Raw genomic sequence first — 257,257 nt, forward strand, 5'->3', positions numbered from 1 at the left:
ATATAATATGCCATTGCAAACTCTAACATCTTTACAAACAATCTGCATACATAATCATAGCTGTTAATTACAAAATTAAGCAATTATGTACATCATATCTTAGCAAAACTTAGTATATACTGAGTAACATGCAAGTGATTACAAGAAGTATATATATCAAAGTTTGGCAAGGTGTTCCATTAAAAAAATTCTCTTATTTCCATCTACAACATCATCAAATAAATAAGAGTATGCACCTTTCCCTGTATCATTAACATGTCCCGTTTCAGAAATTCTAAATAGGATATTTCATGCTATATATTACAAATGTACAATGTATAATTGCAAGGCATTTGATACAAAGTGATTAGGTATTTTATACATGTAGGACAAGGCCTCTTTGCAAACTTTATGACAACATAATATTTATTCTTTTGTTCATACAGTGTCTGAATGTGCTTCCAAAGAACTTTGGAAATGATTGCCCCACCCTTAGTTGCAGCGACTAGGGCACAGTACATTTTAATGAATGAATCCTACAACTGGTTGAAAGAGTGGAAAATGTGGATTTGAACCCAAAACCTTGGCATCCCTAATGAAGTGTTTGAAAAAAAAAAAAACTTCACGATAGATCCTAGCTTTACCTAAATGCAACTCATTTTGTGATGCATGGATAATAGAAAAATATTTTGTGATCTGCTTTTCCATACTTGTTTACAGTTTTTTGAAGAAACTCCATATTCTTGACATGGTTGGTTGTATCTCATCAGGAGTAAGGCACTCACTTACAAAAGGAAAAAGGTAAAGCATGGAGACATCAGTAAAATATACAACTGGTATTCCTATAATGACTGTTCAGTCTTTGCATGCAATCTCAATCAAAAATTATAAATGCCAAAAGGTCTATTTTTTATAGATGAGCCCCTGAATTTATCATCTGACATTGTAGCAGCATTACTATATTTCAAGCTGAATACACTCTACAATAGAAATATCAAACAAGAATCTAATTTATCAGTGTTAGTTAGATTCTAAGAAAAGAAATGACTGATCATGACTGAGGCATGTAAGGCGCTGAGTGAAAGACGAGACATAATTAAAGGTTTACAACAATATGATGTATACAAATAGAATTGAAGAAGAGCAGTGAATAAAAACGTAATAAAGCTTTCATCTGGCACAAGTCAGAATAAACTGCAAGAATGAACAAAAAGTTAAAATTGGACAATACCAACAGAAAGTAAGTATTCTTTATCCACCGTTATTCTTCAATTTTGTGGTACAAATTATCTCTTCAGTATACAAATATATGGTATATATAAATATATATATAAGTTTATACTTTTAAATCTATTTTTCCAGAATATACAATAGAATCAACTGCAGAAAAATGACAGGTTTAACAAAAATACACTTTGCACGACAATCAAGTTCACAACATGAATTGCATATACTGCACAGAAACATACAAAATATTCAATTTTTTAATATTTTAATTTCAAAATACTTAATAAGAAAATAGTGTATGTGCTATTTACAACAGAAATAAGAGTTAGAAATAAGAAATTAGAAAGGACTTCCATTTTGGGTGGATGAATCTTGTGTGCTATATTTTGGTTCTAAACATTATGAAACCCTCATAACATGTATTCTTTCAACTTAAGTTACATGAATATCTATCTACCTGTAAATATCGTTTTCTAGTGTTGGTTTGGAAATTTAAGTCCAGAGGCAAAACAGATATATGAAAAATAACAATTTTAAAAATTTGGCATATAAATAGGCTCTTTAAAGTGGAAAATGTTCAGCTATGTTCTATAAAAAAAACTCCTCTTGACATATCAATTTAAGATGTAACTTAGGGTAAATTTGTAAAGAAATCCTTGCACAAAACTGAATATGAAATTTCAATAGCGTCTTTCCACAAATAGGCTGCCCTTAATACCTACACATTTAATATGCAAACTTGAGTTTTTGCCTAGATTATTCAAGACATTATATCTCAAATTTCATAATTGAATAAAGACATATTACAATGTCATTGAACAATAACAATCAAGTCTTTGTCTTTATTGGGGTTTTTTTTAGGCTAGATACAAAATAACTACATTTCCTTGCAATAATAGATACTATGATAAAGCTCCTGACTAAACTCTTTTATTTACAATCATATGCACATAGATTCTTGCACAAAATTGAATTCAGTTAATAATTATAAATTTGAAGTATAAAAAAAATAGACTACTGCCTGTGACACTCGGGGCATTTCTGTAGGCCATTCTCATCGCAGTACGAGCATTTGAGCGCTATAAAGGAGTCTGTCCAGTTGTTACGTAATAACGACTTCTTGCTACCGTTGCAAAATGTACAGGGTATGTAGCGATGACCGCCGCACCCATTGCAGCTGATCATAGGATTGTGCTTCTGTAAAACATAAAAACAAGAAAAAAAATAAAGAAAAGGGTGATTAGGGATAACTATAACATAGACAATAACATTTTTAAATGAGAGACTATAACTACTTTTGAAAGGATGAACAGTGCACAAATCCCTTGTAAAAATTTTGGAACACAGATTGATTAATTTCAAGCAAGAATATTTTATTATTTGCTTAGAACTCTTGGAGCTTGGATTCACTTCAGTTGTTAAATTAGACCCCTTTAACTAATGTCAATAATATGCAAATAATTTTGTCATCCGCTTAAAATGGAAACAATCTACATGTATGTAAAAGCTCTATGAGATAAGTGTATTTTGGCACCAGAAATCTTTTGAAAGTATTAAACTGTCAGAATTAATCTAAAGGTATTAATTGCATATAAATATATAGGGATGGACATTGTTTCATATCTTATACTGATGTTTGGTCCAAATCACATTCATATTTTTCCAAGATAACAATCACATGTACATGAAGACAGTTCGTAAATTTTCTTTAAATCAAGGTATTCAAGTTTATTTCCACATTTGGTACAAAAAATATTAAAAGAATCATGTTCTATTCATAATGTGGTGGGAGTAACAAAGGCTAATAGGCTAACAAAGGTAATTCCCAGACAAACTAATAAAGTGCAGGTATTTCTGAATGATACAAGAATAGGATATATTGTTGTCTTTAATAGGATAATATCTGGAAAGTATGAATGCAAAGACTTCAAAGGAATCAACCTAGATTTTTTTTTAATTTAGCCTTGTCGATCCATCACCTTTTGAAACATGTGAACAGAACATGATGTAATCAGCTCATGATCTCTATGGGATATGGTATTAAAAGTGCCCTTGAGACTTGAGTTATTTCTTGAATGTCTTTCTGATTGTGTTTCTAATACAATGGGTGTCTTGGCACATCAGAGGATATCTATGTTTAGATCTCAGTGGTGTCACACACATACTCATTGTGAAAGCAGAAATGTCATGAATTGTAAACGACAACCATTCCCATGGCAAGAAACTCTTATAAATCACAACTTAAATTCAGTGTTGAGTCAATATTATTGCAGTTGAATCCCTAAGTAGCAGAAAAAATGAACCACTTCTGAAATTCACGAACTTTTCATGCATGCGACCATGAACGTCTGGATTACAGTACTCAATTGACTGGATGTGCACATTCATGTGCACCTACTTCCTTATCTATTCTATGCGATACAAATGAATGAATTCTAACTCAGCCTTGAAGTGCACAAAGCTTATCCTAGCTAAGTCATTGATAAAGAACACACGTCATGCAAGAAACTTGATAACAAAAGACATGTTAAGAAAGATATGCGGGCACATCCCGGTTCATTAGGTTGTGGAGAATAGATATGAATTCAATTAGGAAACAAAATCTGTACAAAGAATTAAACAAATTTTATTTGAATTTGCAAGGTTAACAAAGCAGTTACCCCCTTGTTTGTTTGCATGGTGTCTTTATAAGATAATGTAATATTTGTTCATGTCCCAGATTATTATGAAACTAAGAGATATAATGAAAAATAAAATAGACAAAAGAAAAACAGATTGGAGGTTGGAAGATAGAAGGAGAGAGAGGGAATAGAGAGGGGATAGAGAGAGGGGGAAAGAGAGAGGGGGAAGGAGAGAGGGGAGAAACAAAAGGGCCAGAAAGACATACAGAGGGGTTGCAAGTGACACACCTGGCACTAATCGATATACTGAAACATATGGAGAGAAAGAGAGAGAGAGAGAGAGAGCAATTAAGAGGGTAGAAGCAGAAACAACCAAGGACAGAGAGATATAGTAAATGAGGGCTTAAGAAAGATACAGAGATAGACACATAGAAAAATAATGACATCAACATTTTCCTGCAGAAAATAATAAAGAAAGAAACAAAATTGAGTTACAAAAATTTGGAGGGTGGTTTGATATATAGTTTTCACAAAAAGAGTTAATCTATAATCATTGTGTGGTGTGTGGGTCAACTTGTATTCCTCTGCGTTTACTGTTTATCATACCATGGACCTGCATGTGTATGTTTGTTGGTATAAGCAAGTGTAAGACACTTGACATAGTAGAGCTAAAATGTAAGACATTGATTCTTCTAACAAAACAAAAAGTTGTTAAACCCCAAAGCCGATGTAACAAGTAGTTCCTGCATCATAACATTGACAAAAATCCACTTGTACATTGTGTATCCGTCTTCAGCCACAAACATGCAGTGACACATTCCGTCCAAACTTTGAGGGGGTCATTTGCATTGTAAATTAGCAGTGATGCTTTGACCGAGTTAGGTATTGATCGATGGTCCAGGAACGGAACAAAGACTTCATGGAACACAATAACAACCACCTATAAGAGAGGGGGGTCTGTGTTGTATAGGCCCATAAAGAAAGTACATCTATGTACAGAGTATGCATGAGTGGTTAAGTACTGAGCTAGATGACTTGCATCGACTATTATCAATTGTCTCTCTTACAACTAGGTCTTTTGGCAATTCCTTTGAAGGGAGCAGGTACAGTATACCAAAACATGGGAAGATGATGCAAAACAGGTCATTATTATCTTGAAGTTACTTTACTATATCACCATCATAAAAAAAAACCTGAACTTATACAGTAGGCAACATAATGATTGGATTTGTGGGAATGATGAGGTGATATAGATGCTTGGAATTTCGCCCCAAACCTCAAATCAATATCGGTTGTTATTGACCATGCTTTCAAATTAGCTGGCATTATAACAGTATAGCAAAAAGCCTTATCGACTATAGGATACTTTGTAAAAAATAATGGGCAAACAAATAGGACTCTCTTCTTTAGCACATATCCTCAGTTATGTTCTTTCATTTTAAACTTACTTTTCTGTTTCTGACTTGACCAAATCACCTTTCCCTTTTCTGTGCTAGCTTGATCTTTATCTCATTTATCCTTCTTACAGCATAAGTTGTTCACAGCCACATCACTAATGATGAGCTTTCGTACTATTTATTTCATCATCGATCTGCTTCTCATTTTTGCTTTATTCTTCTACAAGTTTATCCTTTAATACATATCTCACATCTTTCTCCCACTTCCTTTTCTTTTCAAGAATTTCTATAAATGGAATTTAATAAAATTGACATAATTTGACAATCGAGTCATTCCTGTTTCTTTCATCAAAACCAGTGAACAAAATCATTTCTTACAAATTGTGACTAAAATTTGCCCTTGCATTTTTCTTTTTGTTTTATATACAAAGACAGACCTGCTATTCCCAGTGTTATTTTTATTGTATACTACTGTCAACACTTATCCAAACAGGCAATTTCACAGGTGAATTCCTTCTTTCATCCAAAACAGAAAATGAAGATAAATGACTATAAAAGTTGGAATGCCAAAGTTGCATTTTTAATTGTAATTTTACTACCTGCCATCAAGCTTGAATACCTTTCTTGAAAAGAAAAAACAAATTATCCACAGTGAAGGATGGTATAACTAATTTGTAGTCCTGTCATTTTATGCCATGTTTTGGAAAAATATGTCATTTTACTTTGATGGGTTTAAACTTTAACATACAAAAAATAGTTTGGAATTTCTCTCTCTTTTTGTATTTTTTTCAGAGTTTTATGATTTTCTTCCCATGTCATAGTCTTCATATCGCTTGCCGGAATCCAGAAGGGTGTTAACCCTGTGTTAAAGTACATGTAGATGGCTAAACACCCTCCTGGCTCCAAACAGACGATATAATCCTACCAGTCCACAAGTGCTGAGAGCCAGAAAGGCGATAACTCTATGAAAGGTGCTATGTATTAATTAGCATCCCTCTGGCTCTCAGCAGACTTTTCCATTCGTCCATTTCAACGATAAAACAGGTGCCAAATTCTAGGGAAATAAATGTACTGGGATTTCTTTAATTTCCTGAAAAAAAAAGGTTTTGTTTCTATCGTTTTCGTCTGCTGGATGTGATGTTTGGTTGGAGAGCATTCTTACCTCAAATCTTTTTAGAATTCTTCTCAATTCTCCGCTTTCGTTGAGTTCTTCCAGTTTCCTCAGATCCTAGAAATGGAAAGAATACAAAATATAAAAGAGTTTAGTTTAGCGGGCAATGTAAATAAAATAATCACATGTAAATGTCAAGATGTCTTGGAAGAGAGAGAGGATGGAGGGAGAGAGAGGATGGAGGGAGAGAGAGGAGGGAGGGAGGGAGGGAGGGAGAGAGAGAGATAGAGAGAGAGAGAGAGAGAGAGAGAGAGAGAGCTAGAAAGAGAGAGAGAGGTAGAAAGAGAGAGAGAGAGAGAGAGAGAGAGAGAGATAGAGGGAGGTAGAAAGAGAGAGAGGTAGAAAAAGAGAAATGATCTTACGAAATATAAAAATGCAAATTTAGATCTCATTGTTGTACTTTCTCAAAGGTTACTGCATGTAATAAAAAGAAATTATTATTTTGTCTAATAGCATAATAATAACATAGCTAAGGACAATCTACAGGTGTATTGTACCAAATATTATACTGTTGATGGATGTCTAAAAAGCACACTGAACTGTTATAGAAGACATACAATAAGCACTGATGACAGATATAATCAAATATTTAAAGACTTAATTATTACCCCAAAATCAGATGTAACTCGGCATAATAAATGAAATGGTTAAAAAAGCAATCATTTTACTCAACAGATCCTGCTACCAGTCTAATTAAAGATTTGAAGGTTACATAAATGGAGATACAAAAATTCTGCCCCTGCATCGGCATCACGTATTGAATAACCTTGAACTACCATTTCAATAGACAGAACACACGCTGTGCTGTATTGGAGTGTCAAAGTCATTTTACACATTCCATTTAACACTTGTATGGAATATTGCATATGCAGGCCTACTAAAATGTGTAAATAAATTGTTTTTCCTGTAGGCCTAACTGAGGTAAAGGAGTAGTAAACGTAAAGAGAGACATTAAATGAGTATCTGGGATATGATTGTGTACTTGTAATTCTTTAAAGAGTTTCTAAAGCAGAAAAGGAATTGTGTATGATATACATGTACCGGGTATGTAATTTCAATTTAACTTCACTACATTGTATATACTGTACATGTACATGTGACTTTAAAAGTATGTTTTGAATGGGAAATACTGCATTATAGGTATAAATTTACATCAAAATTACGATGAATTTTATATAACTTTGGCTATTTGAAGACATAAAACAATATTTCAAACCCTATATTGATTAAACATTGTGCAAATCTATTAAAATACTAGCTTCCTACAGTGACAAAAAACCTAAATTGTCATAAAACATGCATGATAAATTCAAAATAAAATACAGGTACATGACTACATGTACATATATTTGTAACCAATTTACCAATATTGTTTGTATAATTATCTAGCTCTGTTTATGACCGCATCTCATCAGAGATCACATAATTTGTCAATAAATATTCATTATCACGCCTTGCAGGCAGTTAAGTGTTGTTGCCATGACAACAATACAGCTTCAGCAAAGCTTCCAACGTGCGAATTATCCAGTGTAAAAATCAATTAAGCTCTGCTTTGCAAGATATGAATGTGTTGTGTGTTGGACTGGCAGTCTAATGAATTTTATTATACTGGACATGTACATGTAGCTCTCGTCGACCAGGGTAAAATTCTGTTTTTTAAATTCCATTAAATTTATTATAAGTTATCATCCTTTAGCATTGTAAATGAATAATATAATAATTGAAATTGTGAGAACTAAGGATTTTCCATTGTTATTTTTATTGTAAATATTAAATGATAACTTTTTTTATTTTTTATAAATTACATCGTAAACTCACTCTTCCCTTTTCTCTAATCTACTTTCATCATGACAGCAATGCAAGTGCATGTTATCTCAGCTCAAGTTTGAAATACTTCTTTCCTTCAAAATATAAACAATAGGTATATCATGTAATTCATACAATGGTTCTTGGAACAAAACATGATACATTTCTTGAGATTCCATAATACATATTTACATAATGATATGGAAAGATATTCAAACCAACATATATTTGACGTTCATGTTTCATGCAAAAGAATTTTATTGACAAATAAATCCTTTTCTAATTCATATATCCTCAGCACAAATAAAGAAGTATTTTGTTACAAATCTTCTTATCTGCCTCTACCATAGATTTACTAACACATGTTGTGCCATTTTGCATGAAAAATTATTTGAAAAGGCTAGTATCCAAATATGAGTACGAATGTTGATAATAAATACATGCTGTTAATAATCAAATATTCTCTGCTAAAATGAATATAATTCATCCCAAATGGATTTAGAAAACTATTTGTCACGACTCACGAACACATACCGCCATTCTCTTGATTTACAGGTTCATTTACTTTGCTATTTGTCAATAGACCATACCCTTTTCTTCCAATTCAAAAGAATATTTCAAATTTTGCCACGTTCTCAGTCAAACAGTCATTACTGTGGCCTTGCTTAGCCTACTTCGTAAACGAGAGATAGTTTGTTCTAAGGGAGACAAGAATAGACTAAACTCCGCACCTTCTCTTTTCACCAGTGCAAACCATGTGCAAACAGACGGAACAAAAGACGACTGTGTGGCTGCATCAGAAAGCAAACAAAGGTCTGAAAACAGTGACAGGACTATGCATAATACATTAAGGAAGTAATATACATGTACATGTACATGTATTAGGTAACAGAAATATTGTCGCTCACAATAAAGACAAACCTACTTTGTTGAAACTTATTTCAGACTTGTTTCTGATACTAGTAGAATTACACTTACAATAAATGCAGTTTATAATCTGTGTTGGCTCTCTTTTCCTCATTTCTTGCTCAAAATAACATGATACCATCTGCTGAAAGGCAAAGGAGCTTTGAACAATAGCTTCATGCATGTATGGACATTGAATTAATTAGCTTCTCATAAAAAGATGTATTTATGTCTGCGATGTAGGTATTAAAGGATGATCATTCATGGATACCTTTCGGTTTGTGTACACAGTGCCCTTCTTTTAACAAACATCTTTTGAGGACATTTGTCAAAGGAATGGATTTAATCTTTTATCAAGGCTAATATCTAAAGATTACACGATAACTTTGGTGTGGGATTACACCATCTTAAAGCACACCAACAAAGGTACATGCATCTTGGGTTCATTTGTCACAAAAAACCTACTTAATAGTCAATCACATATTTACCGTAGTCGACTGGTCCAGTAAACTGATCCATAAGATAAAAATTCAATCTATCTATAGTATAAGAACAAGATGGCCCATTTATAAAAACCCAATTTTGTTCCTCCTTTAATCATGTGTGTTTAAAGATTTACATGTGTATGATTTATAAAAAGATATATGATTATGTATTTAAACCCCTATCTGTTGAGAGCCATAAGGGCATTAGTAATTTAGCATAATGATGAATGATATGTGAGAATGCCTTTCTGGCTCTTAGCAGAAATATTGAAAGAAAAAAGAAAGAAAAAGAAAGTAAACAAAGAAAGAAGAAACAAACAAAAACACAATTGTCAATCCCCAAGCATAAAGATCTCAACACTCACCCCAACTAACTCTCCATCTATAAAACAGATAGGCAGGTTGATATCTGCCGTGGTGCCTAGTCTCTCCTCCAGCTCATGTTGATGTTTTGCGTTCATGAAGAGATCCCGCTCCTCGAACCGCACCCTGTGGTTCTGGAAGACTTTGCGGACGTACTGGCAGTCTTCGAAAGTCTGTCGGATGATCCTTACACTGGTCGTGTAGATGATTATCCTACCGACCTCATCTGCAGAGTTAACTACTGCCGTTTTCTGAAAAAAAGAAATTAAATTTAAATGAATTAAGTAAAATTATTGTGACTGATGAAAATGAATTATAGGAGACTGCAGAAATGGTACATCAATCATTAATTGATTCAATGAACATGAATAATTAATATCAAAGTAATATTCACTTTATAATAGTAAAGTAACATTAAAATGAATAAATTGATTTTTTTTTTCATGTATAGATGCATTCAGTTGTGGCTAAATACAGGTAGAAATGTAGAAGCCATGAGAAATATTGACAAAGTATTATAATTATTATAGTTTTTAATGACAGCTGTATATATTACAGATCAGAGAAACTAAAAATTATGTAAAACACTGGTCTATGAGTGACAGCCTTGATCATTATGCCCGCATTATAAAAATATTCAAATCATAGCTTAAAACTACAAAAATTGCACATGTATGTAACATCAATTTAGGAATAAAGGTGTGTGTTATCATCTGTTGTTTGAACCTGTACAAAATGGACTGGAAAAGAATTGGTGACATCACAATAACTTCAAATGCTATCCCCTTGAATCACAACCTTCAATGCTTTTCATCAATATCTTTTCATGAATATGATTTAGATTTGAGCTGGAACGTAAAGATTTCAACACAAAGGTTGACATTGACAGAAAGATGAAAGCAGATAATTCCTTTTACGCTCACGTCAAGGCTTGTTTGAATAGGTTTTCAAAATCCATTATTCTGCGCAAACAGATCCTGAGTTATGCGGGCTTGAAATGCAAATACACTTTGCACGCTTATACCCTTTTTATAAAATGAGACATGTCTCCCCACAAAAAAAAAATCTATTTGATGCCTGTACCTTGAAAGTATTTCAAACATTTTCATTTCATTACGCTGTATATCCAATATTGAAACATTCATATCTGAACTAAAAACTCATCTTTTCAAATTAGCACATCAATAGTATTTAAGGATAAGTAATGTTATAATTTTTCTTTTTGTAAGCACTTTGTTGTTTTCTATATATGGTTTTGTTTCATCTTCCTTTTATGATCGTGTTGTACTTTAAATAATTATGTATATATATTGTAAAATTGTAAAGCGCATTGAAATGTCAACAGACATGAAATGCGCTATAAAAGAACAAATTATTATTATTATTATTATTAGCAATACTTTGCATAAATCCAACTCTATTATAATGTTTTATTACATTAACAGACATCATGCATAATCTAATAAACATGACCCCCCAAAAAAAATTTAAAAAAATAAAAATAAAAAAAATAATAATAATAATTAAGAATAAAAGATAATAAGTTAGAACAATAAATAAATAAATGAAAATTAAAAGAGAAAAAAAGTTTAAAAATAATAATTACGTCACTGTGGAGACCCACTATATCACTTCCAAAAATGAGTAACATAAATATACTAGCACTGCAAATAATATAACTATAGCATATAGCTGTATAGGCCTACATGTACATGCAACCGAAACTCTTCCGTCCAGGTATAACTCCCATGAATAAGTAATAGGGAAGGGGGCATACATTACAATTACTGATCCATTCCAATTCATAGATCAATCAAAGAGTTATCGATCAGAGAATGGAGGATAAAGAAGGTACAGCCCTGACGTTCTCGCCAATTAATGGTGACTTATATTGGATGCCGCTGCCTTTTTATTCACATATATAGATAGGCTACACTCAGTACACGGAAAACATGGCACCCCTATGTATGCTGGATTGCTGCCATATAATGCCAATGTTAACATTTTCTGTAACTTAATTAGTTGCATACTTTTGCACACCTGGTGTGTACGGCTAAATTCTATCATCTGAATGAAGTCTTTATGAATATATTTTTTAATCATCTTGCATTTTGTACAAAAATTCAAAAATTTGATCTGTAACTAGAAAGTACACACATATACCCATGTTCCCTGGAGGCCCTACACAATTCTAATTAACTGATGATGAATGTTTAGTGTATACCGGTATTCTATTTTTTGGAGTACTAAACACAAAAATAATTTTTAAATATTAATTTAATTTACCAAACACTTTTGTTGTTTTTTAATTTGAAGTGTTTGGCATATTGTGATTGGAAATAATAGAGTCATAAATTGCTCAACTTGCAGAATGTGGAGCAAAGGGAAATGAAATGCTGAAACGGATGGCTAAAGACCGAAGTACTTGGAGAGACACTTCAAGTAGAACTCTGATTGGGTCACTGAACCTGTCATAAACTGACAGATCACTATTGATGATGAAATTGCTCAACACTTTTGTTAGGTTTATAAATTTTTGCTTTACCAAAGTATCTTCTTCTTTGGTGTTGGGTAAATTATGCATGTCTTAGTGGCAAACTCTCTATAAACACCAATCATGTTGGCTCCCTCTAGAAGGGAATGTGTGTTCTACGGCCTGTCTAAAAAGGCTACCTGTCTTCAGTGGCCAGTTTTTGTGTTACCCCTGATAGCCTTTATATACAGGTTTGATGGTATACTGTATATAGTGTTGCATGATATTTATTTCAAAACAAATACATGTACACTATATAGGCAACATGATATTTATTGCTTATCATAAAATTATACATGTACATGTATACAAAATGTAAGGAATATGATATTTATTGCATACACTGTACATGTTTATGTAACATGATATTTATTGCATATATAATATCATTACGTGATCCTATTCACCGTTTTTATGCATTTCTTACATGCCCAAGAAGGGACCGTTAAAGAAATAAAAATCATTGTCATTGTCATTGTCATTCAGAATTTAAGGTGGGGGATTGATCTTTCATCCCTAACCTAGACCTGCCTAGCTATTAAAATATTTGAGGATTCCCTGCATTACAATGTCAATATTATGGCCAAGTAAAGTAACACAGTCATGTTTTATGGGGCTAATGATAATGAACCTTTATCATAGGCTGATAAGACAATCCAGACTATTTGGAATAAGTAGGTCCATGGTCTAAACCATCAAAGAATTAGAATGGTCCCATTACACTGTCTGCACTCAGGATTGAAATCTTACAAAGAAGGAAACTTAAGTAATCTAGGAGTTACATAAACAAAGATTGATCCAACTTTAGAACCATCAAAATATTTGTAAGGTTGTCATTAAAGTGTATGAACTTAAATAAGGACAAAGCTCAAATATCTAAATATATAATAAAGGAGTGGTTACATCTACTAAATTCACATTCCCATTAAACATCTAACCTCAATTCAGGATAAAGCCAAAAAGCTTACATTTCTGAAACCCTTCTTGCATATATTAGATTATAAGTGTGGATAATGGGTTCTCTAAAAGTCTTAATAAAATATTACTATAATATTTTACAGCCAATATTAAATGCTAAGAGAAAGAAAGGCATCAAAGGATTAGTTTACTTCTTTTAGGAAGCTATGAGGAAGCTAAATATTGGTTGCTGTGTATTAAGTTCATACATGTAATGGTGTCTTTAACTCTTTCACTTGAATAATTATGTAAAATTGGGATTTAAAACGCCCATGCCTATTTCCATTCTTTTCTTTTTTAAATGATAGAACCCCAATGGTAATAAGCTGATAATCACCTTTCATATCTTACCTTGTCAAGGTATATATATTTTTTCTCTTTCTTTTTTAAATTCATAATGTAAGTGTAATTAGCAAATAAACTTAATCAATCAACAACAAAAACACCATTTAAAATACTCTTTGAAAACTTGTTAAGCAAAGTCTAGATTCATGTCATTAAATGATGGAAAAGGGGTTGAAACATTCAAAGTTGAAGGCTTATTAATGGCTCCCGACCATGACTACTGTTTCAACTGCCATGCCAACCAGGCTGAATCACCCATCATAACCACAGAACACCCTAATCCAACTAACCCAAATGTTTACCACCCAAATAGATCCATGTTTATCCTAATTCCTTACCCTCGCTCTCCCACTCTATCTCCCTTTTCTACTCTCTCTTTCTCTTTCTCACCCTTTTCCCTTTGCTCTATATCTCTGTTTTCCCACCCTTCCATCTTTCTCTCGCTCTCTTCATCTCTTCTATCTCTCTCCCTCATCCAACCATCTTCTCTCCTTCCCTCATATACTTTTAGAGGGTTTACTGGTTGTGACATAAAGGTTATACCCTCCCTTATTCTACATCTCTCTCTCTCTTTACTCAGTGACTCTTCATGTGCATATGGGTGTGACACATCACTTTCCACATATTGACCTCATATTAACTTAACTGGGTACATAGACAAAGTTAATCTTCTGCCTTTAGTCCATAAATACCTTCTTTTTAACCTTGTTTTAAAGGATGCCTCTATCTATATTTGATGTCCTTTTAAGAGATACTATTTAAAAAAAATTAACCTTCTTTCCTTTTGCATTTGCATGCTCCCAGGATTTGTTTTTTTGGGGGGAGGGGGGGGGGGGGGGGGGTGGGTGTCATAATTTTTATGAAAATAAGAATCATTCAGTCAATACAACTGTTAAGGAATGAACTACTTTTTAAAAGCAATACCAATTATAAACATTTTCCACTAATTTTGAAATTATGGACATTGGACAATGTCATGAAAATCTTCATGTTCATAACCTACCGGTATGTCAAAGTTAAACCTCACTTTGTACAGCCTCCTGAATAACATAGAAACAAACCATGATATCCCTTTTATCTGTTTAATTATGGGATATGTAACCTTCTTCAAGTTGATGTGAGCCATAATTATCATCGTCAATCAATCAACAACAAAAAAGTAGGTCAGCATACATCAGGATTATTGAATTGTCACTCCGGTCACTTTCCTACTCCAATAATTCATAGGATGCTGGTGGAATAAGCCCCCCCCCCCCCCCTCAAGTACATGTGTACCTTTTAAAGAAGATCTCTCCACACACACAAAACCCATTTGCTACCCCCCCCCCTGCTTCAATTTACTAATTTAGATAATCCTTTGGGGTTACAGATTTGCTCTTGAAATTGGGTGATACATACTGTACCATCCCTTCTTCATTGTACAAACATTTTGTATACATCTGAAGTTTTAAAAACTGACTGATAAAAGTAGGGCCTATATGATATACTTGGATAGAAGATCATTAAGATCCTCTGCTTTAATTTATATGTCACTATACTGATATATGTTTTATTAATAACATGAATCTATTATATTTTAGTGTTTATAATATTCATATCTTATGAAACATCATATTTATATCTATTGATATTTATTTTTTATAATAATATATAAATTATAATACATAATATATTTTCATGATCTATAAGATATGAAGGTGTAAGCCTATATATGGAATTACAGCAAAATGTGCTTATATAGGGAGATCTGAGTCAGTCTGGTATTATGTTCACTTGGTCAGCTCTCCGTCTTTGGCTACAAACCGACTCAGACGGACCCCGGTTCAAAACCGAGTCACGATTATGATTGATACTGAACACGTCTGTAAAAACCCAAATTACACTCAAACACTCTAGGCACATTTTCATAAACACCTGTACAATCATGTATTTATATTTTGTATTCTCTTTGAATTACTTCACCATTTGTTTGAAGAAAAAAAAAGGAATTATGAAGAATGGAATATATTGTATTCATAGATACATCACCATATTATGTATGACAGGAAACACAAAATACAGTTTTAAAATTCATTTGACAAAATACTAATATTATACAAACCTTTTTATTATCCAGTGGTTTAAACTCGAAATTGGCTATGCCAGCCCTGACCCTGTTTTTGACACCTCTCACTGTACCCTTCACGCTCTTGATATCCACACCATCGCCACTCGCCAGCCCTCGGCGACCCACAAACCTCAAAGTTCTGTTCTCATCCTCTTGCGTCTTTGTGGGCGATTTCAAATTCTCGTTCACATGAAATTGCATCTGAGACTGATATTCGTTATTATTCTCACGGCTGTTGTTGGTGTTGATTGTCATATTTTTCGGCTTCTTTTCATGGGCAGCGAACGCCTCTGGTACGTGCAACTGCATCGGAAAACCACGGCAGAGGTGGTCTGTAAAAGACGAAGAAGATGTAGACATTGAAGATGAAGATGGCGAGCTCGGTTCGTCCGAGGAGACTTTCATTTGCTGAAAATAAGTGTCTAGATCCTCCTGAGACTCGATGTAATATAATCCGGACTCGCTGATGGGACCCATTTTTTTAGATCCTCTACCCCTGGGTGTAGAAGGCGAAGCCATCGCGACAGGAAGATGGAATTAGGGAACAAAAAACGTACACTCAACAAGTAAAAACACTTGTTACGTCCACTGTAGTTATAAACCGGTACACCATATAAATTTATGCACTCTCACACGGCGACGCCACAACAGAAACTAATGCATGCAGCGAACATGACAGTTGGCGTTTACATTGTGCTCTGTGTTGTCGAATGCTAAGATTCGGATGGATGCATACCGCCAGGGGGCGTTGTGAAGATTCAGTATAACAGTGGTATCAGTGCGTGGAACGGAATTGTGAATAAGGGCTTGAGAGGAGTATAAAGAAGCCTTTGTGATGTGACGGAGTTCGTTTACGTCAAAGTCCGAGAACGCGTATTTAGGCGATCGATAAATGTATGGCTGAACTCTACGAGTACAAAATGATCATGATTGAATGACCCGTAACGAGTTTAGTGGGAATTTAATGAGGAAATGAGGGTTAGAAGACGGACATGGATTTCTAAGAAGGACTTGTTGCTAAATTGGATTGGAATGGGCTTCGATGTCGATGGAGCAAATCTCCTATCCCCTAAGTTATCCAAACCATGCTCACTGCCCCCCCCCCCCCCCGTTCCCCAATATAGAGAGAGGGGAATAAGGACGGATGCACCTGAGACTTGAGAGACAGTGTTATATGATAGAAATAATCAAAGACATAAAAGACATAGACATTTTGGTCAAAATGAGGAATTCTTATAATTGGCATTAAACAGATTACGGATATGAGGATCAATCCTGGAACTATAAATCGTTAATATTTGTTTTTAAAAAAGCCATTTACTTATGAATAAGAGGAGAGGAGGTGGGGAGGGGGGGGGGGGGTTAAAGAAGCCTTTGTGATATCACAGGTCTTTCTTGAGAGTTCGTTTACATCAAACTCCGAGAACGCGTATTTTAATTAGACGATCGAAAAGTTTATGGCTGAACTCATACGCTAAGGAGGAATATGGCGAGGAAATTAGGATTGGAAAACGGATATGGATTACTAAGAGGGACTTAGTGCTGAATTGGATTTGAGGTGAGATGATGAGAATGAGCTTTACTATCGACGGAGTAAATCTCCGAACCATGCTCACTGCCCCCTCCCCCCTCCTTATTAAAAAAAAGAGGACAAAGGCCAAAATGGGGAAGGTGAGGGGTACGGTCAGTAAATCTTTCACATAAACGAGGCTCTTAAAAGAGAAACAGTTCTATGATGGAAATAATCAAAGACATCAAAATTCGGGTCAAATGAGGACATTCTTATAATTGACATAAAACGGACTCCAACGTTAATGATTTTAAATAATTTCTGATAATTGTGGTTGATACATCGGGATAAAACACTGTCTTTTGTACTTACACCTTAAAGGCCTCGTGAATACTTCCTTGTCAAGTTTTAACATATTTTTGCGTATTTTATTGATTTCTCGTACACTGTTTTGAAGCAAATTTTTATGGAGTTTGATTTTTAAATATTATATACATTTTATTTTTACTCGTAATCTTCGTTCAGCAACCGACACATGTAAACTTATCATTCCCAAATCTAGACTCTCAGCAGCTCGAAAACGTTTTGCAGTAGCTGCATCAAAGACATGGAACAGCACCCCTCATTCCATAAGGGAAATAACCTGTCTTGCCTCCTTCAAAAGATCCCTCAAAACTCAAATTTTCCCCCAATGATCTATGTGATATACTTCCTGTACTGTATATATTCATAATTGTATTTGTTAGCGCTATGGTATACTATTATTGTTTCCAGAGCTCTTAACTTTTCGATATTATTATTATATTATAAATTGAAAATATTGATATTGAATAAGAACAAATAATAAAGCAGAATGGTTATTTTTACGATTCTTGATATTCCTACCAAATATCGCAGCGGTTGCCCCCCCCCCCCCCCCCCCCCCCCCCCCCCACTGTGGCGGCAGCTAGGTCTGGACCCTTTCCCAATGCACTCCAGTAACACATTTCCCTTCCGTTGCCATATCTGATTGCATCTTTCTGGTGTTGAGTTCAATCCAGTCTCTTTTGGGACGTAATTTTAAATCAAGAGTGGATTATGCCACACTAATGAACCTTTATAACAGTGTAAACGAGCGGCAAAAGAGAAGACAATAGGAAATAAGAAACGTCTTGATAAAGGCTATACAATCAACTTTTCGGCGTAAATATTCATAATTGAATGACACACGCCCTTAAAACTAAAACAACAACAACAACGAATGTGATTTGGTCTAGCGGTACCTGTCTCCGTCTACAAGCTGGCTCAGGCGTATACGCGTATACAGGTTCGAAACCGAGTCACGTCTTTCGGTCCCCAAAGGTAAAATATGATATCTGATTGATACACGTACGTCTGTAAAAGCCTAATTACACGCATACACACACATCTGGGCAAGTTACTACAACGTGTGTGCGTGCGTTATCTAGCGATTGGCATTCTCCTATCTATGTGTTTTTTTTACCACTAATATTTTACCACTATATGGAAATACGTGATGATACATGTAAATATTTCCTTATGAAAATGGTTCTGACTTTGTTGTATTTTTGGACCTTGCTATTGACTTCAATAGTAGGTCCTGCTGGAGAATGTTAAAAGAAAACAAATAGATTAACTCTGATAATATAAGGCGTCAGTTTTATTTCTATATAAATAGGTATTATTTAAAAGCGGTTAATGTTTTATTAGATAGTGATATTATTTCTTTTTCAAATCAAAATTGATACAAAGTTTAATATTGTAGTTTAAAATCAATACTAATTGTTAAATGGAGACATTTAGACATTAATTTGCTGTGTTATATGATTCATAGTAGGTAGAGACAATAAATTGCTATTTTACAAGCGAAAATCCTATGAATCGATCATGTGAACTGTAAATGAATATTCATCGATTAATTTGCATATAAAGCAAGTTTGCTTTCACAACGGCAGGGTCTTTTCAATAAGCCATTGTTAATCAGAGAATGAGGTATATAATGTACCGGTAATCCATTTGGTAATTAGGTAAACATTAATGTATGTACAAACTTATAGCTTGCACGAGGGTTTCCTGACATATCAGAGAATAACGCACACAAAACATGTTGAAGCTTCTAAAGTGCAGAAGAAAAGACCGGTTTACTAACATATTCAAATATTATGCATAATGTTTTAAGAAAGGCTGTTCTTGTCAACCCAAAAGCTTGCCTGACATAGCAACAAGTAATGTATGCAAAACTGGATTCCAAGCATTGTGGTTCATTATTTAATAACGATTTAATACCTCGTCACTAGGTCCCGAGAAAGGAAAAAAAAATCCTCTTTATTAACTTTCATTTATTAAAAAGCTTTTATTTTGGTTATCTCTATAGCGCTGTTGTAACCAGTCATGGAAAATGAATAAGTAGATAATTTAATTATCAACTGAAAACCTGCTAATTGTCGCATTACATTATATTTGTTAGGTAATTGTCACTTTAAATAATTTGATTACGTCTTCCATTTATTTATTTTTTCTCAATAGAATTGTTGCATTAAGTCGTATGTCACAAGTTCTAAACCATGTCTTGGATAGCATCAGATCCATCTATACCATCGAACTGGGTTGGCCAAACTCTGTGTTTAGATCGCTCTGGATAGCATTAGCGTCCCTTTATATAGAAGATATGGCGCCCCCTACGTCAAGTGGAGAGGAAGGCAAAAACAAATTCTGGCTGTTTTTTTATCTAAAAATGAATGACGGATGGAATCAAACTTTCCTTTTTATAACGACAAAAGGTTTTGTTTTATATAGCATTATATAACATACTGTAAGTAGAGTTGGTATGGTGGAGTGAAGAAGTCATACAGCTGTAAATCATTTAGTATGTAGTACGAATTCATTTAATGGCATTAAGCTCATTTTACTTATCTAGATTTTCCACTTGACGCATTTTGCACCGTTAGATCTAGGGTATTGTTGTTTCAATATATTCATTGTATTGCTGTAAGAGTTAGCTCATAATACATATACATTATTATCATCTTCTTCATCAACATCATCATCATTATCATCATCATTATCATTATCATTATAATTATTGTCATCATCATTATTATAATTATCATTAGCAATCTTATCATTGTTAATATTATCATTATTATCATCAACACTATTACTATCATTGTTTTGATGTTGTTGTTGTTGTCGTTTTTATCACCATCACCATCATCATCACCATCATCATCATCATCATCATCACCATCATCATCATCATCACCATCGTCATCATCATCATCACCATCATCACCATCATCATCACCATCATCATCATCATCATCACCATCATCATCATCATCATCACCATCATCATCATCATCATCACCATCATCATCACCATCATCATCATCATCATCATCATCATCACCATCATCATCATCATCATCATCATCATCATCATCATTATAAATATGTGCATAAGGTCGAAGTCAGACCATATAGGCAGTAGGTCTATGACGATCTTGATCTGTTTAACTTACAGGACATGAACGATGCCAAAAGAATATTCTTTTTTAATAAAAAGTTTCACAGTGAATCAGTGAATAACAACAAATACGGAAACAATGGTGATATTGTTCTGTTGTTGTTGTTGTTTTATATAATTATAAGAGTTTAGCTTATCATACAACGAAGGAAAAAATACTATTTTCATTCGTTGTTGCCCTTTTTCTTCATTCTTTCTTTTTCGTTCATTATAGAGCACTGTATGCCATTGATTATTTTTAATTATTGTATTTAATTCTTCTGCTATTCCATTCATTATAGAACAATAGATATCCTTGATTTTTAATAACTGTAAATACCTTCCATTTCATTTATCACAAAGACGTATAAACAATAAGTCGGGTTTCCATCCAAAGTCATCTACTTGATTTTATTTTAAAAAATCGGGCAACAGTATAAATTTGATTTCTGGTAGATTCCACCAAACAATTGAAAACTCAAACCTTTCGGCTTTTGTTCTAGCATTAACAGAAAATCATTATCCTTTCCAGGTTGTTTAGAGTATTATGAAAAGCGATCAATATAGAAAGTACCGTTGCTTCTCCATGCTTTGGGAGAAGAACGTGCAGCAGCAGCAGCGCAAATCATTGGTTGCTATGGTAACTGTGAAATTACTTTTATCAAGACTCGGAGAAGTAACAGTGCATTAGGGTTTTTGGTTTCACAGGTGCAGCAGCTCAAATTTTCTTAATTTGGAAGCTCTCATCATCTGAGAATTCGTTTCAAATACTGAATTGAAAAATGACGCTAAAGGTAAGAAATACATGCTTTCGATGGTTAATTTTGGGAGACAACTATACCTTTATTTTATATTCAGCAGTAATACAATATTATCGAAAATCATATTTTGTTTATGCCTTCAGTTTGCGAGATTTCTATGACTGCAGTCAAGATGATCAACAGCCAACGAGACCGACTACCCCCGAGACCGGCCAATGTATATCTATGCTTTGTGATACGACCAAATCATACAATTCTCCAAAGGCTATATAGGGATGGATTCTGTCATTTTCAAAGTGTTGAATATAGCCTTTTTCTTTTTTGTCTTGGCAGAACTTCATCCAGACATTTTGCATATTCACAAGCCTGGGTGAGTATCAGAAGAAATGTTTACATATTGTCCATACCGCTATTTGATAGTATTATATATCACAGACATTTGCCAAAGTATCACAATTACATACTCAAATTAAAATTAAGTACCTTGTGTACATCTTTGATGTTGCGCTTAAACATTTAGATGACAAGAGATGTGTTTGAACTGTGCTTCATTAAAACGTAGCCAAAGGCTAAACGTATTTATGAAAATATATTGACTTGGTGCACAAAAGTGGTTCAAAATACCATGATAACAACATGTAAAGTACACACACAATAATACCAGTGCTTCGACAATTGCGCCTTTACAAGTATAGGGTGATGGTTTAAGTTGTGATTGGGTTTTATAGGGTAAGTTTTAGGTGTAGAGTTAGATTTAGGTATAGTTTTGTGTTGGGTCTAGGTTTGAAGTTGGAAATTCAGTTAGTCGGGGAAATTATCTGTACAACGCCCATTAACAGCACCGGTAGTGGGTCAATGTATCACCCCCACCCCCCCTCCTCCCCGACAAATCACCTGCCTTTTCAGAAACCTCCTGTAAATGAAGAGGTCTAATTCACTTTAATATCCCCCCCCCCCCCCCCCTATTCAAGGTATATTTGACGACGTCACGGAGTATCAATCCCTTCCTCTTATTTTTTAACCCAGCCGCTGGTGTGTTAGGAAGCCCAAGATGCGATGATCTCTCCTGGAAAAGCTGCCCTGACGATTTGCTCCCAGTTGTTCTGCTTCTTCAAGAGCATAAAGCTTACTGCAAATACACAGGTAGGAAAAAGTTGGAAACAGATCCGTCGCAAGGGAAGTCCGTGTAACACCTGTCAAAACGAGAAAGAGAGAGAGAGAGAGAGAGAGAGAGAGAGAGAGAGAGAGAGAGAGAGAGAGAGAGAGAGGGGGGGGGGGCAGGAGGGGGAGGGATGAGGAGCGATGGATTTTTAGAAGGGAAAGACAGTGGAAAGTGTAATATTGATAGTAATAGATTTTAAAATCATTTTCACAACAACAAACAAAATACGCCTTCGTAGAGTTTTTAGGCAGCTGACTATGGCCTCCCTTTTCACACCCTCTCTCTCTATCTATTTTCATGACTTTTTATAGCGCTACTGGAAGAAAAAAATGACACGACTAAATACATTTAAACTCTTCCACATTGTTTATAGGTCTTTACTCTTCCTAATCTCAACACAATTATGCATACATTACTTAGATTGTTCTAGCAATCCGTGCCCGTCTGATGAGGATTGTGTTGAGACCATCAATGGATTCCATTGCCTTGCTCGAGCTAACCCTACAACCACGGACATCGTTCCTCGGATCGTTCCAACAACTACGATGACGACGACGACTACGACTATGAAAGACACAACAACCGCTCTGACAACAAGTGAGAATGTTGACCATTGTTTCTCTTTCGTCAAATTTATGTTTGTACATCTGTACTATTCTAGTTGTTTTCCAGTTTCTCTTCCCCTCTCTCTTTCTCTTGATATGATTGATTCCGCCTTAATCTTCATTACTCTTCTCAAAGGTATCATAGTTTTGATAAACACATATCAATAGCTAATTGTTATCAACATTTTGTTCACCCGACCATTTAGGAATTAGACCCAATTAGAACTCCAAAACCTTAGCTTGTATTTAAACATCCTTCGTTGAAAAGGTGTCTATCCATCTTCGGAATTGGCGGGGGGGGGGGGGGGAATGGATGGGGGCTGCACTTGGAGTCGACACCCCTGATTTGGAGTAATATTTAAACGTCAGATAGATCTTGATACCAAACTTAGCCTTGTTTATATTGGAATGTCTTGCAAATCGATGCCTCCCATTGATGGGCAGCTACAGGGGCGGCTCCAAGATTTTTTTTGAAAGGGGTCTGGTTACCGAATACTTCTGACAGTCTAAAAAGTAATTAATTTATTGGGTGTTGACTTGAATAACACCCCCCTCCCTTTTAAACGGGGGGGGGGGGGGTGATTTTAGACGTATTAGGGGGATCAGCACTTGAGCTCTTGTTATCAGATCAACGTTTCATTCTTCCATTTGCTTGTCACAGAAGATAAGCAGGACTCTGACGTCAACCAATTCCCCAACCTGCCTCTTCCGCCCGTCTTCCTGGTTACAGACAACATCACGAACATTCATGTCCTCAGCCTCTCCTCCCCTCAATCATCTGAGGATCTGAACACGGACTCCGTAGGCCCGAGGGGCGTAGCGTACGATCCAATAGAGGGCAAGATCTTCTACGGTTCGTCTGAGGGTGTGGAAGTGGGCACCATAGACCCGAGTGGCGTAGCGTACGATCCAAAAGAGGGCAAGATCTTGTGGAGGACCTTGAACGGGTCACAGACGGGGACGGTGCCCAACTTATCAGAATGTAAGAAGCTATACTGTTGAAACTGATAGGTCAACCGGACGCGATGGGGGTGGTAAAACGAAGATATCCCCAGCGAAGCGAAGTGAAAAGAATGTGAATTATATTAATAGTTTGTTTTTTCACAATCTACTTGCGTTCATGTGTAATGGTTCTTTTGATTATTTTACGGTAGTTTTTGCGTCGGTTTACAGGGGGACAGGATCAAGCAGGTAATCAAGCGCATTAGAGAATATTTGTAAAGTATCTGTGCTATATGAATAGACATATTATATTCATCATCATTATTATATTCATTGTTACGTTTATTGTTATCATTAATACCAAAATTTATTAATTTTATTATTATTACTATCAATGTAATTATCATTAAAATCATTATGATTATTCTTGATATTATTTTTGTCTCATTGTTATCATAATTTGTTTATTTTTATTTCCAGGTTTTAATGTTACTTCTCTTGCCATCGATGAGGAAGTGAGACGTTTATTCGTGACGTGCAGGAGGACGTCTTACATCGCTAGTGTGAACTTGAACGGTAGCCAGCCGCACCGAATCTACCTACGAAATGTTTACAATGTTATCGTGGCTGGGGATGCTGTTATAACGTAAGACATTGAATAGTCAGATGATTACTTGTCTTTTTATCTTAAACCACTGGCGTAGCCAGGGGCGATTGGGTGCCCCTAAAAGAGATGGACAGGAGGGGGCGGCTCATCGGGACATTGTACACCAGAACATTTTAACATCAGGAGGGGAGTATCTGATCAACCTCTTATTAAACAGTAGAATAATGATTGATACTTAACTCAATACAAATTAAGGCTTTAAATATTGATATTCTGACTACCAATGGTTTGCATAACTTTCTAATCCAAAATGGCGTTCATTTTTTTCTTTTTCAGGACCAACGACTCACGAAAGTTGTTACTGGCCTCGACATGGGATGGTGGTATCTATCATATGGAGCTAAATGGTACTGACAAACAGCTCGTACATGCAGTTAAAGGCAAACATCTCACCATCACCTGGGATAAGGAATGTAAGATTTTGATTTTATTTGTACAGATTTGAATTTATTTAAACTTGATTTGATTTGATAAGACTTGATTTGATGTTAGATGGTTGTGATGAACAGCTCTAAAGGCAAACAACGATTTGTAATCGCCATCATTTGGAAGAAGAAGTGCAAGATTTGATTTAAATTAGATTAGATTATCTTTATATTAAAGACGGCAGAAATAATACAAAATCATGTCTTTTAGTAACAAAAAGGAATAACAATGATAGCTATGACTCCATTAACAATGTGATATATTCATGTTAACATTTAGGAATCCTGTCTTTTTTACGATCTGTATTTTTGTCTTGCTACCCCTCCCCCTTTTTTTCTTCTTTTCGTTTCTTCTTCTCTCTCTCTCTCTCTCTCTCTCTCTCTATCTCCCTGTCTCTCTCTCTCTCTCTATCCCTGTCTCTCTCTCTGTCTGTCTGTGTCTCTCTCTTATCCCAGGTCGGCGCATATTCTATGCGTATAGGGATGCGGAATTCACAATTCAAGTGGTTGACATAACTGGAGAAAATCATCGAATCTTGATCACCCATGCCCGCCTCCAAATCGAGGGACTGGCCTACTATGACGGCTACGTGTACTGGACTAACAGTAACACAAACGTGCGGGACTACGGTACAGGAATTGGAAAGATATCGTCTGAGGCCAACAATACCCAATATTATGAGTTCTACCCTCAGTCCTGGAGTGGGTATGAGATCATTGCTCGTGGTGGTAAGTGAATATTGTACATGTGTGTAAAAAAAAAAGGAAGAAAAAAAGAGAGGAGGTGGGTGAGAGGGATGGAGAAAGTGGCGTAGCGGCGCCGAAAGATTAGTATGACGGGTGCCAGGCGATTTTTGATGACCCCCCCCCCTCAAAAAAAAAGGAGCTCTTACCCCCTTTTTCGTTGCGAAATTTTTGGGACCAAGAATAAAATAAAATATGTGCTCTTACCCCCCCCCCCCCCCCCCCCCCCCACCCCGCTTATTTAGCGGCTGGCTTAGGCGTTGCGAAATTTTCGGCCAGATTTAAAAATGTTAACCCCCCCCCCCCCCCCCTTGAAAAAATCCTGCGTACGCCACAGATGGGTGCGATGGGCCCTATCCCATCATAAATCGATGAGAAAAGAAAAATGGACGAAAATTAAGACCAAAAAAAAATGATTGATTGAATGAATTTTTCTCGTAAGAATAAGTAGCCTACATCTACACATTCAATACACAATAATTAAGAGAGAGAGAGAGAACAAAATATATAATAATAATCTATAAAAGCTGATAATTGGCTTATTTCCATAGATAGGAATGGAAAGTAGAAGAAGATCAGATAAGTCTATCCTTCCTATTCGAAGGGGAAATTACCCCCCCCCCCACCTTCACCTCCGACACTCTCCACACTAACCCTCTGTTAAAACGCATCCGAACGAATGATAATTAAAATACAAAGGAGAGAAGATTTGACATAGAAAACCGAGGAGGGAGGGAAAGGGAAAGAGAAACAGAGAAGGAAAGAAAGAAAGAAAACGAAGAAAAAAGAAAGAAGAAGAAGAAGGGTTTGACCCAGTGACGGATCCAGGATTTTTCCAAAATTGCGCCGTTTTTACTTTTTTTCTTCTTTTTTTCCTTCTTGTTTCTTCTTCTTTCCCCCCTTTTTTTGTTTACTTGGCCGCCCGGGGGGGGGGGGGGGATGGTTAAACCGCCGAACCCCCCTAGATCCCCCTGGCCTTGGCAGACCCTTCTCCGTTCGAGCCACTCCCTCTCACTCCGTCACCTTCGTCAATGTTGGATATCTTCAATATACAAGTACATACAAAAGTAGCAAAACATGTTACAAATTAATCATGGCGGCCTAATAATCATGTAATTAATCATGTTATCAGAAGTTACAAATTGATCATGTACATGCATAAAGACCTTTGTAATAAGCATCACGAGAAGAAGTCGGGAAGACACTGTTTATCACTGATATCAATATATAAATATTATATCTTTTTTACAGACCTTGAAATGAGGGAGTTCGAGTGAATTTCTCGACAAAGTACCCAAATGCTTTGAAGACGGCGTGACGGCATGACGATACATTTCACATTCTAAATCTTGTTATCTTACATTGTATTAGTGCCTCGTTTTCTTGATAATTATTGTTTGTCAATTGTATACACTTGCTGTCATAAGCAGTATCAATTCCAGAGGGGGGGGGGGGGAGGGGAGCTTAGGGAACTCAATTAAGCCCCTCAAACCATTTTTTTAAAGCCCCCTAAAACGATTGATCATAATGAATTTAGGCACGGCACATGTCAATAATAAATGCAAGAACCCCGAGCCCCCAACCCCCTGAAAATATTCTCTTAGAGAACTGCGCATGACCATAAAAACGTGGAAGGCACTAAACTCCGTATATATTTCATGTTATACATTTTTCAACCTTAATAATTATTAACATTAACAACTTTGTAAAAAATTGAACTCTTTAGAACCAGTCGGTTTAGTAATAGTAGTAATAAATAAGAGAATAATAGATAATTTGTTGAAGCTTCTGAAGCTTTTTGTCTTGCACTACTGTGTATATACCGGTAAAACAGAAAACAGAAAATTCGGATAATAAACGGAAACTGTAGAGGTGTCGTCGTCGAGTGGTTTAAGCACTTGACTTGAAATACATAGGTCATGGGTTCGATCCCCGACGCGTCACAAAATTCCTTTGGCAAAGCAGTTATCTATCGATTTTTCTAATGTAGGCCTACACTAATTCATGAATATATACATATGTAATAATTTCTATTATGTCTTTATTTCTATTGTCTTCTGCATTCGTATCTTGATTTTGAAATGTTTGTAAAGCGCATGTTGTCGATTAGAATCATATTTGTCTCTGTTTGTACATGTTGTATACAAAAAAACAAATCTGTTTGTTCATATCTTTATGCAATTTAATTCTCTGTGCATGTTCCATCGTATAAATATTGTTTTCATAAATCGATTTTAGTATTTTGTTCGTATATTAAATCATTCAATCATGAAATATATGGACAAATTATGCAAATATATCATTCGGGGGAGGGGAGATGCAAATTACTCATTTAGTCGATCGCAATGACAGGCATAATATTAATATTCATAAGATTATTTTTAAGGTATGTGTTAGCAAAGAAAATATTACTAAGCTGAAAGAATTGTTGAATATACTTTGATTTTTAGCACTTGTTATGTGTCACTCAATCATTGAGTAGTTAAATGTAAATATGTATTGAAATTATGGAAATAAAAATCTCCCTTAAGGATAAGAGAAACAAAATTTATTCATATCGATTTTTATTGATTTTTTTCTTTTCATATGTTTGAGCGCTCGAGCTAACGAGAGTGCACCTCTTTCAGGAATAAATTTACTGTCCTGGAGAACATTTAGTATATGTTTTTATTGGGCTTTATTATGTTTTGTTTTGAATAATCAAAAACAAAAGAACTATAAAATCATTGTAACATTAACACGTTAACGAAAGTTATACGAGAGTGAAAAAGCGTTCAGTTTCATTTTGATTATGTATACACCGATCTAAACTCATTTCATATCCACCAAAGGCATGTCAAATCAGACAAGGGGGCGGAGCATTGTTGCGTGGGAGGGGGCGACAAAAGGGGCCTTGTATATAGGCTCTCACCGTGCATTTTTTTTTTGGGGGGGGGGGGGGCATAATTATAAGAGATTGGCATTCTGATTGATGTATGCCTACTAGGTTTAGTATTTAAGAAGGGTATATTGCAATTTCAATAAAAGTAATTGACTGGCACCTGAAAAAAGCAACATCTCAAAAAATAAGTAGATCTAGACTAGATCTATATCCAAAAAAAAATTGAAGTGAAAACTCAGTGTGACAGGGAATGTCTACGGTCTTGATTACAAACTGGGCCGGGCACTTGAATTTCGGAAAATAGGGGCACAGTGTTGCGACTCTGCCCTCGCTCGAAATGATCACCCCCCCCCCAACCTCTGAATAGAATATGCCTACAGGATGACATGGTAGGATTTGATAACCTGACATGATATCATAATAATTATTAATATTATTTCCTATTAAAAAACTGAAAAAATGTCTAGGCCTACATCGACACCAATAGAAAACAATGAAAAGAAAAGAGAGAGGTAAATTAACAATCATAAATAAAGTTCATGAAAACAAACATTTTGATTTGACTGATTTCCTTATAACACTGAATACAACAAAAACTACATTTTTCATAACCACCTTGGCACTCAAACAGGCTACGCGGTATTGAACTCTGTGCTGCATATAATATACGTACAGTGGCGTACGCAGGATTTTTTTAAAAATAATTATAAAAAAAACCAAACAAACAAACAAAGGGGGGGGGGAGGGGTTTTAGGGATTTTTTAGGGGGGTTTACACACAAAAATACCAAGGGGGGGGGGTTTATTTTAACCCCTTAAACACCCCCCTGCGTACGCGCCTGTATACGTATGTACGTGCATCTCTGCGACGCCATCACGGACGCCATCTATCACGGACGCCATCTTGAGAGACCCCAAACAAATCGTCCAATTCTGTCTAGCTAGAGAGAATGAGGTCAAGTCAAAATTCCTTTGAATCTGATGAATTAATCTGATCTGTGCTAAAATGTCTTCATGTGCTGCTACTAATTGTAAAAACCGTTCGGATCGAGCTGTTGTTCGTGGAAGGTCATTCCACAGGTAAGTTTTAAAACCAATTAATGGCAATGCTATGACAACATTCGAAATCCATGCTTCAGTCCCATACTATTACAAACCATGTTAGCGTGAATTAGAAAACCACCATTCGCTCAGCTCAGCTCTGCTCCACGATCCACACCACTCGAGCAAAGCATAGAGAGTCAATGCTAATGCGTATTGATTCGCGTTGGTATGGGTAGTATTTCAGCGAGTGGTGCTTCCAATTATTTTCAAGTTCTGACGTGTTGATGAGATATAAATTTAATGGCAATTTCAGGAAGGTTATTCCAGCTATTTATGCTCCGCACTGAAAATGACATCTGCCTCATCTTAGATTTGCAGTGGGGCTTCCTTATTTTGAGCCCGTGTCCCCTCGTTCTGGATTCTTTGATGATTTCATTCTTCTCTACACATTGATCTCCTTCCCATCCCCATGATGAACTCTACACACCTGCGTGTGCGTGCTGACAAGCGAGTGGTTTAGTTTCCAAGACCATGATAAAGCTGATGTCTTAATCTATTCTTCTTGCTAATATACTTGATGCCCAACTTACCTAAGTCAGACCGTCGTAGACAAGAATAACACACATATTTGCTGAACGTGAACTCTGTTTCTACAATGTAATTTTTGTTGCTCTTCTTGCATACATTTTAGTCAAGCTAGTTAGTGTAGACTGCACTGATGAGTATAGATCTCTATCAAGGATTGAGTACGGTTAGAAACTTGGATAGAAAATGGAAAATTTTATTCCTACAAGGTCTAACAACAGTAAACGGTATGAACCTTGGAGTTGCACCCAATTTAGCGCTAAAAAGTACAAATTTTTCTCACACATCCTGCACAGCAAATAAAATTCTCTTTAGACTTAATATCTTCTTCTTCCTCTTCCTCTTCCTCTTCCTCTTCCTCTTCCTCTTATTCTTCCTCCTTTTCATGTTCTCTTCCTTCATCTTGTTTTTCCCTTCTCCTCTTTTCTATATTTTTGTTTCCTTCATTTATTTCGTTGTATAACATTCACAAACGCTTTCTTCTTATTATTAGATTAAATATTATTATTATTTATTATTATCACCACCAAAAAATCTCTAATTTATCATCCTCATCATCACTACTATTCTTATTTCATGCAGGTGTGTATGCATTTAAAAAGTTCTCAGCACACATAATTTTTCACAACTTTCTTTTTTCAGACTACCCCTACGAGACCCTGCTTTGTTGAAGGTATGGCTTTCACAGATGGGGAGAGAGTCCTGGAAACCGAGACCGAGTTCTACCATCTGCTCGGACCACTTTGAGAAGATCTGCTTTGATCGCACAGGACAAACCACAAGGATTCGCGAATCTGCAGTTCCCACGCTTTTCAACCTTCCTCGAGTCCCTTTCAAACCAAAGGTAATTTATGATTTATAGAAATGTCTTGTTATCATTCAGTTGCAGATACAGTATTTTCATGCCAGGAAATTGAGAGCAGCGGAGCATTTCACTAAACTTGTCATCAGTGACAAATGACAGTTTTTGTAACGAGCTACTGAAATCCTTGCTTCTGATTGGTTATCAGCAGATTTGTCACTGATTTTTGTCATTTGTCATTGAGAAAAGGCTTTGTGAAATGGGCCCCAGAAGTCAGAACCTCCGAGAAAGAAAAAAAGAGGAATGACAAGAAGGAAGAGTGGGAGTGTGTAAGAGAGAGAGAGGGGGAGGGGGGGGGGGGGGGTAAAGGGAGAGAGGTCATTGAAATAAAGTGCCTTTGTTCATTTGTTGTCCAAACAACTCTAGTCTGTGCCCCTTAGAATCCTCTTCCAGAATTCCATTCTGAAAATTAACCTACCGTACAATTATTTAAATCTATTTTTATATTGCATGAAGTGTAATAAGGTATAATTTATTTGACTAGCTTTAACATAATTTATGTAATTTATGTATGTAGATGGCATATCCTGATCATTGGTATCAGGTAAGCATCTGATTAGCGTTAACATTGTTAAATTGTAGTAAGGTAGGAACACACTTGTTAAATGGCTTAAGATTATTAACTTCTTAAACCAGCCAAATGTTATTAATGTATTAGGGTTTTCAAATCACAATTTGTATTAAACTTTGGAAAAATATAAATGAAAGGTTGACCAAAATGTATGGATAGTTAGAATGTCTGAATGACTACCGTTATAATTTTTCTTCTAATCTTTCACTTTTTCAGAAAACAAAAACAAAAATACAGAAAACGGAGATCGTCATCAAATTTCCTCTTAAGAAGTTAAGAAGTGGGAAGCAACTGGCTGCTCCTGCACCAGTTGATCAAGCTGGTTCATCACATGATCACGACTACCTTAAAAAGGTTGGTTACCTGAATCAAGAACAATTGAAGAGTCAAAGTCGACGTGGAGATATGAATAATCCTCTTAAGAAGTTAAGAAGTGGGAAGCAACTTACCGCTCCTGCACCAGGTGTCCGAGCTGGTTCATCACATGATCACGACTACCTTGGAAAAGGTGGTTTCCCTAAGAAAAAAACAGGCAGCGTTGGCCGCGGAAAACAGCTTGCAGATGTGGACAGTCGGACAAATGCATCGAGCGATCAGCAAAACAGCGACCAAGAACTTTTAATAAATGAGGAACCTGTTGCAGGCAACGCTGAAAGACAGCTTCCAGATTCAGAGAGTCAAGCAAATGCCTTGAATTATCTCAGAAACTGTAAACAAGATGGTATCTTGAAGGAAGACAAAACAAAAGTGAACAAGGAAAAGCAACTCCCAGATGAAGACAGTCAGATAAGAACATTGCCTGACGGGCATAGCTATATCAAGGATGGTTTCTTCCATCGCGCTAAACCCTCCCCGATTAGTGAACTCAGTAAAAATGAAAGAAAAAGGATAAACAGAATCAAACAGCACGATCACTCATACAGCATTGGTGATAATCATGTGGTTTTGAAGCACAGGATGGATGTCGCCTGCACCAAGTTGGCTGAAATCAGGGCTAAGTTTAAATGTCACCATCAAAAGAACAGAAGGCTCTCGGTAAAGATTAAGGCTTTGACGAGGGAAGTGCAGGAGCTAAGGGACGGACAGTTTGCAATTAACAATACTTTGAAGTTTCTAGAGTCTCTGGAGTATAGGCCCAACTTCGGCACATGATTTCTAGCCCGATTTTTTACATTTTCTTGAAATTTCTTTTTTTTTGTGTCATGAAATTAATTCACCAAATATAGCATACTGCATCTCTGTCAAAATAGGTTTTTAGTTATCAAGAACAAGACAAAGTGTTTTGATATGTTTTAACTACAGAATGTTTTCTTTCTTGCAGGGAAAATTTGATACATGAACATGAAATATTGTAAGAAAGCGTATCCAAATACCTGAAGTTAGAAACATGCTGTCCTAACCATTTTTAAAAAATATATCAAAAAACTGTTTGAATGAGATGAGCCCTTAATCTTGTCATGTATTTGAATATACATAAATTCATTTTCTACATCTATATCTTATCTAATTTTTCTCATATTTCATTGGAAACTTGCATTTTTGAAATGGTTCAAATTTTTATTTTGGATGTTATGTATGGGTTTAATCATTGTCATATCTATATTTTATAAAAATACCAGTGTAGTTATATATTATTATTTCTTTTTTTTTGTCTGAAGTTATCATCATAGATTTTTCCCCCTAAATGTATGGTATGTCTTCTTTGAAGAGTTTTGCCCTTATAAGTTCATTATGATAGACTCTACACATTTACAAAGCTATTATTTTATAGTCCATTTTTACATACCGTCAGTTTGTACTAAATACCTAAGAAAAGGATACTCTTTGTAATTGTATTACCCGTAAAAATATTTCTTTCTTGTAAATTCTTATCATTAAAGTGTTAGCTAATTTCTAAGGCTTAACTTTTTTCCTAATGAAAGACTACCATAAAGCTATTTTTCAAAGTGTTTTGCAAGGACTGTTTATGAACTACCATTCATTAATGAATCATTTTTGTTTGGGAATTCAATTGAGAAGCTTTCCGCCTGACTGTTGAATTAAATATTTTGGCTGATATTCGACACGTCTTCTTTATTGTCTCTCTTATTTGCCTCTCCTTTCTAGACCTCTTTCTCTATCTTTCAATTTTTTCTTGATTATCATTTTTTTATATTTATTTCCACATTTGTTATACTTTTTATTTCGTTATTGTTTTCTCTCCCTTTCTCTTTTGATCTTTTTCTTTCTAGATTATACACCCTCTCTGCTTTTCTTTCACTCACTTTCTCTTCTCCATTTTCATTGTTTTTCTTTTTTTGAACACCCTACCTCAGCCAGCTTTTTTCTGTCACCAAATGTTTGTGTATATAATCACTTGTTTATTCTTATCTAATAAAATTAGAGTGAAGCTCCATATTCATGACACTTTATAATAAATGTAGCTCTCTTTATTTCAATATTAACCATTACCATTAACCATATAATTTTCCCGTGCTTTTGTTGTTGTTCGTTTTCTCATTGAAATGAAATGATAAAATATATAAAAATTGTCATTACATATCACAAGGACATGTCAAATAATTGTTGTAAGTGATATTTAATAGGAAAATTTTTTGCTAATTTAAGATTTTTTTTATGTTTAGAAGATGATTCAAATTCAGATGGGAAAGATAACTTAGGACAACTTGGTACCCAAAACAACCAATTAATTGTCATCTGTTGTTGACTTTACTTGCTAGTGGTGATTTGGTTCCATTTCAGTCATCAAATATTTGACTCGACTAGCCATGACGTAGAATTGCGAGGGCGTTTAACAAATACAACAATCAGAGGAACTCCATTTGTTGACATCAAGTTTATCGTTATCATTCGGTTGTTGGGTCCACTGTGAATCGTAACCAATGGCAAAGTCTTTACTTGGCCTTGATCAATTTTATTTAAGTCTATGTAAGAATTGTGAGTTTTTAAAATGATTCATTTCGTTTAAAATGAAGTCCAATAACGACAGAAAAAACAATGTTTTGGTCGCAAGATTGTGTAGTGAGCACATTTTTTTTTTTTGGATCCTCAAAAAAAATTCAATTTGCAACCCCCCCCCCCCTTGAGCGCCAGGGGGGGGGGGGGCCAACCCCCCAAAAAGGTAAAAATCACGTGATTTTACATGATTTTTTTCTCAAGGGGGGGGGGGGGGCCCTGGATCCGCCACTGCATTTAAGAAACCATTAACGTCATCAACTTGTCAAGGTCACATATTTCTAGGGTACCGTAAAAAAACAACCAACAACAACATTTGTTGATCCTTTATTTACAAAAGCACCAAGAAACATTCCACTTAAGTGCACTAATATTGACAAGATCTTCTCGATCTCCATTGATTTCCATATAACAGTGTTATCACACTGCCTGTGCACACAGTCTGCCCCATGCACGCACACACACACACACACACACACGCACAACAGCAGTCAGTTGGTAGAAATAGCAATTTTCGTAAATTTATTTTCTAAAAACTGAACAATAATTTTAAATTTTTATTTCACATATCTTTCAAGCATACCTTTAACTACAATTCTGTGTAGTTTCATTGTTATAGGCATGTGGGAAATATGTTAAATTATTAATTAGAATATTGTCTTTTCAGCCATGTGTGACATGGCCCGCTGATCGCCCATTGACTGTTATTCTGCGTGGTGAAAATGCACCTCAATGTATAAGACTCCCCTACAAAAATCCAATATCCTCACTGTGTTTCACTCATTGAATCAATTTGTTGTTTAAGGTAGCCACAACTGTACTGGAATAACCAAATTTTGTTTTTCTCTGAAATTCAGTCCCTGTGGATTGTATGGCCTGTTGAATGGTTTCTCGGAAAATCGTCATAAATCCTCAAATCTGACATTTTTTTAAAAGAAAACTATACTGTGATATAGCTGAAAGTAAGCAAATTCTTATCATTTGATCGATTTTTCTGAATAATTTGTGAAACATATGAGGAAATAGCTGTAACGGTGATCCAAGTTATTTCCATCGCCATTTTTTATTGGCATTGCAAAAATATTTGGAATATAATGTTAATATTATTTTGGTGTAAATAATGATCTATAAATATATAATTTAAAAAATGCCAACAGAATGAACATTTTCTATATATTTCCTATTATAATTAGCTGAAATGACCTAATTTGCATATTTGATGAATATTCATAATTTTTTTTTTCTTCAAAAAAAAATATATTTCCATACCTGTCTGACATACATAGGTTTCATTAATGTATCATGTTAGGTTTTGATTTGATTAAATATGCGCACATTAATTAGGCGGACTTAGTAATTTTCACAACTTTTTCATATCTGCAGATTCGCAAAAATGACTTATTTTGTATGCTTCTGAGTCAAAACGGTAATAGATATATGATTTTTTTTTTGTGCATTTTTTTACCACAAAGATGATATTTTAGTGTCTGATAATTTAATTTATCATTTGTGTCCAAGAAAGTGATGTATTAAGTCATCAACTTCGTCGAATTTTGCCATTTTTGCCATTTTGACCATAATTGTCTGGCAGGTTTTTTCGGTAATTTTGCGATATAAAATAAATGGTATAAAATCACAACGCATTGACCGATTTCAATTCTGTTTTTTGTTTTTTGAAGCTTTTATAAAGCTTGATCATTTGCAATCATTAACAAGTGTTTGTTGTACTTATTTTTGGTGTGCTATACCTACGTGAATACAAAAAAAAACTACATATTTTATAACCAACCTAACCAACTTGGCATCCAAACAGGCTACGCGGTATTGAACTCCTACGTCTGCGTACAATGCGACGCCAAAACTTCATGGCATTAATTCCAACCAGCTCTAACATTAAATGACTAACAAATAATGAGTAACGAGCACATTAATCCTCCATAACCAAGGTAAATCTTTATCTCACACACCGGGCAAGTATCAGAATCACAGAAACGTAGAGCAGCAGAAGTGAGAGCAAGACGCCCTCACACACAGCCTGGCGGAAATCATCGGAATCGATGGATAGCGCCAAACGAACTCAAAAATTCGATGATAGCGCCGCTGAATGGCACCGCCGTGCGCCATCTTGGATAGTAGTAGCGTTGTGAAAGCGAACTGAGACTACATGCTACATTAGTCTGCGAAATGCCATTTTGTGCAGCTTTCAACTGCACCAATCGCCTTAAAAAAGGCTCTGGAATAACCTTTCATAGGTAAGTGATCACTTCATTAAAAACATGGCATAAATAAACAGTTTTGCATGATAAAATCCGAACGCAGAAAGCCACAGTATGACTTAACTCTTAAGCGTGTATTTGTACATCAATCCCATCTATTCATTTCCATGTTTGTGAAGTCTTTTCGCTCAAGCTCAGCTCAATGACATCGGCTGTGAACTATCAAAAATATTGAATTCCACAGAGCTGCAAAGTTTTATAAACCGATAATATCGAATACATGATATCCAGAAAATACTGTACTGTTTATTTTGGATTTCATTGGGGCATAAGCAAGTCACTTTCTTTGTTTGACTTTGTCAAGTTTGTGAAACTTGGTTTAAGTCTTAACTCTTTAAGAAGATTAACTTGAACTATGAACATGTTGCATCGCGCTAGTATTAATAGTGACACAATTTCCCGTGATTCGCCAGACTTTCAAGCATTATTGTAAGAAATTTACTGGAATTTACTCAAAATTTATACCTTAATTTTGGACATTTAAATTGTTAATGTAAACACAAAAATTTGCTTGGATCATGTTCTCATGCGGAAGCGCTCCAAATTCGTATTCAATTTTGAGAGTCATTTTGCCAGGAAGGGGTATCTACCTATTATTGTGCATACATTTTTATTTTGAATGTGTGCTGTAGTGACAAAATGGGCAAAAATATCTGAGCTGGACAATAAAATTACAAAACTGTTCTCCATGTGTTGTGATTTTGTTGCTAAAACCATACCCCATTTTAATTAATATTTATCGGTTTAATTTTGTTTCCTTCATTCATTTCAATCATAGGTTTCCCAAATCTGGTTCAGCCCTTCTGAAAGAATGGCTCATCAAGATGAGAAGGGACAAGTGGATACCTAATAAGTATTCAACCATGTGCTCCGTCCATTTTGAAGAAGTTTGTTTCGACCGCACTGGCCAAACAACCAGACTCCGTGAAGGTTCTATTCCGACCATTTTTAACTTTTCTGCACATCTCAAAGAGGTAAGCAGGAACACATATTTTTTTATGTATGGGGTATCTACTATGATTATTGATTGTTGAACATCAAATATGCCCCTTTTGATACATTATGTTTCAAAGTGGGGGGGGGGGGGCACCAAGAAAAAAGGGCACCTACAAAGGGAAATCTCAAAGCAAAAATATATAATTTTTTAGACATTGGTGTATACCCCTACATTGTAATTACAATACTCAGGGTTGATTTCAATATTTGTTTCACTTTATACGCCATACAAGATATTGCTTAAGCATCATGCTATGCAGTTGGGTTTGATTGCCTAAAAATTGATTGCAAGCGAGCGAAGCGAGCAAGGAAAAATTTTAAGATGTGGTAGGTCACAGTGCAAAAAATTACATCTTATAAAGAGGAAAAAACCCAATCCTAATGGGGTTATAAGCACATTCTTATAACGGAAGACTTAAAAGACCTTTGATAAGTAACATAATATATCATCTATAGATGGGTGCGAGGGTCGCGAGCGAGCTTTGGGCGAAATTGCTCTTAGGGCGCGTTCATGCTTGATTTTGACGGCCAGAATCAGGCATCTGTTACGCGTTTAGTTTAAAACACGGTTGCGTCTTAGCTCACTTTTGTAGAATCACCGAAAAACGGCGATCACGATCGCCGATCGTAAACTCACAAAAAGATGCGTTTACAATTTGTAAACGCGTTTAAATGGGGTCAACGCACTGACCTCTAGTGGGTCTACGTAGCATGCACAGTGAAGGTTTGCGAATCCAGCTGGAAGACCAATTAAGGCCACACACTGAGAATTGCCTGGGGGAGCCAGAGAAGTAAGCATGAACACTACATCGTGGAACTGCGATCACGATGAGCGTTTACGATGAGCGTTTCAGATCGCTCATTCTGCCTTCAAAATTTAAGCATGAACGCAGCCTTAGTCACTTGAAATTACCTAGGGGCGTTTAATGATGAGAGGAAAAGGGGACATTTATCAGGAAAGAAAAGGAGCATGTGCCAAAGTACAAAGAGTAATTATCAGAGGTGAAAAGGATGCACTCACCAGGGATGAAAAAGTCATTCATGGGAATAGGAAATAGGCATTTGTCAACGGAAAAGGGGCCCCATCAGATTTTGATAGATTATGAAAAAGGGATAGGTCCCTCATTAGAAAGGAAAAGGGGCAAGTATCATTCTTAAAAGGGAAAGTATCAGTGATGAAAAGAGGCACTTGTAATCAAGGAAAATGTGCATTAGTTGAAAGAAAATGGGCACCGATCAGATTTTAAAGCGGCATTTATCGGAGGGGAAGGGGGCACTTATCTAAAGTGAAAAGGAGTAACTTCTCGTACCTGAAAAGGGTCATTTACCAGAGAAGGGGCACTTATGAGAAGGGGAAGGGGCTCCTTTTTTTATGGGGCACTCATTATTAGGAAAAGGGGCACTTATTAGAAAGGAAAAAGGGCACATGTGTAAATATAAGGTGCACTTGTCCGAGTTAAAATGGGGGAGGGGCACTTCTTACAAAGGAGGGGCAATTTTCAAAGTAAAAGAGGCACCTCTCAGATTTAAATAGGAGAATAATCAGAGGTAAAGGGTGCACTTATCAAAAGTGAAAAGAGGCACTTCTCATACCTAAATAAGGGCACTTACTAGAGATTAAACAGGGCACTAATGAGAACGGAAAATGGACACTTATTGCAAAGGAAACTGGGAACTTATCGAAAGAGAAAAGGGGGTTGTGTCCAAATAAAAAAGGGCACTTATTAGAGTCGAAAAGGGGAAGGGGCACTTTTACAAATTAATAGGGGCACTTGTCAAAGTAAAAGGGGCACTATTGCTATGTAAAAAGGGGCACTTCTTAAAAAGTAAAAGGGGCACTTTTCGGGTGCTTGAAAAAGTGTGGGGGGCACTGTGCCCCCCCCCCCCCCCCGGGAGGACCACCTCTGCCAACATTGATATTCCATTCTGAAAATTACATTGCATTAAGTGTAACACCTAACAAGATATGATTTATCTGACTAGCTTTAACATAATTTATATACCTATCATGTTAATGGCATATCCTGATCATTGCTATCAGGTAAGCATCTGAATAGCTTTAACATTGTTAAATTGCTTAAGATCATTTGCTTCTTAAACCAGCCAAATCTCATTAATGTATGAGGGTTTCAAATCACAATTTGAAAAAATATAAATGAAAAGTTTACCAAAATGTATGGATAGTTAGATACATTGTACCTTTATCTGTCTACTTTTTTTCTTCTAATCTTTTACTTTCTCAGAAAACAAAAACAAAAAAACCAGGCAGAGTCAGCCGTAGAAAACAGCTTGTAGATGTGGACAGTCGGACAGATGCATCGAGTGATCGGCAAAGCAGCGACCAAGAACTTTTAATAAATGAAGAACCTGTTGCAGGCAATATTGAAAGACAGTTTCCAAATTCAGAGAGTCAAGTAAATGCCTTGAATAATCTCAGAAACGTTAAACAAGATGGTATCTTGAAGGAAGACAAAACAAAAGTGAACAAGGAAAAGCAACTCCCAGATAAAGATAGTCGGATAAGAACATTGCTTGAAGGGCATAGCTTTATCAAGGATGGTTTCTTCTATCACGCTAAACCCTCTCCGATTAGTGACATCAGTAGAAACGAAAGAAAAAGGATAAACAGAATCAAACAGCACGATCACTCATACAGCATTAGAGATAATCCTGTGGTTTTGAAGCACAGGATGGATGTCGCCTGCACCAAGATGGCTGAAATCAGGGCTAAGTTGAAAAATCACTATAAAAAGAACAGAAGGCTGTCTGTAAAGATTAAAGTTTTGACGAGAGAAGTGCAGGAGCTAAGGGATGGACAGTTTGCAATTAACAATACTTTGAAGTTTCTAGAGTCTCTGGAGTATAGGCCCGACTTCGGCACATGATTTCAAGCCTGATTTCTTAATTTTCTTAGATTTCTTGTTTATTTTGTGTCATGAAATTAATTCACCATATATAGTATACTGCATCTCTTTCAAAATAGGTTTTTAGTTATCAAGAACAAGACAAAGTGTTTTGATAAGTTTTAGCTACAGAATGTTTTCTTTCTTGCAGGGAACATTTGACACATGACCATAAAATATTTGTTTAATATTGTTAGAAGGTGTATCCAAATACCTTAAGTTAAAAACATGCTGTCTTATAGTAATTAAAAAAACTGTTTGAATGGAGATGAGCCCTTAATCTTACCATGTATTCAAATATACATCAAATCATTTTTCTACATCTAAATCATATCTAAATCTTTAACTCTCATACTTCATTGGGAACCTACAATTTTTAAATGGTTCAATTTTTATTTTGGATGTTATGTATGGGTTTCATCATTGTCCTATCTATATTATTGAAAACTACCAATGTATTTAGTTAATATTATTATTTCATTTTTTTGTCTTAAGGTATCATCATAGATTCCCCCCTAAATGTACGGTATAACTGCCACTTAAATGAGGGTACAAACGGATGATGTTGATCGAATATGAACGATTGTTTTAATTATTCTCCAACAGTGCTGTGAAACTGTAGACAAACAATGCACAGAATACAATAACATCAATTAATCAGATCAAAGTAGGATCTATGAAATAGTCTATACTTATGTCCAGCCAACGAGGTGAGTCAGGACAGAGAAAGTTTCAAAGAATTATTTAATCATAAAGTTACAATGTTTAATTTTAAGAGTCAAGAGATATATTATTGTTAAATTGTCTCACTACTCGGTCAAGTCAATGTCAGGAAGTTGAGATGTAGAATTTACATTTGTTATTATACGCAGTATAATATATTAGTAGATATTTTTAATTCATTAGGCTTTTGACTTGTGGTTCGATAAGAGGTACTTCGTTCGGTTTGCCCTCTTCTTTGATCTGCCTATAGTGATAATGTCCAGCCAACGAGGTGAGCTGGCGGCAGCCACATACGGTACTTCTTCTTTGAAGAGTTTTGCCCTTATAAGTTCATTATGATAGACTCTACACATTTGCAGAGCTATTATTTTATAGTCCATTTTTACATACCTCAGTTTGCACTTAATACCAAAGAAAACGATACCCTTTTTAATTGTTTTATCCATAAAATTATTTCTTTCTTGTAAATTGTTATACTTGAAGTGTTAGCTAATTTCTAAGACTTAACTCTTTCCCTTTTGAAAGACTACCGTAAAGCTATTTTTCTAAGTGTTTTGCAAGGACTGTTTATGAACTACCATTCATGAATCATTCTTGTTTGGGAATTGATAAACTTTCCATCTGACTGTTCAATGAAATATTTTGGCTGATATTCGACACATCTTCTGTATTATCTCTCTTATTTACCTCTCCTTTCTAGATCTCTTTCTCTATATTTCAATTTTTTCTCGATTATCATTTAAAATTTCCCCATTTTTAATTCTTTTTATTTCGTTTTCTCTCCCTTTCTCTTCTCATTTTTTTCATTCTAGCTTATATACCCTCTCTGTTTTTCTTTCACTCACTTTCTCTTTATTCCTTTTCATTGTTTTCTCTTTTTCAACACCCTACCTCAGCCGGCTTTTAGTGTTACCAAATATCTGTGTGTATGATTACCTGCTTATTCTTATCTAATAAAACTAGAGTGAAGCTCCATATTCATGACACGTTTATTAATGTAGCTCTCTTTATTTCAATATGAATGATCGTAATTAGTCCGTGCTTTTGTTGTTTCTCATTGAATGATAGAATATATGAACAGTCATTGTCATTACACAACACAAGGGACATGTAAACAAAAAATTGTTATGAATGGTATACAAATTTGCTAATTTAAGAAATGTAGAAGATAATGCAAATTTAGACGAAAATTATAACTTTGGACTGCTTGGTAACAACAAAAACCAATTGTCATCTGTTGTTGACTTTACTTGCTAGTGGTAATTTCGTTCCATTTCAGTCATCAAATATTTGACTCGGCTAGCCAAGACGTAGATTTGCGAGGGCGTTTAACAAATACAATTATCTGAAGAACTCCATTTGTTGACGTCAATTTGTCGTTATCCTTCGGTTGTTGGGTCCACTGTGAGTAGTAACCAATGGCAAAGTCTTAACTTAGCCTTAATCAACTTTGTTGATGCATTGTATCTGTGTAAGAATTGTGATTTTCAAAATGATTCCTTTCATTTGAAATGAAGTTCAATAACGTATCAACTATCAAGCCAGAAACAAAAAAATATTGTGATCGGAAGAGTGTATCCACCCCCTTTCGTTTCCAGGCGTTGGACATTTTTTGAAACTTTAGGAAATATATTTTAGTTTAAATTAGTTTGGTGTAGCAGTAGCAGAAAAAAAACTGTCACATTTTCTTGTAATAAAAACTCATTTCTTTATATAGAAAACTTAGACAATCATGAAAAGTATACTTTTCCTCTAATATTTGTAGATGTTTCATTGAATGCGAGGGACGTTTAAGAAACCATTAACGTCATCAACTAATTGTCAAGGGCACATATTTCTAGGGTACCGTAAAAAACAACCATCAACTACATTTGTTGATCCTATATAGAAAACTTAGACAATCATGAAAAGTATACTCTTCCTCTAATATTTGTAGATGTTTCATTGAATGCGAGGGACGTTTAAGAAACCATTAACGTCATCAACTAATTGTCAAGGGCACATATTTCTAGGGTACCGTAAAAAACAACCATCAACTACATTTGTTGATCCTTTATTTACAAAAGCACCAAGAAACATTCCACTTAAGTGCACTAATATTGACAAGATCTTCTCGATCTCCCGGACAACTCAGAGCAGTAGCTGTTTCTCTGCATTTTATTCCAAGATAAACCGGTAATTATCTAGTTAGTACAATGTCAAGACAAACATACTATTTATGCTACCGAGACTAGTTGGTATATCTTACAGACACTGGTATTAAAAGGTTATAGATAGCTAGAGAGCTCGGGATTTAGACGCATTTTCAACTCTGGTGGTGGAAAGGAAAGAGGTATGTATTTACAGTGATTCTTGTCATTATGATCATTCATCCATTCCTTCCTTTATTCATTCATTCAACAATAATTTTATTAAGGGCACTTAAAATTGGCTGAATCAGTAATGTCAATGTGACGTAGTGCCGGACAACTTTCCATTTGTTTCAACAAACAAAATAACTAAAAACGTCAATGTTCCGAAAGGTTTGACGCAGTGGGTCTCTTCTTTTCAGAGGCCCTATATTAATATCCATAATATATTTTGAGAAGTGCCCCAAGGGAGAAGGCAGTTTTTAACGATATTTTTGTAGACGACAAACGGGAGAGTTGTCCGTGTAGACGTCAAAATCCTCGACAAAATCGCCAAGTTGAGATACAGATTAAGTGATCTCATTTCAAACATTAAAAACTCTCTTATAATAGGTTCGATTTACTTAAAAATTTCGCCATTCGGTTCCTCTTCTTTTTTTGTTTTCATATACTAATGAACTTATTATCAGAATTTGATAGCCCTTAAACTGTTTTATATTTTTCTCTTGGCAGTAAAACATGACGAGATTGAACATCTTTGCTTTGAGCCTCTTCGCGTTCATCTCTGTATCTACAGCATGTAAGTCATATGATCGTCTTTAAAGCCATTTTCTAAAATCAACTGAATGTGTTATAGACTAAATAAAAGATTTACGGATAAGTATACAGCAAAACTAATATCATTTTCAATAGTATTACACAAAGAGGACGCAACAATATTATATTTTAACACACTAAAATTCTTATTTCACTTTAAATTTTCCGATCAGATATGCATTTTCCCAACAATATGAGGTTGATTTACACACAATGTAAGACCGCAAAACATCTGTATATAAAATAACTTTTACAGTTGCTTAGGGTAAAGATGAGGTGCATTTTTGTTTACATGTTTTATGTAAACGAGCAGTAAGTTCAATTTATTTATTGAGAATTACAATTAGACACTTTTTCTTACAGGTTGGACCGTTGGAGGCATTTTTTGGTTTGATTACATGATCATGAATGTGATGACAAGAAACCTAGGCCTAATCTGCACTTAATCATCGACTTTGAGAGTTTTTTCATTTTTTTCATTTTCTTCCACTTTAAACAAAAACCAAAAGAAAACGAACAAAGTCACATAACAAACAGGAGGTGGAAAATAAAATTAATTCATGGTTTTGATCTGGCTACTTTTGAGAAATAAAGGTATAACCTTACATGCATGCGTTGGTAGAAGAAGTAACAATTTTTAACCAGGGAGCATTCCAGATTCGTTTAACAGCGGTAAACAGTTACCTGTTTTATCATATTTAATTAACCTTCAGGACAGCACATTGTTGAATAATTTGGTTGTCAGAAATATCTTCTAATCACCCTCATACAATCTCTCTCTCTCTCTCTCTCTCTCTCTCTCTCTCTCTCTCTCTCTCTCTCTCTCTCTCTCTCTCTCTCTCTCTCTCTCCCTCTAATTATGTCTGTATCCATCTGTATTTCTTTCTCTATTTCTGTATATCTCACCAAGTACGTTTCAATAGGCTATCTGTCTTTCTCTAATTTGTTTCGCTCGCCGACTGTCACGTCCCCTCCCTCTTCCCCCTCCCGCTTTTGTTTAGTCTTAAGTTCTTTCTTTCGTTCTTCTTCTTCTACTTTATTCCCTTATATCCTTCTTTGTTTCTTTTACTTTTTTTGTATAACGGTAAAAATGTATTCTGGCATTTACAGTTTAATTTTTTTCAGGTGGGTAATAATTTTTTTCTTCTTTTCACACAACCGTGGAGACTGGTTGTTGGTGAAATACCAACTCATCTATTCATTCGCTGTTTTATCTTGGGATGTACTATTCTTCTCTTAGATGTGACATGTCCTGATGACTGGACGAGACATGGGTTCTCCTGCTACTATTTCCGATCGTGTGACGTAACGTGGGATGATGGTGAACGAGAGTGCCTGGCTCTTGGTGGCCATCTTGTTTCTATCGATACCAGGGCCGAGATGGCCTTTGTCGAGAATCTAGTAGCTGGAGAGAAAGGACCGGTGAGTTAATTTACAATAACAGAACACGTCATAAACTATGATTTAAAAAAAAAATACATTAAAAAAAAATCTTTCACTTAAATGTCGAAAGATTGTCTTTTTTGCCATTCCGTTGCTTGATTACAAAAATCAATTAAAACTGAACTCGTACTTGCCAGGTGCTCAGAAAGAATCAGATGTAACTGTTATGTTTCAAATTTACACCGAAAAACAAATAAACACACAAACAGTAGAATTAAAAAATGGGAGGGGCCCACCACCACTCTCCTCAAACATTCACAATAAATGAAATCTCAACATGCTTAACCCATAAAATTTGCATCCATTTAGTTTCTTAATCCTTGCATTCCTTAACCCATCTTTTGACACCGAAGTAACGAGAATAGGGCTTATCGTTATGGAGTCACGGATATTTTATTTAACTGTATATTCCTCGGAGTGACATCTCTTGCCCAAATATCAATTTTCTTGTTTCTACAATTTGCGAGCGAACAAGAAATTTATCGTAGTGAAAATTTAAATTCCAACACTTAAAATATAAGATTCCCAATCACGATGCGCCAAAAAGTAAGGTAATGATTGATTCATACTGTTATAAATAAGCCTACATTTTCCAGAATTTTCGGAGACTGTATCCCCAAAGCCCCCGTCTCCTACGCCCATTACCTCATTCCATTCTTCACTAAATTTGTGTTGGGTAAGCTATAGTATAAGTGCTAACTTCGTCAAGATTTGGCATTCCATTTTTACAAGTCTTAACCCCGGTGGGGTCACTCAATGTGACTTCCGGACCGCATGATCGTTACCATAATCGCGGGAAAAGGGGTAAATTTCAAGCAATGTCCGCGGACAAAATATTCCTCGAAATAAAGAAAATAGGGGTGCACAGGTGTCCCCGAAATTGATAAATAGGGGTCAGGAAAAGGGAAAAGAGAAAACCGGGAAGGGAAAAGAGAAAACCGGGAAGAAACTTATTTAGATTTCTTCTTTTGTACCCGATTATATAAATATTGACGAAATCCAAAACTGTGGATTTAGTTTCCATAAATTGATTGGATTTGTATATATTTATTCCTTTCATTCCTTTTTGTCTTCTTCAAGTTCTGGATCGGTCTGAACGACAAGTACCGTGAGGGTCAGTGGTTCTTCACAGACATGAGGCGTCTTCGTCCCGAGCTGGGGCCTCTCTGGGGTGCACACGAGCCCAACAACAATGGTGATGAGGATTGCGTCATGTTTCCTCATGGTGCTGATAAGAAATGGAATGACGCCAAGTGTGATAGCAAGTACAGCTTCATCTGCGAGATTGAAAAATTCGGTGAGACACAAAATGAGGGTCATCATGACAATCGACAATTAGACGGATCTTCGGAACGTTTTATAATTTTTATAAATTTTATAAATTCTGTGCTCAAATTTCCAGAATATCGAATTGAAAATATGAAAAAAATGTAGATTCAACTTTTTGTTTATAGGGGTTTACTACAAGAGATAATATTTCTTTCAACAACAACAAAAATATTTTCGATCTGTTACCCCTCTTCGATGAACATTTTTCTTAGGGGGTGCGCCCTTAAAATGTTCCGATAATTTTTTTTATCATTTTGTTCGAAATCCTCGAATTCTCATTTTCTGTAGCATAACATGGTTTCAGTCATTGAAGAGGCACTAGAGTCATTGGTGGAGGGGGGGGGGACACACCGATCGACCCTCATTTAGTTAGATTAATACAAATCAAGAGCATTGAGTAGGGAAGGGTGTGGAAGGACGTCATGCCCCTCTATTTTCTTTTCCCCTTTAATTCCTTTAATAAGCGAAAAGCCATGCAAATGTTATCTCCTTTTCTAATTAATGTCGACCATAGGTTGCCCCGACGGATGGGGAGAGTACGGGGACTCCTGTTACCACCAGGTCGTATCGCCCAAGGTCAACCAGTTCGACGCCCAGACCCACTGCCAGTCCATCCATCAAGACTGCAGTCTGGTCAAGATCGACAACCACGACGAACAGGCTTTCCTAGAGAGCTTCTTCGGAGAGAGTTGTGCCGACTGGATTGGTCTCCTGGGAGAGGTAAGGATGTAACACATTGTGATATTTAGGGGTTGGACGGAGGTGGCTACGCCTCTTTGGTAAAAAAAAAATCGCCTCTTTTGATCGACCTGAGGAGGATTGTGGGAACTTTTAAAAATCGTTATTCCAAGGAGATGAAAATCATGTTTTAAATAAAAGGTATTGTTATTTATGTTCCACGTTTCTGATAATCTTACTTCTTCCCTTATAAAAGTGGAGCGTCAGAATTTGTTAATGGTGACGAGTATCATCTTTCCTCGGGAGGGCTTCACGCGGAACTCACCTGTAAAATAATATACGAGAAGAGAAAGAATTGTTATCCTGATGAATTGATTCTACCAGTACAGGCAAAACATTTCAAAAGAGTATACTAAGTACTATTAAACAATCGGGTGGCTATGAAAGTCAAACTCGGCAATTCTTAAAGGGCTGGGCTCTATTAATTATAGTTTTAAATTTACGAATTAAATACATACATCTACATGGGTTGTGTATATTTCTGCAACATTGTAATTTCAGCTTTGACTTTAAAAAGTCCGATATTCAAATTTTCAGGTAAACGCAAACGCAAACTCAAACGCGAACGGCGTCTCTGCCTCACACCATCATCACGATCATGATCACGACGACGCCAACGACGACAACGACGGAGGAAACGGTGGCGGAAACAGTGGTGGAAGTGGCGAATTCTTAACTCGCGATTATTTCTTCACCGATGGCCAGCCGATGGTGCACGACTTCTGGAAGTCGAACGAACCCAACTTCGACAAGGACAACGACCGCGTGTGTGCGATTCAGAAGAACACTCTGGGGTGGAATGATTACGGTTGCGGCAACGAGATGAGCTACATTTGCGAGTTAAAGAAACCAAGCTTCTAAGAAATTTGCTTGTTAAGTGTTAAGTCTGCCCTCTGAAAGTACAGGAAGGGAAATGCATTCTTTTAGAAGTCATTCTAAAGAGGGGTCATTTCGTTTCGGGTGGGAATTCACGCTAAGAATAATAATTGAATACACTCTCAAAAGAGTAATTAAACCACTCCTTTGGAATTGATTCCACTCTAAGTTAGAGTGTTTTCAACTCCTGAACAAAGTGATCCCTAGTATGACTTCTGGATTTCCACTTTTCTGCTGTCAGAGAGTAGGTTTTTAGCACTGATGTCATATATTTGATTTTAATTTAAGAGGTGCTGAGAGTAATTTATGCTAAAGAGCATCAACGAAACAAAATATCAACTGTAAGAAAATGGTGATGATTTTTTTTTTCTTTGTCAATAAAAAAGATTATTCAAATGGAATGTTAGCAAGCCTTCTTCCAAACAATTATAATTTCATTGCATTGGTGTAGTCAAGATTATCTTTCCCTTATAACAAGAGAATTTCAGTAAGCACGTTTTTGAACATTAATCAATATAGATCTGTGTTTTGAATCAAGTTTATATTGTACCTATTTTGCCCTTTTGTATCAAATAAAGTTATTAATACCATTTAGATAATTTGTCACAACTTAGTAGTGCTCTGTCTGTCTCTTCTAATACACCTCAAATGTAATATTTATATATTGTAATCATTATTTACGACAAACTGTGTATATTCCTATAAAAGAAGCCAAATACTGATTCAACAAAATGTTAACACCGTCATTTCCATTGAAAGATTTTGACAATCATTGAATCACAATCTAGAAATAAATAACAGCTCCCTAAAACAATGTTCCTGATTACCCTCGGATCGTTAACCCCATTTTGATTACATTTAGGATGGGAATGCATTAAAAGGCTAAATTGTAAAATGTGTTATCTTGGGGGAGGGGGAGGTAACTTCATTTTTAAGCACTGTTAGATGGGGACGTAGTGCCAAAGTTATTTGAACTAAGTTCTCCTGCAGGGAATTACTGCGATTGCAATGGCGCCCACTGCTGGCAGTGGGCCGAACACGAAATCTCCTCCCTCCTCCACATCCCCGGTCCACATCCCTCCCCCGCCCTTTCTTCCTCTCCCTCTCTCTCTCTCTCTCTTTCTCTCCCTCTCTCTTTCTCTTTTTTCTCTCTCTCTCTCTCTTTTAACTTTTCTCTCTACATTTTCTCTCTCTTTCTATTTTCTCTCTCTCTCTCTCTCTCCTTTCTCTCTCTCTCTCTCTCTCTCTCTCCCTCCCTCCCTCCCCTCTCTCTCTCACTCTCTCTCTCTTTCTCACTCTCACTCTATCTCTCTCTTTCTCTCTCTCTCTCTCTCTCTATCTCTCTCTCTCTTTCTCTATCTCTCTCACTCCTCTCAAAGACTAACAAAGTAATGATGACGCAGGTGTTTTCCCCCTTTCTTACACGATCGTTAGATCGTTTTCACAGGAACATGAATAGAACTGATTACAGGGGCGGGGGTCACATGCAGATATGGCAAAATGGAAGTTATGAAATGTTACATATTTTTTGCGTTTTAACATTAAGATGCGGTTTGTGTAGGTCTCTAATATGCTTCGATTTCTTACTCGGGGTACATTTATGAGTTTGAAAGTTAGTTTGAATTAAGATGATCGTCTCCAATCAGTGTCTATTCTGTGAGAACAAAAAAAGTTGTCAAAGAACTCTTTGGACATTTTCCTTGAATATTATTGCTTCATAATTTTCACATTTTTAAAACGTGGGTTACCGGGGCACTTCGCTGGAATTGTTCTCGTCCAGACAGAATACACTGTAAAGAAATAATTTATATCTTCGGAGAAAAAAAAATAGATAAAACGAATCAAATATTTGAATAAGATATCATCCAATATAAAGATAGCGAAAATAAATATTAACTATATCATTCAGTCACCTTTGTTCACTAAAATAATGCACTTCGACTTTGTGACGACTGTTTTAGTGAGCTTTGATTACGGATCCATTTGTGCGCGTGTGTGTGTGTGTGTGCGTGTGTGTGGATGTGTGCGTGTGCGCGTGTGTGTTTGTAGGCGACGATGTGTGTTTGTTTCAATATTATAGGCCTCAAACAAAAAATTAACACAAAATGTAAATGTTAGCATTTATAATCGATTTAATGAATAATTTTACTGACGATTTCATATATCTATCCGATTACATCTGCTACAAATGTTTTGATTTCTAAGTGCCCCTTCCCCTTGCCCGGGCGTCATCTCGAAAATACGCGGTCATTTGAATTGAGCCCCCAAGCCCCCAACACCCCCGGTTCGACAGGCCCAGCCCTGCTTTACTAGCAATCATAAATGGTAACATCCAAGCCAATTAATCATCGGATACACGCAATCATGCTGCAAATTAAACATGCTCTTTCTCCTCCTATTTTTAATATATTAATGACCCACTTATATTATCATGATATTGATTAGGCAAAGTGCCCCTTGCCCTGCACATTTTTGTACCTTGTACGTTGTATACATGGGACTAAGAGATAAGGAGAATGTGACAATATAATTATCACACGTACGTCATTTTCATATTGCTGTAATCAAAGCAATGCATCGTTTTTAATCATAGAACACTTCATATCTGCGTTTCGCCTGTGCATGATTACCATACGTTGTTAAACAAAAGGATATTACGAATTGAAATCGATTTCTTTGGATGAACTTAGTCATTTGTCATACGTACCAAAGATCAAGGGTGAGAAACACATCAGTTTATTATATCTTTTCTTTTTGTCAGATAACTGATTTTCTTAAATTAAACTCTTGAACACGATTGCGAAATCTATCAAAAAATCCAAGGGCAATATGATTTATACCTTATCAAACTGAAAACTGAAAAATGTCAATGTCATGTTCGCATATTTCAAAAGGCCATGCATACGGCTATTTATACATTGCGATCGTTAACCTTATTAAATTGTGTTTAATGTTGCGATAGAAGCAGCTAGAGTAAGGAGGTAAGTCATTTTTAAAATGTAGACCCCCTACAGCCCCCAAGTATACGCTGTCGATAATCGTCTTACTACGTAATATAAACCTATTTGTCCTTTATTCCATGACCGTATTAAAAGGATTAGAGTAACTACATGCATATCTCAGATGAGCTCTCACTTCTATCTGGACTAAAAATAATAGAAACGTGCTGTAACACCAATCAAAACGATTTCTTTGACGCGATGCCAATTTTATATCTCTACGTCCCTCTCAAAATGAACAAAAAGAGATTTGATATTCAATGAGACCAAGGCACTTGAAAAGAACTATTAAAGATAAAAGTTGAGTACCGGTCAAGTGATTGCATTGTCACAGAAACTGTGACTAAAAAAATCTAAGAAACTAAAACACAATAGGGTGCGGTAGGAAGGAATTGGTTTATACTAAGACACTTTCGATTCATCAAAATAGCGAACTCACTCTTGTAAAAAGTTACATGCACTTCACTCAGAAATGGGTATATGGGACTACACGTGCGTGTGGCATGAACATGGGGTCCAAACGTTTCAGCTATTTCTTGTCCGCATATCTGGCACATAATGAATAATAAAAATATTTATTAATATTTATATTTCGCATCCCAGAGGATGCCCAAGACGCCTACAATGTAATATTATTACCCTGGCTTTGGCCCAGCTTTTCGAAGACGCTAAAAGCATGGAAGGAATAGATTCCTACAAGGTATTCATCTGGGTGGAGAGTAGGAAATGTAGATTAATATCTTGCCAAAGGACGTTAATGCCGCGGTGGGACTCGAATCGCGAACCATGTGATTCACAGTCCAATGTCTTGGATATATACTTGACCACGACAGCCCTTTATATGGGGCATTTGGGGAGCAGTTTTTTTTCAGGGGTATTTCTACTATGACATTATTTTGTCCGAAGTGACATAAACAAGAATAAATAAAGAGCTCAACAATTATTTAAAACTTTTACCTGAACTAAACCCTTTTCTCTTTTTTAGTTAATTCTAATTTACCATTGATGGCATTTCTGTCATGATTTATGAATAATTGAGGAGAAAATTGTATATTGTAATTATTCTTTCCATCTCATTGTATTATGTTTTATTCAATCATTTTTAGTACTATCAAATCAATTCCGCTTAATCATTATTCCACTTTCCATATCCATACCAAAATATTCTGTCACATTCTTCTTCTTCTTCTTCCAGTTAAAGGAGTCACACCAAGAAGCAAAAGTGTATTGAATTGATGCAAAATTCATATCATTGCGAAGGGGAAGCCTTACTGATAAAATACAACAAATTTCCTCTTCAAAATATGTTTGGGGCCCGCAGAAATCCAGATTTACTGCCTTCAGCAGTCCTTCGTATGACGTCACTATTGTGACGTCACACCCTGGACATGGCTGTCTAGCTGCATACTCGCATACACGCGCATACACGCATACACGCGCATACACGCGCGACTCCGGTATGCGGCCGGTACCGAGCTGTTTGTCCAGGGTGTGACGTCACTATTCAGAGCTCGCTACGCTCGTGTGTTTGGCTTACGTTCGGGGGCGCTTGGGGGTCTAAGAAGGGTCTTGAAAAATTGCATTTTTACTCCTTTCCATAATATCTATATGATTTCTTAGCAAATAATTCGTGTTTTTCAAGAGAAAATCTTTCCATCCATATGTAATTTGTTCTAATTATCAGTTGTTAGTAAATTTTCTTTGTGTAGCTCCTTTAAGTAGTGACCGCCGTTGGCGTATTATCGTACTTGTGCTTGTCGAGTGCTTCATCTGTGATAATGCTCATAATTTACAGTATGCCTAGAAATTGAACAAAAATTTAGAAACACATACACCTTTTATCTCCAGTTCAGTTAACTAGTTTAGCTCAAGGCCTTCTCGTTTGCCTTCTTTCATGGTCCATCCCCTATAGTGACGTGGCATATGCCAAGATAATAAGGGGACACCCTTTTTTTTTGGGGGGGGGTAGTTACTGGTAATAACATTTGAACAAAACATGAATAAGCAACGCTACTGATTTAAAGGAAAGCGTGGGAGTAATCCTTATGATAGTTTATTCACGTTCCTCTCGATTTATCCGTCTCTCTTTACGGTATGTTATCTCATCGTTCGATAGGGGCACGTACCCTTTTGCCCCCTGTAGCTACGCTATCCTTTCCACTACAGCTTCACCTTCAAAACCAGTTTTTCTCTTCCAATTGGCGTCGTCGAGATAGAATATCCGGTCGATTGCTCAAACTGGAGCAACACAATCTATTCAAGGAAAATTGGTCGCAGATCACTGCTGCTCGGTAACATAACATGCGTCAAGACATTAAGGGGCATTTGGTGGTGGGTGGGGGGGGGTGGTCTTTTTTCATGACTAAAATGTGAGTTACAAGGCCAAAGCGTTCAGTGGAAGTGTGCAGGAGGGTTGGTGTCATCTTCTTTTCTAGTCATTCCGTATCCATTTCATTATATTTTATCTCTTTATTTATTTTCCTTCTTTTTTTTCTCGTCATTCATGTATTGAAAAAAGGGTACGTACCCCGTGTCTGACTTAATTACGCCCTTGCCGATGCTGCAAGCTAAAGCTGGGATGAATGATGTTGAAAATATAGAGCTCAGTGAAAGGCATGATGTAAAAGTAGTACACGTGCACTGCTCAGCTCAAGGCGCCATAGCTATTTTTGCATTCACCGATACCTTATATTCGATAACCTCCCCCTTTACATCTCTCTCTCTCTCCCTCTCTCTCTCTCTCCCTCTCTCTCTCTCGTTCTCTCTCTCTCTCTTTTTGTCTCTCCCCTCTCTCTCTTCTTCTTTCTCTCATTCTCTCTTTGTCTCTCTCTCTATCTCTATTTCTATCTTCGCTATCTTTCAATTTTCATATTTTTTCCTAGTAATATTCATTCGGTTCTAATATCCTTCCCCTTGTGCGTCGTTCTTTCTCCCTCTCATCTTTTCCTCTCTCTAACAAACACTCGCTCTCCCTTCCTCTTCTCCGTTTTTCCTCATTCTCTCTCTCTCTCTTTCTCTCTCTCTCCCTCTCTCTCTCTCTCTCTCTAACACACACACTTCCCGTTGATTAACTTTTTTTGCTCTTTCTCTTTTATCTCCCTATATTTTTCTTTTTCCTCTCCGCTTTTCATTTGTATCCTCATCTCATCCTGATGTTCTCTATCTCTCTCTCTCTCTCTCTTTTCTCTCTCTCTCTCACTCCCTCTCTCTCTTACACTAACTCTCTACTCCACGCATATTTCCCCCTCCACCTTTCCTTCTCCAACCCATATTTTCACTTCCCCACATCGTCTCTCCCATTTCCTTTCCATTTTCCCCTTTCTATTTTTGTGTTCTTTTTCTTTTTAGCTTCTTCATCACAACCACTTTGTCTATCCTGTTTCTCCCGTCTCCCATAGGCTACATCGTATACACCAGACGCGCGGATGCATGACAAAATACTATCAAAAAATTGGCGGTTGCGTGGCTTTGCTGTACTCTCTCCGTGTATACCGTCAGACGATAGAACTTAATGCGCGTTAATTCCTTCTGTCTTCGTACACCCTTAACAAAATCACGTGTCGCAAAGAACCACGGTCGGTCTCGAAGAAGAAAATGTCATCTCACGTTTTCCCGCCATCACTCTCGACTCAACGTCTGTGCTACATGGGTATGTTTTAAACCGTGCTTGGATGGATAGAAGGATAATTCACCTTTTCTTGCCTGTGGATATTTTTTCGGATCATAACAATGATGGCAGCTTAAGGAAAAGTGCGCGAACTTATTTTCTGTCTGGTAGGATATTTCTAAATATAACTTGCATATTTCCCGGCGGAGAAATTTCATCAGCTGGAGTGAGAGTCCGTGAGAGCATGCAGCACAGGTAGGCCCCTAACAAAATGAATTGTGCCAGTATTGGAAAGGGTGTTTTTATTTTGTTCAGTGTTTTTAATTAATTCTATGTTGCTCTCTGTGTGCACTGTGGAATATTGGTGAATGCCCCTGACACTCATACGAGAGGTCTGAGGTTCGATCCTTGCTCGATGCTTTGGCAAGATGATAATTACTTGTGTTACACTCAGCTGTATTCATTGGGTACCTGGAAATTCTAGGGTAGTATTGAACGCAGAGCCCCCGGGAAGAGTTCTATCTATACTGACAAGGCTACGCTAGATAAACAGGCCCATGTTATTGTTATATTATTATTCACAAAATGATCACGGTCGCAAAGACCTTCGAGAAATCAACTCAAGTGCTATTTCAATACCCTATTGCATATATCATAGCAATCTTGTTGAGATTAAGTTATACCTCATTGTAAGTTTGGCACATATTTTGAAAGGAGTTTAATACTAGAACTTTGGTAATTTCTTCATTTTGCGAAACACCTTTGTGTTTTACTTTTTTATATTAAGCAAAAGTCACTTCTCCTTGGTTACAGATATAGCTTAATCTTGTTACTGTACTCATAACAAATATATTTTAAAATCTATTTACAATTAAAAATAATATGTCGTTGATTATCTTCATAAATGTAACATCAAGCTGTTAACTGAACGGGAATATTTGTGTCCTCATGTGGACCCGTCGTGACAGAAAATATCAACCGGGGTGTAATGCTATCCATTATGCATAAAGGCCGTGTGTATCGATAACGGAATGTTGCATGGTTGTGAAGACCATGCTCCGCTGATTGTCATGCTATGAAGAAGTATGTCTTTGCTTTGCAGAAAATCGTGTTGTTGTTTCCTTTCTTCTAGTTTCGAATATCAGTTGTGCATGGGCAGATCCAGGGCAGAACCGCCTCGACCCCACTTAGAATTCTTAAGAAGGCCATCAGAAGAGCAATCGGCAGTGTTTTTGTTTGTTGTGGGGGGGGGGGTTGTTTTGTTTAGTCTGAGGATGTCTTTGTTTGTTAATATTTTTCTTTGAGTTTTCTGCGGGATTCCAGCGGGAAAATATATATCTATTTTAATGCCTTTGCGTCTACCACTCCGATATAACTTGGAGGGGGCGGTAGGACCCCCAAATCATCATATTCCCGGAAAAAAGACATGTCGGGACAAATTCAAACCCTTTCCCCTTTAAATTTTTGACCATTTCGGAACTGCATGCTGCCTGTAGTGTTTGTACTCTTGGTTGCCAGCACCCCCCGAAAAACATAGCAATGACAGATCTTGCGTGTTAAAGTGCATTGATAAGCGGATCTACATTGTACCTACTTGACCTAATAATATACATTTATTGTGATATGCTATGATTGTACAATGACGAATAAGATAAGTCATTAAACTGAATTTTCAACAGAACGGGCCAATTTTTTTTAACAAACGCCCTTCCCGAAAATAAGTATAAAGTGTTGTTATTAAGTTAGCAAGGGAAATTAACGTGACATGCCGTGAAAAAGATTTTACACCATCTTCAGTGTATTGATTGTGATGTCTATCAAAATTACATTTATTTTTTCCTATAGCGTTCATCGTTTACTTCGAGGGGGGGGGGGGGGTAATAACGAAGTTTTGTTAGCTTTATTGGTTTAGTTCTCTGAGATTTTCGAGCCCTGCAACCTCTTTAAAATACTTCGACACCAGTCTACTTACCGAGCAGCACCCTCAATACACACCATTTTTAATATCAAGCGACTCTGTAGCCCATCTCTCTGGTGCTACGCCACTGCTTGTCTCGTTTATCTCATCACGAGCGAAAATAAGATTTCTATAAGCATGATAAGGTCATCGTCATTTCATGACACCCGGGATATAGACCGCACTGTATGTTGTATACCTAGACGTGGATTATCAAATCATCGTATTATCTGATCATCGGTGGTATACCGCCCAACATCTTATTGGAATATTAGGAGCTAGCTGCCCTCGCTTGGCAGATATTCATACAGTACGTGGCCTGTAGGGGAGTGCAACGGCGGTAGTGAGGTGTCGAAAAGGGGGCACGTACCCTTAATGTAATCAATTTGACGTGTCAAGATGTTGATAATGGTACTCCTTCTCCACCTCCGTCTTTTCCTCCTCATACTAATTATAATATTGATAAAAATGATGATTATGATATCAATAACAATAATGATGATGATGATGATGACAATAATAATGATGAAGTGATACAAAATGATGAAAATGATAATAATAATAATAATAACAATCATGATAATAATAATAATAACAATTATAATAATAATAATATTTATAGTAACAATAATAATAATGATAACAATAATAATAATACTATTAATAATGATGATGATGGTAATAAAAGGAAAAAAGATAAATAGTTGATATTATTCAGTGACATATACTTATACATGCTCATTAAAATCTTTCGGATGTCACAGAGAACAAATAAACAATTTCAAGAATCCATAGATTTATAACTCTTATAACATATAGAAAACGATATAACCAAAGTCCTAGGGCTTCAATAAACATATAGATTTATGAAATGTACTTTGTAACATTTATAAAATGTCAAGAGTCCTTGGGCGTTGATCACGTATTAGGAGAAGAAGAACAAGTAAATTACCATTCAGTGGATATACTCCTGTCTAACGCCATTGTTTTTGTTGGGGTTTTTTAAAACATAAAAATTATGTTTTGTTTATGTGTGAAATTATATTGAGAAATAATTTAGTTTTTAGGGCTGATGTAATTGAATATAATTAATAGTTATTAGAAAATTTTCTATTCTAAAGATATATTTCGATGTTTTTATGACAAATTTATATCATCAAAATGCACATCGTCGATGATTATTTTTTAAATTCATTTATTCAAATACGTTATGGATTTATTTCAGCGATATCATGAAGAATGATTTGAAAGTGCAGATAATCGTCTTCATAATAAGATATTATGGAGTAAATATTTGTGCGTTACGACATGGGGGGTAATATGCTGTCTGAAAATGTCATTTAGTCTACATACGTACTAGATATTTGTCTGCATGCTAAAACGTTTATGTTATCTATAATCTTAGTGAATGAAGTAGTCTTCCTGCTGGGTTTTTCATGGGGGTGGGGGAAGGTGTTCCGTTCGAAACAAGTCATACCGATGATGCTTATTGATACATTTGATGTTTATTCATGAGATGGGGGCGTTATTGCTGGAAGGTGTTTTTTTCTCCCGAAGTTGATGATCATGATGGCTTCCGATATCGACAAGAAACTTGTCAAACTGTCTTAAGATTAACTCTAGGGGGATGAACTTCGATAAATATGTTTTTCTGCATATGAGGCCTGCAACCTCTGTCTATTTATTTATCTTTATTTTAAGATTGGTGAATCAAATCGATGTTCATCGGGCTTAAGTGATAGCGTTACGAACAGAGACGATTGATCAATAATTTACGGACATAGAAGATGGCAAAAATGGTTTGTCAGTGGCGTCGCCAAAAGATTTTGTTTCTAAATGGGGGCGGGGGTATCGGAGATTCCTATATCTTCAGATTTTGGAATGTTACTGACAGTGGTCTTGGGAATACGCTCAGCCAAAATACACCCACCACTCACCCTCCCCCCCTCCCCCTGAAAAATATCTACTTTTAGCTCATCCACAAAGCTTTTACAGACTCATCACTATGCTTTCCATTGTCATACCTCACAGACGACAGAGAGGGTGTGGTACATCCCCCCTACTTTCCATTAAAAGTGAAGAAAAAAAATGACAAAAAAATATCCACCAATATCCTTCCAATGTCCTCCCATCTAGCCAAACGTTCTTTATACCTCATAAACATGCTCTTCCCCTACATTTAACTTCCGAATTTACGGCGTTTCTAAAATGGTATTACGCCCTTTATCGCCCAATGACTTATACCCCCCCCCTACCCCTTCTCCCTATTTCCCATCCAAGTATCTGGTGTAGCCAAAGGGACTTATATCATAGATCTCCTATGGACATTCACCACCCTAATCCATTCAAAGCCATCGATGTTGTCTGGATGCTATCACAGTAATGAAATGGGTATTACACCCTTCATCGTCATTCAAACGTTATGTCACCCCTTAACCCCAACACCCCTAGATTTACCCTTCCTTTTTCCCCTCCCGACCTTTCAGTGAAACCATCGATGTTGTCTGGATGCTATCACAGTAATGAAATGGGTATTACATCCTTCATCGTCCATAGATATACCCCTCCATCTCCCTTCCAATATGTCCATCCTCTTGCTGTAATCAAACGTTATGTCACCCCTTAACCCCCACACCCCTAGATTTACCCTTCCTTATTCCCTCCCGACCTTTCAGCATAACCATCTATGTTGTCCGGATGCAATCACATGAGGAATCGTAGCTTGCAGGTGCAATGGTAACACTGTGTTAAGGGCTCACTGATGGAAACCTTGAACTTGTGAGAAAATCTACATCTCTTTCACCCTCCAGTGGCGGCATAATTAGCTGATCGCTTCGCCTGATTTCATCCCCAACCAATACTGCGGTTATATTAAAGTGGCCAGAAACATTAGATACATGTACATGTAGAAACAGTGGCTAGAACTAGTGGATATTCCGGGCTACAATAAAGAAAGTTACAATTTTGATCATGATTTTCAATTTAAAAGTAGGCCTAACTGATATTAATTAATACTTACTGATATTATGATATTCTTGAGACAAATAATTTGTCTAAAATTTGGTTATTAATTAATAGATGTGGATACAAAATAGAGATGTTTGTGTTATTAGAGTGGCTGCTGAATTTTTATTGAAAATAGATTTGGAGCGAAGAATATTATGGAATGCATTTAAAAAAAAAAATTTACCGTTGATTGATAATCATCTCATCAATGCCAATGTAATTGTTAAAAATGGTAAAGTCTTCTTTGTTTGTATTTTATTTATATTTATATGTGTTGTACCTTACTGGGCTTCGTGGAAGACCATGAATCATTTCTTTAAATATAGATAAATAAATAAATAAATAATGAATAAATAGATAGATAAATATATAAATAAGTAAATAAACGAAATATAACCAGATAAATGAGTTATTTTAATACATAAAACTGTCTTATAATTATGTCGAAGCACTCGAGCCCTATACTCAGTAAAGACCAACACAATCTGGTTCATGTATTGTCAAGCTATTACATGTATTAGGTTAAAGATGGTTATTCTTTGCCCATTGTATACAAATATGATTGGTAACTTTGGACCTTAAACCTCATTTTGGTCATTCTGACGTTATCTAATGTCTCTTTATCTCGTCTAAAGTTCACAATGTGGCATTTATTGTGCATAAATGCACACGTAATCTAGTTAATTGCAGTTATAATCATTCTGAATGGCAACCATGTTTGTTTTTTCTGTGCATCAAATCATTATTCAAGAGTTGGAGGACTGTTTGAGCTTTCCTTCAAAAAGGTATAGTGAGCACAGTTCGGGTTATTGTTTTTTTTTCTCGACAAGCTAGAGTCCCTTTATACTCGAGGGCGCCATCTCATGTCTAACATCAAAGTTATTTGACGATAATTTTGATCTCAAACACTCAAATAGTTGACAGGAACAATCGAAGATTTTATTTCATTTGGACTGAAAACGGATTTTCTTATCAAGGATGGCACTAGCCAACCGTTATTTTGTCACTATTATGGATTGCGTCTTGTTCCATTTAACTTTTTTAAATAACTGCTTTTATAAAAGCACAATATTCCATTATGCAGTTTTAATAAAGTTTTACTTGATGAATTTGAATAGCTTGGAAAACACTTTTTTGTAATTTGACGTGTCAATTACTTTTCATACCATGTATATTTAATATCCCGATAATCAGTTATACTACCAAAGTCCTCCACCCTCTTGCATGAATTATTAATGATCTTGGTTCAATCTTTCTACTACTCCTTCTTAGACCTACTCCTTCTTTGACCTTTCATATACATTACAAATATTCAACCCACCCCCCCCCCCCCCCACCCCGACCAAGAAGTTACCGCAGAGCCCTTACCCCGCCGGTCATGTTCGTCACTGGAACATAAGTGGAACATTACAAGATGTTTTAAAATGTTTGATTACTACTCCAGAGACACTCTAGACCTCCTACTGATCCGTAAGTAGTGTGGTACAGCCACTTTGGGGTGAGCATGGGGGGTCGGGGGTGTTGGGGGTACGTGCCCGAAGTGACTGACCGGAAAAAAGAGACGATATAGAGAGCAAGGGGATAAAGGAAGGCAAATTTGGAGGTGATGTGAAGATGACACGACCCCCTCTCACACTTTCTCCTAATTCGAAAACCTTGTTCTGTCAACAGTCACCCCTTTTGTCCGACAATGCCTCCGAAACCAGTGCTCCCCCCCCCCCCTCAGCCCCACAGCTCCACCCAGGCTACGCCCCTGCCCGTAAGAAGTCTTACTTCCATCACCGCGTACACCCTGTAAATATGCCCTTGGTATACCTTTTCAGTTCTATTTGAAGACCAATGACTCACCCTCATGTTTACCTAATGTCTTTGTAGTATTCCTACCTAGGTACCTCTACCTTACCGAGGCACCCCTGGAAACGTAACATGAAAAGGGTGAAAGATATCCAATTCCATTTAAGACTTCAGGCATGCATGGTCCAAGAGATCCCAAGTCGACTGCGAATAATTTGTCAGTTAAGCTGTGGGAAGGTAAAAGGAGAATTTTGAGAAGTAACAGGATCTGTAAATTATTACGCACTTAAATATGATGTGAGCAACGGGTCCCATTTCTAACTTTATCGGAGAATTGAATGAACGTGTGCAATATTTATCACTGTTTACTTAAATTTCACCTTCCTCGTCAGAATTTACGTCGAAAAACAAAGTTTGAGCTTGCTATGCAATTTTGAGAAATCTGAGGTGGTGGGGGAGGGGAGGGGGAACTACTTCTTTCCCCTTCTCTTACGAGAAAAAGATATGTTGTAAAAATGTATAGGAGTGGGAGGAGTTGTAGAAAAGTCTATTATTATAATGTCAATAAAGACAATTTCATCATTGATAATCAGATCGTGTCATTTGTTTGAATAGTTAGACAAATTGAATAGCTTTAGCACGTATCCTATTTGATTACTGGTATAAAGGGTTATAATAGGTAAACATGACGTTCAAATATGGGCATCCGATTTCTCATGGGGACCATTGTGTTGAAAACTTCATCAATTAAGGAATATCACAAACTATATAAAGGGCTTGATGCCTTAACTTTTCATGACCCCTAATGTCCATTCATCAAATTTCGGAGGTGATGAGAGTTAAGAAGTCGATTTTGTAGTTTCATAATCCGTGTTGAATGACCGTCGCCTGGACAGTGGGCCGCGGACAGTCACAACCGGACAATATCATAATTTACCAAGTTGGGTATTATCTAGAATGGGCAGCTGTCTTTCAGGATAAGTAAATATTAGTTGATGGTATCTGTCCAATGTGGGGAGTATTAGTTAGTTATCTTTTACCCTCTTTACAAATCCTCCACCTCCTCCTCCTCCCTCCCCCTCCCCCGGTCCACGCCAATGACCAGATGCAATTAGATTGTCTGCTCTTGTATACAATAGAAACATTTTGAAATACTATGGACCTATTTTGCTTTGGGTCATCCCCGTAATTTCTTCATGATCTACCGTAGATCTGGAGGCATTATTTTACTAAGAGTGTAACCAAGCACGAACCAGCATTTTTTTTTTGTTGTAAAATGGTAATACAATTTTTAAAATTAATTATCTATTTCATATACCTATGCTCTTGTAAGATACAGATAAAAACGTTCCAGCGCATTTCTTAATTGAAGTGCTATATTTCACAACCTGGCTGCATGGTTTCATTCTAATGGTAAAAATCAGTGCTTCATTCATTGCTCTATCATCTCTTTTCTCCTCTATTTATTCAACGGTTTTCTTTTATCTACTATCATCCGTCAGGGTTGATTCGACAGACTATATTTACTTTAGAGGTGTTCCATTAAACAAATGTAGTGTTCTCTATATTGACACGCTAGCTTTACAGCACACAATACTTTACCCGTCTTCTAAAGGGGTATTGCGAGGTTCGATGATACAGCGATTTATTCTGAGCACTGGTGTTGTTCCTGTAAGGTTGCAAGAGGATAACATATCTTTCTTAAGGAATAGAAATGCAGGAAAAAGCCGAGAGATAAAAAGAATTGACACCCTGAATATATTAGTATCAAGATGTGTATGATTATAATTATAAAAGAAACCATGTGATGTGGAAGGGTGCCAAACAAAAAACGACGAGGGGGAGGGGGGGGGGCTCACGATTTATCAAACAAAGACAGCAAAATAGAGTAAACCCATCGCTATTTCTTTTCGGGATAATGGCATAATAAGTAAGGCAGGACAAGATTTAAGAAGTGAAGAATGTTTCGGTTTGCCGTTCAAAACCTCCATATGCTTTGTCATGTTTATGTGAATGGAGTAATTCTGTTTTGCTAATGTTATTCATCTAAACCTCCCAGGGGCAGTTATGACAACCAAACGAGTGCACATTACTGTATGCGTATTTTGATAAACAAACACAAAATATCCTCAACAATAACAAACAGAAAATCATGAAATCTGCCCCGGAATGTCTTCATTTTATCTGAACTCCTATCGCCATCCAATAACCAATTCTAATACTGGTGTCAAATGATCCCGAGAGTGCAAGGGCCCTTCGTACGCTTAGCCTAAAATCAACACCACTTTCTTAAATACAAAGGAAAGGTCCCATCTTGGAGCAACAACGAAAGAGAGAAGGGGGCAATCAAATTCGACCCCTTTTCCTCATCGAATAACGGCCACAATTAAACAGGAATGTTGACAAATTGAAGAAAGCAACTGTATTAAAGAACAGTCTCGTTTGCTATCGAAAGCAATATGAGCAAACTGTTTTCTGTCGCTGAGCACGTTCATGGCCCAGTCGTCTGCTGGTACATAATTTGTTGTCGCCTGTTTCCCGCGCTTTGCTCAGTTTCGCTGGTGCGCCAAGGGAGTATGCACCTGGATGCAAAAGGATAATACATATGGGAGCAGTGGAAGGTGGATTCTGATTTGTAGGAAGGGAATAGTAATCGTGTGATGATTTTGCAGCATCAACATTTTGGTAGGTAAGTTGTGATCACCGTTCAAATATTCGCCAACATTTTATCCCGCATGGCAAAATTGCTTCCATCAAATTAGAAATGTTTTATTATGTTCTATTGCGTCTCTGTCATTTCTGAACAGATAATTATTTCTTCAACTGCATAACTCAGATTTTATTGGTTTTAAATGCGGATTACAGCATTCATCCTCAAAACGTAATATTTTGTTTTATTTACATTGAATGCAAAGAAAGCATTAGTGTCGCACCGAGGAAATTTTTTTTTTCTTCAAATTTCCATGATTTTTACACCCAACCATCAAAATAATTTTTCAAGAAAGTGACACTGTTTGAAAGGTTAGCCCCTGGATTGTCGACTTTCAAAAAGTTTTATTGTGTCAAACAGGTCACCATCTTTATTTCGATTGTTGAGGGAATAGTCGGGGAGCAGGCCTGGTCACAAGTTTGAAGGTGTCGTCACAGCTACCTCCAATATTCACAATAGGGATGCCTTTGTTGTTTTTGAGGACTCCACTCCTAATTTTGAGGACAACGCTAGTGATGCTTGAATGTAATTTGATTGATTTTCACAGATTCACATTCTGTCTGTAAAGTTAACCTAATTTCATATCAAAGAACATAAATACTGGTAAATATGACCAAGTTAGACTCCGAGGGCGTTACAGAGATAAAGTTAGAACATTTTTACTACAGTCCGTAAGCTGAGCATCAGTTATCTAATCTAGCTCCAACGAATACATTTTGTGATTTATTTTTTACTGTACGAAATAGTTTGCAAAAGACAGCATTCAATCTACTTCAAGCTACGTGAGGAGACAATTTCTATAGCACAGGTTTGACAATTTTTAATGTTCATCACTATAAAACTTGCGAAACTATTCCTCTATACATCTTGTGTTCCATTCACGAAGTCACTGTGAAATGAAATGCGCGTCGCCTTGTTGTGAACTAAGCTGCGAAGGTAAGTCTGATTAATTTTACAAAACTGTTCTCTTGTCATGCTTTTGGCGGCATCGCATGAATTAAGATATGTTGGAAAGTTTTAAGCATTGGATCACCCAAGGGAAACAGAAAAGATGGCCACTATATAATTATAGACAGGTGACCTTTATAGAGAGGTAAATGTATTTTGCCATTTACTTTGTTCGTATTTACTATTTGGACAATGCAGATAGGGAGGGTACACATGCGAAACTTGTCATTTTCTTCATAACTTATTATTTTCATATAAATATATTAACATTATATATCACCAGATGTTTGTAAAAATATGGTGCCTATATTATGGACCTATTACGGTACTCATATTGTGAGTACTTCATTGCGCTAACAATGCCAGTGGACTTAGCTATTTCTCATTGTTATCAGGAGAGAAGTGAAAAATCGTATTATTAATCCCTTCAAATATACTGCTTGTCAAGAATGGGGCACATCTGTCGCTTTATGTATTTTATGCAAGTTTTGTGGATGAGTGTGTGTTCAGGGGGTGTGGGGGGGGGGGGGGGCTTCGCTATTCCTGTTTGAAATTAGATGGGGGGGGGGGTGTCAAGCGAAAACCGACATTTTCAACAACAAAAAACAGGGTCCTCAGATTTACAGTTTGCCGACAATGGTAAGAATGGTACCAGGGAATTTTGTTTAATCGTAGAGGATTAAAGAATTTATCAGGCAAGCAATCAAGCAAGAAGAAGAAGGAAAAACATCTTTAGAATTTGTTATTCATCAGCAGGGCTTAAGGACATGCAATTTACCATAATACCATCAACATTTCTAAATTTGTTAACCGACAGAAATTTGAAATGGGGTTGATAGCCATTCAACCACCACCCCCCCCCCCCCATTCACTCACCGTCAGTCACGCCCTGAATGTGCACCATCCCACCACATCATCTTTAATCTCTATATAGCGACGGTGGAGGGGTGTCTAAGTTCACCGATCCACCATCTAGGACTCCATCTGCTGATGGGGGGGGGGGGGGTATGGTCATGCACTAATTACCCCAGTCTACATCTACTTTGGATAATGGGATAAGGATCTACTAAGCAGCCATGCAGTCATCATTTAATACTAAATCTATCAACGGGGTTTGGGTTCTATATATGCCTATCCATCCATCTACCATCCAAGTCTCAATTTGGTGATGGGAGGGGGGGAGGTATACATGGGGTGTCTATTTACACCCTCTCACTCACCCATTATCTAAGCCTACCTATACTGGTGGAAAGGGTCGTTCAACCTACCCACGCTCCATTCCAGTCTCTATCTTGTGCTTTGGGTGGGGGGGGGGGGGGAGCAGAAGATGTGTTTATCTTTCACCTTCCTACCCATCTATTTTACCATTATCCCTAGTGTATACCAGCTGGGTTGATGTAGGGTATATACCCATACGCCCACCATCTCAGGCTACATCTCCTGATGGGGACCGGGGTGGGGGGGGGGGGGGGGGTACTGACCCACCAAACAGTCACCCCTGTTTGCTTGTTGTCATGGTAGTATAGGTTGGATGGGCGATGTAAAAGTGTGATTATTGAGAAGATGACGCCTTCTAATATACCAGAGGACGTAGCCTGTCCACACCATCGACCAAGCATGGCTAAATACACGGCTTATCAATCAAAGCTTCATAACACCAAATTACATCAAAGCAGGCAAGCATGCAGACAGGCTATGCTACCAAAACACCTTCGTATGTGATACCACGAGAGTCCTGCATGTTTGCTATCACATTGATTCTTGTATGCTAAGACAGAATTATTGCATGTAACGTGGTTGATAGTTCATTGTTTCTTTCGATGCTACGATATTCGTCTTTATTCCAAGAAATGTAAAATAGAATAAGGATTAGTGACTAAAAATCTGCAGATTGGTGTGTTTGGTTCAGTAATAGATAATCGTCATAATATAAAACATTATTTTATAACCCTCACAATTAAGAAAACTATGTTTCCTTTTTTGTATATTGTGTTTTACTTTGTTACCGCTACACTGTAGTTTGTGGAAAGTGGTAAAGAGTTGAGACAATCTGCAGATTAAAGTATTTGTTAAATCTAAAATATAACTGTATTGATAATAATTATATTTCTTTTAAGGGATCAAATAATACACTGTAGTAGATTTTGAATAAGGTATGGAATTGTATAATCTTAATTGTGTAAAGATATTAATTTGCCGATTGCCAGCATGTGTACTTTGAATTTGATTTTTTTTTTAACGCAGAAATAAAATCAATCAATCAAACAAACAAACACAAACAAACAGATCAGTTGTGACCAAGACTGTTCACTGTAACTTCCCTCTGTATATATAATTACTAGTAGGCCTTTTGAAATTTTATTTTGAATTTGAAAATGACATGAACGCGATTATATGACGTATGAAATTTTTGGAGAAAAAGCAGAGCAACATGGCGCCTTCGCTAAATTTCACCTAGCAACCATCTGTAAATGTAAATAACATAGAACGCCTTACTTTTTTTTATTTTCCCACAACGTATAAAATGTTATATTCATCGTTTCACATGACGCTTGAATGCATGGATAAAAGACAGTAGTTGCAAATAAAGTGACATTATTTGTTTTAACGCTTGCATGACATCTGTAAGCTTTTGTTCTTTAACCACGCCTTCCGACCTAAAAACCGCAAGATTGTATATCTAGTATTGTCTGACAACTTATTCGTGATGACTATTTACTAGGGTGTTCCCTTATCCCTCTGTTTGTGCTCAGGCATTATCTTAAGACCAATGTTATTGCCTTGACAACAGGGAAACAATTTTGATTGTTATGACTTTATTTTCACACAAAATGTGTCAAATTGTCCTTCCCCTTTCAACTCGTTGTTTAAATATAGTTTTGATTTGATTTGATTTATTGGTTTCTGCATCTTTTTTTTTTCATCATACATTTTCATGAACATACTATGGTTTCATACAATATGTTAAGTGTATATAATTTTATACAGATAATAAACGAAATTAAACAAATATATTGAATGCATAATTAACATACATTATATGTAGGAGGGCTACAAAAATAAGCAAAGTAGCTTGACTTGCCCGCTGCCCTCAACTTAGATACAACAATAAAAATAATAATAAAAAAGAGTGTGACTTGCAGAGAAGAAAAGGAAAGGGGAAAGAAGGAGCGTTGGTAATAATACAATAAATTTCATACATCTGCTGATTGAATGCAGTTGAGAAAGTAAATGAATCCTGCGTTCATTTGGTTCAAAATATCAGGGAAAAAAAATCTTGAAATGTTCAAATTATAATGCCCAATGCTGAGTAAGGTATGTAATTGTTTGTTTACATTAACAATAGTAGGAACAATATTCCGTACGCGTTAAAACTACCCTAACCTTGCAGCAACCAATTAAACCAGGGTTGAAATTCAAAGGAATTCCATAACTACCATGGTCGCAATCCATAGAATATATACCCATTTCCATCAGACAGATTTTACATCAAACCTTTCTTAAAAGTTGGGTGTTTGCGCTTGCAACCAATGGTGTCCAGTCAGGCGGAAGGAGGGATGGGGGGGGGGGTTGCCACCGACTTGACGCCCACTGACGGCGCTACACCAGTGTCTGCAACGACTCTACACACACCGCACCCACATGGCATACACCTGATTCATAACCACGTGTTCAGAGATGATCCCAATCTTATCGCTCCATTAAATAAATATTAATTCTGCTCGCAGCATCGACGAATATATATACCACACCTGTCATAGCCGTCGACACCCACATAGTGGCGTAGCCTGGGTTTAGTCATGAAAAATGGGGGGGGGGGTGGGCTCTAGTCTGATAAGTGGACGAATTATTAGGGTCTGTAAAGGAGGTTGTGGGGGGGGGGCGCTCAGCAATAATTATACTTTTTTGCATCTCATCAGACTTTACGTTTAGTTAGGGTCTTGGAGGGGGGATCCCCTCACAAAGTAGGATATTTTATATGTTTGAAATTATTTTTCCTATTATGATAGTTGGGTACCCAGCACATCTTTGTTTTTCTCGCAGATTTTTGCTTCGTTCAATTTTGGTATAATTTTTTGTTTGTATTGTAGTGTTTTTTTTTAAAGGAACTTTATTTAAGCATTTCTACCAATTTAATTTCCAAGTTGTTTATCAAACTTCATTAAATATAGGTAAACAACTGTTTTCTTTTTACCAGATATGAATGTAATAAAAAAGTTGGCCTCCTATTATTCTAATATTTATTATAGTACTTAATAAAATCATTATCTTATTTCATAGCCAGGACTTGAATATATAAAGCACAGATCTACCCAAAGATTCAAACTGCCCTCTGCTTCGTCTTTACTAAGCATTCATCCACGAAAACTCGTGTGAATTTCAATCTCTATTGACCCTGGCTTGACAATAGTTCGGTTTCCAATTGCTCAGTCCCACTCGTATCGTATGTATTTCGACTGGAGACGGCGGAGACCCCTCCGTAAACACTGCAACACAACCGCGGCCAACGCCACCTTACCCAGTCGATGAAGAGCTTATAGTAAATTGAGTCGGTTATTCACAAGCAAAGTAAATATTCGCGCCGGTCGCAGACGATTTGTGTTCTCTCAATCACTTTGGACATTACCTCGGTATTTATATCGCAGTCGAATCAATTAGATAATTGTGGTGAGTAGAAAAATTTGTGCTGTCTATTTCTCTCACAAACTAATTCTTTTCTTCAATAAATCATTTTAACATTTCTCTTTGCCGAAAGATAAATAATGTGATAGAAGAGAGTATTTCTGGTTTCCATGAAGTATGACATGCAAAGTAATCTGAAGAGTATTCATATCCAAGAAAGTAGAGAGCTTGGTCATGTCACTTTTGTTATATTTTCAAAGTACACGTTAACAGCAAATTTATTATTATTGTTATTAATTATTTGACGTCACCTGTGCATGGGAGGTGAAAAGCATACTGAATCACTGTAACCCTCGGGTCCTTCCTCCCGGTATAACTGATCGAGGATTTTTTATGGTTGTGATTTAACCTGACTGCTAAGAAAGCATAATGCTTGTTAGTAGTAAGCAACCAGAGGACCGACGGTTTTAGGTCCTCTACACCGGGGTTTCCCCTTGCTCTTATACGAATAGTGCAATGGGTTCTTAATCCTATTTAACCGCCAGTGCATAAAATCCAGATCAACAAAAGAAATTATGTACTTATCATTTTTAAGTAATGTTGTGTCTATAGTACAACTTTAAGCAGTCTCTCATTTCGTTTTTTTATAAAGCCAGACGGGCTCATTTGACACACAGGTAGCGCCCTTATTATTCATATATCAGACACGTTGAAAGTCACGTACAATAAGTTTACAAAGAGGGGGCGATGGGGGGGGGGGGCAACTGTCCCCTTCCGTAGTGAGTTAAAACAAATTGTCGGCACATTAAACATTCTGTCTTGGTTCAAATCTTCAGCCGATTATTCCTGTAATTTTGCCGGCACAACATACCTATTTTGCGATCCCCACTTCTACCCTCTACCCCCCCCCCCCCCACTCGAACAAAAATGACTGGCTTTGAGAGAGTGCTAATTCATAGATCTACAAAACTGACTTCGAGGAGATTTTTTTCCCTTTATCTCTTTTTTTTCTTCAATGGTCGACTTCGTATTTTTCTTATATTTAGGGGCTAAACTGACGACAATGTGCACTGCGGGGGTGCCGTTATGATTGGGTTATCAGGTCACTTCTGAGGTTGTCCTTTTTAAATTTTTGTTCGATTTGACAAAATCCTAGTGTTTGTGAATAATCTTTACTTATGCCAGATACCCCGTTATTATCAACCATTACGGTTTGCCCAAAGGATTATGTGCACTGAGTAGAGTATTATGACGAAATAGCCAAACTGAAACCGTGGGAATGAGTATGAAATCAATCTTTATCAGAAATTAATGTATTTTCATTAATCAAGTTGTTTTCGATCAGATACAAAATGGACAAAACGATATTGACTTTTTAATGGATGATAGAGATCTCGACTGAAATATTTTATGCATTTGGCTACACGAAGCAAACAATGTATATAGTCAGACAGTTAAAACTTTGTATTGTTTCTATACACGTCGTTACAACGCGTTGGCGCCACTTAGGATATCAAAAGTGGCGAAGCGTACAGGGTCCAATCATGGGGAGGGTGGGGGGGGGCACTGGTCAAACTAAATATCGACGGAATGCGAAGGGGAGTCTTGGAGCGTTGGATAGAATGTATCAACTTTTCATCTTTTGCTACTTCTGTTAATTGTCATTTTTTATATTTATAGTGTAAACTATAGGGGGCAAAGTCATCTTTGTTACACTTTTTTTTAAATTATTATTTGTTCACAAAATGAGAATGATCCAACACGTTTGGATTCTATTCAATAAATATGATTTTGAAATTCTGTTAAAGTTCTCATGTTTCCTCAACTTTTTTTTTTGTTCTCCTCCATTTCACTATTTCTCTATCTATCTATCTATCTATCTATATTTCTATCCATCTATCTGTCTATTTACCTTTCTCTCTCTCTTTCTCTCTCTGTCTGTCTGTCTGTCTGTCCTTCCATTTTCTCTCTCTACTTTATAATTCGATTGAGAGTTGGCAAGTGCCACCTCCACTCCCTCTCCACATAGCTGCGTCAAGGTCATTTCTTTATCGTAATATCAATTCTTTTTCATCTTCAGAATAATATTATCTAGTAAAATCTGCATTTTCTAATATATATATATTTACGTGGTGGACTTCGAATCGATAATTTATATTTTTGTTATTCTAGTCTTGTTTGTGCCAATTATGATGATGATGATGATACTTCACGATCGTCAATAAGCAATTATGTCTCTCTTTAGCTTCCTTATTTTGTGGTGTTTTGATGAATATCTCGTTATTACGACCCAGGTCCCAAAGGCCCCCCCCCCCCCACTCCCCAAAAGAAAAGGATAGCTAGATTATGGGATAAGTTATGGTTATCGTTTAGGTGGGGCGGTGCCTTTCATGGTATTTAAACGTTTGGGTATGTTATGCTCAAGAGTTAATCTCATATGCAATTTGACGACTGTCTGTGTTATGCATTCTAAGTTTCTCACATATCTCATTCATATGCGTCATTCTACATGTTGTGCTGTATTCTAGGTTAAGCTTCAGAAATTACCATAATTGTCATAATGGACTTTCATGTGTGTCATAATATGAGTGTCTGGTTAAACTCTGGTTTAATCAGTTATCTTTATCTCATAAAGGTTACCCAGGGGTGTAGAGTAAGCTCGTTAGCGCTTTTATATTTCCGCCTTTTCCTCTTAATAATATTTGCCTGTGAGGCCCTATATACCGGCACCTTGATTTATGTTCCATTCATGCATTGGCATCAAATTAGTGCAATAACAAAGTTTTTTTCACCGTCTGAGCGATAGAAAACAAGGATGGAAACTCCACGTACCAAAGAATTTCTTTTTCTTGCATGCCTTGACCAGGCCAAACTATAATGTCGCATAATACACTGCCGACCAAATAAAACGCTTCAGTATAATCGTGACTGGTATCAAGCTGATTGCCCTACTAGAGCTTGAATCGGACAAAATATGAAATAAAATGATATTTTGTTTAAATCTATGCTCACAATACATGTATCTTGTACTTACCCATAAAGCAATAACACTGATCAGGCGCGTACGCAGGATTTTTTCAAGGGGGGGGGGGGGGGGTTTTAACATTTATAAATCGGTCCGAAAATTTCGCAACGACTCAGCCAGCCGCTGAATAAGCGGGGGGGGGGGGGGGTAAGACACTTTTTTTTTTTTTTTTGCTCCGTTGGGGGGGGTAAGGTCACCTTTTTTAGGTCGGCCATGGGAATAATTTTTTTTTTTTTTTTTTTTTTAAATAATTAAAAAAAAAAAAAAAAAAAAAAATCCAAAAGGGGGGGGTTTAACCCCCCAAACCCCCCCCCTGCGTACGCGCCTGACACTGATTGTATTTGTTTCATTACCATACTATGGCAGGCCGTTCATACCACTGGTTGCCATCACCATTATGATCTCCAGATAATACCCTTTCCTTCAATAATGAATTATCAAAAATTGTAAATTCTGTAGATTTGTGACCACGACTTGCACTTCCCTTGAGAGACTAATGTTAGGAATGGTGAGAGCAAGCAGTGGCATGAACAGCCTGCCATAGTCAAGTCCAACTTGAAGTCGTTCTTAGTCTTTGTGAAACACCCCCGGTGTTTGCATTCTAAATTGGTCATTGATCATCAATGATTAATCAAGTTTGATCATATCTCACACGGTCAGTTTCTGTCATGTTATAGATCTATGAAATCTTAAAGGGAAATCCAACCTTGATAGTAAACCCCTCTAGCTGAGAGCAGAAAAATCAGAGAAGCACAATGGTAAAAGTTTGAATGAAATCGGACAAAAATGAGAAAGTTATGAATATTTTAAAAGTTGCAAACACTATGGGTATAATATGGGCTCTTCAAATTGGCTGAATTAATAATATCATTGTGATGCAATCGCGGACAACTTTCCCATTTGTCGCGGATCACATGGTTCGCGGTTCGAGTCCCGCTGCGGCACTAATGTCCTTTGACAAGACATTAATCTTCATTTACTACTCTCCACCCAGGTTTCAAATGGGTACTTGTAGGAAGGAATACTTGTAAGTCACCATGTCCCGAACAGGTCACAAGTTAGTGTCTGGACTTCAATCGGATCGGTAGTCTGTAATCTCCCATAGTCTAATCCCGAATCAAACATTGACAGAACCAATATTTGATCATTCATTTTCCAATTTAGTTCGACGAAGTTTATAGAGACAGAGAATAAAGCCGTATCCATCATGTCCATGTGATATGGAGATGAAATGACTATTATCTCTATTCTTTTTTATTTAAGTTGGGTGACTGAAACGTAAAAATTAAGATTATGAATCATTCCGTTCTGATTTACAACAAATTTCATCAGACCAAAATGACTGTAAAACCATTTTATCAGGATTGCAATGCCTAGCATATGTTCTAACATTAATGTCATGAATGTGTACTGATATTTTAGGGATGACACAGTTAGCAACTTAGCAGTTAAATTGCAATACCAGATCGAAACCTAATTTGTGCGTCAGCTCCCTTGGCTAATACACTAATGTCCAATTTAAAAGAAGTAATACGATAATAATACTAACGATAATAACATTCCATTTTTGAAACGTTTCTAGACAGCATGTCTCTTTCCACTTTTCCATGGCTCTTTATGATCATTAGCCTAGCCTTTGTCAGTACATTTCAAGTACGAGATCCCACCTGCTATCCCTGCACCTGGGTAGAGAGAGGCACTTGTGAATGCCTTGTAGTCAATACGCTCCCTCGCACAATATCCGCCTTTAAAATATAAAAGTAAATATTGTGGACAATCTATAAACAAAACTAAAAAGACTGGTGAGGGGGTAGTCACCTTCGCCCCTCTCGTTCACTATGCTCCCTCGTCCCTTGCATTTCGTCCCCCGTTCATGAAAAGAAATCGCCGCCCCTGGTTTGATATACATGTAGCATCCTTTTTAGAGTTGCTTTAATATCACAATTTTAATAAAGGAAACATAAATCGTCACAATTGCGCGGTATTCTCTCTGATCTATAGGCCTGATCAACAACAACAACAAACGGTTGTTCTACGTATTAAGTACATGCTAACAACCTATCACATCATTACCAATTTGGTCATTTTGTTCAATTTATGGTGTCTAGCCAAAATACTTTGTGCACCTCCCTCTCCATCTGCCCTCCTCTCTCTCTATATATATATATATCTCTCTCTCTCTCTTTCTGTCTGTCTCTCTATCTCTCTCTCTCATCTTCCTCTCCCTCCCTCCCCCTTTCTTTTCAACCCCTTCCATCTGTTTATCTCTCCTTTCTCTCTATGTCTAGCCAAAATACTTTGTGCACCTCCCTCTCCATCTGCCCTCCTCCCTCTCTCTCTCTCTCTCTCTCTCTCTGTCTTTCTCTCTCTCTCTCTCTCTCTCTCTCTCTTTGTCTTTCTCTCTGTCTCTCTATCTCTCTCTCATCTTCATCTCCCTTTCTTTTCAACCCCTTCAATCTGTTTATCTCTCCTTTCTCTCTATGACGACGCCGCCTTGCATGTTGGACATTTCGGATTGAAATTTGCGATAAGAGATTCTATACGATTGATATCAACGAACAAAACATTTATCTGAACAGTACTGTGCTTATGATCGGATTGGTATACCACCGCACCTTGTCAGGTGTTCAATGAAAACGCGTATTTTTTTTTGTCTTACTGTAATTCATGTGATAGGAGTACTCTATGAAATTACAGTGGCATAGCGGTATGTCCACCCATGGGGAGGGGGGGGGGGGAGAAGGGGTTCGGATTCTTAGATAGAATGACATGCGAGAAGGAATGGAGGTTGAGGGTGTTATTTCACTTCTCCCCCTTTATACGTACTCGGGTTGATATGATTGAGATAGACTGTGTTGTCTGAGGAATAAGTATTATAGAATAATCTCGCTATTGTTCATGCAATGGCATGATAATATGAGAAGCTACAATGTCCAGAACATGGGGGGGGGGGGGGCTAGTCATCATAATAGATGAAATAGAGAGTTTCGAAGGGATCGTATGTCTCATCTTCCATGTTCCTTGTTGTCTCTTGCTTTTCTTTCTGTAAAAGGCCATTCATTATCGGTTTGATTCATGTAGAGTCTAGTCCCTGCCCCCTTATGCCCCCCCCCCCTCCCGTCGCTATACGCCAGGCATAAACCTCGTAGCTGGCTGATTCGAGCAGATGTTCCACCTGATATGATGTGCATGCGTTATCACAAGACTCATAGATAAATATAGATACACTGAATAAATGAGCTGAGTATGTTCTCCTTTCTTATTTAAGATATTTTCGTTTGCAGTATTTTATCACGGACATGTAGTGAATAAGGGCAAGCCAAAGGTATGTTTCATATGTTACCAAGTATTATTGAATTGTAGTATAGAATTGTGAGCATAAATTTACATAAGAATATCATTTTATATTGATATTTTGTTTGATACAAGCTCTAGTAAGTCAACTTGATAGCGTCATATACTTAAATCTTAGATGTGGTAGGTAATATGGGACAAAAGAGCTCTGACTTACCCATGTCTTCATTGCCTCGTTATGGCGGCACCATCGCAAGACTCGAGCTTTTAGGGAACCTCACCTCCTTCCTCCAAGTATTCAAGGAATCCGGTAACTTTGTCTCAGATTTTGAAACAAAATTCTGGATTTAGCTCATGCTGCAATAATAATTATAAACCTGTAGGTCAGTCAGGAACCCCATAACTTTTACAAGCCGATCGCCTGTCTGATTATCAAGATATTTATGATTGGAATTATAACACTACAGTCTAGTGGGGAAAACGAGTATGGTAAAACCGGTCACTCAAAGATTTTTACTTTTTTAAGGCACTTCTTGATCAATTTGAAGCGCGATTTTTTTTTTTTAGGGCTTCAATATTACACCATATCACAGACACTGTTAACACGTAGGGCCGTGTATCTCAGATTTAACATTGTTAAACGATCCCTTTAATGTAAACATTTATTTTTGTATCCTCGTATCTTGTGATGCGATCGGGAATTCAATGCATTTTCAATCTGAATCTGAAACTGAACCCTCATCCACCCCCTATTCTCCTGCTTCATTGTCTTCCCCTTTTCTTCGTTCTTTTCATTTCCTATACTATACTTCTTCCCTATTTTATTTCAAAAACGTAGTTTCTCTCAAAATACAGATGTTTACATTTAAAGATCCTGTTGATTCTTGAGAAGATGGGGTCCTTTGTTTTGTACGTTTTAAAATCAAAACTAGAATCCTGTTCATAATTAGTTAGCTTTTAAAGACTTGAATCGAAGACATTAGACAGATCGAGTAATCGAGTTATGAATGAACTGAGCGATAAACTCATAAAACAAAAGACATTAAACATGTGTAAAATTTCAAGACGTAGCCTACTAGTGAGGGCACGTAACGTTGTACTTTAGTTGAGATTCAGAGCTCTACAACAGAAATGATAGATGCTGTGTCATTTCTATTCACGACAAGGTTATTTTTATTAAAAGTTCCCCCAAAAAATTGTATCATAGAACATATATTTGCAAACGCTCATTGATATACTCTGTGCGACATTTCCATGACCTCGTTGATTATGTGACATCTTCGACATTTTAGGTTAGAATGTATTTTCATCTATATACATGATCGATGATCTAAGAGTTTTAAAAGAATGTTCGGTTTGTACTTCTTTGGGTGTCTCTCTATCTTTTCTTTTGTCAAATATTTAGTTTCATTTGCGGACATTGGCGAGCAATAATATTGCATGCATTTTCAACTTTTGCACCCTTTATTTATTGTATATGCGCGTGACTTTACTAATAACGTATGTGCATTCTTATAAAATACTGTCTCTTTAGGACAAAACGTTTGTTGATGCATCGTGTTTAAGTGGACGTTTGCGGCATTGAAACTAAATAAAAGATGCCTTTGAAATGCGATCCATTATTGTGCAAGTCTATTTGAACTTGTATTTCATATCGGAATCTTGTATTTGGTCTGCCTTCTTGGGGAAAAAAGTGAGAAATAACTTTAGTCACCCTTGAGAACCCTTTATTTAATTCTGGGGGCTTCATAGTTTGTTTAGGGTCCCTGCAGTGAAGAGCCACTTGACCACTGCGAATTTTGCCAGTTTTCAAGGACTTCAAGTCAATGAAAGTCGATTTTACAATTTTTTTCATAGAGCTTTTATCGAAAGGTCAAGTATATTTGTAAAATCACTCGTGTTCTGTTATAGTCGGCTTTCTACGGCTACTGAAAGAAAAAAAATAAGTGAAAGATGCAAGAAAGGTAAATATTTAAATAGCACATTTGGGGTACATTATTGGACCAGATAGGGTGCATTCATAATACCCTTTACCCCTCAAATTTTCGGTTAAAACACAAATCCGACATGGATTCATTGAGGGGGAGTTTTATGTTATGTTAAAGATAAACTTGAGTTCTGGTAAAAAAAGAAAATGAATTCTCACAGAATCTAACGAAACTTACGCTAAATGTTGAAGATTACAAATAAATGTCATGTGCCAAACAATTTTGGAAGAAAATGTATACTGGCTAAGTAATGAGCATAGAAAGATAAGGAAATCAGGGTAGAACCAGCCCCGACACCATGTGTGTTGTCCCATATACAGCTTTCTATGTAAGTGATTGTTACTTTACCAAGACTCTGCCAAATTTATGATGATTTTGATGACTCCAGAACCTTGCATTACACACCATTACTTACATGCTATATGATCAACTTTTCTGATCCATTCCACACCTTTTCTTTCACAATGCAATCGCATTACCAGAACTCAAGTTTATCTTTAATATCTTCATACGCCGTATAGCCGTGAGCCCATACAACTGGGAATCTTTAAAATGTTAATTTTATACATTCTAGCTGTACATACATTATTATATATGATTGTTATACATTAAAGATGCGCCTTTTAGTTTTAATAGAACCCTTCTAAAGGTGGAAGACAGAGGATTAGTGCATATTTCAGGTTTTGCAGAAAACTTTACAAAGGAATTTCCAGGTGAAATATCTTGTGAAATTGACCTTATTGGGTTCAGTTTATTACTCCTAAAGGTGATGACATTGGGATATTTTAGGGGTACAGGCCTGATTTGTGTGTGCTTGGTGTATACGAAGTAGCTGTTTTGAGAGCAAACTTCCCTTTAGGGTTACATCGTTCATATTATTTTAATATCATTCAGACTTCCACAAGATCATATGTTAAACAAATGTCCATCTCTTACATATATTATATTTGGGTAGTCATAGAATCAACAGGATGGTCACGTGATGTACCCAATAAAGGTCCATTCACACTGTGGCGATTTTAAAAACCAGATTTTTAAACATCTCCGTCTGTCATAGAAAGAAAGAAAGAGAGAGAAAGAGAGAGAGAGAGAGAGAGAGAGAGAGATTATTTTTTATTGTGGCTATATATATGCTATTTCATATTTCAAACAACTTTGGGGACAATAATGCTCGTCAATGCTCACATGCCTATATCATACTTCATACTTCACATCTCTTATCTCTTGACAAGTTATTGAAAAAATATCCTACATTAAACATATCAATACATCAAAATATGTTGAAAATAAAAATGAACATCATAACAGAATTCGATCTGGGTAAGTCGTGGATGTGAGGGATCAGTGTAATAGCACTTGTTCAAGTCTGGTTATATAATTCGCATTTGAATCGCTTATAACCACTGTAGTTGGTAATTTATTTCAAATGCTGATTTTTAAGTCATCCTATAGCCTACATGCTATAAGTTTAAAATGGATATAAATTTGCTGATATCAGAGCAACCTTCAAACCATCTAACCAGTCTTATCTGAAACCAGAACGTGTCGGCTCTCTTAAGATAACGTATACCACTCTGTACAGAGTGTAATATCACTCACAGCTAGTGGCGTAGCATGGGTTCAGCTATTGAGGGGGGGGGGCACCGGGAATACGAGAGAGGAAAACATGCGAGAGAAGACCACGGGCGAGGGGATGTGTTGGAGGGTGTCGTATCACCTTTTCATTTGCCTTTTCCCTCTCCCTTTTTGTCTCTCTTTCTTTCTGTCTCCAGGCCTGATAAAAACCCGATTTAAATCGGTTTCCCGATTTTTTTTATTTTTCCCGATTTTTTCCCGATTTTTTTTTCTTCCCGATTAAAAAAAAAAAAAAAAAAAAAAAAAAAAAAAAAAAAAAAAAAAATCATTTTTTTTTTTTTTTTTTTTTTTTTACCAGATTTTTTTTTTCTTCCCTATTTTATCCTGATTTTCCCGATTTCCTCCTTATCTTCTCTATTCTTTCCTATCTTGCCCTATTTTTTTCCCAATTTTCTTACATGAAAGGGGGGAATGTTGTTAGATGCCATTTTTCCCGCGAATCCTCTTCTTTTTTTTTACTCAAGGGGGGCGTTGTTGAGGGGAAAACAAAAAACCTATTTTTTTTTTAGTGCTCACTATCACCCCTGTGTCTCTCTCTCTGTCTCTTTCTTTCTGTCTCTCTCTGTCTCTCTCTGTCTCTCTCTCTCTGTCTCTCTCTGTCTCTCTCTGTCTGTCTCTCTCTCTCTTTTACGACATTTGATTAGGGCACGTTTACCTCACGTCCCTATGCGGCTACGCCACTACGAATAGATATCACGTTTATGAATCACTCCCTAGTTCACTTTAGCGATTTTGACCAGAAGATTGCCCATGTAATTCAACGAAAACGCGAAGTGAGCCGGTGTGACGAAAATTCAGTCATTTCAGCGGATTCAGTACCGTCATCAATTCCGTCCGGCGAATTTGGTGCTCTTGACCATGTTGACGAACTAAACCGTCGCCATCATTGCAAAATCAGATAGAATCGATATAATTCTGTTATTTAGTTTTGTATTTCGACTGCATCAGCGATTGACGCAGTCTTTAACATAAAATGCGAGAGTGACAAAAATGTATTCAAATACGGACAAGGGAAATGCTGCGTTGAATCAGTGGCGCATGGACTGATATATGCTCGTTGCACATGAGGTATCATTTCGATTGCACTATTAACAAGCCTGTAAAGGAATTAGCCCAACTGACGCAAGTGATTCATCACCTTGTTTTTACTGTTCATTTTGCAACCATTTCCTCGTACGATGACATTCTTACATGGTGCGTCAAAGATTACATACGTTACTGAAATCGTGTTACGTCAGACAAATGGCGCCACATGTGCAACGGGGATACGATTAAATAGTGCAGGTAATAACGCAATCGAAATAATGCATCGTGTTTAACGTACATAGGATTGAACAGCGCAAGTAAGAACGCAATCGAGATGGCTTGACGCATCGTGCAAAACTGGCATTTGAATATGTCCCATTGTCCCAAGCTAACCTTATGCCAATTTCATTTATCCTTTACATGAACCTACTACTACTAGGTCCATGTTCTCAAGAACACATTTCTTGGTGATGTCGAGGTGACAAGTTTGCGTGTGAATCACGAGATTCAATCAACATACCTTACGCCAATCTAAACACGACAGGATAATGGTAGCTCCAAAGTCCCCCCAAGAAGAACAAAAATTGACATGAAATCATGAGAAACCCAAAACCACTCTCTCGCAAAGGCACAATACACGTGGTAGAGCGGCCAATCAACTGTACTTTTGTCGAATCTAGAAGGAGTTTCCCCAACTTTTTTCAAGTGAGAGAGAGAGAAAAAAATGAATCGTTTTTGCCCCTACAATTACTTCTCTTGGCTGCAATCCTTTTACTAAATTTCCCCTGATACCCATTGGAATGTGGCTTAGTTTCCATCAACATGTAACTTTCAATTATCATAATTTTCTGTACACTATTTCATTATGTTTTCGAAAGGGGCTCTGGGAATCTTGCCAGGCACAAAAAAATACAATCTGTGGGGCGGGCCTTAACCCTGTCCTGAAGTTTAGAAGAATCGATTGAATAGTTAGGCTTCGACATGTTTTCACATATTCATCATGTTCCTAGCCATTGTAAAAACAAATCTGATGTTTGACCTTTTCTTCCCTTACTTGTACTTTTTACCCCCTTCCCCTCTTTCTTCTTCAGATGTTCTCTCTTAGTCTCCCACTCTCCCTCTCCCCCTCTGTCTCTCTCTCTCTCTATCTTTTGTTTTCTCTCTCTCTACCCTCCCCTTCTCCGTTCCCTTCCACCGTTCTTCTCTGTCCAAAGTATAGCATGAATCACTTTTCATTTCTCTCCATTAAGTCACGGATTCGTAATTCTAAGTGCATTTAGTGAGTGTCTCATGAAGTGTACTTGTACATCACATCATGCATACATTATCCTCATGTGATAATCTTTTAATATTCTCGTTTTTCTTCAATTATGTGCCCATGCATGTGATCAAGCATGCATGAATGACAACAAAAACATTATTTATAGAAATGCAAAACCGCGAACACAATGTGACAGCGAGCAACAACAACAAAAACAGAGGAAAAATAATATGAACCAGTTTGTTCGAAATCATCGTATTATCGGAAGCATTGCGCTTTAGACATACACGGGAAAATTATTCTAGGTGCCATGAAACACCTGCGTACATGAGGGAGTTCACTTTGACACCCCTCACACTGGTTAAGTGTCCCTTCTGATCTCCTAAGACCAATGAAGCAACGGTTGACCGCTATTTCAGATGCAGGTGCGCCATTGCTGAGCCCTCCCGAGCCCTCCTCATCAAGAAAATAAAGGGGAAAAAGATAAACATACGAGTAAGAACTCAGACCAGTAAGCTATTAAAAAAGCATAATGAAGAAGGGAAAGAAGAAGAAAAAAGAAAGGAGTTTTATGAACAGTACGAATTAATAGTAAACGGAAAAAAGGAAAAAAAGTGAAAGGCGTAAATATTCTCAAAAAAATTGAAAAGCCGATAACACCAAAAAACGACAACAACAACACAATTATTTTCGCTTACAGAAGGAAGTTATGTATGTGAGGAGATGTTTAGAATCATGAAATAATTATAAACTTTGTGAATATTTCGACATTACAGCGCACTTGCAGAGCCTTCACAGCCCAAGATATGCTACATTTGATAATAATGATGATACAAATAATACAAATAATACTAATAATAGTTATAATAGCTAGTTACCCATTTACACCTGGGTGGAGTGTGTCAAATGTTTATTAATGTATTGCCGTAGGAACCCCCACTATTTATTGACTGACAGTCAAGTTAATGAACAACTATACCACGACAACTCCACATCATTGTTCTTAACTCTCATTTAAATGTAATTATCCCTTCTCAATCATGTTATAAACGATCGTCGTACACGGAAAACATTAATCATCAGTTAGCAGGTGGACTGTGCAGCAGCTGTAGGTTATAATAATTAATTTAATAATTTCATCTATTGAGTATCGAAATGAAACAGCACACATGTGTCCAGATGAACTATATGATTTTTTTTTTCTCTCTCAGGTTTTCCGCCAAAGAAAGGTCACCTCACCAGAGCCTTCTTTAGCTCCTGCTTCATTTCTCTCTATCTTTAGCCTTCTCCTTCATTATGTATTATGATCCTACCAAGCCTGACATCATCCAAATAATTGGTTTTCTTCTTCCCCGTTTTCCATCCATCTTCTATTCTTAGGTGTCCCTGAGCATGATACTCCCCCCCCCCCGTGCCCTATCCTTTTTTCCTTTCGTCTCCAGATTGTTTTTCTCAAGCTTCTTTGTTCATTCATTCTTTCCAGCACTATCCAGCTCTTTTCCATTTTCCAATAGACTATATTATTATAAAGATACTAGAGTTGGTTTATTTCTATTTTCAGACCAGGCGTAAACTTAAATGATTCAATGATTGGAAGAATCTACAATAAAATGGAATTATAGTTTATTTACTGAAATACCCAAGAGATCCAATGTTGACATGACAGTAAACGTAGATGGCGCTGTAACGATTTTACAAGGAAGTAGTTACGACCATCGCTATGATTGGTGAAACCTGTTGTTTGAATTGTGATAGATTTTACATCAAGTATTGGAAAGCAAACCATTTGGAAGGAAATTATTCACTTTCCACTGTGTTAAATGAAAGAAATATCTTCCTCAATTTTAATAAAGTTTTACTGTATCCCCAGAGAGGTTCGATATTGAATGCGAAACACCCTTTCATCATTTCTGTTCAAGTTGAAATAGACAAATACAAATATCTGTGAATCATTTTTTCAGCTTAAGTTGCTGAAAAATTAAATTTGGTAACTACGTCTCCTATCCCAGAAAAATGGTTAACATATGTTTCTGTTCTGGGGCTATTACCATGGTTGTTTTAGTGAAGAATGGCCAAACATCGAAGTTCATTGACCCCATTTCTAAAGATAGCAATCTTGGATAATACAGCATAGGAATATAATGATTTTGAACACATGTCATCAATACTTTGATTTAAAACACAGCAATAAGAAGACATGCTTTCCTAATTTAGTTTTGGCATCATGTAGCTGTATTCATTTGTAAAAACAGCTTTATATTAATTTCTCACCTTGGGTTGCCACCCTAACTCACTGATATTTCAACACCCACTGCTAGTAGAACGCTCCGAATTTCAGTAGAGGCTTAAAGAACTGTCTGATGCCCCTACCTCGGTAAACTTCATGCTATTATTATTAACTTTTTAAATAATACCTTTCGCTTTATTTTTAAATTTTCCATTAAAAAAAAAAGAAACACCATTATCTAATCATAATCTAACCTCCGTTATTCTCTTTCAAACACAGATGCTGTGAACAAGACGCATTTTGTAGGGGCAAATTCCGAACTTCTATTTCCCGAGTTTGAATACATTTTACAAGCATTGACCTTTATATCGTCCGGAATGAGCTCGTTGAAAACCAGACAATGATGACCTGGTGGATGACGACGAGGACGACGCGTTGCTATGGCTGACGACGATGGTAGGAAGACTCCCACACAGCCTCTTGCCATACAGAGACGGCCTGTCATTCCCGATGTCCGTATCGAGAACGTCGACAAGGACGACGATGTCGAAGGGTCGTCACACGCAGACGACATCCTCTCCCGCAGCCCAGAAAGCGCGGGAGCCGCCGCCGCCGCTTCTGACGATGGCGTGAAACGAAATAGCGCCGCCGGTCGGTGGTTGCTCGTACGGTCGAGCATACACAAAGATCTACTGGGCTATGACTCAGCTTCGGGTGAGAACAGTAATACAAGCAGTCCTGCGGAAGGCCCGGGCGATCCAAAGGGCCTTATCATTCTCATTCAGAGTGGTCCTTCCATTCAGAGCTATACGCGACTCAAGAGGCAGCTCAAACGCTGCGATCGCCAATGGATTTTACGATTCCTGGAGCTACACGGATTGGAATTACTTTACGTTTCCTTAGAGCGGCTCTGTGCTAACGCCAGTCCCGGCCGCCCTGGCCGTCGCTCCCTGAGCATCGCTGATGCCTTCGCGCAGATAGAGTGCGTCGCCTGCTTCAAGGCAGTAATGGATTCCCAAGCTGGTTTGGATTATATAATTGAGGATACCGAATTCACAAGAAAGTTGGCAAATGGTGAGTCACACTGTTCCTTATCTCCTTGTAAACCTTATCAAACCATGTTACACATATCTGCATGATTATCCATTGTTTTTAAATCAATAGAAACTTTGTAACCATTAAAATTATCTATTACATCTCAACGATTAAAAAGAAAACAATTATTGTAAGTAAATATCCATATTTAGTTTGCCACATGCAACGTTCTGAATGTCATCACAGACGAAATTTACTTTACCAAAGCATAGAGTTAAGCCTTGATAAAGGTATTAACTAAACACATGTACTGTCTCCTATTAAGTAAACATGACTTCCTCGAAAATATAAACTTTTTAAAAAGCTTAACGAGGAAGAACGGTTAAATAATGAAGTTGTCTCGTGCTAATACACACCAATTGTAACTAAATACTTTCAGTTTGACAAGCTGTGTTTTATGACAACCAGGGGCGTAGACAACGGGGGGGATGAGGGGGATGCATCCCCCCCACCTCACAAGGTGGGGGGGATGGCATGTACAATCATCCCCCCCCCCCAGGTTTTGGGGAATGATATTTGCTTACTTAATAAGTCATAATGATGATAATAATAGTAATAATAATAATGATAACAATTATAATATTAATAATAATAATAATTATGATGATGATAATAATAATCCTCATCATTATTGTAATTGTGTTTATTGTTATTAGCCGCATTCACACGGTGAAAGCCAATTCAGACGGTAAAAAAAAGAAAATCTTACAAGTATTTTGTGGTTATCTTGTGGTTTGGAAACCACAAGATAACCACAAGATTAAACAGGCGCGGATCTACGGGGGGGGGGGGTGTTTAGGGGGTTTAAACCCCCTTTGGGCGGCCCAAAAAACAAACAAAACAAAAAAAAGGGGAAAAAAAAGAAGAAAAAAAAAAGAAAGAAAAAAGAACGCACGCTGGAGAGAAACCCTTTCAAGTGCAAATATTGTGAGAAGATATTCAACTCATCTGGTAACTTAACCAAACACATGATAACTCTGGATATAACTGTGTATTTAACTGTTACTTGATTTAAAAAGACGTTATCATGCACTGCTTTTTATGGTCTCCATTGTGTTAATAGATGCCAGGAAAACATCACTTACGGGGTTCAAATAAACACCCCCCAAAAAATCGGCTCGCCGCTTCGCGGCTCGTGGACGATGCTCCGCATCGTCATTATTTTGGTCAACCCCCCCCCCTTAGCAAAAAGCTAGTCCGCCCCTGAGTCATCCCCCCCAGGTGTACGAACCTGTCTACGCCACTGATGACAACCCATATGCTGTCTGTTTATTTATAAAAAAACAAAAAATAAAAGTTCTCGTTCTGCCCGATTGAATGATTTGCCGAAGGCGCCATGTAAAAAGGGAGAAGCCATTCTCGAAGTTCATCGTGTGTCGCGTGTCGTCCTATTGTCTTCGCTCCCGTACCAATAAATTTCGGCGCCGTCCCCTTCCTCCCCTCACACGCACATATAGAATACGGTCCACGCAACAAGGGAACTAGGGAACATCAAAACTTTGAATTCAATTCACGAAAAGACAATTATCACTCCCACCTCTTTCTTAACAATCCGCCATTATTCAGAGATGTCACGATTCTGGTTTGTGGCCCGTGACTTGTCAAAGTAGCTCGCACGAATAAAACATAAAAGTACAATTCAAAAGTTAGGGATATCTATTCATGATCCACGCTCTATAGGTTACATTTACATGTCCCAATCAAAAATGGCGCGCGATTCTGGGTTGTGTGGCGCCAGTTGCTAGCAGGCCTGTCAGCATTATGATACTACTAAAGAAAAATGTTTAAACAGGCAACAGATAGAATCAATACATTCATGTCCAATCAAAATGGCGCACAATTCTGGTTTATTTGGTGCACGTTGCGAACTTGTTGGCATTGAACTAATTTTAACAAAGTTGGTTCATCTTATAAACATACTTTGCGACCTGAAATCATTTCTGAACATAAATGTAGAAGTTGCTATGGTAATATATCAATATTTAATAAATCAAAGTTAAACTTATGAAGTATATTGCCATATAGTATTGTTCTATTGTATTTGAACGTATAGTGTACGTTATTCCATTATTATTTTGTATAAGTACGTTGCATTCGAATCCGTCTCCCATTAACTACATTTTTTTTGTCCGTTTTTATCGGTCTAAACACTATGAACATGACTGACAATGAGAGCGGACAAAATATACAGTTCCTCAGGTAGACAAAGGAACATCCCTTCACTGCTATTATGTAAAAATGTGTAGAACAGGTGTCACATGCATATTCACCTTTTTACATAATAGCTGTGAAGGGATGTTCCTTTGTCTACCTGAGGAACTGTATATTTTGTCCGCTCTCATTGTCAGTCATGTTCATAGTGAAACGCGGTGTCTTTGTAAGATCAACAAGGGACGCCTTTGTAACACTCTCCAACATTTTTTATAAGATTTCCTATTGTAAGACTTCGGAGATTGATCTTTGTAAATTTGGCTCATTTCATGTCGGTTTTCACATCTCCTGTATCAGAACGATCAGTTTAAATTGCTCGGGGGTTGTGACAGAGGAATTATTTTTTAAAAATCCCGATTTTGGGGGTCTTCTTTTTGTCAGCCATTGCAGATGGTGTCTTTATTTTGAGGCTGGTCTTCGCATGAACAATGCTTGGGTTGAATATGTGATGGATGACCCGTCTCCTAGAAGAAAAACAAGAAGAAAAGAAACCAAATTGGATATCGGATTTTTCCATTTTTAGTGAAGAGTTGAATCATCCTTGAATACATGCAATCAAATGAGAGAGGCCTCGAAGGCGTGTAATTATCAAGTATCAGGAGTATTGTGGGTTTTTCATGACTGAAAATAATGTCGAAAACATTGAATGCATGCACGGTTTTGAGTCATTTAGCTTTGGGTCAACTCTGATGATTGCTAAGATTTTATTCTTTATTAATCTCTGTAAACTTGATCTATGATTTGATTTAAAATTTAGATTGATAGACTTATAAGAGTGCACGTGATTTCCCTCTACTCGCAGGCGGACAATATGACTAAGCTACAAACTGCAAACGTTACGATGGTAGTTATGAATTAGGCCTTCCCCTCACTCTCTTACACGATGGTAGTTATGAATTAGGCCTTCCACTCACCCTCTAACACGATGGTAGTTATGAATTAGGCCTTCCCCTCACCCTCTTACATCATTGTTTTTTGTTTTAATATCATAGAGATTTGCCATTGATTCGAATCTTTCACAATTCAATCTGAGTTTGATACTCACTTCAAATTCTAACCTTACGATTGATTGGAGAAATTGCGATTAATGTGGATCAATCGTATATCTCTTTAGCAAATCGCCCTAGCTGAGAAGGAGGGAGGGAGTTTTGGTTTAAGTTGGGATATCTAATAGCTAGTAACCTGGAAACTACCCGTATTAGGGTGCACCATCAAAGCTGCACAGGGTGCCCAGTAAGAGCTACGACCCCCGCTGCTCTCACCACGCTAACCGTCATGTCGTATTTATGTCCGAGTTCTCTTAACTTCTAAAATTGCAACTTTAGGAATTCATTAGAGATTCTAATTGGGTGCTTCACGTCAAATTGCGGTTTGGAAGAGTCTAGTTAATAGGACATGCCATGTAGTAGAATTAGCCATACTTGTGTACTGCAGTGGGGTAGCTACATGGGACAAAGGAGGTACACGCCCCCATCAAATTGCAGGTAAAAAAAATGAAGATAGAAGTAGAAAAGGGGGAGGGGGAAAGGGAACATTCTCGGCAAACCTTTTTTTTTATACCCATCCCCGAATTGATGACCTCGTTGAGAATCTGAATTTCATCAATCGAGTAATATTGGTGTCCCCTCTTAATAATGTCTGGTCTCGCACTACGCCGCTGGTAAGTTAGAGAAGAATTTCATGACTTCTCTAATCAACCGTCCATACCATTCTCGTCATACCAAATGTGTACATAAATCACAGAGTCGAACGTTCTATCATTCTAAAACTGTCATACTGCTATCTCTTTACGTTTTTTTAACGTTTCATTTTCGCGATGGCACTGGATTATGTTTTGTTAAGCTATCATGTGCTACATCCAAGGTCAGTTGATAATAGATGGTGACAGAATCAATGAATGTCGGCAAATAAAAGATAAACCATGCCGAGCTATCACGATGAATAGCATAAAAAGAGGAAGGTGGGTATATCAATAGTTTGGGGTAATCACAAAAATAGGAACTGAAGTAAGTTCATTTTTATGACGTCTGTTCTGAGCTAAGTCCTTGCATTCTCGCTCTATCTTCTACGAGTTCAAAGGCAGCTGGAATGCAGAAGGAATACCTGAACGTGAAATACGACGCTGGTTTGGAAGAAAACAGCTTTTATTACAATTTAATAAGTTTCTTTGGTATACCGTGACCCGTGGCAAGGAGGCTATGTTTTCTGATGGGGACATTTGCCATGTGTTTCGCTTTGTCAGGTTAACTTCTGTGTTCGTCGCCGAAATATGAGATATTCTTACTGTTGTTGAGGGAAAGAATCCACCTACTCTCGCACATTATTATGATCACGTATCTCACGTTGCAATTGTAATCGGAGCATGCACTATCTCTTGAGGTTTGGGTTGCGTGCTATTTATGATGACACCGTTTTGAGCCCTCGGGACTTACACATTCAAACACATGATCTATAAAGATTAAAGAGCATTAACCTTCTCAAAGAAAAGTGCCATTCGTTCTGTTGCCCCTGGGATTTTCCACCAAAATGTCCCTAATTATCTGGGCTAAGAAAGGAAAGATGGCGGAATGTGCGGGAGAGATGAATGTGGCTGGTCACGTAGTTTGTGCTCTCGACATGTCGTCTAAAGTTTCGAACATTGTCTCATGCGCCAGTGTGCGTGATTCTAAAATGTTATGTCTTGTGATATAATTCCATTTATTGACATATAAACCTACATTACATTATCAAACACAAACATGATATCTATGTTTGTTTACCTGCATATATAACGATAAACGATCAATATCATATCATAACGTAACATTCTTTGCTTGCTCTCTTGTAGTAGGACGACATTTTAAGAAGAATAAGAAGAAGGAAAAAAACGAAAATGTTATCATAACCTTTCTTTTTGTTTAGTTGTCTGACATGTATGATTGTGCCCCCTCCCCTCCTTCCCCAACCCGGGGGCAAATAATCTTGGATCCACCCAAGATGATTTTGAAGACAAATACACCTTTTTCCTATATATATTAGCACAACGGAACACAACTAGACTTGTAAATCGAATAATTGAAATAAGTAACTATTTTGTGATCAAATGTTGGATTTTCCTATTTTTGAAAGAAGCAAACACTGATGCATCATATTCGCGTGTGAGGTGTTTGCACTAAAAGTACGTGTACCGTCACATTTGCAAATATCAATAAAACTATCTGACATTTCCAATTCCCTAATGATTTACGCCACAAATGAATGATGTATTGCGGGTACTTTGAGTTGAACATCAGTACATACGGGCTTACACAATACAGTTTACTTAAGATATGTAGGGAAAAGGTGAACATATTCTACTTAGACTATACACACTACCAAAATGATAAAGAAACATTTAAAAGGTATATTTATTCATTATCTTCATCGAATGTATAAGTGCTTGATAAATACGTTCATGAAATTCTGACTCATGGCATCTTTATGTTATGACTAGTAAAAACGTAAGTGTGTCATCAAAATATACATTCATAGTCATAACTCTTCTAAGTGATCTTTCAAAGTCTATAGGTCCATTTTAACGACGTTACCACCATGTACCAACCTTTTCACGTATACCGATAGTGGCATAGCCCGATTTCCGGTAATTGGGGGTTGGGGCACTGTTGTTCTAGGCGGGGGTAAATTTGAGGCAGCCGTGGAGGGTCTGGAAGCAAGTTACCTTCTTTTCGTATTTTCTCTTTAGTTCTCGTTTCCCTTTCTATTTTTCTGTGACATTAAATTTGTCAACATGGGAAAGCACCGTCCTCGGACATATATAGCAAGTAGTAATTACTTGTAAAATACTTTTTATATCCAGCCGTTGCATTTGCAATTATCATGATGATTGAATTAAAGCTTAGAGAGTGAAAGAAAAACATATTTCTCTTTTCGTCTGCCGCTGTTTTCTCTCTTTCTCTTTCTTCCCTCTCTCTCTCTCTCTCTCTCTCTCTCTCTCCTTTCTTGCCTTCTCACTACTCCCCTTTCCGGTCCTCTTTTTTTCTTTTTTTCCCTTTCGAGCTCCCCTGATGAATTGCGTTCTAATTGCATATTAACCCTGGTGAAGAAGAAATTCTCTATTTGATGACCCAACTGCAATGTTTAACCATAAACTAGACTGCTCCTCATCAGTGTACGTTTAGAAACCAAAGCCAAAGTCAAATACAGTACTACTGTGACCACCGATACCGAAATAATTTACGAGGGGTTTCATTCATCTTTGATGTTATATCTAAGACACTATATAGTTATATACCGGTAAATATTCGGGGGTTTCCCTATTCCCTAGTTAACAATAAGGATGTGATAGATAATACTTTTTTCCCCTCTTCATTTTTATTAATATTGTATTAATATTTTATATATATCATATATAATATATATACTTAGAAAGAATTATGCGTGCAAAATGTACGGTACAAGTGTATTGATGAGGGAAATTTGAGGCAGTCCCCATAATTTTACATCTTGTCGATTCAGTTTACTCATGAATTACTCATGTCGTTACGTCTTCGTTGCCGGCAAATAAATAAAATCCAGAAATTTGATTCGAATTACAAATTCCGATATAATATTAATATGTAAAATAATTTTTACAAGGCGTATAATAAAACAATTCTCTATGCGCTTTACAAAGGCGCTTTATATATATTCACGTTTAATTAAAAAGTGTAGGCCCTATGCAGAAGTGTATGGTGATTGGGTTGGGGGTATGGTACATGGTATAGAGCCCTTGTACTTCCACGTATTTACACGACCCTCTCGCTCTGGTTAAGGTCACGGTTTACCCCTCTGGGTAGAAATCTTTCACCCCCATGTACTTCCGATCTATGACAGGTGCCCCTCTATCACCAAGTCAAGTTCACCCCCTCAACAAAGGACCCGCGACCTTAAGAGGGTATGGATAATGGGCGCCTCTTATGACTTCTAGCCGCGAAAGGGTGCATTCGCCGCCCCTCTTTTTAAGTTCGCGATTTTTTCTCACCTGCGCTGTATGGATCTGTTCTGTGTTTTGAATAGTTCTGTACTTTCCTCAATGCTGATCAAATTCATTATGTTGATTGTACACCCCGTGTATGGCTGTCTGTCTATGTCTGTCTTGATTATCTGTCGGTCTGTCTTTGTGTGTCTCTCTGCGCCTCTCCCTCCCCCCTCTCTCTCTATCTCTCTCTTATACAGTGCCTAGATTTCTAGTTGTGATTATGACCACTCGTTAATCGTTAACCTCATTTATATCTAATTAACTCGAGTCATCTTCAACATGTTCAAAACCCATCAGCGGTAAATACGTATCATCAAAGGGTATAGAAAATGACAGGGGTATTAAGATGAACCTTTTCGGCTTTAGATGAAAGATATAGAACTTCGATATTTGTTAAGTTGATGATGAATAGAACACGTGTAAATTATGTAACTGTAGTATAACAGGTCTACAGTCAATCTCCAAATGATTTGTTTATAAATTTGCGACAACATTTTAAAAAGATTGTGGAATTAAAATGTTTTTGATATTATAAAAAGCAGAGCAAATTCGACATTGAATTTAAAGTGTTATGAAGCTAAAGAAAAATGATTCACATTTTTGTTACAGCTTTGATACTGTTGTGTTATAAGTGTCATATGTTCGTAATTCTTTGACTGGTCCACGATGCATTTGCTTTAGTTTAGCTATTTACCCAAATGATTTAGCATAGGGTATGTCGTAAACATTGATTGAAATAGGTATCAAAGTTTGGATTCGGTATTTGAGTGTTAGCTATATATATATGTAATGATGGTTGATTGCTTAATGATGAGAGGGGCGATATGGTCAAACTTTTGTGTTTGTGTTTACTCTCCGATTGTTGCCAAAACATTTGGGCTATAGATTTTGATGTAAGTCACATTCTCTTACTTGTGTGCCAGATCCTTACTTGCATTGTATTATAACAACTTTAGAAAACCCAAAAGAGCAACCCTATTAGCTACAGTTTTTGTATGAACCCTGTTCTCAGAGGCCGGCTACTTGAGTGTTTAATGTAGGTCAAAACTTAAAATGGACTATTGATAAGCATAGTACTGATAAAATTGATAATAAAATGATATCATATCCAGATTATCGGTAGAGGATGTAAATATTTGAAGATTGCCAGTGCTTATGACGTAAAATGAAACCTGTATATCACTATGATGGACAATATGACATACTAGCCCTGTCGTGCCTGGGACGTCTGCACATGGGCTACTACCAGTACCACACTAAGAAAAAAGGGTGCAATAGGGGTGCAGATTTGCACCCACCTACGCGTATTTGGCAGAGAGTGCTGCTATTGTAGCAGAATTGCACTCATTTCTTAGTGTGTACTTCTACTGCTACTTCTATTATCACGATATTGGACTAAACATCAATTCGGTAAAACAGCTTCAGTGTTCTGTTTCTGCGTGAACTGTAAGAATTGCACTGTTAGTAGGTTGTTAAACATCTGAGAGAAAATCTACCAGGCAAAACTCTTATCTGCAATTGAAACTCTATACATAAGCATCGCCCTTCTATGCATGACACTTTAGCACACCTTCCGATAAAAAGGAATAACCGATTTGAATGACTGACGACCGAGACGGGTAAAACGCAATTGTGTTTAATGGCAGACCTTTCTCCACGCCCTTCGATTTCTCGAGTGCGTATGCCATAATAAGTACACTCTTCTCTTGGGGCACCCACTTGAAAAACAGAAAGGCCTCTATTCTGTCCAATCTGACATTTATTGAAACAAGGATCCTTCCTTGGTAAACTCAAAGTAGATGAAAGCCTCTTTGTTTGAAGTTAGTGTCAGTTCTATATTTGCTGATGGCCTGGGGGCTAAGCATGCGCTCTAGATGTCAACCATCTAACAAATCTATTAATAGTAACGTCTTATGCTTTGATTTTCTTCTGTATACATCCATCGCATCTTTGTGATTATGAGAAGTGTTTTGGTGACGAAGAGTTTGTATTTTCAGTACAAGCCTAACACTATTTTGATTTGGTAAAAAAATCATCTTGGAAAATCTGTACTATTGTGAGGTCACTACTATGTTAACAAAAAATAGTGATTGTAGATTTTCTCCCCCATCTTGACAGGCAATTCGGTGCATAAAAACCAATCACATAAACCTACACGCAATGTTTGTAAAAGGCTTGTGAAAGAGCTAATGCCCCTTCATCTTAAAGACAAGTCAGCGAATGTTCTATTATTTCCTTCCCAGATCACAGGTTCTAATGAATGGGGTCTCAGGACATCCAAGGTTTCTCTCCCTTTATTCTCCTTTTTGGGGGGAGAGGGGGGTTGCAGCAAACAATGCGATGAGAAGTAACCCAGAACGGCTAAATATCCCCAGGAAACTACTTCTAGTTTTAACTAGGAGTGAACGATATTCCCCAACCGGTGTTGGAGTAGCATACTTTCGTTTCTTTGCTTGGAGTTTCCCCCGTTGCCACAACAAAGGAACATATAAATGTTTGCCGGCCTTTCAGGATAGCCCATTGACCTTTAAGCCTCAAACAGAACCAAAAAGATAAAACACACATCGATATGGATGTAGGGCATGTGTACATGTGATTTTTATTCTATTTCTGTAGGTTTGACACATACTTGTGATATTTAACTCGATCCTTTTCTTTTCTTTTTCCAATGACGTGTAATCAATGGTAATGTTTTGATGTTCTTCTCTAACGTATTTTGTGTGTCGAGTAGAGTATGCATCGGTATGCTGCTTGATATTGTAAAGACTTGATGGCGGATTGGCATAAGTCACAATTGAATAGTAAAATTTGAATATGATATTAAGTCATTATTTGTTCAGTAGTCATTTTGGGAAAACTGCAGTTTTTGAGCTGGTTTTCATAATCTCAAACTTGTCTCAAAGGTGAAATTGTACCATGTAAAATTTCACCCGGAGTATAATTATGAGTGACATTTCCATAGCTATAAAATATCCCACTGAAGATGGGTGATGTGGAAAGGGGGCGGGGGGGGGGCTTTATCTTCTCAATTTGTCATGCTTTTTACATCAACATGTTGATGCCTAACATGCTGGACTCCTATCTATCGGGGTACTTCTTCTAACTTGAAGTACCCTACTTCTAAAAATGATCCCGCGACGCCTTTAAACGTTTCATAGCTATGGGGAACACTTCATGTTCTTCCTGCAAATACAGTTCGAATCATAGATAAACACCAGTCTTCCCTTTCAACATTGCATCATTCATATTGAAACATAAACACTACAAAATGTGACATTTACTTGGTCGAGGGGCAGACATCAGGAGTGAAACTTGAAGGATCGCCCCCTTTCACCTGAAGAGCTAGCCCCTCGTCCAATTTACCTCAGGTGTTGCAAAATGAAAGAGGCCAGTTTTTGTTGTCAACGGTGCTTGGTCCAAGGCAACGTCTTTTGTAGAGGAAACTCTTTTGTTGTATCCCCTCTTATAAGGGCTGAGATTTGAAAGGGGATTACTAATCTAGGGATTATCAGAGGGGCTGCTCACTATAGGCATTTTCTTTGAGCGAAAGGACCTCAAAAGGAAGAAACCCTCCTATTGCTACATTGAGATGCATGTAGCGGCTCTTCCTGAGTGAAACCCCTTTTCATCCATCTATTGTATTGCTTGTATTATGTTGTCATGGACATGTAACTTTTTCTCTCTCCTAAGTTTTAGAGGTATCGAGATGTGGGCGTGTATACGAACAAGGTTTTCGTGATCACCCACCCGAATGTTTCACTCTCACTTTTCACGATGAGAATATTTCGGCACCATTTCGTCACCCTTTCGTTACCATTGCCAACTTTCACCTGTATTCCAAGCTCCCGTTATCATTATAATGAACAACAGTCATTCATACCACGTATTGCAGAATGATGATGTTTCATTCCTCTCTCTATATTCTTCTATTCTCTCTCTCTCTCTCTCTCTCTCTCTCTCTCTCTCTCTCTCTCTCTCTCTCTCTCTCTCTCTCTCCCTCCCTCTCTCTCACGAATAAACAGACATTCTTTCCTATTCGTTCTCCTCGTCTCTATCTGACGAGCAAATATACACTGCAAACATAATGTGTACAACTCCTCTCTCTCCCTCTTTCCACTCTCTTCCGTTCTTCCTCTTCTACCCTCTCCCCTTCTCTCTCTCCATCTCCCTCCCTCCTTCTCTCTCTCTCTCTCTTTATATGCATCTCTGCCTCTCACTCTCTCTCTCTCTCTCTGCATACCCTGCAGTTCTCTTCACCCCTTATCCCTTTTTCTTTTTCTTTGTACGATTTGATTTTAGTAGGAAACATGCGTTGTTTATGCCTTCAATGCACACATTTCTTGCTTTCTATGGTCCATATTCATCCGTTGCCTTCACAATACACTGTAATGTTTTCATTGTACTGCACAGGGGCGGATCCAGGATTTGTGAAAGGGGGGGGGGGACACAGTTTCGACAAATATCTCTGTCAAGCAAAGAAAAAAGTAAACACATTTTACAAGTACCTGGCGGGTTGAACGTTTTGAAGGGATGCAAAACCACATTAAGGGTCCCATTTTGTTTATGTTTAGTTGAGCTATGTATGATTGGGTTTTAAAAGGGGGTGCTCTTGTCGGTTGCGCCCCTCCCTAAATCCGCCACTGGTACATGTACTTTACAACGTTCAGTCTCTATTCTTAACATATTCAGCACGCAACTTTTACATTGCATCCGGTGTAACTCTGTGATAGCTGTTTACTTGATTTGTTGGCCTTTTCGGCATCAATCACCCGTGAAAATGTTGATAATCTTATTAAAAGGAAGGCAGTTTGCTTTTGAATCAAGATGAATTAAAAGAAATAGGATAGAATACATGATACACCTTTTCATCGATCTTTTATGAATTTTATGCAACATTTAACCCGGCTAAGCTGTCTGAGTTATAAGGCCATTATGTGTTTTATTTTGGTCTCTTGCAAATAAGCGCAGGTGCTGTTTGACTGTGTTATTAGTTCAAAAATACACTTGAGTCGCAGAGTTGTTTATTTTCTGTACTTTGACATTCTTTGATGCGAAATGAACGACACCATGATCGTGGAATAGTGCGAAATACCATTTCCCAAAATGTTTAGGAATGCAGAATAGTCATAGGAATAACCTGCTAGTTTCGAAAATGCGTTTCCTACGAGTACGGCGCCATTTTCTAGTCGAAATAATTTTATAAATGTTCCTCCTCAAATTCAATATATTGACTTTTACTCATGTAAGCATACCCTAAACAATATAACATACTTTAAAGTCGTTCAGTTATAACATATTTACAACTTGTATATTTTCATTTTCAAAATTACTGATATCCTAATTCATGTACCCTAAATTCAGTCCGTTTCCTGGTATTGAGATATTATCAGAGAGAGGAATACCGCATGATAAAAAACACGGAAAGGGTTTTACAATCCATCCTTATTCTTCACCATTTTGGGATCTTTGAAAGGGGGTTGAACTGTGGTTGAGGGGTACTAAAGGGGTATTGATAGGACCCCTGAGGCGGGCTGATTGTCATCCGGAGTGTATTTGACCGCATATATCCCCAACGCTCCATGCTGGGTCCATACTCCATGACCCATGTCTTATGAAGATTTGGAATGATTTCCGACTCTAATTTGCTCTTTTCATGTGGAGCGAGATACACAGTCATGTGAAATTGGCTTGGATTTCGTGCATTTAAATTTGACGTACCAAAAGGGATGTTTTTCCTCTTCCAATTCTGAAACCCATAGATAATCTTTTATTATTTATTTAAAATGTTTATGCGTGATTAGATAGGACGCATATGCAGGTGGCTATTAATGCATGATATCATTCCAACTCCATAGGGATAAATGTAAAATTCGTCCTTGTTTTCACGAAGTGACGGTAGTAAGGAAAATCGTAATGCAAAGTGAATGCAATTTTTTTTCACTACCGTCACTTCGTGAAAACAGCGACGAATTATGGATATTGCGAACCAATCCTCCCAGAATGTTACAAATTTATACTGAATGACCACGACTACACGCGAATATCCCCCACAAGAAAGTGAAGAAATGTGAATGAACAATGTAAGATAGATAAGTATTAATGACAAAATCATTATACTTTGAGCCGCAAACATTTTATCATATGTATAATTATGCAGGTGAGATCCAACAAGTCATTGCATATTGCAGAGTGTTCTTTCAGCTATTTTGTCAGATACTGTTTTTATTACCAAAATTACCCTGATATTTTCTGAATGAAAAGTAAAAAAGATACGTAACGACCTCACATAAAGTCAGATTTCTTATGTGATCTAAAATCACTTCAGTACAGACACAATAACAACCTTAGAACGATCACAGATATATAAAAAGGACATTTTGGCCGGTGCGTTAATGGGACAGAACGAACCATTCTTCTATTTAAAAATAAATAAAAAAGGACTAAATAACCTGTCATTTTCAAGGCACTGCCATAGAAATTGTCAAGAGTTAATCAAAAGACGTTGACGTCATCAAATCCATCTATTAACTTTATACCATTGAACTGAACTCAAATTTCCGGTACATTTGTATCTCAATATGACACCGTTATAATAACGATTAGGGTAGTGTGAACTTTGACAAAATATTTAAAAGATATTGTTCATTAACCCATATTTACAAAATAGTGTGTCGAGTCGGAAGTAATGATGAAAGTACAGTGGTTGTTCTTTAAAAAACGGCTGTATCTAGTAGCAACGCTGACGTACGTGGAATATACATTTCAGATTGCCGTTCTACCAATATATTTCACAGGCAAATCAAAACTAGAAGAAATAGGAACACTTCCTGTTTTCTTGTTCTTTTTTTCCAGATGCGATCAGTTTACCGCGAAAACTCTTAAACACAATTATTAGATGCAAAAATGAGTTTGACATCCATATATAAATTAATAGGCTAGAGTCAGAGAACTAAAGTCTCTGAACAATTTCTGGACATACGCATTCAAGAGGTCAACTGTTCAAGTACAAATCGGCAGAGGGTCACTCGAAATGACCCATAACCGGATCAAGATGTGTTTCAAAAATCATCTGGAAACTACTGGCATTTATATATATATATATTTTTTTACTTATACATGTATTTTGACTACTTTGACTACTAGGCCTTTGAGCAGATTTATTGTTTTCATTGTTGTGCTGATGTAAGACGGCGCATCAAATGTGCAAGAAGTAGCAGATCATAACAAGAAGAGAATTGCGACTCGCTGACTAGATGCGAATGGAGGGGTTTAGCTAGGCGGCGGATAGATGACGTCCTGATATCTTTATCAACATTGTCAAATCTATGTTAATTCTCTCTGCGTTTTTTAATGGTGTATAATTTGAATAAGATCATTGTATCAACCCAAGATGTCCACTGTCAAATATAAAAGAAAGAAATTTTCTTGGTGGGTATTTTCAGAACTTACAAAGACAAGGATGACGGTGAAAGAGTTCACAGATAGTACAAAATAAATAGAACTATGCCAATGGCATTAATTATAGACTCATCTTCTCTGTTCATAAAGTTGCACTATGATTTCTTCTTTTAATCACAGATTCAAAATCAGTAACATATAGCCTGCATCCTATAGTTTCTTCGTAAAAACTATGATTTATTTTATAAAAAGACTCCCGATGTTACGAATTTCCCAGCTTGAAGATCTTTGCCACGTTACCATCTTGTAGTAGGTGTCCGCGGTGTGTCTTCACGGTTCATCAGAACGCTTGTTTCCAGTCATTAGGCAGACGCTGGCAAACAAGATCAACCAGAGCTATTTCGAGATCCGACATCATCACATGTGTACTTCCGAATCTCATTTGGAAATGTCACCTAGGAATTGAAGCTGTTATACATTTTTCATATTTACCTGCTTGAAAGTTATAGCTCTCCTTGAAGTGCATCCACGATTTCACATTTTCAGAAAACGATGCTACCATTGCTGTATTTTTTTGGTAGAACGTCATTAGAAAAGAAATATGGTGATTCTACAATTTTTACTTTTTACACAGAAAACATTGTACCCTCAGCTCCTGATCAAAAAGCTTTTATCTAATTTTGATTTGTTTAATGATTTTATTTATTATGATTAAGTATTAGCTTAGTGCATGTATTTTGAGAGGTCAAGATCAGTTGTACACATATGGCAATGAAAAGGGGAAATAAATCAAAGACGGTTCATGATGAATTCAAATCAGTATTCAGTTGCGATTGGTTTAAACTATTCATTGTTGCCAGGGCCTCTTAAAAGGGAATCCAAATAAAGATGGTTTCGTGCTAAATCCTGGGATTTCTCCACGTTTAATGACACATGCAACGTATCGATTGAATGTGCCTTTTGGTGATTTATCTCATGCTGTTCTCACGTCTATAGCAAAGCACTCTGTGAGCTAATGGTCCCTGCTTGGTAGCGCCATTGCTGCAACCGCAAAGACTCCGCACAAAGAACTAGGATCATTAAACGCCTAATCAGCGCCATTAACGCGTGTAGTAGAGACTCAATTCAAAATGGATGCTTGATTCAAAATCCGGTAATTTTTCATCCAATTATCCTGTAACGGGCGTCAACTTGTATTCAATTTGTCCCAAAGCAAGCGAGACTGGATGAATCGAGTAACCGCAACCGTTGTGTTTAATCATCTCCTCCTACTTTTCTTTATGTTTTGACTTTAATACAATTATCCATTCGTCTGTCTGATCTTATCTCGAATATACGACATCAATCATAGTTCTATACTATTGGACCATGATATCTGTAGAATTTATAATGGGACCCAGAATAGGTCCATCCTTGGACTAGGTCCCACAGGTTATTTCGCCCAAGGATGGTAGGATTGAGCGTACATAATGACCTATCTATAATTTTAGATTCTATCCCTGCACAAAGTCATGTACGACATCAATCATTCTTTAGTTTGGACCATTTAGTCTGGAGACTTGATAGTTGGACCTAAAATAGTAGATTCATCCTTCAAAAATATCCTAGGCTGCTCCGCTCAAGGATGGCGTGCTTATAAGGACCTATTTTGGATCTTATCTCGCCTATTATGTACGACACCAATCACGATTCTGTAATTTGGACCATTGAGTCCATTGAGTTGGGCCCAACTTGAGGTTGAGGTATAAGGTCCGTCGATGAACCAGGTCCATGGTCCAATCATTTCAAGCATTTCGATTGTAAAATGAATGCAGAACTTTGGCAGAACTTGGCATCATCATATTTTAATGAGTGTTAAGGAGAGAAATTTCACCTTTTTGTCCGCCACTTTAAAAGAGTGTTTATGAAATATAGAAGGGCGATAAAAGTTCCATAAGTATTTACATACTAAGCGTATTCATTTGAGACGGTTTACTTGGTATATGTTTTTTATTTTCTGTTCTACTCGCTGTCTAAAAGAAATGAATTAACTTTTGTCAAAAAATACCCCCAAATTCACAACTGGACCTTTAACTTGGAGAAAGCTGTACATCAATCAAGCTATTTTTTTCTCTGCACATCACGGTGACTCAACTCTGGCCAAAAGCTGATCAGAAAACAAACGAGTAATATCAATATTTTCATTTCCATTTTCGGACAATGAAATACGACTCTTTCACCAATATACAACCCGACGACAGTTAGGTTAGGCCGCTAGGGCAACTTCCAAACGTTTTGACAAAGAAAGTTCGTATAGCCTACCCGTCTTTCAACCGGTCTGCAGTCCATTCATCAGAAACGCTTTATTTATTTCTTTGAGATTTGGTTTATTTTTGTGGAGAAAGAGATAGTGATTCGTGGGAAAAGTATGCAAGACCAGCCCCCATTTATCAACTCTAACACCGACTGTGTTTTTGTAGTGACTCCGTCGGTAGGAGGAGTCGTTCGGGGACAATGGCCGAGTGACACCCGAAGTCGAAACTGACTGATGACGGTTATAGTCAATGGACGACAGAGGTGCACATACTTACACGTGGAGGTTTGGGGGGTTGAAAAGGTGAAGAGCAAAGTCAAGGTTACTTGCTTTTGTAGCAACCTTTATCTCACTGCTTGTGTAAAAGTGTCCTCCAAATTTAAATGACGCTTATGTTTTTTCCCTTATGAAACTCGGTCATTGTCATAGACCGACTTACTAGATGCAGTCGATGACGATTGCTTCATGAACACTTGTTCAGAAAATAGAAAATAAGGGCGATGAAATGATTTTCTTGTATTTATAAATTCTTTCGTTTCATGCAAAACTCTCATGTATATCAGTCATAGCGATTTGTTTGTCGTTATAAAAGGTTGTTTTCGATATACGACCATAATGCTTTAAAAAGGGCAATCTTAAGAGATTTTAATTAAATAATACCATATCTTTGATGGATATGATGATGATAACCATGATCAGTTTTCAATTCACTTACCGCATCACTCTGACTTTAAAATATTTTTAATTTTTGCTCAGACCGAAATCCTATTTGACATTAGTCACAGGATATATAACCAAAAATTAAAGTTGGCATATAAATTCAACATGGTATAAAGTACATTGATATACATGTATATGTTATTCGGTGTGTTTTGGATGACCAATGATACATACTGGGTGCTGCAAGAATGGAATAAAAGGAAAGTACATACAAAAAAAGAAAAAATCCATACCAAGGAAAATGGTTTATAACCTTCGTAACGGTAATCGGCTTCTTCGACATAATCGGCTTGTGCATACAAACCATGTTTAAGCCAAATACTTCTCTTGGCCCATACAATGGTACATAGGAACATTACCGTAGACGCCCCAAGGCACAGATTTTGTAAAAAGCTTTAAGGCGATTCTGTACAATGTGTCCCATACGACGTACGATTTCCCCCCACATTTTTCATCCAAAAGATGAAAAAGATTTGATCATTCAGTGTTTATGGTATCACTACCATGTGTCATAGTCATATACAGATTTTTAAAAAATATTCATGGATGAAATATATGGAAAATACCACATGTCCTGTAGAACACACTGCTTGGAGTTGCCCTATATCATGCATAACGAGGTACTTGCACGAACAAACAAAAGTAATTACGATTAACAAACATCAGCATATAAAACATGGCGCGAAAAAACAATGACATAAAGGTACCCAACACCTGGTAAAAACTGTTCACAGCTTTCTTTGTACAAATTATTTCCTTCAAATAAATAAGTAAGGTTCTTCGTATAATACGTTCTTTAAGCGAGCATGACTATTGATTTTGGGCTACCTGGTGCAATACGATTTTCAAGTGCGTTTGAGTATATGTTCTTCGTCACCACGGTACTTGACTTTCTACCACAATCCCCGCCAAAATGAGCTTTAAAGTCCAAGAGCAAAGTCAGAGATCCCTCTTGTACCAACCTAAAGAGTCAATGTTTAGAAAGCTCCCGCAAGCCGGCCGGCTGCCCCAAGTACACACCCCCACACTTGAACTTTCTGCACCAATCCGTAAAGACTCTTAAAACTTAGATAAATGGCTTCCCACCCGAATCATTCTGGCGACTCTATAACGGGAATATGAAAGGGGGGTAAAGTCTGACGGGTGACCGTAAGTAGGGGTAACAATGGGGGACTAAAAGCCTATTGTGCGGACCATACACAGGGCCTGTAGCATTGTTCGGGACCAGTCGCCCTGTGTGGGGTGGGATTGTGTACCTAAATGGGAATTTTAATTAAAGCTCTGTTTGATGGAGGTTTTGCTTGGTTGTGCTTCTTTCAAAGCTGTCTTACGTAGATGGATTGATTTTTAATGTGGCGCCTTCCGTTAAACGCACTCGCTGCTTTAATATTTTTTTTAATGTCACATCTTTTCTTCTGCCCAGTATAATTTGAAATTTTGTTGTCATATTTTCGTAGAAACCTATCTGCCTATTATAATCCTGATAATAAGCTGCGTATCAAGGTTTTTTTCGTCACCATCCGCACCCCCTCTATTTCCCCTTCCTTCCTCTCACTTTCTCGTATTCATCTCTACATACGTCATGTAGGCCTTTCTATGTGATATATTATGTTTCTACCTTTTCATAACTATTCTCTTCCTCTCACTCTCTCGTATATCGTCGCCCCTCTTCTCTCTCTCTCTCTCTCTCTCTGTCTTTCTTTCTCTCTCTCTCTCTCTCTCTCTACATTTCTTGCTGTCTCTTTCTCTCCATATTTATATCTCTCTCTCTCTCTTTCTCGCCCTATTTCTCCCCCTGTCTATCCCCACACTCCTTCTTTCTTTCTCCCTAATCTATATAATGAAGAAGTAAAACTCATCATGCTCATGACAATACTATTTCCCTCAAACACTTGAAGATAATGACGGACGCCTTCATACCTCAGTCACACCGCCAAACCGACTTCGACTCGAATGATCCTGGGCCATTCGGTGTAATGCAATATTTTGTTCGTTCTGTGACCGGTCCCATTGGTATAACTGAGGCAATGCACCTGCAAGGATAGTAGACCCATCTTATGACTCAGAAGCCTTGAGAAATATCACATGTAAATGTTATTTGTGATAATCTTTAATGTACTGAAAAAGCCCCAGTCACACAAACGAGACTAGAAAAACCTGGTCACACCAACGAGACACACACCAGACTGAACCAAAATGTACATTACAATAAAGAATTACAAATAAGAATGTACATTATAATAAAAATAACATTCCATTGTTGTATTGGGCATATCACAGTGGCGTCGCTGTGCGCTTGTAAATGACTTTGGATATTATAACCCCGGCTTTAGCTCCGTCTTTAGCACTCGGTGCACTCAGGGAATAAAACGTGTCGGGAACCAACTTACTACACCTAGATCGAGTGTGGCAACTGTAACATCTTAGTGAGTAGAGGGAATTGAACCCCCAACCCTGTGATCTACAGTGCGATAAATAATCCTCTAGACCACAACTCCACTAGAACATTATCAGGAGTGGAATCGGTGTGGAATCCCTTGTCGGGTGGTGAGACCGGAGTACATAATAAAACATTTCCACCATTGACGGGGTAGTATGAATAATCGATTGGTTGGCAAACTTTCGATGATTAAAATCTACAATCCTGGGTTTGTTTTTCACACCAATGAGTTAAAGTGTGAAGGCAAAGTACATAGTGCGTCCCCTAGCACAATGTATAATGTCTATACATACGTGTTGATTCGGACATGATGTGTATATTTAACATGGTGAAGGAAGAGAGGGTTGGGCGTTGTCCCCAAAGTTTCGCAATTACATTGACGTAAGTTTGACGAGAGATAGAAAATGAATACGGAGGGTGTCGGAGAGAGAGCGAGAGGGGAGGTGGAGGGGAGAGAGGGTGAGAGGGAGATAGGAGGTGGTAAGAAGAAAGAGAGAGAATGCCCCACAGAAAGCTTGCATGGTTGGTGAAATTTCACCCTCGGAATAATGCTTTCAGGCATATTAAACAAGTTAAAGCTGCGATGTGTATAATTTCATAAACGTAGCTTTTAACAGGCGATTCATAAACCTAGACACGTTGGATCAGGAATGGTAAGACTGATGCGTGCGCACACGACGCATCATTTCTAATTGCCTTATTACATACGCTAATCAGAACCGGGAAGGAAATTAGCGTATGCGTTAGTATTCACGGTAATTGCAATTCTTTGTTTCCACTGTTTTGTTTGCGTTCACTTTGACTACGGTGTCACTCAATCTCACACGGTGCATACACAACAACACAAATCGCACCAGCCGGCGACGCAGCCTTGCGTCAGTTGATCTATGACGCGGCTCGTGCAACGGCAGAATATCTGAGCTTATGGTACAGAATAAGTGCAGCAAGAGCAAAAAAAACTGTCCATATCAATATGTTTATTATGATAACCCCGCTGGTGACACTATAAGCTCTATTGTAGCAAATGAAAGAAAAGGTTAAACATTTGCAACAGTATACGCACTCTCACCCCGGGAAAGGGCATTTTTAAAATAACACCGAGAGTAGTTGTACCACTTTTAAAATTCAGTGCTACAAGCCTAATCCCCGTCTCAATTTGGTGTAGCAATTGTTACCATGGAGTATACATTACAAATGTCTGGTGACTTGATCCGCTGTACCGATGGCGTAGCATGGTCTCAGTCATTGGGGGGTTGCATGGTTCTGCTATATCGTAGAACAAGATCCAGTGTATGTATTGTTGTCTTGAAATGTCTCCATGGTACCTAATGTCACGTTGATTTTCTTCGTGCGTTTTTTCTTCATATTTTTATCTCGTTTCACTCTTTGTTCAGTTCAGAATATAATTGGCTCCTGAATGATTATTTCTTCTTTAAATTCTGCGTTCTCTCACTCTCTCTCTCTCTCTCCCTCTCTCTCTCTATTCATTTCAGAAGATTATATTGGCTTCTTGATTGAATTAGACTTGTTTTTGTATAATGTTCATATCCTCGGCACATCAGATGCTTTAGGTGCTCCGATCTTATCATTCGGTAGGAGGGGATACAATATTGCCCAATGTGCCCCCTTCCTCCTCCTCCTGTGCTACGTCACCACAGTGCACAATGTATCAAACCAGACTGCACAATGGATAGCAATGGCGACGTTTAGGATTTGCCCCTGAGTTATTCGCTGCCGTTTTTTTGTCATTCAAAATTGACCGAATCAGTTCTGAACAGTGAACAGCATTCCATCATAGATATACAAAGAAATTCAATTCCATCAAAATTATAACCAATTACTGCATCAATTTTGCAGCCTAGTTATTTTATATTATCTAGTGACTGTCATTTCAATTCAGAAGTCCGGATCTCTTTTTCATGACAGAAAAATAATAAAATTGCGATTAACATTCCAACTTTTGTAGACTTTATCAGACCCTCAAGGTATTGAGATACCGTCGCACGAGGAAATGACTTAAAATTTTGCAACAAAATAAATAAACACTTGCAGCTTCCCCAAAGGGTGCACATATTTTGAACATCGCAATATGCCATTTTACATTCTGGATTAGAGGGTGCAACAATGTTCCTCCACATGTTCACACAGAAAATGAAGGCAACCCGCGAGACCGATGTCGGTGTTGCGAACCTTTAGACTCCTTTTCTCAGGTTTCATGAGACTGATATTGTTGTCAGTCTACAAGTATATCCCCCAGCGATTCAAACTTTGCCCCTTCAGATGTGCCCTTTTATCGGTTCCTTTACGGTACGAAATGAGACTTTATTTCTTGGTTGGTATAACCTTTACATGTGGAATAGTGAATATCACTCTAACTTATTTAGTGTAGATTACACCTAAATATTAGGATCTGAGAAGGCCGTAACAGACAGAGACTCGCTCCAATGGTTTGATTCAGGTGCTCTGCTCTACGATTTTGTTTTATATTAGATATAAGGTTAGGATTATGGTCGTAATCGGGTTTTCGGTGAGGTTTTTAGGATTAGAGTTAGGCTTTGGTGTATTTGGGGCTCATGGTTGAAGTAACACATTCGGTTAGTGTAGGGTGATGACCGCGGAGCAAACGTCGCGTCGCCGGACCATAACTGTGTGTCTGACATGAGTACAACTAGGTTACTTGCGTTCACGGTTAAAGTTTCAGATTCGTCTAGTGTAACAGCAGCAGTTGTCCTCGGAATATGAGTCGTAGAACCCTATCTGGTTCACCGCAGTACTTGTAGGGTGTCGAATATATCGTGACTATAACCGCCACTTGTCTTACAAACACAAGAAGGTGAAAATGTCATAAAATCAATGTAAGCGAATGTCACAATGCATGTGATCTGGTGAAGTACACGCCTAACACAATTTTGCAACAACATTGATTTCATTGATTTGTTTTATTCTCTTTCATTACAGACAACCCCTATGGGTAATACATATTGCTCTTCCCAATATAACTGTCTGTATAATTGTATTTATTTTTAAGATATATGTAGAAATGCACATTGAACTGAGCAGTACAAAATTACCACAAAATACCAAGACGTGTGTGTAGAGATAAACGTCAATAAAATATAAAGGCATGCAGGAAAAGATAGAACGTAGACCGACTTAAAGCATATTCACAGAATACAGATGATTTTTCAAATTATATTCTGAATAATCATAATCACTGATAATTGGTAAATTGCTGTGTCTTTACACTTGGTGGGTATCTGGTCTGACATTATAAAGGTAATATTGCATTTAGTTCAGTTTGGAGAAACTCTGGTAAACTTCGTGTAGATAATGCATAATGTCGTTATAATTAAAGGGATCGTTTAACAGTGGTAAATTTGAGATACACGACCCTACGTGTTATCAGTGTCTGTGATATGGTGTAATATTGAAGCCCTAAAAAAATTGCGCTTCAAAATGATCAAGAAGTGCCTCAAACAAGTAAAAATCTTTGAGTGACTGGTTTTAATACTCGTTTTCCCCAATAGACTGTAGTGTTATGAAAACCGTCAGGCGAACGGTTTTCAAAATTTGTAATTCCAGTCATAAATATCTTGATAATCAGACAGGCGATTGGCTTGTAAAAGTCACGGGGTTCCTGACTGACCTAAAGGTTTATAATTATCATTGCATCATGAGCTAAATCCAGAATTTTATTTCAGAATCTGAGACAAAGTTACCGGATCCCTTTAAGACACTAGAGGTACTTATTTACAGAAATGATTCACATCTCTATATATTAACACTGACATATTGTCTAGTTATATTGCATTAGTGTTAACTTTATTCCTATTATTAAAACTAAGCCTGAAACAAATCGCTGTACAAGCATGGACGCTGCCATACATATTTACAGTAAGCATAGTAAACATACAAATGCAGTAATAAATTACCCATATACAATGTAATTCTGTGGTTATTCGTGTCTGCATAGCTATAGCAATCTAAATGTCCTTTATCTTTATCTTGCTCTGAACAAATTTATCCACCAGTTTGTATTGTCGCTTTATCGCTGCTAGGTGTCCGATATCTTCGCCTATTGTCTTGCATAATTGGTCAACAAAAAGGATTACTTTTAAAGGCATTATTGCAGCCTGATTTTACGTTTTTCTAAGGAAAAGATGGATGTAAAAATTCGTTATCGTTTCCTTATTTCCATGTTAGATAATCTGCTGGAAAGTATAATAAACTGAAGTAAGCGAGGCTTTGTAAGACACTTAAATCTCAAGTCAATCAATATCTGGCTTCTGCAGGACTATAGCTTAATAAGCAAAAGACGACATCTTTACCAAGAAATTTTGTCAATTTGCGAGTTCAAGCGAATCATTTTAATCGTCCAACTGCTCGATAAACATTGAAATAATGACTTTTAAGTTTAGTTCCACTTGGATAAATGAACGGTAAGCCTATATGGTCTAGTGGGACTTCAAAACCTTTTCCCCATGTGATACATCACCGAAGTTGTATTTGCCTCCATACATTTTTTCAAACCTGTTTTGAGATTAAGAAGGGTACCTGGTTGGCACTATATATGATGCATTTCACCTTCACAAAACACACCACAAATCAATACGATTGTTGGACCTTACTTGACAGGCCAGCATCAATAAAAGAATAAAGCAACTCATCTTCCATGTCCACCCAAGGAGGATACAAAGCGACCATCCTTGGTCTAAAATTGTCTTATGACCTGTTTAGTGTATCGCTGATGAATGCTTTGCCACACATCGAAATCGATTGGAGCCGCGATGCGTAGCAAAGTACTGCTAATACTTTCCAATCGTCTCAAACTGTGATAAAATTGATTAATCGGTTAATGATCGATATTTGATTGTCTGCGCGATTGCATGGCCGCGCAGATAGCCCCCTGCGAGCGAACTCCCTCCTTGTCGGGCATTAAACTGTGGCAATGGCAATCAGAATGACTCTTTCAACACTAAATTTTAAAGTTGGAAGAAAGTGTTCATGATGTATATGTATTTCTAATTTTCAATGTAGGTTAATATAAGGTGGTTGCTTTTTCTATTAAAAATTAGCCTTGGTGTATCCATTTACAGTCCTGTCATTATCGACCGAATTGGTACCATACATTGTATTCTTAAGTGATCAAGGTGTATTTGTACCTGTAGAAGTAAGGGCATGCGTTTTACGAGCGTTGGTCTATATGGGAACTTATATACGTATCATACATTTCCTAACTGACAATTGACTGATCATGTGTGTTAGTATTTAGTAAACGTTACTTTCAATTGGTTGATTATATATTTAAAATGTTAATGTCAAAACTTTCCCTTAGCCTTTGATACAATTCTTCTATGTAGTTACAGTATCATTTGTACCATGAATACAATACGTAGTTATTCGTCATTTCAAAATGGTTAATAGACTTGCGAAACTAATCATTATGCAATACTATAGGCACCAGGGCAAATCAAAACAAATTATTAACCAACTAAATAGATGATTGGTGAAATATATATTCTGTTTTATTCCGAATAATCTCTGATAATTTGTCTGTGTGCAGATGTTTATTCGATTCTAGCCTCTCAGACTCAGTTAGTTAGTAAGTTTGTAATTTTAGTAATTAAAACGAGACATTTCGCCACCGATGTATCACGGTGTTGCTAGACGAACTGGTTATGCATAATGGTGACGTATCGGTATCGCTATACATTACATTGTGAAAAGGTTACTGGTTTGAGAGGACATTTTACAATCTATTAATCTAACCGATGTACAGGGCGCAAGACTTGTAAGATGAGCTGATAAATTGTTGCTATCCACATACAATCTCAGATCAGAGAGACAGTTTCGTCGGAAAATGGGGAAAATCGCTAGAAAGAAGTTCAATAGACTGGTGATAAAACGTTGTAAATTAGTGGGGGCTGGGGGAATGTTTGTATAAATGCAAGCCTTTTCAAATCTTGCCTTTTACTATACCCAACATCATGAGGTCATCATTGTCTCTTCGGCGTTGTGATTAATTGCAATTTTATGTCCCACTTGTCGTTTGCATGTCTAAACATTAATGCACACGTTTGTGTGTATAGAGGCTATTTGATCAGTCTACAAAGCCTTACTTTTGTTATACACGCATCGCGAAATAAAATCGCACAATGGCCCAGGAATGCGGGTCCTAGGCCAAAGAATAAAGACCAGGAACGGTCCGAGGACCCTTAAAAGATGGCTTCTAATCACTCCGTAAATTATATGAGTTAAGAATCTTTGTTGACATGGGATTACGTATCGATCCATTTACGTAAACTTTTCTTCGAAGACGAAAAGGAGCTCTTTACAGCAGATCGATATTTTCCCAAAGACCTATTACTTTAAGGGAATCCTCGGCCGACACCCCACCTTTCACTGCTACCTTTTCATCCTTAATTAGCATAGTTCGCATATAAAAGAATCATGCTTTGAAAAAGAAGGAAGAATTTTTCGCGGACACCATTCCTTTGAATGTTCCCTATTGAAGAAAATTGCGACCTCGAGATTTTTAAAGCGCAGTGGCGGATCCAGGGGGGGGGTTGGGGGGGGTTGCAACCCCCCCCTTGGGCGGCCCCCCCCCCCCCCAAAAAAAAAAAAAAAAGGAAAAAAAAAGAAAAAAAGAAAGAAAAAAAGAAAGAAAAAAGAACGCACGTTGGAGAGAAACCCTTTCAAGTGCAAATATTGTGAGAAGATATTCAACTCATCAGGTAACTTAACCAAACACATGATAACTCTGGATATAACTGTGTATTTAACTGTTACTTGATTTAAAAAGACGTTATCATGCACTGCTTTTTATGGTCTCCATTGTGTTAATAGATGCCAGGAAAACATCACTTACGGGGTTCAAATAAACACCCCAAAAAAAATCGGCTCGCCGCTTCGCGGCTCGTGGACGATGCTCCGCATCGTCATTATTTTGGTCAACCCCCCCCTTAGCAAAAAGCTAGATCCGCCCCTGAAGCGCGACGAAACATTGCACATATTTTTGGTAAATTTATTTTTAGATGTCTGAACTGAGATTGCCCCGTGAGCTCTACAAAGGGATGTCGGATTGAATAATCAATTTGAAATGAAACACTTTTCAATTTGCTCATCATCGTCCCTGTATGTTTTCGAAAATTAAAAACGTGGATTGGAGGGTCTCAGGGGAGCTGGGTGTTTCGTTTGCGTTTCGCCTCGCCCAATAATTGAAAAGTGTCCGATAAATGAAGAGTATCTCTTTCTGTTCGCTAAAGAGAAACACAAATTGATGATGGCTGTGATTGCTCTGAACTGCAATTGTTATCCTGAAGATGATTGGTAAATAGTACTTTTAACTGACAACCTTGTGTTTGCTTTTTTTTTATTTGCGTCATGGGAGACACCTTACAATGAGAAGACTTGAGGGAGCATCTTGAGTTGGACAGGCGTAATAATGGCTGTCAGAAATTTATTAGAAATGTAGGTCAATTGTTTGTCGCTTACGTTATTGAACATAATTAAAGAAACTATTATCCGACACAGAAAATGTCGCCGCATTAAAAACAGCTATCAAATTGAAAATCAAATAAAGAATCACGGTCACGTAAAAGAACATACATTGACTGAAGCAAGTGTTTCATTCTTAATATGAATTTAAATGAATTAAAATCTAATAATGTAGTTATCATTCATGTAAAGAATCATGTACTAGTATCGCTTAACTCATTTACACAAGTTTGAACACGCAAGGTCAAGTGCTATAATATGATTGTCAACGCACTTCATGATGTTATATGAAATTTAATAATCGTATTGCCTGACGCAGGTGGCGACCCCGCAACACACGCACACGTTTCTTCATGCTTACGTCACAGCCTAAGATTGTTTAACACATCGGCGTATATATAGAGGTGTGTGCGTGTGTGGAAGTGTGTGTAGGGGGTGGGGGGGGGACGGCGATCGAACTACCATAAAAAAATTGACACGGGCAAGCCAGTTGTTTCCATATGTTACCAAGTATTGCGGACCGATGAACTCAATTAACATTGAAAGTATCCTTGGTATTTGGACTGATGAAACAAGCTCAAGTTGAGAGATCAACTTGATCATAAAATCATCAGTTCTTGATGTAGTCAGTAACGTAAGGGACACAATATCTTGCACATGCTCATCTTTCGATTGTGGGCGGCGGGGGGGGGGGGGTGGCACATCTTTCATCTTTCGGAAATCCGTCCACTTTGTGGGCACTTTCGCGGTGGCTACCCCATAACAACAAAGCTGGCATCACCATTAAGAGCGCCTGCTGGATGTTTTACACTGTAGTATGTAAATGGTTGAACTGATACAAGATCCCAGTTTCTACACGGCCCAGATTGCTTCGCATGTAGGTTTAAAAGAAATCTTTTGATTTAGGTCAGAGTTCTATTTAAGGTTGAAATTTTGTCAATATTTGGAGCTCCGTCGTAGTATCCATTGCAATCCCCTTTGTTCCTATATAGGTTTGTTTGTACTGTAGAAACCAACAGTTGGGTCAACTTTCTCGGTTTGTATGGTAAGAAGAATGAGTGGGTGGTTTTGTAAAGGTATATAGGTCGAAACAGTAGAACAAAAAGTTTTCAAAGATGAAAAACTGCGGGTTATAAAGTCGATTATATTTTGGAGTTGTGGTCTCGAATAATATGAAGACTATTTTCCTTACGATTATGACAATGACGTTATCTCATGCTGTTTAGATTGAGAAAGAGAGGGGGAGAAAAAGAGAGAGAAAGGGAGAGAGAAAGGGAGAGAGAGAGAGAGAGAGCAAGGAGAGGGAGGATAGATAGAGGGGGTAGAAAGAGAAGGAGGGGGAGAGGGAGAGGAAATTGAGTTGAAATTAGAGGAAGAGCGGTGGACGATAGAGAGGGAGGGAGCGAGATATTTGGGGAGGGAGTTGACGATACAAAGATTTCAAAATGTGTTTATACGTGTAGTAACAATTTTTTTAAATGAGAACAACATAAATACAAACACTGAAATAAAAACTGTAAGCCATAGAAATGATAGAAGTTTACTTGTTTTTGCATCCTGACTTCTTTGAACCACTGACCTTCTCTACGGCGTCTCTTCCCACCTTTACCACGTGACCTCCCAACCGAATAAGGCAAACTGCATGCAGCTTCCATGATATAGTCCTACATTGCGTGTCGACGAAGGGTAATATTTTGATAAAGTGTGGGAATTTTCGACTTATTTACAGCTGATAACCATCTCAAGTGCGTGCTGACGTTCTTTGAACCGTTACTACACCGCCATTGACTGCCTGCCCCTATTATCAGAAGACAGACCTACGAAATAATCGTCATTACGTGTATCACCTGCAGTTCCGAAAAGTTTTAATAATTGCAAAGTTATTACAACGGGCGGGGGTTTCGCTACTCCACCAGCGACAATGACAATCAAAACGGATTTAATCAGATTTTGATATTTGATGAAAAGATTAGTGGCATGTTCGTGGACTGTTCCTTAAAGGTTTTTGAATTATTCTGCGTTCGATAGAATGAGTGGTTGAATGGAACCCAATTAATTTGTAGACGTAACTTGCGGTCGTGCATTGTCACAAAATATGTATAAGAATCATAAAGAGAATTCAGAGTTTGGGCATACAAATATCCGTCATAATTTGTCACCTTCTTTGCGTGCGTTGTCGTCTGATCCGAACCCACACACCGAGACATAATTGTTATTGAAAACATGAATTCCTTGATTCCATTATAATGAAAAGAGAAGAAAATAACAACCTTAAGACTTGTTATGATTGCAGATTGTAATTTGTTTGCTCAAATGGCTCAATCCGAATTGAACTCTTGATGTGTATTTGTTTGTGAGAACGAAGGGGTTTTACCCCCTACAGTGGGAGGTCGCAAAATAAACGCTCCGTAGGGGTATTTTTGCAGATTTCTGCCATATTTTGGGGCCCCGGCGGCTCGGTTATCAAAGCAACATATCGTGGGAGAAGAACGTGGAATATGAGAGTGGAAATGGATAATGTGGTCCATCAGATGAAGACACACCTCCAAAACCGAATTATACCGAGTCGAAAACTCGCACAAAAAGAAACTCATTGCACTATAAATGAAGGGTTCCCATATTTATTTTATAACAAATACAACGAAACAGTTGACCTGATAAAATTTAAATATAGCAAATATATATCATTTATTAGGTTCTTAGTTGAGAATATCATTTGTCTCCATGTAGGAGTTTAAAAAGAGTTCCATTTTGAAGCCTGTAATAATAATTAACAAAAACAACAGAGTTGGAAAATTTAAAAACCAAAAGAAGAAGACAAAAAAGCATGACAAGCAATTTCGATTATTCGGACAACGGTCCAATGAGATTCTGTAAGTTGTCGTCTTGGTTAAAAGCAACACAGAAAAAAGAATGGAATCTAGATAGATATATAAACCCACAATTTAATAAAATGCAAAATATATTTAGTCATCTCGGTACTATGGTGTCTTTAAAAACATATAAATAGAGTTTCCTTATTTAAAACGTGTTGGCATATATAGTCACTCTACTAAAACTGCAGTTTAGCCCAGATATGCTATAAATACTCGGAGGGGGGGGGGGGGGGGGGGCATGAACAGGTGAGTTAACCTCCTAACACCTCGAAGTGACGGATAAATATTCTAAATCTAGGTTGAGAATCACCCTTTCAAATCAAAGGCAGGTGGGGAATTATGAACTTGTGAAGTAAGATTTTCGTTCTTCCATTAAGCGTTCCCGCGGGACTGTACAGAGGCATGTGTCCAGATCAACCTTAGAAAGCTCTGGCAATGATCTCTAAATCAAGAGAGTGTTTTTTAATTGCCTCTACCTGTTTTACGGCCCATGGTGTCCAATCTTGGTTTGATAAAAGGTAATCATAAGATCTTGAAATGGAACGGCATGTCGAGATAACGAGTGACACTACCGCTATGGCTCAGTGGTGAAACAGAGATCTCGTAACCGGGAGGTCCTGGGTTCAATACCAAGTCGATGGGCAAGTGCCCTTTGGTAAGGTATTAATCTTCGATATTAAGTCTCTAGGAGAGGATGCCATTGTTGCTATTTATCATAATGAATTATAACAAGATAAAACTGATGAAAATTATGAAACTGACCGATCTCCTAACTTTCCAATTAGGTGTCAGTTTATTTTGTTATTAGGGCGAAATATTGCACGGTCCACACATCGCGATTTCTACAAAATATGGCGTAGATGCTAACCAACTTTCACCCGTGCTTTCGTTATTTCAATAAATCGCCATGTTTGGACCATAACAGGCCTAATATGGACAATGTAATCACTGTCAAAAGAGTACAAATGTAATAATTTGTCTCTCTTTTTGTTAATTTCTTTTTTCTAGCCCTGGACACGGATAATGCCCCCGTCAAGAAGCAAGTATTTGAGCTGCTGTCAGCTCTGTGCATGTACTCTGCGGATGGGTACGCACGAGCTATCGATGCCTTGGGACATTATAAGGTAAGAACAATAACACTTTCATCTTTCTTTTTCATTTATCCGGAGAAAGAAAAAAGTAAAGCAAATCAGCAGACATGTTTACCCTATTGTATAATTTGGTAAAATGTCATGATCTAAACGGTTCGGAATTCATTCTTTCAGTGCAACATATTATTCTGATCAGGAAAAAAAACAGTTAGACATTAATTTCGTAAAGCCCTTTACAGTTGTGTAAATTTGAGGGAAACTTTAGTGAAAAAAACAGTGGCTAAGTTGTGCTTCCTTTTATAAATGCTCGTGAGAAAGTGTCAGACCTAATGATTGTCGACTGCGTTTCTTGCAAGCATTAGCCGAAAAATGCCGTCAAATGTCACCTACTAAAGCAGTATTCAATATGCCGTGTACATGTATTTAACCTGGTGATTTTGATGCCCCAAACAATTCGTGCATATTTTTGTCACAGTCTAAATATGTTGAATAACACAGTTACTTTTTTCCTTCTAAAACCCTTATTGTAAGTTGATAATCAAAACACCTTTCATCGGACACAGACCGATTATGCAAATTGCTTTATCCAGACTGACCACTTTTCTTTTCTTTCTGGGGTCTCCCCCGTAATATAAAGCAAAGTCACAAGACTGCGAGGTCGCACATCATTTTGTGCTACAATAGATTTTGCAATAGATTTTGCAATAGATTTTGCATTTAATTTGTTCAGCCGTCCGGTTAGCAATCAGAAATCGGTGTTTACATGTTGGTGTATGCAGAGAACTCTCTCTCTTCCTCTCCCTCTTTTGTCTTTTCTCTCTCTCTCTCTCTCTCTCTCTCTCACACACATACTCACAAAAACACACCCACGTTTGCAAACCCAAACACGCACACTCACAATTCTCTCTTTCTTAAACTTTCCTATACCCCTCTCTCACGCTCTCTCTTCCCCCACCCCCCCTCTCTCTCTCTCTCTCTCTCTCTTGCTCACACACACACACACACACACACACACACACACACACACACGAACACACACTCTCTCACTCTCTCTCTCTCTCTCTCTCTCTCACTCTCTCTCTCTCACTCACATGTTCTTGCTCTCTCTCTCTCTCCCTCCCGACCCCTTTCCCTCCCGACCCCTTTCCCTCTCAGTTTCTAACTCAATATCTCTACTCTTCTCTCTAACAATCCACGGCTAGTGTGTAATTTCACTCTTCGTGTATTGTTCAGTAACTCCTTGGTCCAACTGGCCTTCAATAAGCTGCTATGTTTTCGATTATTTCTCAAAATAGAAATGTGAATGAACGAATAAATTATACAGTCCAAAATTGCTTGTTTATTCAGAAAACCCAAGACTTGCAGCATATTGTTGCGAGGATTAAGACGGATTTTGATTGTTGTTGACTGAGAGTGATAAAAATATAAATGAAACAGGAAACAGTATGAAATTAATTTCTTTATTTGTATTGTTTTCTCCAAAATATCATTTCCATGATAATTGGTTAATCGAAGAATAAAGAAATAAAAGTCTCTATAAAATTTTCGCATCAAGTGATTTTACTTTGTGTATTTGAGGCTTTGAATGAATCAGTTCGGAATAAGACAGTTTACATACTTACTTTAGCACTGTTAGTTCATTCCTTTTATCGAATATCTTTTATCAAATATATAAAGCCATTGTTTTGACTATATCTTTGACTGTATATTGAATTCAAAATAATATCAGAGCTGTCGAATCACTTCTCAAAGTATGTAACAAAATTTAGCTGAAAATTATATACATATGTATATCATGTGAGATATAACCTCTCCTCGATCCTCGTTTCATCCCCACGGTATGGAACAATTCTAAGAATATTAAACCTCATTCTTATCCCAATTCTCGATCCATAATTCCTCCCCAGTGACTCTACATTCAAGACACTTCCATGTTTTGATAAGTAAACCATCCGAGGTCGCATTTATGAAACGCGAAGGGTGATGGCACAGATTTGTCTTGAACTCATAAAGCTCAACTTTCGCTCGTTCTATTAACCTTTTAAATCGGATCAGGAAAAGTCATACCACTTTGAGGAACGAATGTATTACGACACATACGTGATGGTATGTGAATTTTGTTAAAGGAATTCGGTTGTCAAGAGCCAAGAACTCTTTCGAGTAAATCTTTACAGTAGTTGAGCTGTGAATAACGTTATCTTAGAATGGCTAAAAGTGCTTCTCAAGAAAACGCCATCGTTTACTCTATTAAAAGAATAACACTGGGCATGACTGGTATCTTTAACTCTTTACAATCTTCTAAAGATTCACAAGTTTCAAGAAACAGTTTTTAATTTGTGTCTAATTAGGTCCCACTGTCTTTTATTTGCAAATGTCAAATTCCCTGCCTGTTTAAATGAGTTAAAAATGCTTCTATTTATAGAGGTTGAATATGTTTTCTTTCCTGAAAATGCTTAAATTACAAATTAGATTGTGAGCGAATATTTCACCTGGTGTTTGTTTTTTGTTGTTTATCTTGATGCCCCAAACATTTTTTTTTTAAATATGATTTTCGTCAAACCCACATTGCAACCTTTAATATTGTATGCATTATGAGGTTAAACCACCGTACGCCCTTCCAATTTGGAGACCCCCCCCCCCAAAAAAAAAAAAAAAAAAAAGTACGAAAAATTCGTCTTATTAACATTGAGACCTCTGGACTGCCTCAAATTACAGAAAAAAGGGAGAGCAATGTTGACCGTATTTGCCGTATGCCCTTGATTGATAATTGATTGTTTTCCCATTACAAATGTTTGCGCAAACTTTTGATAGTAAAAATTGAAAACTTATACAAAGATGAAGTCCTTATTCACTTAGAAGAGTTACTTGAAAAAGAAAAAAACAAGTTATAATCTCATAAATTATATTCAATTAAGACCTATATTTGCCGTTGATTAAGGGCGCTCACCACTACGCCTCTTTCATAATCTAACGGCAATGTTGTGTTTCCAAATTTAGGCACTTATTGGCTTTCCGTCTTTACAGTTTTATGTCATCGTTTTACGTTTTAGTTTTATGTCATCGACTCCTTAAAAAAAAACTATTGTATACTGTATCCTCTAACATTCGGAATTATGCACGAAGACCTATTTTAAGTTAAGAGTATAACTTTCCCACGTTTCGCACACCTTTTTAAAGAAGGTGTCTTGTCTCTCAATAAGAAAAGTCAGAACTAGGGCGCTTTGTCGAGATTACACGAGACCAAATTGCAAGATTTTGGGCAGACATTGGCAGACTTTCTTTAACAGAGCTTTAAATAGTTGTTTAGAGACATGAACAGAAGTTAAGAAAAAACGGCTCTGACTGGCAGCTGGAGGCGATGCCGGGGGCCACTTTGAGTATCTTAAGTGTGAAATCTCAGGTTGACAAGAGGTCTCCTGTCTAGAGCCACTTGTCCAATTGTGGGAAAGCCGAAGGGACATGATGGATACACAAAGCACAAGATGTATATACGATTAGAAATGCTGTCTCGAAATGGTTCCTAAAGAATGACTCTAAAAGGGAAAATCAGTATGCACAAAGTAAATTCGTTTGTTAATCCGCCGAACAAAACGGAGTGAAAAGTGGCGGGGATTTTCGGTTATGCAATGATGACGATTCGTGAAGCTTGTTAAGTCTTATTGGCAGAGCTTTACCCAGCTAACTGATCAAACTGCATGTAGTCTTTCGCTTTAGCGCCATGCACTTAATATCTTGATTATAAAAGGCATGCCACACTCATGAAATGAAATATGCATGCAGAAAGAAAGTGGAAACAAAATACATCACTGGACATACGACTTCAAAGTCAAAGTCATAGGCTTTCTTGGGACGCAAGTTCGCTAAGTGGTCGTTATTCTGTATTTATTGTTCATTAATTAAATAACTTCATATCTAATTTGGACTTCTACATCATATTTGAAGTGAATCACTTCTTCACGATGATTATGGTCTCGGGCTGAATTGGACATGTCTTTACAGTAGATCGGACACGTCGGGACAATAATAGGGACTTTTAGATTTGCGTGGACTAATACGTGTGACGTCCATTCAAGGCAGTGCTTTAAAAGGACGTCGAGCGTAGCATAGACCTATTGTCTTCGTGCGAATCTAAAAGTCCCTAATAATTACCGGTTGCGTATCATAAAAAAGTGTAACCTAAATTCAATGACCCGTAAACAACTTTACCCGATCCGCCCATGAAGAAAACATATTCATGTATCTCTCTACCGAAATATGATTTGCTCGGGCCAATCTCCAGTTTTGCCTAATTGGCAAGGTTTACCTACTCATCAATCCAATTAAGGTGTCTTTGAATAAATATCCAGCCTCTTCGGCGCCACCCTGTTGTGACACAAGCAGAATGGGATTTTCGAAACAGTTTTGAAGTTGGACAGATCTTTTGGATGATCCAATATGTATTCCGATTGACATGCACCTGCTGGGATGGTCTCTTTCGGTTAGCCGAGTTTTGCTGATAATCGACCTTATTAATTCTGACTCATTGGAACATTCTATTTTCCTAACTAAAATGGCGTGTTGAGACCACAGACTTTGTGTCTTAAGTTGAACTCGCAGTAAGAAACGGACTGTAACAGAACTTATCTCAAGGTATATCATACAAGCATAATCAAGCTATTGTTTGACTTGGTGGAACGATAAATTGCAGCTTATAACTTTAAATGCATCATAAAAGTTATACATTTTCAAAGCGCTTCATTTAGAAAAATCATTTAACATATTTAAGAGAAAATTGGCAATTGCATCCATGTGGAAATGGCGCGTAAATGATTGTGAATGGAATAAGTACATATCATCCGGTACTTATGTGGCGTCACTTTATCTTCATGCATCTCCAATGCGCATGTCAGCGCAGCAGGTTTTGGTATAGGTTCTACTCGAGACCCCTTAGCACTCCGAAGGGTCTAGTTTTCAATTTCGTTGTATTTATCATTCTTGCACTGTTAGGGGTATCTTCTCATAGGAAGCAACTATATCGAAGATTCATTGATACTAGATCCATTCGATACTTAATGCCTGTTCATCTTTCAAAATTTATCCCCACTTCTATCCCCTGCCCCCCCCCCCCCACTATTATTCTTTCTTGAAAAAGCTGATTTGGTTGAATGATATAACTTTCGGATCAATGAAGTTCGATTAATCGTATTAAAGAGCAGGAAATCTTTGTAGGACATACGATCGTTTCGGATGACCAATAATACTCCCGTCTAAATTGTCAAACAAAGCTATTGACTCAAACGCCAACAATCATTGTGGGTCTGGCTTCTCAAGAGGGTACTTGTCGCACCCCCTTTGACGCTTCTTCCACCCCTCTTCCTTGGTCCTGCTAATAACCCATGGGGTAGTTTCATGTTGCTTGGATACAAAGTCTAAAAGACGTCAAGGAATGCCTCCAAATTGTCTTTTAATTGTCATCGCTGTCCAAATGAGTAAGTGAAAAGGAAGATAAAACAAGCTTTGCTAAATGAGGCTTTGTGATAGCACGATTTCAAACGTCCAATGCGACGATTACTGTCAATCGAGAACCATTGATTTTAATAAGTTGGATTTAGGATTGATATGTGATTGATAGATTGACAGTTAAATTTGTCGTACCAGGATTCCTTTATATTTTGTATTTGTTTTGTATTAGTTGACAAGAACTGGACATATTTACGTCATAACCATGATAACAGTTTTCTTGAATCGTATTGAGGTATGGGTCACCAGTGTATTAAAAAAGAAAGTGGTTAACAACAAGCCGAAGATGGCAGTGCATTATATAACATTTCATCAGCTTTTATAGGGGTGTTACGTGACACATTTGTTTGCATGCAACCCATTTTTTTTGCCCTTACCCTTCGCCTTCACCTTTTTTCGTTCCTTTTCGCTCCTTTATTTCCCGCTCTGTCGCACTTATGTGCCCCTCACCTATCTGGCCATGTTGATATTCACAATAATTTTCTCCTTATAGCTTTTTCTCAATACTTCGAATCTCTACCCCTTTATACCAATCCTCCCTCTCTCCTCTCGTCCACTGTCTCCACCACCCCCTCTCTCTCTCTCTTCCTCTCTTTCTGATGCTAACGTTATGGTTTTATCTTTATTTTTATTGCTCTTTTTTCTGTCTCTCACTCTGTCTCTTCTGGAATATCATGATATTGTTCCATCGCAATAATAATCTTTTGCTTCCACGTTTAAAGTACGGCTATATTTAGAAGGAAGGAATATGTGTGTGGGGGGGGGGGGCTATAAGATCTTCACACCTTCCACATCCTCTGTGCAGACGGCCGCTTTTGTCACTTTCTGCTGACGTAATTTACGCGCCATTTTACGCTTGGCTGGTATTAACACATCATGGGATTGATGAGAGAAGGATGATGTGGGTAATGGAAAAATAGATGGTGGATATTAAGGATAAAGAAAGACAAAATGAGTATGTGCCTTGTTTTACTTACGTAAGTACCTTCGATTTACAAAAAAGGTAACTATTCGGTACACACAGTAAAATACATAATGAAAGAAACACAGGTGGCCGAGTATATTAATATGATAAAAAGTGTAGCTTATACGTTATACATGTAGGTATTTATAGATATTATGATATGAATTGTCCAGAGTACCGAACAAAAGTGTACTCTGACTGGCAATTTGGCGGGAATATGCTCTTCATTGTCTGGTCCAATGCGTAAAACTATTTCATGAAGGAATTGAAGGAAATTGAAAAGAACGAAGCGGGTGATTAGATGATCCATAAAATCGGTCCATCAACTTTGGGATCTCTTTGTGACGTAATTGCTTTTTTATGGACAAGTTGTAATCTTCAGTTATAGTACTGTGGTTTAATAAGAATCATCTTCAGAGAAATGTTCATTTATTATAATGAAGGAGATGGTAATAACTCTGTTGAAGAAAATTGCATATAATTTTGAAATTGCGTAGCTATTGTGTCAATATATATGCCTATCTGCGCACCACAGCCTTTAGTCATATAACAGTGGCTTCCAGCTGAACTGCTCTGATACCCAGTAATCTACATTCCCATTTACCCCACCTGCGTAGAGAGACAAATCTAAATTAATGTCTTGAAAACGAATATCAAAGTCGGGCAGGAATTCGATTCAAAAGGCTATTAAATGAGTCAGAATACAAAGACAGTTCCACTTAATTTAAATGAATGTATTTATGGCATGTGATTTCAAAAGCATACATTGTTACTAAAATCATTGGGCATGTTCTAACGCCCCAATGTACAGGTTGCATCTCGATCTTTTTCATAGATAAGTTGTAGCGGCATGTTCGTATTCTTTCTTTGATCACAATAGCTTATTGATCAAGACCTGTCCCGATAAATCACCTCTTTTCGATCACATGTACCCCAATCATTAATGTTAAGTGGAATGAATTGCGTAACAATGGGTGACAACCGGTAAAGTATTTGGTTTTCAGTTCTTTTGAATCATTTTACCTCTCAAGCAATCGATGGATAGTCCTTGGCTCAATGGATGATAACTGTTGTGGAGACGTAATGTCGCAATCATCTAAGTAATGATAGACCATTTAAGGTGGCGTCGGCCCGGCGGGGCGCGGGATGTATACATAGGGGCTCCGTGCCCTACCCACTTGAAAGGCAGAAAGAGTATTGGGAAAGTAGAGAGAATTTCTGCCTTTGGTATTTGATCTGTATACCCCAAGACTTGAACCACACTTCGCCCCTGCCAATTTACGTAGGAAATAACAATATTGCTAGAAGAGAGGACTACTTCCGAAGTTTATATTTTTGAAATTATCATCACATTTACATTACAGGCTATAAGTCAGAGAGTATAAAGTATAGAAAGTATAAAAACCACATGGGGTATTTCTTTTCGCTTTGATCAAATAAAGTTAACTTATTCCAAGCTGAACCTTTGGAGCAAGGTATAATCTACTTAAAACTCTTCCGGTTGTACTCTACTATATCTGTAGAAATTGGCTCAGGTTGCTTTCAATGAGTGACTTGCGCTTTCGTCCTTCAAACAAAATATGTCCGGAGGTTCCTATCCTGTGAAAGAACTATTGATCAAAACTAATTCTAACAAGACTCCCACAATTGATTCATTGTCTATTTTAAGATCTGTACACGAAGGGCTTTTATTGTCGGTATTGTGATGGTATTTAAACGTTTATTTACCGGAGTTACTAACATGGGTTCTTATTTTCTACCGATCGATATCGAGCACCTCATTAAGGCACTAATTGTGTATCGATATATTATGTCGTCTGCCGTTTACCAGATGCCCCAGTTCCAGCTGAGGCCGAACTGTTTATCTTATAATTAAATTTCAGAGATCTTGTGTGACTCCATAATTGCTTTATGACATTACATTCATGTTATACTTTTCGACAGTCAAAGTTTATTGAGAAATATCTTTCAAGGAAGAAGAAGAAGACCGCAGATGCGCCTTTTCCACACAATCATATTAGGGATCTCATTATAAGTCACTTAAATTGTATTAACTACCGGCCTTGGTGTGTAAAGGAGTTATTTAGCATCGCAAAGAGAAAGTATGGTACCCTATATTTTTTATTAGGCACTTATAGATTCGCGAGCCCCGCTGTCCTATTGCCTTCACTAACTTCGCCTCAAAGAAATGTCCTTGCGTATTGATTTTCAAGTTTTTCACTTACGTAGTTACATTCAGATTATGAATTGCAATTATAGTTTTAGAAACCATTACAAAACTTTCACTAGAGAGTCCTACAATGAATTTTAAGTACTAACATGACTAACTTTATGGCAGAAGTCCGAGCGCTAATAACCCACTCGCACCATCGCACAATCGCGCTCGCGCACACACGCATCGTCTCGGCTCGTGTCTTAAAAAAGGCATCGCGCCTTTGTCGACCAATCAAATATGGTTAGAGAGGTGCGATCGTCACCGATCACGAGTGATGAATGATTTGGTAATCGACGGAGCTACCACATTTAGGCAAACGTCATCGCTCATTAAGGATGCTGACAATGACAACAGATCTATTCCGCAATTTTGCGCCGGAATCAAAGTTTAAAGGAATCTCAACGGCATGAACGTTTTGGATATGATGGTCAGGCATCGATTGTAATAGTCCGTTCCAGTAATTGTGGACGAGACAAAGTCCGTTTTACTCACTATAAATGTTTTTCTTCTTCTAATCCGTCAACATGTTCAAACGAAGTCGTTCAATATTGTAGAATGTAGAACCATGCTGTTTGTAGAAAATGTAGATTGAAAATCAGAGGCAGTTTTTCAATTTTCTAGAATAGTCCTGTTTTTGGTTTTTTTGTTTGTCATCAGATTTCCATAACCCCAACACTAATTTCATAACCACCAGGCAAAGTTTAAAAAAAAAAATACATAAGTGATCTAAACACTAAAAATGTTGCCTATATACAGCAAGAAGCAGTTTTCACCTTTAAAATGGTATGTTTTGGTAATTATTGAAACGGAAATAATCGACATGGTTAGGCAATGATTATCGAGAAACGAAACGCTGATGAACACCATTAAGAACTGTTGAAAAAATGTCATTAAAATAATAATTACAAATTTGTATGTTAAAAACCCACAGTATATGATGATACCCTTTAACGTCAAGTAATTTTGCGGAATTAGAGCTGATCTCTTTGAGTGCACATGAGAAGAAATATGTGACACCTATCTCCACCTGCCATCCGGGGTAGGCAGATGGGTGATAAGCAGAGAGGGAGAAAGAAGATATACGAGAAGATGATTTAACGTTTCTTTGTTTGTTCCGACGACGATTCCTTTGTTACAAAACCTACAAAATGGTTGAAATGAATGAAAAGCTGTTATCGTATGAATAATCTAACACAGATGTGAAAAAAGCACACCTAAACTTTCATTTTGCACGTGAATTAATTTTTTACCATTCAACAAAAAGTGTCAAAATGTCTGAGGATATTTGATGTACCAAATGATAAATGATAGCCCCCCCCCTTAAAATAGGAGAATGGCTTTTATTTCTGATTGGTATAGTAAGGATAAAAATGTTGATATACAAAGGCCTAGTAAATGACTTCTAGCGATTAATATGTTTTGTTGTGAAAGAAAGATTGATGAAGATAATGTTGAGAGGCAAAATTATACATTTCAAAATTTGGGAAATGGATGGGAAAATACGTACATGTAAACCGGTCATGTGACATGCTCTGAGTCACTGAACATTGATATATGAATTGGTTTTTGTTTTGCTTTTCATTAATCTTGTTCAGGTCTTATCTTATCATAATTCATCGGATCCTGTTCCTCTTTCGGTCATAGCGCAGTAGGATGGACGCTTTAAAAAGATATATGAAAAGAGATTGAATGAGGAGGAAGGGGATAGGGTGGCAAATGTAGGAATAAAATTCATGAGTATATGTAGCCTATACATAATTTCTTAGTTGATGTATACAGCAGATTCACCGGGACTACTTTCAGTGACCATTCGTCACGTGGTAAAATAAACTGTATTCATTGAAGGGATCGTCTGTTGGCTCGTAATTCATTTTCTGGCGGGGAATTCCCTTGTGATTCTCATCCTCGTCTCGCTCTCGCAACGAAACACTGGCAATAATAGGTGACTCGTCGCGGCTGCTTTTATGTTGAAATATTGAAAGAGCCAACAGAGAGTGCGATCACGGTAACTGCATGGCTGCATGCTCCTTTGAAAAACAGTTTCAAGTTACCAACCGTATTTAATTTGTTCTTCCCCTTTCTGTTATTTTTATCAGTTACATTTATTTGGGCATAATTATGATTATTGTACAAAATATTTCTCTTTTTTATTACAATAATAGCCGAAAATGTTAACATTTTTTGTTGCTTAAAAGTGTTTCGTTAGGATAAAGACTCGAATGAAATATACTATTTTGCTTAAAGGAGATGTTGAACAATTCCAATTTCCATCTTTTTGTTATCTGTGCTTGTCTGACTATTTTCCTCTCTCATCTCTCTCTCTCTCTCCTACCTCACGCTCATCCCTCGCCTTTTCCTCCTCGCGCATTTTCTCCTCTCTCTTTTTCTCAATATTTCTCCCCTCTTCCTTTCCATTCTTGGTGTATATGTCACACTCTAATCTAAATATAAAAACACAATCCCATATTACCATCTTCATATTTTCATCTTTCTTATGCCTTTTTGGAAATTGTCTCCCCCAAAAAAGCACATCCTTCTGTATCTACATGCAAGATGCATGCTTTGAACACGACTCTGTCTGTGCATAATCCGCTTGTGCTGGGTGCCAATTCACTAATTACTATCTGGCGACTCTTACTACTATGTGGCGACACTTACTTTTCCTAAGGGACAATACTCAGCTAGATCCTCCTCAGACGAACAGATGGTGTAGTTTACGGTTCTACACATCCCAAGATATGAGATGTGTGTTGTTTGTCGCCCATTCAGTTTGTTTCTTGGCACCCCCCCCTCATTTATCTATTTTTGTGTTTTCGGGTTCTTTGTTTCAATTTTATCACCATCATTAGTCAATGTGCAGTTGCCACATAATTCTTCCTTGTTTTGAAAGGTCGGTGACTCAGTGCGACCACACGCGTTGCCCCGTTTAGCATTTATTCCTCTTTTTTTGTAGGAGGGGGAGGGAGGAGGGGGGGGGGGGGGGAGAGGGGTAGAGAGACCAAGAGAGTGTCCTTAAAAATTGAACAAATTGAACGGACATGATAAGCTCATATTTGGAGACGAAATGTTAAAAGTGCTGAAAGAATTTCAAATGCGCCGACTATAGTGATTCCCTACGTACCCATTTAGGGGGTAATTGCCCCCTCTTCCTCTCACCCATACATAATATGTTGCGTACAGTACTCCCACTGCCACCCTGGATCATTATCTATTCGTTTATGATAATTTTTTTCATAAATACCTAGAAAAAAATCTAGACTGAGAAATAATTTTGTTTGAGACGATGATATTTCATTTAGTATGTCTGTTGATTGGTTTTTCCTTTGGAATATCAATTCAAATATTACAATCTCTGTTACAACTCTTGAATTGTCTGAAAATGTGAACAATCACGATTGATAATTAATCACGTACCCAAAGTTAATGTATTCTGAACGCACTAAGGTCATACATCTAAGCATCCCATGGCCGCACAATGTCAATTATTTCCATACAGTATCAACATGATCAAGGATCTTCTCTTATCAATTTATATCCCGGGCTTGATGTGAATTATGCATAGGATTCATGCTCTGCAAACAGCCAGACAGAGCAAATTATGGATATACCTCAATTAGGGATACATCAGTCAGTCTGTCGCTGAATGGAGAACAGGAGATGCGCTCCTTGTCTCTGATATTAAAGGCATCCACATTAACTGGAAGGCATGAAAGGTACATTGTGTATTTGCCGCTTTTGTATGTCATTTTTGTCACAGTGTTATAGTGGAACCTATTTACATTCATAAAATTGTATGTCAAAATCTAGCGACTCTTACATAAAAGGTAATATGATTTAAAAAATTTACTTCCTCGATAATAAATTGAACTCACTTTTCATTTTGAACGTAAATTTGTTTGCATTTTTTTCTTTTATCGAGGAGGCTGTATAAACATAATTGATTTCAGCATAGTGTAGACCTGGAGTACCCCCACCCAATCCCGAAAGGATTCTTCCCTATACTGCTTATCATTTCTGAAAATGCCATTGTATTCAAATAATTATGATAACACTCTCTCCTGCCTTAACATTCCCTTTAAACAAACGAATTCAGTTCACGTTTCTGTAATTTCCATATATTTGTACTGCATGCCTCTGAAATATGCATGCTAATTTCAATGAGAGACACGTAATGGGAGAGCAAGAGAGAAAGCGAGAGAGAGAGAGAGAGAGAGAGAGAGAAAGAGAGAAAGAGGGGTTAGAGAGAGAGGGGGAGAGAGAGAGGTTAGAGAGAGAGGGAGAGAGATAGAGGAGGGGGCACAATGTGCATCATTTATCTGATCTGAAATTCGAGATTTGAATCAATGCTCACAGCCGTTGTGGCTAGAACATTAATTTATTACCCCTTCGGGCAAATATGGCTGGCAAAGTCAATGACCGCACCACTTTCTTCCCTTTCTTTATTTTAAGGACATTAATTTATCTCTCTCAGTTTCCTATACGCACACAATCATGCACATCACGAAACAATTAAACGAACGGGAAGCAAGTTGGAAAACAGACAAACTCGCGTAGGACTATTACAACTATAGCATGTGGAAAATTCCACACACAAAAAACATATAAACCAATTAAGGCGTTTGTCATTGTAAGACCTTTATAAGTGAATTTGACTTCATGGTATAAATCTAAAGGAGGCGGGGGGGGGGGGGGGGGGGGGCTTGGTAACGGGATTCACCCGAATTAAGGAAAATATTATGTTATTACAGAATATATCGGACGCACCTATGAAGGGCGGAACGACAAATAACTTACGACGGATTGTCAGATTTCATCGTCAAGCCCATGTGTTTATATTACATGACATAGCGCAAGTTCAAGAGATCTTTTCTATTGAATTTGCTGTCAAAATGTTTCCGCATCCATCACTTAGGTTCTAATGGCTGTGGTTAGCTTAACACCTGCCTCTAGCGCTCTTTGTTTGTACCACACGATAAGCAGATGTCATTTTTTTTTCTTCAAATTTAGGATAGGAAATCCGATATCAATGTTAAATGTTGGTTTGTTGGATTCGTTAGATGGAGGGAAAATGTGCAAATTGACATAACATAGATCAAGGTCTTTGTTTTCATTTTCCGCCCATATTTTTCACCGTCAGTTTGTGCTCGGCTAAGGTTGAATTCGATCGATTAGCTAGGTTACGTACCGTACATGTAAATAAACTACTCCGTCAATAATGGGGAGAGGCAAATACACGAGGCCTACTTATTGTGTTACATCAGAATATACTACGAGAATAGTTTGGGCTTGTTTTTAATGCCTTTTTATGAAAAAACAAAGAGATGCGAGATTCTCTCTTTTATAGCGCCATGTGGGTCCAGTCTCAAGTAAGCACTGGTGTCGCTTGGGCGTTGGTATACAGAGACATTACCACGACGTAGGGAAAACAAAATAGACTATCAATAGGATTGCGAAGTCTTTATGCAAAAATATCTCCTTTTATGATTGTTATAAGCTTAAAAACGTCAGATGAGAGTCATGAAGAGAATCTTCTACTCCTGCTGAAAGCGCGAACTTAACATCTACCAAAGATTGATGTCCGTACACAATGCGAAACGGAACGGTTTGATGTGTGCAAGGCTTCTTCGTTCAATGTTGATCTTGCAGAGCTGTACTTGCCGTGAGCGTGCACACGCGTGGGTGATATTGGCATATCGAATTCCAATGTATGTAGTCCCATCTATAAATTGTCGTGACGGCTGTACCCAGAGTTTCTCACTTCCTTTCCTGCTCTCATTGTCTTTGTCTTCCCCACAGTTCGTCTCCCTACTGTTGGCCCACTTATTTTTTCTCTCGATATTTACTTTAATCCCATTTAATCTTCATCTCTTTGTTTTCTCATCTTCCAGTTGTACATTCGAAATAAGTAGGGTTTGATGATCTTTTAGATATAAGGTCTAATTTCATTTCCAGCTAACTGTTTGATTTTCCCCTCCACTTCTTTGCACTTGATATATAGTTGCCCATCTTCGTCTCTGTACATAGACCTATGTCTCTTTTACTTCCTGCCACCTCCCTCGATAGTTACCTGTGACTCGTCATGTTTGTGACATTCCGTTTATTGTTACTCCCTCCCATCCCTCCTCAAACGATCAGTTGCCCTCTCCCCTGGCGGATTTAATTGGGGGTGGGAGGCACATCCGACCCTTACTACCCTTTTAAAACCCATTTTGCACACCTTGAGTACACCCCCTTTTACAAAATCCTAGATATACCCCTACCCCTATAGGTCTCCATATATACTCCTGCCCCGCCTATCCCCACCCTTTTCCCTCATCTTATAATTATATTGTCCCCCTCCCACCTACACGGTTACGCGCTATTTCCATTTCGTACCCTTCATCGCTCCTCGCACACACGAGTTTAGACTAGTTTGCATGCTCAAACCTTTGTCACTCGTAGTCCATAATAGGGTCTGAACTGAACGACTATATCGACTGTAAAGACAGTCTACTGCACTCCATAGGCCATATACTTCAGATGCTCCTGAGTCAGAGACCGACAGAGTTATGCTAAGCTCAAGGCTTGATGGAATTGATTGGAAGTGTCAAACCAGAGTCTTTTTCCTGCAGACTACAGACTTGTGTGTTTGCCAGTCTGTCTGGGAGGGTAATATGTTAATCGATTGAACTTGGGGTTGTCTCCGATAAGAATTCTCCTGTAGCTACGGGAATAACTGATAAATGAACATGATTAAGACGTGGGTAATTATTGTTTGATACGATGATATCAGTAACAAGAGTGTTGCGCTTCGAAAATGTCAAACACAGGCCTCAAACTAGAAATGCAATCGTGTCACAACGATGTGCGTGCAATGACGACATGTTTCTACGAGCTTCTCTCGCCCTATCCAGAGCAATTTGTACGAAGTCTGTAGCTTCTGTGATATTGGAGATAGGTAGGGCGAAAGAAAGGCCTCAACAGTGACCTTGATGGGATGGTAGTGACTATGCCTACGAAGTTTGAAAGAAATTGGGATAGGGGAAAGGACGTAGAAAGGGCTCGCAAGCACTGCGTGCAAAAACCAAGGGGATTTGGTGCATGTTCGTCATTGCAATCAAGATCGTTCTGGGGGTCAAAAGCGTGAACCCGATATGCCCCATAGACAATGCGTGTAATGCATGAGCGGAAAACTAACAGGATCTGTATTATGACCGGAGTTAAATTGTTTTTTCTCTCTCTCTTTAGGTCTCTTTATGGGCCGTATTTGGTATCATTAGAAAGAGAATTTCATGGTTGTTATTGTAAACCACTCACTTTTTTCTATGATAATCCTATCGAAACACGTGATGTAAAATAGATTTATAGAACAAAATGGCGTCTTGAATGGCCCCCTCGACCAATTCTAAAAATCCGGTCACGAGGTGCCCTGCGTATTGGAACTCGGCATGTCACTGCAAATTTTCAAGGAAAAAAAAGGACATTTAAGGGGCGAAAAGTAGTCTGAAAAAATGACGTCCTAGCCGATACGTGTTCGATTTGGGCGGAAACTCGGCGGAATTCGTATAGTGACCTTTGTTCAAATGCGATTTATTCACAATTTTCTGTGTGAACATATACTATACTTGGTATCATGCGAAAGGGCACTCCATTGCGGTCAGTTTGACACCATTGTTATCTCCGCGCAATATATTGCACGCATTAAACGCGCTATTACGTAATGCATAGTAAATTCATCATTTTTGACGATAACTTTGCAACGCGGGCATTACAATTTATTAAACTTGGCAGACAGTTGTCACGTATATGGATACATATGTGTGCCAAGTTTCATTGATGTAGGTATAAAGATCGACATTTTAGAGCAAGTTTAAGTTAGTTTGGAATTTTCTTGAAAATGGCGAATTTGGAGGGCATTTTTCTCAAAGTCAGTCAGTGTAAGGGTATATAATTTTGTATATAGCTGGAAAGGGCATATCTTCAAGTATCTAAATCCAAAAAAGGGTACGGATTTGCCAAGCCATAATGGAGATACGGCCATAGAAAGAAAGCCAATTCTCAGAACTTTAGAGGGCGCTAGTTATGTTTTGCAAAGTCATTAGAGCGTGAAATTTGAGAAGGTTATGTGCAATTATGAGATAAAGATACTGTGTGATTAAAATACAAAACGGAATTTATATGAGAAAGTTATGGCAGTTTTAGATTATTTAGGGGTCAATTTTTCAAGAATTTGAGAGATTGTTGACGGAGACGGTTTCAGATTTGAATTTTGAGTATGTAGATGGCATTTTGAAGGGCAGGTTATCCGTCGCAGATGAAAGGACATCTCTTAGACTATCTAGAGGAATTTGTTAGAAGTTTGTAGGATCTAGGATAGTGGAGATAGGAAGGAAGAAAGAAAGGCATTAAAATGGACAAGAAACGGACAAAATGGCGCCTGGATGGTTATGCATGAGTAATTTCGAAAATCGAAAAAGTAGGTGACCTTGATGAGATGCTACAGACTATGCCTATGAAATTTGAAAGGAAACGGACATGAGGAAAGCACCTTACTAGGAATAACAAACACTATGTGCAAAACGAATGGGATTTTTGGACGATAAGGAAAACACTACTAAGGAGGAGAATATTAATGGGGCAGAATGTGAACGAAAACAAGGCAATGACGAAGGTCGTCATTGCAATAAGGGAGAATTATTAACAGTATCTCGTTGCAACCTTCTTAGAGTCTTAGACGCCAACCCCATCAACTTGCTTTCTTCCCTAATTTGCGTTCTCTCCCTCTCTTTCTCGCGTTCCCTCCCTCTCTTTCTTGCGTTCTATCTCTCTCTCTCTCCTCCTCCTTTTCATCCCTCCTTTTCCCCCTCTCTCTTCACTTATCTATTTCTCCTCCTCTCTCCTTCTCTTTCTCTCTCTCTTCCATTCCCTCTCTCTTTCTTGTTCTCTCTATCTCGTTTTCTTTACATGTTTCTGTTGCACCCTTAATGATTTTCATTTCTGATATTATCTATAGTTCCCATGTACAGAAGGACTGTGCTGCTACGTCTGATCTCTGAACACGCATCTCATAAATGCATTTCCCCTTTATACCCATGTACTGTGTGAAGCATGAATTTGAACATGTAATTTGCGGGGGTTCCAATGGGGTTCTCTGTCTGCACTCAAAAGCATGCTGTGTAAAGAAACACTTTGCAATTCACTAAAACCACAATATTATTAAAATCATATATATTTTGTGTAAATTCAAGTATTTTGAAATATAGTTATTTATCAGCATGGTTAGCATAGTTTGTTTGTTTATCTTATTTGCTATTGAAATTACCGCCTAATTATGTAATAACTGCTAAAAGCAAGAGTATTTTATAAATGTTTCAGGAGCACAGTAGCATATTAATTCGCGGGCTTTACACAAACAAATCTGATCGTATTATTTGACCCTCAAAATATTAAACAAGTTTGCACTCAGGCTTGGCCTGTCATGATCATGATTCCAAGTGATAGATAAAACACAAGCTAAAATTAATATGTTTCAACACCAGTCACCCCCCCCCCCCCCGAGGAGGACGCCAAATATGCTAAATTTAATGATAAAGAAAATCCAAAGAATTAGATTAAATAGAATGTCATTCACCCTTGATAAACGTGGTGGCAATTTGTTAGAATTCGGTGATTAGTTAAATGTCATCAGACTTCTTCTCATTTCCTCTTGGATTCTTGCTCCTTCTATTTAGTCTTTTTGACCTGTAATGCAATTTATACCCAGATTGCTAATCCGGAATTCCCTCCATATTTCATCCCAGCGGCAGCCTCGAAAATTAAGAGTAATTCCCTTGGTATGACTCACGGGTATAAGGCAATCGAAAATAAGGTATCGAACCACCCATATGTGTAGGAAAAGAAATCTTGTGTTTTCCCGCCATCCGTACGGGCGCAAACATTTTGAGCAGACGACATTATCTCATGAAACTCAATATAAACGCGTGACGCATCGCTCATGCATTCCATTGTGTTTCATTTGGTGATACCCCTCTCTCTCTCTCTCCCGATCTCCCAAGAGACAGACGACGTTTAAATTGATCATAAAAATGACCCTTAATTACCCACTATCTACTCTTTAAAAGCATCATTTTGCTTAGTAAGCAAGCATGCCCGAAACAGATTATTAGTTAAGCGCTCGGCGCGGTACATAATTCCCTCGCATATTGAGCAGGCAGTCACATTACCGTAAACAAGATTTGGGAAGTAGTATGATAGAAAGGTTCTTTGCTCTAATTGTATTTAATTTGAGATGCCGAGAGCGATTTTATATCCCTGACATGAATATCAACGTAGCCAGAGGTGAATCATGTGTATAAGAAACAGGGAAATAGGCGTTAACTTTGCAAGAGTTTAACGTGATAAAATAATTTAACATTCCCAATTCGCCTGAAAATATTCTTTCTGTAATATGATTACGATATAAGGAAAACACATTAATGTAGTAAAATAAGGTGAAGATACAACTTGGCGAATAGGGGCACAATTTGTATTTTGACATATTCCTTTTAATCTCCAGGGGTGACAAACGGTTTTCACTTCCAATACTTTATGACAAAAATAATACAATGAAAGGCGTCGCTCTATTTCTACCAAACATATATTGGGTTAGCCTGGAGAAGCGTTTAGCAGTTTTTGTTCATGTATTTCGTTGTTCATATTCCTTTTGTTTTATGGAATCATAAACATCAATACCGAAAATATTACAGTATTTCTCTCCTATTTTGAGCTAGGATCTTCAACCTTCGGAGTACGGGTATCAGCATCAAGACTACATGTCAGTGTATAAGACTAAATATAAAGTCGCGAGATGCCATATTGTAGCTTACCTCAAGGCAGAATAACGCAAGGATAAGTGTAAATCGAGTTAACTAGAAAGTGCAGATCGTCTTATTTGATTGCTATACTGCGCCAATGTTTACCACTAAGTCCAGGGCACGACCTTATTTCTAAATGTTTACAGTTTTCCCCAAGGTATACGACCGTGCGTTGTACGTACGATGGCGCCATTTGTAAAAAAAGGGCGTTACCCTTATAAACTCAACGCTATGCAATTTAGCTTCTTTTGGGGGAGGGGGGGGGGGGGGGGGGTGTTGTGGTGTCGATGTATGAAAAGTGATATTACCTACATTGTGTTCACCGTTATAGCTATTCTTTTGGGAGGGAGTGGAGGGGAGGGAGCGCCCACACCCCTTTAGTGAAGGGGAGAGTGTAGTGCGATGTCGGTATATGAGGAAGAAAAAACACGATATTGTCATCATATTATAAGTCTATCATTCTAGATACTTTTGGGAACGGGTTGGGGGGGGGGGGTTCGGGTTGAAAGTCCTGCTTGGCCTGGGATTGTCATGGTACCTGTCTTTATAAAAGGATGCTACGTTCATTATTAGGTCATTGTCAACAAAACGCGTGTTTTTCGGGGCGAACATCTGGCTTGGCGACTTGGTATGCCCTACTGATTACATTGTATTCTGAAACCGCATTTTGTTGTTGATATTTATCTTGATTATATCGGGATATGGTTTGTCAACGTGAAGACTTAAAGGGGACGTCAGCCTTATTTCAAGTTAGGTTGGTGGAAAAAAAAAAAAACGGTAACATTCTAAGGAAAACCCCGATAAAAGTTATATAAAAATAGTTAACATCTGTAAAATATCAAACCCAATTTGGAATCTTGATTAGATTGTATCGGGTTTCCTCACTCACATTGACTTTTTTGTATTTTAGTTTCTTACCTCTATTCAAACCATAGTAAATTTAGTTTACGAAGACTTGCCCATTTAGCTAATAGCAAATTTTCCGTCTACGACCTACTCCCCCCCCCCCGCAAGAATCAAAAGGATAGGAAGCCATAAATCATCTAATTTGACACATAAAATGAACAAAAGAAGAATGAAGCACACAAAAATATCTATTTTGAAAATATGTCCATTCAACTAATTGCGGAGTCAATTAAGCGTGTTTCCATCTGCATATATTATTTCGGGTTTCTGGTTCATTGACGGTCCAAAGAAGACCGGCTTCGCGTGTAATTAAGCAGACAGTAATTAGTCTGCCATTATTTTATGATTGGCACTTGAGATGTGCCTGGAAGATTAATCCAATAAATGTTTAATGAACGAAGTGAAGTATAGTGTAGTCAATGGGCCAGTGGCGTATATGCGAATAGAAAAGCGGTGTAGAAAGAGAATGAGAAAGAAGGAAGGAGAGAGAGAGAGAGAGAGAGAGAAGGGGGGGGGGGTAAAGAAATGTAAAGAGAAAGTTATTTGACTCTTTTCCCTTCTATCCAAAACCGATTGTCTTTCTTTCTCGCTTTTCAAAAATACTCTAATTAGTAAGATGAAAATAAAAAGGTAAAACAATCTAGGACAGATGGAGAGTCTGAGATAGAGAAAAAATGATGATGAAAGAAAAAAAAAAGGGGTAGATGGAATAAAAGAGATTACTAATAGAGATGGGAGAGAAGAGTGAGTGATTTAAGAGAGAAACAGAGAGAACATTTGAGAGAGAGAGAGAGATAGAGAAAGAGGGGAGGGAGGAGAATGACACTATCCATCAGGTAATCGCACATGTTGTAACAACAATGATAAACAATCCAACACCTTTATGACCTTGGGTACGTCATTTGATACCCGTCGTCATCACTGCCGCGGATAAGTTTCACTATCATGAAATCTGCAAAGTGCCAACGAAAACACCATGCACACTAGATACGCATAGTGCTAAAGAGCCTTCTGCACTTCTGCGAAACGCATTCCCCTTAATATATCCGTTCAAGTGAACATACCAACATATCAACACACAAGAAGAAAATGATGCGCGCAGATGTGCGGCCACATATACCATCAAAGTAGCACCGGTGCTATCAGGTCACCTTGCTGCACGCACCATTTACCTTGGACCTGATTTCTTTACATGTTCGGGGATGAAAGATGATTGAAGATGACACCAATGATACTTCATCGGATCATAATCTCATTCACAGAAGGCATTAATGGATTTCTCATTATCTTCTAGCATCTTTAGCTATAGGCTATATACGTTGTAAATATGAATCAGACAGATGGAAGTTATACGACTTTGATATAGACAGGGAATATTGGTGTATGTCATCGGTCAGTACTGTTGTGTGCCAACTTTAAATGAAATTTTCTTTCAAATTACTAAGTAATTTGTTCAAATTTCGAAAAAAAACGAACAAACCATATGCATTTAGTTGTTTTCAAAATTTAATTTAAGGGGAAAGAAGGATACAAAGGAGGATATGATAATAAGTGTTTCTATAGTAAGAAGTGGATCATTCAAAAATCAAACTGGATGTCAAAATCTAAAAGCATGAAAATTGCTACATTCTTGTAATCAATAATGGCAGAAACTCTGGAAATGCCACAGCTTGATCCAATAATCCAAATAATCAGGAATTCAACTCTGAATCGAAAGTTCAAATATTAATGTCAAATGCCGAGCAATCTCTCGCCATACTGTAGCTTCCCTAGTGATTTCACATCTTCGCAAGATTTGCACTTTCGATCGCAACGTGTTCACACTGCCCGAAATTCATTATCCCGTCTACTTGTGGGTAGCAACGACCTTTTTCGAACACTGGCACCCTGCAAAATTGGTGTTTATTAACCGTACATCGTATATACATTGAGTGCATTGCGTGGTAATGGGAACGGACCTTAAACCCGTTGGCGCTAACAAGATTGATTCTACACACTGTGTGTTTGCTCGAGAAGGGCCCCTTGTGATCCTCATGATTGCGAGAAAATCAGTATCCACAGCTCATCCTAGTATTTCTCGTATTCTCGTGGTGGAATTTCCCCGTTTCGAGAACATGCTTTTCATGTTTCAGTTTGATTTTCCCTTGTGTAGTATTTCGTTATGTTGGTAGACTTTAACCTTTGATTAATTTTGATATACTGTAGTAATTAAATTTGTATTACAATCTCTCACTCCTAAAAGATAATATGATTGATTTGGTGTTTTGGGCAATTGTTTTCCATGGAAAATTGAAATGAAATTTCAAATTTCGTCATTAGGTTTTTATATCCGGTTTTTGTCTTTTATTTACACAACTTTTGATATTACCTGTCCTTCTTTCGTTCTCCCTGTATCCAGTAAATACGTACTATCTCCCCTCCCCTCTCGCCCTCCCTCTCCCCCTTCTTTTTTTCTCTCTATCCTCCTTCTCCTCTCTCTCTCTCTCTCTCTACTCCTTTTCTTTCTTTCCTTCTCCCCTCCTTCTCTCCTTCTCTTTCTCCCTTTACCTTCTCATTCTGTCACTTTCCTCGTTAGCGGCGCCACACCACGCCTCTCGATGTGCGTCTCTGCGTGAAACCCGCGCATAACGATGAGCTAATCGCTCGAAGATCGCATCGCCCATCCATACCCTGGTGTCAATATATTACCGTCATACTCATAACAGATGGATACGAGATAAGAAGGTGGAGAAGACAACCTGCTATTTCGGAGACCTAAAACTTAAAATATAAACGTGTGAATATTTTATTGGATTATATTCGTGCTTGCATGAAGCCGCGGGAGGTTGCAGGAAAGTGATATATTACCGGTGTGCATTGGAATGGAATTTTGAAGGTGTGGATTATTGGCGATTAATTTGTAAGTGACTTTCCTGTAACTTATTTTAGTATGGATAGATTTATTTTATATATGCGTGGATTGAAATCGTGTTGTGAATATCAAGGTGTTGTTAGTCGGTGTATTGGATCATAGATGCTTCGAGAAACTCTTCAGCATTTCCTTTGTTTGTACTACACAGATGCGAGCATAGGGTGGAGCCGGTGTACCCCCCCCCCCCGGTTAAAGGCTTCGAAAATAAAATCACTATTTATTGCGCATGAACAATCTAAGTGTTGTTCTGCCCATCTTCAGGGAATTTTCCACCCCTGGTATGTGAATTTCTGGATACGACACTGGATACGCCACGAATTGCAAACAAATCAGACTAAGGGTTGTTGCCCTCTTTTGTTAGTCATGCTTTTAAATTACGTTTGGCAAATTTATGTAGGAAACTCATGCAACACATTGTAATGATCTAAATTTATCTTTCATTTTTTCAAGAAGTATTTCATGTACTGTGTGTTTTTTTAGTCATCCTCCTTCTAATGAATTTTACATTGATATTGCCCCCATACGCACAGCCTTTAGAGATGACAATTTTCGACCCAGCACAGCGTGTAGTTTTAGTCACCCCCACCACATCATATCGCAAATAATTAATGATCTTATGCTGAGAAAATTTAAAGGAGACTTCAACGAACTCCATCTTGTGCCAGGTAACATTTTTGCCTTGCTCACAAATCCTGAAATCCTTATGCGATAGAAGAAAACCCGATTCTATACAATTGTTTTCATGATCATCAAAATAAACGTTGCTTTACTTTGCAAAAAACTTCACGGTTTATTTTTTGAAGAGGGTGAAAAGTGCCTTTTTCGTTTACCACTTTTGGTCAGTGTTTGTCCAAGATTTTGACTAAAAGTGGCACGTTGGTCTTAAAATCCACCACCTGGGACTCGCTATACGTGACTGCACCTTTGTTTTCCTTCAAGAGGGTACTTGAAATACCTCAAAATCCCTTTCTTCTTGAAAATATTTAGCAACCTGCGGATTCAAAGTGTAAATTTGCCCATTCCCGATCCCTTATTTGATTGTTTGCTTATCTTTGGCTACTTTGTTGGCTTGAAGGGCTATTTTCTGGATGAACGTAGTGGAATGTGTGATCTGTTTGAAACTACTTGTCAATATACCCAGCCTTTTAATTTATTTGTTATTATTATTATTATATTGTTATTATGTGTGTAATGTGCGTGTGTGTGCGCATGTGATTCAGAGAAAAAAAGATACATTAACTGATCAGAAGAAAAAATCTTTTTACGATGTTTATCGAATGGACTTACATAAAAAGTTGTATATATATATATATATATATATATATACAGTGATTTGTAAATCAGCCTTCACATACCACTCTGTCTCGCATTGCCCCTTAACCTTGTTAGTTTTAAAGTAGTTATGGCTTCATAGTCATATTGATACACCATTACATGTTGTGCAGTGACATGCTAGCATAACGTTATGTCGGAGAAGAAACAAAATCGGCCAAATTATTCATAGACGGGACAAGCCGCTCCACTTTACTAATGGGTAAAATATTCATGAGATTCAAGTTCAATCCCTCAGACAAAATGTCACAGCCGTATGAACACATTCGAGTCGTCTGCTAAACTCATGAATAAGGTTGTTGTAGTGTAGTGTTTTAAATTTTCAAACACATGAGATGCACATGTGCAGAGGTTTCGCAGTCGGGTAGTTTAAATACTTGACTGAGGATGGGAAGGTCATGTGTTCGAGCCACTATGCATTTTTTTAATGTAATAAGCAAGGTATTTAAATTATTCCACGTTGCCTCTCTCCACCAGGGTGTATGAATTCATCAATATGATGCGAGCGTTAATTTGGTCATGTACTCATGTTAGCTTTTGTGCGCATATAAAAATGGTGACTTTTCGTTCCTCAGGGAGTGAAGAATGTGCAATGTGGGCAAGAAAGCTAATGACCAGATTATCTGTTACTATCAAGTATTGTATCATTATGTAATTGATTCGAACTTTTCGACTGCTACACTGTACACATAAACAATTAGGAGGCATGGTCTGAAGTCCTATACAAGGTAGCGTATTGACTTGGGCTTCGAACCCACTACCTTCTGGTTTCAGGACTAATGCTCTATGTTCATCCGTACAATCACGCTTTGCATGTTTTTTGTCTCCACAATGTTAAAAAGTTGAGCGTGTTCATAATAGAAAATTAATTCAACGGTTCCATTGTATTTACTAAAATATTCTTATTTAAATCCTTCCATTGAACATCTCCTTCAAATGAAGCAAAATATTTACTCGACAAATTCGCTGCAAAAACAAGTTTGTCTTCGAAAATATTGTTAAAAACCTATGAAACCCGCCTGATCTTCGCACATTCACCTGTTAATGACGTATGTATCAGAACACAGTGGGCATGTCTATTTGCTACCAATTACGCGAAAATATTTGGGTAATCCGAGCTCTTTCATGATATTGTATCGAAATTGTATCAAATACGCCTTGGTCGATTACTTACACCAATACATGCAAAGTCATGCTGCCGACAGACATTCTTCAACGTAGGTACCATTTTCCACATGAGTTGAGGGGGCTTAAAAAAGACACAAGGAGTTCAAATTGAAAAATTGAGCTGGAAATATGCAAGAAGATACTGAATTTAGAATGAAATATGAGGGTAAAAGGGGAGGAATTTCAGACACATTATGCGAGGTGGCAAGGACCTGAATGGGGTGCATCACCCCCTTGCACCGCCGGCCTTGGGGCGTGTACGGGAGAGGCGGGGTGCTCGATGCTGTCTCAAATGGCATTCTATATCTGTAATCCATAATACAACAATTTGTAACAAAAACATCATATTTTGGCAACAAAAGTCAACACGAAGGCAAACATATTTTTCTTACACGCACTGCACCGTTCATGATTATGTATAATATGTACGTGTATATAGAGCACTTGCGATTGATTTCAATATGAAAACAATTTATCGTCTGATGTTTTGAATGGCTCATAAAAGTTTGTGCATAATCATGATCTTTGAAGACAAAAAAGTGGTAAACAACGATAGAAAATGGCATGTACTGCAGTAGTATTATGGTATTAGTATATTAGTCAGGAGCTTTTGGAAGGAAGAATACCAACATTTTGGAAGGCTACTGTCCTTGAAACTTTGTGTCTAGTAAGGCCTGACAAAAATGTTTCACCTCGAACATAATGTGGCTTCAGAAGATCTTTAAGTTTTGCCAAAGTCGTCTGTTCCAAACAACCTAAACATAGTATGTAGATCCTTTTCCTCTTCTTCATTTCATCGATGTAAATAGCTATCAGACAGTTTCTGTCGAATCTCGAGATTGCCCGAAGACAATCTTAATAACTATCATCTGGTCGACATTTTATGTCAAATGTCGAATTTTATGCGCAAATTAAAAATAATCTGATAAACAGAATCATGTTTTGAAGTTGGAATACAAAATCGATGTATGCTCTTATTGTTACGGTGATTTCTAAAGCCTCATTCTAAAGTCGTAAAGTGTTTTTCACAGGTTCTTGAACGTGTAACGCATCGCTTTTGTTGAGATCGCTGTGTTACCGTGACAATGTCAATATTATGTGTTAAAGGTAATGATTAGTTCTGATAATGCCATGGTGATACATATTCAAATGGAACAAAGATTGACTCTATGGTTTAGAGACTACAAATAAATAATATGTACCTAGCGATTTGGATAGGAAATGAATGATAAGTAAGTGATTAGGGGAGAATGGCGACACAATAATTGAGTTAATCGGGCCTATAAAATATATCGAAGATCGGCAGAGAATAACTTTATAGCAGTATGCTCGTAAATTCAACAGTGTCTGCTGTTATTCATAATTCGTATTAAGGAAAGGTTAATGCGTTTTCGTCAATAAACTTGTTTTGAAGTGGCGGAAAGTCTACTCAATTCCATAAATACCATCAACGTGTGTATTATGAAAATATGGTATTATATACAAATTTATAGTGAAATGTCTTCTAATGCAAAAGAGTGGAAATAATCTTTTAAAATGTTTTAGGAGTCGAAGCTTCATATTTCAATTTTTTTCGCTCTTTAAAAAGAATGAACATTTACATCATTCAAGTATACAGCGAAATCAAACAAAACAAAACAAAACAAAGCATTTACGATATATAAATTATATAAAAGAGAGTAGAAAAAATACAAGATACAGAAAAGGCCGAATGAGGATCACTTCTTGGACTTAATTCTACTCAAAACTATTGTGGAATCCACTCTTAAAGCAAAGGATGAAAACAAAAACTCATTTAAAGCCCGTCTGTACTAGTTTGGGCAGGAGGGATTGGACCACCCAGAGAGGTCACTGACAGGTAGTTATACCATCAACTCAACTCTCAATTAACATAAGAAAAAGAGGATCATGGGGGACCAACGGGCACCACTTGGGCATTGTTTTCTATTTAAAGGGAGCAAGAAGCTACAAGTAGTACAGTGGGGCTCTAAGAGTGGATTTCACTGACGAAGTGATCCCAATATGACTCCTCAAAAAGTAGATTTCCACTCGTGTAAACTTGTGTACATTTAAAGAGTAGTACACACACACACAGAAAGCGTTTCCTTAATATTATTCCTCATTCTTTTGTTTTGTTTGTTTGTTAACTGATAGACCCGTTTACAAATATCGTGATTTCACTAACATCGCGACGTCATCGTGAGAGTTGCTTAGCAACAGGGTCAGTTGGGCGTGTTGCTAAGCAAACTCCAGCGTAACATCGCGATGTTTGTATATTATGAGCCCATTGTCACTTGTCTTTTGAAATGATCATTAGCGGTTTATGAATTCAATACAGTAATGTTTAGTTTCCAACATTAACGAGAGATATAAGGTAAAATATTCATGATGACCTTATTTTGATCTCATAAAAGTGCATATTCACACCTTAAGTTGACGCTATTTTCAAACCAGACCGAGGCTTTGTGCACGAACAAAAGTTTGTGTACCGTACAAACACAATTTTGCTTGTTATATACATTTATTTCAATAAACGCTTGGCCTACCCGCGGGCCATGAGTGCAATTGGGAAAAGGGTTAAATTTGTTTCTTTTCAGGCTCTGGCCTTGCCCGAGTTTAACACAGTCCATTGCAAATATGAAAGGTATATTTGAATCAAATATTTACGCCACATAATCTATGGGTCTTTATGCAAACCTTTTCCGGTCGTTTCAAATTGAGGGTATTGATTACAAATGTCAAAACCTTTTTTTCCATTTATTGCCATTTTGTCAATCATGTTAATGCATATTTTGTCAGGAGCAATTTGTAGTGCTATCAACAGTGACTTATACCGACATTACGTATATACAAAAGTTAAAGAAAGAAGTATTGACACCCCGATTTGTGAATGGTAAATGTATGCCACATGGATTAGTTATGACTCTGCAGACATTTTTTTTATTTTAATTTACCGTGAGATATCTTAGATTCAGACTTGTGATTGATTAGTATAATAGTTTTTTTTAGTTCATTCTTATAGAAAAAAAACTCAAGTACATCTTAACGTATTACCTTCGTCCGGTCACTTGACAAACCTAACGACCATGACAACATGTATATAGGCTGATGCAGCTTCTGTAGACATTACTCTTCGGATAACTTTCACTTCACCTTGGCAAATCTATTTCAAACTTTCAATTTGTATTCTAAAAACAATGTCTCTCCCTCTGTGTTTAAAGGCATGATTTAACTTTTGTAAATACCTGGTGCAAAATCGGTCCAAACTAGTACAAAACACGACATTATAGTGCAAACTTTATTGGCAAGCTGATGGGAAAAAAAGGTGGTCTCTCGAAATGTACTCCACTCCCTAGTTTTTACTTACGGTAATATGAGCGTTGATGAGAGTATGTTAAATTGATTGTATCGAACCATCAAATCATCGTTCTTGAACAATTTCACAGGAAATTTGATGTTCACCTCGTGCTTCGTTTGTCCCTAATCCGCCCTTTAATGTGATGCACCTGTAGGCTATGACGTAGACATGGAACATTTCATCACAATAACGAGTCGCAGTAAACTCCACAAATGAAACCGGTCTTCTCACAAACAACATACCTCAGCAAAGTTAATCGAAGAAGGTGTTTTTTTATTTGCCTTTTCCAATCACAGTTATACCCGCTCAATTACAGGAAAGAGTTGTTTTGAACGAATTATGGTCTGCTTTATTTTGATAAAAGAGAAGCGTAACCTTTCACTCAGATTGAAATGTTGCCCCTCCCTTTAGTTGAGACTCTTTAGTCCACGTAAGCTACTATTTCTGATTCTTAAACAGTGGAAAACTGCTTCCTATCATCATGTACATTGGCGTAGCGATCCAAGGGGTCCGCTCGTCCCCCACTCGAAGTGTTAAAAGTCCATCCACCAGAAAGGAGAAAGAAAGAGATGGGAAAGGGAGAGGGAAATGAACATGAGCAGACTAATGACATAAACAAGGATATTTTCCCTTTTTGACTATCGTTTTATGGACTGTAAAAATATACAGAAAATGCATTTTAATCATTTTATCTAGTTTTTTAAAACCATATAACGTCACAATCTCTGTTATTAATTGGTAGAAACACAGGGAGGCCCATCTTCATTCGTATATACATGCACCTAGTTTTCGTGCCCCCCCCCCTCGATTGGACCTACCCTACGCCAATGCCATATCTCCTATTGAGTTCGTCTCTAGACCCCCGCCCCCTCCCCCCGTTTCTTCTTAAAACCCAAATATTTCTCACCTAGACGCCCCAGTTCGATAGGCCTATTTCTTATATCGTTTGATGATATGCCAACCACTGCCCCCCCCCCCTCCTCCCTCCGAAACCACACACCCTATACCTCACCCCTCTTTCAGAAAATACCCCCTCATCTGACGCTCTTTGTCACCTGCAGGTGGAGTAGGATTTGGGGGTTATTTCACGCCCCGTAGGGTTTTATCACGATCACATCGCATTCAAGTGTGACATACTCCCGGTAGGATTCAATAAATAACACTTTTCATGAAGTGTCATTGATGTCATCATCATCTGACCATGGACCCAACACACGTCCATGATCTGCATGAATTTAAGCTTTCCTGATCCTCTTTCATTCCATTTAGCCCGGTTGAACCTTAAAATGTGCGAAGAGGGCGTCTGTCTGTTCTCAAATGCCAAGAACTAAGGTTTTGTTTCAAGCATGATTTTGTGCAATTTCAAATATTGGGTAGTCACTAGTCAGTTGTTAATCTCTTAAGTTAACGAATGAACGCTTCAAACGGGGAAAACTATGGTCAGTAGAATTTGTTTACAGAAAATATTTACTATTAATTTATGATTAACGTTTGGTCTCTATTAAATAAAGAGTGTCATAGAAATAGAATATTTGTTTAGGGAGAATATTCATGTTATGATTAGTTTCATAACATCATAAATCGACATCAATATATTATAATAGAAGGTAGATGTTATATTAAATGACCGGTGATATCATTTACAACAAATGAGGGTTGATTGTTCAATATAAAATAGGCTTCCCTATGTTGTTATCATTAGTATGGAAGATGTCAGTTTTGCTTCGTTGTCCTGGGTTACTCCTTGTTTTGGACTTTTCAAAGGTGTAACTGAGAGCCATTGTATATTTTGTCAAAAGTAACTATGTTCGTTAGATTTCTGTCATGATAAATAAGGTCATAACTCAATTTTTCATGTTTGTCGGACCGCACACTGAGATCTTTTCTTTGTGTTTAGATGTATCTAGAGTGAATGTTCTTTGGAAACAGATGTAAATTTATTATATTGTAATACTGGCTACGACAGTGATTGATTTTCCTAATCATTTTCCAGATTTTTTAGGCCTAATCAGTTGTAGTTTGCTGTCCGCTATAATTTCAGTAAGGTCATGCGCAAATCCTTTAGATTCAGATTAGATATTCCCTCAATGATAGAACATGACGTATTTTTCCAAACAATTGAAGAAAAAAAAAAATTCTGCACCAAGCCTTATATAGGCCTACAGTCACGTGATAATTTACTGGGCTTGTGACGAATGATAAGGGGGGAGGGGGGGGCAAGGGTTTCAGAGGGTTATATATAGGCACCCTTCCTTTTTTCTTGGTAACCGATCGACGCCCTTGCAAGCCCCCCCCCCCCCCGGCCTTTTGGGCACTTCACTTTCTTTACGCGCCTCAGTTATTAATCGCTCCAGCGGCCTTTTTGTACCCCATACTAAGAGATATTGAGACGTACAAAACTCTGTAGACTAAATCTTCATTAAAATTTACCAATATTTGGAGTGATTTATATTCTTTTGCTCATAACTATTTCCCATGATTTTTTTCTCTCTCTAATCGATCAATCACACTGTCTCGTGTAATCAATGCTTATGACATGAACCTTCACGACCCTTTTCAACCTCCTACATGTTTTTAGCAAATATTTTGTCGCTAAGACTTTGTAAAAGAGATAAGATTTTCTCACACTGTTCTATTTTTACACCTTATTTTTGACGGTTTTCCCACGACTGTGCTCCCTTTTCTTTCTTTTTTCATCATAATTTATCTGCTCCGTGTGATATCATAATTTGTGATTATTTGTTTCCCGCCAACCCTTTTCTCGCATTTTAATTGTTGCATGACGGCTAAATATCGATTAACTTGTGGATTAGCACACTACTTTATTTCCTATGCATAAATCATACTCCCCAGCTCGTGTCATAAAATGGGGCAAAGCGAAGCAAAATGGGGATAAAGGTCGCATAAGGGGGTCAAAGTCATGGACCCCTATCTAACCAAAGTGGGTCATACCCTAGCTCTCCCATTCATACATTTTGACCAACATATTTTCGGCGGAATATTTACCCTTATTCTGCGGTTCCCTTTATATGTCAAAGCTGCCTGCATACGAGATTTGCCCGGCTTTAGAGGTAATAGAAATCGTCCCAGATTCTCCCCCAATCAAATCAATCAAATTTGATTGTGTAGAATTGAAACGAGTGGAGATGGTATGTTTGATAGCAAATGAATGGTATTTCCATGTTTTTGGTGTGTAGGAGCTGTACATTACACGTTGCTACGGAATGCTATGTATATACAGTAATTCTTTTCATATTCAGTGGCGTAGCTAGGTTCACAGGGGCACGTACTCTTCCAATCAAATGGCAAAAAGAAGGGTGGGTGAGAAGAAAAAGAAGGGGGAAGGAAGGGGAAGGAAGGGAAAGACAAAGAGCAAGACAAAGAAAGTGTGAGCGTTTAAAGAAGATCATTTCATCCACCGAGCATTTATCGAGTACGACCGGTGCCTGCTCCCCCCCCCCCAAAAAAAAAGTCTAGCCTACATCGCTTTTCATAAATATATATGCCGTCACTTCAGATGCATGCCCCGTATACTATGTATGACGCTGCCTAGAACGTACAGGGTACAATAAACTGTATAACATCGGTGAGAAATCTTCTTTTTTTTTCTTCTGAAGAATACAAAAAACATTACACCAGTTCTTTCTCGCAGAAAGTGTTCAGATTGTTAACAAAAATACATCCTTTTTAAAGTGTTTGAAGTTGTCCCCCCCAAAAGCACTATAATGGCGACACATAATCCTTGTAGTGCCCCGGGGATATTTCATTTTATCTTATGTAAATTACAAGCTCTTTAGTATGATGGGGGTCGTCAAAAGGAAATTACAATTGCCTAATCCATTTCTGATCCTTTGTAGAGATTGTTGAATCGATGATTTTAAGGGCTGAAATACGGGTTCGGCGCAATTACAGGACTGCCCCAACTTCGCCGGCTTCAAAGCAATTTTAACATCTTTTAAGGCAACAAAAAGGAAAACCAATTTAGGACGTGTCAACTAAATACGTGAACTATGACAAATGTCCTAAATGTCAATAGTGCATACAATTACAGAACTAGTCATAAATCATTCATGATACAAGGATTATGCTTGTCTACAAGTCATCATGAAAGAACGCATGTATAGTAGCCTACAGTCTCTTGGCTGATCCTCTGTATGTGTAAAGAAAAAGACATTATCTTGAAAACTCGACTCTTTTATATAAGAAAAGGTGAATTCTGGTCATACGATTGTACAAAGAAACGCTTGAGAAAGGTAGATTATGTAGTAAATAAGAGGAGTTTGGTATTCCGTGGTAAATGATAGAAGGTTAACTAAGCCTCGTTATAATTGAAAATCACTCCCAGTGAACAGCATTGTGCACAGAAATGGGTATGTGGGACTGCATGCACATGTGTCATGAGTGTTTCGTCCAAACTTTTCAGCGACTTCTCGTCATATTCGAATATGAGGACATACTCTCCTGAAAAGGACAAATCCTATTTCAGGGGACATATCTGACATTGACAAAAAATGAGAAAAAGCTCACAAATTGTTTTCATCTTTATCAGAACTCAATATTCTCCATTCAAACATGGCGTCGAGACAAGCTATGTATTCAATGCAAATAAAACATCTATGAATTGCAACGGTTCATTCATGTACTTTGCTTTTGTTCAAACGCTGAAATGTAAATGTTTTTTTTTCTTTCAAAGCTGATAATGGTTTTATCATTGGTGTTTTAATGAATGGGCGGGGTCGTGTAGCGAAGGTTTTGTAAAACCAATTCTAAAAAAGGACGACATTCTTCATTCTGGTTAATTGAGTTTTTATTGAATAATGTGATTGGGTCCTTCATTTTCCTTTACATTTTTTAAATGAAAATGTCTAAACTCCTTTGAGAATGTAATCCTTTCATAACACCATTGATGTTATCGTTAGCATCAATATCAATTTTAACGTGGGCAGCGCGTAAAAAACAGTGCAATGGCGTAGAATGAGTTGAGTCACAGGGGATCGGGGAGCAAAGTGTCTGTTATGCGGATGAAATATGAAAGAATCGTATATAGTTTGGGAGGGGGTTTCCCTGTCCTTACTATGGAGAATCTCCCTCCCATTAAATATACCACTCCCATCATAGATGGACATTTTTTATTTAAATTAAAACCTCCCTTTAATTAGCTCTCCTACTTAATCGTATACGTGCAATTTAATGGACGTATGGGTCAGATGCCCCTTTGCCATTAACCCCCCCCCCCCCCCCCTCGGCGCGTCACCACTATACCCCTTTGTATCAGAAAGACAAGCTTACATACCAAATATTTAACAAGCCTTCGTATCATATAGGTGATTATTTAGATTGAAGTAATCCATCTCACCTATTCCTGATTGTTAAGTTTTGATTGATTCAATTGGTTTTTATATGTGACAACCTAATTCGTTGAAAATATATCAGTTGTGAAAAGGGGGCATTCCTTCTAACATGCTATATTTCATTTATAATGCTTTATGATGATGATGTCGATGATAAGAATTTCAATAAATTTGGTATTTTTCGTAGTTCTTCCAACTATATTTTCTGTTGTAGGCCTACTTTCTTGCAATGATACCCCATCACTGTCCGCTTTAATATACGGTGGTACAAGAAATTGAACTAATATATTCGGAGAAAAAAAATGTAAGAATTGGGTACTCTTCTAAATATATTTGATGACTGATAAGTTTAACCCGTTTTTGTCTTTATATTGAGAATATCATTGGGACTACCATCTATAATCAGATGACATCGAGTTTGTCCGTATCCATTACTGTCACCTACTGTAGGCCTTTAAGTCTGTGCATCAACTTGAACACGATTCCACAACCATGTCACTATTTCGGTACTCAAAGCGCTTATAGCTGATTGAAGTTGAACACCTTAAGGACACGACATGATGAAGTGGTAGCAAAGGACCTGCATAATGAGGTCAAGTGGAAAATGACCACTGCAATACCTTGATGAATGGTCAAGGGTTCCGTGATCAAGTACCTCATTAGCTTATCCAAACACCTCTGTCCCTTCACTCTCTTTAAAAACCTTCAATATTTTGACAGATTGAGTGAGCAGGGTTGACACTGCGGTCACATTGAGCAGGTGAGATGATGCTTCAAACCTCAGCTGAACCCTTTGGACAACCCTTGTAGAAGGGGCCACATTGAGATGGTCATCTTCAAGTAACCAGTCAATTGGGTCAGCACGCGTTCTCGCATTGATTTGCGGTTTGCTTCTGATTTGCATTTCATATATTGCTATAGTTCTAAGGCGAGAAATGGAGAATCCACAATTGTGGCCGATCCTTTGTTGTCGCCTTGATAAACAATCTTCCCGGAATTATGAATCAAATCTGGTTGATCAGTCTTCTTCTAGATACGTTCTCCTCCCGCAGCCTCTGATATTATACCGTCGCTGACCACAATCATAAAGGACACCGCCAGAGACTATACCGTCTACCTCTCGAATACACTTATTAACAATCCATCGTGCTCAGCTGAATATTCATAATGTATCAAATGAGCACGAATGGGAGATACCCCTACAAGCACGTGCATGTTATTTGATACCCAACGTATCATGAAGATCAGAATCATAAGGCGGTCTCTCTTCGGTTGTTCTCTTCAGAATCGAATCAAAGACGGTATCATCGACATAGGGGCACTCAACGCTCCTCGTTGCCTCACAAAGAACGTTGCGGCATTGCATTTAGTAGCTTTAATTTGGCAGTAATAAAACTACCTCAGGGCATGATATCTGGCTTTGTATGAATCAGATCAGTGCACTTTTTTGTGGTTTTTTCTATGAACGAAATCATGAACTCTATAGGGTTACGAGAGATCAACCAAAGAGACAATAATCTTGACATCTACCCGAGCCAGCTAGTGTGTGTGTTTTGATTGCCCCCTTTGTTCAACGCAGCTGCATTCTACAGTCAAATGTACTGCTTTTCATGCTTTTGGGTGAAATTTCGGTGTGCTAAAAAAGAAGCTTTTTTTTACAGATATCTCACACTCCACAGTGCATTTGTTTTTCAACCAGAATATTAAGTCATTTGTCAATCAAGGTTTACAGATTAACATTTGTGAATATGCCGCCTTCAAATCTCATCATTGCAATCCACTCCGGGTTTTTATAAATTCATTTCCATTTTGTCATGGATATTTTGTATTCTTGATAATGAGGGGCCCGTTTTTTTACGCCACGTTTCCATGTTATTGCAGACTGATTGTACATACTTTGTACCATGTCGGCGCAGACTGCATTATGCCTGAAACCATGTGCAACCGATACTGGCAGTTTCCGCATCACTTTTCATGTTTAACTACAAACTATTCTATAATCTCATTAATTAATTTCGATTAAAAAAATGCCTCGGCAGTCTTTACAAACCGAAACTGTGCGCATGTCTGAAAGCTTAATTACAGTATTGTTCATGGGCTACCTGTGCATCCGATATTTTTTATTCGGCCGCCTCTGTTGTCATTATGAGCAGATCAATTAAGATTCCATTTCCAAAGATCGAAATGGACGTAATTTTTTATTCCAACATGATAATTACAATTTTTGACCACGGAAGGCTGCATGCATGCATGGTCATAGCCGTGATGGCGAATGGGTGTTATATTTTGAAGTTATATTAAATTATGACGGGCAGAAAGGAGGCCAAGGATATCCGACTAATCGAGTGTGAATCAATTATTAGGACTGGACGTTAGCTCAACTAAATCAACATGTTATGACTTAATAATTTCAAGGGTTATCGAGTTGACTTCGTTTTAGAGAGAGAGAGAGGGGGGGGGTACGAGAAATTATGAGGAGAGCGAGAGATATGTCTTCAAATAGATAATACAGGAAAGGGTACAAGAGATTAAGAGAAAGAAAGATTGGGCGAGTAGTGGAAAGGGAAAGAAAGAGAAATCACGAAAGGGAAAAGGGGGAATGGATGCGAAAGAGAGAGAGAGAGAGAGAGAGAGAGAGAGATAGACAGGGGGAGGAGGCAAGTGATTAAGGCCTCGGGAAGGGAGAAATTGCAAACGATGGATTGTAGTAGGTCCATGATTGAACAGAAAGAGATGAGAGGGGGTGGGGGAGTGATGAGAATGATTGTGGAAAGAGCAATAAATGGGAAGTTTTGGCAACCTCAATATAAAATATAATAAAGGGGAGAGAAAGAGAGAAAATACGAGAGCGATGACTCATAGCTCTGCTGTTGAACTTCAAGGGTGAGAAAGTACCCCTCTGTTTGACCTTGACCAAAGCCGTGTTGTTCTTCTTTCACACCTCACTTTATATTAAGCTTTAGCCCGAGTACATGGCGACGGGAACAAAAAATGTCCCCAACAGGGTCTTAGCTTGTTCAGACGAATTCCCGTACGAAACGTGTCCCCCTCGCAAAGCGTAAAGTTTAATGTCACAACAGTCATGGTTATATTTGCTTAATGTTTACATTATTTAGATATGAATATGTCAATATGACCTATGGTACATTTATGTTAGACAGGCTCTTATGCGTCCTGTGTCCTTCAAACTCGGAAGTATATTATCATGCTTCGCGCGGACAGATAAAAAAGATGAAATTACGTGTGTACTTATTTCATGGGTTATTAACTTTATTACGATATAATGTGTGAAACGAGAATTGTAATGTTGCTTCCAACAGTGTCGAAAAGAAAAAGTAATTTTCTAAAATAGTTAGTATTGCATGAATGGATCACACGTGCAAATTGAGCAAAGTGACCAATTTTGTTGCGACTTGAGATTCAAAGATATTGCATTTGCAAGTTACAATGCTCTTTTACCATGTATAAGCAAGTCCCAAAGTGGATTAGAAATTCGAACCCTTGTTTTGCATTCGGACGCTGCTATCAGCGCACTGAGCACTTCAATAACCAGGTACCCCCGATCTACACCTGGGTCGCGATCGAGGGAGGCAACTATAGATAAAGTGCACTGTCTTTGGACAATTACATAGCAGGCTGAAATTAATTTAAATCGAACATGATATTAGGAATTAAGCTTTACACAGCGCGCTCCTTTACTGAATATTGTCATTTGTCTGGCAATGTACATGGTATACAACGACAGTCTGAACCACTCACTCACTATCCAACATCAAATTCATTGCAGAAGTACAATTACAAGGCATTTAATTGTGTTCTCTTTGCATCAGGAATGGAGTTCCCTGACTCGACTTTTTCAGGAGAGAAAAAAAAGTAAAGAATAGAGTGTATTCCCCATAGGCAATCACGGCATACTTAAATGTCACTCAGTTTCGTGCCGATTGTCAAGTCTTCTTTGCCTCATTACACTTTTTCATACATTTCTTTTCCCTTTTTTTTGTCCATTCTTTTTTTATCCGTTTTTTTTTCGTTCTTTATTGGTTGCCCTGGACTTCGGAATATTCCAATGTTTGGTTGTTTTGGAGACGGAGGTGTCGAAAGAAAAATATAGAACGATGTATGAAGGGGGCTCTAAAGATTCCTGACGAATGTGTAGAGGTGTGTTCCCATATTTGCCCAGATGTAAATGATCCCTTGAAACGATAGCTGATTTTTCGGAAATAGTATTCCATATTAAAGATGGCTCCTATCGTTTGAGCGCATTAAGTAATAATTAATTCCATCTTAAGAACATTCCACCCCTCCCCCCCCCCCGTCATTATCCTTGTTTTCCATATTATTTGATTAACTGTTTTGGAATAGTCAATATTAAACAAAATGATGAAAAGTACTTAAATACACACTGAAATTCACCATCAAAATATGCACATAATACAGCTGATATAGGTAACCTCTTTCTACACCCACTTACCTCGACTTCCCCGTTGTTTTTATTGAAATGTTTTCAAATATTCTTCACAAAGTATATAAGTATCGACATAGGCATTTTAAAGTATAAAAATAAATAAGTATAAGAGTAATAAATATAAATATAGATATAAGTATAATTTTAAGTGAAACGATATCTGCAACTGTTTGTGTTATGGTATTAAAGTGAAAGAGTAAGTGGAAGTACACACACACACATATATATATATATAAGTATAAGCATTATATAACCATTAGTACACCCCACCTCCATTTTCCTATATACTCATATTCCATCGGCACATATAACATTTATAAACACTTTTGATTTTTAAGAGCAAAATGTCGTTGCATTGGCAGTTAAGATTTACCACATTATCGTCGCACGCTTTAAAGGACGCACAAAATATTCGATTGAAATCACTTTGCCAGCCACGGCGCCCTGGCAGTGGGGACATTGCCACAGTCGATCAGGAGGTGTTGCTGACTTGGGCTGACAAATATGATTGACATCCATAAATGGTTTGCTCCTAACACCTCATTTCGAAGAAAGCAAATAAATATGAACATAATGAGTGACAACGGATTGAACTACTTTGACTGGGTACACTTTACAGATCGAAAATATTTTTTTTTCTTCAAAATTGTCACGCCCAGAAAACATTTCGAAAGGAAGTGCTGTTTGCTACCCGAGGTGATAGAACTATTTTTGTGTCAAAAAGGGGAATTATGATCAAAGTTATGTCTGCATTTTTGTGGATATGTATACTTAATTTCTTCTGGGAATTGCCTAAGTCCCATTTTACTCTAGGGTATTAAACTAACTTACAAAGTTCAATTTCACGCCTTGCAATGGAAGCATTAGAGTAGATGAATGTATTCTAGTTTATTCAAATAACGCTGAGAACCTTCCTGTTCACTTAAACAAAAACTGAATGTGCAATTCAAGTAAGTGATTGGAAGTTGAAAGCGATTAGGCTTAACGTAAAACAATAAATGTTCTCCCTTTTTTTCCTGATGAAAATGTTCACTTTAACATGTTAATAATATGGATAATGTAGCATACAATTTCCCCTATTCCTATTGCCCTTTTCTAAATACAAATTGTGCTTAATTTGCACGGTTAAAAAGCATATATTTTCGAAAGTTTCGATTGGCACGTTCTTTTCGAAAGGGGGCGTGAATATACAAGAGCGATCACACATTTTTGAGACCACTTGATGACCTATAAGCTCATCAAGACCAACAGGAATTTAATATTATCAAAATAGCTGTTAAAATAGCTAATAGCTGTTATGTGCTGTTCGTCCTATAATCGCAGTTATTAAAGCAAGGAGGTAAATGGGGAAAAAACGATCTCCGTTATCTTCGTGAAAGGCTGATTATCCCTTTGCAGCTTACAAGTATAGATCTGAAGAAGTATGATGGAAGAAGAAGAGAACTTTATTAGGAAGAAACCGAAGAGGTAGAAGTGCTATGGGTATTAATTTAAGCTATGAAGAAGCTTTACAATTATTCATTTCCTGCTTATCAAACATAAGGTTTGTCATGAAATGAAGGTAAAACTTTTGATTTAAAAATAATCGGACATTGACCAGACATACTTATACACTTATCTCACATAATACATGCACCGTGCTCCTCCTAATGATAACAAACTGATCGTTTAGATCAATTTCTAAAGCTTCCTTTACTCCCAAACAAAGAGAACTATAGGACAATGTTCTTTGGGGGTAACAGGGAAGACACATACATTTATGTTTGATTAAGAACAGCATCAATTCTCTATTCCCTTATGTTGACTCTGTTTATCTTCTACTTAGTAATTGCTCCCCTAGAGAGCTTACAGAACAAATGAATGTGCTCATAGCTAAACCATAGACCTAATCACCAATTGCCCTTTTAGGTTTTGTGGAACAAAACGGGTAATTACAAGACAAGGACATACTTTACAATAGAAGGATTTGGGTAGTAATTGCACTTAAGTATGTTTATCGATGGTATTATTTTTATTTGTGAGGCAAATCAAGATAAACAAAACACGAAAACCTTGCGAGCTATTTTGGGCAATTTTATGAATTCGTTTGACCTGTTAAGTGAATAGAAAAACATCGTAAAAGGCAAAACTATTAAAAGATGTAATGAAATACATGCGATGCATTGCCCTGTCTAGCCATTAAAAGTGATCTGTGTACATGGCGTGTGTTCGTTTAAAATGTGTATTGTGTGTATAATGTGTACATGTATAACAGCCTATATGCAGACGATCTGACCTGATATGACTGTGTTTCTTTCTTCATAAGATGATACAATACAATGTATCCACAATTTGGTAAAAGTGTCAGCGCGCGCCAAAATAGGGTCTGATGTTTAGGAACTTTTTTTGAGAAGAGAAAACAGAGGTGAGAGAATGAGAGGGAATAGACGGGGAACGGGAGAAGAAGAGTTATGTTGAGGAACACACCTTCAAATAAAACAACGTCAATGGGGTATTATACGCCATTATGGATTTATTGAACCTCAGCTAGAAACCTAACAGTGATTAAGTTGTAATTGAACAGACAATCAAAAGTAGTTTCTTAGTTTTCCTATCCTAGTTTATCTAACATTTTTCATTGAACAATAATCAGCTTAACTTAATTTTCTCTAGACTGGAACCTAAACAATTAGCACCGTACCAAACAGACAATGGAGAGGTGAATTGTGTCAAAACGAGATAACCTAGGGATTAGATGTAGATTTAAACGGTGTGCTTTTCTTCATAAACCGTTGCTTTATGGGCCGCAAAGGGTAACAATCATTCGGAAATTGATTCTTTGTTGGAGACACGCACCCATTCTTAGAATTATAAGCTTAGAGTTAAAATAAGATATCGCATCCAGCAGCCAACATTGAAGAATGGAACAGAAAGAAAGAAAAGGAAAACAAACTGAAGCTTCAAATTAACATGTAAACAGCTTAGACCATTATCAATACCAATCAATATACCCTAATCATGTTCGATTGAATAGGCTACTCACTCACTCACATCAGGGGCGGTGTTCCTGCTCACATTAACTAGTCACTCTCAAAAGGAAAAACCTCAATGTATGTTAACGTCGGTGATCTTAATACCGTACCACACTCCCAGCTTCTCGCTGTACGTGATGTCCTCAATTTGTATTCATGATTATCCATCAATATCTTAGCACCCTTTTCACCAACTATGATATGAACTTCAACACCTACTCAGGCTGGTTTTCACATCCCTCCTAATCAAAACGCATTCTTATTTTCTAAAATTGAAGTTAATGACTATGAATATGCACTCATTTCATTTTGTGAATTCAACACCGTGGAGGGGTAATACAAGATTTTGCGGGTTGGTGTCTAGCGGATTCGTTATATTTGACAGGGTACAGTTGTAGAGTACATGCGATATGTTGCTATAATTTTATGCTTCAACTTCCGATAACCAAATCAAGGAGGGTAATCGGGGTGGGGGTACAGAGCGGTACGAGGTCTGGTGTTATGGGGTATGGTGTAGATAAGATGGTAATGTTTCGATGCTTTATCATCTATAGACCACCACTTCGAGATATGATCCATGTCAGTGTCACCCCGCGATCAATTACTCAGATACGGAGCACACAAAGCTTAAAAATAGCATAAATAGCTAATAGATAAAAATGATAGTAGAGAGGTAGAGATTGGTATCAGAGGGGTGGAGCGGTCGTGGGGAGGGGTGCAGGTTATCAAAGCTCATGTCCAGGGATTGCTGACCCATGGACCTACTAATGGTTGACCTATGTATGCTTTCACCTCATATTACCTGTCGGAAGGTATATCTTAGAAATACAGATGGATCCGAGCTGACATAATGGTTAATCAATCTCGTCTTTAAAGAGTTGATGACACCATCGATGACATGTACGACTAGTCTGGTAGCGTAGACCGTGGACCCAGTTGATGGGCTCCTGAATATAGACACTGGATAACATTGATAGCGTCTTAAATAGAAGAGGAATTAAGACGGTGGTGTTAGATGTCTAAATCCCCTGGTATAAATGACTTGTTAATCACCCTACCAGCTACCTATTCCCCTTATCTCGCTCCCTGATGAGCTTGGTCTACATTCTTAATCCCAAGGAGCATGAATGAGATGCCATTTTCTTCCTGACCCTTCATGGGAGGAGGGGTCTTTGTCTTATTAGATCCGACGTTTAGTCCAGGTCCCATTGTGAAATGGCTGAGTAGGATCTTAAGTAGGACAGCTTTTGATAAAGAGTGTTCATTACTGATTCTTTTGTGGAGAGTAACTGGACCTTAATTAGGACAATTGTGTGGGAGTATATCCAGCATTTAGTTCAGGTTCCTTTAGGGCCTGACCTGATCTCAACCGGAGCAGTCCTTGGTGTGAGAAAGGTGTTTAGTCCAAGATCTATTGTGGTGTAACTGGACTTTAAGTAGGACCATTGTAGGTAGGTTCCGTTCTTTTCTTTTCATGTATCGCATCCTTTGTAACTGGGGTAACAGTTATGATGTAGAAGATTTTGAACTAACGTGGAGGTTAATTTATGTCGAGCCTTGTCGACCAGAAGTCACCATTTGTGCATGTGTCTTAAAAAATATAACTTATTTTATGATTGTTGGTTTTTTAGCAATTATTGAGAACACGATCGACTTGGCAGTATCAATAACAAATAATGGACCATTTATGAAAACCACCTAAATTCATGTTGATGACGAAGTGATGTTTAAACGAACGTCATCATGGTCAAAATTATAAAGATACTTTAATTTGTACATTAGTTTGAAATTAAAAGTATAGAAAATATATTTATTTATACCATATAGCACCTGTATCGGATTCAAGCATATATAATAAGGAAATATGACGATTATTTGATGGTCATTACACTATATGGGCATATACAAATATATTTTAAGAAAGGGGTTAGGCTAGATAATTGGTCGGTAGTGATGTGTAGCAGCATGGAACAGGGAAATTCCATATTCACCCAAGAAAGCGATCTGTCTTTATTCAATTTTGATGTTCACTTTTTGTACTATGCTCTCTGAAATTAATCATTAGAATGTTTACGTGTCGTTTTCCATGTAGTCATGTCGATTTGGAATTTGAACTATGAGACTTTTGGATTATGGGCTTCGGATGAAGTGGGAAATTTACAATGAAGCATATGAATCAATACCCAACTGTTTAGATGACCCAAATATATATTAATAGATAATATTGACATACAATGTCTGTGTAAGCTGCTATTTTGACTACATGACTGTTGCTGAACTACCATTATTTTTTTCCTACCCGGTAGCCGGTACCTATTTACTACACCTGGGTTGAGAGTGGCAAAAGAATGGCAAAATAAAGATGCTCCTTCGTACTAAGTGGTTGCTTACTTCAGATATAAACATAACTCAGTACGATCCGATAAGCTTACCAGAGGCTCACCTGGCATATCTACCGATTGCGTAAGCAGCGTAAGCAAGGTAATTCACAGAGATGCTCTCATTACAGGTAAACTAAAAAGCTCGTTATCAAGGGTTCATGGGAGAAAGATCCATGGATTTAAACTCTCGCAATTAATTGAATTCATGTAAGTTCTTAATTTGGTAAAACTAGTGTTTTATCTCCACCGACAGACGGCCTTCAGGCGGGATTCAAACCAATGACGTGGAGCATACGAAATGTTTCGACATCCCTTATGCAAAAGCCGCCTTCCATTATGATTATTACTTACATTTTAATGTTTGTCGGAATATTTGTCTATCGTATCCAGAGAGAACCCTAAACACCTATTCTAATATTGTTGATCCTCGTGTTTTATCTATTGCACACAGGGCGCCATTTTTGATTGCGCTATTACCTGCGCTAACCATCAGTGTCCATTATGCTTACCAAGCTTGTGAGGGCAATCAGTGCATACGCCCGTTATTAGAAGCGATGATCACACTATCTGTTTGCATATCACTGTGACAGGTTGCGCCAAAGCCCGGGCCAGTCGCTGACGCACTCCTATACGTCAAGTAAATGACGCAGCGTGTGTACCGGGCATTATGGAAGATATTCTCGAAGGTTCTATGGGTTCTATAACCTGTCACCCTGTAGTCTGCAGGCGTAGACTCTAATTTGACAACTCGTCACAATTCGTAAAGCCTTTGGCAGAGCCTTACTCTGTCAGTCTCTGGCTGCATGAGTAGAAATAGAGCAGCTAAAGCACAGGGCCTATGCAGTATGCAGTCAAAATAGTCTCACAATGCAGACACGGTTATGCACACCGATTGAAATGGGTTGGTGCTCTGTATATAACCTGTCGCTCTGTATGTGTATGGAACTTGCCTATGTTTACGAGTTGGCAAGTCATGCAGAGAGTTTGAATGTGAGTTTTTGTTTGTTAATGTTGACATAAAAACCAAATCCAGCGAAATACTCAATCGGGTGTAAACTATTCATTTGTGATTTCTTCACTGAATTGTGAAATCAAACAGAGGATGAACCTCCACGACCTGTAGAACGAGCTTAATTTTCACGATGTAATAACAGCCAATGCACGTTATAATGAATAGAGAGAGAGAGGCTGTTATGAATGCACCTGTAATGCCAAAATGGGGGCGTTCCTTCCCATGGGTTAACCATAGGGATAGCTAACAGGTGTATGTCAGATCGCAAAGATCCCCTTCGAGTATTTACTAAAATATTAGCTTGTTATAGCATGGTGCCAAAATAGTTAAGTTTACTCTAAGATGCTATTATCATGTCATGTTACTGGATATCAAGCCTGCACACAGATGTGCACCATCTCCACTCTCCGAGGGATCTTTCCTACCACGTATGCATCATGTATGAAGGGTAAGGGCACATGGGCAATCACGATGCCTTTCAGAAATCCTCACAGGTCCACATTAACCCATGGGTGAAGAGTGGCAAAATTGGATTAATGCCTTATCAATTGACATTAGCCTGTGCCATTGTTAAATTTCGAACCTAGTACTTCGTTGACATATCCACTATACGACGATACATCTGAGTATCAACGGTCCCTTGATGATATTTAGCATCTGCATGCACATGAAGGAGACTGAAAAGGGCAATGATATTATGCTCTTAAGCATTTCCTAATAAAGAAAACGATTTATTGATGTGTACAGTTAATTGCCATGATATATATAGGCCTATATAATACTGATTTGTACCAGAATTGATGTTGGTCTGTTTATGGTTTCTGGCATTGACCATATCCTTTATTGTCTTCAAATCTCACCAACCTTGCCTATAGATCACGTTTTAAAAGCTCTTAATCCTTTCGGAGAATGAACAAATTGTGAAGAAAATAAATTATAAAGACCAAAATGGCGTTGGGTTGCTAAAATAAGCACAATGGGGTTCCTGTCGCGCCAAACCCCAGGAGTCGATAATACACCTGGCTTGTGCCTTTCTTTTGATGAAAGCAAATGATTTACCGACTCAGGAACGCTCTGATTTTCCTGTTAAAGGTGACAATCTTTACACTGACATTGTCGAGAATATCCTTCCTATTTGAAAATTAATCATTTCAGAATAAGAATGGAAAGATGCTTGTATTGTTATCACTCTTTTGGATTCTTTTAATGAAATGAAAAAGATCAGGTATTACTCGAAGCAAAATAAAAAAAGGCATTCAGTTCACACGTCAATGAATACGAACTGATCATCTATTGTGAACTCTACCATCAACCTGGTTTTATCGTTCAGTTTGTCTCTTAATTTTAGATTATAGTGGCAGACAACCAGGATAAATGTGATGAATAGATTAAGGAAACAGCACTTTTAAAGGTACTATGTCCCATTGCAGGCCAAAAAATGAAAAGGTTAAATTCCAACGCCATTTGAAAGATAATACTAATTTAGAACTTCCCTAAAAAAGGTGGGGCTTGAAAATGTCTTTAAGTGGGAAAATAACGACTATTAGTTGTCAAATCGACTTAAGAGCTAAAGAGCCAGTAAGTAATAGTCTGATTTTCAGACCATTGTACCGAATGGTCGTACGTTTTATGCTGCGCAAAGATTCAATCAGTTTAATTTTGGCCATTACAAGAAGTTATTGATGTAGACAAACGCTCATGTACCCTTTACAGCTCATTTTATGAATGTTATTACCAAAGAAGAAAAAGCCAGTGAATCATTCAATAGTGTCTGGCAGTGAAGTCTAGGAAGTGAACGTGTTTTCTTGCATAATTTGAATATTAGGACACTGCTAACGTTTAAATTTCATAGATAGGACATACCAGTCATGACATATTCATAATTCCTGCAAAGTTTTACAGAATTTGATGTTGGCTGCAAAAGGGACATATAGTATCTTTAAGACGGACTTGAAAAAAGGTTTGAAAAAGAGAAACGTATTCAACAATGACCACATTGTCTCTAGGAAGCGTTGGTGGTATAGCGGTTAGCATAGTTGCCTTCCAAGCAATTGACCCGGGTTCGACTCCCGGCCAACGCAACTTTTTTTTTTTTTTTTTGAGGAGGCGCGATAGCTCAGTCAGTAGAGCAGTGGTCTCGTAATTCGGTGGCCCGGGTTCGAAACCAAGTGCTAGTGCCCTTTGGTAAGGCATTAATCCTCACTACCATGTCCCTCAGAGAGGACCTAAAGCCGTCGGCCGTCTGGTTGCTTATTTACAAGCATATATGCTTTCTTAGCAGTCAGGTAAAATAACCATCACATCCATTTAAAGAAATTTAACGACATAAACGACATTTTAGTTTCTTTTTAAGAGATAAGTAGTTCCTTGGAGGAATACTATAGTCTCTAACATGTTTATGTTTGTTTTAGCCTGATAACAAGATGGCAGCCGTGCTAAAGCCAGGGTAATAATCGGGAGCGCCAGGAGGGTCAAATCTGACTGACATGAGAGCTATACAAGAACCCACTATAATTATTATTATTAAATGTTATACTGGGCAAGCACACATCCAAAGAAAATGTGCCATGTTCAGAGATTGTGGTACCCCTCTACAATGAAACGGAGTTGGTAGGCTCTAGACTCTCTTGATTTCCTAAAGTCGTACCATGCTTACGCCCTCTGTATTTCACCCATATATAGTTACATTACACCATTCCATACCACTCAGTGGTGTATGTCCCGATTAACATCATGAGGGATGCCCTTGAAAAATATTTGGGTTCGATGTACACGAAACAAAGAGAATAAACCAACCATCACCAAACATGCTGGATCCATTTCATCAACAATTATCTCTTTCCAACATTCATACTTACGGGCAGACAGAAGGTGCAGAAAGGAATTTTTTAGATATTTTTAATTAGAAAAAAAGGATAGGGGCGGGCAAACTAAGCCCAGCTATCCGTGGTATTTTAGGTCATGCCTTGGTTGGTTGAGCCAGTAGGGTCCATGGTTGAGCAAAGAGGCAGAAAAACTGTGCAAATACTTTACAAACTTCAAAATTCAAGTTACTGTAAAAAGCCGGTCTCTTTCTTCTACCGCACACCGCGGGTAAGAAGAGAAAGACAAAAATAAGTCTAGCTTGTCATCGTCATTTTTCATCTTGGTTTTAAATTCTGAAGAAAGAAAAAAAAAGAGGAATTTCGTTTCAGGTGATGGATTATCAATTAGTCGTGAAGGTCGTTGTCACTTGTAGTTGACACATTCGTTTTATTCGCTATCTGACAAATGGAATGTATCCTTGTCACGAAAGGGATTTTTTTTGTTATTTGCTATTTCATGTTTGACGTCAAGAGGGGTGTTTCTCTTTGATACGGAAGAGTTTGCGACATACTTTATCTGCATATTTATGACAAACAATGCCAAACTATGGACCTAGGTCCATTTCCATACTAGTCTTGCCTTTATCCCCTCTGCTGCAAGTGATGATATTGAGTGTATATTCCTATTGGGGAAAGTTTACAATAGCAACAAAAGTCTTGAAACTTAATATCGAGGAAGTTCCAATGTATCTCGTACTTGTACTGATACATTCCTTGATAAGTTATAACTGAGCCTTTACGGCAAAATTAGGGCAATGTAAGCTTTGTTTTCTATTGTGTATGACCTACATGGCACTGTGACTATATATTTTTTTTAATATTACTATGAAACAGAAGTGAAGAGAAGGAGAGAGAGAGAGAGAGAGAGAGAGAGAGAAAGACTCTACGGTGACTTGTAATATCACTTGGCATCATTTTGCACGCAACTGCGCAAAAGGCAATGCATCTCAGCTTGTGTGTATGTGTGTGTGTGTGTGGGGGGGGGGGGGTGGTGTCTCTACCATCTACTCTTCCCCGGTTAATCCCAAGCGGTCCCCTTTGTTCCCCACCTGAGCCCTGTTCGTATAATAACAGGCTTTACACAAGTGGAGCTTCATAATTCTACCCCAACACAAAAAGTTAATCTCCTCCGTGTGGGATGTGCTCTCACCACCCACCATTTTAGCTGCTTTTGTCCTAAAGCTACAAAGATGATTGTCAAAGAAAAAGTCCCCAAGCTTTCAATAAAATCCATCAAAATGAAAGAGTTCCTCTCTCTTTTTTAGCTTTCGACTCTGGTGGAACATAAAATTATGCACTAATCCAGGCACCACCGCTACCCAGGAGGGAGCAAACTTTTAGGGATGCCTTACTTGTCAAAAGAATCGTAGCAGTTATCAAAATAAAAGTGATGAATCGATAATTATGCTTCACCCGGTCCAAATACCAGCACCCCTTGGGGTGAAATCTACACCGTGTTGAAAACATAAATTCAATTATAGTTATAAATTATAGTTTTCACACGTCGGGTTTGTCATTTTTCTTACAAATCCATGTGAAAATGAAATTGCCTAATCTGAAAATCAAACATATCGATTTAAAAGATTTAATTTGTTTTATTTTCACACATGATTAAAGTATTAATGTCCATGTACTTCAAAGATTAACGCAGTAAAAAAAAACACGAAAATCCAAAGCAAAACAAAAACGCAGGCATTTCATGCAAAACCAAGCAATGTAATCTTTCGCGTGATAAATATTTCTCCTCATTACTGTAACACGTATGAAGATGAATTTCAATCAGTCAGTGCAATGTACATGTTTGTTAATACATATACGGGTACTTTTAATATGAGTCTAGCACTTGTAAGGGTATATTCAACATTCTAAAATAGACCTGTCAAAGGCTTGCAATTACTGCTTAAATAAGAAGGCATACTTGCTGTCATTCCCTAAGCATTTGCTTGATAAAGGTGTTTGGGCATATATATTTATTTACTGAATTCAATAGATTGGAATGCAGGGAATGTCATGAAAGTGTTCATTTCATTGATTGAGGTCGTTGCTGTGATTTTAGTGCCGAGAGCCGCTACAATCAAACGTACAACAGGTGGATTCTGGTGGAATGATATGTCATAATTTTTCATTCATCTGTTATTTTTACGACTGATCTAATTGTTGTTGATTATTGCCGTGTTTGCTATTTGTGTCGCTTTGATGTGCGTTGTTCGGGTTTTGTATTCAGGGATTTTTTCCTAATTCCTTTGCTACATTGTCTATTCACTCGTCAGAGGATGAAGTTGATACATTTTGTGAAAGGCATAATATCGAAAGCTTTTTTCTTCAAACTCATTGATCCTTGGTGATACTCAGCCGCTTGTCTCTTTGTTGTACCTATTTTTCTTATGATTTAGGTCAACAGTAAATTTTAAATCCTCACATTTATCTATCTATCTATCTATCTATCTATTTATCTATTTTTCTGTCTATACATTCATCTATCTATCTGTCTGTCTATCTATCTTTATATGGATCTTTTTTGCCCGTCTACCTTTCTACATCTTTTCTTCTGTTTAATTTCTATATCTAATTTGTGAAAAGCGTAAAACACTATTTATATTTCGACACCTACCTATCTATATGGCTGTCTTTCTAACTTCTATAATGTAGAAGGTAGAAAGAGACATACAGACAGACAGACATTACAGACAGACAGACATTATATCCACGTACCTTCAAATATCTATATATCTATCTATCTATCTACCTTATCTTATCTTTTCATCTCAGAACTGTCACCGCCCTATTATCTCCCTGTGGCCTCTCTGTCCATTCACCCTTGTTGTTTATCGTCATACAATTTGTCTGCTGTTGATCATCTTACCATTTTTTCTGTTGTTGAAACATGAACAATAATCTTCAGTTCCCGATTCTATTCACCTTTCGTGGCCGAATAATAGTCATCACGTGAACTGTATCAATCTTATCTCCCTTTCATCAACCGCATGTATAGTCAAGCTCTGATTATTTTGTTGTTACTGGTAGTCCTAAGTCTTCCCTATCTTTTATCCTTTTCATCAATCAAAAGAAATTCCAAAATTGTATTATATCATCGATGATTTCCTCCTATTTAATTAAATCTCAAATTAATGGAAATTCGGGTGGATCAAAGCGCAAAGAAGTCGTGTCGAAGTCAGCGTGCAAACTCGTGATATGGGGTGACCCATATTATGCCTTCACATAGCAGGAATCCGTTGAAATTCCATCATAAAAACACATATAAATGGCTACCTTGCCATTTGTTGTAATGTTGATTAACTCGTGTTGTGTTCGACACAATAGCTTTCAATTGTTGAAATCGTGTGCGTGCCAGAGCAAATTTTGCGTGTCCCACTTCTCGTTGCAAACTGTTTTTGTACATGTTTGTTTGATCCGATTCCCTTTGAAAGCTTTTCACCTATGTCTAAACTTTAGTGACAGAAAGAGCGATTTCCATCAAGAATTATTTCTCATTTATCCATTAGCTGAACGTGATAACTCTCGGAGGGATGATTATTGTGACAAGAACAAAATAATAACTGTTTTAAGTTTTGCAGAATGGTGTGACTTTTTCTATAGATGGCGTCAATACTTTCAAATCACGAAAGTCTTGACAAAATCCACGATTTGGGCAAATTGGAGTGTTTGACTCACCATTTTCCATCTTTTTCTTTCTTTCTCCCCCTCTGAAACACTCTGATTCTTCTCTAGATTAATCAAATGATTTTACCTTTACTCTTCCTCTTTCTATCTCTTTCTCATCGTTCTGTCTCTGTCTCTGTTTATCTGTCTATATATCTCTCTCTCTCTATATATCTCTTTCACTATTTTTCCCTTTTTGTATTAGCTGCCATAATTTTGAATTCTTGCCTTTAAAAGAGACAAAACGAATTCTCTTTTAGGTTGAAGGTGCTTTTTGTCAATGAAATGCAGGCAATACACGTCAAATATTGAAAATATTTTCCTTCCTTTTTTTTATTCGTCACCCACAGGGCATAGATTTATGTTTAGTGTAAATGAACAAAAACATAATTAAAAGCATTAAAGATAAACTTTAGTACTAGTGATGCGATTGCATTGTGAAAGAAAAGGTGTGGAAAGGATCAGAAACAGTTGATCATGTAGCATGTAAGTATTGCTGTGCACTGCAAGGTTCTGGAGTCATCAAAATCATAATAAATTTGATCGAGTCTTGGTAAAGTAACAAGCACTCACATAGAAAGCTATATATGGGACAACACACATGATGTCGGGGCTAGTACTACCTTGATTTCCTTGTCTTTCTATGCTCATTACTCAGCCAGTATACATTTTCTTCCAAAATTGTTTGGCACATGTCATTTATTTGTAATCTTGAACATTCAGTGTAAGTTTCGTTTGATTATGTGAGAATTTTTTTTTTTTTTTTTTACTAGTACTGGAGTTTATCTTTAAAGTCTTGCAATTTTTGGTGAATCATTACAGGATAGAAGGAAACTAACATTGGTGCATAGCGACATTATTACGTTTATTCCCTCTATAAATAATGCACTAGTAGAGGGCGCAATTACAAATTTAATTCCTGTTCGTCCGTCAAACAGGGGCCCGTTCCTCGAAACCGTCATAAGTCTAACTTCTTGACTATATCCTATCGAAAAGCGTGTTAATTATATAACACATGGCTGGGTTAGTCAAGAAGTAGTAGACCTATGACGGTTTCGAGGAACGGGCCCCTGTTCCCCGAAGGCAGTAATGCTATAATTCCTGATTCCTGGCATATTTATTGGATTACTCATAATCATCGAAAAGAAAAACCTTGTTTAGCATAAAAAGAACAATTTTGAGAACCCATATATATGCTGGTTTTACATTTGAAAGGTTTAAGGAAGGAGTAATAGCAAATTAAAATGTATTGTATTACTAACGTGAACAGAACACCCTTTGAATACCTCCTTTTGCAGAGCAATATAGTTGTCAAATGGACGAGCTAATCAGTATTTGAACGGTCATAGTGATAATAAATCCCTATAAGTTTACATGCATTCCAGGAATGTTTACGATTATGTGTCTGTATTCAAAACAATCCCTTCGACACTGCGTTCTTGGAGCCCGGACAAATTTCGGTCACTGTTGAGACAGTGGCGTAGCTTATATAGGAGGGCTTGGGGTACATGCCCCTCCTCTCTTCAAAACTATCGAATCGCGAAAAGAATAAAGAAAAAGAGGGAAAGGGAGATGGGAAGGGAACATACCTTCCATCGAAATGGCCTTGTTAATTTGCATTTTGTCTTAAGACCGGTCGGTGCCCCCCCACCCCAATGATCACAGTGCCCCCTACAAGGCTGAAACCTCATGACGCCTCTGATCGTTTTTGAACATAAATGTCTACATGATTGAAAACTATGGCATGATGTAGCTAGCGGATGCAATTAAACTCCTCATGATGCACATCTAAGATGACAATATTAAATACCATCAATCATACTAGTTCAATGACACACTGTAGATGGAATACCGTTTACATTTTGAACTTTTATACTTCTGTACCATGTTCATCTCAGATGATATCCCGACTCCCATAAGTTGAATTAGGTCATGAAATATAACTTATGAGATATGAGGGAAATGTTCATTCCGAGAACGATTAAAATTATCTTGATTAATTATATTACTTGATATTTCAATGAATAGTTTGTTGTCTTTCATTGTACATACTTTGCTTGTTTTGTATGTTGGTTGTTTTACATCTTATATTTTCCTTGATATATTCGCACTCACTCACTCACTTTATGATAGAAAAATAAAGTAATACCAAACGCTCCACCCCCTTAAAAAAGCGGGAAAATAATTACGAAAAGGAAGACAAAATATGGACCATTGTATATACAGTGCAAATTTATTTCTATTAAATCCTGACCCTAATACTTCGCCTATAGTGATATCCATGCCAGCTACTCCGCGCAATAAATTATCATCAAATAATGAATTTATTACATTTCATTGCTCAACCAATAGAATGGAATATCCTTGAAGTCATAGGATTAGGATAATGTTAAGCCTATCATGCCCGAGGGAGATTAGCAAAATTCTTGATACCCACGTCACAATGCATAACTATATTATAATCTAACCTCACTTGCCTTGAATAAAGATTTGTCTTAAGAAGAAAAGAGATTTACCAAAAAATATAAATGATGATGGCTTCAAACCACATCGTTCAGTAAGATAATGTCTTCTTAGTGTGCAGTGTATGGTATGATTATGTTGTGGTTTGCGACCAAATTTGAAAGTGATTTTTATAGAGGCAAGGCATCTGTAGAGAGCTAGAAGAACGTTAGCTTATATTCCTAAACACAGAGCTAACGCCGTCCTGGCTCTACCCATATTATTTTCTAGAAACAATAGTTAGCCATGTTGCTTCTTTAGTTTATATGATGACCCAATTTCGTGACAAACTTATCTCATTTGCTCTGAATGACCTCCTGTTTAATTTAATTTTTTTTATTTTCGACCGTGTGATGATCATTTTTATACCATCATAATCTTTGAGATCATCACCGTGTTCGTCGACACCGTCATCTCTAATCATAATTAATATCGTTGCCATTATAATTATCATCACCACATTACCATAGGCAACGCCGTCATTATTACCATCACCAGAACATCATCAATCATAATCATGATGGTTATCAATACAAAACCAGAACAACAACAATTACCAGCCTCACCCTCCTCCTCCTCATCATCATCAACAACATCTTCATGACACAAGCATACACTAAAGGATTTACGTTTCGTTGTGTATTGATTGAATGATTACTTGAGTATTTTGTTGATATGAAGAACGAAATGAAAAAAATAAAAGTAACTTTGAATTGAAGTTATTGATTCATCATCATCATCATCATCATCATCGTCGTCGTTTCTATAATCACCACAATCGTCGTCGTCACCAAATGCTTTATTTTAACATCATTTTCTTTTCTTCTTCTCGTTCATCCCAGGAGTCGAAGAACCAACGTTACCGTTTCGGCCTCATCATCGATGAGCTACACGGCGCTGAGACGTCGTCGTACAAAACGACCCTGGTCGCCTTCATCAACTGCATCCTCATCGCCACCGACAGCGTCGAAGACCGCATCAGGATACGCAACGAGTTCGTTGGTAAGTAGTCATTTTCGTTGTCATTGATCTGCTATTGATTGCAGGGATGACTCCAGAAGTTTGTAAACCGGTGGGTCCAATGCCCCCCCCCCCACCCCTAGAGAAAAGAGCAGTATGAATGCAAGAGTTAAGGACAGGAGAAGGGTACTTATTCAGAAAGGAAAGGGAAGAATGAATGACGAGGTGCTTCTAGAAACGAATGGAAATGGGGTGGAGATGGCAAAGATAGGAAGGAGAAAGAGAGAGAGGAACACGTTGAGATAGAGAGACAGACAGCGAGATAGAGGGAGAGATTGGAGTAAAAATGAGAGATACCCTTCCTCGGCGTCCCTTTCCATCCTGTCGCTATACGTGGCGTACGCGTTTACAGACCATTTTGGACTATCTATTATCTCAACAAATGTCATTGTATTAATTACATCGCTATTCTAAATTCATAATCAAGGGATGGGCATTTTCTCAAGTACCCAAATACCAACTTTTCGTCACCATACATCACCCTTCCCGTCTTATCGAATGTTGATCAGTGTTTAAAACAAGAGGTCAACGCCATGGGCGCAAAACACTTCCAGCGGTCAAATCCGTGACAATGAAATTGACCCGATTACAATCTAGACTGTCACTTCAAAGTCTATGTTTAGATAATTATCTGTCGGCATCTTCGTCGAGATAAAAACCCATTTTTGATGTTTTATACCCAAGCCGATGACGGCCGGTTGCAACAATATTTGCCACCAAGTCGGAAATTGCAGATAAATTTCAAGACAATGTTGTTTTTGATGGACAATAAATACTTCAGCAGACGAATCCCGCGGAAACATTCAGGTTGAAGCAGGAAGTGTGGACCTTTTTCATTTGAAAGAAGGCAGGAAGCTATCTGGTAGTCTGCATAAACTTGGCGTTGCCGGTTTCGATGTTTCCACGCTTAAACATCGTGGTCATGTATTGTGACAGAAACAAAAGCGAATATTGATAAACATTTGAGATGAATTTGGCAGATGTTTGAATTTCCTTGAGATGATTTTGACAGTGTCACCCCTGACGAGGGTTATGATGTTCATGACATTATAACCCGAAGACCCTGTTTTTTTATTCCCTTATTAGCAACATTTATTTTCCAAACTCTACTCTCAATACCCTTGTGGCTTCCGCATGTGTAATCCTGTTTTTAATCTTATCAACAAGGCCAATGCCTTTTCAAAATAAAATTGTTCATCATAATTTTTGTATTAAACGTTTGGCAGCAAATGATATGAATGAGCTCAAATAAATCAATCAACGACTTATTTCCTTTCAATATAATTCGTAGAAGTACCTAGACAGGTATGGAACTCGACCATCGAACTAAATAATCTTTCAGTATTCTTTTACTTAGTGGGGGGGGGGTCGAAAAGTTTTCTTCCAGCAAAATTGTAATTGACTACTTCTCTTGCAAAGCCATTTCATTCTGTCAAAGATTTTACACAGTTTAACGATTCATGTACTTTCATAAGCTATGAATGTAATATTCATTGTGATTTTTTTTTTTTCGGGGGGGGGGGGGCGCAAAAGGGCACGCATAGTCATATCGGCCACACAGGGACTAAATGGGTCAGAGCAGGTTAATATAACGAGGTGAATAGTGAGGGGAATGTTCGAGATTCATCTTTCAAATTCATTATTCTAAGAATGTAACCCTGTAAGTGAGAGCATGCTGATAACATGTTCCACATTTTGAAAAATGACCCCCAATCACCTTCCATTTCTACGCTTTCACTCTTGGTATGGGTGTAGGTTGCTTCATGATAAGTGGTGGGCAGTGTGGGCGTATCCAGACATTGATAAAGAGGGGGGGAGGGGGTGACTAAACTAATGAAATTATTTGTACTTTGACACTGACAAGATACATAGAACTATAGAAATATTGTAGAATATAAGTGATATGAATGTCCGTTTACCGCGAAATATTGCGGTCATGAAGGTGACCAGTTTCGCAAAATGATTAAGTCATTGCCTTCTTAAGCTTTCTGGGTAGGTAAAGTCTTATCAGGGTATTCAATACATTGCAGACATTTATCCCAGCTTAGTGTGGTTTAAAAAAAGTTGAATGAACTCGTTAGTGATATAGAGTTGTTATTATTGGGAGAATTTATATAGATCATGCACACAACTCGCTCAGCTTGTCGTGTATTAGGAAATATAGCAGACTTGCCAAAAGTAACACATTTTGTTGAAGGAGATGCACTTATTATTGCATGGGAAAGGAAATAGATAGACTCGGTATTCCTCACTGCAAAATATATACAACAAAAATTATGAATACTGCACAGTTATGATTATAAACTCTGTTGTAATCTTCTTGGCGACAAGTGCTCCGACATCTACTTAAAAACACACCACCAACAACAACAACAACAATATAAATGTTATTATCCATCATGCGCCCACATAAAACAAAGCATGAATTTCCTTGCTGAATCACATAAATGAACATAACTTCGGATGCCCCCTTCTAAAGCTAAACCCTGGATACGCCACTGTACCTTATGAAGGCATAACGAAATGAAGCATCTTTGAGCAGAAGTAAAACGCGAGGAATGGCCACAGAAGAATCACCCCAAAAAAGTAAGATGAACTCTGTGGAAGAAATAGTGGGATAGAAGTCAAATTTGTGTCTCAGCAAATAGCCAGAGGCTGACAGGGCCAGGCGTCCCAAAACTGCCATTTCTTTCTTATAAACCCTTCTACTTCTCCTTTTCACAATCCGTAGCAATACCAAACCTCTATTTTCCTTGCATAGCTCACTTGAATAGGGTTGTTTGGAGAGGGTAACAGTGAAAATTCAGTCTCGATGCGTCCTTGGTCAAAAGTAAATTTACCCGACGGACCCCGCATCCAAAGCGGTGTGTACTTTGGTCCAATTCAGCTCCCATCTTGTCCTCAGGTTCTGAAGTTACACTCTATATACCCATATGTCACTCAGGACTCACCCCACCTTCATGCAAATTGGCAAAGCAAATCGTCCTTCCTTTGTCCTTCCTTTTTCATATTTGGATTTCAGTCTCCTGCTTCCGTTCCATTCCAAAAAAAATACGATCGACATCTGCGAAAGTGGGATTGTAGATATAGAAATAGATAATAAATAGATATATACAGTATCAATCGAGTGACAGTGTGTCAGAAATTATTTGTTTGGGGGAAAAAACGGTTGGGAATTCGTTATTTTAAACACCATGATCCTTCAATCCTGAAGAATAAATACTCAACGATGTACAATTTCTTTAAAAATCAATGTCTTTACTAGAAATAGTAGACTTATTTCAATTCATACAAGAGGACAGTATAAGTTATTCTGACTTATCGTTCGTTCGTTCGTGTCTCCTTAGATCAAGATAGTAATGTAAAGTTCCTTAACTTAGAAGTAAATTAAATTAAATTAAGTTCTTCCATCGCTCGATTGCTGCAATGGCCGTTTCATTAACAAGGGACAGGTCTTCATCTGTGCAACCCGTTCCGCCGCACTGCAAGAGGTGGTCCATCGTCTGAGTCTCTCCGCAGTCGCAGAGAGTATCTCCTTCATGGGCATAGCCCCATCTTGCCATATTGACCTTACACCGTCCCATTCTCGTCCGCATTCGATTTAGGCATTGCCACTCCGGCCACTTCAGGTTAAGACTTATTAAAACGGGAAACTCTGCCAAACCCCCAAAACTACTCAATCCGAAACGCCGCCGACGGCTGCCTTCGACCGCGCGGTCACCCGGGTCAAGAAACGGTACACGCTGCTTTTCACATCATACTATTTTAATTGGCAGGTTCGACTAATTATCACTAAGGTGAAAATTACTTTTCCACCCACTACAACTCGACGAAAGGCACCCAACTCAATTTTTTTCCGAATCGATTTGCTATGTGGAAAAATGGAGAAGTGCGATGTTTTGGATAGAACATTGATGGCGCGCTCCTCGTCTTAAATTTATCGTATAGAGCCAGTTTCCCTAGGTTTTGGGAGCCTGTGTTATTAATTTTTTTCTTCGTAAAAGGCATTGATTAGCAATTAATTGATTACCGTGTATTCAATGAATTTTCTTTAATATTTTTTATCAAGAAGAAGAAAAAGAATGATATGTAGATGCCATTATCCTCGTTACTCTATTTTATATGCCGACAACACGATAGCAAGATTTTTGTTGTCAAGAAATCAAACTTATTTGTGCCACACCTGCTGAAATGTGCGACCATTAAAATACATATTACATAATATGGACATAGTTTGTTTAGGTAATACAGTAGGATATTGAAATTACCTTTGAGTTGAGTTTATGCTTCTTTCTCCTTCTCTCTCACACACACTCTCTTCTTTCCATCCTGTTTCTCATATCCCTCTCTCCTTTCTCCATAGCTTTATCTTTTATACCTTCTCCCTTACACCTACAACCACTCTTCCCCCTCTGTACACCTGTAATAATCATGTTGCGTGTCTCTCATGATCAAAAGTACAAAATAGAGTTTCTATTATTTTTTTGTTCACACGCTATTTCTTTGCACTATCACTGTCAGTTCATGCAGTGTACAGATCATAAAGAATCAGAGTTTTCCTCGTAGGCCTATGTTTTGATATACTGACCTTTTAAAATAATCGAAAACTGCTATCTGTTTCTACACACATGACACATTTTATTGCAAGCCCAACAAAAACGACCAATTGAAATCGAAAATAATAAACTTCCAAATGCATCATTGATTAACATTTTTATGATTCAGCTTCAAGTGTTTCTGATATTTCTTTTTATACAAATGTGATGGAAATACATAGGAGTGTCATAAGTGTCATAGGAGTGTCCTGCTCCTAACAAAAGTGCTTAGATTGCACATAAATATTTTGTAAACTGCTTGAAAAAGTACATTAGACGGTTTCAATGGGGGAAGAATTATCGTTGATAGTGTATAAAAACGTACATTTGCCTCAATTGTGACTTTAAAAAAAAAATATATTTCTGAGTGCGTTTCTTAAAAACACTGAAAAATGCCAAATGAAAAGTTATCTACACATGTTATTGTCACCAGCTGTATGTTATTCGTGAAGGTTATCTTTATGTCATGTATAGATAAGCTTGTCTTTATAACTTCAAAGTGGTAAAATACCATTCATGATGAAAGTGAAAGTTTTAATCACAATCAAACTTTGACTCCTTTTTATAATGCCCTGTGACTGGAATTCTTCAGGGTTTTCCTCAGTGCATTTCATGTTAGAGTGCCAAGGTTATCTGTGAATGTCATTTTGTATATTTAAAAATAATCTCGGTTTTACCCACTATAATTATGACAGGAACGGTGTGGAAAGATATATCTCTACAAACCCAAAGTGGATAAAATACCTTTTTCATGATAAAGTGAAAGTTTATTAAGAAACCATGTCTCGAACTCTGACTCATAAAGCAATGATATAACGACGTGACTATAATATTTTGGGGTTTTGCTATCATTCTGAGTGCGTTTCGTAAACAAAATTCAGGGGAAAATACAAAAATTATCTACAAAGTCATTTTGTGGACAGATATTCACCGCAATCTGTATTTATGGTTAATATTATTTGATGCCCTAAACAATATAAATAGATATTTCGTCATAATCGTCTAAAAATATCTTTATTACTGAAGGAATATAAAGGGAAATAACAAATTTATATGCATGACTGTGTTATTGTTCCGACCAATATTTCAACCACTTCGTATATCAATGGGGTAATGTTATCCTCATATCCCCAAACATTATGAATAAGTAATTTAAAAGCTTTTATCAGCACTTCACATCGAACTTTGACTCACATAGCGCCGTGGTCGTAATTCTTTGTTTTCTTCAAAGCACTTGAGGAGAAAATATCAAACTTATCTACATTAGTCATCTTTAGACTAATATTTCACCCACTTCAAGTTTTTCATGATGTCCGCAACTCTATCTAGATAGGTTTTTCGCTATAACCCACGAAAAGTGAGAAAAATATTAACCAATATAAACATTCAACGGTGAAAGCTTTCAATTCCGATTCGAACTTTAATTCCAATAGCCATGTAACTGCAATTCATCGCTTTCTTCTTTGAAAATGTACTTGTGAGGAAAATTCACGAATGCTTAACAGAAAATGCAGAATAATATTCTACCCGTTTCGTTTATTTATTAGTAAACGGTTTATTGCCTTTAAAGCATTCTTTTAATTCAATAAACTTTACTATGGATAGATATGTCGTTAGAGCCCCCCCCCCCCCCCTCAAAAAAAGTACGAAAAGTACCTTAATAACAAAGGTGAAAGTGTTTTAATCAGAGACCTTGCATCGACCTTTGTCTCTACTAGTTTTATGACTGTACCTAAAACTGAATTGTTTGATCAGGTTGAAAGTGAGGAAAACATCTTATTGTTTTAATCTCATCCCTTCATTCACACGATAAAGGTGCCAGCTATGACCAGGTAGAAAAATATCCGCATCTGTGCGCGCCTTTGTTGATGTACATTTGCATATTTCTGTCGGCGTTACCTGTAGTTGTTTTTATTTGATCACTGTATCGGCCTAGAATACGGGTGGTCTTATAATTCTCCATCCATACCAACAAAATTATATGGTTATTATTCTTCTTCACCTTTCCATCCGCTTCAAAACTTATTAAAATTTGTCCTTTTAATTTATATACCATTCTTAAAGGTAGAAGACTGTTTTTAATTTTTGTAGAGCTCATCGCAAATGATCTTCTTAGTCACACAAAGTGTAATATGTAATTTAGTTTATTGGATTTATAATAGCATGATCGGTTGCAGTCACAATAACAGTGTAAGATTGTTTATTAACGGTAAAACTGTCGTATTATTTATTCATTTCATAGAAGTTGAAACGCCTGAGGATAAGGAAAATGGCAGAGATTCACAAAGTGGGCCAATTATTCGTTTCGTTTGTATTTATAACTGGAATCATTAGAATGTCAATGAGATTTTATTCCATAATAAAAACAAACTCCCGGAAAGCAATAAGATAGATGTTTTGTTTATTTGTTTACCACAAAACAAGCACAGTCAATATTCCGCTTTCAAGGTTCGTAAACATAGACCATCATGTTTTGTTTGATTCCAAGTATGAATAGTTTACTGATATTTATTTGCAGTGAATGATTTTAAACTGCTGAAAGCAGTTTATTTGAAAATATTTTTTGTAGAACCTTGGAAATATGGAAATATCTATTGTGCAATTTCTTGCAAACGAATTCCTTCAAAGCATTTTGTTGCAAAATGAGAAAACATTGAAAGGGAATGTTTACTTCGAAAATTCCCTCCCCACCAAAAAAAAAGAGGAAACAAAATTTGACGTGGAACTAGGGTTTCCACAATTTTGATGAATGCCGGTGTACACGAGGCGCCTTTATTGGCGTAGTACTGCGTCAGCGACTGACGCAGTCTTTAATGTACCATGCGAGATGGACATTGTAAACAATGCGAAGTGAACAGTGAAAAACATTGCACTGAATTTGTGGCGTATGGGTCTATTCTTCCTATCGTAATGACGCTTCCTATGTGACGAAACGTCATTTGCCTGACTTAGATTTGCGGCCTTTGACAGACAGTGTGATAATGTCATGTTGTATTAAAATTACTTTGTCAGCAACTTTTGTAAATTACAAAACAAAACTGTCCCTGATCAAATCTACACACCTTGCAACATTAAATACATGTTTCTTCCACTATCGTGGGACACTTTTCATTAGTTTATTGGGGCATGTAATCGACTACTTTAACAGATATTCTCTCAAAGTTACACAAAGCACTGCTCTTCAACTTCTCCAATTTTTATCACCATGACTCTCGATTGAAAACATCGCAAAACAAAAGCCCTTCCGATGCTTGGTTTTAGGAAACAGGCATGCACCGGAACGTTTGTTCAAGGAAGATTCTGCTGGATCTGTTTGAACTCAGAAGGTGAAAGTGAAAGGGTCCTAGATTAAAATTGGGTGAAGCAAGAAGACAATAGCTCAATGATATAATTCGACGGGTAACTTATTAAACGGTCTGCAACCCTAGGAAGAAGTTAGTTGGAGCGCGAATATCCTAAGGATAACTTCACGCACGACCTAGCTCCTTGGTGATCTTCTCTGTGAAGCATAGTATTCTTTTGGAAAGTCTTCAGATATTAACTCACTGATCTTATGAGATTCGGTCATCCTACAATCTAGATTTTCTGTCCATCACTGGTGTTCTCTCTTCGATTGGCCTATAACCTCATTAAATTTACCAAGTATTAAGTTTCATCTTTCATCTCTTCAAGCTTGGTTAGATTGATTAATTTGATTTCGAAATGACTTTCGGCATGATCGACCACCTGATCTTCAAGTCGATGTCTCCCAATGTTCCTTCGGTCGATCTATTGGTGCGGCCGTGGTGAAATCGGACAGGACTAAACCCTAACTGCATTGAAGTTCTCTAGCCGAGAATTGTTTTCTCTGAATGAAATCTATATTCTTGACTTTAGTGTAAGGAATCGGACATATTTCAAACATGGAAATCCAGAGTTTTAAGAACGTTCACTTGATGGCGGAGCAGCTCGAGGGCTACCTGCTAGACCTGCAAGACACCAAGTTGAACAATTTCGTGAGGAGGAACTCCTATGGTAAGGGCCCTCAAATTGTGGTTTCTAGAAATCGTCGACGTGAAGTATAGAATAGACGCTGTGATTTGGCTCAGCAATGATCTCGCAACCGTTTGGTCCCCAGTTGGTATCGATCCCCCCTCTAGTTCGACGGTTATCTAGAAATAAGTTAGGAACGATTATTCGAATAGCGCGCGTGAGTGCTCAAAGTCATTGATCCCAACAACTTTTTCCTAAGAATATTGATAAAAAGATCTGAAAATGATGCTTATAGACCTGAATGTACATGTATGATATAATGTCATTATGATTGTTACTGCACCCATTCAAACGCAAAATCCGTTCTTGGTTTATTTCCATGTGCATTATTACGTCAGCGAGATTCCCCGCCTGAAATACCCTCGAGGCAAAATAAAATGGAAGACTTTTGCAATTTCCGGAAATATAAACCATGCATCTATTGTTATGTTTTTATGACAACATACTCATTGTGCTTGTGATAAACATCACACTGTGTTTTTTCCTTAAATGCCGTGGAAATTACCCGCTTTCTTAAATAGGGTTCTCATAATTTCCGCTTTATGTTGTCAAATGACTAACTTGTTGATATTAATATCACTAATGTAAAACTATCTTATTGTCTAACATGTATCAATCAAACTATTATAGTGTTAAATTTCCGGAAAAGTGATACTCTATTTAGTATACAATGGTAATTTACTCCCTCCAACAGTGTCCAAACAATTCTTAAACCATCAATTGTTAACCCGATGTTATCTTGAATAAGTGTAAAATTTTAAAAGTTAAGTCGTCAGAAAATAATGTAGTGATTTCCCAATAGGACTTAGAAAGAATAAAACGAGGTCATTTTCAAACTTCTCTGAATCACACTGACTTTCATACCGTTAGGGACGTTTCCGCTTTTAATTTGAAGGTTGTGGTGTATGGCTCATGAACAATAGTTATGTGAGTTTTCGGAAATATCTTTATTTTGTAATTTGTTCACACAATTACTTTCACTGGGCATGATTGGTGATCTCTAATCGTAAAACTGACAAGAGCTTCATTATTTAATTAAAATATAGGACTAGCAAGGTGGGATGCTTCGTATCATTCATAACTTTTTAATGAAAATTTGATTGACCTCCTTCTTTTGGAGGGTGACCATGTCCACGCCACTTAATGATGCCCCTGAGTTGTGTCCAGTGGAACACTGTTAATTAAGAGCTACGGACAAAACGAAAGCGATGTGGTGTTTCCCTGAAGCTACATAGATAAAATAATCAAATAATTTTGAAATTAAAACGTGGACCTCAGCAGAGGCAAAAGGTATCAAAAGGATGTCAAAGATGTCGTTTGTAATAAAAATGAGAATGATTTTGCTTGATCCCAAATCTTAGCAAAAGCCTTTCAGCTTGTCCAGCTTGTTAATGCATTATTTTGAAGTGTAACTAAAATTATTACGTATACAACATACGTGATGACTGACGGAAATCTAAATGGGTCGCCTTGGGCATGCCGTGGCGTAGCGTCTGCTAAGCTATATAGGGGACGGGTAATATTCTTGAAGGAAGAAATGCGAGGGAATTGAGTGACTGAGTGGAAGAGAGTCGAGGGGGGGGGGGGGGTGGAGGGCGGTCATTTTGCATTTGGAGCTCTTCAAACCATATTTATGCTCTTTATTCTGACCTCATATTCACCCCTTTTCTTCAAACGTCAAGATATGTTTCATATGCCATTACTTTCCGAAACCCAATATTCAGCTAATCCACCGAGAAACACTTTATGAAAACATAGACGTGCAAGATCTTCATATTTTAAAAATATGTCAGATGATAAATGCTTTTGACACAGTCTGCAATATTAATACTCTCTTCTTTCATCAACAATTCCGCTAAGAGTTTCTAAACCCGTCTAAATGGACTCGACCTTTGACCTTCATATTTCTTTTCCCGTTCAACTTCACCCCAAAAAGATACTCTTGGTATGCGGACTAGGCGGACCAAAAATTGGAAATATTTTTGAGAGACTGAGGAAGCACGTTACCCATGACATACTTTGTCCGACCTGCCATCATTGATCTGCTTTGGAAAGCGATGGCAAAACGTGATTTATGTCAATTTCTCTTTGAAGAATTTGGCGCCTTGTCATATTGTATATAGGAGTATGCATGGTTCGAGGCTACCTAAGAAAAGTGGAAACTCCCCCACTCCGATGATATTTCTTCTCTAAGACCAATACTTTGCATTTGTTTTGCTATTTTATTTCAATATACTACATTTTTGTGAAACGCATGTTCCAAAATCGTTATACAATCTTTCAAGTCAACATTAAAAACATTTTATTTGACTGGTATGTGTTTTTACCTCTCATTATATATTGGATATAATTACATGTATACTTTGTTTCCTCCGTTTATATTTTACTTTTATTGAATAAAAAAATTGTATTAACAACAATACAGAGGAACAATTCAAAAGAAAATCAAACATGTCAAACAAGCTGCACTCTTGTGACTCTCTCCCCCGAACAAATTACTTTACCTTTACATACGACCACCAATGATATATTAGAGTCAGGGAGGGAGTATTAAAAAAAAATGAAAAAGTAAAATTCAATTTTTCATTTTCATCACCTTCCCTTGATGCTAGGAGCTGGACCGATTGTCAAAAGAAACTCCGTCCCGAGGGAGACCAAAAATGGGGTTGGAGGGGTGTCTTTCTTTTATTCGAGGTCAAGTGAGGTCGATTTGAACTTGAGTGAGCGATAAAGAACAAAGCCTAGGTCGAGGGCGATGTGCGCGTTTTCTGGGGTCGCCGAGTACTAACTAAGTACGTGGGCCGAAATGAAAAACACTCGCGTTTCTGCGCCGACGTACTATTGCAAACAATAAAAAAAAAGAGGATTTTTCCCTCCCAAAAGGTTAGGGAAGGTTTAAGTTTTGATTGTACGGGGGTATTTATCGAGGGATTTACAGCTTGTTGAGGCTACATGGCCCGTGAGAGCATCTTTATGAAGAGCCATTTCCGATCCGTCAGAGAAACAAAATGCCATCTTATTGATTCGTTTTGAAAGAAAACATCCAGAATGGGTTCAGAATGAAAGCATGACCGGATTTTTGTAACAATATTGTCGGCCGTCGAAACAACGGACACGTACTTCCACGGGTTCAAAAATTCAATCCTGTTACGCGAAGAAAGTAATCAGATGTTTGGTTTGTTAACCACAAGTAGTACACGTAGGAAGCGGATAAGCCATATACGAAAAGAAACAACATCATTAATCCATAAATAAAATCATACTTCAGTCAACCATCTTTCTTTATTTGTGAATTGATGTGATGCTTAAGGCCTACATAAATCTTTTCACTTGTCTACAGCACCATAACAAAAATGCAACAACACTGGAATATAAACTGTCCTTGGGTTGTATATTCCCCCTTCTGTGACCTTTTTAGGTGCTATACTATGGACCTACACAAATCTTTTACTTGTGTACAGCGATATACAAAAAGCAAAATAAAAACAATACTTTGGTTTTAAAGTTCCCCTTTATTTGTGAACTGTGATACTATACACAAATCCCTTTACTTTGTAGTACAGCAATTTACGAAAAGCAACATCCTTATTAATCGAGAAATAATTAAAGTACTTCGGTTTAATATTTACCCTTTATTTGTGAAGTGTGATGCTATACACAAATAGTTTTACTTGTTATACAGCAATATTTAAAAAGCAAATAACAGTTTCACATTTCATCTTTATGACCTGTCCGAATATTTATATACAAACCTTTGCCTTGTCCATCTAAAATTTATATTTTCAAGTCTGTTTCTGACTCAAAAATATATGTTTATCCTGTCCATCATGTCCGATTTAATAGTTTTGCTCATGGAAGATTGGGACAAGCAAACTTTCTAAAAACGCACCAAATTCCATCAGACTACCGGATTGGGTTTTGAACCAAAGGAACGCCGTTTTTATTTATTTGTTTCTTATCCCTGTAAAATCTGACGTAAATTCCGTCTGGCCTCCCCCGGGGACGACAGCGTGGGGTAGGGCTTTTAATTTTTTTCCTTCTATTTTTTACCTTTTTCTGGACGACAGCACGATCTATCTCATTGTCGTTAAGGTTTCTGTAGTCGACATCGGCACTAAACGCTCTCCTTGATCCTGTTAATCAAGTCAAGATATAAATAAAAAAACAGTAAGTGATGTTGTCGAAGCACGGACATCTTGTTCAAAGGAAGAAAAGGCATTTCACTTCTTTGGGGGTGTTGATCTCTGAGTGAGATTCTCGGAACCATGGATTTTGTGTTCCTGTTGTTTTTGTTCATTATGTATCTTTGAGTCGATGAAATTATTTATAAATAGAACGATGGTTGGAGAGAGAAAAGGAGAAAGAGAAAGATAAATAAAGAGAGAGAGAGAGAGGCGGACGGACCTGCGCCCCTTGACTGACTTATTATTTTTAATAGCACTGCATGCAGACATCAACCCCTCCTTTTTTTGATTAGCCAGAAGGACAGGGGCATTTCCCCATTTCACGGCTAATTTTATATAAAGACAGCATTTTCCATGCACATTCATAAATAAAATATGTATGCCTTCATCCACTATACTTTTTGTTATAGTCGTCTGAACATTCACTTGGGTTGCCCCCCCCCCCCTCCCGACGAAGCTGTTTGTTAATACCCTGAGCGGCACTCTGTTTATTTTAGTAGCCCCCATTCCAAATCTGCCCTTTACCCTTCCTTCCCAAATATCCAAATAAATATGACAATACGGAACCACAAGGAACTCTGATCTGTCCAGTACCCCTCTCTTCCCCCACCACCACCACCACACCTTTACCCCCACTACCACAAACCTGCCATAAATAGTTCATCTCCACACCCATCATCTTCCTCCATCATCAAACTTCCAGCAAAATTCCATGGCAATGTGGGAATGATCACGTTCTCTGTCATCTAAACCGTGTTTATAACTCGGGTCCCCAGATAGTTTTCGGCTACAGTTGCTGGAAGGGTAGAGAAAGAAAGGAAGGAAGGGAATCTGCCCCCTTGCGATACGACCCAAGTTGAGACCAGTCTTACAAACAGAACCAAAAGGGCTGTGATAACTCCTTGCTGGAACCAGTCCTGTATTGATGCAGCTTAAGAAAGATCTTGGTATTTTCACGGAGGACGATATGCCAGCTACCTCATGAAAGCTGGAGAACAGAGATGCCACACTGCTTTGTGAACTCCTTTTCCTGATCTTCTTTGGACAAAGTGCACTGTTTCTTGTTAAGTTCTAGACGCCTTTTCGCGGTCACTGTGAGACCAGTGTCTTTAACCAAACAAGGAACAAGAGAGGCATATTAGGTGCGGCCCCAGAAAGATCTTGGCATTTTTTAAAGGAGAATACAACTGTCTGTTCTGTTTGCTTTGCCGAGCCCGTCTTCCTGATCTAGTGTGGACACTTCTTCATCTTTTAAGGTTATTTGAAATTGAAAGTTGAAATACAGTTGAAGCTGTAACTGATTTTTATTGAACGAGTTTTGCATTCTTACACAATACTGTAAATGTAAACTCAATGTTAATCCTCATTCCATATTTACCATCGTCAGTGTCGTGGATATATATAGCTGACCAAGTGGAAGGGCCAGCACTAATTAATCAATGGTGAGTGGATACCAACCACCTCGTAGATTATCATATTATGAGCTGAACCTGCCGAATGTATTGTCAATCATTATTGAGAAGAAATCCAGTATTGTGTAATGATATTGTGTAATAATTATCTAGTACGAATGAAATTATCAATAAATTGCCGATTATTTATGTTTTCTTTCTTTCTTATTTATCTCCCTAGGTCTGAAGCTTCTGGATATTCTCACAAACTTAAGGTAAGCAGATGAATTCATTGAATTATTAAATCTAATAAGAACAATCTGGTTATTATATCATACAAGGGGACAAGTGACCGACAATATACCTTGGAAATTTCTTTGTATGTATCATATATACTTTTGAATGGAATTTGGTTAGTGAAATGCTGTTCACACTCAGATCAAAATCGATCCTAGAATACGGTCATAAATCGCGCCCTTTTTTGAGTGGGGTGGGGGGGGGGGTTGTCCTTGGAAACTTCCTAGGTTACCTGGTTATGCTCCTTCCAGATTTTCTATCACTTCCTCTTGCATGTCTTTTTAGTATAAGTGCAGCTTCAGGTTTGCTCACTCATTACGAGCTAGAGTATAATCATATCGAACATTATACTGTATATGGTAATTGTGCACATTCCTGAATTATGGTCAAGAAATATTGTTATACTTTTAGACCTGTTATTAGATAAAACATGAACTTGCCCGTGAGCAGGTGGTCCGACCATTATATTGACCATGATTTGATTTGAGACCTGGAAACAGGAATGACCGGCCATGATTGACGGATGGCCTTGCTGTATGAGGTGACCATTACAATAGGTTGGTCTGTGTCTTGAAATGAGTCCGTTCTGCAAATGGCGTCGTTTCAGTTACAACTGATATCCCACCCAGTGGCGGATCTAAGATTACCTGACGAGGGAGGGGGTCTCATAATATCTGACCAAGCAAAGATATGATTAACTATGAATAAGGTTCTCAGATTTGCCTTCCGGGTAGGAAACACATGAAACAGCCGGGGGGGGGGGGGGGGAGGGGAAGGTCAGAGAATGTTTGTAGTTGTACTTGTGTATGCATTAACAAATGGCAGATTCTGGTTTTGTTAGATGGGAGGGGATGTACCTCCTGGGCCCTATGCTTTAGTCATTATATGTTTAGTATGGATAGAGTTATAACATCTTTTAAGGTGATTTTGAACGTCATTAACTACGTTTGACCAGACCTTGCTCAGTCATCAACGATTGCACAATTTGTATCCCACTGTATTTCAGTCTGCTTGAGTATCATTCATATCACTTTTGATAGTGTGTATCGTAATCAAGCCTTTGTGTCAGGGTGTGCTGGGGGAAGTTTTTTTAACAAGCCTGTTTGATCAGATAGGAGAATTAATTACTCGCACACTTTGCTATTTTCGGGTTAAAGGTACACGAATGAATACACGTTTAGATCACAATCGTGCGAACACTACCATGTGTCCATGTCACACGTACCGTTGTATCTCACTTAATGTGTGAACGGATCTGAACTTCTTTTTTATGGAAAAGGTTAGGAAATGGCGTCTAAAAAGTACAAGCGCTGTCAAAAGCAAAGGTCATTGTCAATTTTCATTGTCAAGATATCCTATTTTCCCGCATATTCATCTCTCTAAACAATAGCTCATTTGGAGTTACCCGAATCATGACCCGTATTTCACAACGATGTTATGATGATGAGAACCGATTCAATATTGAAACAGAGATATGCATCCCTGATTGAAACATGAGGGTTTGCCCAGGGTCAATCAACATTCAGATTGATGGAAGTAGGGACTTGGCAGAGGAAGATTATGAACTCTGAACGCATACTTTAATACGAACGAGAATTGCATTGTGCGAATCTATGTTCAAGTAATAACAACATGATTTCATTCACGAGATTTGGGGAATTGTCATTGATTGCATTGTGGAAGAAACTAATGAGACACATTAAGAAATTATTCCGAATGGTTAGTTATGCTGTAGCCTAATTAGAAGCAAGTTTGTACTCGATGTTTTGAAATCGTCAAAGTATATCTTTCTCAAAATCAGACACAGTGGAAGAAGTGGGCATGATCGTCGACTAATCTGAGAGCAAGAAGAGCGCTAAGTCTTATGCTTTATATACTTGATAACAGAGTAAAGGCCCTTGTGACACTGATAATGGGTACATGGGACTAAACAAACAAGTGGTACCAGAAATTCTGTCCCAAAAGTTGTAAACTACTTCGAGTCGTATTTGAGATCCAAGGGCAACGTCATAAGCATGTATAGGGCAGTCCTTTTCATATGACATTGCTACAGACATTACTTTGAAATTTGCCACATGTGATTCTAAAAATACTGAAAAAGCTCACGAATAATTTTCACTTTCACCAAAACACAATCTTCTCTTAAACTGAAGTTGTCTCGATCGACTTTTCAGCCATGATAAAGTAGATCGTTAATCATCTCCAGTTTCGTTCACAAAAACGATTTTGTCATTTACAATATTTATGCTATAGTATCAGGTGCCTATTAAAGACATAAGATGTACTGAATATAGTTACAGTTAACTTTGTAGACCACTTTAAATGAGGGAATGATTGGTGAAAAATCCTTAGAATTTAGAAATTGCCGAAATGTGGCTTGTGAATAACAACAGGACGTTTTTTTTAATATCTTTTTACACAGCACATCCGATGAATATTTAGGAATCTCGACCATGTCTATACGATAACTTTTCTTTCGAATATGGCATTAATTGTCTTTCTCTCTCTCACTCTCTCTCTCTGACTCTCTCTCTCTCTCTCCATATTTTATTTTCTCTCTCTCTCTCTCTTTTACTTTCTCTCTTTCCCCTCTTTCCTTCTCTCTCTTTTTATCTCACACTCTCTTTCTCAGTAGTCCTTCTCTTTTCTGCCCCATTTTCTCTCAGCCATCTAGTTGTCCCTGTCTCCGCATCAATATAACCTTATCCCTCGTACCCCTTCCCTTTCTGCCATTCATCTACGACTGTAAATGCTTTGTTTATTGACGGTCGGCTGTAAAATTGTTATTATTCACTCGGAATATATGACATTGATTGCGATTTGATAGGGGAGAAAAATCACCAAAATTGGCAAAGTAGCAGGGTCGGCCGTGTCCCTACGAGAAAATGCGGTTAAACAATTTATCATAGCAACGTGAAGGTCATCGCAAGGTAAGGTCAATACATATTTCTCCCCCTCTCTTTTTTTTGATCTGTAATAAGATTTGCGAATCGCGTTTCCTTGTAAATCTTTCCTCTGCAAACAGTTTCCATTATACACCAGAGCCCCTGTCATTCATAAAGAGTTTGCCTTGGAAATTAAGCTGTGCGATGTTGGAATATGAAATGGTTGGCACTAATAATACGTGCTCCGTTTTCATAATGCTCGCCATAAAATATGAGGACGTGTGCATGGAAAAATTTCATAAAATTGCTTGATGTTGGTTGAATGATACTCCCTTTTTAGGTAATTGAAGTCAGAGAAATGACATTTCAAGACCTTTTGAAGAAAGAAAAAAGGATTGTCATCTGCTATCCTACCCAACCCTTCCCCATACTACATGTGTTATCTCTTCATCAGTCTTCTTACGAGACATGCTCCGACGACTACTGCTCCACATTCAAAATAACCGATTTTCTTACCTTCATCCCTGGATTAAACACTATACCTAATCCTCATCCAAATCACAATCCTAACCTTAAAGATAATCATAACCTAAACCCAATTGCAAGTCTGTATCCCTAACCACAACCTTGTATTAATGAAATATAACTTTGAGCAATTGTTGCCGGAGCAAATATTGGAGCAACCTTCATTTATCCTCAAAGAACGAAGGACAAAATAACGATCTACTTAAATTGTGTTATTTTCTAGTATTCCTCAGTCGAGCTCGCTAATGGCAACCAGTTATTATGATCCTATAAGAAGGATAAAGATATATACATGTATATAATCGTTTTTATTTTCTTTACCTTACCTTTAATGGCGCTCGTTAAAATCCAACCGTGAGATGCAGTTGCCATGACATCGGGTTAATGAACCACTCAGCGCAGGCGCAGGTCCTCAACAAGTGGACAAAAACAAGTGCATATAATTATTACCAGTAATATTTGAGAAGGGCAATTTCATAATGTCAGTGAACACGGTGACTAATATCATAGGCTCATGTCTCCTTCCACGTTGGAACGTCCGGTTTGGATAGTCGCCGAATGATGCAAATATTATTGACAATCTGTTATTCGATATAAATGACTTGGAATATATGTTAAAACTTTGTTACAGTGACCGTCTTAGCTTGAGCTGCTGGCCACTCTTTTTAATACAAAACGAATAATAACAAAATTAATGAATAATAAAATGAAATGTTTGATGGGAAAGGGGGAAGGTGTAATATTTGGATAAATGTAAAATTTAGTGTACTAACATATGAATTCTTGCCAAAATTTGGAATAGTTATTAATATCTCTGGTAATGTGTTTTAAAAGACAGTGATTGAGACCAGTTCTGTAGTATGAAGTATTTTTTCTGGTGGGGGGGGGGGGGGGGGGCGATGCCCAAAAATTTAGCCCTAAAATTCCCTTTGATTTTACTCACCAATTTCTGTTTTTCTTTCCATCTCACTCTCTCTCTCTTCCCTCGCGCGCTCTCTCTCTCCTCTCCTTTCTCTCTTTCTCTTCATATTTCTCTCTTCCTCTCTCTGTCCATTCCCCCTTTCTATCAAATTATGATAGCAAAAATTTCTTGCCATGCCATCATATTCATCAAAACCTTTGGGTTTGACATTCTTCTAAGCTTATCTATTTTTGCACCGATAGTATTGTAATCCGAATATAGTTTTAGTCATACATTATATCACAATATGCTTCCCTTATTCGTGTCATTTATTTATCCGTCCTTCTCACTCTTTTTGACATAGTTTAAATTTTTTAGTGTTTTTTTTCGACAAAATGAAATAAAAAATGAAATTCTATTTTCTGCTGCACACTTGAAGAAATTGGGCAAATATACGGTTTGGGCGTAGAGCATATTGATATGGCAAATACAAATATGCATTTTTTAGAAAAAATATTGGGAATTTGTTGGCGTCTATGAACTAAAAATACCGTTAAAATATGTAATCCTATTTGAACGAACCTTTTCTCTTAATCAAACATGCTATTGTTGTGATGATGAGTCATCAGAATGATGTTCATAGTCCATTGACGATATATTAAAATAAACAATGGATTTTCATATACCTGGGAATTTCTTAGTGTGTCCTTCACCCCCATGTTAATCCTCTCTGGTTCTCTTGGGGATTCACGAGTTTTTAATTAAACTGTTATTCAATTTATTTCTAAATAAAATGAATTAATGAATGACATCGTGTGTCATTTTCATCATGGGTTCGTCAAGAAATGCTTGTTTTTAATATTGTTTAAAAATCGGAATGACTTCGTAAAGACAATTAGCATTCACTAATACTATATGTCTCTGTTCTGAAAACACGTCTGGGCAGAATGATGATAAAAATGATAATAACAAAATGCGCTTTGTTATTTTTGGTCATGTTTGAAAGCCCAAGTTCATCTGTAGGTTAATGACGATTTTTCTCACGGCACTGACTTAACTATATATCTGACCATGTAACTCAAAACATATTTGTACTGAAAGTTACGCATTATGATGTATGCAAAAAATAATGAATTACTGTTGTTTAGTGTTTTGATTTCGCCGAAAAGACAGCAAAAAATGGGATAAAAATCTTGACTCGCTATATCATGATGTCTGTACTAGAATATTTTTTTTTTGCAAACGATTTTGTTCTACTTGGAAATGATTTACTATGTGGTGTGGTGTGAAATTGAGGGGGTGGAGGGGGAGGAGGCGCTTATACATTATATATAATATACTAGGTAGATGAAATACAAGAGAACTCGTTCTCTCTCTGTCTCTCCCGCGTTATTTTGCTTTTCGATGGAGGTGGGGGGGGGGGCGGGAGTTTTGCCCCCATTCCGTGACTGCACCACTTTCATATAGAAATCGTTTAAAAGACACAATGATCAGCTACTTTGTCATGTTCATTGTCGAATCATTGACCTCAACAAAGTTGTCTTTGAGGTCAAAAGACTAAAATAACTTTATTTTTAGATTTGGGAATCTACGGGAGGTTAGGAAAGAATCCTGATAAATCACGAAAATGACCTTTAGCCAAAGGTGATGCTTGAATCATCAAAAATATCACCTCAATTATTTTTTATATCGATATAATATCTATTTATATCCTCTTTATTTCCTCATCATTTCTTCAAATCCCAATTGTCGATGCAGCGTCTGTTCGTCCCTGCTGAATTATCATCATTGTCGTACCTCTGTCTGATTCAATTTACCATTGTAATCTTAGCTATGAAAATATAAGCTGGGATCAGACTAACTTAATTCGATTTTCTACCAACGCCTTCAATGAGCTAGCCTCCAATTCCAAACTGTCTGGGTGACACACACAATCAAAATATACTAGTAGTTTATAGAAGTCTTTGACTGACAGACGAGTACAATTAGAAGGTTTAAGTGTCTGTTTACACTGAACCTGGTTGAACTGGCCCTTAAGGAGTAAGAAGGTACAGTTATGATGTTTTGAGCTAAGCGTTGACATTGTATACATGTACATGTAGGTTTTTCTTTGCATTTCGATTGATTCTTGAAGAAACATTACCTATGAATATCTTGATGACCTCCCGTCACCCCCCCCCCCCCTCACTACCCATTGCTCTTTTCTTTAGCTGATTAAAACAAAATTGTTAGCTGTATTCTTTGTCAGGGGATTGCAAGTGAGTGCATTCTGTTCTTGGTATTTATTTGTATTTACCTCTCCATACCCAGGACTATCATATTGGCGTCAGTGACGTCAGATTGAAAGGCAATTATTTTCATTCTCATCACCAATCACACCATGCATCAAAGATTGGTATTTTCCCTGTGGCGAAGAAAAAAAAAAGCAGTAACCGTCCGTAATGATGAGAGACAATTGGCCCAAGATCCAATCTATTCAAAACGCTTTGATAACCTAGTTTGTTACACCATCCTTGTCATTTTTGTTCTCCTTCCAGAAAAACGGAGTCCGATGATCTCGATCTGGTCGTCCAGTTGGATGTCTTCGACGACAAGAAGGTGGCAGACGAAGAGCAGTTCTCGGGACCTCGAGGAGTCGACCTCAACAACCATATCGATGTCTTCCATGCCCTCTTCAAACAGGTCAGAGTTCAAATCATACCTCAGGCACACCTCCTCACCTCACCGGGTCTAAATCGGCAGATCCATGCCCATTCGGCATGTTCCAATTAATGCCTTGGTCTATCGCCGGTCTATTATCGGTCTGGTGTCGGTCTCGTCAGTGTGACCGGAGTACCAATAACCTCCTCGTACTTATCCAAAGCTTGATAGATACCAACCGAAATAAAAAATAATTTTTAATAGAAATTGATAAACAGGGAGCGAAATCTTTCAAGACCTATATGGAGGGGGGGGGTGTATCTTGGAAGTCCCCGTCGTCGTTTCAACTTTCATTATGACTTGTGAACGACTAGTTCTATTTATTTTACCCTGGGCCTTCAAACATGCGAGAAGAGGGGTGCACTGACCTCACAACAAGTGTGTTAAAGGTGTGTTTGTTTGATTGTTGTTTGGTGTTTTGTTTATTGCCTGTTGACTGACATGTTGGCAGATTTCGTCCGACAACCCCCTCTCCCCCTCCCTCGTTTAAATTAGTCTCATGACGCCCCTGTTTCTCTATTTGCTGGATACGCCACCGCTGTAATTTTAGCGCTTTCTCATAAACATATACATATCACATGGTTAATCAAAATTATAGCCTATGTGAAAAGATGATAGCTTGAAGGCTAATGGACTTACATCCATTTGCATTAATTTACTTGTTTCCTTACTCGTGGGCCAGACAAAAGATACAATTACTTAGTGCTATTTGATGGCTTAAAGATAGCGTTGACCGAATTAGTGGGTTTGTCATTCAAAGCTCATAGAGCATCACTAATGTCTGTCATTAAAAAACGGATATTACACCGATTGATAGCCTCATAATCACCCATTTTTCACTCAAAATCTGAAATCCCCAAATCTTTGTATTCTGCATGGGCAATTATTGATTGTCTTCAGGATCTTCTCAGCAATCCATTCATTGGATATGTTTCCTGTATAGTCCACTTTCCAGAGGTTAATTTGGGTAAAAAGGAAACATGGTTCATATGAAATTGAGGTTAAATGGTTAATATTGTCCATAACCCGCAGACCATTGTCAGGGGCGCCATTATAAGAGAGCGGGGTGGGTAAAGGTCTTTACCCCCCCCCCCACTCATAAGCACACACCCAACACTTCTCTCTGCATATCCATGATAATTATTGGTGTTAACACTTTGTAAACTTTTAATGAAGATTGCAAGATCTTTTGACACGTTACACCCTTGTCGGTAAATGATAATACTTAATGACATCTTGACCTTGTTCACAAATTTGAAACTCGGACTTTTTCGACTGCGTATTGGCAGATTTTGCTATAGTGTCGGCAAACAATCCCCCCCCCCCCCCCAACTCAAAATATTCTAGTGATATCCTTTTCTCCCATCTCCTTGACCACTGTTAATGACGTTGTACTTTAACCCACATATGATTTGTAAACCAACTGTTTTAAATAAGGGCATTGACCGATCGATCAGTGAGGATAGGAAATCGCCTGGCCTCAAGTTGATTTTTGGTCAATTGGAAACACAAGAAAAAAGCACTTCAACGATGTTCCGGATTGCTTCCCGCCAACAAGAAGTGTCAATTTATATCGTCTGTTTGTCGTCTGCGTAAAGTTGTTGATCAGTTTTGTTAATACATAGACAGGAAATGTAATGCAAAAAATACCGGCGAGAAAAGGTGAGAAGTGGTGAAAATTAGAGAGCATCCAAAGCGCCCTTCAATCCATTCTCTAACGAGCCACTTATTGTACTTTTTAACAAATACAAATCCCTTGACACCCTTTGAAAGAAGGCTGACGAAAAGCTATTTACACAAATAAAACGTAAACAAGATTTGAGAGCGCCCTCTGACAATAACGGGGTATCTGTCCACTTCAGCCCTTGATTGGAAAATGAAAAGGAAATACAAAGAGATTTAAGCTTAAAATTCTTCGACTACAATGACATGAAAAAGAACAGTTGACTCTGTTTTGTTGGAGGATGTAAAAACGGAAATAGACGATATTTTCCCGCCTGTTTCTTTGTAAACTGGTCATTCTTGAAGTGCTGCTGCTTGGATAACCCTCAAAAACTTGAAATATCCTCAAAAGATTCTTTGACATCTTTGTTTGGTTTTGTGTAAATTTCTGATGCGTTAACTGACTAGAAGTGAAAGGTTTTTATACTTGTTATTGCTTGTACCTACAGTAGTAGGTTTATCACTGACAAGTATGTGGAATGTGATAAATAAACCCGATATATTCTATACTCAAAAGCAGAAGGAATTTGTACAAATATTGATGGTCATGTCATTTACAATTTTACATCATGAAGCTACTTTATACGACACACTATAATGCTAATAAGTTAAATGTCATTTTATCATCGGTCTTATCTTGAATCATCAGGCTAATCGCTAATGACAACACCCCTATATAGGGGTGCTAAAAGTGTACGTTTAGGCATCTCCCTGGTTTAGGGTCGCACTCTTATATACCGGCGCTTCCTTGCACCTCATAATGGTTCAGTTTTGCACCCCATCTAGGCAACTTTTGGTTATCATGTCCGGGCGCAAATTTGACCCTGTGTGCAACGCATCACAGTTGGATCTTTAAATTAAAGTGCAAATTTACACCTTGCATTCAGAGATGCCGGATTTTAAATATTTTGTTAAACATTATTTTTTTGTCAGTTGGTGGTGCAAATTTGAACCTCATTTCATAACTTTCTTTCCAGATTTGACCATGTCGATACTACAGGCATGAAATAAGATTACTTCTGACTTTATACAATTAAATTTCTGAGTAATATACTCTCTTGATCAAATGAAATCCTGATTGGGTTTTCATCACTCACATGACTATGCTATCCGACTTATCTCAATCAGAATTCTTCTTAATTTGTTGAATAAACTTGATATCAAAACGTCATTGTCAGCGTCATGAGTTGATGGTTAATAGGCCCACAGATTCCCGCATGACAACAAAATGAGTAAACTGGGCTGAGGACTAATTTTGTCACCAACCCACGTATAACAGTGCAATGAGGACAGATGAAGATTTTCATTTCCGTAGATTTTCCAATCTTTGATAGAACCAGCAAGTTAATGATAACGTTCATGACCGTGATAACTATTTTGGCAACGTGATAATTGGAAGTGTCAAATAATCGCATTCCTGAGCATCATCGAAAGCCACACCATGAATCTTCTCTATTTCTTGCTCATCATCCTCGGACTCATTAACCAGACGTTTGTTGATGTTTATCGATATCTCTGAGTGGAAGGAAGTGACATAAATGTCTAGTCTAAACAGGGAGATAGAGCCTGAAACCACATGGTTATTCGAAGATGTAGTTGTTTGTGATATATTGGTATATCCGACTGGGTCGAGGCCGAAATCTACGATGACCCTAAATTTAAGCCCAAAATACCGGTTTAGTGGTATTCTTGGCCTAAATTCAAGTCTACGACACCACTATCTCGGAGCACTTTTGTATAGGGGTTTCACTGAATTCAGGAAGTGGTGTAGTATAAAGTGTTGCTACCGGTTAAAACTTATGAGGGGCAGGGCTGCATAGAGGGCGATAATTGCCCTTCGGTTACCATTTGCAGATTATATGGGCACCACTGACATTATGAGCCTGTATATCCCTCCTGTTATGGGTACATTTTTGGCTACCCCCCCCCCCCCCGGTCCCCTCTCAAAAAGTTAATTTAACCCATTCTGACGTAATTCTGCCACTCGAAAAAAATATGATAATCTTGAATTCTTGATCAATTTCCTTTAAATTTCATAAAAACTTTGTGCAGAATTTATGAATTATTCTCTTAAAGAGTAAAAAAATGTTTGTCTTCCAAAAATGATTTGATTTTCCCATCATTGATACCAGAAAGATTGATAACATAGAGACTAAAAATAAAAACTAGTGGTTTTGCTCACACATAATCCTACAGATAATCAGGTAATTTTACACTTGATCTGTCGTATGGGCATCCGCCTTAGGAGGAGACCTTGTCATGCGGATGATATGAAACATTTTAGGTTCGAAATAGCTGGAATTTACGTGACCATCTTCGAGAAACTTTTATTTCAAACTTTTTATAACGTTTCTAACTCTTGTTTCGTCGCATCGGAGAATAAGTTTTAGGTGTTGGGTAATTTTAACATGAAACATCTGCACCCATTGTGTGAGTTTGTTTCTGTTGATATTAAAGCATCAAATTTATGTTAAATTTAAATTTAGAGTAATACACTCTTATCTGATATTATGCGGTTAATGAAGAAAATGAAGTCAATGAAGTACTGTACATATTATTCAGCAAAATTGATTTTCATTTGGAAAAAGATTTCTTAGGGGTTGTGACGGTTGAATTGGTGGTAGAAGGTGTAGGAGTTTAGCAGCAGTAGCAACAGAAGTTGGATAGTAGTATACTAATACTATTATAGTGATAAAATATGCATGCTGTGAAAAAGTTCAATTCAGGGGTACGAATTCTTAAGCATTGTAGGAAAACGAAAGCAAAATATGTCTCAGGACTTGATTGATCGATGGGGCAGAAGAACGGAATATTGTATAAACTGTCATAATGTTTGACCATGCATGGTCCATGGTTTGACTCATAATACACAGTAAGATGAAGAAGCTTGCGGCGCCACCGACCACTGTATAGGTTAACCCGCAATATTTACTCCTCGTTTTTGTAGCTCGATTAAAAACCAGTGAGACCAAAGTCAAACAAAATAAACGAGATAATATCTGACGCCAAGACACAGTCAAACTATGGTCAAACAACCATTAATCTGAGGACGTGGTCAGTTTATTTGTAGCTCTAAATGGTATCTTTGTAGACATGGTAAAAAGGTGTTAACTAAAGCCGCTACTTCCGAGAAAGGGAAGTATTTATGTTCTCTCAAGTTCACGATACTTAAAAGCATTGGTTACAGTTTGTTGGTTTAGTTGTTCTGCATGCCTTTTTCGTAAGTTAGTTTTTCTTCAAGTTGGCGCGCAAAGCATTTTATGAAACACTCGTAAAGTGTGGTCAAGTGTATTTTAGTATTATTATCTGCTTGTAAAAGAGCGAGCGAGAAAGATATAATTATATTTACTGTGAGTGAATGAAAAAAAAAAAGATGGAGATAGAATGGATGGAGAGAGAGAAAGAGAGAGATAGGTGGGGTGGTTAAGGAGGCAGAGAGAGAGAGAGAGAGAGGGAAGGGGGGGGGGGTGAGGGGCTCTCACCATAAGATCTTATACGAACGAAAACCCTCAATTACTTTTGAGGACTGAAGGTTTACTGGACAGTCGTCTTGGTTGTATGGCCCCGTATGTACATTATTACATAACGTTTTCCCCGATTCGCAGAAGAGATCCTTCGAGTGACAAACCTTCGAGTCAGTGAACGATGATCTCTGTGTTAATTATACTTACCAAGGTGTATTGACTATTGACCCTGACATTCTGAACACAAAGACGTCATCACATTTTTCCGAGTAACCACCGGCATCAAACTACACAGATAAAGAAAAAACAGAAACACTTGTTCATGAGTTTCTTCTCTGTTTCAAAGTGTATTCAAACTCAAAATTCGAAAGAGATATCATTTCCTACGCCTCATCTACACAATGTCAAGTGCACACATGCAGTATTGGGCTATCATGCAGAATAGGGGCTAATCATTAATAGGTTGCTACTTTTACTCGCTAATCTTTGATTAAGTCCACTTTTGATTGATGGATTGGAGGTAGCAATAGTTCGAAAGCTTATTTACCCCCCCCCCCCCAGTATACAGCGATATCATGCTAAGATATGATTTTGTTAACTTATGCGCCATACATAAATAGTTTAGACAGGCCTCAGTGTTTATATAGACATTTTAAATCATAATAGACGGTAACCTTACATCAGTCATAATTATTGAAAGCGAGCAATTTTAGTATGCTTTTGGAAACTCGTGGAAAACTCGAATTAGGGATAATTAGTGTTGTGGCATTCATATGTTACTAAACAAAAAGCCGCACAAATTATTTCATTTCCATTTCCAGGACAACTTCCCGCGTTGCCCATGAACCCATGCTGCCTAATCGCTGTCGTCACTTTCGCAAAAAAAGTCAACGTCCAAATTGTTCAATCTTTTGAGAGTTTAGTGACCGTTTTAACAAGAAAATTGAGAATAAAAGGGTCCTTATCTGTAGGAATGTATCGCCCGTATAGTATCAGGCTCTTTTTAAAATCGAAACTAACCAAATAAATAATTTCGTTGAGCAGATATTCTATATGCTTGAACAGAACGTTGATATTAGAATACAGACTTGCATTGTTGTGGTATAATTGGTTCACCGCACGCGCAAATTACAATACGTCCGAATATGTGAATTTTTGGAGAAGCCTTTGGCGTGCGCGCGCGTTTTTCAGGACACCCGTCGTCTGCTACCAAAAATGAAACACACCTTTTCATTCATTGGAAGTGCACAAACGAGAGGCAGCGGACACAAAAACACATAGCCGCGTAATAATAACAGCAGTGCGTCGGTGTGTGGAGTTTACATCAATTATAATGCTGCATTCTCGTAACCTTAATCATTCGGACTGATTCATTAGCTTGAAAAACACGGGAAGAAGCACAAGGAATTATTGTAACTTGTAAGAAAGATACTGGATGTACTATGTGGATTAAACACACATCTTTATGATATACCGGTAACGAGTTTTAAGGATAAGGAGATCCACATCTACATAGCAACAGGTACGTGAACACTCTTCTTTGCATTATTCATCCTCCGCCCTTCTCCTCTTTCTTCTCTTCCAATTTGTTTTCTTCCTTCTCCTCGTCGCTGTTTTATTATCATCAATTCACCATGACCATTACCCTCCTCTTCTATACTAGCGTATCATATATTGTCATTGTGAATTCATAAATATCAACAATTTACTACTAAAATACAGTGTTATCCGAATATTTACATGATTTACGTTCTTGATCAGATAGATAATGCCTGTCTGTCGGTATATTTAACACAGTGCACACTGTATGACATGATAACAACAAACCTTTATCATTTACTGGTAGATTTTCGCCATCGCGAATTTAGTTGTGGTTTTGGTTCGTTCTATTCCAATTCTATTTCTGTACCTGTGACCTGTAAATTAGCCGCGGAACTTCGTATGATATCTTGCTGCATGGAGAACCCCCTGCTGATCCCCAAACATATAGAAACCAATTTCATGGTCTAAATTTGGTCGCTCCCCGAATTAATCCCAATCAAACTGGAGCGTCACACCCCTCATTACCACTTTGTTTTGATTCTAGCTCCTTATTCTTCATTCATAACTTCTCTATTTGACCATAATACACAAGTCAGGAAGCTATGATGCCCGGGTTTGGTTTGGCTTCCATGGCCTGGGTTGGGTACTTTCGATTGGTAGTAAAACGAGGATGCTTAAAGGTAGATCATGCATGGGCTTCTTCTTCTTCTTCTTCTTCTTCTTCTTCTTCTTCTTCTTCTTCTTCTTCTTCTTCTTCTTCTTCTTCTTCTTCTTCTTCTTCTTTTTCTATTCTTCTTCTTCTTCTTCTTCTTCTTCTTCTTCTATAAACTCTGTCTCCTTCACTCCTGAAGATTCTTTCAGACATATTAGATGTATATGTATGTGTCACAGAATACGTGAAGTGCTGGGTGTCAGTTAAGGTGCAAGTAAAAATTGTCCTCACTGATTTTGGTTTTACCACCGCACTTCATCAGTCTTTGACACAGTGCATCTACCAATGGAACCATAATTATGCTACGATAACACTGTACACAAACAAACTCCCTGGTCTGTTAAACCTAATAAATCCAACCTAAAACCCATTGCAGTCCTAAATTTATATATCTCTATTCTGGAGAAATCAAGCCTGACAGACCAAACGTCTGCGTTCCAGATTTTGCTGGTATCAGGGTCATGAAGATAAAGGAATTGACGCAAAAGATGACTAACTTATATTCATTCTGCGCTCAAGATATGCTTGAAGACTTTTTAAAAGAAGCCATGTACATTCCACCAAGCTTACTGATCTATCATTATCCGACTTCAATCGCAAGCCATTATCACAGACCAAGGAAAGTCTGCTAAATTTGCTTAAATCACCTTCTACCAACAAATGCTTGAATCAAGATATTTAAACTGTGTTCAATTTAAATGAAGATTGAAAACCAATGTAATACAGGAATGAATCATTTACTTGCTAAAAGCTACTTATCCAAGAAGCATAGATATTCCGGTGTTTTATCTAGGAAATAGAATTTGAAAATATAATTATGGATCTTATTCAATTTATTTCGTACATGGGATTTCATTCTTCCGCAAAGAAGTTATGCTATTTTTTTAATCCTGTAAGGAAACTCTGTCTTTAAGAAATTCATGATCGGGGAGATGGCGTAATAATATCATATTTTACAATTTCCGTGGTGTTGAAACTGTAACCATGGTGCCGAATACGATTGAAGTTCAGGAATGAATAACGAGGTCAAGAATAAAGAATTTCAACCGAATGAGTGGTCTATAGAGTGAAGGATTGAAGGAGAAAGTGCGGAAGAATCATGTGGAGGACACTGGAAAAGAGAGAGAGAGACAGAGAGAGAGAGAGAGAGACAGAGAGACAGAAAGAGAGAGATATATATAATATATATATATATATAGAGAGAGAGAGAGAGAGAGAGAGAGAGAGAGAGAGAGAGGAAAAAGGGGGGGGGGAGGGTGTACATGGTTCAGGTAGACAAACAGAAGTGACTGTGTGTGAAAACCAATGTGTCAATGTCATTTTAGTAGCAGCAAGTGTATTTCAAGCATCCGCATATGAAAATGTTAATGATATTTATATTGGATGACAAATCGTTCAACAAAATAATGTTGGTAGGCGTGTCAACTCATCGAGCTCGGCACATTGGTGACAGAGAGAAAAAAGGCGAGGGAGAAGGAGTTTGGAAGGTTTTAGGGGAAGGGGGGAGTTTACGATTTCGATAGAATTTCTATCTTTACGCGGATGTGTATCCCTAATTTTCTTACCCCTCAGCGCCCCCCCCCCCTCAATATCTACCCCAAGCATAAAAACACCCAGCGGCCGATCATCACGGAGTTGCATCCATGAAGCCGCATCCATGAAGCCCTACCTGTCTGAGAGATGCCGTACTATTGCTTATGCAATGCACTCAAGAGTCTTGACTTGTAGAGTGTGCCTATGGTTTCATGTTATTAATCAAACTGCCAGACAGTCAAAACACTCAAGGTGGCAATGCATATAACATCTACTGGTATGTATCTGTCTAAACGGGATTAGTATATTATTACCTACAGCCTGTTTCCTATTTCTCTTTTCATGTGACGTGGAGAAAGAAAAAATATAGACGGTATGCGCCTATGCCTTTACAGCTACGATGAACTTCGTAGATCTTTTTCTTCTTCGGTCCAGATTTAACAACATCAAAATAAGTTCAGCGTATGAGCGTAGGAATTTCATAATGCAGATTAACTCTCATATTTTTTGTTTAATCCATTAATCATTACGTCTTTGGCAAACACAGTCGCATTATTTTCAGTCATTTTACCCTTTTATGTACGTGGAAAAAGAACCGAGTTGACACAATACATCTAAAGAATGTGTTTTGGAATGACTCAGTCAACAATAGGAACAAAATGATATTTTTGTCCTTTTTCATAAGCCTGCAGCAGAGCAGATATGGGGCTTCACAACATTTAGTGTATGACGAAGAATGCACGTCATATTCATGAGAGGAAAAAAAAAGAACCATTGGAATGAAAAAACGTCAAAAACAAAAATGACAAAGACTGTACTATGATCTGATGATCATCTATTATTCCCATGAAGCTAAAAGTTCACAGTATAGGTGAAATTCCTTAGTTACGATTTTGGGGCTCTTTTTGTTCACAGTTTTGTTCACAGTTATCTTGTTTAATAACAAATATTTTCAACACAAAATCTGCGTATACGTCAACAACACAAGTTCAAAGTTCCTATCTCATTGGATTATGATTGGAAAATGTATTTGTTTCCCACCATAGCATGAGAATTTGCTGTCGAGGGTTTTTTGCCCTCGCGTCTATAGTTCCAAATCTATATTCCATTAATCAAATTTTTGAATTCATTCCATAATTCTCTCAACTGTTTAACCGGTGAACGAACGCATGGGATGGGGTTACCAATGAATTCGTTGAGTGATTTTGTACAAGGTGCAATATGAATTAGACAAATTAAAAAGCGAAAGGCCACTTCCAAAGAAACCTGTGGTTTTGTAATCAGTAATGACCGCGTTTAGTCTTGCATCATTTTTCAGGACAAAAGTAATCAGTTTTCAGTTGCCTAGTATTGATCATGTACTTGAAACAAAGCAATTTCTGTAAAAGTTATACTCGATGAGTTTATTTGTTGAGGTTTGACTTCCTTACCGTATGCTCATTAATCCGTATAGACTATAGAGAATGTCAGACGTTTTGGTTGCAATTTTCATCAGGGAAAAACCACGAAATATTCTTTGTCTAGTAATATCCGGAATATCATTTAAAGTATATTTTCAAAGGTAATCTTGTGTTTTTACCTTGCAATGTATGATTTTGTTTGGACCAACATGCTGTTGATAAATTACTTACACTTACTGAAAATAACATGCACTTAAAAGTACCTGCAAATATATGCTATTATGGAACTAAGTGATTTATTTCTACTGGCATATTCAAGCATCTCATCTCCTCTCTGTACAGAATACTTAGCTATCATTGACTAACATTCAAAGTTGATATTTTCATGAGGTTTTTTTAGTTTGATTTTCGTTGAATTCTGTCAAATTTCCCTTTCAGTCATCAGGTCATTTAAACATACCAGAATATATACAATACAGGGAATATTTTTAAGTTTGAAAACTGCTGACAAATGGGTCTTTGTTTCCGCGGCGAAGCAAGCTAATTATGAAAGGAAATACATTTATCCCTTCAAAATTAATGATTGATATTACTCATAATCTCAACGTGTCTCAAAAACACCTGTGGCAGTCTACTTTAAACCTGTACATATTTACAATGTCATGCTTGAAATATGGTATGTCACCGCGGTATGTCACAGATGGTTTGTTTCTCAAAACACTTGTCCTGTCTACTGAAGAAGAACTTTGCCCCTAGGTATCATCGATTTATTTATACTTACGCCATTCCCGCCTCTTTCGTCATGCTTAATAAGTCAAACATTCGTATCGGGTTAACATAAATATGTTCAGGTGACCGTCTCAGGACCAGTAATAAAAAGATGCTCGTCATGCTTCATAATGTCGGTCTTTATTGCGAAATTCCTCCAGTATTTTCAAGTTTACATTTAGCATGTTTAGGGGTCTATAGTTCTCCGTCTTGATGTTTAACCCGTATTCAGTTTGATATTTAACATTTCAATTGAGACTTTCTCAGACAGTTAATCAGATTTCCCAAACGTACATTCACAGGGCGGGGGATGAGGGGGAGGGGGTATCTCCCTCAGGAAAAGAGGGGAACTGTACCTGGACAGCCCCGCGAAACGTGACACACTGCGAATATTACTATTTTTATTTTGTTAAATGTTGGACCTTCACACGGAGGGGGGGGGGGGGGGGAACTAGATTATATTCTGTGCTTGATAAGCCACTGGTATTTTCGAATGGACAATATTACTCTGTGAAAGCGTAATTTTCCTAGAAATGATTCGGGATTCCCTAGCTACCGCGATAAGCGTAAATAATTGCATATCAAATCTTTTCGCAAAATAATATCAATATCCAAATCACAATTGCCTTTGAATATTTATTGCCTCTGGAACGGAAATATGCCTATAAAAGACTAAGCAAATGATAAATGAAGCATTTGTTGACAAACTAGACCACCAAGGTCAAGAACATTGTTTAGTCTTTAGACTCTACTTTAGACAACGGTTGACGTAGACTATTCAAAGCAAAGTGGTATAGAAATGAGATAATAAATTGCCAAACCCCTACAATAATTGTGCCTTGGGGAGTACTGGTCTGCGGATACTATCTTGTTACTGCAATTGACATTGGACAATGTATATACCTGCTCATGGTTTTGAAAAGGTTAGAACAACTTTTATCACCGTCATTCAGTGACAGGAAGAAGCACTTAAAGGAACCTTAAATGGAATTAGGGGTAGAAACGGGATGAACGTTGCTATGGTAGCTGAAAAGAAATAATTTTTTACGAAAGATGAGATTAATGATAACAATTATCACAGTCGAGGGAAGTTATTGTTTCTCACTTTGAATTGTCTTTTTTTAAGTACATATAAACAGAAACATAATGCCACGGTAACTGAATAACAATAAGGATTTGGGAAAGATGGTTATCTAGTGGGGTTTTCTTTTCTATTATCAGGTAATGCTATGATTATGTGATATTCCGTTGTCATAGCGATACGTCAATACAAACATTAGAGCAATCCATTACGTGAATGATGATTTGTGTACACTGTCTGAAGGTTGTATTGAGTGTTGGGTATTTGAACAGTCGCCTGCCCACGGAGCCCCGCCTTTAACATGATGACGGTGACATTCATGTTCATTTTATTATCGGCTTTAGAATCTTGGGGCACCCCATTGAAGGGGGAGAAATGGGAGAAAGGAAAGAAAGGGGGAGAGCGGAAGTAAGAGTGAGAAAAAAAGACTTCATCCGTCCCCCTCCTGTCCCTTAATTCGAAAGCGTTGTTTTACGGCAAGCCATCCTATAGTAAAGAGGGTGCCCCATGAGTTGATACGACCCCGCACCCCTCATTCGATGGGCATTGTTCTAACTTATTGTCATCCACCTAGTAAGACCGATGCCCCCATGAGTTGACATGATCCCCCCCCCCCTCCCGCCTGGTGCACACCTCACTTGATGGCCATTGTTCTACATTTATTTATTGTCATCCACCTAGTAATTAAGACCGTCGCCCCCATGAGTTGATACGGCCCAGTACCCCACCCCTTCACTCGATAGACTTTAATATACCCTAGTCGAATACACTTGTAAAGATCGGTGCCCCAACCTGTATGAGTTGATACGACCCTGCCATGCCCGATATTACTCCGGTTCCTTGTTCTCCTGTATTTCAACATTTGAACCAAATGAGATCCCCCCCCCCCTCCCCCACCCATGACACCACAGGGTCCATAACCTCCAATTGCCGCACCTACCCTACGTCACAACACACAATGATTTTTCAAGTCACAAAGTGTGTCAATCTTCCTAGATTACCACACTCTCCTATCTCAAAACCCAAACATTATCGTTACGTCATCATTGCCAGTTGCAAGGAGTAGCCCAAATGATGATGCGATTTTAATGTTTCCTCAAGAGACTCCGTTGTTGAAACAGCGGCATTGGTTTCTGACTATCCGTCTATTGATCATATACGTGACTCATCGATGCAGGGACACCTCCCTTATGCCAACCCGCAACTTGTTAACTGTACGTGGGCATTTGTAAGACGTCCTCTGTCTATTCTCATTTCGTAGGTCCAAAGTACAATTGTTATCGACAATACATTGCATTCCACTTCAATGATTCTGATGTTTTATTACGGTCAATTTGTTGTTTTCCTTTTTTTGTTTCCCATTCTTTGTCCGTTGTATTGATTTTCTCGTATCAACAAACACTTTTTAATAACTCTGGAATTCATGAACAGTTCCCTGTAAGGGAAATAATTATTGCCAGGTGGCATGGGAAAGAGAACAAATGGCATAATTCCTGGAGCATGAGATCACCTAGTGCAACTATAATTATATTATTCAATCATTATAATGTCAATGTCGAGGGAAGCCCTATAGTAATAATATTTTCACTCTGAGTCATAATTAATTTTGTCACTGGTTCCACATGGATGCTTCAGACTTGTTCGTATATATTACTAATCTGATTTATTTCTGAGAAAATGCCTTTTGTGGTTCTTGACCACATAAATAAAGATCTTCCGGATATCCCAATGATTCAACAGGCTTAACACGCTGCATATACATCTGCAGTGGTATATCCAGAAAAAAAGATAAACGGGGTGGGGGTGCTTCTCGGATCGGGGGGGGGGAGGAGGCGAAGTCCTTTTTGTAACAAGGGGTGGGCAGGGGCGGACTGGAATTAAACTGAAGAACCCTGTGTGCCATAAACCCAAATTGTATCGACTTTTTCTCCCTTGACATCAAACCGGGGCGGGGGGGGGGGGGGCGTACTCCCGCTCCCACATTTATTGGATATGCCACTGTTCTGTATTCATCTGCAAATACAGACAGAATTATTGTGACAGCGAAAGCTCACAACCTTGTAAATATGCCTGAGTCGTGATGAAAGGCTACCTATAGCACACACCTCAAATTGATGAATTTTACATTGGGGTCCATAGCAACCACAGTTGTCGCCCAAAACGCCACTGAAGATTGCGGGGGCGGGACCTTTTAAATTCCAACCACCGTTGTGCTATGGTGTGTGTGTTCTCTTGCTCTTCTCGCAGAAAGTTCTATTTTAATTATAGACTGCGGCTTTCAAATACACCCACTTTTGTTCCGTAATTGGTGTACTTGATGATCGGCTCATGGTGACTTTTATGGATTCGTTATTGAAAAGTTGTTCAATGACGACCGTTATTCTAAAGAAATTTTAACGAAGCCTTACAAATATAGTATTACTATTTGGGTTGGTTATCATGGTCATTACGGGAGTCATTAAGGGCTGCTAGATCAATTTTCTCCGAAACACAGAAGGATGACCAAAAATTACAAAAGAATGGCTAAATAAATATTTTGAACACAAAAAGAGTGGGGGCAGAAATGATAAGAAGAAATTGGAGGGGATAAAGCAATTTTGTCATGGTTCGAGAAGGATGGAACGATGGGAAAGTACATTTAACCTTCAGTTCACTCTTTTCAACCTTGTCATAAACTTAGGCAATATAAAAAATTCTTAACATTATTCCAACAACAAAATATGCATGGCCCCCTCCATCTAATCCACTCTTGACATTTTTGTTTGGGCCATCAATCCTAATCTTGATTTTTCTGGAACAAACACAATGAATCATGAGACACAATTGTTGAATGTGGCCTCACCACAATACATAAATTCATGGCTGTTTAGGAACAGACTTGCATGTATATCATGATCATCCATGTTTTGCATCGCTGTAGAGACCAGTCACCCCAAAGACACCGACGCTATACCGACATTAGACCGAGGAAACAATTACATAACCTTAAATGTTCCCAAATCGATTGGTTTGGAGTCGGGTTTCTAACCGGTTTTACAGTGACTGAAATATTACCCAGTCCCACCGACGAAACAGACTCCAAAACATTCTATCCACCGTATAAAAATTTGATAAAACCTTAAATACGAACATGATTCTGTCGAGTATGAATCTTTGGCATGTAGTCGGTTTTTGTTGTGTGACTGGGACCATAAGATATTAATACGCACATACATACAACAACACAAAAGGTTGCAAGCCCTCATAATATTATCATCTAAAAAAAAAGGCAGCAGCTTCTATGTAGCCTTGTAGGGATGCGCTACCATTATCATTGAACGAGGGAGAGAGAGAGAGAGAGAGAGAGAGAGAGAGAGAGAGAGAGACGGGTGTTATGTTGCCATGACAACACATCTGTCTGCTTGTCGGAGGCAACTGGGACATAACGACGGCTAACTGGCTAATGCAAGTTGAATAATTATACCAACCACGACTACATAGATTTAAATACTCTGGCAAGTGAAATTTGTACATGGCCAAACATGGTTTCGACGCAAGTTATACCTATATGCATGTGTACATGACTAAAATTGGACAAAGGGACAAGCAAAATAGCGACTTATCATGTAAATCAGACCGAATTTGTTCTTATTGGGTTATATGCCGATAAGACAATGTTACCCCAAATCTATAAATGAATGCGCTTGGAAAAACAACAACATTGGTTTCTGAGGATGACAATACGTTTCCTATACTTGGTGTTTCTGAGGGCGAGGTTTCTAGACCAGAACTGAAACAACATCATTAATTGTCATTACAACATGCCACATGACAATGCGGAAGAAAACCATATGTGCAGTGTTATTGTGTGGAATAATGTTTACTCGATATATGCACAAACATGTTGGTAGATTGTCACATTGTAAATGGATAAACAAGGAAATAGATGCAATGATTTAGTTGTTTGTGTTCAAGAGTGTCAATGCATGAAGTCTTTTGTTGTGTAGTTGATTGGCTTCGAGATTCCGGACCAAACCGTCTGCGATATTGTGAAAGATTGGTTAATCTAAAAGTCATAAGATTTACACAGAAAAGGGAAATGGCCATCAATTGCCAAATGTTAAAAGAGTAAAATAGTAATTTAGATCACAGCCAGAGGGATGTAGTTGTTATTGTTTGCTCATTACTCCAAAACCAGAGAAAACAAATATTTGCATGCAGCTGGTAAAAATATGGTGTGTATAAACAAAACATAGTAATACGACACAGTGTTTTGGCGCTCTCAAAACTGCTCTGTACGTTGAAACTCTCGAGGGCAAAACCTGTGTATTACAATATGCTAGTATTTAAATCATTGGCTTGATAGATAAGATGTGTTGTCAAAATTCATCGTTAAGTGTCCCTTCCACTTAATCGTTACCCATCACCCATTCATAATTTATCATCAGATCATATCTACGTCAGTTATGATGGAATATGCAACCTTGATGTCTTGGTCGCCATCATTTCTGTACTCGGTTACGCCCTCGTTTCACTCTCACAAATTAGCAATTAAATTCAGGCGGCCAGCGCTGTGTCCACTGCCTGTTTTTCATTTGTGTTTATTCTACGAGTGATTTCTACATTCACATCACAACCGCCTTTTTGTCAGTAATGAATAAGGAAACGATGCTTTTGGTTGCCCATTACATCACGTTTGGAAAACTGAACAATTTGTGTTTGTTTTGTTTTCCATTTAAGTAAGATGAGAACTGGCAGGTCATCTGTAGAATGCTATGTAGCATACGTAAAAATAACCGAAAACTTTGCCTTGATTCAAGCTTTTCTTAACGCAAAGTGCGGTCATTTCATACCGAAATTCAAGAAATTAAGTCGATTATTAGGTATCGTTAAACTAATTAATATCAGCTCAACGTTGAATTCTGAGGTAACCATTTATGACTAATTGATTGCGACTGTTTTCTTCATGGGAACGGGTTGGAAACATCGGGTATTGAATATTCTTAATTGAAAAAAGGGGCGAAACCCCATTCCGATGCGAATAACACCGAATAGTGGCGTTGCTTGAAAGGGGTGTTACACCCCATTTCCCCCTCATTCAAAATTGGCTTTCTGCTAAATAATGAGCCTTGTCGTTTCTTGTTTTTTTTTTTACATTTACTTTTTAAAAAGAAAAAAAAATCAAAACGTATTGTCGGGAAATATCTGAGGACACTCTGACTGGATACCCCTTCCATTCACGATTAGCTTCCACGACATTTTCCTGACTAAGCCAACACCCCCCCCCCCCCCCAAGAAAAAAAGAGAGAGAGATGTTTATTTTGCTCAGAATGGTGGTTTGGACTGTTAGTATAAAATTGTCTTTATCGAGGATTGATTTAACGTGTAGTTAGGAAAATTATTTCAGTGATTTGCACGTTTGTATTGTGTACTGATAACGTCAAAAGATAAGTATCAGGTGCGCGATTCTGGAACTGATTATCAGTTTGTGTTTGAAGATTTTAATCATAAGAAAGATCCCAAGACCATCAGACATGGTCCATGCTTTACAATACACAGATAGGATGTGGTCTGGCTTCTTTAATCTATTCATGATCTTTATCATAATCAATTTTAGGTGTTAGAGAAGTGTTATAATATTATCTTTAATCTTTGATCGTCTCGCCCTGATTTTGTCTCTCGATTGAGCAGATTGCTTTCATAATGCAGTAGTGCAAATCTGTATGATTTTTTATCTTATCAGATTGTTGGTGTGTGAATGGCATTGTAGCTATATCGTGCGGTTTTAGATAATATGTGATAATCCTTATGCTTCCCATTGAAGATATAATTGTGATAATCCTTATCAAAAGCTTCCCATTGAAGATATAATTGTGATAAACCTGATAATAAACTTCGTATTCTTTCTCCCTATTCCTATCTTTCTATCTCTGTCTGTCCATCTTTCACACAACAGGTGTCTGATACGCCGCAGTCAACCCCCTTCCTGACTATCCTCCAGCATCTCCTCCGGATCGACCCGAAGGAAAGCCTTAGTGAGATAATCTGGGAGGTTTCCGAGAAACTTGTCCACAAGGCAGTTCTCCTGGAGAAGAAAGAATACGCCGACAAGCTCGTGAAACTCGGCGAGCGTGAGATTGCACGCTCGGTCGCCTCGCTACGAGGACGGGCCGACACCCTGGCAAGCACGCCCCGAGTGGAGAATGGGAGAGACATTCTAACCCCGCGAAGTGAGTTAGCGACTACCGCCCCTGGTAACGATAACGGAACAACCGGTAACGCCTCTCGAAAGATGGGCGTGGCAGAGGCATCTTGTGTGTCGGAATCGGTGCAGTCGCATACGGAATCGGACGGGATACTGTTCTCGAAGCCAAGCTCGACCATCATGCCACCGTCATCGTTATCAATCCCTTCCCCCATCGTCCCACCTCCCCCTCCACCTCCACCACCACCACCACCAGGGATGGGTGGGGGACCTCCACCACCTCCACCTCCACCTCCAGGACCGGGTGGTATCCCACCCCCACCACCTCCACCACCAGGACCAGGGGGTCCACCACCCCCTCCTGGACCACCAGGGATGCCTGGGGTAGCCTCTATGCCAGCGATGCCTTCTTCATCAGCAATACCCAATGTGAAACCCAAATCACGAATGAGGACGTTAAATTGGGTTAAGCTGCCTCCACGAAAAGTCATGCATGCCAACAACAGTATTTGGAGCAAAGTCAATAAGGTAAGAACTGCTAAAACTCTTCTGTTTCTGCTGGAGATATACCACCTCTCATACAAGAAGATTAATGTTTCAGATTCTATGCATTGACCGGCATGGTTTAGGCGGGTTAGTAACAAACTTATTATCAAAAGCCACTGAGAGTAGAAATCTTTCAAACGCAAAAGCTCTAATTTTGTGGCTTTCTGCAACATTCAATGCAAATCGGAGTTCACGAACTCTACCATATTAGAAATTGAAGGCGAGAAATTTCTTGTCAAAGCTAAAAACTCGTTCAAATCAAAAAAATATTACCAAAACTGCCATGTATATAAATTGGGGGTATATTTTACAAAAATTAATAACCAGAACTTTACCATTAAGCAAATCGAATCAATTTAGCTTTCAATAGAACGACAGTTGGTTACTCTTTATACGAATATGACCACAAAAATAACCACCCAACTATATCTATATGAATCATTACAAGTAATTTTGATGTAGCAACTCCTGAAATTAGACATATAGGTGCCCGAATGTCTCTTTCCCATTATCGTCATCTCAGTATAATTTGTCATCCTTATTCCAGTTACGGTCTTCTCCTTTTCCTCCCCCTTCGCCCTCTCTCTCTTAATCTCGCTCTCCCTTTCTCTTTCTATCTCTCTCTGTCTCTGTCTCGGTCTTTCCCTCTCTCCCCTACTTTCCCTCTCTCTGCCTAAAAGAGAAAAACTGGTAAGACACATCCGGATTATCTCAAATCTAGACGGAAAGAAAGGAAACAGAGCAGGAAATATTTATCTGTGGTTGTACTTTTTTTCCAATTTAATCAATCGATGCAATGTATGATGTATTGATTATCGATAGGAAAACACCAGGTGGTCAGAAAGTGTAATGGTCTTTTCTCCAACATTGGACAAAGAAGACTGTACTCGGGGCGGTGAATGATTAACATTCCGTTTCCGAATTATATTTTTTTTTTCACCAGATGTCGCCCTGACCGGAATTAGCACATTGAAATCTGATACAAATTTCTCTGAACACACTAAGCTTATTCATTTGAATTTGATTTGGCAAACTGAAGGTTTGAACGATTGAATAGTTTTAGTTTGTTTCTTTTTCTTCTTAGTATTCTGAGACAGTTATTATGTTCCGAAGATGAATAAACTTCGATAATAGGTATCTATACCCCAAGGGCACTACCTGAATTACTAACGAAAACAACGCCCACTGAAACCCCTATAGAGTGATACATCAATTTCATATAAGGAGAATTTTAAAGATTATCAATACTTTCTGCTCCCTGATGTGATGCTAAACATCTCAGTTAATCACGGCCCGAAAGACGGATTTTGTCGGCACCTGAAAACTCAAAAAATATGTCAGAAGGCCCACGAGATAGATAAGAAATCATTACAAATTATGAATGATCATGTGTGAAATTGTCTATCTATTGGTAATTATATTGCTTCTAGTTTTAAAGAAAGGTTTATTTTTAATCTACTCTTTACATCTCTATATATCTTTGCAAGACGTTAAAGAGTCTGACAAAATTTGTCACAACGAGATCCGTTTTCGGCGTCCACACTTCTCCATCTCACTGTGAAGGTGTTCTCAATCTCACCATTGCGTCCATTAACTTTCTGCGGTTTTTCTTTCATGACTAACAAACTATCTAGCAGCTGCATAGACAAATTCATGTCCATTCATCTTATTCTATTCACAAATGAATCCATTCATTACTTCAATCTTTGCGGCTCACCGCGATAGCGAAATCACAAACCTAACTGTCCAGTATTTTGTTGTTGGTGCTTTACCCATTTAAGAATACCCGGTGAAGTCCCACGTGCTTTAAGAAGTGTTGGTTCTGTTTGCCCTTGATTGTTGGGTTGAGTGCTCAAAGCGCAACCAGCGTCTTTACCGACCAGTGATATTTTCACAAATTTTCAATAGAAAAATAACTGTTTCTTTGTCGGGCATTCCGTTACGGATTTACGCGATTGCCGTGAAAATAAACACTACCTGCCCTCAAATTTTCCTAATCATATTTCAACACAAAATCACTCAATTAGAACAGAGATAAGCCCCAGAAAACTATCCAATTTCGCTCAAGCCTGGCATGTTTGCTATTTTAACAGCTGAATTATTGCAGGTATTATAAAGCATTCTTTTCTAATTCCAGGATATTTGACCGTTTCTTGTTCTTTTGTGGTTAACAGCTTTATACAGGAAACCCGTAGGCAATGATATTACATGTAGGAAACAGTCATTTAGGCGTTTATACTGATGTGGTTAAAACTATACAGTGCCACTGTTGCAGTGAATGATTTCGTATTAAATTGAGAAATGTACATTTTCTCAAAGTTTGATACTGCTTTTTTGAGGAGATGCAGTCTTTTTGTTGTTTGATAAAAGACGCTTGAAATGAAAGCATGAACACAGATAAGGTTCAATGCACTATCGAAGTACTTATGGGAAAATAAGGAAAAGGGGGAAGAGAAAGATAAAGAAAAAGAATGAAAGAGAGAGGGATAAAAAGAAAGGAAGAAAGAAAGAACAAAAACTTAGAGAGAAAACGTAGATGGAGAGGGGTAGGAGAAAACGATAAGAAGATGATAGAAACCCTCCCACACCGGCCCCTAGTGGACAGGCTTTAATGACATAAGACCGGTGCCCCAATGATGTTAGTGCCCTTCCATGACTTGGTCTCTTTCTAAAGATATAATATTGTTGTTTTGCGAGACCATTTTAGATTGTAGGGCCTCTGCCATTGATGTCTTCTTTTTAATTGGATAAATTAATGGAACGAAAATAGCATGCAGTTTAAGTTTTTCATGTGTAAGGATTACCAACGTATTAATCAAATACTTTTCCTTTATCTCCTTTCTTTTAGATTGAAAACGGGTTTAACACAGACTGGGATACGATAGAAGAACTGTTTTGTCAACCAAACTTGATGAAGCAGAAGAGGAAAGAAGGGAAAGAGAAAGAAATCCAGAAGAAGCGCGATTCACAAGAGGTTTGTAAAAAAAAAGACACCAAGATAATGTCTTAACTTCCGTGTAGAAAACAAAACGCATAATCAATCATCCTAATTTGTCTTTTCAAATGTTATGATTATTCGCATGATCTTTAAGAACAGGAAAAAACATGCTGAAAAATCCTCTTTAGATATTGGTGGTACTATGTCGAAATGCGTGTTTAACAGTAAACGTCATTTTACTCATGCATAGCCACTTCCGTTTTAGTTACAAAACTGGCACACAGGAATAGAACACATCGGCCCGTGTTGTTCAATTATCAATACCGAGTTTGACATATTTTGTTAAACGTGATCGTAGACGCTGGGTCGGGTTTAAATGAATTAATCGAATACGGACCATCGTTTCTAATTTGTAGTTGGTTGTTTTTCAAGTGATAACTATTTATTTCAAAGAAGTCAACCATGAAAGATGAAGCGAAATGTAATTCAGCAATTGAATGAAGAAGACGCTCCCACTCGTAATTCCCATCCAATTGGACATCCAGTTGGACATCCAACAGTCTGCAATTTCAGAAAATAGGGATTTAGGGTAAAATCACGCATGTAAGCAGAAAGTACGAGACGGACATCCTGCAAACGTGCAGCACCCATTTTAATGTTCATTCCCCTATTCTCTGCTCCCAGATCAATCTTCTGGACAGTCGCAGGAGCCTCAACATCAACATCTTCCTCAAGCAGTTCAGGACGAGCAATGACGTCATCATACGTCTGATTGCAGATGGTCACAGCAACGAGATCGGCGCCGAGAAACTCAAAAGTCTTCTCAAGATTCTGCCCGAGAATGACGAGGTAGTTAAATTTTTCAAGCCACAGTTTATTCAAGTATCAAATCATATTGATATGAATGTAGATATGAAGGTATTACTTATGATATAAATATAATATTCTGTTAATATCACATACAGAATGTTAATCTATGAAATTAAAAATCAGTGAAAGAAGTTGTTCGGATGTTGTTTGTCCCAGGGCAATAAAGTTGGATGTTCATGTAACCATTTTGTAGCATTATTTAACTCCCCATTATATTTGCATATCCCTATCTATAAGACGAATTTTAAGAATATCATTATCTCTTTAACAGTTTTCGACAGTGCCACTTAATCAGCGGATCCAAAAGCAAATGCTAGCTTGTACATTGAGTCAAATGTTATCGAGTCATATTTCAAATATACTAAAAGTTTCATTTTTAACTTCACACAGATTGAAATGCTGCGCTCATTCGATGGCGATGCCGCGAAGCTTGGCCAGGGTGAAAAGTTTCTCATCGCTCTCGTCGAAGTCTCTCAGTAAGTTTATTCTATCAGTTCAATGATAATCCAAATTAAATTCATTTGTCGTCTCTTTATAATAATTATTATTATATAATACTTATTCTGATTATTATAATAATAATTATAATTAGTATTACGAAAATATGTTGTAATGACTTTGTTCACCTTGCTTCCTTGATTATCAAAAGCCCGAAAGCATTTCGTGCTTCCTGCACATCCTCAACAAAAGTATAATTCTTGGAATTTTCTATAAATCCACATTATTTAACTACAGCAAAAGGATGTAGTTGTATTGCAAAGTCATAAATGTACCATTAAATAATTCGCAAATGACCGTTGTCGTATTGCACAGACATTGCATGATTGTACCAATCTTTAAAAGTACATTTACCTTGTTTTAGATCGATAACATGAATTGTGTTTAGGATTTTTAATCTATTCTCGCCGTTTTCCTTTCTTTATTTAGTTACAAGCTCCGAGTTGAGAGCATGCTCCTTCGAGAGGAATTCACCTCTAATATGGACTATCTTATGCCTTCCATTGAGTCCATCATTGAAGCTAGTAAAGGTATGTCATTCAGGTAGATCATAATCTAACATCTAAATGGCGCATTACACGACCCCCTGCTTACAGACCATTAAATCATGATAATTATAAAGAAAAGAATGTGACATAAATGTTCATATTTGCACCACAAAGCGTACAAGAACATAACACTTTAAATGAGAGAGAAAATCATTGAACCACAAGAGATGAAATATGCACCTTTATATATTATTAAAGGTATTACAAAGTTTTGGGAAATTTTGAAAATTGGGTGGATAGTGAATCTTTACAATTTTGATATATTTGGATGCCCCTGTGGATGTAATATAAGCACTAACAAAATCAGCCCCTAAAACACTTTTGTTTTCGAGAAAAATTGAATATAAAAATTTACCGGTGCTCCCGGTAAATTTTGATAAATTTCAAATAGCGCCTATGGCCGTACAATGGTAGCTGCGACCATGAAAATCTCAGAATATGTAGTTGTGATATATAATGTCAAAACGGGTATAGCTAATCGGTCGATTTTAGTCAAGAAACATTGTTTCATAGCTAAATTAATATCTTGACCTTGAGAGGGAGCTATACAGCATAAAGAGTTTATTATTTATAATTTCATAACTTTAGACTCGATTTCAACCGTGACAACGATCAATGAATATTGTAAGAACGCATATGCTTCCAATATGTTAATTTGAACCTAATTCATGCCCCAATACCAAAACTTTGTGATACCTTTAAGGGTGCAGGATGAAAGGATAAATTGAACCCTAAAAGGTAAAGTCTTGCGCTATAATTGGATGCAGATATTGTTAATAGGAGCTAATTTGAACGTGTTTTGTTCTGTATAAATGACAATGGTTATTTACGAATAAAAATTGGAGCTCTCCTTAATGGATTTCAACATTTTCTTGATATATTACAGTTCTTATACATTTTTATAGATCAAATTTGTTTAAATCCCACCGCTGCCACCAAAAATTAGAAATATTTTTTAAAAGAAAAAAAAAATGCGATTTTTATAGATCAATTTTTTTTAAATCCCACTGCTGCCACCAAAAATGTGACCTTTTTTTCTGAAAATATGCTCTTTATATTTCCTCCTGTCTTAGAACTCTTAAAGAGCACATCACTGAAGGACATACTTCACCTGGTCTTGTTAACCGGCAACTTCCTCAATGCTGTAAGTATTCATCAACAACCTACTCTCTGATAGAAATGTCAGACTTGGAAACATTACAGGAAATTATGGAAAAAGTTGCCCTTCCAAAGCCTTAGTTTTTCAATGGCATGAGATATTGATTTATATGAGAGCATTGGTAAGGGTGTTGTTTTTTCTGACAAGTTGAACTTGTCCTCCAAGAAAAAGTTTGCTAATTAAAGAGAGCAGCGAATTTGAAATTCTCGTGATCTCACCCTCCTGTTGGAGTGAAGCCTCTTTAAAAAAAAACTTATTACTCATGTTTTCCCTCGATGTGTTGCGTAATCAAATAGCTACTGTTTGTAATATAGATAGTAAATGACACCGTTTGGGTGAGAATGACAGGCGATATTGGACTTGATAATGGCAGGAACTGAAAACTGCGTGGCCCGGAAGTGATTGCAGAGCAATGTCCGTTTGATTAACATCAAAAGCTGTGAATCAAATTACTGCAACCCGTTACATGGAAGTTCAAACCTAAGAGATAAGATTGCCATTGTGAAACAGATGGCTTAGAGCTTTAGCTTTCATAAGCTGAAGTGCTTGCTAAACTGGTTTTAGTTTTGTTTTATACTGATAAAACATTATGTGAATGTTTCGTTTTCTATAAACACATTGGACCTGGTAGGAAGATCGAAATCACAATGCCATTTTAAAAGTGAAAACAAACTTGAACATATGATGAGAATTGTATGTTTAAAGATTGCATTTTGTTTTTGAAAGAAATTATTATCCACAGTTTGGTTTGAAATAATATACTTTTAAGCGAAAACTTTGAATTGAGTGTCGTTTTGGGTTTTTTTGTGGTAGTTGTTGTTGCCGTTGTTTATGCCTTTATTTTATATTATTTCCCTAGAATTAAAAAGTATCAAAATCAATAATTTATTGTAACAGGAACCTGCCCGACTCATCTTTTCCACTGAGTTTTAACTTTGCACAAGGATACCGATGGTCGAACAGGATCTTTTCTCCATGCTTGTTTTAAATGTTGACTTGTGAAAATAATTACTGGAAATTCGTCAACTCTATTTGAATGATATTTCGTGTAAATTGATCAATGGTTTTACGTCTTGATTTGATTCCTGAATACATTTCTTAAAATTTATTTCTTAAATTCGATTTTCATGTTTGTCCTTGCAGGGAGGATACGCTGGCAATGCCGTGGGATTCAAGATGTCTTCCCTACTCAAGCTGGTAGAAACACGCTCCAACAAACCGCGGATGAATCTTCTCCACTACGTGGCTCAGGTATAAAATCAACTCCACCGTGTTAGAGAATATATATTCATACATTCAATTTCGGAAGAAATATAGTACCTTCTCTGGGATGGTGTATAGAATCAATGGATTATATTATGTGCATAATTTGAACTTAATGCGATTTGGTTAATTCCAATGGAATCGAATCTCAATATTTTACAAAGACAGTAACATTTGAATGAACCTTTAATGAATCTTAAAATGACTAGAACGACGCTAACATAGCAGAAAATGTAAAGTTTCGTACATATTAAGTTGCTAGACGGCCAGTAGTCCCGTACTGCCAGTTTTTGAGAGGGTCTTACAAGGTTTTTAAACCAACCCTTCTCCATGTTTGTCTCTTATAGTTGGCAGAGGAGAAGAACCCAGAGTTGGTTAAATTCCCCGATGAATTGACACATCTAGAAGACGCATCAAGGTGAGTTACACTTGGTTACTGGTGAAGAGTCTTATTTTTCACCTAAAAATTAGACTCTTTTACACATTCTCAATACGACATTCTTTTGATTCGACTTAATGTATTGATGCTGGAGTCTAAATAGTCCTGATTTGTATCATTCAGCATGGACTTAACACACTTTAGATCCTCAACAAACAAAAATAAATGAAAAGGTTCAGACATTATATCCCCATTTATTTCGAGCCGAAATCTGTGTTTCACCTGGTAAATGCTATTAATAAAATTGTCTATACTCAAACTGTTTTAACACTCTTCAGCTAATTTTGTTGTTATAACATGTTTCTGCAAAGTGAGTAAAGTTCTTCTGCTTCTTGTAAGACAGAACATGATAAATCTGATATTCACATTGTTCTTTTTTTTATATTTATCATTTTATCATCCATTTTTTAATTACAGATTCTCGATAGATCAGCTGATTGCAGATGTCAAGAGTCTTAAAGAGAAGGTTGCCAATATAGATGAACAAGTCCAAACTGTCACAGATTCATACAAGGAACACATGCAACAATTTCTTAAGGTTAGTAAGACCCGCCGATGCGAAATGGTATAGCTTGATACCTCCAACAAGATTTTAAAAAATTTTGTTGTCAACTGTGTAATGCCGGAAAATCACCATTTTGATGTACGAATCATACTTCTGCATGATACATACTAAGTTTATAAACTCATATATAAATCACAAATAGATTTCCGCTGAGTTGTCTCGGACGTAAAGTGGTATTGAGCCTATAACTTTAAAAAGAATAGAAGATTTATATTTCATATCGCCAAATGTTTTATGGAGAAAGGCAGAAAGATGAGGTAGGTTGTGAAACTATACATTTCAGGGTATAAACGAGGCAAAATTCGTAAACGAAATGCTTTTTTGCTTTTATGTCTTTCTAGGGTGCAATGGAAGAATTAGAGGATATCAACTCAATGTTGGAATGCGTGGAGGAACAGAAGGGTAAGCTAGCCGAGTACTTCTGCGAGGATGTGAGTACCTTCAAACTGGAGGAATGTCTCCTGACATTCAAGGTATTCTGTGAGAAGTTCAAGAAAGCAATAACGGTAAGTGTAATCATTTGACGTTGACTAATAATAATGAATAATAATCACTATTTGAATGTAACATTCGAAAGGTTAATCCACCATGTGCTCCAACAGCGTTTTTACCGTTGGCTATATATTTTGGTACATATTTAGTTAAGGTTAAGTTTTGATTAAGTATTAGGTCGGATGTAAGGTTAGGTGTAGAATTGGATCAAGTGTTTGAGTTTGGAATTATAAATTGACCGCAAAGCAATGGTCTCCGGAGAATCTTGTCAAGTCATGGAGAAAAAAAAGACTCATCAGATTTGTCATTGAAGCAACTGCGTATGTACTGTAAAGTGATTTTTTTTTCTTAAATGTCGAATTAAAGAAGTAAACATAGCAAAATGGATTTATAACGAAATGTCATTCCATTCTTTTCTCTGACTGCAGGAGAACGAAGCAAGAGTTGTCCAGGAGAAACGAGCAAAGCAACGCCAGAAGCAAAATGAAGAAAAGAAGGCAGCAACCCTAAAGCGTAAGGAGAGCATAAAGAAGACTCCCACGCGGTCCATGAGTGCTCCAGCAGGCAAAGAATCAAACTCTATCGTTGACCGCCTCCTTGGAAACATCCGTGATGGTTTCACGGGAAAAAATCAAGGCATGGACACTGATGGAACGACTACTGATAGTGACTATGGCAGCAGGCCGACCTCACCAGCACCCAATGCAGATACAAAGGCTTCCACCGAGGATGTTTCGCCTGCTTCCTTTACGCGAACATCCGTGGCACGACGGTCATTCCAGAAGACGCCGAACCTGAACGCGATTTCGGAGAACTCGTCCCAAACACGTGATGACACTGATAGTGGTTCAAAACGGTTATCTTACGAATCTAAGAGCGATGATCCTCTACTGAACTTGCTCATGTCTGGCAACGATGATGAAACATTGTCACAAATATCTTTCAAACGTGAAGGCAGTGTAAGACGCAGCGGTCGTAAGCGACGAACATCTCAGTATAGTGTAACTGGAAACCGCGAGCGAGCTGAGTCGCCAGCTGCTTATGTTTCTGAACAAGAACCTGTAACAAAACCACACAAATCAGAGCCAGAGAATACCGGAGATTCAAAACCAGAAACATCAGAGGAATACAAAGTACAGAAGAGTCCACAAAAGCGTAGTTACCGTTCCAAGACTTCCCTAGATAGTCCAGAGACTTTGCTTGCAGTGAACAGTCTTGCAAGGCGAGATAAGCTCAAAGACTTCATCAACGAGGACAATAGCGTTACGAGCCCTACCGAACCTAGAGACCAAACTATATACCGTAATGTAAAATCGCATAATGAAGTGACCCGCCCAGTATCATTTGGAAGCGATGATGGCAGCATTAATTCGGAGGTCGCCGATGCTCTTTCCGATAGAGCAGAGACCACACAAGTGTGTGATCACATTCACCGTGAAAGGATAGCAATGTATGCTAATAACACTAGTCTGAATTCTTCAGAGTCCGATAAAAGGCTTTCAGGTGATTCAGGAACATTTCAACCTATCTCAGATGACTCGACAGACAGTAAGCGCAACTCGCGAGCCGATTCGGAAACGAACGAATCAAATGATGACCAACTCAATCTAGGGACAATGGCAAATAAGATTGAAGCAATGACTCTCAATCTAGACAGTTTAGAAAAGCATAAAACCACCGAGTCAGAAAATCGCGAAAAAACAGTCGAATCCAAAGAAGTTGATGTAACGATTAACGATAGCAAGCCTGAAGGAAACCGGTTATCTAACTGGAATAATAATGTCCAAAGTATGAACATTGAAGCAGCTGTAAGCGCCGTAGAATCTTCGGTTTATGATCGCAGTCCAAGTAAAGAGGACAGCACCAGTTCTAAGAATGAACCAGAGCGAAGAGAAAGTGCCTATCGCGCTCGTCTCCGCCAATGGAAGGCCATGCGAAGTGAAAGCGTAAATCAAGAGCCAAAGGGAAATCCCGAACAACTCACAGAAGAACGGGTAGGGTCGAAATCCTACGAGGATGTAAAACCAAGCGAGACCTTCATGGACACACCTCTTACGCCGCATCTCGCCATGGTTGCCATGGAAACTGAGAGCGTGGAGGAGAGATACTTGGATAAGATCAACCGTGACCGTTCCTTGCTGGAGAGTATCCTGACGGGCCAGTCGACGCCTGAGACGATTCCCAAGGAGTTATCACCGGCCCCAGCAGATGATACCCCGCCGGTTCTACAACGACCAGTAGGACTCAAAGCTTTGAAGGTAAACATTTCAATATTGATGACAATTTAATTTTCAAAGTTATCTCATTTTGCGTAGCATTTACAGGAATCTCAAATCACATCGTCTTGGTTCCCCTAAATGTGAAAATCAGATACAGAAAATATAATATGTATGAAGAATTATGATGGGATGGTCTAAGCGATGTATAATTGTCTTTAGTACGTTTTTGTAATATGTACATTTAATTTTTCAAATTTAAAGATGATATTTAGGTTTACGAAGCTTTGTATATTAATTGTACTCGTGATACGCATTATTATCCAAGGGAAATACATTCAGTTGCCTACTTTCAGTGACCTATCAACGAACTGCTCATTGATTTTGTTTGAAACGGAGATTGAAAATTCAAACTAATATCTATTTTTTTTTGTTATCTTTTTTTGTATCTTTAACTTGCAGCTGAAACGATTGTCTTCTGAAGTCATGAATGGTTCTGATGATGAAGACCCCTGGTCCACTATTGACCGACAACAGATTGAGATCCGCCGTAACATCTTCGATATCAAGGTCGAGCAGCATCGACGAAGTCAGTCTGACATTTCCACCCCGAACAGTCCCGTCAAGGAGTACAAAGAGTTCCTATCAACGTCACAATCGGACGTATTCAACAATGATGATCTTTTTGTGGAGGATTTAGAAACAGTGCAAGACATCAACCAGAACGTTACAAAGTCTCCAGATATGTCTGAGGACAAAGCTCCGGCTTCGGAGGATGATGTAGAGAGGGGTAAGACCGTCATCCCGATAACTGGTACAGACATCTATGCTTTAAACAACATTGGATCCTCAATTGTAGAAAATGGATCAGCAAGTGGAGAAAATGGATCGGAGTCAACGGTTCCAGAGATCACTAGCCCTGCAAAAGAAGTGCCTCAGGTTGAATCTTCAGGAGTGAAGAAGGATTTAAAGGAAAACGTGAGCAAGACTGTTACTAAAGCCACTACTAGCTCGAACAAGAAGGTTACGAGCAGCAAGACAAGTCCTGTTGAGAGAAAAGCGGTGAATAGTGTCAATGGAAAGACGACGGGATTGAAGAAAAACTTAACGAGCCCTTCCAACAGGACACCAATTGCTAATTCCAGTGCAGGAAAATCATCCCCATTATCGCGTAATGGATCAATACGATCGTCTGGCACGGCCAAAAACTTGTCGCCATTACCAAGAAGTACTATATCATCACGTAGTCCAACGTCGACTTCCCGCAGTGGTACTCCTACGACGACGAAGAGGAGCCCGATGTCAGTCTCGCCGAGGTTACCTGTCGGGTCAAAAATCAACGGTATTGGTAACGGTGGAGGTAGCAGAGCAAGTAGTTATGATTCCCTGCACTCGTTTTCTTCTGAGCGATGTGACTCTGCCGCTAGTGGCGCTTCCTCTGTCTCGAGCGTAAGCCAGTCAAAGAAACCAGTCAACAGTTCCAGGACGGCTTCGACAGTAACTCGCGGTGCGGCTGGAACAGCGAAAGCACCACTGGCAAGATCAACGTCAAATTCAACGTCAACTTCATCAACGGGAACAAGGTCGAATGGATCCCCACGCACACTTCCGAGTGGTTCAACGCGGCGCAATGCAACAACAAAACCTGCTGCTGCTGGTTCTGCAAAAACAGGAAAGACTTTTGTCCGTGGAACGCCTGAACGGACTACCATTGCTGGTAGTGCGTTAAGGTCTTCCAAACCAAGTTTAAGTGCTGCATCTTCGGTCAGAAGCTCACTTCGAGGAACTTCTGCTACCGAGAAAATGTCTGCAACTTCCACCACCAAGTCTTCTTCTTCATCATTATCTTCCTCGCCACGAAGTGTATCGAAGGACACAGCCACCACGAATAGTAGTTTCAGCAGAGCAGGCTCGGTCAGAAGACCAAATGGGTCGAACAAGGCAGGAACGAAGAAACCATACATCTCCTCTCATGCGACATTATCTGCAAGGAAGAGTGCATCTGAGTCTTCTGCTAGTACGAAACAGACATCCTCTCCAAGGACAATTAGCTCAGTTCGCAAAAGCGAATCTCCTATATCCAGGAAAAAAGCACCAAGCTCCGTGAGCACCAAATCAGGTGCGTCACAAAGTACAACTCGTAGGGCTATTAGCACTCCCGAGCCTGCGGAAGTCCTGGAAGTAGATCCAGAGGCACAGAATTCCATTCCAGAAAGTGCAGTAGAGGCACTTCAAGCCAGGTTGTCTTCGAATAACGATGTGAAAAGTGATGATACTGCGAATGAGGACAAAGAGGCATCAGTAAAACTCAAACGTGAAGATGCAGTTGAAAAGTTTCAAAGTCAATTTGAGGACTTTCGGACGCTACCTCGAAGTTCCTCAGACCCTGACATGCTCCGGAACGCTGAATCAACACCAGACGTGACACTGCGCGACAAGTCTTCAAGCTCCACCTTTCGGCGCAACGGTCCCCAACGCTACTCACTGCCACCAACCTCCAAAAACATTACACCATCACCTACGGGTAAAAAGGGTGGAAAACCCGGCAAATTCAGTCGGATGATGAACCGACTTAGCCTCAGTGGGTCTAAGAAGAGCGACAAACTCGATTCCCGTATTCTGGAAACCGCAGGAGAAAATGCCGCCGATGACTACGTCTTTGCTGCTTCGTCTTCCACGCCGAAGAATAAGAAACTGTCAAGCGGCAACCCCTCAAAAGACAGATTTTCGCGGAACAAATCGGCGAGTTTACGCGTAAGCTCGAAAACTTCAAAAACTTCAAAAACGGCCACGTCTGTGGCAGCAGGTACCAAGGACTCAGACACCAGCAAAAGGCGTCTTTGGCGATCATCATCCGTCAAAAGTAAAGACAAATCTTCTGTCGCTAAATCTTCAAGGAGGTGAAATAACTCTATACCGTTGGAGAGAACCTTAACGTTGATGTAAACTATTTCTTACATTAAAGAAGGAAAAAAGACTACAATACTTGCCAATAATAGAAAATTAATAAACATGTATCAGTTATCAAATTGCGTAATTATTTGTCAAATGCGTGGAGTTTGCAATTTCATATCGGAGATTGTGTAAATACAAAGAGGTCTATATAGACAATGCGTGTCTTTTCGTGGTACATGTATTGAAATGTTGACTAAGATATCGAAAGAAGAAAACGACAATTTCTCAGGGAAAATGATCAATCTGCATGAGACAAAATAATATGAGTGTCAGATCCGATTTGTTTTAAATTTTTGAAGCCATTTTACTTTCTGAATGGTCTCATTCATTTCATGATTAAAAGGAACGCTTTTGCAAACTTCATTTTTCTCAAATCTATATTTACAGACAGCATTGTATAGATAGACATAAATTTAGAAACACAGGGCAAGTTTATTATACGTTGTTTTATTTTCAGCATATCACAAGTTTGGAACAAACCTTTCATTTGGCAAAATAATATTTACATGTACCGTCAGCATTAATTGCGCATTGTCTGGTGTAAGTAAATAAAATAAAATGTCAATTATTTCTGTCGCTTCTTGAATTAAACTCGTATATTTAGATTTTGTTATTACAAATGTTTGTTCCTTTTCCCTATCGATGGCTACTCATCAAAACGTCGCCAATCCTCTGGTAAGATCCCATCATAAACAGACTCAATTGTAGAACACTGGTATATAACATGGAAATGGACTATGAGACTGCTGAAACTGCTGAATCTTTCACGAGCTGAAAGTGTCTGCGCGGTTTCGACGTTCATACAATAGTCTGCTTGGAGATATGACTAACTGTTTACAGGCACGCGCAAGGTGATGCTATAGTAAAATGGATCATTTAAAGTCGTTTGATGATATAATAAGTTCTATTCAACGGGAAATATTCTTTGCATGTGTTTTACTTCTGAATCCTTCTTCGGGAAGGTGTCTGAGCAGTAAATATCTGATGAGGGAATCCCAATTGTATAGTGTGGTACCTAAAATTGTTAGGTATATGAAATGTTACCTGAGGAATGGAATATTTACCTTAAGGAAAGAAGCATTGAAATGATATTAATCAGTATAGCCTGTAATTCAATCTTATTAAAACCGTAATATATATCTGTTCCTGTATCTACTTTGTTCCCATGCCTTGTATACTCTTCAATATCTTGTAAATTAAAAACGGATTGAGACGAAAAATATTTTGGTAAGCTATTAACCCTTTTACAAATTGAAAAAGAATATTTTTTAAATACTTGATAACGTGCGATGTATCAAAAGTGCCTTGTAAATTGTGTAAATGCCTTTATTGTTTTATGATGCGATATTTATGGAGCAAGACATACAATAACACGCAATAAATATCGTTTATATTTCTATTTGGCTAGGTGATTGGATGGTATTGGATCAATAAAACTAATCGAACTAGAATAGGAAAATAGAATAGGCTGCCACTACCCTGGCAGCATCATTGGACACGCGTTTCAACCAAGTTGACGCAATTTCGGTAGTTTTTTTTAGCCATTTTAATTCCTCATTTGTGTATTGTTGTTTACATATCCTTTGACTATATAGATGTACAGTTTCTGGCAATTTATTTTTTCCTTATTAACGTATTATTATTCGGCTGATGTAAATATTGCAAAATCTGAATATTTTGTTCTCAGTTTTCCTCAGTTTTCAGTTGCGCATAATTATGATGGTTTCATGCTTAAGTTACATGTAAGTACAAAACCGATGAAAGCAGTTGATATCATTTCCATGATGATAATGTTATGATAATCATGATCGCAATTGTTATATAATGCTTCCATTTGTGTGGACGGGGTTGTGATTGCCCATAGACTATTGTATGAGATCGATTACTAGTAGTGTATTCTTAACTTCCACAACCACAAGCGCTATGATGATACAATTATTCTCGATTTTTATTGGAAAGCCTTTAGTTTTGAAAAGTTTTCTCAAGAATTCAGTCTAATGTGTTTAGAAAATCAAATCATTCAATGTATTCAGTATATATATATCATAGAATATTTTGAGTTGACTTAAAACAGTACTTACTCTATCCTACTAAGAATTCTTAAAAGGAGACTTCATTGCATGTTAACAGTGGAGTTTTCTCAAAAATATGTAATGAATAACGTACCCTTTGCATTTGCATGCGACTATATAATTATGTTCTTATGTCATTTTTTAAATTGGACTTAAAAAGCTATCTTTTGATACGAATAAAATAATCTAAATTATTTTGTTATGACATGAAAGGTAAATGAAATGTATTCTGACATAAGTGGAATGTACAACTGGTGTTTGAAATAGCAAACTATTTGTTTTTTACGAGCATAAACAGACAAAATTGTAGGTGTCCGAGGAAAATCTCGCATGGCAGGGATGGCATTGACTTAGATGATGGCATTTTTGTCTTCAACTCAAACCAGTTTGTTTTGGTATTTTATTCAATTATCGATTTATTTACGTTCTCTTTTCATTTGTAAATAGGAAGAAAATAACTCCATTTTTTGTAATTGTAATTAAAAGACATTTATTTAGTATTTATATATGCTATATCCATGATTTAACCGCTTTTTATTGACACAATAAAAAAAAGACTACTACACGTACCCCTCTGCGCTTATACAAATAATTTTTTACTTTGGTTTATGTGTTGATGTCCGTTACGTTCTTCCAGAAATAATTCTCATTGCTGGGTATTAATTTGCGGAAATTAATTAATTAATTATTAATTAATTAATTTGCGGCAAATGAAAACAATTCGGAAAATAAAGTGAGATGGAATCATTCAAAGTGAATGGAGCGATGAAATGAAGTGAGTGCTAAACTTCAAAATATCGGAGTGAAAACTTGATCATAATTTGAGAGTTTCGAAAAATCAAAGGCGACACAAATTCTTTGTGCGTCACCTATTGAGATGTACGACCATGACAATACACTTTCATTATCAATTTTTGTTTGTAGGCAATACATTATAGGGTAGAGAAATTGCCCTTCAGTTAAAGGCACTCTGTCCTACTTGTAGCTACTTGCTCCCTCTATATAGAAAACTTCCCCAATCGGTGCCTGTTGGTCCCCCATGATCCTCTTTTTCTTATGTTAAATGAGAGCTGAGTTAATGAGATAGCCACCTGTCACAGTGACCTCGCTTGCTCACTGGGTGGTCTAATCCCTTCTAGCTGAAGTAGTAAAGCCAGCCTTTAATTGCATGCAAGTCTTTGCATTTGTGTTGGAATAAGAGATGAAATGCATGATGGAGCAGTGAACTTAGAAAGTGAATGGGATTGAATAAAGGAGAGAAATTAAAAAGATGATGTAGTAAGAGCGCCGTGGTATATTGGTGACGAACAGGGGCGGCCGAGCGACTTTCAAAGTGGGGGGGGGGGCACCAACAAAAAAGGGCACTTTCTGGAAAAAAGGGCACCTACAGTAGGAAATCTCAAAGCGAAAATATACAATTTTTAGACATTGGTATATACCCCTACATTGTGATTACATTATCAGGGATGATTTCAATATTTGTTTCTCTTCATACATCATACAAGATATCGCTTAAGCATCAAACTTTACAGTTGGGTGTGATGTCTGAATATGCATTTACGAGCGAGCGAGAAAATTTTTAAAGATCTGTGAGGTCGCAGTGCGAAAAATTACATCTTATAAAGAGGAAAAAAGCCAATCGTGATGGGGTTATAAGCACATTCTTATAACGGAAGACTGAAAAGACCTTTGATAAGTAACATAATTATATAATCTTTAAATGCAAGCGAGCGCAACGAGCGAACTTTGGGGGAAACTGCTCTTAGTCGCTTTAAATAAGGGGCACGTTTAATGATTACATGAAAAGGGGACAATTATCGAAAGGGATAAGACACTTATTAGAAAAGAAAAGGAGCACGTGTATAAGTACAAAGGATAATTATAAGAGGTGAAAATGAGGCATTTTTTCACTTGAAAAGAGGCACTCACCAGTGATGAAAAGGAGGCGTTTACGAAAATGGGAAATATGCATTTGTTGACGGAAAAGGGGCACCCATCAGATTTTAATAGGGTCATTTATAAGAGGTGAAAAGGGGATAGGTCCCTTATTAGAAAGGAGAAGGGGCACGTATCATTATTAAAAGGGGAATTATCAGAGTTGCAAAGGGGCACTGACCAGATATGAAAAGGGGCACTTATGAAAATGTAAAAGGGGCACTTATAATATAGGAAAATGTGCATTTCTTGAATGAAAAGGGGGCACCGTTCAGATGTTTAAAAGGGGGCAGTTATGAGAAGGGGAAGGGGAAGTTATGAGAAGGGGAAGGAGCTCTCTCTTTTTAATGGGGGCACTTATCATAAGGAAAAGGGGCACTTATTAGAAAAATAAGAGGGGCACATGTTAAAATGAAAGGTGCGCTCATCCGAGTTTAAAAAAGGGGTAGTTATCAAAAGGAGAAGGGGCACTTCTTACAAAGGAAAAAAGGGGAAGTTGTCAAAGTAAAAAGAGCACCTCTCAGTTTTGAATAGGGCAATCATCAGAGGTGAAGGGGGCACTTATTAAAAGTGAAAAGGGGCACTTCTCGTACCTGAAAAGAGGCACTTACTAGAGATTAAAAAGGGCACTTATTCAAGATAATTTCAAGATTCATGAGAATGGAAAATGAACATTTATTGCAAAGGAAAATGGGAACATGTCGAAGGAAAAGGGGCACGTGTCAAAAATAAAAAGGGCACTCGTCAGAGGTGAAAAGGGGAAAGGGGCACTTTTACTAAGTAATAGGGGCACTTGTCAAAGTAAAAGGGGCACCTTTCCTATGTAAAAGGGGCACTTCTTACAAAATAAAAGGGGCACTTTTCCTATGTAAAAAGGGGCATTTTGGGGGTATCTGAAAAAGTGGGGGGGGGGGCACTGTGCCCCCCTGCCCCCCGGGAGGGCCGCCTCTGGTGACGAAGGCTCTTGATTCTCATACGAGAGGTTTTGATTTCGATTCTTCTCGTTGCTGACATCCAATTATTATTTTTTTCAACAAAAAAATATTGACGTAGATGGAGCTATTTTATTGCAATGCCAGAGCCATTGCTCATAAATGGCTCTGTGCTATGCACAATATGATAGACCATTTGGACATTGGTCATTGGTCAAGTTTTAACGTTTAAGGCATATCTTTGAATGTTTAAATATATTTTTCTAAAAAAGGGGCCTTACAAACATCACATATTTCTAATACGATTTGATCTTACATTTTCGGAAAGTGGTATCAAGTAGTTATAACAATTAAGAAGTTACAGAGTACATCAAATCCAGAGAGGGGGAAATGAGGGAGAGACAAAAAACTAGTATAGTAATACAGGCGGAAGCAGAAAGAGAAGTGAGGAGAAGGAGGAGGAGGAAAAGATGAAGACAAAGAAGAGAGAGAGAGAGAGTTAGGTATAGAAAAGAAATAGTCCTGCTGGAGAGGGAGAGAAACATGAAGAGAATGATACGGAGAGAGAGAAAGTTGAATACAAAGATAAACAAATTAGGGGGAGAAAGAAATTCAGAATGTAAAATGGTATAAAAAAAAAAATAATAATACATGTATACTAATCAATTTGGAAACTGAGACCAGAGATTGAATTTGATTGAGAAGGAAGAACAGGGAAATTCATAGCTAGCATCCGGGGGCTAGCGTGCGTGCAACCAGTGGCGTAATGAGCAAAAACGTTTGGGGGGCTGACAAAAAAAAATCCGCATCACCCCACTCTAACATGCAGGCCCCGCTGAACGTTTTTCAAAGTGGGGTCTAGGGGCAAAGCCTCATCAGGGGGTCAGGGGCGTAGCCCCCGAGGCTCAATGGGTATGGGCATCAGTGGTGGATCCAGGAGTTTCTTACGGGGGTGGCATGGGGTGAAATATATGTAAAACCTGATGAAGCGACAGAGCGAGACTTTAGCGGCGAGGGAAACGAAGCGGGGGTGGGTAGGAAGCATTTGCAATTTTAGAACCCAGACTCACATTAGACGCCTTTTCAGGCACTTCCTGGAGTAATATGACATAAAATTGCTTTCTCCTACCCCCTCCAAGAGTAGGAATATTTTGCAATTTGAAAACCACATTTTGCGCAATAATGTCCACCGGCACTTCCTGGAAGTGAGACGTTGCCGCACAATGCACAAAGACGGTGGTCCGGTACTTCACCAGTTATATCGAGTGTATAAACTGTGTTGTTATGAGGGGCGTTACTAGATCTTTTTCAGTGGGGGAGGGGGGAGAGGCCAACGATTACCTTCAAAACGAGCCGCCAATTACCGACAAATATATTAATGCCAATGTCCCAATGTCTACAAATTTAACCCTGTAAACCCGGGGCCAGGAACTAAGTTATTTTTCAGTTTTCCCCCTCCCGCGCGCGGAAGCTTTGATACTTCATTAAATTATTAGAGAAAGAATACGATCCGTTGTACCGTTCTAGACTTTTTATTCTTGTTTCGCCCCTCCCGCGCGAAGCGCGGAAGCTATGACGTTTCATTTATTTATTAGAGAAAGAAGACGATTCATTGTACCGTTCTCGACTCTTAATCCTTGCCTGAATTCATTTTCGCCCATCCCGCGCTTAGCGCGGAAGCTTTTACGTTTCATTAAATTATTAGAGAAAGAGGTCGTTTCGTTGTACTGTTTTCGACTTACAATCCTTGTCCGAATTCAGTTTCCTCCCTCCCGCGCGAAGCGCGGAAGCTTTCGGCGTTTCATTAAATTATAAGAGAATGAAGACGATTTGTTGTACTGATTTCTACTCTTAATCCTTGCTTTCACATTTCATTAAATTATTTGGAAAAAAAGACGATGCGTTTCCTTAAATTTTTACTCTTAATCCTTGTCTGAATAGAGTTTCCCCCTCCCGCGCGTAGCGCGGAAGCTTTGAAGTATCATTAAATTATTAGGGAAAGAAGACGATTCGAAGTACTGTTTTCGACACTTAATCCTTGCCTGAATTCAGTTTTCGCCCTCCCGCGCCAAGCGCGAGAGCTTTGAAGTTTAATTGAATTATTAGAGAAAGAAGACGATTCATTGTACTGATTTCTACTCACTTTGTCTGAATTCAGTTTCCCTCCCTCCCGCGCGATGCGCGGAAGCTTTGACGTTTCATTAAATTATCAGAGAAATTGTCTGAATTAATTTTTTCTTTTCTTTGTCCGATAAAAAGTCACAGTTCGTGGGAAGAAAAAAAATTGCCGGCCAACCGACATTAAATATTTCACCGACTTCAAACTTCTAAATTGATATAGTACACGAGCTAGATAGAGCAAGTCCCCCGACACAGCGGACCCGACACAGCAACAGTTATCTATGCGTATCTTTCTTGCTCCTTCGACGTGGCGACTCCACCCAACATTCCCTTTGCTCTCTTACTCCCACCCCTCTTCTCCTAGGCTCTTAATACCACCCCCTCTCTCTCTCTCCTCTCTTTCGTTTGTTTTGTTTTGTTTTGATTGTTTTCTTATGTTTCTTTTTTCTCCTTTTTTTCTTTCTTCTTTTTTTCCCTTTCTTTTCTTTCTTTTCCTTTCTTTCCTCTCCTTCCTCTTTTTTTTCCTCCTTGTTTCTTCTCTTCTCTTTCTTTACTTGGTCATGGTTCAATTTTTTTTTTTTTGGGGGGGGGGGGGGGCTAGCCCCCCCCCCCCCCCCCCCCCCCCCCCCCCCCCCCCCCCCCACCAGTACGCCAGTGCGTGCAACTGTTGTGACCAGTAGCTGCATGCTAGTAGATCTATGTACTCTAGAGGCTTACTATTGAGGATCATATTAGCGTAGTCTGTGCTTGCAGACTACGCTAATATGATAATTTTACACTATACCACAATGCCTAGAGCCTTGAGCAGAGCCTAGATCTGCCAGTTTCTGGCTGTGGAGTAGACAGTACAGAGCTTATTTTAATCTCATTTTGCACACAATGTAGTTACGAACAAGGACTGGCAAAGATTTGGGCCTGCAAACAAGTTTTAGCCCCCACTGCACTGCATGCAATCTAGACTAGACTGTTTGCTTGAGATGGCCCATCCCACGTCGACAGCATAAACATTGCATCATTCGCGTGTATACAAGCAGTGATTTTCTGGGTAGCTAGCTAGCTAGTAGCCTTTTGACAAGGCCTCGTTGACTCTGGCTAAGCGGCTGAGATGAGTCTAGATACCCGGAGTGAACGCGCGACCGAATGACGAATGTCATGACAGGTCAATTTCGATGGACAGGTACCTGGACAATTTGCACTGGCGTTCATTCAGGTTTTCGCGATTAGTCTCTTTTTAGTCGCTCGGCGTCTATCAGGCATGTGGCCTTGTTTAAAGGCTAGCTAGCTAGCTGTGCGCGCGCGCGTCACTTGAGCTGTGCATGTAAGCTGAGCCGATACCTGGGCCCCGTCTTACAAAGAGTTGATATCAATCGTAAGTTATTTGCGATTGATATCAATCGTAACTATGTACATAAGAGATAGGAGACTGCAAACTTGCGATTGATTGGAGGACTTACGATTGATTTGGATCGATCGTAACTCTTTGTAAGACGGGGCCCTGATCACGCATCCGACACGAGTAGATCCTAGTATATATTTCTATATCAGAAATATCTCTCATAAGATCGCATCCGAGACGTCTTGTCTGAGAGTCCTAGGTTAGTGCCAAATTCATTGAGGTCGAACGTTAGACTCTGAGCTGTCGACTGTCGAGTGAGTATTTTAATAAGAAGTAAATTATAAATATTATTAATATTTATGGAACTGGAACAGCTACAGGTAACTCCGGGAAGCTCCAACTGCGGCGCTCTAGCTCTAATAACTTACTAGAGCCATGGCATTGACCATACATACTGAAAATCTAGATGATGACATTGACAAAACTTGAATGGGATGAAATACTTTGGCCTTGCTCACTAGTACTATAGCTATAGTATGGTCTACTCTAGACAGAAATAACCATCTGATTTGGGTCATTTCTTCAATAAAACTGACATTTGTTGACATTCCCCAATACAGATGGTAACCCAGAGATCTCGTACCATGGGGGTAGCTAGAGCCAACAATGTAGACTAGTCTACATCTTTTCGTTCAAAACATTTTCTCCCCGATTTTCTTTATTTAGATCTAATTTTCTGATTTCTAAATCAGATGTAAATTAGGTCGGTATGCCATTTGTCCTAATTGCACTTATCAAAATTTGATAACTTAATATTAAATGTATAATTTACGGACTTAGATCTAGACTAGTCTACTTAGACTAGGGTCTAGACTGTGAATTATCCAATTTGGGTTTGGGGGTTAACCCCCCCCCCCCTTGATTCTTTTTTTTATGTGTAGATGTTTTTTGGGAAAGTCCCCCCCCTCCCTTTTGTCTATTTTTTATTTATTTATTTATTTATTTTTTTTAGACTCTAATTAAAAATAAAAATTAAATTAAAGTTATGCCAATGGCTGACCTAAAAAAGGTGACCTTACCCCCCCCCCCCCCCAACGGAACAAAATGTCAAATTTTCAAATTTCGAGACCAAAAAAAAAGTGTCCTCTTATCTTACCTTAGTGATTCTTTACCATTTTGATATATTTGGATGCCCCTGTGTATGTATTATAAGCACTAGAAAAATTAGCCCCTAAAACACTTCTGCTTTCGAGAAAAATTGAATATAAAAATTTACTGGTGCTCCCGGTAAATTTTGATAAATTACAAATAGCCTACGGCCGTACAATGTTAGCTGCGACCATGAAAATCTCAGAATATGTAGTTGTGATATATAATTTCCTAACGGGAATAGCGTATCGGTCGATTTAGTCAAGAAACATTGTTTTATAGCTTAATTAATATCTTGACCTTGAGAGGGAGCAACATGAAGAGTTTATTATTTACAATTTCAAAACTTTAGACTCGTTTTCAACCGCGACAACGATCACTTAATATTGTAGGATCGCATTTGCTTCCAATATGTTCATTTGAACCAAATTGATGACCCCATACCAAAACTTTGTATTTTAAGGGGTAAAATTTTCCCATTTTTGATAATGTATTGGCAGTTTGTCCTTTAATTTTGCTTTTTCACGTTTAACTTTTTCGAGTTCTCTTCAGCCTTACATATTTCTTTACTAGTTGGAAACTTTCCATTTTTACGATTACTGTAAATCATATATTTGACCAAAATCAATACATGATTTAACAATATATGATCTTTCATATTTTTTCTGAAATCAAGCAACACATCAATCCAAATGAAACATCTTTAAATTGTTTCCCACCTCATTCCATATTCTGGACCCTTCAGAACATTTAAAGAAGATATGACGATAGGTTTCTACTTCTTTTCTACAAAAGGAACATAAATTTGACTGTGTTAATCCATACTGTAATTAACAGTGTTAAATTATACTGTAATTAACAGTGTATAACATTGCCTGGCATAGCGCCAGGTGGAGGGGTATAAATCTTTTTTTTTTGTGTGTGTGTGTTTGTGTACCGTGTATAAGTCGCACCCCCGAGTTTGAATTTTTTTCAAAATGTAAGCTGCAGCAAGGAAAATCACTACAGTGTTGCCAATTTTGTGATTGGTCGATTTCAAGTATAAACATACATGTATTATTCCTTATTTCATGTACTTATGTGTATCTCTCATTTTCTGTTTTTCAACTTGTTGGTTTTGTTTTTAAACCAGTTTAATGTGAGTGTGGACTCCACTTCAACTTACATGTATGTTCCTTGTTCATAGACATATAGTGCTTGTTGTTTCGTTGTTGTTTCAAGATCTTCGTTTTTTGCCAATTGAATTATATACAACAAAATTATCTTCATATCCTACAGATTATCAAGATGAGTCTGAGTAAAGTACTTGAGGAAATCAAGGAGAAGGGGATCACTGCAGTCAGATTTGAGCAGACCGACTTACATGGCATAGCCCGGTCGAAGCTGATACCTGCCCGTCACTTCAAGGAAAAAGCAACGGGAGGGGTGAACTGTTACTTGGGTCATCTCGGTATGAGTCTCCAAGCGGATGTGATCCCAGGGACTGGGTATGCTGAGGAAGTCGGATTTGCTGATGCCGTCCTGTTCCCGGATTACAGTACATTCACGGTGCTTCCTTGGGCTGAGAACACGGCTCGTATTCTGATTGAACCAACTTATAAAGGGGAATACGTATCTGCTCACCCAAGGGTCTTGGCACGCAAGCAGCTGGAGAAGCTCAAGAACCTAGGTTATTCCCTGTATTCTGCTCACGAACACGAGTTCTACGTTGTGGATAAGGAGACCAAGAAACCTATCAACAATGATGTCAATATTCGATCCACTTTGAGGATGTTTCCGATCCGGAACTTTGTCAAGCAGGTTATGGAGGATATGCCCATTGTCGGTGTTGATATAGAAGCAGTTGAATCTGAATATGGCCCTGGACAGGTGGAGATATCCTACAAACCAGCTTTCGGGATCAGGGCTGCAGACAATGCTTTCACTTTCAAGACTAGTATCAAAGAGATTGCACTTCTCCAAGGGTTTCAAGCGTCTTTCATGTCAAAGCCGTTCCCCAACCAGAGTGGATCCTGTACCCACTTTTGCCATTCCCTGTACGATGCAGATGAGAAAACCCCTGTGTTTTACGATCCCAACAGTCCCATTGGTCTGTCGGAGGTTTGTCAGAACTGGGCTGCAGGAATACTTGCACATGCCCCTGCGATTGAAGTCCTCATGGCTCCCACAGTAAACTGTCTGAAGCGAGTTGGAGGAGCATTCTCTCCGATGAACGCCACTTGGGGTATGGACAACCGCTCCGCCTTGCTTCGTGTCAAGGTCAACGGAGACAAGGGCACCTACTTAGAGAACCGTGGGGGAGCCGCTGGTGCTAACTGCTACCTGGTGTTGGCTGCAACAGTTGCAGCAGGAATGGATGGTATCATCAACAAGTACAAGCTTCCTGCAGAGGTTACAGGGATAGCTTCTAATCCTGAAGACATCCCGCCCAAGACGCCCAATCTGCCTAACACCATGGAGACCGCGTTGGAGGCTCTTATTAATGATGAGGTAATTAGGGATGCCTTTGGAGAGGATTTCATCAAGTGCTTCAGTGCTGTGAAGATGCATGAAGTGAAGCTAGCAAGAGAGGCCCAGGCTAAAGGCCAAGATGATTGGGACTTTGATTTCTACTTTGAGTATCTGTGAAAATGATTTACTGGTAATTATCTTTGTTGTGGGAGCCGAAGTAACAAAAATATTGGGGTACAAATGAGAATGGATTAAGTGTTTAAATTCATATTTGGTGGCATGAAACTATTGTGAATCCCAACCATTCACAATAATTGTGAAGTTTCATTTATTTTCTGTTTGAACCAGAAGGGTTTTAACTCTGTGTATACTGTAATGATATGAGTTAATGCCCTTCTGGGTATAAACAGACAATATGATATATGGATATATGTCTCATAAGACAAGCTGATATATATATATATATATTGAGTTGAATAGGTGGTGGCAAAATTGCTTATTTCGATACTACATGTAGGTATAATCCTTGTATTCAAAATCATGTAAACGTAACACCATAGCGCTAGCAGGGTATATTGTATAAACAAAATATCCTTATCAATATAATTGTTATTTTAAGAAATGTAGATGTTTATTTTATTACATATGAACTGAATGACTGAATACTGAATTTTTAAGGTAATAGTTTTCACTCGGGTTAATTTAAAGGCTGAATATAGGAATGAATAGATCAGAATATATCAACAGGAATATGCATACTAATATGCATTTATTATTTCAATAATACACCATTACACTTCTTATACAAGTGATGTAATGTAATTTTTAAAAAGTATCAAAGTTAACAAATGATAGTGGAATTAAGAAATTATATGAAATCAATTGATCTGTAATAGGTTGACAAGAAATAATCATATTTGACTTTGATGAAGGTCATCATTGGTATCCTATAAATAGTAATGTTATCAGCTGACACCAACCAAATCATTTCTGTATACTTTGGCATTAAGTGCATGTACGTGTACTTACACATATATATTTCACAGGAAAGTGGAAACAAAATCCAGAAATCTATTTCTTTAATACTTCTGTTTTCTTAATCACAAAAAACATGTAATAATACTTTTGGATGTGATGTAAAACAAAACAATGAGAAATTGAAACCAAAGTCAAATACAGTTAAATGTGAAATATATTTTTGTCAAACCAATCTTTATACATGTATATTCATTTATTGCATATTATGAACTTAAAGTGGTGGGCATCATTTGAAATTTGGGTCATCATTGATTTCCTATTATTGACAGCTGGGCCCAAATGATAATACTTAGTAGGCAACAGCTGCATTTTGCACTGAAAAGAAAAATGATATAATAAAACGGGATTGCATTATGATTGATCTATCATAATATAATGCAATCCCTTTTTATCAGAAAATTAAAATTACACTTGTGGGTCATCTAGAATGATTGATGGTAAGCAGCGTAGACTGACATAATCTCCATTAGTTGCTTGACAATAAATGTGATTTAAGCTACGGTCACAAAGGTCCTACGAACTATGTGTTTGTACGAATCTCCCTGTTTTTCCATTGTCTTCCCGAATTTCCATTGTCTGAAAATCGTTTGTACGGCGTTCGTAGCAGTTCGTAATGGCATTTGTGACCGAGGCTTTAATCCTCAACTCTTTAATAGAGATTCCAGTGTATTTTACCTTGATATTTGTAAATGTTTTGAGATTAGATATCAGGGATTATTGTCATTAGTTTTCACCAAAGGCTGATGTGTAATTCCATACTCTCATGAAAAATTAGAATCATGTATAACTTGATTTGATAACAGATATTGTTTATTCCATCTCTTATTAGAAACTGAGTAAGGAAGAATATGTTATTCATGAACTTATATTCCACATTTACCTGTTTACCCTAATGTGTTTGTCAAATTGATGTATGTTTGGTACACTTTCAGTTTTAGCATTGCATATAATCTCAACATTCTGAATTATTCATTACATTTCCATTTTTCTTATCGATTACATATTTATAAGAATATGGTCAGGTGGATGAAAGTTTCTCATTCAGGGAATTCGACTACACTGTATGGTTGTGGTATACAAGTATAAGTTTGATTGTCTTCAGTCAGCATGTATATTTTCAGATTTGTTATAGTCTGTTGAGAGCCAGAAGTAAATTTCCAAATAGGATGTCAATTCACAACGCTCTGGTATGGTATGGTATATTTTATTTATTCAAGGTTAAAAACTAATACAATAAATTGTGCCCGCATTCAGCAAATGCTGTTTTTCAGCGAGGCCTAAGTTTTAGCATTGCATATAATCTCAACATTCTGAATTATTCATTACATTTCCATTTTTCTTATCGATTACATATTTATACGAATATGGTCAGGTGGATGAAAGTTTCTCATTCAGGGAATTCGACTACACTGTATGGTTGTGGTATACAAGTATAAGTTTGATTGTCTTCAGTCAGCATGTATATTTTCAGATTTGTTATAGTCTGTTGAGAGCCAGAAGTAAATTTCCAAATAGGATGTCAATTCACAACGCTCTGTTATGGTATGGTATATTATATTTTATTTATTCAAGGTTAAAGACTATTACAATAAATTGTGCCCGCATTCAGCAAATGCTGTTTTTCAGCGAGGCCATGCTCTCAACAGACACTTTGTATTAGAAGTGGTATGTCGAAATCCAAAGAAAATCTGCGTTACAAATTATAGTTATGAGTACCTCTTTGTGAGTAACTCTGGCATAACAAGATACCGATGGCATAACAAGGCAACTTTTGCTGGTCCTTTTTTTACCTCATGTATCTTATCTTGTTACATCAGGATATAAACGAAGGACCAGCAAAAGTTTTCATTTTCATGGGCCCAATATCATTGTTATGTAACTAGTTTTTAGTGTACACTTCTTTCAGTGAATCGAAGTATAAATCTTTAAGTTTTTTTTTCTTCATTTGTTTATTTTTGAATGTGATAAAAATGTTATGATTTCTTTATGACTGGTTTCTAGAAGGTTTGTGTAATATTTAAGTTACATTTGAAATAAAAAAAAGGTTTGTGTCATATTAAGTTACATTTGAAATGGGTACATGTAAAAGTGATATTATAGAGTTTGGACTTCATGTATTTGACAATCTTCAAATTCGATGTTTGATGTAGAATTGTAGCTGATCATGATAGTGAATTTTCTTTAAAATCATTTTTTTTTTAATGGTATCAGAAAATAAAGGCCAATATAATTGTTAATACACAGCATTCAACTATACTGATTTGTTCTTTTGTATTATCAGTAATGTACTTAAGTATTTACGATCAGATAGAGCAAAGCGAGCAAAGCAAGTGGAGCATCAATTGGCGTGGGGTCCAGGGGCAAAGCCCCAGCAAAGTCAAGGGCGGAGCCCCAGGAAGCTCAGGGGTTTTAGGCCTTTAATTACGGTCAGATGAGCATTCAGGGTTTTAGGCATATAATAACGGTCAGATGAGCATACTTTGATACCTTATTTGTGACACTGGCAAGTCACTAATTTGAGTGAGGTCTAGGGGGCGGCATTCCCAGAAGCTCGGGGGTTTTAGGCATTAAATTACGATGAGACTGATGAGCGTCTAGGGACCCCCTCGGGCCCTTTATGGAATCTCAGGGATTTTAGGCATTTAATTACGGTCAGATGAGTAACCAGGGGCCGCCTTAGGGCCATTGGTGGGGTCCAGGGGGTATAGCCCCCGGGAGCTCGGGGAAAAATAATGCCACTTTAGCAACATTTGTAAATCACTAAATATCAAATTAGAAATAAACCATGTTTGAATTTTATTAGGGGTGGGGGGGGGGGGGTTACTGCGCTCCCATCAATACGCCGGTGAAAGGAGCTCAAGTGACTACCCCAATAGAGCTATATGATAACTCTTATTATATAGGGTAGGTGTGGGGAACTGGAGACCACCAAGTTTGAACAGATCACTGTCTGTCCGTGTTGGCTTCGATATTGCTAAAGAGCCTTTCCAATTCATTTCGAAGACTAAAATGCGTTCTTTCTCCGAGACAATTGGCAAAATTGACCAAGGTAAGCAATTTTGATCGTAAAATTTTGCTCTGATATAAAAATACAATTTTCACTGAATGTTGTGGTGTATGCAGATATTTAGAGGTGGCTCTTAACAAGTAGTCCAAAGTCCAAAGGGTTGTAAATATTTATTAGGTCAATTTAGTAAGTAGGCAGGAAGGGACTTCTTAAAAGAGCAGGCGGGATATTCATTTTTGTAGCACTGATCTATTTCTATAACTCTTTATCTTGTAAACATACAGTGTAAACTGTGCTTACGTGATACCAATGGAATACAGATTTTCTACAATATTTATTTGTATGATTTGAAGGATATTACGCGAGGCAGCGTAGCGACCGAGCGAGAAGATTTGTGCATTTGTATTGGTCTAAACGCTGCACTTTTGGGCCCTCCAGAGCCTAAAAGTGTGTTGCAGTCTTTAGTTAGTATTTGCTATACATTTTTTGGTGTGCACTCTTTCAAATTTTCCGGAGGGGGGGGGGGGGGGGGGAGACGATCCCCCTTAAGCAAAATTGAGGGAGGACGTGATAATTAACCAAATATATTAATTAGTAGGCTGTTTATAGGCGGTTCCCGGCAAAATTTGTATCATCACGTATTAGTCAAAACATATTCTTTCACATGATTTGTAAGAACAGCTTCCATTTCATTTCATTTCATTTCATTTCATTAATGGTGTATGTCTTTGAACTGTATACACAGTTTGGTGACCAACCTGGGGGGGGGGGGGGGGAGGTTGGACATTATCTGCATTTTAAGTGAGGAAAGACAAGAAAAGAACAACCAGCACACCACGGTATCAAAAGGCGATTAAACTTTCCAAACTTCATAACTTGTAGGCCCGGATTAAAGTTTCAATTGCACGACGCACGTCTATGACGTAAGGAATAATGCATATTCAGATATCCACTAAACTTGGTGCCAATATAATGCTACCCAAGTGGTGTAAATTTATTTTTTGTAGAAACATATTGTGTAATTTAACGTTGGAAATTTGGAATTGAATTGGGGCGTTGAACGAAGAATACACGTTAAGCTGACCAAAAGTGCGAAGCAGTTTTTACTCTCCGTAGGATCATAAACGTAAAAAAAAAAGAATCAAAATCAGTCCCAGAAAAGACGGTGAGACAACAACAAGTCCAATTTAAGACCAATCTAAGACGTATTCATAGTGAAAGACGGTGGCCTCAAGTTATGTAAGTTGTTGTTCTTGTTCTTTATCGCTGTTTCATTTACTTTTTGTTGCCTTTAACTTGTTTCAAAATACATCTGAATTGTTACTCTACATCCAGGGGCGGCGAATTTTTTTTTTAATGACCGGGGGGGGGGGGGCGAAATGTGACGGACCAGTGGCGTAATGAGCAAACACGTTGGGGGGGGGGGGGAAGAAAACAGTCCGCATCACCACAACTCTTATATGTTACATGCATGCATCGCAGAACGTTTTTCAAAGGCGCGTACTTTTGCTTGGGGTCCAGGGTCAAAGCCCCAGCGGGGGTCAAGGGGTGGACCCCCCGGAAGCTCAGGGGTTTTAGGCATTAAATTACGGTCAGATAATTACATACGTTTTCAAAAAAGTGAGGGGCCGGGGGGGGGGGGGGGGGGGCTCCAGCCCCCCGATCCGCGGGCCTTGATATGCAGGCTTCTAAATAAGCATACTGTTTGCCTGACTGTAAATTTAGGAATTTTCCATTAACGCATACAAAAGTATAATTTACCAAAAAGTGAGAAAAACGTTTGAATTTTATTTGGGGGGGGGGGGGGAATCTGCCCCCAAGCCCCCATCAGTGCGCCAGTGCGATGGACGAGGGAGCATGGGGAATGAGAGGGGCGAAGGTGAGGCTGACTACCCCCTCACGCGTTTTTGAGGTTTTGTTGTATTAAAAAAATTACCTTTCTTAGCAAAACTATAGTACAAAACCTAGAAATATATCTTTTTTCACTCATCACTTTTTATTTTGCTGGTAATTAGTGCCGTCCGAAGGGTTGTAAACATCAGTTTAGTAGGAAAATTTTAGTATCACCAGGGAGCTTGGGCATGGATGGGATTTCTATTTCCCACTCTAGGCCTCTGTCATATACGTGTATATTGATCCTTTGATATCGCTATGGGAGTTGAAATGGCAAATAGGCAGCCTGGCAAATATAAACACTATGTTGTAGTTACTCCTTACTGCAAAGAGCAAGCGAAATATTCATTTTTGTAGCACTGATCTGTTTCTATAACTCTTAATCTTGTAAACATACAATGTAAACTGTGCTTACGTGATACCAATGGAATACAGATTTTCTACCATATGTACTTTTATTATAGTGTTTTTGAAGGGTATTATGCGAGGGATGCGAGGGTAAGAGGTCACTTTTTTTTTTTTTTTGGTCTCAAAATTTGAAAATTTGACATTTTGCTCCGTTGGGGGGTGGGGGGTTAGGTCAGCTTTTGTAGGTCAACCATGGGAATTTTTTTATTATTATTATTATTATTTTTTTTTTTAATAAAAATTAAAAATTAAAAAAAAAACGAACAAAAGGGGGGGGGGTTTTAGAGAAATTTAGGGGGGGTTTACATACAAAAAATTACCAAAGGGGGGGGGGTTTAACCCCCCAAACACCCCCCCCCCCCTGTGTACGCGCCTGACTGGTTCCTGTCTTCACCATCGTCTACTTTACTAATAATTCTGCTATAGAGAAGAAAACCACACAATTATTAAGCCTACGATGCTCATTTTAAAACAAAATAATAATAAACTTAGTAAATAAAAAAAAATGACAAACGAACAAGAAAACATTTCCAAACAGGCCTAAATATTCCATGGGCCAATGAACAGTTTGAGCTTTTGAGATAACATATTTCTATTATTTGATGCGATTTTACAATGAAACAGTCACTAAGTCAGTTAAAGAATGATCTGCAACAACAATTGCGAAAGTCATGCGATATTTTTTGTCATTTGAATAGCTTTAACTTCTTCTTCTTCTTCCTCCTCATTTATTCTGTTTTACCTGCTTCTTTTTCTTATGTATTGTAAATGGTGCACCCCATCTACGGTAGGATGAACTCTATTTTTTTTAACGAGTTCGTCAATGCATTTTACGTGTGTGTGAATTGACTGCATGTATTCTATGGACGCTCCTCCTCCGTAGTTCATCCACACATATGGAAAAATTCAGGTTAAATTCACCGCTTTCGGGAAATGCCATGTCGACTTCACCGCCTTTCAGGACTACATAGTACCTAGATAAGTGGAAAAATGTTGTGATTTTGAAAATCCAAGAGAGATAATATCGGGTAATAGGCCGTGGAAAAATCGGATTCATCGGCTACGTACGGCGTCAGCTCAGCCCCCATCAATGCATTTGTCGACATTGTGCTGGAGTGATAGTAAACAGCAAGTGCAACTTGTCAGGTGTACGATTGAATTGAGTGTAGTGGAACGAATACAGCGCCAGTGCAGTGACTAGAAATTTTATTGAGAAGATCAGGAGAGAGTAAATTTAATAGGAGTAGGCAGAGCTGGAAGAGATTTATCTTTTTTCGGAGATCATCAGATTTAATTCTTCACAATCTTTCAGAGAGCAACTTCTGTGGCTGGACTCCTGGAGGCACTTTAATTAATTCATCATCAAAATCTCTCTGACCAGCTGACTGAATCTACTGACCTGTGCTGAAGTAAAATCTTAGCCAACCCGGCCGCTGACTGAAAATTTATTTTCAATGAAACTATAGATTATTGTGAACTAAATTCAAACTCAAAATCAAGTTGTATAACTCGAGATACAAAAATGGATTGTAAGTGTGGCTGTAGACGTAGTGTAATCTCAATTTTGTGTCGTGCTTGTTTGAATTTACAATTTCAAATTGATAGTGCTAGACAGTGTACAGGTTCATGATGTAAATTGCCTTTGGTCATTGCAAAATTTATATTCAGGTTCTTAAAAGATTCCAAGCTATGATCTTTCACACTCGGAAGTGTTCATTATTTAATTATGTGAATGTTTGTAAAGATAAAATAAAGTAGAGACTCCATGATATTGAAGCTCGGAAGACATATATGATGTGCCATGTGCCATAATATGACTTTATGTATCTTATAATTTTCCTGATCTAGTGAGTGAATTCTCAAGCCCACAAAACAATTTTGACCTTTCAGCATTCATGACATTACTGTGAACTTGGATATAACAGGTGGCAAAGAGGCTAGGCTTCAGAGTTCAAACCACACCAAAAAAGAAGAAAGAAGAAAAAGAGAAGTCCTACTTAAATTAGTTATACTCATGGTGATAGTCTGGAGTTAAAAATAGATTTTATTAATTTTTTCACATAAGTTTTTCTTCCTGCCAGATCTGTTTTTAAACTAAGTAGGGGCCTAACATTTCAGTTTACAGTAGTCATTTGTTTCTAAATTTTGTGATTGCAAGCAAAGCGAGTGAGCAAAAAAACATATATGGTATTGACATTTTTTATAAGGTCTACATTTTGATGTTGTAATCAACGTACTAGATAAGATAGAAAAATACTGTCCTCCGACGCATTTTACATTTTCGATGTTATTCTAATATGTTTTCTTATATGATTTATCTCACTGCACCCCTACAAATGTTTTGCAGCACCCCAGTTGAAAAAAATGCTGGCATAGCTTATGACCCCCCTTCATGCAATCTTATAGCAAACCACTCTAATAGGAATCAGAAAAAAGAGGAGCAGACTAATGAGAGTTTAATGGAATCAGACAAAAATTAAGAAACTTATTAATTTTTGAAAGCTGTAATCACCATACACTGTACATACCGGTACATGTATGGGTATTTTAAATTGGCTGATCATCCCTTGCAAGTTGTAACATATCGTGTTGAATTTGTTTCTATGTATTCCTGTGAAGATGTTGAGTGACCTTTTACTTTTATTACCCCCCCCCCCCCCTTTATAGTGGCAGACCCTCACATGGCAGATCACTTCTTCAATGCTCCTTTTGACAGTGACAACTATGGCCCACAAACCAGCAAACTCCAGCACCTTATGCAGGTAACACTTTCACGATCGGAAAAACACGTAAACTCAAAAAGATGTTAACTAACATGATACAAACAAGCACTTTATAATGGTAAAAATAACAGATTTGTCCGTGTTAGTCATGGTCTTTGTGCCTAAGTCCTGTTATTTTGAAAGCAAGAAATGTAAATACAAAGAACTGAAATCTCTTTTGTCTATTTTATGTGTGTAGCTTTTAAAAGCTTATTTATCAGAAGATGAGCCTTAAAAGCAATAACTTTGAAACTCCTATGTTCTCATAGAAATTGGAAGCTCCTTGTTACGTACATATTGATGCATATAGGCCCTGTACTTGGTTTACAGTCATACAAAACATATATGTATTTGATTTTTTTTTTAGAAGAATGAAATGTGATACATTGGAGAAGAAAAAAGTCAGTGTTTGAAGAGGTAAAGCTGATTGATACAGTACATGCAGTTACCTTGAAAATTTTCCTTCTAATGTTGAATCGATCTTGATCACATTTTAGCGATCGCATTCGGTAGGATCAAGCTTATCAACATACACAGGGTCTCCAGGATCATCAGCACCAGGCGGACAAAAGAGGGATGAATCACCCAGCTTTCAGCCTGGTCAGCCAGGTTTGTGCTTTGAATCTTTCCTTTTCATCTAGGGAAGAACCTGTGGTCGATTCAATATTTTGATTGTGTCAACGATCATTGGCGAAGTGAAATGACCAATGACATACAGTCAACAACTAAATATTCATACCCCTTGTACATAAATATATAATCATATCTTGGTCTCCTTTCACCAGCCTTGCTATCTCCAAAATGTTGTGCATTTAATGTATCAATATGTTTGTGTTTGTTTAGGCATATAGCCTAATGACTCTAATGTTAAAGAAATTATAGAATACCAGTCCCAGTTAAGTACTTGATCTTAGTCCAAAATTAAATAAAAACTAATATTTAATAATAATGATATCGAATATTTAGGAGCGCTAAAAACAATAAGTACCATAGCGCTTACAAATACAAATATATGAATAGAGGACAAAAATGTAGAACAGGAAGTATTTCTATTAAACTTGAAAGTACTTGATAGAAAACAGATCCAGATCATTAATTTACATGTATATCTAGGAGGATGTGAGCACTTATCAAATTAATGAGGGGGAAAAACATGTTGTTTTTTTATGAGGCCAGGATGTACAGTGTATATGAATAATTGAATTTTCTGTGTCAAATAAACGGAGCACTATTAACATTAATTACTACAGCATCTATAAAATTTGTAAACAAATTTTATTCTACTAATTTGGTTTATTTTGTTATATCTTTTGCAGGTGTTGCATTGAGCACGAATGATTTGAGCTCCAATTTCTCCAACATGCATCTCAACATGGCTTTAGAGGTTAGTAAAGTACAGTGAATACCATTTGAGTCGCTTTACATTTTGACAGTCATGCTTTCTAAGCGAGGGGAAGATTCATAAAAAGACTAGAAACCACAACGATATCGGAGGTGTACGAAAGTGCTTTTCGCGTCACCGGCCGTGCGTGCATACCATATATGCAAAATGCGCCATCGATCAGATGCGTTTTTACGCTGTGGCTGCTGCAGTCCAGTAAACTCGATTGAGTTACAGTTGCAGCAATTCCACCATATTTTCACAGAACCCATACCAATTTATTGAAATGTTTTGCTCAATTTTGACCGCACATCAGCATGTTTTACTAATTGTATGCAAGCTAGCAGTCCGATGCGCCATTGAACTGCAAGCTTGTGTCCGTCGGGGCTCGGGCAGGGCATTTATCGTTGCGTTGACAATCAGAATCTGTAGTAACATACGGGGGCGACTCTTCGTAGAAGGGTTACCCCACCAAGTACGGTTGGGTGAAATCAAGGATTTCCAACCCTGAGTTTGAGAGTACCCGGGTAACACAGAAAAAGCCTAAAATATAGTACAATTTACTTTAGTACAATATAATATCTGAGACCAGGAACAGCAATTTTTAGAGTCTTTTCTGTTGATTAAGAAGTTATTGAAATTGATTGTATTCGCATTATGAAATTAACATTATAGGTTTGAGCTTATTTTACTTGTGTAATTGGTTGTCATTTTCTGTTTTTGTAAAATTGCTCCTGGTTCTGGTTAAAGCCCGATGAATCAGGGGCAACTTTTAAAAATACATTGCCGCTGGTTCCTGGCCACTTATTTCAAGGCTTGCCGGTATGTGAATTATTACCATTAAAAAAAAAAATAGACTTTTAGTGAGACCTTTTGGGCAAATTCCCCTCAACTCATGTCTAATTTTTGTTTCTACCTGTGTCTACAGTTCACCTAGATTTCATACTGCTTCATTTCTTCCTTACCTACTATCAATAGGGAATGGAGTTTGTACCTGGGGCCCAGAACACGCCCAAGTCGGAATTCCAGCCCAGGAACAGTCGTGGTGACTTCCAGCCGCCCCCTCAGCAACCACCCCCTTCGGCCATGTCCGTGCCCCCTCCCCCGCTCCCCGTCACACCAACGAAAGACGCCGGGCCTCTCTCCCTGAACGAGTTCAAGCCCCAGTCCAAGCTGAAGAGCCTAACCCCTGGGGTACCGGAGTTTGTCCCAAGGCCGTTGAGTCAGGGTAGCTCTATGCTACCCACACCTGTTACCCAAGGTCAAGTTGCCAGCGCAATCCCCAGGACTAATGCAGGAGGACTCATGAGCAATGATTTTGTGTCGGGTGAGTGCTGTCATTTTTTTCTTCCATAAATATACTTAAAACTAACCAGGACTTCCAGCAATAGAGTTTTTATTTCTAGAGAAACTGGGTGAAAGTAATTCTGGATTTCTGATCGTCTAGGAGATGGGTTACTTGGACCATCAAAACATCAATAGCTTTTGACATAACATTCAGGAAAATGCTTGACTCACGTAAGACTGCTGTGAGGAACAGGGCTTAGGAATTCTTGCTCCTTCCTCATCTTTGATTTCTTTATTACTTTATTTTGTACCATTATTAGACCTCAATGTTACCTTTAAGTAATTAGCAATAGATAAAGTATAGGTATAGGCCATGTTGGTATAGCTGTTAAAACTTGTATCTGTCTTTTAGGTATTCTCATTAAAAAGAAATTGTTATGTGTATAGGTTATCCTTTGTCCAGCTTCATATTGGATATTAATTTTCCTCGACCTCCTATAGCTGTTATCTCACTTGTGAGCCCATTCTTAAGTGAATCAATCGCCTGAAAAAAATGTGTGTATAGCTAGAATGTATAAAATCAACCTTAAATAAGGTTTACCTGGTAGTCTATAGATAAACGGTTCAGGAGTATAAAGATAACAAAAGACTAACATTAATCCCGTGCGTACGCGTCTGTAGAGCTCTAGTTTACTCAGCAACAAGTTTTACTGTTCACTGAGAATGTGTTTAAATTGCATTATCTTTTTGTAGAAGTAATATCTGAAGCTAATATTTTAATAGAGTATAGCCACATGGAACGCCTTGCACCAAAAGCAAAAGATGTTTGGATGATTTGTACAATTTCACTCATGTACTGTCTCTTTGTACAGCATTACTAGATTCCATTATACTTTGATCCTCTCTCAACTTTTTCTTTAACCCTAAGGCTCCCTCTCGGCTGGTGCCTCACCTCTTCACTCCCCGGGCGGGTCACCCAACACGAGTCGTAAGGAGTTCCGCCGGGCCCAGGCCCCCTCTGCTATTGAGATCGACGGTAAAGGCGCTTCTAAGGGGGGCGCCAATTACCCAGGGGTGACTCAGGAGAACATTGGGGGTACCACCTACTTCTACACAGACGACCAGGGGCCAGCTGTCCCACAAGCCCCAGCTAATGCCGGCATTGTAAGTCATCAGATATTAATATATCGGGGTTCAGTGACACAAAGACGTAACTCCATATTTTGCCAAAACAAGTATTTGATATCAAAATGTTCAGAAAAATGTGGGCTTTCCAGGAAACACAAGATTTAACTCTACCCAACACTCCATTGAAGTCAATGGCTAGTGAAACATAGACTTAACTCCTTAAGGCCCAAGTGGACCTCCATCTTTAAACCACTTTTTCTCAAAATGGCCAAATGGAGTTATGTCTTTGTGTCACTGACCCCTCGATATAATACTTACCATTTAGAGAATATGAATATGATTTGAGTTTGTAAGGAAGAATTGATGTTAAAAGAAATCAAGACAGTAACAAGAATCTGTTACAAAAATACAAGTGAAAGTGATGTTATTGGGAAATTGAGGTTTCTATGGAGAGTTTGACACTAGATGGTCATTTAAGGATACCATCTTATATATATTAAACTCTTTAAATGTGAAAATTGGTATTTAAAGTATGGTCATTGATGATTGTCACATTCTGAAATCCAAAAGATAAAGACACACAAATTTGGCTTTTTCCTGATCATGAGTGTTATGACTGATGGATTCTAAGTTCCAGATGGGTGTCAAGTTTTTCTTGGTGTGAGATTTGTAAAGTCATTGATTTTAAAAGTCCAGTGTATGCAAATTAGTAGGCATCACACATGGAAACTGCAAATAGACCATCTTTAAAGGCAGGCTTTACTACTTCAGCTAGAAGGGATTAAACCACCCAGCGAGCCAGCGAGGTCACTGTGACAGGTTGCTATCTCATTAACTCAGCTCTCATTTAATGTAATAAAAAGAGGATCATGGGGGACCAACAGGCACCGATTGGGGAAGTTTTCTATATAGAGGGAGCAAGTAGCTACAAGTAGGGCAGTGTGCCTTTAAGAGTATCAGGCTGGTTGAAAATAATTGAATAATGATCCATGCTGTGAAAGAAACTATTTAATTTCTATAACCCTTTTTTCTCTTGAATGTGAAGGTGTTGCCGACCTTCCATGTCTACCCGTCGACACCCGCTCATGTGGACTACATGAAGAGGAACGTGAATGGACCATCTTTCTTTATGGATGAGGAATTTAAGATTGATGTCTTGAACAAGCAGGCCCAAGCCCTTACACAGCTGGACCTTGCGGAACACCCTGGTAAGCAGTGAAAGAAAGAGATGATTCCCCCTCCCCCTATTGAACTTGAGACTAAATTTGTTGTAATTTGACACCCTTGATTCTTACCGCCTACATTTTGTTGTATTTACGTGTTCGAAATGCGGTGTAGTAGGCTAAAAGTTTGATGGGCTGATGGAATCGCTATGCCCTGGATAGAAGTGGTTGGAACGTCATCAATAAGGTCACAAAGGGTCAGTCATGACTCGTAGGACGACAAGGACGAGGATGTGTTTATTGTTCTATCGTTGACATTCATCAACATATTTATGCAATTTATTCAAAGGGGTGTAGCTTAATCTTACTCCTTTAACATCACAACCCTGCTCCTTTCCATATAGATGATTTATATGCCTATGTTTTGACCATTTCCAGAAAACCCAACGAGTAGATAACTACCATTTCCTGTTCTTTGTAGAGCCCCTCACCATATACGACATAGCCTTGTGCCTTTTTGTCTATGATATTTGTGTACAGTCGAACCTGTATATTAAGGCCACCCAAGGAATACAGAAAAGGCAAATGCGATAGACAGGTGACCTTTCTAGGCAGGTTATGCAATACATACATACATACAGCCTTTATAGAGAGACTGCTATTGAGGAAGGCTTGACTGTATTTGTGATTTTCTTTTATAGACATCCCAACAGAAGTGGATAACTACCACTCTCTGTTTCCTCTGGAGCCTTCACCCAAGACGCCCATGGACAAATCAAGTACGTTTGGCTACACCACAACATGTTACAAGGCTATGAACAAGAAGGACAGCAAACTCTACTGCCTTAGGAGGATACATGGTAAGGGCTCACTCCCAAAGCTGTGAAATGATAGCTTTCGTACTTACACCAACTAGAGTGCATCACATCTGCTGTGCACATTTGTTTCTATGGCTGCGTACAAGCCATGGCTAATATTACCACGCTTTCTGACATTTCCTTGCCCTCCTGTTGTAAAACATGCAGCAAACCCACAAAGAGATATCTCGATCTGCATTGAGTAGTAGGGACACTGTTCATCTTATGGAGAATCCACTTCACGCCTGGACAAAGTCCGGACTCGAACCTCCTTTCAAAGTCATTCGAGAAGCCTGCATCAAGTGAAGATTGGAGTGAATAGGGCTCATAGTAGCTTTAGGTCGGGGCCACACCTGAGCCTGGACCATAAACTTTTCTACCCCTAGTATGAAAGGTCAAGTTCACAACTAGGGCTTCTCGTAAATAGTTGTGTTGTCCATAAGTATCATCCCGAAAGTTCACAACTTATAGCAGACACTTGGGCCCGAATTCACAAAGGAGGTTTAAATTTAACCCATGGTTTAAACCCTCATTTACATAACCCATGGTCTAAAATTAGCGCAAAATAAGCGTGCCTTGCCTTGCGCGCGACTAATATGGACATCAGACTGTCCTGTTTAGCAAATTCAATATTCAATATCTCATGTTTGCCTTTTCTTTCCAGGTTTTCGAGTGGGAGTCACGCAGTGGATGGTGCTAGTAGACAAATGGAAAAAGCTTCAACACTCTAACATAGTTTCCCTCAGGGAAGTCTTTTCGACTAAAGCTTTTGGAGAGCATTGTGAGTAGTAATAAAAACAAACATTTTTTATTGGCTCTCTCTCTCTACAAAGGCCATTTGTGGTCATCTCTGAGTTTATCACTAAGATGTTTTACATTTGTTGTAGAACCTGTGTAGAAAGGTCACCTGTTTACTCAGTTTTCCTCTGAGTTCTGAAAAGACAGCATAGTCTAACCAGCTATAGTGGCCACCTCTCTAATAAGGCCTTTCATCTGCTGTCATCTAAAACGTCTCTCATTGTATCGTCAACCCTAGAATATAGAAGTTTTTTAATTTTAATTAGTGAAAAGGGGTATCAGCTACTATCAGCTTTGACACTTGGTTTATTTTTGCCTTTCAGCCATCGTTTTTGTACATGACTACCACCCTGGTGCTACAACGCTCATGTCGAGACATTTTGGTCATTCTGGTGGTCTCAACTCATTCCGGAAAGGACATAGCGGCCCTTTCCCTGGTTCTCGAGGTAGGAGTATTCTTGGTTGCCTTTCAAATTCACTTGCTCATTTATTAATATCAGTGTTGAAATCTATCTTCCTCATTAGCAGTATAGGTGATAAGAAGATGCGTGAGTATATATATATATTTCCTGATTCATTCTTGATTTCAGGAGGTTAGGATATGTGGTTTAGGAAGACACTAATGGTTATTACATACTGATTTATCTCTTTGCTGATCTATAGTGGAGCAATGATGATGTCATATATTATTCATGTTAGTTCAGTTAGTAGAGAACTAACTGCTCTGCTCCCTTTGAAATTGAATGGCTAAGTTTGAGATACTTTCTTCTTTTGTCTAAACAACAGATTTTAGTGTACCTTATGATTAAGAGTTGATTTAGCATTTGAAAATAACATGATTCTGTCTTTGTACTCCACAGGGGGCGGAGGTGGAGGCGGGGGTAGCGGTGGCCCGAACGGACCGCGAGGCCACAGCGCCGGCCTTCTACCTGAGGGTTTGATCTGGACATACATTGTCCAGCTGAGCTCTGCCCTGCGTGCCATCCACACTGCCGGCCTGGCTTGCCGGGTCATGGACCCCACAAAGATTCTTATCCTGGCCAAGTCCAGGTTAAGGGTCAACTGCGTGGGCATCTTTGATGTGTTGACCTTTGACCCCAGTCAGTCGAATCCTCTTGCCATGATCTCACATTATCAGGTGAGAACAAGCTTCAATATTATCCTGGATTTAATTTGGTAGTGAAATTGCAAGAAATTCTGTCAAAAGTAAATTTTAATATTGAATTTTTATACATTTCTTTGTTATTTGATCATTAAAGTGCCATACATCACTCACAACTCAAGATATAGACAACGCTAACTTGCAATTAATTGGAAGACTTGTGATCTTTCATGTGAAGGTGATGTCAGACTAAAGCAATTATGGTAAATGCATAATCTTGGTCTTAATCAAAGTAATTTGTACTGTCCAATGACGGCAAGAAGACCTGATCTCTCTCTGGAAGGTGATCTTAGCCTTAACATGCAATTCAGTCCAAGTACAAGGTTGTGACAAAGGTCATGATGACTATCGTTATCAAGGTCATAATCAAATTTATTTGTCCTGTTCAATCACAGCAAGAAGACCTGATCTCTCTTGGGAAGGTGATCTTAGCTCTAGCCTGCAATTCGGTCCAGAGTATC

General features: G+C 37.8%; 8 protein-coding genes and 1 non-coding gene across 11 annotated transcripts in view; 8 read left to right on the forward strand and 1 right to left on the reverse strand.

Annotated features, from left to right (window-relative positions):
- LOC115918487 (glutaredoxin domain-containing cysteine-rich protein 1-like) overlaps positions 1–16,570 on the reverse strand; it is a 20,931-nt gene extending 4,361 nt beyond the window's left edge. The window contains exons 1-4 of the mRNA XM_030980450.1: positions 15,892–16,570; positions 9,958–10,206; positions 6,387–6,452; positions 1–2,403 (exon numbers count right to left, since the gene is read on the reverse strand). The exon at positions 1–2,403 is cut by the window's left edge and continues 4,361 nt beyond it. Of these exons, the coding sequence (XP_030836310.1) occupies positions 2,221–2,403; positions 6,387–6,452; positions 9,958–10,206; positions 15,892–16,416 (1,023 nt within the window). The 5' untranslated portion in view covers positions 16,417–16,570 and the 3' untranslated portion in view covers positions 1–2,220. The remainder of the gene's footprint in view (positions 2,404–6,386; positions 6,453–9,957; positions 10,207–15,891) is intronic.
- A 4,928-nt stretch (positions 16,571–21,498) lies between these two features.
- Positions 21,499–26,211, forward strand: LOC105442991. Its single transcript, XM_030981246.1, has 8 exons — positions 21,499–21,552; positions 22,007–22,043; positions 22,700–22,816; positions 23,256–23,432; positions 24,102–24,422; positions 24,863–25,028; positions 25,326–25,462; positions 25,931–26,211. Exons 1-8 carry the CDS (start codon positions 21,499–21,501, stop codon positions 26,209–26,211), a joined length of 1,290 nt encoding a protein of 429 aa, XP_030837106.1.
- Positions 26,212–37,261: 11,050 nt separating this feature from the next.
- LOC100889692 (THAP domain-containing protein 2) lies at positions 37,262–41,842 on the forward strand. The gene is made up of 3 exons (XM_003723284.3): positions 37,262–37,367; positions 38,170–38,365; positions 40,631–41,842. Exons 1-3 carry the CDS (start codon positions 37,300–37,302, stop codon positions 41,270–41,272), a joined length of 906 nt encoding a protein of 301 aa, XP_003723332.2. The 5' UTR covers positions 37,262–37,299; the 3' UTR covers positions 41,273–41,842.
- A 2,395-nt stretch (positions 41,843–44,237) lies between these two features.
- Positions 44,238–49,938, forward strand: LOC764768 (macrophage mannose receptor 1). Its single transcript, XM_001201264.4, has 6 exons — positions 44,238–44,345; positions 44,875–44,941; positions 46,199–46,380; positions 47,482–47,698; positions 48,245–48,450; positions 49,006–49,938. The coding sequence occupies exons 2-6, from the start codon at positions 44,881–44,883 to the stop codon at positions 49,327–49,329; spliced, it is 990 nt and encodes a 329-aa protein (XP_001201264.1). The 5' UTR covers positions 44,238–44,345; positions 44,875–44,880; the 3' UTR covers positions 49,330–49,938.
- A 35,815-nt stretch (positions 49,939–85,753) lies between these two features.
- Positions 85,754–86,939, forward strand: LOC115922375. Its single transcript, XM_030981322.1, has one exon. The coding sequence runs from the start codon at positions 85,885–85,887 to the stop codon at positions 86,581–86,583; it is 699 nt and encodes a 232-aa protein (XP_030837182.1). The 5' UTR covers positions 85,754–85,884; the 3' UTR covers positions 86,584–86,939.
- Positions 86,940–116,921: 29,982 nt separating this feature from the next.
- On the forward strand, positions 116,922–230,557 carry LOC588660 (formin-J). Its single transcript, XM_030981247.1, has 17 exons — positions 116,922–116,967; positions 117,979–118,094; positions 173,334–173,493; positions 187,955–187,988; positions 194,859–195,003; positions 213,179–213,955; positions 216,822–216,947; positions 217,596–217,760; positions 218,172–218,257; positions 218,709–218,809; positions 219,901–219,971; positions 221,130–221,237; positions 221,597–221,667; positions 222,106–222,226; positions 222,595–222,759; positions 223,174–225,003; positions 225,424–230,557. The coding sequence occupies exons 1-17, from the start codon at positions 116,922–116,924 to the stop codon at positions 227,863–227,865; spliced, it is 6,564 nt and encodes a 2,187-aa protein (XP_030837107.1). The 3' UTR covers positions 227,866–230,557.
- On the forward strand, positions 165,475–165,546 carry TRNAG-UCC. Its single transcript has one exon. It is a non-coding gene; the product is annotated as a tRNA-Gly (tRNA).
- A 5,836-nt stretch (positions 230,558–236,393) lies between the features above and the next one.
- On the forward strand, positions 236,394–243,196 carry LOC591380 (lengsin-like). Of its 2 annotated transcripts, none has more exons than XM_030980452.1 (2): positions 236,394–236,571; positions 238,740–243,196. In XM_030980452.1, the coding sequence occupies exon 2, from the start codon at positions 238,749–238,751 to the stop codon at positions 240,087–240,089; it is 1,341 nt and encodes a 446-aa protein (XP_030836312.1). In that variant the 5' UTR covers positions 236,394–236,571; positions 238,740–238,748; the 3' UTR covers positions 240,090–243,196. The 2 variants fall into 2 exon arrangements, with proteins under 2 accessions (XP_030836312.1, XP_030836311.1); XM_030980451.1 differs by having other exon boundaries at positions 236,397–236,626.
- Positions 243,197–247,101: 3,905 nt separating this feature from the next.
- The window catches only part of LOC591400 (PAN2-PAN3 deadenylation complex subunit pan3), an 18,581-nt gene continuing 8,425 nt past the window's right edge, over positions 247,102–257,257 (forward strand). Inside the window, exons 1-12 of one of the 2 annotated variants that reach the window (XM_030980453.1) lie at positions 247,102–247,787; positions 248,926–249,020; positions 249,518–249,629; positions 250,337–250,404; positions 251,380–251,728; positions 252,617–252,852; positions 253,862–254,024; positions 254,681–254,839; positions 255,501–255,617; positions 255,958–256,083; positions 256,495–256,772; positions 257,192–257,257. The exon at positions 257,192–257,257 is cut by the window's right edge and continues 74 nt beyond it. In XM_030980453.1, the coding sequence (XP_030836313.1) occupies positions 247,781–247,787; positions 248,926–249,020; positions 249,518–249,629; positions 250,337–250,404; positions 251,380–251,728; positions 252,617–252,852; positions 253,862–254,024; positions 254,681–254,839; positions 255,501–255,617; positions 255,958–256,083; positions 256,495–256,772; positions 257,192–257,257 (1,776 nt within the window). In that variant the 5' untranslated portion in view covers positions 247,102–247,780. The remainder of the gene's footprint in view (positions 247,788–248,925; positions 249,021–249,517; positions 249,630–250,336; positions 250,405–251,379; positions 251,729–252,616; positions 252,853–253,861; positions 254,025–254,680; positions 254,840–255,500; positions 255,618–255,957; positions 256,084–256,494; positions 256,773–257,191) is intronic. The other variant, XM_030980454.1, reaches the window with a different exon arrangement.

The sequence above is a fragment of the Strongylocentrotus purpuratus genome, unplaced genomic scaffold (genome assembly GCF_000002235.5).
Source record: "Strongylocentrotus purpuratus isolate Spur 01 unplaced genomic scaffold, Spur_5.0 spur5_scaffold_11, whole genome shotgun sequence".
NCBI classification, from domain to species: domain Eukaryota; kingdom Metazoa; phylum Echinodermata; class Echinoidea; order Camarodonta; family Strongylocentrotidae; genus Strongylocentrotus; species Strongylocentrotus purpuratus.

What these genes read in the sequence shown, in the direction of transcription:
- LOC105442991 (XM_030981246.1), top strand. Translation starts at nt 21,499, where the DNA reads ATGCTTTGGGAGAAGAACGTGCAGCAGCAGCAGCGCAAATCATTGGTT. An exon ending in GGTGCCCAACTTATCAGAAT is followed by an intron (nt 24,423 to 24,862) that starts GTAAGAAGCTAT and finishes TTTTATTTCCAG; the next exon opens with GTTTTAATGTTACTTCTCTT. An exon ending in GCTGGGGATGCTGTTATAAC is followed by an intron (nt 25,029 to 25,325) that starts GTAAGACATTGA and finishes TTTCTTTTTCAG; the next exon opens with GACCAACGACTCACGAAAGT.
- LOC100889692 (XM_003723284.3), top strand. Translation starts at nt 37,300, where the DNA reads ATGCCATTTTGTGCAGCTTTCAACTGCACCAATCGCCTTAAAAAAGGC. An exon ending in TCTGGAATAACCTTTCATAG is followed by an intron (nt 37,368 to 38,169) that starts GTAAGTGATCAC and finishes TTTCAATCATAG; the next exon opens with GTTTCCCAAATCTGGTTCAG. An exon ending in TTTCTGCACATCTCAAAGAG is followed by an intron (nt 38,366 to 40,630) that starts GTAAGCAGGAAC and finishes TTACTTTCTCAG; the next exon opens with AAAACAAAAACAAAAAAACC.
- LOC764768 (XM_001201264.4), top strand. Translation starts at nt 44,881, where the DNA reads ATGACGAGATTGAACATCTTTGCTTTGAGCCTCTTCGCGTTCATCTCT. An exon ending in TAGCTGGAGAGAAAGGACCG is followed by an intron (nt 46,381 to 47,481) that starts GTGAGTTAATTT and finishes GTCTTCTTCAAG; the next exon opens with TTCTGGATCGGTCTGAACGA. An exon ending in GGATTGGTCTCCTGGGAGAG is followed by an intron (nt 48,451 to 49,005) that starts GTAAGGATGTAA and finishes TCAAATTTTCAG; the next exon opens with GTAAACGCAAACGCAAACTC.
- LOC115922375 (XM_030981322.1), top strand. Translation starts at nt 85,885, where the DNA reads ATGGCTGACGACGATGGTAGGAAGACTCCCACACAGCCTCTTGCCATA.
- LOC588660 (XM_030981247.1), top strand. Translation starts at nt 116,922, where the DNA reads ATGACAAGCAATTTCGATTATTCGGACAACGGTCCAATGAGATTCT. An exon ending in CAACGGTCCAATGAGATTCT is followed by an intron (nt 116,968 to 117,978) that starts GTAAGTTGTCGT and finishes TCTTTTTTCTAG; the next exon opens with CCCTGGACACGGATAATGCC. An exon ending in AGAAGCGCGATTCACAAGAG is followed by an intron (nt 216,948 to 217,595) that starts GTTTGTAAAAAA and finishes CTCTGCTCCCAG; the next exon opens with ATCAATCTTCTGGACAGTCG.
- LOC591380 (XM_030980452.1), top strand. Translation starts at nt 238,749, where the DNA reads ATGAGTCTGAGTAAAGTACTTGAGGAAATCAAGGAGAAGGGGATCACT.